Source organism: Argiope bruennichi, chromosome 10 (assembly GCF_947563725.1).
Source record: "Argiope bruennichi chromosome 10, qqArgBrue1.1, whole genome shotgun sequence".
In the NCBI taxonomy this organism is placed as follows: Eukaryota; Metazoa; Arthropoda; class Arachnida; order Araneae; family Araneidae; genus Argiope; species Argiope bruennichi.
Window position 1 is genome coordinate 105,635,882 of NC_079160.1, and position 288,358 is coordinate 105,924,239.

The 288,358-nt window shown below is 25.4% G+C and overlaps 2 protein-coding genes and 2 long non-coding RNA genes across 4 annotated transcripts; all 4 read right to left on the bottom strand.

Annotated features, from left to right (window-relative positions):
• Window positions 1-3,674: 3,674 nt before the first annotated feature.
• Window positions 3,675-28,705, bottom strand: LOC129988754 (uncharacterized). The gene is made up of 21 exons (XM_056097021.1): window positions 28,690-28,705; window positions 25,550-25,570; window positions 24,321-24,332; window positions 21,972-21,992; window positions 21,830-21,850; window positions 21,720-21,740; window positions 19,535-19,570; window positions 18,267-18,287; window positions 16,492-16,512; window positions 15,579-15,620; window positions 15,209-15,247; window positions 14,943-14,978; window positions 11,863-11,910; window positions 11,097-11,138; window positions 9,892-9,933; window positions 9,476-9,517; window positions 7,995-8,033; window positions 7,519-7,560; window positions 7,058-7,099; window positions 6,240-6,281; window positions 3,675-3,842 (listed from the first exon to the last, which is right to left on the bottom strand). Coding segments are annotated over exons 5-21 (564 nt in total). The 5' UTR covers window positions 21,831-21,850; window positions 21,972-21,992; window positions 24,321-24,332; window positions 25,550-25,570; window positions 28,690-28,705; the 3' UTR covers window positions 3,675-3,834.
• A 3,654-nt stretch (window positions 28,706-32,359) lies between these two features.
• On the bottom strand, window positions 32,360-40,271 carry LOC129987919 (uncharacterized). The gene is made up of 4 exons (XR_008785616.1): window positions 40,154-40,271; window positions 38,642-38,662; window positions 35,187-35,207; window positions 32,360-32,380 (listed from the first exon to the last, which is right to left on the bottom strand). It is a non-coding gene; the product is annotated as an uncharacterized LOC129987919 (long non-coding RNA).
• Window positions 40,272-40,644: 373 nt separating this feature from the next.
• LOC129987695 (collagen alpha-2(V) chain-like) lies at window positions 40,645-210,644 on the bottom strand. Its single transcript, XM_056095646.1, has 110 exons — window positions 210,542-210,644; window positions 209,982-210,014; window positions 208,780-208,800; window positions 205,883-205,906; window positions 205,758-205,781; window positions 205,331-205,354; window positions 202,906-202,929; window positions 202,409-202,432; window positions 201,553-201,582; window positions 198,556-198,585; window positions 195,336-195,353; window positions 195,175-195,204; window positions 193,581-193,598; window positions 192,194-192,223; window positions 190,120-190,137; window positions 188,158-188,181; window positions 185,524-185,547; window positions 184,595-184,621; window positions 184,159-184,182; window positions 183,279-183,302; window positions 182,377-182,400; window positions 181,992-182,024; window positions 181,606-181,626; window positions 180,230-180,253; window positions 179,753-179,776; window positions 178,843-178,866; window positions 178,468-178,491; window positions 174,801-174,824; window positions 174,449-174,472; window positions 174,103-174,117; window positions 170,451-170,474; window positions 169,599-169,625; window positions 169,162-169,185; window positions 168,290-168,313; window positions 167,812-167,835; window positions 167,396-167,416; window positions 167,276-167,293; window positions 166,881-166,898; window positions 166,645-166,662; window positions 165,852-165,869; window positions 165,448-165,465; window positions 165,246-165,263; window positions 164,641-164,658; window positions 164,439-164,456; window positions 163,633-163,650; window positions 125,968-125,985; window positions 125,565-125,582; window positions 125,362-125,379; window positions 124,629-124,646; window positions 124,446-124,463; window positions 123,898-123,915; window positions 123,712-123,729; window positions 123,436-123,453; window positions 121,306-121,329; window positions 118,990-119,019; window positions 117,945-117,968; window positions 117,624-117,647; window positions 117,019-117,042; window positions 112,303-112,335; window positions 111,526-111,546; window positions 108,285-108,317; window positions 107,532-107,552; window positions 106,014-106,031; window positions 104,724-104,741; window positions 103,864-103,881; window positions 101,953-101,976; window positions 98,745-98,774; window positions 97,213-97,230; window positions 94,536-94,559; window positions 92,201-92,227; window positions 91,580-91,603; window positions 90,484-90,513; window positions 89,848-89,862; window positions 86,594-86,611; window positions 86,309-86,326; window positions 85,880-85,897; window positions 85,596-85,613; window positions 85,311-85,328; window positions 85,027-85,044; window positions 84,741-84,758; window positions 84,599-84,616; window positions 83,610-83,633; window positions 81,311-81,340; window positions 80,362-80,379; window positions 78,928-78,942; window positions 76,549-76,569; window positions 74,011-74,034; window positions 73,152-73,184; window positions 72,163-72,186; window positions 68,931-68,954; window positions 67,920-67,937; window positions 66,419-66,448; window positions 65,908-65,931; window positions 63,122-63,145; window positions 61,599-61,616; window positions 60,102-60,131; window positions 59,592-59,612; window positions 57,970-57,993; window positions 56,844-56,861; window positions 55,585-55,608; window positions 54,467-54,484; window positions 52,463-52,486; window positions 49,887-49,916; window positions 48,735-48,758; window positions 47,899-47,931; window positions 47,032-47,055; window positions 42,881-42,910; window positions 41,525-41,539; window positions 41,378-41,386; window positions 40,645-40,661 (listed from the first exon to the last, which is right to left on the bottom strand). The coding sequence occupies exons 1-110, from the start codon at window positions 210,642-210,644 to the stop codon at window positions 40,645-40,647; spliced, it is 2,553 nt and encodes an 850-aa protein (XP_055951621.1).
• A 2,710-nt stretch (window positions 210,645-213,354) lies between these two features.
• LOC129988202 (uncharacterized) lies at window positions 213,355-221,565 on the bottom strand. The gene is made up of 4 exons (XR_008785633.1): window positions 221,468-221,565; window positions 217,500-217,517; window positions 214,040-214,072; window positions 213,355-213,376 (listed from the first exon to the last, which is right to left on the bottom strand). It is a non-coding gene; the product is annotated as an uncharacterized LOC129988202 (long non-coding RNA).
• Window positions 221,566-288,358: the final 66,793 nt, after the last annotated feature.

The following is a 288,358-nucleotide window of genomic DNA, read 5'->3' on the forward strand; positions in this document are numbered from 1 at the left end:
GATATTAATTAAAATGCTTTTAATGACGGGCGAATACTTATCGAATCAATTCATGTCTCATATAAAGTCAAACCTCAAGGTCACAAATTAAAAACAATTAGATATGTGAACAAATTTTCCTACCCTAAATTGTTTTAGATAACTTAATGTGCCCTGAGTTACGAACTTATATTTTGTAGAAATCGAATACAGATAACTCGATTGTATGAAAATTACATGCCAATATGGTGAAAGATGACAAATTAATTTATGGTAAAATTACAGATTGAGCTTAGTATACACATATACAGAGCGCTTGCTTTAAATATATTCCCTTTCTAAATAGTTAGGCATATACTTACTGCTCGACAACTGTTTTGAATGAATCAAGTAATTATATATATATATATAATTATATATATTTTTGATTTGACATACATATATATATATATATATATATGTCAAATCAAAAATTGTTTTCTTTAACGTCTAATAGACATTAATAAAACTACATCACTCAAATATCCTTCCAGTTATAATTCTTATAGATGTGTACAATATCGTGCATTTTATGTTGAACTTCGTCGTGATTAGAATAAAATCATCTTCTCTATGGTCAAATCTGTCCAAAATCTGACTTAAATTTAGAAAAATAAAGCTGGGTTTGGGACCGTCTATTGAATTTTAACTGTTCATAATTCATTGCATTCATTTGCATATAAAATTACACATCAACAAACAGTTAATTAGAGGACCTATTTGTTTAACTTTTAGCCTAATGCGTTCCGAATTTTTTTCCATTCACATTTCGTACAAAATTACGCATCAACAAACTGTCAGTTTGAAGGCCTATTTGGTTAAGACTTAGCAGAATGCCTTTTTAACACATTGTATTCATTTGCATACAAAATTACATATCAGCAGAGACACATTTAAAGGATCTATTTAAAAAAAGATTAATATAAAGTGCTCTTAACCTATTGCATGTATTTGCATGCACATTTATACATCAACAAACAGTCAATTAGAGGAACTATTAAGATATAGTATAATACGTTTTTAATTCATTGTATTCACTTGCATATAAAATGACACATCAACAAACCTCTAATTAGAGGACCTATTCGGTTAATATTCAGTATAATGAATTCTTAGTTCATTTTAACCATTTTCATATAAAATTACTCATTAACAGACAATCAATTAGAGAGCCTATTTTGTTAAGATCTTGATACAGAGCTCAACAAACAGTTAATTAGAGGACCTATTCGGTTAAAATTTAGCATAATGATTTCTTAGCTCATTTTAACCATTTTCATATAAAATTACTCATTAACAGACAATCAATTAGAGAGCCTATTTTGTTAAGATCTTGATACAGAGCTCAACAAACAGTTAATTAGAGGACCTATTCGGTTAAAATTTAGCATAATGATTTCTTAGCTCATTTTAACCATTTTCATATAAAATTACTCATTAACAGACAATCAATTAGAGAGCCTATTTTGTTAAGATCTTGATACAGAGCTCAACAAACAGTTAATTAGAGGACCTATTCGGTTAAAATTTAGCATAATGATTTCTTAGCTCATTTTAACCATTTTCATATAAAATTACTCATTAACAGACAATCAATTAGAGAGCCTATTTTGTTAAGATCTTGATACAGAGCTCAACAAACAGTTAATTAGAGGACCTATTCGGTTAAAATTTAGCATAATGATTTCTTAGCTCATTTTAACCATTTTCATATAAAATTACTCATTAACAGACAATCAATTAGAGAGCCTATTTTGTTAAGATCTTGATACAGAGCTGGTTATTAAAACCTTATACTGAATTTCATCTCTGTAGTATATTATTTTTAATGTCTACCTGTTCATATTATTAAAAATATCTCAACTTCTCTTGTAAGATTTCTTCCAAAATTTACTTAAAATTTTTTTTGCAAATATTACATACTAAATTTCATTTATGTAAATCATTGCTATTTAATGTAATTGCATTCACAGGATGACAGATAAATGTAATCCCAAACATGATTTTTTTTTTAGATTCATAAAGGTCTATATCATGAAGATTCATTAAAATCGAATATTTCGATTAATGCAATTATTTCCTTCATTCTGTCATTTTTTTAAAAAACGGTTGATGCAGTCAGTTAAAAGAAAATGTAAAAAGAAATGAAGTATTGCAATTATACATCTGCTTGAAAACCAATCAAACGTATTTTTTTTAGAATTATTTTTGCCTACTTTGGATTTATAACATCACAGCCAAGAAAAAATAAAAAAGTAAAATTGTGCTTTGCAATGGCCACTTTTTATAGAGATGATGCAAATATTATATCGTTTTCATTTTGAACAGTAACTGTAGCGGCGATTAAGATTTCTACTTATAAGAATTCTCGAGGCATTGTCTGAAATATAAATGTGCTGTTTTTTTCCAGTTTATATCCATACAATAAACATGAATAGATTCCTGAAGACAAACAACTTACTTCTTCACGATTTTCACCATCTCACTCGTGCCAAACCATAAGCAGTAAACGTATTTTGTTGCATAATCTTTTCACTGCTCAGTCAAGTGATTAATCAAATGCGATGCCCTGATTAAAAAACGAAGCCCTTTGTAAGAATATTACCATATTTTTGTTTTTTATTTGGATCTTCTTTATGTAACTGTTTTAAATATTCTCGAATAACCTTGTGCAGTTAAAATCCACGAAATGCTTTATCAAATGACATTTAGAATTGTATAAAAAGTTAATTAATGAATTGTTTTATAAATGTTATTTACTGTAAATTCTCTCTCTCTCTCTCTCTCTCTCTATATATATATATATATATATATATATATATATATATATATATATATACTTCCCACATTCTAGAAGAAAGGATAAAAATACCTGACACTTATACATTCCTATCAAACAAGATGCTTAAGATTTTTTCTCTTTCCTAAACTGGCCCAAATCCTAATAGAAACTTTTAGTGAAAGCCTTAAGGGAAAAATTTCACTCATTTTGCTCTTACGTAACAATATTAACAATGCGAGTCATTGTTTTTGGTAGTGTACAAATTATAACTTCCCGCGGAAAAATAAATTGAAGTTTAGTCCAATAAATTATGTTAAAAAATGTCATAAAAAGCTTTAAAATTGCATCATATCTAACAATTCAGACCCGCCCGAAGATACATGGGAAAATCTGAATGATCAGACTTCTACGACGGCATTTAAGGGAACTAAAGTTAAGTTCTCAGCGTCATCACCGGCGACGGTACAAACCCTCCCATAGGAGGTACATTCCGACATAGGTAGGAAGTAGCCACAGCACAACATTTTTATATCCACTAAAACAGCGAGAACCAACCACAATACCGTAAGCTTCTCATTCCCAAATTTGAGGTATCATAGAGGAGAGATGGGGACTTCAAAACGGTATGTTAATACACATTAAGAAAAGATGAAGCTAATATTCCACCACTGTTATTACGCTACCACAATCTTGAATAGCAGAACATAACCATGCAATGTCTTTATTATATAAGAAACAAGAAATAGATAAATGAACCAATAAAATTCACTTGGAAATATACGGTGTGAAAGTATTCTCATGTGGAAAGTTTGTATTCTCATGTGGTTTCTGCATAGCTCAAAAATATGGTAAAAAGAAATCAAACTTAACACTATTTTGCCAATTTCTTAAATGCTTTTTATTGATGCCGTAGTTCAGTATTGAAGTGACATAAATTTAATTGCAAACATCACTTTGTACAAAAAAAGTTCTAATTAATAAACAAAAGAATCGGGACCATTCCTGCACCATTTTCGTTCGTAGTCTTCTTTTAATTAAAAACCTAGAAAAAAAATCAAAACATCAAAATTTAAGTTTCACTTCTTACAACATTAATATGAATAGAAATATAAAATAATTTGTCTATGAAACATCAAATATTTAATTCTGCATCTATCGCCTATTCTACATCTATGTGAATGAAAACGGAAGATTTATACCTGGAATATTACAACTCAAATTTTACCTAAGAAACGACAGTTATATAAGTTAAGTGTTTTTCTAAATTTAAATACATCTCTTGATAAATATCATGTAGAGTTCTAAGTATCATTTAAAAGATTTATGAAGTAATTTAGATATCATATATAAGATATCTGATGGTAATAAGTGAAGTGCTAATAAGGCTACTTGATTTGAATGTCAATTTAAACTTTTGCCAATAGACGGCTCTACAGCCTTGAAAATAAGGTTAGAAGAGGAAGTTAAAAAAAACCGTGCTCTGAACTGAATTAGTCTAATTCATAATAAAGAGAAAAAATATGGCTGCTAGTCTTCAGAATAGTTGATCATATTATGATCTTGTATTTTTATTGTTTTTCATGTAATTACAAATTGAAGAAATGCATTTTAATATTTAATTTGATAGGAGTTTTCATCTCCCACAATAATATGTGATGAGATTTTCTCAGAACATTTAATGGCTTTCAAAGAATTAAAAAAAGAATTCCTATGTCTAAATGTAGAGAAAAAAATAACAGATGGTTATAATGCTATAGCTTTTATTCTTTCAAAGCTGTTATTCTTTATTCAAAGAATAACATGTCATTCTTTATTCAAAGCTGTTATTCTTATTTCAAAGATGTTATTCTTTAAATATTTTTATTCCAATTCCACCTAATCTCTATTATTTAACTAAATTTACTCTTTACAATCTGGAAATAGCCTTTTGACTTGTCAACAGGAGGAATTTTTTACTTTTGATTCATAAATTTATTTATATATTAGAATTTCTATTCCATTTTTTGAAAATTATTTGATTTGGTCATTTAAAAAACCATATTCTATTCTTCAAATGAAGGTTTTGAATGACCTGCATTTAGTGATTTATTATCAAAAATTACTGAATTCTATCAAGCCGTTACTCTTTCAAAGTGTAAAAAATGTTCGATCCCCTTTCCCCTAATCTCAATTACCTAATTAATTTTACTCTTTAAAAACTGGAATCAGTCTTCCGACCTGTAAAAGATTCACTAAGGATTTTTTTTTAATTTTGATTCCAAAAATTTATTTGTATATTTGAATTTCTGTTTCATAGATTGAAAATTTTATTTTACCATTCTAAATCCCTATTCCCTTCTTCAAATGAAGGTACGAATGATCTGCAATCAGGGATTTATTAGTATAAATCACAGAATTCTTTCAAAATGTAAAAAGTTTTGATCCTCATTCCGCCTAATCTCGGTTACCTAACTAATTTTACTCTTTACAAGCTGGTATCAGCCATTCGGCTTGTGAAAGACTGATTCAGGGGATTTTTTTTTTCATTTTGATTCCAAAAATGTATTTGTATATTTGAATTTCTATTTCATAGATTGAAAATTTTATTTGGCCATTCTAAATCCATATTTCCTAATACAAATGCAATTACGAATGATCTGCATTCAGGGATTTGTTATTATAAATCACAGAATTCTTTCAAAATGTAAAAATTTTTTATCCTCATTCCACCTAATCTCAATTGCCTAACTAATTTTACTCTTTACAAACTGGAATTTCGACTTGTAAAAAGCTTATTCAGGAGAATTTTTATAAATATTTGATTTCAAGAATTTATTTACATATTTGAATTTCTATTTCATTTCTTGTAGATTTAGTTTGGTTATTCTAAAACCCTATCTCCTCTTCAAATGGAGGTTACGAATAAGCTGCGTTTAGGAATTTCAAGAACTTATACTCTTCCATATAGCTTTGAAATGTCTAAAATTTTCATTGTAAATAAATCTTATGAATTAAAAGGCAAAAAAATTAAAATGAATTTGATTTAATGTTGCACATCTGAGAAGAAATAAATGAAAAAAATAGTGATGGTTCACCATCTGAGATACTCAAACTGAATCCCTCAAATTCAATAAAAATAAAATCATTTGAATAATTGCTCACGAAGATAAAACAAAAATGTTCTTTTTGAAATAATAAATTGAAAATTTACTTCCTATAAGAAAGTAAAAATGCTTAATTTATGTATTTTTATTAAAAGTATATGATGGAAGGATATATATTTATTTTTCTGACTTATATTTATAAGTAAGTAAGTATTAAAATATATCATTTATATTTTAATTTATTAATGAAAAAAAGAATATTTACCAAATTTTTCAAAAAAAAAAAAAAAAAAATCAGCTTATTATCCAAATTTCGCGACAAGTAAATGAAGACAAAACAATACAAATTTACTCACCACCTAGATCTTTCAACCCTTTAACTACATTGCCTCCACCATCTAAACAGATAAAAATAAAATGGACAAGTTGTATTATTTGTAAATAATTAAGATTTTATTCATGGGAATAAAATTATCCTTTCTAAAGTAATTTTTATAAATCTAACGCAAATATGAAACAGTAATTGTTGGGTCATTTTCTTTATCTCTTTTCTGAAAAAAGAATATTTAATAAATGTTTTACTGAATTCAGAATAAATTCCGCAGTATAGTGTCCAATCATTAAAAAACAAATAATATTCCCCAAACCAGCATTTCCGATTCCCATGCCAAGTAGCTTGAATTTTGTTTTCGGATGAAAATGATATAAACGCCACTTGCAGTATTCTTTACGCTATAAGTTTGTTGTTGAGCAAATGTTCCAGAAACTTAAATTTTCTGAAATATTAAAATATTCTCTAAATGTTGAACAAATGTTTCAGAATATTCAACTTTCTAACACATTAAAATATTCTCAAGATGTTGAAAAAATGTTTCAAAATATTCGACTTTCTAACACATTAAAATATTCTCAAGATGTTGTACAAATGTTTCAGAATATTCAACTTTCTAACACATTAAAACATTCTCAAGATATTGAACAAATGTTTCAGAATATTCAACTTTCTAACACATTAAAACATTCTCAAGATGTTGAACAAATGTTTCAGAATATTCAACTTTCTAACACATTAAAATATTATCAAGATGTTGAACAAATGTTTCAGAAAATTCAATTTTCTTCCCAAATGTTAAAAAAAATAAAGGAAGGAAGAAAACCATATAAATTTACTCACCCTGCAAGTCTTTAAGCCCTTTAGATGCACTGTCTCCTGAATCTAAATGTAAAAATAAGAAGGCAATTTTTTTTTGTAGCTGATAAGCAAATTATTTATAGGAAATAAAATGATCCTTTTTAAAGTAATAATTTTATAAATCTAGTATAAATATGAAATAGAAATTACTTAATTTTTTTGAACTACTTTTCTTACTTATTTTCTAAAAGTGAATTTTTAACTTTTTTTATGGGAATTTAATGTAAATGCTAATTCAAATCAATGAAAATTATATATTATATTATAATATTTTGAATTTTCTTCATTAGGATTTAAAAATATATGTCTTAATTAATAAATAATAAATTTTATATTACACGTTTATTGAAAAAGCATATTTAACAAATTATTCAGAAAATTTCATCTCATTGCGCCAATATTTAGGCAAAAATATAAAGAATAAATAATATAAATTTACTCACTTTTTAAATCTTTTAATCCTTTAAGTGCTTTGATTCCTCCACCTAAATATGTAATAATAAAAAGGTCATATCTTTATTTTTTGCTACCAATAATCATTCAGTAAATATGAAATAAAATATGAAGTAAAATTTTTACTAATCTGTTACAAATGTAAAACAAAAATTTATTTAGCTATTTCCTTTATCTATTTTCTAAAAAAAATAATAATATTTTCAGAAAATTCAATATAATGCCCTAACTTTAGGATAAATTCAATGAAACAGGAAAACAATATTTATTAAAATAACATATCCACCTTCTAAGGAAAATCCATTGAATTCGTAGTCTTAAAATAAAAAGATATAAAAGTCATTTACATTCTTTACTTTGGCATGATTTTTGAAAATGGATAGTTAGTAAATGCTTTAGAAAATGCAGTTTATTACTACATTGTTGAGACAAATAAATGAGGATTAAGAAGCATTAATTTACTTACCACCGAAGTCTTTTATTTTTTTAAATAAACCACTTCCATCTAAATATGTAAAAATAGAAAGGACAAATATTAATTTTTTGCAGTCTATTAACTGTTACAAATTTTATTAGCAGTTTGTTCATGGCAAATAAAATTATCCTCTATTGAATAATGTTTTGATAATTTGTTATAAATGTGAAATAAAAATTTCTTTGGGCTGCTTTCTTAACTTTTCCATTGAGTTCAGGGAGACAAATAAATGAGAAATCAATTTTTATTAATTTAGCATATCTGCCAAAGTTTGAATTCTTCGTCTTAAGAAATAAAAATAAAAACATCGTTATATATAGTGGGCTACATAATTATTAAAAAATTACTGAGAAATTAGCAAAAAAAAAAAAAAAAAAAAACTATTTATATAAAACGCTAATGTATGTGGCACAGAAATCGAACTTATTACTAATTGTCAAATTGCATCAGTCAAAACAGTTATATATAAATAAAATATCATACGAATTGTTCATCTCTCAGTAGACTGTTTTATTCACTGAATATTTTTGCAGCTGTCCTGAATCAAACACTTCGCTTAGCTAATGAATGGAGCTCCAAAATATTATTAGATGTTTTATGGCGATAGTTCGCCATGTCTCCAAAAAAGGCATAAAAGAAATCAAGAAATAGGCTTCAAACAAAAAGTTCAATCAAGTGCAAAGTAGGCTTAACCATTGGCAGATAAATAATTGTGGTAAGACATAAGATTAATAAACTGTTTCTCTTTAAACATATTAAAACCGCGCCAATTATCTAAAAAAACTCTCTAAAAGTCTGAAATATTGGCAACATACCAGAAATGCTAGTAAACGGTTTTTAAATTTGCAGTAAAAAAACTGTCACATTCTCATTTGGCGAGAAATCTCTCAAAAATTTTTCAGTTTTAGCGCACGTGTATTAATTTTAAATCTTGCCGTAATCGTTATGACTTGCGTGCGAAAATTGATACTCAAATCTTTTAAAACAATTATCTTATACAAATGCTTTTTGTATTACCACAAAACTAAAAAATTACCTTTTAAATTATATAAATTTCATTTTTGTATAATTTTTCATTTAACTTCTTAGCTAAAATTTTTAATTTAATTTGATATACTACCTAAAAAAAAAAGCTTTTAAATGCTATGATGGAATTCAAACTCTCCAACAAATCATTCCAGCATGTGCTCTCAGGATTTTTACTTTCGTTTTTATTTCGTAGTATAATTATAATTTATAATTTGCAGTAAACTACTTTCATGTGTTTAAGTATCAAACTATATGATAATTTTTTTTTAAGAAATGCATCCGATATTAATAATTACCAGGCTAAAAACTCAATAATCTTGGCAAACAAATTGGTAATAGGAGGCTAGTTATATGAAATATTAAATAAATTATTTAGAAATATCAGTTATTTGCCCAAATCTTGTGACAGACAAATGAAAAATAAAAAATAATAATTTACTCACCATTCACGTCTTGTAACCCTTTAGCTACACGTATTCCGCCATCTAAATTTGGAAAAATAAAAAGATCATATGTTTTATTTTTTGCAACTAATAAGCATTTTACATTAGAAAATAAAATTATCTTTTTGAATGTAATACTTCGATAAATGAAGAAATAAGAATTTTTTGGAATGAATTTTTTTAGAGCTCTTTTCTGAAATTTTTTTTTAATCCACTGTATAATGCCCTAAATGTACGGTCATATCAAGGAAATATAAACATTATTCATCTATTTGACTGAACAGACAAAAATATAAATGTTATATGAAATATTCTTTTTGATAACATATTTATTAAAAAGATATTAATCGATTTATTTCGAAAATTCAATTTATAGTCCAAATATTGAGACAAATAAGGATTATTAATTAACTTACCACCTAAATTTCTGAGCCCTTTAGCTAACTTGCCTCCTGAATCTAAATATGTAAAAATAAAAAGGTTATATGTTTTATTTTTTGCACCTAATAAAAAATTGTCATTGGAAATAAAATTATTCAAATGAGTAATTCCAACAAAGTAATAATTTGATGAATCTTATGCAGTTGGGAAACATAAATTTTTAGGCTATATTTTACCATGTGAGAACACGATGCTGTTATGGTTTGAAGTTTTTGAAGCATCAACATGTATGGGCAGAAAATTGGAGATTTATCCCTATTGAGGCATCAATTTTTCGTTTTTAGGATTATTAGAAAATGATAAAAAAAAAGGTTGCAACATTTAGCAACCTAAACCAACAAAAAGTTACAATGTGGCTTGAAAGTCCGCCCGCCATGCACCCGATTCTCCTGTCTGACCAATAAAGGACAGGGTCGTAAGAAGTAATCGCTCGAAGAAGCACCGAGAAGAAAGTGTGAATGAATGCGAAACAGCGAAGGAGCTATCGAAGTTGCATGTGTGTGTGTGTAATTTTTTAAAGTTTTCAACTTTTCTTACTATTAAATTTTTTTTGAAATTTAAACAATTTTGAAATGAAAAAAAAAAAAAACTCATTTTTTAAATATCGAAGCATACGTAATTTGATAGTCACGGGATTGTTTAAATCCTGTTTAAACTGGTTTTTCATGAAAAAAAACTACATTTTTTTGATAAAAAAAATAATTTAAAAATCGATTAATTTGAAGATAGTCAAAAACCATGGTTTTTCTAAATGTTGGTGACTGAGAAATATGAGTCATGTGAGAACGTGATGTTTTTCTATCGGACCGATACCACGTGACTTAAAAAATATTGTTATCACATGATAAATTGAAATTTGTGATAGCAGAATTCAATTTTTATTTGTTCCCTATTTATTTTAAAATATTTTCTGCAAACAAATATTTAGATTCCTTTTCGGAGAATTCAATATAATATCCTAAATATATGGACAAATCAATGAAAAATTAGTAATATTGATTGACTTAACATATTCTTCCAATACTGAATTCACCGTCTTAAGATATAGAAATTTAAACGTTATTTGCATTATTCTTTGTGAAAAAGTTTATTAAAAATTAATATGTAACAAACTTTTCAGAAAATTAAGCTTATTGTCACAATGTTCAAACAAATAAATGAAGAATTTTAATTCACTTACCACCAAAGTCTTTCAGCCCATTAACTACATTGCCTCCTCCATCTAAATATGTAAAAATAAAATGGTCACATGCTGTATTTTTTTTTTAGTTGATAAGCAATTTGCTCATTGAAAATAAAATTATCCATTTTAAAATAATATATTTTTTTTTTCAAATCTACTGCAGATGTGAAATAAAAATTTCTCGAATAATTTTTTTGCTTAATTTTTGGAACAGACTATTTAATAATTTTTGTTGGGGGGGGGGCTCACATTAATGCGCTCAGTGTGGAGTCAAATTAGTGAAAAATGTTCATAAAATTTACATCTCCGCAGTAAGTGAAGTACATTAAATTTTAAGTTTTAGGATAAGGGGAATTGCGGAAGCCTGGAAAGTCACGACCTTGGAGCCGAAGGGTTTCAGGCTCGACACTCGATACCACCAAAGAACTGACGTGTAAGTAGGCTGGTGCACGCTAAATCCGTCGAGGCCAAACGTCCTCCATTTAGTATGGTATGGAAACCCTATGAGGGAGCCACCGGCTCAGTTCCATGCTCTTGATCTGACCGCGGCCCAAAATTACTAGGTCAGTCCCAAAATAGCCTTAGTGTTGCTTTAAAATGGGACGTTAATATAAATGGTCTAAACGTAGTATATAAAAAGTTACGTAATATTTCATGACAGCTTGTTTATTGAAAAATGATATTTAACCAAAGTTTTAGAAAATTCAATTGATAACCAATTTTGAGATAAATAAACGATTTATTATTTTGTTAATCTACTTACCAGTGAAGTCTTTCAATCCTTTACCTATATTGCCTCCTATATCTAAATCTGTAAAAAAAAAATTTAAAAAATATGTCATATGCTTTATTTTTTGCAATTAATAATCATTTTGCTCTTAAGAAATAAAAATATTTTATTTAAAGTAATGTGGAAACTGCTGACAGATTCCGTATCCTGTATGGCGCCATGCTGGCCATGTTGCGTCACGTCATTAATCACGTGATGTCTTCCCGCCATTATTGGCAGACGAGTGTTGGGCAGTGAGTCTGTAAAACGTACAGCTCACGCTCCTGTATCTTTATATGTTTTATGTTAGTATAGTAATGTTTTGTCCTTTAATTATAATAAATATATTTTCGTATTAATGCTGGTCGTTGCCTTTCCCCACAGTAATATTTTGATAATTCGGTAACAAATGTGAAATTTAAATTTCTTGGGAAATTTATGAAACCGATTTTCAAAAATGTTATAAAATGAATACAAAAAACAATTTTTGAAAAATCAATATAATATTTCAAATGTTTCAAATTAATGAAAAATAAAGAGTGTTTATAATGTTAGCATTTCTGTCTTCAATGTCCAGCAAATTGATTTTTACATCTTGAAATATATAAATATAAATGCCATTGATAATATTTTACAACCAATGAGTATTTTATTCATGGACGATAAAAAAATAATATTTTACTTTGAAATTAATAGTTTAATAAATTTGCTGAAAATGTAAAATTGAAATTTCTTTGGTATTTTTTTATGTTTTATAAATTAGTGAAAAGAATTATATTTAGAAATTTTTTTAATCAAATTCAGTATAAGCTCCCAAATGTGAGAACAAAATAATGAAAAATAAATATTTTTAATAAACTTATAATTACTCTCTATGTCAAGGAGATTGACTATTCCGTTTTAACCCCTTACCTGCCAAGAATAACTTGCGAGATTAGGTCCCCAGTGCCACGTATATATATCCGTATATAATTGCGAGAATTGTATATACGCCAGGGGCTGTTAACACATTGATTGATTGAGAGACGTATATATACGCCCGAGGTAGGCAAGGGGTTAAGATATAAAAATATAAACGAAATTTTCATTATTTTATGGTTCAGAAACACTTCAATTATCCAGGAACATTTTAATTATAAAATCATTAAATATAAGTTTCTTAAAGTAACAGTTTGAAATTGTTGTATATATAATTTTTCAAACCCAAGTTTTGCAGTGTCCTTGTGTATTTTTCCCAATCTCACTCCATGATCTATCTCAAATGCATTGGAACCCGATCGTTGCCAAGTTATGTCTCTCGCGGTTGGCATCACTAAAGATGCGAATACTGAATGTATTTAAGGTCGACCAAGGTGAGGATCATTGCGAATCAAAAGTGATCATATCAGGTTATCAAGGCGTATTTCCGATTTTGCAAGCCATGGGTACGCTTGCACCCTGTTTTACTTGATGGAGCTTCAGCTACGATCAGGGTAAAATGGTAAACTATTTTTTTTAAAATTCACTTGTTTTTAACAGTTCAATATTATTTTCTTTGCTGGAAGTGGAGAGCTTTATGTTTATGAAGAAATAAACTGTTTTTATAAAAGCTATGTTGTTATCATTGAACGTCTGCTGCACAAATATCCACTGTGTATCCTGCTTTAGGTTTAATGTATACCTTTTTCGCTTACAGAAATATCAATTACAATTATAAATTTCAAATTCCAATGTTTGTTTCAATTTTTATTCATATGTTTTTAACAGTTCTATATTATTTTCCTTGCTGGAAGTGGAGAGTTTTATGTTTATAAAGAAATAAACTGTTTTTATAGAAGCTATGTTGTTATTATTGAACGTCTGCTGCACAAATATCCACTGTGTATCCTGCTTTAGGTTTAATGTATACCTTTTTCGCTTACAGAAATATCAATTACAATTATAAATTTCAAATTCCAATGTTTGTTTCAATATTTATTCATATGTTTTTAACAGTTATATATTATTTTCCTTGCTGGAAGTGGAGAGTTTTATGTTTATAAAGAAATAAACTGTTTTTATAGAAGCTATGTTGTTATTATTGAACGTCTGCTGCACAAATATCCACTGTGTATCCTGCTTTAGGTTTAATGTATACCTTTTTCGCTTACAGAAATATCAATTACAATTATAAATTTCAAATTCCAATGTTTATTTCAATGTTTGTTTCAATTTTTATTCATCTGTTTTAACAGTTCAATATTATTTTCCTTGCTGGAAGTGGAGAGCTTTATGTTTATGAAGAAATAAACTGTTTTTATAGAAGCTATGTTGTTATCATTGAACGTCTGCTGCACAAATATACACTGTGTATCCTGCTTTAGGTTTAATGTATAACTTTTTCGCTTACAGAAATATCAATTACAATTATAAATTTCAAATTCCAATGTTTATTTCAATGTTTGTTTCAATTTTTATTCATCTGTTTTAACAGTTCAATATTATTTTCCTTGCTGGAAGTGGAGAGCTTTATGTTTATGAAGAAATAAACTGTTTTTATAGAAGCTATGTTGTTATCATTGAACGTCTGCTGCACAAATATACACTGTGTATCCTACTTTAGGTTTAATGTATACCTTTTTCGCTTACAGAAATATCAATTAGAATTATAAATTTCAAATTCCAATGTTTATTTCAATGTTAGTTTCAATTTTCATTTTAAAATGTGAGAACAAAACAATGAAAAATAAACATTTTAAATAAACTTAGAATTGCTCCGCTCTATGCTAAGGTGACCATATGTTCACCATATGTGACATATGTGCACCATATGCTAACCATGTGTTCACCATATGCTAAGGTGACAATGTTCACCAATATATATAAAAATATAAATGTTATTTTCATTATTTTGATTCACAGCATTTCAATAAATGTATATAAAATTATTAAATATAGACTTCTTAAAGTAGCAGATTGAAATGTCAATTACAAATATAAATGTCAAATTTCTTAATTAATTTGTATGCTTTCGTAAAGCAACAAAATTTGTAATTCCATTTAATTTCTCAAATGTAATGAGTTAATAAATAAAAAAAAAGTATTGATATACTTACCGCCTCCCAAATTTTTAAGGACTTCTTCCAATCCGCCTAAAAGAAAAAAATCAAATAAGTCTTTTATTTTAATTTTATAATGATTAATTATTTTACTCATGAGAAAATTATTTCTTAATGTGATATTTTTGAAAAATTTAGTGTGACGTCAAAATTTCTTAATCAATGATTTTATATTTATTTATTTAGGGAAAAACTTTTAACAAATTCTTCAACAAATTGAACACAATTAAAAAAGAAAAGAAAAGAATTATGAATTCACTTACTAGTTGCATCTTTCAAGTTTTGAAAGAAATTATCTCTTTCTAAATAAATAAAATAATATTATAAATAAATAAATATATATATAATAAATAAGTGTGCAAATTTAATAATATATTAATATATAAAATATATTCAAAAATTAATTTTCTAACATTAATAATCATTTTATTCATGTCATTAAATTATCTTTCTTAAATTAATACTTTTAAAAAGTATTAATTTAAAAAGTCAAGTTTTAAACGTCAAAATACATTCGTGGATTTTTTAATCTATTTTTTTAAAAGAGGTTATTTAACGATTTGTCATGCAGCAAAATAATTATTGCACCAAAATATCAGAACAATAAAAAAATGTTTAATATTATATACTTACCTTTTTCACCTCCAAGAATTTGAAAGAAATTGACTGCAGCATCTACATATACATAATATAATAATTATTTTTGTAATTTTTTATGACAAATACTATTTTGCACACAGAGATAAAGTTAAGTATTTTAAGCCCGTTTATCATGAAAAAAAAATCTGTAGCAAAAGTGAAATTTCTAGATCGAAATTTATATTTCAAAATTATATTTATTTTCAAAAATATATCCAATAAATTTTGAATCAAATTCCGAAAATGAAAAACATTATTATTAAAGATAACACTTTCTTTTTAAGAAGAATACTAACAAAACAGGAATTAATAATATACATATTACAAAGATGTTTTCAGTACTTATTTAAAAGTTTAGAGAAATTTAAATATAGCGTTTAGGAGAAAACTTTTATTTTAAATAAAAAATAAACAATAAATTGCAGGTCTTTTAATCCATTTTATTTAATATTTAGTCAAACAGTTCTTTTTATATTGCCTTCATTACCCAGTTTAAATGTATTTTTTTTTGTTGTCTACCACTCTTGAAAATAAAAAGTCAGGTTTCTTAAAGACATGAATTTATTTTTAAACCACATGAACGTATCTCACCTTTTGGAGTATTTTTATAAAAGATAAAGTAAAATTGATTAAAAAAACCCGGTCGGTGCATGTATTGTCAGCGTACTCACTTCTCGCGAAGTCAACCTCTACTTCTAAATAGAACAACTTTTATTCTTGTTTTTGACACGTTTTTCTTTCACTCAGTGTTGCCAACGAAGATTTCCCAAGCATGCACAGATTGTATACAAATTAATGAAATTATGGCATAGGATTGAAAAAAACCTAAATAACTTTAAAATATCTAACACTTTTAAATTTGAGAATTATATTTAACTAATTTATAACGATTGATATATTTACTTACAGGATAAATCAACGAGACTGTCTGAAAAAAAGAAATGCAATTTTTACTTTATAAACAGTTTAATGCAGACTAATATTAAAATACATGTTGAAGAAAACTATACAAGGAAAATCGAACACATGTTGCTTGGAAAAAAACTTACTTTATTTAACCTCTAAATAACGCAAAAGTGAAACTTCAAACATCTTTCTTATGACTTAAATTTTATTATATCTCATTTTTCTGATCAAGTTATACAAGATTTATGAACATTTTCGAACACTTTTGTGTTCTTTTTTTAAAACTTTTTTACATTTTTAAAGGAATATACTGGAGTTTGAAATTTAGAAAATTTTCAATTTCGATCAATTATTATTGTTAGTTATTTGGATAAGTGTTTTGAGTCTTTTCTTTGCCTTTTAAGAGATGAAATGTGCTGAGAATTAAATTTTAACTACGCAAATTTCGTCCAGAAAGATCGTCGTCTAGAAAAATTTCGTCGTTTAGAAAATTTTCAGTTTCGATCAATTATTATTGTTAGTTATTTGGATGAGTGTTTTGGGTCTTTTCTTTGCCTTTTTAGAGATGAAATGTGCTGAGAATTAAATTTTAACTACGCAAATTTCGTCCTCATAAGACAACTGACAACTTTCTAGAAAGTAAAGATATTCTGCTCATGCAGTGACAACTAGATCTCCAAACTGAAACCCGTAATGAGTATCTGGGATGATTTTGGGAGGAAGATAGCAATTCGTCTCTCCCCTCGTAGAGTTATCAAATATAAGAAAGTGCTATTTCTGGAGGAATGGGTGTGATTATTACTGAATTCGTATTTGTAGCCATAATCTTTCATCAATTTCACATTTCTGAAATTGTCTATTATGTTCATGTTTTCAAAACTATTTTATCTATAAGAGAGGATTACACCAGCAAAGAACAATTTTTTAAAAAATTCAATTTTGTAACATTTCTTCTACAATTTCATTCTATAGACACGAATTTGACTGTGGGTAATATCTGCTGTACAACATATATTTATTCTATTTCATTTATCCTGTTTATATACCAAATTTTATTATAAATTCATCAGTGCTTCTAAAGGCAATCATTGAAATGTGAAATTTCACTGAATTTTTAGAATGTAAATGAGCTCTAAGACATATTAAATGATACAATAACACTGATTAGACAAAATATCTACAAGTGACTAGACGATATGCATATAAGTTTCAAGAGGCAAGGTAATGGCTTAGTATTATAGAAGGAAAACTTTAAGAAAATTATTAAAATATCAAAATCAACAAGTAGTTGTTCAAGCGATTGACAAAATTTTCTAATTTCATCGGGAAGTCCCGATTGCAAATGTTATTGCACAAGCAACCGAAACATACAACAGTCTTTTATATTTTTACTTTTATATTTACATAATCAAATGAAAATTCCCGGATATTTTTAACTATATCTAAAATTTACAATTAATTGGTTAATGGTTTTATTCCAACATGGATATCAAAATAAACAAAATAAATTTATTTTGAATTAAGGCTTTTCTAATAGATTCGGAATATATTGAAAAATTATTATAAATCAGCTAAAAACTTTTATATTGCTGCCAAGTCTGACTTTTTTCCTAAATTTTTGAATCTTGCAATACTTTTGATGCTAATTATAAAATAAAATAAATTGAGTTATATGACTGAAATATTTAATAAATTAATTAAAATATAAATTCAATTAAAAATTTGTAGAATTTTCATGTCGCAATAAGATGGAAAAAAATAGCAAAATATACTTACTGTACAGCGTTGTAAAGGATTCTGAAAAGAGAAATTATAATACAATTAATATACAAAACCCTTATTACTTTCATTAATATCACATCATTGGAGAAAAATATACAATTTCGAAAAATTATCTAACAAATTATCTGCCTGGCTGCATTCATATTTATTTATCAAAAAAAATCGAAATATCTCTCATTAATATTTATAATTAATTCGAAACCAGAATTGGTCCATTTTTGATATGCTCTTTCAGTGCTGAAAAGCTCGAAACGCACTTTTGATCATAGTATGGGGATCGCTCGAATATTTCTGTCTAATTTCCAACTGACCATTATAAGTGATTGGTTAAATATCTGAAGTATATATTCATTATATGCTGAAATAGTTCCTTCACAAAAAATGAAGAATTGAGCCAATTCCCCAGTGCAATGCAGCTGATAATTAATGGCTATACAACATTCCATCCCATACGTGGAAATGAGTGTCATTTAATGGAAAATTCGTTGCCATTTTGTTTTTAGAGGAAGTAGAGGGATTTAAATTTATTGAATTTAATTCTAAATTTTATTCTGAAAAAAAATTAAATTCCAAAAAAGGAAATGGGATATTTCAGTATTCCGTGAATTTCGAATTCTCAAAGTTAAAGAAAAAACATGATAAAGATGCCTGTCTCTGTTAGTTCAATGCAAAATAATCCATCAGGAAAAACGTGATGCAATTTGCAGTTGTTTTTCCATATAGAAATGAAGAAGAAAAAAAGATATTTTATAAGTTTAGAATGGATTCGTTATGTCAATTGTTTTTACTTAAAACTTTTTTGTCAAGTAAATAATTTAAATATTTAGAATTCATTAATTCTTATATACAAAAGATATAAAAATTAATGTCTTTATTATTTATAAAAGTTATCATTTCCCTATTTTTTTTGTATGTTTTCGGCTAAGTTGCTATTTAGTAATAAAATGAATGATTTAACTAAAATTTTATCGTTTAACACATTTACTACCAGCGAAATTTATATACGCTTAATTTTACAGAAGTTTCCTATGAGATATCTCGTAAATGGCAGTGAATGGATTAAATGAATAGAAAATCTAATATATTTTTGAAATAACAAATTTATTACAGAAAAAAGTTGAAATTTGGTTTTTAAAGGCATTTTTTGCCAAAGATACATATAAATATATATATTCATTCATTTAAACATAAAATTTCTGAAAAATGTCGTAGTTTTGGGAAGTTATAAAATTAAAAGAACGGATTAAAAATTAAAAACTTACTTTTCAAACCTAATCCTTCATCAGGAAGAAGGTCCACTGTGGATAAATTAAAAATTTAAATATTATAACATGCAAGTAAAGGAGATTATTATTATTTTTTTAAGAATTTGAAGCATTATTTTGATATATAGTATCATAATAATATTTTGAATCTAATGCATCTATCTTAATATCATATTTAATAACGTGTTCTTAATTATAGTAATCTTAACTTTCAAATATAAAATGTATTCAATATCATCATAACGCAACTAAGTATCATCAATGAATATAAACACAACTAAAACAATGATAAACATTGTTGCAAAATATGTTTAGATATTTAAAAAAAACTTATTGAAAATTATAGTTTTTTAAAAATTGAGAAAATTTAAAATAATGCGAAAATTATTTATGTGCGTTTAGATATTCCGAAGGTATATTATTCTGAATAATAAGCAGTCAGGAATCTAAATAACAAATCAGTAGATTCTTTCTTAGTTAGCAACTATTACCCAAGAAATAACTATGAACCAAACTGGTATCGATTATATTAAACGATAAACCTTGTAGAATGTTTCAAATGGCTTTTACATTGTGCAATTTATATATAGTGTTTAGTGAAAAATATTGTCTTGTTATAAAAGAGGTAATTGAAATTATTCAACTAATAACATGCAGTGGTAATTATATTTTTCCTTAGACAGTGCGCAGAAATTATTTTGTAATCAATTTTGTGATAGTTGCACTAATTTCGTAGATGGATGTTAATTGATACATTTCCTTGTTATATCACTGGCGGAAACTGATCGATTAATTGTTATATCATCGATGGCAGTTACACATTTTGATTGACATATCAATGGTGGAAAATGTACATTACCGACGCAATTGTACATTTCAATCGTTATATCATTTATAAATTTCATGTTGGTTTTTTTTTTGTCTTGTCATTTTTGGAAACTTTATATTTTATTCTCATATATTTGGTTCATGTGGTGGCATTTTATCACATACATACTCATACAGGACACTATTTTGCAGATAGTATTTTAATGATGAAGAAGCAGTTACTATTTTCTGAACTCTCCAATAATAAATGTAAACCTTTCTGATTCATTCTACAAGGAAATAATTTCCCTTCGCAATAATGTTACTTCGCAATAACTTCTGTTTACTTGTAAAAATAAAATTAACTTCGATATATTTTTAATTAATAATTTTTCCGAGTACTAATTTACCAGTTTGCTTTGTTTTTTTTATCATATATCAACTTTGGAATATCTGTCTCATAGAGATGTATCTGATCAATTAAATTATGAATTTTCTTGTGAAAATAAATAAAAAAAACGAACAAAATATTCCTTTACTTTAGACAAAACCTAATTAAAATAATTTACTTTAAAATAATTTGACTACATTTTCAGAAATTTAATTTTAAATTACGAAATTTTTAGCAATTTAATTTTAAATTACTAAATTTTCAGGCAATGGCAAATTTTCAAACAATGGTTGAAATAAAGATTTACATGCTTTTGCCGTATCATCTTCCATTTAAAAGCGTATCTGAGGGACGAGAAATCACAATTTTTCTAGCCATTAGCTGAGCAGTTCTGATGGCGTGGCAGAATATGGGCTAAATAAGCACTGCAAAAGGCACTAAATAAGCATTGCAAAAGGCACTAAATAAGCATTGCAAAAGGCATTAAATAAGCATTGCAAAAGGCACTAAATAAGCATTGCAATGAATTCATGGTAAGATTTATGAGGTTCTAATTGGAGAAGATGCACTGCACAATTATAATAGATTAACATGACTGATGCTTTATCCTATGTTATATCATTCAACCAACAAGAGGAAGACCTCATGGTTAATTAATTTTATCATCAATAAAAATCTCATTTTAAGAAATTGAAATCTTGTTTCATTTCTCCACTTTTTTCGCATATGGTATATTTTCAATTTAATTTCTCGCAAATTATTTATTTTTATTTTATCTTGGGGCCTTTAAATCCCTCTAAATAATTTCATTTCTCAAAATATTATTTCATATTTCTGGTTTTATTTCTTAATATTTTAGATTTCAATGCAGTGATTGAGTCATTTATCTATAGATCATTGGATCAATATATTGTTACGTTTGAGATATAGGTTACTGTTATTGCATTACAAGATAATATTAATTCATATAAAATGTGTACTTACAAATATTACTATTAAGGGCCACTAAAAGAAAAAGGATATTTTTATTATAAAAGTTAATACACATATAAATGGCGTTAAATGAAACTGTATTTTTAAAAATGTTTACTCACTGCTGTTGCTTACAACTGCATCTGTAAGATATAAAACGAATAAATCATTTTGGATTGTTCGATATAATTCATATTTAGCGATCAGAATAAACGATTATAAAAATATAAGGGCTATTAAAGTTTCAAATTTATGTTGTCTTACCTGTAAGCTTTTTCAAGATGCCTAAAAATAAAAAAAATACAAAAAAAAATGAGTCATTATTTTATTATTTTACTCTATTTACACTTGAAAAAACTTTTAAAAAATGAATATACTTCTTTAGCTAAAGTTTAAAGAAGTAGACTTGAAACTCATTATTTATCTATAGATCGCACATAAGTTTTAGTAAAATATTATCAGAGGTACATTTTTATTTTTCTGTTCTAGTCATTGAATAAAACCAGTGAATATCATATGTTAAGCATAAATAAAATATTTTAACTAAAATTAGATACATTATTTAAAAAATATTTTATTCAAGACTTTTTTAAATATTTCAGCTTTATGCACAAAGTGTACAGGTGATTTATATTCGTGAAGAACCGACATAAAGGAGCTTATACAAAACACACAACAATTCAATCGATGCACATATTTTTCTCTTTTTCTCAGTGTATATGTTACAGTAAATGGAATAAATTGGTGAATAAGCATAATTACTGGTGATTACTCCTAATTATCAATAAAAAATCACCTGTAATTATACATAGTCATCACAATTATCAAACCATCAATCAATCACCTTAATTATCATAATTATACATAATCATCATGAATAACCACCTGTAATGATCATAATTATGCATAATCATCATGAACAATCACCTGTAATTATCATAATTATGCATAATGATCATGAATAATACCTGTAATTATCATAATTATACATAATCATCATGAATAATTACTTATAATTATATATAATCATTGAATTAAACACATTTACTGTAACATATATGCTACATTATTGCTCAAAACTATGAAATTTCCAATTTTGGTCCATTATCTTCAGAATTACTGTGCAAATTTTATTGAAATGTGGTTTGTATATAGGCTGATATTATGAAAAGAAACTGTTATGGTCTATTCTAGTGACACATGATATGGTCCATCCAATTATTATGGTTTTCCCATATAGTATATGGTTCATGCAATTTTTATGGTATATATACTTGGTAATGGTCCATGTAATGCTCTTATGCTCGACATATATGATATATGTCCATGTAACTTTTCTTGTCTATACACATGGCATATGATTCATGCATATGTTAGGATCTACACAGATAGAAGAGATCTACGTACTAAATGGTGGAAAGTGTGAAACAGAAGATTCAAGAATAATGCAAACAAATGCAAAGATAATTACTATAGGGAACATGATCTCATCACAATTATTCAGCCTTTACAATGGGAATTCATGCTGGCGTTTAAGGAGTTTATGAGTCCTTTTAGCATTTAATGTCACTCTTCCAAGCATTATCTAGATATAGCTACTATGATGTTAGGATAATCCATACGCTAAAATCCTTATTTTTTCAGAAATTCGTTCATTAAATGTGGCCTATGTGAACAATTTTTCTCATCCTTAAAACTGAAATCTAGACAAATCGTATTCCTAAAATATCAGAGAGTTTCAATATATCCGATCAAAATATAAACTAATTCAAGAACTCGAATCATGGAGCTTCCGCCATGAAACACTGAGTGCAATTCCTCAGCAGATGCCTATGGAAACATGAAATTCATGCCTCATTGTATGTTTTCAGTTTTTCGCTTCTTTAGTAAACTCACCAACTAATAACGCAAGGTTTTTTTTTTTGTATTTGAGAGATTGTACAGAATAAATTTACAACACAAAATTGGCCTAGGAATTAATACATCTTTTGAAGTGAGAGATACATACATTTGAAATAAGATTAAAAAAATCAGTGTTAAGATTAAGTCATAGAGTATATGAGTGCCAATACAAAAATTCAAAATCATAACAATTTAAGAAGATGAAGCTTAGCAATTGAAAGGTCCGAATATAATCGTATTAACTACCTTGCGTGACAATGCAAGAATTCAAAATTGTAGAGAGCTAAGAAGATGAAATGTAGCAAGTCGAAAATGTTAATATAATTTTTGATGCGTATCCTTTAAACCGAAGTTGAAATACAAACACTTAAGTTTAAAGAGAATTTTGATTTGCAATTCAAATGCAAAAATGAGAAATTTTAATAATATTTCTATCATAATATCTTATGTATTGATTTCTATCATAATATCTAATAATAAAATATAAAATCCTGAAGTATGCACATTATTTCCTAAAATATATAATATACACTAAATCCTTCTATTTTTGAAGTGATTAAGAAATAATAAAGTTTTAAAAAAATTGATTTTTTCATAATTTTTCTGATTTTACTAAAATAATTTTCTTCATTATCAATGAGGTTACGAAAATTACTGTCATAATATAATAAAATATTATATAAAAATACTGTAGAAAGAAAATTTTCATACCTGCAAGAGGTTCTGGAAAATAAATAGCATTTTTATAATATCAGTATTTTAAAATATTTAAAATAATAATACTTTTCATTGCTATTAAAGTACATAGATATTCGCATGATATGAAAAATAAAAACTTTCATTTGAATTTTGTTTTACCAATACATGAATTAACATGATATTCCAGTTGTGTTAAGTTATCGACTGCCAGAGAAATTGGTAAAATTTAGTTTTAACATAAAAAAAAAAAAAAAAAAAAAAAAAAAAAACTGTAGATGCATTGTACGAGTTCTAGAATCTGTTCTAGAATATTCGATGTTATAAAAATTCGATGCTATAAAAAGCAGGGGCAACAGATGAGAGGAGTCAGTGGTACTAGTCAAATTGAGCTTAAACGAATAGTTTAGAGTTGCTTTTTAGAGTTGCTATCTAATGAGTAGTTTCTGAGCTTATAATCTTCTTGCGATTATTTTATAGCAATTTGTTGCTTGTGTGATGCTATTTACAGCAAGTTCGATTCTTATGTATACGGTGGGGCTTTATTTATTCATGCTTTCGTAGTTTTCACCTTATCACCATCAGAATGGATTTTTTTGTAATAATATATATGTAATATGTTTTACTCTGACAAAAGTCCTTCTTGTTAGAATTATAGTATTTTTTCTAGTTTCTCATAATGTTTAACCCTTTCACCGGATTGAACGTAGAAAGTCGTCCCAAAGAATGACTTCTATAAAGACTTGAACGTAGAAAGTCGTACTTCTATTACTATTCGACAATCGGCAGTAACATAATAAATCGTTTTCTGAAAATTGTCCTAAGATCGTCTGTGATGTAAAAATTATTAGTGCTTTCTCCTTTTTTGATAATGGCCATTTTATGAAGATTCAGATGCTGAGTATTTGACGGTAAATGGGTAACAAACAAATTAAAAAAAACTCTGGATTCATTTTTTGATGAAATTATAGCTGTCTCCTATTCATAAGTATTTGAACATAACAACGCATAATCGGAGGTCAGATTAGTGTAGAAAAGAAATATTTTTAATTTGAAATAAAATTGATAAGAAATTAATTGCTCCGCATTTTAAAGAAACTCATTGGAGCCTTGAGACTGATTAACACGTTTTTAGTTGTAATAATTTGATTTTGAAAGGTGTGGATAAAAATAAATTCTAGAAAGCAGTCAGTGTTTGGTAAACATAATGAAATTGAATACCTGAAGAAAAGTAAATGACTTACCTATGAACTGTTCAAAAATATCTGCAAAAAATTATCATTTTATAATAAGCCCAAGTTAAAAATCTTTTATATAAAATTGAAGTTAAGAATTTTTTTATTCAAGATATTTTTTATCATCATTACGATTTTCGGTACGAATAATTTTTTAATTCGAGCAATAGCTGCATTAATTTGTCTAGTGTTTCCAACATCAAGTTAAAATTACTTATGCTCCGTATGCACATATCTTTTCACATATTATTTATACTCTAAGAATAGTGAAATATTAAATAGTCTATATTTATATAGTAAAAATAAAATAATAAAAACAAAGTGATAATTATAATGATTTTTTTACAGATTTATATTTCAAACTTTTTTTCAAAATTTGGATACTTTTTAGAGTTATAAGAAAATTTTCAAATAGCATTTTAAAAATATTCTTCAGCTTTAATAATAAAATAGTAATTTTTCATAAGAATCTGAATGAATTATTTCGTAAGTCATTCAGACTTTTTTCCATAAGTCAATTATTTATTCCATAAGTCATTCAGGTAAAAATTTAATTACCTCTTTTATTTTAATAAATTTGGTCAAAAATTGTTTTTCAAACAATTGTTTTGACAAATCAAAATTAGAGCTTCTTAATAGGTGGCAAAAATTTTTGTAACTATTAGCATTTTACTTTAACATTAAAATTAATTTTGGAAGCTATCACATTTGAAATTCTAAGACCATGATAAGAAATTCTAATATTTTCTTCTATTCATTAATATTTTCTCAAAAATCCTCTGAGTAGGATATTTCAATACTAAAAACCCATCATTCTCTTTATTTCATTAGCTTTAATAATAGTAAAACTGAAGTTATTCGACAAAAATATATTAATTCATTTATGAATTGATTATAACTTTCATGTTTTATTCGCATATAAAATATATGTAATCATTTACCAAAAAAATGCAATTAAAAAGATAATTGCAGAAACAATTATCTTTTTAATTAAGAACAGTATTCTTCAACCGTTTAGTTTATAATTCAATCTATTTCATTTAACATTAAACCATTTAGCAATAAAAAATAATTATCTTGGAAGCTAGTCTAGCCATTATTTAGATAAAAGTAATAAAATGTTTCATATGTATTACATTCAAAAGTTTTAGTAATTGCACAAGTATCAATAATTTTCTAAACTAATTATTTGATTAACTAATGAAATATTTTGATAAAATATTTAAACCACAACTTAATTTATGTTGTTATAGTAGGTTTCAGGTATTTTTAATTTGTCACCGCGACAGAAATTAACTTTTCCCCTAATAATTTCAAGAAACTTTCGCTAATTATTCTTATTCTATTCTGAAATATATACTTGATAAAACTGAAATTTCTAGAAATTTCTCATTATATATGGTTTTGAATAATTTATGAAATATTTTGATAAAAGATTAAAACAACGAGCTTAATTTGTGTTGTTATAGTGGGATCCAGGTATTTTTAATTTGTCACCGCGACAGAAATTAACTTTTCCCCTAATAATTTCAAGAAACTTTCGCTAATTATTCTTATTCTATTCTGAAATATATACTTGATAAAACTGAAATTTCTAGAAATTTCTCATTATATATGGTTTTGAATAATTTATGAAATATTTTGATAAAAGATTAAAACAACGAGCTTAATTTGTGTTGTTATAGTGGGATCCAGGTATTTTTAATTTGTCACCGCGACAGAAATTAACTTTTCCCCTAATAATTTCAAGAAACTTTCGCTAATTATTCTTATTCTATTCTGAAATATATACTTGATAAAACTGAAATTTCTAGAAATTTCTCATTATATATGGTTTTGAATAATTTATGAAATATTTTGATAAAAGATTAAAGCAACGAGCTTAATTTGCGTTGTTATAGTGGGATCCAGGTATTTTTAATTCGTCACAGCGACAGAAAGTAATTTTTTTCCAACAAATAACAAGAAAACTGTTGACCTTATTTTTATTCTATTCTGAAATATATACTCGATAAAATTGAAATTTCTAGAAGTTTGTCATTTAGGTATGGGTTTGAATAATTTATGAAATATTTTGATAAAACATCAAATCAACGAGCTTAATTTGTGTTGTTATAGTAGGATCCAGGCATTTTTAATTCGTCATTGAGGCAGAAAGTAATTTTTTTCCTAAACAATTTCAAGAAGCTTCCGCCATTTTATTTTAAATTTGAAATATATACTTGATAAAATAGAAATTTATAGAAATTTCTCATTTAGGTATGACTTTGTTATATTATAAGCTCATTCTTTTTCCGGACCTTTCCTTTCACCTTTCGTTTAGGAAAATGATGCAATATTTGCCCTTTCATAATATATTACTCTCATAACTCAAGGTGTATTTTAAAAAGAAATGAAATAGTAAAAATTGGCTTATTTTTTATTAAATTAGATAAATTAGAAAAGCATGTAACATTCCAAATAAAGATATTTGCTTATGCAAAAGACTTGAAAATTTATTTATATTAATAGAATACAACTTGGCATACTAATAAATAGAAACAATTCAAACTCAATAGATATGTCACGTATAAATTATTTAGTCATTCAAGTTTAAGAAGAAAAAAAATGAATGCAAAGAAGCATGTGTAGTTTCAGGTTGCCTAAATGCTTTTGTAGAATCTTCCTTTATTCTTCAACTAGAAATCTTCCATATGAAAATGTGGTAGGGGCACTGGAAGATTTCCCAGATGTCTTTCCAATGTGCAAACATGTAATTTCTGTTGATTTCTTTGTTTTTCTAATATCCTTGATTTTTATTGCTTCATATTTAAAAAATATATCTTAATTTTTGTAAGCAATATATATTTTTTTAATATTAGGCTTAAAGACATATTGATAATTCGCTTTACAAAAAAATTCCATGTTTGCTAAAAAGGTGAATTTATACTTTGCCAGCTACAAACAATTCAGTAAAACCACGCATCCACAGAACTTAACAGTAGCAAGTACTTGTCCCATCGAGACAAAAACTTGATATCGTCAGCTCTCTCAGAGCATGTGCTTCCGAACATGCGTGACTTTTTGGAATCTTATAATTGGCTGATTGTAAGCCCAGCTTTATTCAAAGTAAGAAGATAAAAATCCAAAGAAGGATCCAGGAAACTTACCGGAGATTCCTGACAGTATATCTGAAATAAAATATTAAAAGCATTAGAATAATAATAGTCAAATGAATTTCTTACCTTAATATTATTTCGATATGAGTAATTAATTAATACTTTTAGGTAATTGATTGGGTATTTGATCTGTGCAAACATACAAATTTTGACCATTAGAGTTACGAAGGGCAAAATAATAGATAATCAATATTTAGTACATAATAATTCGATGTTGAGATTAAACAATTCTTATAACGAAAATTCTAAATTTGTTAATAAATATTCGCTATACTGAAAAGTAAAAGATAATAATAAGAAAAAAGAAATGATACCATGAATCTGAGAAATAATGTAGTAAGTTATAATAAAATCAAAATTAGATAAATCTAGTTACGGTTACGTACAACATTGTGCATTTTCGACATTTCTGCTATTAGACGTAATAATATCATAATTCCCTCAAAGAATTTTTTTAAACCTACCAAAAATATTTTATCAAAATTTTAATTGCTCCTTAAGAATTCTTCAGAATAAATAGACAGCAAAACCTTTATTCTTTAAAAAATAACTTCTTTCGTTTCGATATTTCTAAATTTAAAGTAAATATTAAATAATAAAAATAATTTTTCTAATAAAATTGATATTTGCAAAGTGTTTCTAGTTCCTATATATATTATGCTTTTATGAAATTTCAATAACGTAATTAAATTAAGAGTTTAAATAAACAATTACTTACCACCATCTAAAAATATAAAATTATTGATTAATTATTTACTAACATGTCTGATTTAAATTCTTTAAAAGTATTCTTGGAAATTCTAAATTATAGTAGAAAAGAGTTTGTAAAATTTTGAAAGAACATACATTTTCTGGATTTCAAAGTTACTTTTAGACATAATTATTTATAATTTCAATTCTATAATTATTTATTATTTCAATTCTATAATTATTTATAATTTCAATTCTATAATTATTTGTAATTACAATTCTATAATTATTTATAATTTCAATTCTATAATTATTTGTAATTTCAATTCTATAATTATTTATAATTTCAATTCTATAATTATTTATAATTTTAATTCTATAATTAGTTGTAATTTCTATTCTATAATTATTTATAATTTCACTTCTAAAATTATTTATAATTTCAATTCTAAAATTATTTATAATTTCAATTCTATAATTATCCATAACTCAAAATAAACTGTACACTTTACTTACCACCTCCTCCCTCTAAAAATACAAATATATATGTTAATTTTTCAGAAATTCAGTCTTTTAAAAATTTTTCAAAAGTATTTGAAATGTGAACAAATGCTTTTGAAGTTAATCAAATTTCACATTAAATTGGAATTAATCAAATTTCTTCAAACATAATTATGCAAATATGAGACAGCAATCATTTTCTCGTCGTCATCATCGAATATTAAACTTCAACGCGTGCAAATTAGGATACAAAAGTGAACCATCTGCAATTCTATGTATAATAGAATTCTAAGAACGTAATTTCAAAATATAAAATGTGTTGAGTTAGAGTTTTCTAGAATCTTATGTAAAAACATCTATATCATAAAAAGGTTTATAACTTTGGTTCTTTATTATATAAGATGTTCGTAAATGAATATCTCAATTTTGCAAGAATTTTAAACGAAATCAAGTACAAAACGAAGTACAGTTTTATTGCTAATCTAAGACAAAAAATAATAGCTTAAAATTTAAATTCAAGTTTTCAATGCCAGTTTCTCTAGAAATAAGAAGGATATCAGGTTGATACGATAACTTATCGGACATTTTGCTGCATGCTTGATATGACGCTTTGAAAGATTGCAAATACACTTAAGTTCGTCAATGTTAATTGGTAGAGGCGAAACAAACAGCCGTTGTTTGATGTAGCTTAAGAATAAAAATCGGAAAAAAAAGTCGAAAGGATGTAGATAGATGCAATACATATCTACATTAGTTTCAAATCTTCACGCCAGGCATATAGAAAAAAGTGTGGGATCAGTAATTTCATCGCCTCAATATCTTTTGTATTTCAGGAAGGATTCATACTGAACACTCACTTATAACTGTGTTGGAGCTAAATTTTCACCTATTATTTATGATTTCCGTAGAATAACAATATTGACATTTTTTTTCCTTTTAATGACTCTGCAAAAAGTGACATATTCACTTACGTACACATTGTATAGGGCTGTCCAGTTACAGCATTGAAGATTAGAAACCAAATACATTTTACCAATACAGTTTTTTAAATTTCCATTGAATAACAGGGCTATAATGTGTCTTTTTTCTTTTAATTGTCCTGCAAAATTTAGCATATTCCTTTATGTACATTCTGTATAAGGGTGTACATAAAACATTGAAGCCTAAAAACCAAATACATATTGCTCTCCCGGTTAACCACGGGGGGGAGGCACCTCGAAATGAGGATGGGGTGCTTCCGGCATGGTGGTTGGATCTCACCTCCCTGGATGGTACACAAATAGGTGGGGGATCTGACTCCTCCCATCGATGACGGGACGCACTTCCTTCGGGGAGGGTTGTACCATGACCGGTGATGGCCCTTAGAATTCAACCACAGTTCCCGCCAGTGCTGCTGTTGCGGGGGTCCGGTCATTCAGGTTTATGGTTTAACTCTGTGTGCTTTCTTGGTGGGTCGGAGAGTCAGATGGTTGATTTACTTTCCCGTTTTCCAGAATTTGATCAAATAATTAAATATTAATTTATTCACATGAAATTATAGATATTCCAAACTATATTTGGATATTAATGCTGTTCCACATTTATTCGTAATAAATTTTGAGACAAAAGCTTGGCATAACACACACAAAAAAAATAGTCTCAATCAGTAAAAAATGTATGCAATAATATAGGTTACGAACTATAGTAATTAATCCTCAAGATCTAAAATTCGGATTTCCAAAGTGTTTCTTTAAACATCATATCGTGGTGAACAATAAGGCCTTCACCTGCCTTTAATTGTAACCAAGTCTCTTGATATTAAATGCTAATTAAAAATGTGAAGGTTCGAACAATCTATCATCTAATTATCCGTTGTATTCCACGGTATTGTAATTTTACTTTTTTATTCACCGCAAATACTGCCTAGATGATAAACAGAATCGTTGTTGATTTGTCTTTCAACAATGGAAAGAAATGACGCAATTTCATTTCTTTGTAACAATAAAATATGTTGTTGAAAACTTCTGAAAATTATTAATTTTACCCAGTTGGCAAAATTCAGGCACAGATGAAATGGCAAATTAATAGATATCCTTAAAATTATTGTTTTCAATGTTAAAATGTTGTAAAAATTATTTCGGAAAAAAATTGCTTTCGAAAGTTATCGTGGAGTAGCCATTAGTCTTAGAATTCGGCTTATTGCAGAAATATCTGCATTCATTCATGATCTTTTCTAATGAAATATTGACTGAAACTAATATAATTCTAGAGAGTTGGAAAATAATTTCCATAATTAAGAAATTTATTATCGATGCATAGTGTCGTTGAATCAAATTATATTTTCATCCATGATTAGGAGTTTGACGAAATAATATTCCCGTGTTCAACATAACATGGAATTAATGTTATTTAAAATATTTATTTTATTATCCAATGTTAAAAAATCTCCAAGGTAAAGTGAAGTATTTAAAAGTTGAAATATAAAACTTACTTGCAAAATCAGTTAAAGAGTCTGAAAATAATATTACATCAGTACAGAGTAAAAAAAAATGATATTAAAATGTCAATTAAAAGACATTTTTCTTAATAAATAATTATTGCTCATAGAACATTATTTGCTTATACTCAAACAAAATGGATAAATATGTTATATGTGCAAAATTTATATTCACATTCAATAATAAAGACATTCATATTTTTATTGAATTATTATTTTATTATGGATATTATTTATATAAATGGTAATATCACCTTCGACAATTTATGATTACATTAAACGGATTTTCTGTATGTTATAAAGGAATAGCACGGCTTGGAGAATTCAGCTCGTACTTTCTATATTTATTGTATATCTACATATTTCTACCCATTCGTATATAAATGCCCTACCCAACAATATTGAAGAAATATTCCTTAAATTTTCCAGTAAGGCATATAAACCAGTAAGTAAGCGGTGATTTACAAGGAACGACGTAGCTTGTCCATAAACATACTCACTTTCCCACAGAATTGAAAGATTACAAAACTGTATGTAGGACTTCTTTCTACTGTATATTATACTTAATATTAGTTTTTCTAATATTAATCACTTTTACTGTATATTTATCTTAAAAATTAATAATTTTATTAAATAAATTATTTTTTATTTATTAAATTTTTATATATAATTTAATGCTTTATATATATATATATATATATATTAAAAATAATAATTTAAATTAAATTAACAGTTTACCAATATTTACAACAAAATAGTAATCATTTTTACTTGTTGAGTAATAGTTTAGTTATATGATACATGAATTAGAGCTATAACTGAAAATGTCAACTTTTAAATAATTATAAATACTATTTAGCCGGTGATAAATAATTACTCATATTGCTGTAATCGTAAAACTATTCCTGCGGATATTTTTTATTTACATATTTTAGAAATTTTCTACTTTTATCAACAGTGAACTATTTATTGTATTTCAATACAGTTTTCCAAACAATGTATATCATGATCATATTCGAATTAAACTTGTATAATTGTGTTTTTTTTATTGGCCTATAAAAGTTAGCTTCTTAAAATTGAATTAAAGATGTACATTTTGAAGATAATCTTTTCTTCAAATCGGATGGCTGGTGTGCTTTAATGTGTTAAGATAATCGCCCATAATTGTATTTAGTTAATTACATGCTGTAACAAATAAGCCTTATTAATAATATCCCAATTCGAATTAGATTTCTAAATTCTCAGCCTATCCATGCCGGTTATTTTTCAGAGATGGCATTAAATGGTAAAAAGAATAATGTATTGAAATTTTTCATTTTAATAAATATTAATCAATATATCAACATTTTATTTTACTGGATAAATTCGATAATTCACTTCAGAACAAAAACAACAAAAACAAAATTCTTGATAAAGACATGGTTGATAAAAATATTTTAGATTAAATTCAAAGACAAAATTATAATGCATCAGTATCTCACGAGATTTAATAGCTTTCAACTTCCAAATTTTCTGCAATTATCGGATTTATAAAATATATAGAAAATAATTTGTGGAGAATTTATGCAATCGCAGAGAAGTTAATCAGGCGAACACAGATATTTTATAATATCATGGCTTCTAAGAAATTCTTAAATTTATGAAAATTTACAAGCAGAAAGAAAAAAAATCCCAACTGAATGAAATTAGAATTTGAGTGATATGATTGCTATGATTTTTCAGTCTCTATTTTTTTAAAAAAAATTATAATGAGCTTACAATTCATTTCGTAGTATAGGATGTTCATTAATTATTGTCGGGGTTTCCGTACCTCATAACTTTCGAATAAAAAATATTACGCAAAAACCGATTACGTATTCGTAAATTACAACTCAAAGAATTTTATTAATGATATTAAAGTGTAAAGCTTGCACAATTTGCACTTTGTAGGCATTCAGCTGAAGGCGATTATGTATTCGTAAATTCGCTGAACAAATTTTGACTTTTGATAATCGTGCGGGTTCTCCGAGCCCCATATTCTACAGTTATGTTTATTCACTTTTTCTGACACATGAAAAGTGGATTCGTCACTGAAGAACCATTTCCGAAGGTAATTTTCATCATCCTCAATTCGAGTCAAAATTTGTTCAGCGAATTTACGAATACATAATCGCCTTCAGCTGAATGCCTACAAAGTGCAAATTGTGAAAGCTTTTACACTTTAAAATCATTAATAAAATTCTTTGAGTTGTAATTTACGAATACGTCATCGGTTTTTGCGCAATATTTTTTATTCGAAAATTATGAGGTACGGAAACCCCGACAATAATTAATGAACACCCTGTATTATTTGTGAATTAAATCTTACTGTTAATTTGAAATTCGCAGTTTTTCTATTCATATAAGAGGTTCCATCTATGCTAAAAAGTTTTATTTTGTTCATTGCTTTTAGTTGGTGGGTAACAAAACTAATTAAACAAAAAATTAAACTAATTTGTCATCGTATGGGGAATTACATTCATTTTTATTTATTTAATTCAAACGCATTTTAACGTGATATTTTTAGTGTCTCCATCAGTTTATAAGATATGCTTAAAGACGAAACTTAAGTCATAGTTTCATAAAATAATTCCAATTTTTTAAAATATCATTGCAAATATTTATTTATATTTCATTCTACTGGGTTATATGAATTTGTATACTATAACAGCTTTTATAGCAACGCAGATGATGCATTAAACTGTAAACAAATAAGTAAATAAACTTTATTCTCTTATTAATAACAATCTGTGTATAGTAGAAAGAAGAAACTGCCAATTATGATATAAATGGAAATACTTACTGAAAATATCGCTGGACATGCCTGAAATATTTTATTATTGTTAGTCTTAACATTATCAACATACAACATAATATATCATTTCTGTGTAAAAATGGTTAAAAATAAATTATAACCTAGAATGTGATATAAACAGTTGAAGGTGGAAGAAACTAAAGATGCTGGGTTAGTGAACTGAAATAATTATATTTTTTTCTTCTATGGCTGGTTCTAAGCTGGCTTCTGTTACCATTAGTCCATTGATTTTTTTTAATTATATTTTCTTAAAAGTTTTGAGAAGCAGCAAGAAGTTTTAAATTTTAAATTCGAGTGGGTAATCAACGAGCAATACATACAAGCAAAAACATTTGATAAATGATTCTAATAACGAAAGAATATCAGATAATATACACGGATACACATGTTAACAGACGTTGCATAAAATAAAAAGACACTAAAACAATTATGTAGATGATGATATAGAATGTTCTGTTTGATGGCGTTAAGGAACTAACTAAAGAAAATTTATATTGCTACTTCTAAATAATACCTAAAATACAAAGAGATAAATGCAATTCCATAAAACTGCATGGAAAAATTAAAGATAAAAATACAATTCCTTAATGTAATATTTTAAAATAATATAAGGGCAATTGAATCAGGTAAAATTGCATGTAAAAATTAAAGATAAAAATATTATTCCACAATGTAATCTTTTAAAATAATATGAGGGCAATTGAATGGGATTAAAAACATTAGTTCTCACATTCTGAAGATTATTTTATTATTATTATTTCTCTTGTATATAGACTCAAATATTTATAGACTTTTTAGTTTTAGAAAGAATTATAAATAATATTTTGATCTAGAACCGAACTGCATGTTTTTACAATAAAATAAAATTCATATTAAATCTACTTTCTTGAGTCCTGTTTTACTGATTTCAGCCTGTGCATCTTCAAATTTTGTTAGAAAACTGAATTTAATGTCAAATGATAGTTTAAATTAATTGATTAAATTATTCATTGAAGCATTTATTTGTTTTAAATATTCATTGGTTTGTTGCATATTCATTTTGCACATCAAAAAAAATTTCAATTCAAAACTATTTATAATTTGCTAGAAGTTAAATTAATAATTTCAACTTATTATTACTTTATTAAATTTTACAAGAGGATAGGAGAAACATCGCTACATAACGCTATTTAAATGTTCTTAGAATGTAGTTAGGGATTGCAATACTGGTATACCGGGATACCGAATACCGGTATTTTGAGCCATTTGTACAATTTTGTAATACCAGTATTCACAAGTTTAAATACCGGTTTTTCGGCACTTACTAGAAATTTTTAAAATTGTCTCACTATATGTTCAGGGATAGCCAACATAGCAAAATAATGTACGTTTTTGTTTTTATGTTTCCCTAACTGGCAAAATCAATTAATTAATTAATGGCTTAATTAATTGCTTAAATCTAAATTAGCGAAACATGGATTATCCCTGAAAAAAGAAATTGTATCCATAATGACTGATGGAGAAACAGTTATGAAAAAAAGTTGAAAGTTGATTGATGCAAATCAGCAGTTGTTCTATGCTCATGGAATTCAGTTAGGAATAATAGATGCATTATAAAAAAAATAAAGAACAGAAGAATCCAAATACTGTGGATATAGAAACTTCGGATTCCAACTTTGAAGAGAATAAGAGTGAGAGTGATATTGACAATGAAGATAATAACAATGTAATTGTTGAAGAAGTTATTGCTAATGAGGATGAGATATTAACCCATCAAGAATTGCTTCCTATAATTTATTTAGTTTGGACATTTGTTAAGATATTTAAACGTTCCTCTATAAAAGATGACATATTATTAAAATACATACTAACTGAAAATAAAACAGAATATATGTTAATATTAGATTTTAAAACACGTTGGCACCGTTTACTCCTAACAGCACACATCTCTATCTGAAGATTATATATTACATTCAAAAATCGCACAGAAGAAAGGCATATCGAAATAGAAAATGTCTTATTGTATTTACATCATTATAATGATTTTAAAAATGAAAATGAAAAGAAGAAAAGAAAATAACGAATTCAAATCTGATTAAGTTTATAGTAAATTTTCTTAAAACTTTTTACTCACAAACCTCTCCACATTCAAAAGAATTCGGTACAGTTATCAAATATTATGAATGTCGATAGTGAAAAGGAATTACCTCTTGAACAAAAATCAGAATTAGGGATAAATAGAAAAAATTTCAACGAACCAAAATACAATACAGAAATCAGCTATATCCAAAACCATCCGACGAGAAATCGATTTATTTAAAGATGAGGGATTTAGAGGTAAATACTTGGAAAAAGTATATCGCACATTGCCAATACCAATGATATGGGGGTTTTAGAGAAGCTTCTAGGCTCGATGGCCTTTTATCTTCTATTCGGCTAAATTGACAGATTAGTAACAGACAATATATATTGAACGTAACTTTGAGGGTGTTATTATAATTTTTTTAATAATTATGAGGAATATTTTTGATAAAAGAAAAATAATAATAAGAAGAAGAATTAATTTTATTAATTGTTAGTTATTAATATTTTACCTAGCGTTGCTAATATCTATGTATTAGAATATGTGCATTGGACCCTCACATAGCTAACAGTACCACCAACTAGCGTAGATGCCGAAAGAGCGTTTTCGACAGCTGGTCATTTTTACACAAAATTTCTTTTCAGGCTTAATGACAGTACAATGGATGCATTATGTTTTTTAAGATCACATTTCAAAAAGTTGTAATAGTACCCCAGACTGAATAGTGATATTTACACTTTTTTGTGATTTAAATAAATAAGATGTTTCTTTACTTTTTTGTGATTATATACTGTTATAATTTATAAGTTCCAAATTAATTTTTGTGATAGTTACACTCTCTAATAAAGCTGACAAATAAAACAAAGAAACGCCTGTGTTTTCTTTCTTTTTCTAAAATTTCTAATACCGGTATTAAAACCGGTATCCCGGTATTAAGATCTAAAAAATACCGAATATCGGTATTGTAATTTTGGTTCGGTATTGCAATCCCTAAATGTAGTAACTCTTAACTCAGTTATATCTGACTCAGTCGTATCTGAAGAAGTTGTATTCTAAAATTCAATCGTACACTCGCATCTGACAAAGTTGTATTCTAAAATTCAGTAGTACAGTCGCATCTGAAGAAGATGTATTCTAAAATTCAGTTGTACAGTCATCGCTAATTATTATTTTTGCGAAACAATTTAGGTAAACATTTTTCCAAGAAGTCGAATCAGTTAACCGGTTAAAGTGTAGAAAACATACAAAAACATATTCGTGAAACTGCATTTTTAAAACTAAGGAATCAAAATAATTGACAGTTTGAATGATTAACAAAAAAACACACAACTCTTCCTGAAAAAGAAGCTTATTTTATTTATAACATAATTTTGCTACTTACCGAAAAGATGAGAGAATTCATCTGAAATATATTTATCTTATTATAGTACTTATATCATTACTAATCAAAATAAATTTAGCATATTAGTTACAAAACAAATAAAACAATGAGAAAATGTAGAATCGGAAATTTTGAAGATCACCATGAGCAATAAATATTTTGGAGATGGAATTCATCATTTTCAGATGACGAGGACGTAACCTGAGTCCGAAATCCCCTTAAACGTCCACGTCACATTAATGAATTAACAATTGTCTCTAAAGAATTAAGCTACAGCATTCCTGATTCACAATGGATCATTAAGATTTCTTTTGCAGTATATACCTCTGCCATCTAGACAATGAATGCTAAAAAACGCAAATGAACAGCTCTGCCCCACCCCAACAAAAAATGTAAAATACATTGCATTTGTAACGAAAGAGCTCTAAAATATGCATCGAATAGTCATTTCTTCCCTAAAACACAGAAAATTCTTAAAAAATAATATTAATTAAATGATTTTGTTTTGTCTTAAATCAAAAAACACAATAACATATTTTTTTTTTAATTTGGAGTATTTACTAGGAAAAAAATTTACCCAAGGTGTTCTTGAACACATTCATTGTTCCCACATCAAATGCCGCAATTTGCTGGGTACGTATCCCATTAAATTCGCCATTCTTTCATCAATTTAAGAGTGGAAGTTTTGGACAATATGCTGGTTGAGGTATTGCCTTGCGCCTTTAAATACTGAGTAAACTACGAAATCTGTTCAGAATATGTAAATTATGAAACGGATCACTTAAGAACGAGGATTATATTAAATTTATTTCATACAGAAAGCTACGAAAGAGAACAAGAACAACATCGAAATATTTATTATATATATTATTTGTCCTTGATAGTTTCTATTTGTATGCAATATGCAAACTTTTAATACGAGTAAAAGTGTATAAAAGTATATTAAAAGTACTCCAATATGTGATATTTATTTCGGTTTTTCGGTTAGGGTGTAAATACGATCGACGTGCTACTTTTTTCTATGCAGATTTATTTTTACATATAGAATTAAAGAAATATCTTGCTATGTTTCATTTTATTAACTATTTTTAATCTTATTTAAATCTTAGTTTTATATAAATAATCAAGCTACAGAATTCCTGACAATATTGTCATATAAATTAAATTTACTTCATGACTTTGCATCGGAAACGTGATGAATTATATTTTATTTCCGAAATACTTGCGAGAACTCTATCCTCTATAAGACATGCTTGAAGTTGAACCATGAATGTGCGACTACAAATTTTTGTACGGGTAAAAACATAGTTGGAACATTGTTTTTCTGAATTATGTTTGATTTAAAAGAAATTTCACATTATTTTATATTCCAGTCTATATAAAGCCATTAGTTTTGCACAGCAGCATTTTTATTATAGCTTACTGAATTTGCTCTGAATATGTATTCATAACTATTGCTATTGTAATAAATATGAAGTTGTTAGAAGTAATAAAATTAATCGGATGACTTACCAAAAAGATTCGGTATTAAATTTGCAAGATCTGAAATAGTTATTTTATGATTAATATATTAACAATCAAAAGAATTTACTGTTATTATATTAAACCAAAATAAAAGCCATAGAATAATTGTAGTAAATCAGCTTTTGCAATTTTTCGCTTGAGGGTCTTAAAAGAACCCTAACTCTGTAATAGAACTTTAAAATACCGAAAACGACATGCAAGCATAAAAAATATGTAATGCTACCAATGCATAATTATTTCAATACCAAACAAATTAACTGTAAAACCTGTATTATAAGAATCACTAAAGTTGACTATAACTAGCATAAAAAAATGAAATCAGTAAAAAATTGGATCAAGTAAAACATGACTGTATAGAGTCAGCTCGTAAAATAAGAATCACTGAAGTTGATTTTAACTAGAATGTAAAATGAAATCATTAAAAAAAATGGATAAATTAAAATATGATTATAAAAAGAATCAGCTCGCTAAGCAACAATTCAGCACCGTGATTTCCCTATAAGAAGATGGGGGGAAATTGTAAAGTCTTCCATGTAGCACGTCATTCTGTTAGTGCGGCTTTGAAATAGATTTAACTAAATTATTCATTCTTGAAATTGCATATCCGAAATATATCGTCTAAAAGAATAATCATGTCTATTTTTGAATACTGGATACCTTAAAAAAATTACTAATCTACTTATTTAGTTTTTTTATACTTTTTTCATATAAAGGAATTTTTCTTTGCCTGAGTGCTTATGTATAAGCATTTGGATATTGGATTCAGATAAAATTCTAGGAGATTTATTGATTGTTCATGAGCTATTCCGCGCAATTACTCTATGTATTCATAAGCTTAAATTAAAGAGTATTTTTTCTTATTTCGGAGTATTAGATGACTTAAGTAAATAAATTTAATTTTTCATATTAAATTTTGGGTTATCCCCCACCTGAGTGCTTGATATTGAATAGATGACGTATTACTAAGGCTTCAATGGAGGTAATATTTTTAAGCTTCAGATATAATTTAAAAAATATAATTGTTTCTCCCCAAAATATGTTATTTATATTGGCATAATAATATTTCAAACGCATAGACTTTAAAAGTGAAATATTTTATATTCTAACTGAAGATAATCTGTTCAATTCTAATTTGTAATTTTTTTGTTATCTTTGAAACCAGATCTTTTATTAAAAGGTTAATTTAGATTAATAATAATATGCCCAACATACCTAGATCACCTGTAAAAGCAAGAAATTTTATAAATTTTCAAAGTTTTTTTTTATATATATATATAAATAAGGAAATAAATATTATTTGGCATAGAAAAAGTTTTACAATGTTATCGCGACATATGAATAAATTTTGAAGTTACTTACCTCCTAATCCACCATCTTCAAAAGAAAAAAAAAGGATTAGTTTTTTTTTAATACTTCATTTCTTATTTTATGATTCAAGAAAGCTTTTATTTAAATCAATTTTGTCAAATATATAATTCTATTAAACTGCCTGTCGTTGAATTTTTCATGATATGAATGCTTAAAAAAAAACTAATAAATATTTTCACACAGAAGTGCTCGAGAAAAATTATCTCAGTACATGAATTTTGCTTTAAAGTGAAATTCCTGTAAAGTACTCTAAACTTAATAATTATTATATTTCGAGTACTTTATCATGACAATACAACAAGTTGTATAACAATATAAGTTGTTTGATTTAATGATTTTATAGATAAATTGTATGATTGTCAGTATTATTGTTTAACAATATAAGTTTTAAAAAATGCATGTCAAATGATACATGTTTTTACTGATTTCCTGTACATTTTGAGGAGAGAAACGATGTGCATTGTATATTTCACTTCAAACTCAAGTAAAAAAAGATTTAAAAACAAGATAAATTGTTTAATCTTTCCTTTTTCAAATAATTTACTTTTTGAATTTGAGAAAAACATACTTTTTCGAAATTTACAATTACTTTTTAAAGAAAATATTTTATTTTTTGAATTTTCTTCTTTTTACGGAATGCTTTAATTTAAATCTTCCAAACATTTTACTATTGGACAGGCTATATACATTGGAATATAGTCTGTTTGAAAAACATTTAGAATAATCTCCATTAGAAAACATTTTGCTTGAAAGAATTTGTAACAATATTAGCATAGAAATTTCTTCCATTGAAAGTGTTTGTGACAATATTGGTAAGATAATTTCTTCCACTCAATGGTATTTCGAGTACTTATCTTGATAACGTAAAATGTTGTGAAGAAACTTTTCAAAGTTTTCTGATATTTTCAATACAGAGTGTTTTGGGTTACTTGCGTGATAATATTGGAATGGGAAATATTTTCACTCTATAGTATTTCAAATATTTTACCATGAAATCATAAAGAGGTGAGCAAAAGTTTTGTTATATTCTTATACGAGTCTTCCCGTATAAATTATGTTTTATGTTAAAGAGTAAAACGATGCTTCGTAATAATTTTAAATATGGAGTTAAAACATTCAATAAATCTGGGAATTTTGCATCAAAAGTGAATATATTTAAAATTATGTCTTTATAAAATACCTATCAACGTAAATTCATAACTTTTATCAACTTTGACTTATATTTAACATTAATAAATATGCAACAAAATGAATCATTTAAATGATTTGTACTTTTAACTGATTTTCTATGTTAAAAAAATTCTGTGGATGGCTTAATATAATTAATAAGTGAGAAATCAAACTTACCCGTCAATGATGATAGAAGACTAGACAAATCTGAAATGTTAAATTTATGATTAATTATTCAGAATTCATCTGAATTAGTTTTTTTTATATCTAAGTAATGACCAGAAAAACGTAATAAAATTAACATATAAGGTTTAGAGACATTTTAGTTTGAAGGTACAATTCGATAATCTTATATTTTAGTGTTTTGAAAATAAATGCTATGATCATTTATTTAAAATTCACCTGAATTAGTTACTTTTATAACTAAGTAAAAAAATACACCTTAATAAATATGACATATAAGGTTTGGGGGACATTTTATCTTGAAGGTAAAATTCTGTTATCTTATATTAAAACATCAAATATTTTAGTGTTTGCAAAAGTAATTAAATTAATAAACAAAGAAAAGTAACCAAGTTAAGAAAGGTACATATATTTATTTTTGAGCTTAAGTAACTCTTCAACATTAAGATATTTGATTATCAAAGGAAATAATTAAAAAAAAATAATTCGCAATATGCAATTATTTCCCCCAAAAGGGGAATTCTGAATAGTAATTTTCAGATGTTGCTACATTGTTCATGCAAAATATCATTCCAGTAGTACGATTTCAGAAAGTTTGATAACGTACCATGTTTTCTATACTTATGAAAAGAAATGTTATTATATGTATGGGCAATTACGTCTGTTATATCCAGACAAAATTAACATTTTTGCATCCATTAATTTTGGCTCGCTAATAAAATTATAGCCTATAAATTCAGGCACATTAGTTCAATGCAATTTGAAGCTTGGATTTTAATATTTAATTAATAATTTTTATTTAGTGTTTTGAGTTGATTTGGAGATATTTCGCCTTCATTTGTTCTTAATTCACTTCTTATGACTATGCAAATGAAAAAATGAATCGGACAGTACAAATAATTATCGTGCCGATGAAGCTTATATTGGACATCTAATCTGATTAAGCCTATTTGAAAAAAAAAATACTCAAATTTTCCGAAATATTTTAAGAACTAATTATGATTTTTTTTCTAAGAAGTCTTAGAGTATTTACAGTTTTGTATAAGTTGCGATAAATTTCATGAATAAAAATGAATTCTGCATGGCCTTCTTTGTGCTTAAATTTTGAATTTTATTTAATAAAGTAAATCAGGGTTTTTAAGTAAATCTGCATTAAATAAAAGAAATGTAATTTTAATTTAAATTTTTGTTGATCTTTGGCGAATGGCTGCTCTTTAAAATTGAAATATAAAAAGCAAATAGCATATTTGACTTACCTAGACCTGTTGTAAAAGTAAAACAACATATGTCATCCTTTCGAACCATTAATACAAATTTAACTTGAGTATGAGAACAATTATAAATACTTTTCAGAGTCTTTATATTACTGAAAAAATTTGAAATCCACTATTCTATAGAATGCCTAGGACATTTAGACAAAGCATACATTAATTAACATTTTACATTTTTTTCGCTTTTATATACAATGCCAAGTAACAAACCGGCAAAGTAAGAAATATACCACAGATTCGTTTGGAAAATCACTTGATTTTGGTGACGCACAATACTTCTAACCTTCATCTTAGTCTCAGAATTTGTAACTCTAAATAATGCAGGCATTTAAAAAAAAGATTGATCAAGATATTGTTTTTGATATTTTTCTCAAAAGAATTTATTATTCTATAAAATTGTCTAATATAATAGTATAAAATACGTTATACAATATATATATAGCATAATCAAATAGTATAATCTAACTAAACTATCTAGTCTTTGCTAATTCTATAGAATACTATCATTGTATTTTTCGCAAGTAACGTGCACATTCATGCCATTGCGTATATTAAAGTAAGTAAATTTGAGGGTTTATTTTGAAAAAAAACATGAACGATTAGTTATGAAAGGGTTGCCCTTCGATAGGAGCAAACTTTATAATTTTAATCGTTTTATACCAAGGTAGCTGAATTGCACTAAGGACTACTTGTTTAGTCTTTGCTAAGTTGCAGTCACAGGCTGATTATGAGTCAGGATTCGGATGTTATTGATGGATTTTCAAGATCTACGGATGTAAGCTGCTCGAGATTCCTGTTTGATGTTTCATTGATACAATTGTGTGATCTTCATTTTGAAAAAAAAATCATTGAATTGAAGCAGTCTTATACCTCTAGAGGCAGATTTATTAACTCTTGAAATCATAAAATTGAAAAAAAGGGATTGATTATAGTATGAAGTCTGTAGAGCTTCCGTTAAATGCCTAGGCCAAATTTAATTAACCTTAAAAAAAGAGAATCTGTAATATTTTACAAAAATAAAATTCAGAAGTAATGCATGTAATAAAAACAGTTTTCTTAAAGTACTCTTTCATTTGGAAACCGAATTTATTTTTTAAATGTAATCATTGTTTCCTTTTTAGCAAGTAATTTTTAATTTATTACTGAAACTACGCAGGTCATTCAAAAAATTATATCCCTCCCTTAAAAAATTTCAATAAACGGCAATTTTGATAGATCTTTCTAGAAGCACTTCAGATACTTATATGTAACGTATGATGTAATGGTTTCACGCGCTAATTTTAATTTGGCATACAAATTGCAAAGGTATGTAAGGATTCATTTTTTTGGAACAAAATGGTGTAATTGCACTGAAATTTGTTTGTAATTGCATGAATTGTATGAGGAAAATACAATTTCACGTCAGGTTATCTCGAAGTGAATAAATATACAGATATAGGCAGTATTGACACAAGAGAAACTGAATTAAATTCTGAAACTGAAACAAAAAATAACTGAAACAAATTCTGAGATCGCAGCTCTCATGAATGCCATTGAACATAAATTTTTTGCAGAAGCATTATAAAAAAACCTAATTTAATTTCGCTAAATTTAAAATTTGCAGGAAACTTTCTGAGGTAATTAAAGTTACTTTAAAACTGCAATCCTGTTTATTTTTCCTTAAGCAGTGCGATTAATTTTTTAATTGATTATCCTATTATTTCTTTCTCAAATACTTTATTAAGAGGTGAAGTATGTATGGAACTCAAATTTAATTAAATTTCTCGACATATTGATATTTTTGAAAATTTTGATGACGGAATATCAAAAATTAAATCCCAAGAAAACAAAAATCATATCTAATAAGAATAGAAATTTTCAAAAGAATCATCAAATCAGAAAATGCTTAAATATAACAATTACTGTTTCGAAAAAGAAATCATACTTTTTTTGAAGATTTATCATGAAATACTTTAAATTAAAATTTGTTAAAAACCATAAAATGCACCATTTTTAACAAAATTTGTTAACTTTGTATATTTATTAGTTATAATTTTAAAGAAACTATCAATAAATATTTAAGCTGCAATTGTGCAAATATTTATTAAGTTTTTAATCTGAAATAATTGAACTAAAATTCTTGAACTAAGATATCGATATTTTTAAGAAAGTGGTATTTCATTCACGCTTTACACGAATTTTGCAAAAATAATACAGTTATCTGAAAATTAATTTCTTTTCAGGCGCCTAACATTGGAAAAAACTCAGTATTTAATAGTGTCTTTTTTTATTTGATTTCAATGAAAATTATATTGCAAAACAGTTTTACAATAATTAATTTTATAACGAATCTGTTGAATACTATCTATTCAACCTGAAACAAATTCCGAATCGAGCGATTCTAAAATTGCGATCTTAATTTTAGAAATATTAACTTATTATTAATAATAATAATATATCTTATTATTAACGTATTTTATTCTCTTCATAAATGGGATTATTTACTTTCTAACCGATATACATCTGCAAATATTTATGCATTTCCTCGAATTAAATGCACATATATCTGATGAAGTTATTTTTTTCTTATCATTAAGTTTTAATTTCCGCTTCTGGCGCTTAGTACCGAATTCAGTTTTTGTCAAAATTTCGAAAAATATCACTTTTGTATAATTCTTTTAGTTCTAATTTTCAGTCAGTTTAAAAATATTGATAAATATTTCACACCAATGGATTTATATTTTAATTATTTTCTGAAAGTTTTAAGGTTAAACTCATTCTAGTATATATATATCTCTTTTCGAAAATTTAAATAAAATAAAGAAATGGAAAAAAAAGTATTTTTCTAATGTCTTTATTCTAAAATAAGATTATTTCCCGATTATAAGTACTTACCTCCTGATCCTTTAGAGCCACCACCTGTAATAATAATACATTTCCTCATATTAATCAAGAATATCATTTATTGATTTTTTTTCTTCTTATCCTTATTTTATTCTTATTTATTTAATTTCATTTTACGTCGTATTAAATTTTAATTTCCATTTTTAATTTTAATAATCAATCCAGTTTTATAGAAGTTTCTTTTCAGTATAATTTCTTTCATTATAATTTAGAATGTGCTTTAAAACTTTTAGAAAAGTATTCAACCCAAAGAGTTCGGGATGATATTGTCATGGGAATATTTTGAAATTTTAGGTATTTTTAATGATTTCAATTAATAAATTAAAGAATTGTGCAATATTTCTTAAATAAAAATGTTTTTAAGTCCTTTCTACCTATGTTTAAACATGCGATTCCTTATATTGTATACTAATGTTTCATTGCCATTTTTATGGTGTCATTAGAATATTTGACTGCGAACGTGAAATATTGTTCATTAATAATGCATTTTAAAAATTTCTGTAAATAAAAATTCATGAGATTTGCAAAACTATTGATTATCTGTTATACTACAAAATATTTATAAAAATTGTTATTGTATAACAACAATTATTATAAATATTTTGTATTAAATATATTAAATATTTAATAATATTATAATATATTAAAAAATAAATATTATAAAATATAAATAGTATATTAAATATTTATTTAATATATTATTAAATAAATTTTGTATTAAATATATTTAAAATTAATATTTTGTTGACCAATCACTTTATAATTATCACTTATGGAAGAATTAAGAATTATGAAAAATATCACTATGTCACTTTTATGGAAGAAATAGCGTCGTTTATAATTTACGAAAAAACTTACCATCCAGCAATGAAAGAAAATCTGAGAAGCCGCCTGAAAGATCAATTTCATAATTAGTATTTAACAATTTCCTTATTAGTATCTATTAGTAATACATTTAGTATTAGTATTATTCATTAAGACTACTCAATAATAGCGGGTGATTTTTGTAGCGTCAAACTTTGATAGAAAAGTTTTGGAAGAGTAATGTATATTAAATTTGAAAAAATTCAATATCCTGCATATTCTTTCGATATGAAAGTTAAAGAGGGTTTTTCATCAATACTTTCAGATTCTTATATTTGAATTAATTTTACAAAAAGTGAAGAAATAACATTCTTTTAACTAATTATTACCACTTCTGCTCCAAATTTATTGGATAATAATAAAGCGATTAATAATCAGAAATGTTAAATTCATTCCTGTTGTCAATTTATGCTTTTCCTGAAGGTATTAGAGAGGAAAATATTCTATATTATATTTTCTTTCTGAAAAACTTATTGCATATTAGTTACATATTCCTGTTAATGAAATTAGATGTTCTTAATATTTAGTTTTAATTTCGACTTTTAATGCTAAATATCTAATCCAGTTTTTGTCAAAATTCTTCCTGCGTTCTACCTTCTTTATGTATGCTTCTTGATTCCTATTTTTCAGTTTGTTCCAAACCAATTATAAATTTTTAGCACTAATTTATTTATATTTTAATAATTTCTGTAAGATTTTGATGAGAAGACATTCTAATATATATTTTTTTCCAGGAAATTCGAATGAAGTTAAAAAATAATAATAAAAGAATATTTACTTTGCGCTTTATTCTTAACTAATATATTTCTTTCGTGATAATGAACACTTACCTAATAATCCTCCAGATCCACCACCTGTAATAATAATGTATTTCGTCATATTAATTATGCATGATATTAATTGAAATTATTTTATTATTGTTAAGAAACTACAAACCATAAAATTTAAGCAATATTTATGAAACTAACTAAAAAAGTAAAACTTTTCTGAATCAGCAACCTTTAAAAGAAAGATATATTGGACTTTTAGAACTCCAATGCTGCTACATCTTAATATTTTTGCTACATTTTTTTGCAATTAAAATTTAATGCTTATTTTTATTCGGTTTATTATTGTTATTAAGTTTTAATTTCCATTTTTACGTTTAGTAACAAACCCTGCTTTTATCAAAATTTCGAAATATATCATTTCTGTATAATTTTTTTAATTTTAATTTTCAGTCTGTTTTAATACATTTCGAAAATATTCACATCAAAGAATTCAGAATTAAATTGATTGGGAATTTTTTCTAATTTCTGGTACTTCAAATGCTTTGCTTTGATAACATAGAGAACTGTGAATGTTTTTTTTATTATTATTATTTTATGTCAAGATGTATTTAAGTTCTTTCTGTTCATGAGATGTTGATTATTAAGCTTTAAACTGCCGTTCAGTTAACATTTTCATGGAGTTATAAGAATTTTTGTATCAAAAGAGAAATATCATTTATTAATAATTTCAAATGCTTTACCTTTATAGATTAATGAACAAAAAGTTTTTCTATTCCTTTTTTTATGCAATGCATTAAAGTCACGCATATAAACATATAGGAGATTAATTTCAAAATTGAAGCGTTTTTACAATTTTGAAGGAATTATAAAAGTGTTTTTCATTATAAGTGAATTATCATTTATAAATAATACATTTTTAAAATTTCTATATATGCAAATTCATGAATTTTTCCGAACAATCGACTTTTAATTCTATTATTGAATATTTATCAAAAGCTAAAAATAAAACATTTGAAAAATTCTTGTAAATGAAATTTCATGAGTTTTGCAGAAAAGTCGAATTTCCTCTATATTTCAAATTATTTATCAAAGGGGGGGGGGGTAGAAAATGCCTTTAACGGATCACTTTTATGCTAAATCACTGTTTACGTAATTTATTTACAACTTTTATGGAAAAAACGATTTAGTTTGTAGTTGAAAAATTAGACTTACCTGTCAGCAATGAAAAGATGTCTGGCAAGCCTGAAAAATGAATTTAATTATTATTATTTACACATAAAGATGATTAAATATTATAGGATGATTTTGTAACACCACACATTGATAGAAAAGTTGCCAGAAAAATACTTCGTATTCAATTCGAAAAAAATTCGTATCCTACAATTATTTTTAGACAAAAGTTAATAAAAATTTTTCAGGTTTTTTTAAGTTGAATTTATTAAACAAACCTAGAAGAAATAATATTCTTCTAATTAATTATTACCACTTCTGCTCCAAGATAATTAGATAATAGCCTAACAATTAATAATCAGACATACTGAATTCATATTTGACTATCATAAATTGAATAAACATAACATACAAAAATTCAACAAAAAATAAAGTCTGTGTGAATACGTAAAATAATTATGGTAATTAGGTTTTTTGGTTTTCATATAGCACAATGTAAAATATGAAATGACTTTTTTCCTGCAAGATTCCTGACATAGTTCAAAATTTTTAATTCTAACATTTTAACTCTGTGCTAAATAAACACTAAATAATTGATGAATATACTGTGCAAGAAACTGGTTTTGCTATGAAATGATTGAAAGCATTCTGAATGCGATATAGAGGAAATATGTTAACTGTAATCGGAAATTATATAATTATCTGAAAGGCAAGAAAAGTTTGATTTTTTTAAAGAATAGTGTCATATTAACATTGCAAGTATATTAGCTTTCAATTAATTTAATCTTCCAATAACGTCAATATTATATCTTTCCTCACTATTAAAAATAAAAATATGATCAATGGAAACCATTAGAATCAATGCACAATTTAAATACAATATTTTTTTCGTTGCTTATTAATATTTCTAATGCGTAGAAATATGCTATACAATAATGGAAACTTTTTATAATGGAGATATTAATGTTATTTTGAAAAACTGATAACATATATGAAATTTCTTTAATAATTTGTTAAAAATAATAATTTGTAAATCTTTGCTGTAAATAGAAGAACTTTAGAAATTTTAATAATCCGTTAGTATAGCCAAATTCGTGATTTTTATTACTTGATTTCATTTTCAGTTATTGTTAATAATTTGGGCACAGTAAATATTTTCGAATTGAAAAGCAGTTATTTGATGCATTTTATATCGCAATTTCATGGCGATAAATGAGTTTTTGGGCACAAACTATATACTTAATACCAAAACGAAAAACGATCTTAAATGTGCTTTGACTAATTAAAATATTCTCAAAAAATATGCTGTCTTTAAGATGTAGCTATTAGTATGAAGAATATTTTTTTATGTCATTGAACATAAATAACATGAGCATTTTTCTTTGAAGAAACATGCTTAATTATTATCAATGTGCTCAAAATTTTAGTAACGCTTTGTAAAGAATACAAAGTTTATATTCAATTGTATATCCTATATCAACATCGTTTTTGTGATTGAATGATTAAAACTAAATTATAATTTGAATTATTTTTTAAATAATGTTTAATAATATTTTTTTAAAAAAATAAATGTTTGGAATTAGATGATAATTTCACGAGTTGACGATTCTGACAGGATTCCCCCCCCCCCCGGATATTATCTAATGGATTGGAACTTTTCTAGATTTCGGATGTCTGAATACCAAATAATATAAATAAAAAATGTTAACACATTTATATTTGAAAATAAAAGATATTTTCTACTTATCACCTCCTTCTTCTATTGTAAAAGCAAAGGCATTAGAAAGTTACTCAAAATTTATTTTAATTGTAAATTGAATAATTTCATCTAAATTTTGTATAAAACATCCGTCATTTATTATTGTAATATGATATATTATGTATCATTTCATTAAATATTGTAATATGATATATTTTGTTTACAGGCATTAAATTATGATGACTTATTCAGGCATAATCAAACACATTTGTCTAAAAAATAATATAGTGCCAAAAGAAATTTATTCCAAATTAAAAAAAAATTATTTTAAAGTTCAGCATATCCAGTGTCGAAAGATCTTAAACCGTATTTTTTTTTAGCCATCAGTTGATTGCTAATATACAGACTCTTATATGATTCACTCTCAGAACCACTGATATAACTCCGTGCTTAAAAATTAATGAAAATATTTCTTTATTTTTTAAAATTTTATATTTCTGCATTAAAGGGATGGGGCATTTAGTATGACAATTATTTAAAAATTATCAACCGTAGAGCAAGAAATTACTCTTAAAATTCTGAGATCTGTTTGAGAAGCTGTCATTTATAACCTTTTAATATCAAATATGAAATTAAATTTATTTTTTCAATATAAGATTATGTATATGATAAATTTAGCTGATATGAATTGTTCGATGTATAAATCTATGTTTTGTGTTTTCTTTAATCTTCACTTTAAATCAGTCAGTTACTTACAAATCCAGTATATATACACTCTTTAAAGATATGGAATGAAAAATATTATATTAACTTTACATTATTAAGTACAAAATTAATTCAAACCATAATATACGTATTAATAATACATTCTTCAAATTGCAATTTGTATTTTCTTTTTATTCTGAATAAGTTTACTTACTTTCAGAGTCCTTCTTTGATTTATCTGATAAGAAAAATAAAAGTTCCAACTCATTACTTACTAATAATGTTTATAGGAAAATATATTTTTTTCTTTTTTAACATTTATCTGTTTCTGAAGCTCATTTTTTATTATTAAAATATAAATATAGCATAATAACATAATAAAGATAATAATAACATAAACGATAATAATAACGATATATTAATAACAAAAATTATAATAATAACGATATGTTAATGACATAAACTATAATAATAATGATATAATAATAACATATTTTTCAGAATGTCTGCGAAAAAAGGAAACGCGATTCTTATATTTCGACAAAGAAAATGTACGGTACATTTTGAACTTGTGCTGAATTGTTTTAACATAAAAAGAATTTAAAATTGTTAATAAGTTGCATTTTAATTTACTCTCAATATAGTAGATAACTTATCCTATGCTTAAGAAAGCAGATAAGCTTTCAATAATAATTCTAAATATGGATCAATGGAAACATTTAAATTAGCTTTTTATGTTAAAAAAGTAAAATATTAAAATTTTCAATGAAATAAAACTAAGCTTTAAAAATTAACTAAGCATTTAGATTTTTTGAAATAAAAACATGACATTAAGAATTTTCTAATTAATAAAAGAGATTTTAATTATCCATTATCCCATTAGTGACAAAAGCCATACTTTTATTCGCAAATTTAGAGCTTTATATGTCATCTTCTGGCAAGCTGAAATTTTGAGTGTAGTTTTGTAACTAATGATGTGACAGATAGTGCCAGTATAATGTAAAATGTTTTAGCAAATTTTCTGTGATTAATAAATTTAAATAATGTTAATTAATTTAAATTTTTCATTTGCAAAATTCTTAGTTTTGTTAGAATTATTTCTTACGTTCTTTTCCATGTTGATCTAAAAATAATTATATGTTTCATTATTTTCGTTACATATACTGTTTTAAGAAATTATTTGCTATCAAATTTTTTTAGTGAGTTAAATTTTGATTACCAATATAAAGAATTTTTTAAAAAAATTGTGAATCATGATATTTAAACTATATCTTATATAGTAATATTATTTCAGAAATCTTTATTCATGTGTGCCACTACATTGTTTCTTTATCATGATGTATTTGACCTTTTTAATTGAAGAAAAATATTTTTTAATATTCTTTATATAATTTTACGAAATCAATTTTTAAAAATTAGAATTTTCTCGAAATATAGCAATAATGAAATTTGATGGGGTGTGCCAAGAATAAAAACAACATTAATTTTAATTTCGAAACTACTTCATGCTATGTCACAAAATATTTATAAAAGAAATTAATGAGAAATAATTGCATATTTAATTAACAATTATCACTTCTTTTGAAGGAATTGTACTGTTTTTTTAATGAATAAAATTCACAGCCCAATAATGACAGAAGGCCTGACCGTCTCAAATAACAGTTGCAATTTATTTATTTGAATACTAAAATGATAAAGATAAGAGATGTACTAGTGTTTTTGAAACATCATATATTGATAAAAAAGTTAACATTATCAAAAACTCCCTCAAACATTTCAGAGAAATATGATATTAAGTGTAATATGATTGAAAATATTCTCTGCGAATTCTTTCTGTATGAAAGTTAATGAAACTCTATATCAAATATATTAGCTCTTGATATTTGAATTGATTTTACGAAAATAGAAGATAAAATAACAATTTATTAATTTTTACCACTTTTGCGAGAAAATAATTAGTAAATACTCATTAAAATCATCTATTACTTAAATGGCATTTTTTAAAAACCTAAAACTTTAGCTTTAAATTTCAAGTTTTGATAAGCTGATATTTTGCTTCTTTTTTGTAGTTATTGAAATAAGAAGTTAAGGCTAAATGTTTACCATATAATATAAACAATTTCTAAACTATTTTTCCGATGATTTATTAATTTAAATAAATTACTGAATTCAATGTCTCGTTTTTAAAAGATTTAAATTTGTAAATATCATTACTTACGTTCGTTTCCGTGCTTATCTAAAAAAATATTTGTATCAATATTTTAATTACGTATGTTATTTCAGGAAATCTTTTTCAAAGATATTTCATTTTTTCTCAGTAAAATTTTTTTTAGCAATTTTAAGAAATAGTTATGTTTGAAAAATTGAAAATTGGAAGGATTTATATTATCTCTTATACAGTTATATTATTTGAAATATATTTATTGATGATTTCTAGTAACATTTCTTTCAACAATACATTCTAAATTTTTTTGAATCTTTTTTATGCTTTTTACGAAAATAATTGGAAAAAACATGACTGATAGTAAAATACAGCAATAACTGAATTATGATGCCACTGGCCTAAAATATAAAGAAGATTATTTTTCCTTTCATTTGAACTCGAAATTAGAAAATTTGGTTTAAATATTTGAAAAGCTTTAAAGTGAAACAGACAAATAACGTTTTAGAATAACATTTTAAATAAAAAATCGTTGCAAAACACTAGTATAAGGGTTATATATTATAATACACTATATTATATAAATTTCTACTTAGGCTATCGGTCAAATGTGAAGCCATACTTTTAATAAAATTTCAAATTACACGGATTTTTAGTGCCAAATAGCTGCGATAATTCAATTAAAAATTATATCTGATTTGAAAGAATTACTTCTCTAACAAATATTAGTAATATTTTAAAAGGCAAGAAAACAGCATAAATAAAAATCACAAAACATTTTTTCACTTCTTATTATTTTTTAACTTATTTCTTTACATTTACTACATAATCCATCATATACATCATTCAACAAAATTATTTTAATCTCCTTATTAAATATTAATTTTCCATTTATATCTGAAATATTATATTGCTTTTATCAAAATTTCGGAAAATTCCATTTTACCAAAAATATTTTGTGTTTTTCTGTTAGAAGAGGCAAATTATATTTTTCTTATATTATTACATTTGAAATATTCACAGAAAAGATATATTTTCATCATTTTCTTTAAATGTTTATTGAAGTAATTGTAATATATATTATTTTTTGTAACTCCCAATAATAAATTAGAAATAAAAAAAAGCAATATATTTTTTTTTCATTTTTAAGTAAAATTTATATATTGACTACTTACCTTCTTTTTCTCCTGAATCATCATCTGAAACAACAATATATTCATTATTCATAATGAAATAACTTTCTTTTTAATATTAGTTTCCAATTTCTGCTGTTAGTTTTGACGAACTATTTTATATTTAAAGAGAATATTTCAAAAAATTTCATTTAACTATAATTAACTTGATTAAAATTTATTGTTACCTTGATTATAATTTATTTTACCTTGATTATTTGTAGAAATTTCCAATGTAATCTAACGCTTTAATATATTTTGTTGATTAAGAATATTTTGTATGAAAAGCAAATGATTATCTATTAAGAATGCATTCTTAAAATTTCATTAAATCCAATCCAATGAATATTGAAGAACAGTTTATTTTATGCTGTGTAGCATAAAATTTATCTAAAGAATTACATGTAAAACATTTATTGAAAATTTGCTTATCTAATATATAAAAATAAACTTTTGTTCGTTCGTATTTTATTCATTGCTATACCGTTCATCTTATTGAGATAAAACTTTGCCAACTTATTGCCTGCACTTACTCGAAGGTTATAGGCATAGTACAATTATTATAATTATTATATCTATTATATAAAAAGGAATTTTGTCTTGATCGTATTTTATGCATTGCCATACCGTTCGTCCGATTGCGTTAAAAGTTTTCCACAAATAATAAACAGCAAACGGCAAATATCATTCGGAGTTAATCGCACATATATGAAATAAAATAAAATAATTATTAACGATGCCAATCAACATGAGTGAAATGAAATCGAAAATATTTAGTGAAAGCGCTAATTCCTTTAATTTCTTTAATGAATAGTCATATGCATAATATATTGTCTTTCAATGGACACAATATTTCAGCTGCATCGAGCCGCTTATATTATTCAGAGTTTATTTCACTCATACAAAATATAAATATTATTATTAATGATTTAGTATTACGAAAATAGAAGAAAAAAAATAACCATTTATTAATTTCTACCACTTTTGCGAGAAAATAATTAGTAAATGCTCATTAAAATCATCCATTACTTAAATGGCATTTTTTAAAAACCAAAAACTTTAGCTTTAAATCCCCCCTTTTGATAAGCTGATATTTTACTTGTGTTTTTAAAGTTACTGAAATAACAAGTTAATGCTAAATGTTTACCATACAATATCAAAATTTTCTAAACTATTTTTAGGATGATTAATTAATTTAAATAAATTAGTGAATTCAATGTCTCGTTTTTAAAAGATTTAAATTTGTAAACATCATTACTTACGTTTCTTTCCGGGCTTATCTAAAAAAAAATGCATCATTATTTTAATAGCGTATGTTATTTCAAGAAATGTTTTTTCAAAGACATTTCTTCTTTTCTTTTGCTTAATAAAATTGTTTTAACAATTTTAAGAAATAGTTATGTTTAAAAAATTGGGAATTGGATGTATTTATACTATCTCTTATACAGTTATATTATTTGAAATATATTTATTGATGATTTCTAGTAACATTTCTTTCAACAATACATTCTAAATTTTTTGAATCTTTTTTATTATTTTTACGAAAATTATTAGAAAAAACATGACTGATAGCAAAATACAGCAATAACTGAATTATGATGCCATTGGCCTAAAATATAAAGAAGATTATTTTTCCTTTCATTTGAACTCGAAACGAGATGATTCGGTTTAAATATTTAAAACGCATGAAAGGGAAACAGAAAAATAACGTTTTAGCATAAAATTTTAAATACAAAATCGTTCCGAAACACTATAATAAGGGTTATACATTATAATACATTATAATATATGTTTCTACTTAGGATATCGGTAAAATGTTAAGTGAGACTTTTTGCAAAATTTTAAATTACATGGAATTTTATTGCCGAAAAACTGAGATAACTCAATTAAAAATTATATCCGACCATTAAAGTTTGAAAGATATTACTTCTCTAGCGAATATTAGTTATATTTTAAAAGGCAAGAAATAAACATAAATAAAAATCACAAAACATGTATGTCTTATTATTGTTTTTTAACTTCTTTCTTTACATTTACTATATAATCAATCATATATATCTTCAACGAAATTAATTTAATCTCCTTATTAAATATTAATTCTCCATTTATATCTGAAATATTAATTGCTTTTATTAAAATTTCCGAAAATTCCATTATATCAAAAATATTTTGTTTTATTCTGTTTGAAGAGACAAATTATATTTTTCTATATATATTATTATATTTGAAATATTCACAAAAAAGTTATATTTTCATCATTTTCTATAAATGTTTATTGAAGTAATTGTAATATATATTATTTTTTGTAACTCCCAATAATAAATTAGAAATAAAAAAAGCAGTATTTTTTTTTCATTTTTAAGTAAAATTTATATATTGACTACTTACCTTTTTTTTCCCCTGAATCATCATCTGAAATAACAATATATTCATTATTCATAATGAAATAACTTTCTTTTTAATATTTGTTTTCGATTTCTGTAGTTATCTTTGATGAACTGTTTTATATTTAAAGAGCATATTTCAAAATATTTCATTTATCTGTAATTACCTTGATTATAATTTATTTTGCCTTGATTATTCGTCAAAATTTATGATGTAATCTAGCGCTTTAATATATTTTGTGGAATAAGAATATTTTTTATGAAAAGCAAATGATTATCTATTAAGAATGCATTCTTAATATTTCATTAAATCCAATCCAATGAATATTGAAGAACAGTTTATTTGATGCTGTGTCACAGAATATTTATCTAAAGAATTACCTGAAAAACATATCAGGAAAATTTGATTATCTAATATAAAAAAATAAATTTTTGTTTGTTCGTATTTTATTCGTTGCCATAAAGTTCATCCGATTGAAATAAAACTTTGCCAACTAATTGCCTGCACTTGCTCAAAGGTTGCAGGCATAGTACAATTATTATAATTATAATATCTATTACATAAAAAAGATTTTTTGTTTGATCGTATTTTATGCACTGTCATAACATTCATGCAACTGCGTTAAAATTTTTCCATAAATAATAAACACCAAACAACAAATGTCATTCGGAGTTAATCGCACATGTATCGAATAAAATAAAATTATTTTCATCGATGCAAGTCAACATGAGCGAAATGAAATCGAAAATATTTAGTGAAAGCGCTAATTCTTTTAATTTCTTTAATGAATAGTCATATGCACAATATATTGTCATTCAATGGACAAAATATTTCAGCTGCATCGAACCTCTTATATAATTCAGAATTTATTTCAGACATACAAAATATAGTGATTATTATCGATGCCGATCAAGGCCAGATATTTACAATGGAAATTTTCCTGTGCAAACAGCAATTTTTCTATTTATTCAGCTACTCGACAAACGATATTTCGGTTATGCAAGCGTATATAGTGTTAATTTCTTCGTCAAAAAATATACCTCCCAAACGCTCATCACTTAGTATATCTACAAGCGCAGAAAGTAGAAATAAAAGAATTCGAAATAGTAAATTAAATGAGCAACGACAAACAAGCAATAAAGCAGATCGTTTACAAATTGCAAATTAACGTCCTTCAGAATCAGAAGATCAAATCCATCAAGAATCGAATGCAACTATTATGAACGGAAAGTCGAATGGAGAAGATGTGCTCATTCGACGCATTCCTATTATTCCCACCAATATGCCTTTTGATTTCAAATGTCTGCAATCCTCACTCGACTTGTATTCTCCATGACCATTAACATGGCGAATATCAATCACTTCAAGTGCATAGTGAACCTAGAAAATAAAAGTTTTTCGCATGTCCAGTTGTACATTGGAGGCTCACGAGTCGGGAAGACAAGAAATTTATTTGTTTTTGCTGAAGACGGAAATAGAGTAAAAAAATAGAATAAATGTGTTTTTTTTTAAATTTCACCTTAATATATCATTTAATTTCAACGAATCTTTTCAATAATAAAGTAGAAATAAGAAATGCGATATTCATTTCATTTTAAAGTAAAAGTCGTATATTGATAACTTACCTTTTCCTCCGGAATTATCATCTGAAATAACAATATATAAATTATTCATTACACTTAATGAAATAAAAGTTTTCTTTTTATAAATTTAAAATTTTTGATGCTATCTATAATAAATTATTTTATTCTTAACGAAATTTCAAAAAATGTCATTTATCTATAATTACTTTGATAATAATTTCCAGTCAGTTTTAATTACAGAAGGCATTAAGTGCCTTACACACTTGTTTCAGAAAGTCGAAATTCATGATGTCAACTAAAATTTCAATATTTTGGGAACTGATTTATTTTGTAGGAAAAAAGAGTGATTATCTATTAAGAATGCACTCTTAATGTTTCTGTAAATGCAAATCAATGAGTTTTGAAAAAAAAGTTTATTTTATGCTATGGAACAATATATTTATCAAAAGAATTAAAAGAAATACATGTCAGGAAACACTGCTTATATTAAATAAAAAGTTATCACTTCTTGTGAGGTAATTATACGGTTCTTATTAAAAGATAAAAACTTACCGCCGAACAATGACAGAAGGCCTTTGCCGTCTGAAATAGCAATTTTAATTTTATTATTTGAATATAAAGAGGATAAAGATAATGAAAGATATGAGGGAGATATTTTGACATATTCCACATATAATGTAAAAGTTTCAAAACTATTTTTACATTAATTTATTTAAAGAAAAATGTTAGACTTTTTCATTTTCCATTTTCAAAATACTTAAATTTGCAATTATTGTTAATTACGTTCTTTTACTTGTTTATCTGAAAAAATTATTTCGTTTATTATTTTAATTACATGTATCAATTTTAAAAAAACATTGTTTTCTGATACATTTTATTCATTAATCATTTCAACTTTTAATAGCAATTAAGAGAAATACAATTGTTTGAAAAATTGAGAATTTTTAGTATTTATATTATCTCTTATATAGTTATATTATTTGAAATAACTTTATTATTTACCTTCATTAACTTGTATATAAATCATATAGTATATACTTTTTGATATTTTTTCTTTATTTTTAAAAAATTATAATCTATCTATATTTTTAAGAAAAAAATACGAAAAAATATGAATGATCGTAAATTACAACAATAACTGAAATTCTATGTGTTGGCCCTAAAACATAAAGGAAATAAATTTTATTTTCAATTGGAATACTAGAAGAATCCATTTACAAATTTAAATAGACATTCTAAAACGCATTTGAAAGAAACAGCGGAACAACGATTTGGCTTAAAACCTTTAAATTGAAGATTTTTCTGAAACACAAATTAAAGTTCCGAATTATGATACGGATCAAAAGTTAAGGGATATTTTGAAAAACAAAAAGCAAATGGAAAGGATTTTAATGTGCCAAACTGAAGTATCTCAGTTACAAAAATTATATTCGTTATTTAGATTTTGATAAATATGAGTACGTTAAGGAAATTTAGTTAAAATTTAGATGAAGGAAGAAGATTAATTAAAAAATAAAAAATAAACCACTTTTCACTCATTTTAATTATTAAATTTTAATTTCTTTAATTGCGTTTAGTACATAATCTATTATATATATGTTTACCGAAATTATTTTAATCTTATTTTAACGAAATTACTTTGATTTTATTTTAATGAAATTATTTCAATCTTCTTTTTGATATCTAATATATTATACTGCGTTGATCAAAATTTTGGAAAATTTCATTCTAGCATAGATATTTTATATTATTTTCTTAGATGAAAAAAATGGCATATTTTAATCTGTATTAATGCATTTAAAAAGATTCACACAAAATATATATTTCAATTATTTTCACATAATTTTTATCTGAAATATTCTAATACACATTCACTTTAGTTAATCAGAATAATAAAGGAGAAATAAGAAAAGCAATATTGTTTAATTTTTTTCATTTTTAAGTAAAATTCTTATATTTATTTCTGAAATTAATTTCATTCTTAATATTAGACATTTCCTCCCGTTTTTCCGTTTCATTAAATTTAGAATTGTAAATAATATTACTTACTTTTTTTTCCATGTTTACCTAAAAAAAAATTTTTTTTTCATTATTTTAATAACAATATCATTTTAAGAACATTATTAGAATATATTTTATTTTTATATTCAGTTGAATTTTAAATAACAATTTAAAGAAAGAAGGACGTTTGAAAAGATGTGAATTCATGGCATTATGCATTATTCGTCTCTTACGCAATTTTGTTATTTTAAATAATTTTATTGATATTTTCCAAAAACTCGTTTTTTGATCCTATCGTAATTGATTTGTTTGGAAATTCTTTCTAGAATTTATTAATTTTAAATATTATTATTATACTTTTATGAAAAAATACGAAAAATGAAGTATCGTAAAATACAGCAGGAATTGAAGTTTGCTGCGGTGGGTTCAAAATATAAAGGACATTAATTTTACATTCTATTAAATTAGAAAATGGAAGATTCAGCTTAAACATCTATAAAGATCTTCTAATAAGCTTTACAGCAAAGTGCTTGAACATAAAACCTTTACATTCAGCATCATTCTGAAACATTGTGAATTAAAGTTCCTACTTAGGATATGTGTCATCTGTGAAGAGTTACTTCAAAAAATTTCAAATAAGAATGATTTTTAGTGTCAATTGACAGAAATATGGGAATTAAAAAATTATATACAACCATTAAATTTTGAAAAAAAAAATCAACAAATGCAGCAATAACTGAATTTTGAGGCCATTGGCCTAAAATGTCAAGAAGATTATCTTTACTTTCATTGGAAGTCGAAACGGGATGATTCGGTTTAAATATTTAAAAAGCATTAAAGTGAAGCAAAAAAATTACGTATGAGAATAAAATTTCAAATACAAAATCGTTCCCAAACACTATAATAAGGGTTATATATTATATATTATAATACACTATAATATATAAGTTTATACTTAGGATATCGGTCAAATGCAAAGCGATAATTTTAATAAAATTTCAAATTACATGAATATTTAGTGCCAAACAACTGAGATAACTCAATGAAAAATTATATCCGACCATTAGAGATTGAAAGATTTTACTTCTCTTACGAATATTAGTTATATTTTAAAAAGCAAGAAAGCAGCATAAATAAAAATCGGGAAACATTTTTCACTAATCATTATTTTTTAATTTCTTTCTTTACATTTACTATATAATCCATTATATATATCATTCAACGAAATTATTTTAAACTCCTCATTAAATATTTATTTTCAGTTTACATCTAAAACTATTATAATGCCTTTATCAAATTTTCGAAAAATTCCATTATACCAAAAATATTTTGTATTATTCTGTTAGAAGAGACAAATTATATTTTTCTGTCTATATATGTTTCGATATATTTATTTATATGCTATCTATATATTTTTTGACCTATATTATATTTTCATCATTTCCTATAAACGTTTATTGAAGTAATTGTAATATATATTATTTTTTGTAACTCACAATAATAAATTAGAAATAAAAAAGCAGTATTATTTTTTTCCATTTTTAAGAAAAATTGATATATTGTCTACTTACCTCCTTTTTCTCCGGAATCATCATCTGGAATAACAATATATTCATTATTCATAACATTTAATGAAATAACCTTCTTTTTAATATTTAGTTTTCAAATTTTTTTGTTATCTTTGGTGAACTATTTTATATTTAAAAAAATATTTCATAATATTTCCTTTATCTATAACTACTGTGATTACAGTGGTGGACATAAAAATGTTGACACTTTTGAAAATCGTTATGTTTTCTAAATAAGTATGTTTATAGAAAACGTTACGTTTCACAAAATGCAAACTCTTTTTTATCATTTTAAAGAGAATTTAATGCTGATTTCAATACAAAAAGCAAAATTTAAATATTTGCAATACCAAAAAAGTTGAGTGGCAATAATTATCTAGACACATTAGATGTTGATGATTGCAGTGAGTCATCAGTACTTAGTCGAGCAGCAGTTTTTACTTTTATTACAACTTCAGACTGATGTTTTTGATTTTTTATTGAGCTGCCGAGATGATTAAACTCTTCTTTCGTTATTGCATGATCCTAGGAAACAATTTTAGCCTCAATTCTGTTTTATACGTATAAGAGTTTTCAAACGGTGCCATAAGTCTTTCAAAAATTTTGAGGTCAGGAAAAATTTCAGAAACTTTGAGGTCACTGTTTCTTGGCCATTATAATAATTCAATTCTCTTTGTACTACATCACGATTTCGAAATTTTTGCTGCGTGGCAAGCAGCTGAATACTGATGAAAAATATATGATGTGTTGTTGAGAGATAGATCACTGACGGAATGTTGAAGTTTTGGCTCTAGAATAGTGCCAATGTACTTTCTTGCATTTAATGTCCCATCGATAACATGAAGACCTATAATTTCTGCTGATATGCATGACCAAATCATAACACTAACTGAGTTCTTCATAGTTGCCTGAATTCAGTCAGGATGTGGCTCTTTGCCTATTCTATATTTTATCTATTTTCGTCATCACTACTGAATAACAATATGTTTGTTTCATTACTGAATATAAGTTGTGACCACAGTTGATCTGTCCAAATAATACATTCCTTTGGCCACTGTAATCTTTTAATACGTTGTTGTAAATTGAGAAAAAGATTTTTCCGCTTAATTCTACCTCTTATTCTAATATCTAATAATCTTCTCCTGATTGTTATTGAACTGACATAAATACCAGAATCATTCAATTGACTTCTGAAGGCCACTGGTGTCGTTCTTCTATCTTGGAGCCATAGTCTTTTTGTTTTTTAGATGTGGTGCATCTTTTTTTAGCCATTCCCTGCTTTGCTTTTTATTGAATATGTCACCTGATATTGTAAACAAAATTTACGGACACGAAATGTAGACACTGAACTTCTCACTTGTTTTGCAATTTCAACATAGGAAAGCCCACAGTCATGTAACACAATAATCTTAGTTCTCTTTCAAGGTGCCAATATATTATTTTATTTGATGTTATTGCTTCGTGACTAAACATTAGAAAGATTTACAAAAATTCCAATAGTATTAAAAAGTTTAACGAAACTTCTAACTTTCAATTTAATTTCATAAAAAGCAATCTTCCTTCTACAGAGAAAATCATGATAATGACTTTTTCTAACTTTAAACATGATATCAGCTTCCGCTAGCAATTAGTAAAATTTGATTGGTTCCCAGAAAAAGTACAGGATTTGTCGGAAAGTTAGAAATAACAATCCACTTCAAGATTGTGTTTGTTATTCAGATTAAAGCTAGAATAACTTTTTTTATTGAAAATATTTGGAGTTTGCTTTTTGTATTGAAATCGACATTAAATTCCCTTTAAAATGATATGTAAGAGTTTGCATTCTCTGAAATATAACTATTTCTATAAGCATACAAAGTTAAGATTTTCAAATGTGTCCACAATGTTGGCCACAACTGTATAATTTCTAATCAATTTCAATATTAGATTAAATTAATTATTATAATCTATTAAATGCCTTACCCCTTTGTATGGGCATGTCGAAATTTGTGATATAATCTAATGCTTTAATATATTTTGTGGAATAAGAATATTTTATATGAAAAGCAAATAATTTCCTATTAAGAATGAATGTTTAATATTTCATTAAATCCAAACCATTGAATATTGAAGAACAGTTTATTTTTTTGATGTGTCGGAGAATATTTATTACATGAAAAACATTTCAGGAAAATTTGCTTATCTAATATATAAAAATGAATTGTTGTTAGTTCGTATTTTATTCTTTACCATACCGTTCATACGATAGAGATAAAACTTTCCCAACTTATTGCCTGCACTTACTCGCAGGTTATAGGCATAGTACAATTATTATAATTATTATATCTATTATATAAAAAGGAATTTTGTCTTGATCGTATTTTATGCATTGTCATATCGTTCGTCCGATTGCGATAAATGTTTTCCACAAATGATAAACAGCAAACGCATTCCTATTATTCCCACCAATATGCCTTTTGATTTCAAATGTCTTCGATCCCCATTCGATTTGTATTCTCCATGACCATTAACATGGCGAATATCAATCACTTCAAATGCATATGAAACCTTGAAAATACAAGTTTTTCGCATGTCCAGTTGTATATTGGAGGCTCACGAGTCGGGAAGAAAAGGAATTTATTTGTTTTTGCTGAAGACGGAAATAAAGTAAAAAAATAGAATAAGAGTTTTTTTTAAATTTTACCCTAATATATCATTCAATTTCAACGAATCTTTTCAATAATAAAGTAGAAATAAGAAATGCAATATTCATTTTATTTTTAAGTAAAATTTGTATATTGATAACTTACCTTCTTTTCCTTCTGAATTATCATCTGAAATAACAATATATTAATTATTCATTACTCTTAATGAAATAACCTTCTTTTAATCATAAATTTAAAATCTTTGCTGCTATCTATAATAAATTATTTTATTTTTAACGAATTTTCAAAATATGTCATTTATCTATAATTACTTTGATTATAATTTCCAGTCAGTTTTAATTACAGAAGGCATGAAGTGCCTTTCACACTTGTTTCAGCAAGTCGAAATTCATGATGTCAACTAAAAGTTCAATATTTTGGGAACTAATTTATTTTATAGGAAAAAGAATGATTATCTATTAAGAATGCACTCTTAAAGTTTCTGTAAATGCAAATCAATGAGTACTGAAAAAAAGTTTATTTTATGCTATGGAATAATATATTTTTCAAAAGAATTAAAAGAAATACATGTCAGAAAATACTGCCTATACTAAATAAAAATATATCACTTCTTGGGAGGCAATTATAAGGTTCTTATTAAAAGATAAAAACTTACCGCCGAACAATGACAGAAGGCCTTTACCGTCTGAAATAGAAATTTTAATTTTATTATTTGAATATTAAGAGGATAAACATAATGAAAGATATGCGGGAAATATTCTGACATATTCCACATATAATGTAAAAGTTTCAAAACTATTTTTACATTAATTTATTTAAAGAAAAATGTTAGTCTTTTTCATTTTCCATTTTCATAATACTTAAATTTGCAATTATTGTTAATTACGTTCTTTTCCTTGTTTATTTGAAAAAATTATTTCGTTTATTATTTTAATTACATGTATCAATTTAAAAAAAAACATTGTTTTCTGATACATTTTATTAATTAATCATTTCAACTTTTAGTAGCAATTTAGAGAAATACAATTGTTTGAAAAATTGAGAATTTGTAGTATTTATATTACCTCTTATATAGTTACATTATTTGAAATAACTTTATTATTTATCTTCATTAACTTGTATATAAATCATATAGTATATGCTTTTTGATATTTTTTCTTTATTTTTAAAAAAATTTGGTAATCTATCTATATTTTTAAGAAAAAAATACTAAAAAATATGAATGATCGTAAATTACAACAATGACTGAAATTCTATGTGTTGGCCCTAAATTATAAAGGAAATAAATTTTATTTTCAATTGTTATACTAGAAGAATCCATTTAAAAATTTAAAAAGACATTCTAAAACGCATTTGAAAGAAACAGCGGAACAACGATTTAGCTTAAAACCTTTAAATTGAAGATATTTCTGAAACACAAATTAAAGTTACGAATTATGATACGGATCAAAAGTTAAGGGATATTTTGAAAAACAACATGCAAATGGAAACGATTTTAATGTGCCAAACTGAAGTATCCCAATTACAAAAATTAAATTCGTTATTTAGATTTTGATAAATATGAGTACGTTAATGAAATTTAGTTAAATTTTAGAAGAAGGCAGAAGATTAATTAAAAAAATAAAAAATAAAACACTTTTCACTCATTTTAATTATTAAATTTTAATTTCTTTAATTGCGTTTAGTACATAATCTATTATATATATGTTTACCAAAATTATTTTAATCTTACTTTAACGAAATTACTTTGATTTTATTTTAATGAAATTATTTCAATCTTCTTTTTCATATGTAATATATTATACTGCTTTTATCAAAATTTTGGTAAATTTCATTCTAGCCCAGATATTTTATATTATTTTCTTAGATGAAAAAAATGGCCTATTTTAATCAGTATTAATGCATTTAAAAAGATTCACACAAAATACATATTTCAATTATTTTCACATAATTTTTATCTGAAATATTCTACTACACATTCACTTTAGTAAATCAGAATAATAAAGGAGAAATAAGAAAAGCGATATTGTTTAATTTTTTCATTTTTAAGTAAATTTCTAATATTTATTTCTCAAATTAATTTCATTCTTAATATTAGACATTTTCTTCCGTTTTTCCGTTTCAATAAATTTAGAATTGTAAATATTATTACTTACGTTTCTTTCCATGTTTACCTAAAAAAAATATTTTTTTTTTCATTATTTTAATAACAGTATCATTTTAAGATTATTATTAGAATATATTTGATTTTTTTATTCAGTTGAATTTCAAATAACAATTAAAAGAAAGAAGGATCTTTGAAAAGATGAGAATTCGTGGCATTATCTATTATTCGTCTCTTATGCAATTTTGTTATTTTAAATAAGTTTATTTATATTTTCCAAAAACTCGTTTTTTGATCCTATCGTAATTGATTTGTTTGAAAATTCTTTCTAGAATTTCCAAATTTTTAATATTGTTATTATACTTTTATGAAAAATTACGAAAAATGAATGATCGTTAAATACAGCAGGAACTGATATTTGCTGCGGTGGGTTCAAAATATAAAGGAAATTAATTTTACATTCGATGGAATTAGAAACTTGAAGATACGTTTAAACATCTATAAAATCTAATAAGCATTTGAACAAAGCCTTTGAGCATAAAACCTTTAAATTCAACATGGTTCTGAAACATTGTAAATCAATTTGTTAACAAAATGTCATCAAATTTTAAATGGCAGGACATCAGCCTCAATAAATATTAGAAATAAATTTTATTTATTATTAAATTTTAACCTCATTCATTCTGTTTGCTATATACTCCATCATACATATCTTAAACGAAATTATTTTAATCTCTTTAATAATTTTTTATACTCGTTTTTATATCAAGTATTATTTTATACAATGCAGATTTTATCAAAATTTCTGAAACTCTCATTAATATACCATAAAACATTTATATTATTTATTCTATGATGTGAAAAGAATTACATTTTACAAAGTGTAGAAATTCATTTAAAATTATTGACTCAATAAATATTATTTCAATTATTGTCTTTGAAGTTTTAGTAAAAAAAAAAATATAATATATATTTATTTTTTGTAAACCCGAATAACAAAGTAGAAACAAGAAAAGTGATATTTGTTTCATATTTAAGCAAAATTCTGATATTGATAACTCACCATCCTTTTCTCCGGAATTGTCATCTGCAAATATAATATATTATTTATTAATGAAGAATAAAGAAATAAACTTTTTCTTATTATTAATTTTTTAATTTCAGTTCTTACATTGATAAGAAATTTTGTTAATTAACAAAATTTCAAAAGACATGAGTCATCTGCGATTTCTTTGATTATAATATCCAATTAAGTTTAATAAATTTTAAACAGTATTCACAACAACGTGATCGGAATAGTATATCTTAGAAATGCCACTGTCTGCTATTTCAAATAATCAATTTTGTCAGCATAATGAATTGTGAAAATTTTCTTTTTAAACAAAAATTAAGCCAATAAACTTTTACTGTCTTAAACACTTCTTTGAGCAAATGGAAAATTATATCGTAATCTAATGTTTTATTTTCCAATTGAGGAATAAGAATATTTTGGATGCAATAGAATGATCATCGATTAAAAATGTATTCTTAATATTTCATGTATTCTTAATATTTCATGTATTCTTAATATTCCATGCATTCTTAATATTTCATATATTTTTAATATTCAATGAGTTATAAAGAGCAAATCCCAGAATTTGTAACTCTAAATATTGCAGGCAGTTAAGAAAATTTTTTATCAAGATATTGTTTTCATTATTTTGTCTCAATAGAATTTATTATTCTATTAAATTGTTTGCAATAATATATAAAATGCTTTCTACAATATATTTAGTATAATCAAGTAGTATACATCTAGGAATCTAGGAAAACATCTAGGAATTCTATAGAATGCTAGCATTGAATATTTCCCAAGTAACTTGCACATTCATGTCGTTGCATATATTGAAAATTGCATATATTCAATATTTACAATATTGAAGTTGCATATATTGTAAATTTCAGTGTTTATTTTGAAAAAAAATATGAACGATTAGTTATGAAAGGGTTGCTCTTCGATAGGAGACAACCTTTATGATTTTAATCATGTTTTCTACAAAAGTTAGCTAATTTACACTAAGTAATACTTGTTTAGTCTTTGTTAAGTTGCAATCACAGGTAGATTATGAGTCAGGATTCGAATGTTATTGATGAATTTCCACGATCTACGGACGTAAGATGCTCGAGATTCCTGTTTGATATTTCACTGATACAATTGTGTAATCTTCATTTTCAAAAAGTTTTTTTCACTGAATTAAAGTAGTCTTATACATCTAGAAGCTGAATTATTAACTCTTGAAATGATACAATTGAAAAGAGATTGATTATAATTTGAAATCTGTAGAGCTTCCGTTTAATCCCTAGACAAAATTTAATTAACCTTAAAAAAAAAGGAGAATCTGCAATCTTTTATAAAAATAGAATTCAAAAGTAATACACGTAATAAAAACAGTTTTCTTAAAGTTCTCTTTCATTAGGAAATCGAATTTTATTTTAAAAATATAATCTTTGTTTAATTTTTTACTAAAACTACATAGGTTATTCAAAAAGTTAGATGACCCACCCCGTAAAAAATTTCAATAAATGGCTATTTTGATAGATCTTTCTGGAGGCATTTCAGATACTTATATGTATCGTATGATGTTTCACGAGCTAATTTTACTTTGGTGTCCAAATTGGAAAATTGTGTAAGGATTTATTTTTTTGGGGAAAAAAGGTGCAATTGCACTGAAATTTGTATGAAATTGCATGAATTGTATGAGGGAAATACAATGTTACGTCAAGTTATCTCGAAGTGAATAAATATACAGATATTGACAGTATTGACACAAGACATTAACTGAAACAAATTCTGAGATCGCTGCGTGTATGAATGCCATTGAACATAAATTTTTTGGCAGAAGGATTAAAAACACCTGAGCTATGCTTTGACAAATATTTAAATAATAGAGATAATTATGCTAAATTGTAAATTTACATGAGACTTTCGTATGAAATTAAAGTTACTTTAAAATTACAATCCTGTTTATTTTTTCTTAAGCAGTGCAATTAATTTTTCAATAGATTATCTTATGATTGAAATTATAATCATTTCTTTCTCAAATACTTTATTAAGAGATGAAATAGGTTTTGAACTCAAATTTAATTAAATTTTTCGACATATCGATATTTTTGAAATTTTTACGACGGAATATCAGAAATTAAATCCTAATAAAAAAAATCGAATCTAATAAGCATAGAAAATTTTAAAGAACCTTCAAATCAGAAAATGCTGAAATATAACAATTACTGTTTTGAAGAAGAAATATTTCTCTTTTGCAGATGTCTTGAAGATTTATCATAAAATAATTTAAATTAAAATTCGTTGCGAACCAGCAAATACACCATTTTTAACAAAATTGGTTTACTGTGCATATTTATAAGTTATAATTTTAAAGAAACCATCAATAAATATTTAAACTAGAAATGTGGAAATATTTAAGTTTTTAATTTGAAATAATTGAACTAAAATTCTTGAATTAAGAAATCGATATTTTTAAGGAAGTGGTAGAAATTTCATTTAAGCTTTACACGAACTTTGCAAAACTAATACAGTTATCTGAAAACTAATTTCTTTTCGGGTACAAAACATTGAAAAAAAATTTCGGGTGCAAAACATTGAAAAAAATTCAATAAAAAAAATCAATAGTTTCTTTTTTTTAATTTCATTTCAGTCAACTTTATATTGCAAATTTTTTTACAATAATAATTTTTTTTACGAATTTGTTGAATAATATCTATATCCTGAAACAAATTCTAAATCTGTCGCTTCTGAAAGTTCTAAAATTGCGATCTTCATTTTAGAAATATTAACATATAATTATTATTAATAATAATATATCTTATTTTTAACATATTTTTCTCTTCATAAATGGGATTATTTACATCCTATCCCAAATCCATCTGCAAATATTTATGCATTTCCGCGAATTAAATACGCATATATCTGATGAAGTTATTTTTTTCTTATCATTAAGTTTTAATTTCGGCTTCTGGGGCTTAGTACCTTATTCAAATTTTATCAAAATTTCGAAAAATATCACTTTTGTATAATTCTTTATATTCTAATTTACAGTCTGCTGTAAAACTGTGTTAATTGTTTCACACCAATGGATTTATATTTTATTTATTTTCTATAAGTTTTAATGTCAAATACATTCTAGTATGTATATTTCTTTTCTAAAATTTAAATAAAATAAAGAAATGAAAAAAATAAAGAATTTTTTTTCATATCTTTATTCTAAAATAAATTTTTTTTTCTGATTATTAGTACTTACCTCCTGATTCTTTAGAACCACCACCTGTAATAATAATACATTTCCTCTTATTAATCAAGAATATCGTTTATTCAATTTTTTTCTTCGTATTATTATTTATTCTTATACTTATTATCTAATTATATTTCTTATTAACTTTTTAATTTCATTTTACTTCGTATTAAATTTTAATTTACATTTAAAAAAATTTTTTTAACCAGTACAATTTTATTGAAATTACAAAATAGATAACTTCAGTATAATTTTTTCGATTATGATTTTCAATCTACTTTAACAGTTTTAGAAAAGTATTCACTCCAAAGAATTCGGAATTATATTTTCATGGGAATATTTTCAAATTTTAGGTATTTTTAATGCTTTGCATTAATAAATTAAAGAATTTGGCAATGTTTCTTAAATAAAAATGTTTTTAAGTCCTTTCTACCTATGTGTAAACATGCGGATCCTTATGTATACTGATGGTATACTAATGCTTCTTTATCATTTTTATAACGTCAAAAGAATATTTGGCTTTCAATTTAAAATATCATTAATTAATTTAAAAGTTTTGTATAATTTAATTTTAAAAATTTATGTAAATAATAACAAAATTTGTAAACATTTATCAAATATTTATTCAATATTTTTTGCAAATATTTATACAAAGTATTTATCAAAAGGATTTTGATAAATATTTGTCAAAATATTTATTAAAAAGATTTTGATAAATATTTATAAAAAGGATTTTGATAAATATTTATAAAAAGGATTTTGATAAATATTTATAAAAAGGATTTTGATAAATATTTATAAAAAGGATTTTGATAAATATTTATAAAAAGGATTTTGATAAATATTTATAAAAAGGATTTTGATAAATATTTATCAAAAAAAAACATTTACTGACCAATCACCTTTATAATTATTACTTGTGGAAGAATTATGAAAAATATAACTTTATCACTTTTATGGAAGGAATGGTGTTGTTTGTTATTGACGAAAAAACTTACCTTCTAGCAATTTAAGAAGATCTGCGAAGCCGCCTGAAAGATCAATTTCATTATTAGTATTTATTCATTAAGACGATTAAATAACATGGTGAGATTTTTGTAACATCAAACTTTGATATTAAGATTGTGGAAGAATATTGTATATTCAGTTCGAAAAAATTCCGTATCCTGCGTATTCTTTCGATGTGAAAGTTAAAGAGTATATTATATCAATACTTTTAGATTCTTATATTTTAATAAATTTTACAAAAATTAAAGAAATAACATCCTTTTGACTAGCTGTGACCATTTCTTCATCGAAATAATAAGTTAATAACAAAACAATTAATAAGTAGAAATACTGATTTGATTCTTACTGTCGATTTATTTTTTCCCGGAAGGTATTAGAGTGAGAAAAATTATATTTCCGTTCCGAAAATTAAAAGAAACAGAAAAAAATGAGTACTTATAGCATTAAATGTTTTTAAATACATTGCATGTATGTACAGACTCATGTACAGACCGTTATGCATTTCCACATTAATTACACGTATTGGTAAATGAAATTATTTTCTTATTATTCAGTTTCAATTCCGTAGTTTAATGCTTGATTCATAATCCAATTATTGACAAAATTTTTCTTGAATTCTATTTTTTTTGTATACTTCTTTGAATCTATTTTGAAGCTTTTTCTAAAGCAATTATAAATGTTTCACACCAATTGATTTATATTTTATTCATTTCTGTAAGCGTTAATGGGAAAACACTCAATATTTTTTCTTTCCGAAATGTCGAGTAAATAATGAAAAATAAAAAGGAACATTGAACCCATCTTTTCATTCTTAATTAATATATGTATTTCGTGATAATGAACACTTACCTCCTAAGCCTCCAAAACCATGACCTGTAATAACAATGTATTTATTCATATTAATTACGCAAATATTTTATTGAATTTATATTATTTTTATGAAGTTTTAATAGGATTTTTTACGGTTAGTAACCAATCCTGCTTTTATATAAATTTCAAAATATGTTGTCTGTATAACATTTTGATTATAATTTTGAATCTCTTTTAATACATTTAGAACATATTTATATCAAAAAGATCAGAATGAAATTGGTCGGGAATTATTTCAAATTTCTGGCATTTCAAATATGTTACCTTAATAACATAAAGAACTGTAAAATGTTTTTTTTATGAAGATGTTTCTGAATTCTTTCAATTAATGTGTAAGCATGTGAATCATTAATTTTTCATTTCCTTTTTTTCACATTTAATAACTTATCTTTCTGTTATCGAAATTTTATAAAATATCGTTTCTGTATAATTTTTCTTCTCCCGTTATTAAAAGTTAAGGATAATGTCATTAGAAACCACTGGAATTATTGCACGATCTAAATACAATTTTTGTTTCCGCTGCTTATTGATATTTGTACATGGAAATATGCTTTACAATATTATTGATAGTTTTTCCTAATGAAGTCATTATTGTTGTTTTAAAAAACTGATAACATATATGGAATTTTATGAATAATTTCTGAATCTTTGCTGTAAAAAAAAGAACATTTATTTTATAAATTTTAATAATCCATTGGTATAACCAAATACATTATTTTTATTACTTGGTTTTCATTCCCAGATGTTGTTAATAATTTGGAAATTGTCAATATTTTAGAATAGGAAAGCCTTTAATTGATAGCGATAAATGACTTTTCGGACAAAAATTATATTCTCAACATTAAAGAAAACCAATTAAAAATGCAGTTCATTTCAAATGTTAAGAATCTAGTAAAGCTTTGCAAGAATTATTAAGCTGATATTCCATTATAAATCATATGTCAAAATGATTTTTGTATTTTAATTATTAAAATTAAATTATAATATACGATAATTTTGTTACAAATGTTTTAATTGTAAATTGAATAATTTCATCTAAATTTTATATAAAACATTCGTTATTTATTACTGTAATATGATATATTAATATTATTTTGGCTGAAGACATTTAATAATGATGATTTATTCTGTTATAATAAAATTCATTTGTCATTAAAAATGATACAGTGTCAAAAGAAACTCACACCATATTTTTAAAAACATTTTGTTTTAAAGTTCACATATCCACTGCCGAAGATTCCTAAACTGCATTATTCTACAGTCTCTAGCAGATTACTAATTAAAATACAAACTCTTATAGGAGTCATTTTCAGAAACCACAGACTTAAATCTGTGCTTAAACCTTAATAAAAATATTTTTTTATTTGCATATTGTGAAATTGTGCATTTTTGTATTAATGGAAAGTGGCATTCGGCAAGAAAGATATCATCCATAGAAGAAAAAATTACTCTTAAAATTCTCGTTATTATCATAAAAGCACTTTGTGAAATTCTCGTTTATATTAAATGAATATCAAAAAAGAAATTTAATTTATTTTTTTTCAATATAATTCTATGTATACGATAAATTTAACGTATCATTGCTCGATGTAAATAATTGAACTTTAAAGTTATTTTTACTCATTCGTTTATGCTGCTATACTATTAGGAGCTATCCAGAAATAGTGTTTATAAAGGATCTTACGAAAATGGTTTTTTAAAAAATAATCTTAAATAACTAAATTTCCGTTTACTTTAAAAGATATTTTTATATAAATATATTAAATTTTATATGAATAATAATAATATAAATATACATAAAATATAATAGTAGCATAAAGGTAATAATAACGATATAATAATAACATATTCTTCAGAATGCGGATGAAAAAAGGAAATGTGATTCTTAGATTTCGACAAAGTAAATATAAAGTATATTTTGAACTTTTGCTGAATTGTGCTAATATAAAGAGAATTTAAAATTGTTAATAAGTTGCATTTTAGTTTACTGTAAATGTAGTAGATAACTTATCCTATACTTATATATACTCCTCCATATTTAGAATTATTATCGAAAACAAATAATAGCTCATTAATAATTCTAAATATGGATCAATGAAAACATTTAGATTAGTATTTTATATCTTAAAAAAAAGAGAAAATCAAGTATTACAATTTTAGAAAAAATGAAACTAAATATTAAAAACGAAGTAAGCATTTATATTTTTTTAAAAAATAGAAACATCACATTGAGAATTCTCTAATTAATAAAAGCGGTTTTATTAATTCATTATATCATTAACGATAAAAGTCATATTTTTATTCCCAAATTCAGGGCTTTATATTTCACGTTCTAATAATCTGAAATTTTGAATTTGATTTTCTAACTAATGAAATAACTAGATAGTGCTCTTAGTTCCCTATATAATGTTAAAAAAAACTTTAACAAATTTTATGTCATTAATTAATTCTAAATAATATTAATTACTTAAATTTTTCATTTTCAATATTCTTAGTTTTGTAAAAATTATAACTTACGTGGTTTTTTTCCCTGTTTATCTGAAAATAAATAAATCTTTCATTATTTTAATTCATATATCATTTCAAAAATTGTTTTCCAATAGATTTTACTTTTACTCAGTTAAAATTTGATTACCAATACAAAGAATTTTTAAAAATTGAGAACACGTGATATTTAAACTAGTTATTATATAATAATATTATTTCAAATATCTTTATTAATGTTTGCTACAACATTGTTTTTCGATCATAATGTATTTGCTTTTATTAACTGAAAAAAATTAATCTTTAAAATTAATCTTTAAAAATAAATCTTTCTTTAATTTTACGAAAACAATTCGGTTTCAACATCTATAAGAACGTTCTAAATTGAATTAGAACGAAGCTTTCTAGCTTGATATTTCAGCAAAATAAATTCTAGCAGATTCTGAAATTAATTAAAGATGCTGCTTTGGATATGGACAAAAAAGAAAGGTTATTTTTAATAAAATTGAAAATTAAAGGGTATTTAGTAAAAAAAATACATGTTTAAAAAATTATAAAAATTTATATAAAATTTATGAATAAAAATATATCAAATAAATGTATTTAAGTGTTAAAAAAATAATAATCTACAATCAATGAACTTTGAAAAGCGTTACATAGTACTAAATTTAGTTAAATTTTAAATGTCATAAATAAAAAAAAACACCTAAAAAACTAGCACTTATCTATATATATATATATATATATATATATATATATATATATATATATATATATATATATATATATATATATATATATATATATATATATATATATATATATATATATATATATATATATATATATATATATATATATATATATATATATATATATATATATACTAGCCGCCTTTGGCGACCAGCCGGTTCGCCAATCTTAATGTTCGTTAACATTTTAATAATTAAATATTTTATGCAATTTCTACTTTAATAGCTTCTTCATCAAAATATTATAAAACTTCAAATTTTGATTATCATATAATTCATTCATAATATTATAAAGGCCTTCAGTCATAACGTAATATGTATCTCTCTCATTTTCTGTTATATCCCGTAGAATTTATGCTTTAAATTAAAGTGGAAAGAATTAATCTTCAATTAATATAATAATATTTTTTACTGAAGCAAAGCATTTTTTTTATAATCTGATTACTGAAAATAGAGTCACTCAGCGTTTAAACTTTATGGGCACTAAAGAATATCTTTTTTAATTTATGTAATATCTCAAGAGTTGGTCAACAAAATTTTCTTAGATTCATTATGAGCAGATCGATTAATTAACGATGTTTAAATTTAAATGCGTCAAACAATAAGAAAATAAAACGAATCGTTTAAAATAAATGGTTGAAAACAGGTTTTAAAAAAACTACTTAAAAAACGATGAACTTAAAACTATAAGCATATACAAAAAATATATAACTAACATAAATACAATTTACTTACAAAAGCATGCAACTAACCCAAAAATAATTTAAATCATCCATTGATAACGGTTGTCATGGCAACAATCAGAACAGAATGCGCATGCGTGAATTTTCATCGCCGGTTACGTAACGCAAATACGTGATTTTTTCTACGCCAGTTGGTGTAACGCTATGCGGATTAGAAATTTTTAATTTCCTTTATTCTGTTTTATTTTAATTCAAAAGTACTTCAGAATGAATCTGAAAGATCGATTCATTAACAATGTTTAATTTTAAATGCATCAAACATTAAGAAAATAAACAGAATCGATTGAAATAATCCGCCGAAAAATTTTAACCCTAGCCTCATTACTGTTATGAGAAAAAAAAACTGAAGCCTTTCTCGTTTGGCGGTGGGGAAAATGGAAGATTTTTTTGGCGGAAAAGTTGGCGGTGGGGAAAATGGAAGATTTTTTTGGCGGGAAAGTTAGTTTTCAATTAATAATTAAAATTCTAATTAAAAATTCGAAAAAAAAAACCCCAGGTGCACATTCCTAACCTCCAAGGTATACATGTACCAAATTTGGTAGCTGTATGTCAAACGGTCTGGCCTGTAGAGCGCCAACACACACACACATTGAGCTTTATTATATATATATATATATATATATATATATATATATATATATTCTTAAACTGAAAATAGGAATTTCAAGATTCTCAATTAATTAAGAGAGATTTTGTAAAATCCTTATATATTCATTAACATATTTACCTAGATAAGCGATGTTTTTTAAAAATTTCACAATCAGAGTTCTTTAATCTACCTTATAATCTGGAATTCTTCAAATTTTAAGTACGTTAGATAATTCAAACTTTTTTAAAATAATTTTTTCTCAATTATATCAATTTAAACCAAAATAGTTATTGCAATATTTTATATCTAAAATAATTAGTTGTCTTACCTTCTTTTGGTTCATCTGCAAATAATTAATTTTCATTGTTATTATTACATATTCTGTTTTATGAAATTTTTAATTATAGCCACTTTTTATGCTTTTAAAAATTCATTTGGTTGGTTCAAAATTGATTATATTGGAATATAAACAATTTATTATATTTTCAGTACTCTATTTAAAGTAATGATGTTTAGCAAAAATTATACCCCAAAAAATTTCAAATTATGATGCAATTATGTCATGTTTTTAACATCCTTCGATTATCTAAGGAATTTTTTAACAATTTTTATATGACCGATTCGCACCCTTCTAATTTTTATTTTTGGTGATATTTCTTTGTGCAAAATTTGAAAATAAGTTTACAAAATAAGGATGGATTTTATTGCTTATTTAAAATGTATATAAATATTCAAAATTAAGTACATTTTTCTCACATATCTTTAAATCAACTTTGATATAATTTACCATTACAATATCTTGCTAGTTTAATGCATCCAATTTATAAAATTAAATGCGTTACTTTCCTTTCCCAAGTTTTCTTTGCGAAAAACGATAATATTTATTTTTATGAGCTTTTGTATTGTTTCATTTTGTAACCTAAATAATAATATGACATTCTTTTTCGCAAATTCCAAAAAACTCTGAACTCTAATCTTCTATAATTTGCCCTTTTTACAAAGGAAACATGTAGTGGGGGATTAATAATTCAAAAAGTAACTGGCCGAATAAGACAGTTGACAAACTTATTAAAATACCATCCTTATTTTTGTTCAAAAGTGAAAATGTGATTGTTAATATTTAACAAAAAAAAAATAAAAAAAATTAGGAGATATTTTAGTGTCATGCCGATTTGTTTTCTCGCATAAATAATAAAAAGTTTTAATAAGGAGCTTTTTAGTTTATCCTTCATATGGGAGATATCTTATCCTAAGTTTTAGAAAACGCATATGATTTCAGTAGCAAATACAAATATAGATAAGCAAAAAAAAAAAAAAAAAGTTCGAATTCAAGTTTAGATTGCCAAAGAATACAAGAAACAATTGTTACAATTTTAAACAAAATAAGGCTTTACATTTAGGCCTACCTTTTAGCCTTTATGTAATAATTTAATATTTGGATTTACTGAAATAAAAACAAGTTCTTAAGTCAATAAAAATATATATTTTATTATTCGTTAATACTTTTAACTAGTTTTCCGACTCTTTTAAATTCTAAAAATCACTGGTTTATATCAGCCATTCTTCTGATAAGCCACAATTTTAAGTATATTTTTGTAGATAATAAATGTTATATGTTGCACATATAATGCAAAAAAAAAACATCTAAGCAATTTTTCTTCATTGATTAATTATTTAACTTGTAGTAGTCACTTCATTTTTTTCACTTTTAAAATACATGATAGAATTTCAAATACATAGTTTTGCAAACATTATTACTTACTTTCTTTTCCAGTTATATCTAAAAATAATTGTTTTTCATTATTTTTATGATAAACTCTTATGAAAAAATTTATTACTATATTATGAAATATTTATATATATATATATATATATATATATATATATTTTAACTTACGATGTAACGAAATTATGATTTTTGGAAAATATGAAAATTCTAACTTAAAATTTCTCTTTTTAAAAGGTATGTTTTTGTTTATCCAGCAAAAAGATTCTTGATCAAAGAGAAATTCAAATTTTATTTTTTCATTTCAGAAAAATAAATATTTAATAATTTCTCGATACACTTACGAAAAGAATTAGGAAAAGTATTATAAAGTTGAAAACAACAATAATAAAAGTTTAATTAAATGGACCCGAACGATGTTGTTTTGACCTGTGATAAAACATAGTAAATTCGATTAAAAATATATTCTAGCAAATATTAAAACTAATAAAAAATTTTAATATTTCACTTATCAATAAAGCATTTCATTATAATTTTCAATCGGTTTTAACAAATTTAGAAAAATATTCTCACCATGTGTTCGGAATAAAATAGACTGAAAATTCTACTGTTTGTTATTTAAAATGCTTAATCTTGATAACATAAGGAATTGTGTAAAATTTTGCATTGATGGACTTAAGAGTCTTAACCTCTTTTCTTAAGGATGTGGAATTTTTTTTTATACATTAACGTTTTATTCCTTTTCGCGGAATGATTATATTTAGTATGAAAAGAGATTGATTACTTATTAACAATGTATTCTTAATATTTCTGTAACTGCAAATCTATGAGTTTCAGAGAACAGTTTATTTTACCCTATATCACAGTAAATTTATCAAAATTGTTTCCAAAAATACATATCAATAGAAACTGCTTATGTTTAGTTAAAAAATTATTCACATTATGAAATAAATCGTATGGATTTTATTAAATGAATAACACTTACCTCCTAACAAGGAAAGGAGGCCTCCCCCACCTAAAATATCAATTACATTTTTATTATTTGAATATAAAGAAGATAAAGATAAGATATGCAAATGATGGTGTAACATCAAATAGTGATAAAATGGTTAAGATTATCAAAAAAAAATCGTAAACTTTTCACAAAAATAGAGTATTAGGATAAATGTATTCGAAAATATTTTGCTGCAAATTCTTTCTATATAAATGTTAATGGGAAATTTTGATATCACAATTATTTTTTAAAAAGTGTAGAATCCATCTAATTTATTGCTCATTTCTGTAACGAAATAATTAGTTAATAATAAAATTATTTACTAATAATAATTGTTATCTCTATAGCCTATTGATGTTTTTAATATATAGAATTAATTTTTTAATAAAATTAACTAAGCTCGAAATCTCAGCTTATCCACGTCTTAAAACAGGTTTTGCAGATGCTACTCCTTAATTACTACCCCAAAGAATGATTATTTTAGTTTTCATCACTGTAAATCTCGGACATAACTTTTCGTTTACAATTTCATTTAAACATTCATTATTTTTATATTTCGAAATGGCGTATATTTTTCCATTTGTGGAACGCTGCATATGGTAATAGAAAGATATAAAAATTTAACAGCCATAGATCCATTTATTACATTAATATTGCTCGTTATTATTATGCAAAGCTGTTTGAGAAATTTCCTTTTTCTGCATGCGTATCAAAAATAATATTCATGATATTTCGTTTTAGTTTTCAGCATAAATCCATATATTTGATACATTAATTAAATTTGATACATTACTATGTTCACATAACTTTGTTCCTTACCCCAAAAAACATACAAACTATTGTTCATTCATCATACGTTTCACAGTAATTAATACAAATATGCATATCGGTAATTCAGTAATATATATTTTCCCCATTCATACAAGCTCACCAAATATTAGACACTGTCATCAAATAACAATTATAAAATGTATGGAAAACCTTTATTTTAGAACGAGGAAATTTGTATTTAATTTAAAATTCAGAAGAACGAGAATGAATCGTTTTGCATTGAATTCTTGATTTCATTTTGAAAGTCTTCAGCTGTATATTACATGTTTAAAAATGTATATTTTCTAATTCATGGAAAATAGATAACATTTAAATTTTTCAAATGTATTTAGTTATTTCGTCTTGCTTTTTTTTTGCAATTGTACGAACATAATAGTATTTAACTTAATATTAAACTTATTAGAAATAATTTTTATAGACATGAAATCCATTAATTAAATATATGAAAATTATTTTTTTCTAAAGCTGAGGAACGAAAAAAAATTGTTTTTTATGTACAACAGCCTGCAAAATTAATTAAAATAACAATATTCGTGTCTATATTTTTGAGATTACTGATTTTTATCTTGTGAGAACATGATGTTGTTTAGGCTTGAGGTTTTTGAAGCGATTTGAAGGCAACTAATTGTTGAAGCCTCAAAATATGTAGGCAAAAAATTGGTGATTATCCATTTTTTTATTATTTTGGAGTCGGCTTTCACAGTATTCACAGTATCCATTATCTGTCGTCTGCTAAAGTAATTTTATTTTGGAGTTGGTTTTCACTGTATAGCTTTTGAATTATCTATCGTCTGCTGTTGTAATATTTCCTTTGGAAATCACAATGTTATTGCCTAACTCGCGCAACGTTTTTTAAAAAATAAACCAAATAAGTCAAAACATTGTTTGTTTAATCGATAAAGATTGTTGGTTCAGGGATAATTTCAACTAATTAAAATAAAGTTATTAGAAAATAATGCAGAATGTTGTCACATTTGCCGATTTATCAATAACTAAAGTTACAACTTGATTTTTAAATTATACATTCTCTGAATACTTACGAATTGTCTCAATTAAGTCATTAACCAGTTTTAACCTGTTTGGAACAATCACGAGACTGAGATTACGCATGCGTCGATATTTAGAAAACCGGTCGAGCTCCAAAGCATTGTTTGCCAGGTAGAAAAATTGAAAATGAAAGTTTACAGAAATTATCATTATCTCTCTCTCTCTCTCCCTCTCTCTCTCTCTCTCTCGATATATATATATACAGAGAGAGAGGGACATAGACTGATAGAGAGAAGTCCCGTGACTGTTTCAAACCGGTTTAAACTGGTAAATGACTTAAATTAATTAAGACAAATAGTAACTTAATAAACAATAATGTTCTCACAAGATAACTTGAAATTTGCGGTAGTACATTTCATTTTTTTTTTTTTTCGTTTTAATATTTTTTATTATTCTAAATATAACTACTTACCTCCTGGGACTTTTTTTGGCTTATCTGATAAAAAAAAAATGAGCATATTATTCGCTAGTAAAATTTACAGCAAATTATTTTTTTTTCTTATTCTTATAAGTTTAAATCTTAACAAGCGCCAGGAAATTAATAATTTTATTAATGTTATCTCTAAATGAATTTTAATTTTTGTAATTAAGGATATTTCCCAAAAAAAACTTTAAAAATAAAATTAAACTTATAATTGGAATCTATCCAACAAATGCATCTAAATAAAAAAAAATGCAAGATTTATTGAAATTAAAATCAGATTACTGCAACATATGTTTCAGAAAAATCTCTTGCCAGCAAATTCAATACGAATGATGCAATGAAATGTTTAGTTAATTAAAACTATTTTCATCACATTTCTTTTCATAAAAGTTATGGATTTGAAAAAAAATGGTACTTTATTTTCTTATATTTTTTTTCAAATCAATAGTATTTGTCCTTGTCTTAATTTTCTATTTTCAAACTAATGTTTCTTTTTATTCTAAATTTGATTCATTAAATTCTGGTCCACCTGTTAAATAATATTAGTTTCATCATAATATTTACTAGGAAGATATATTGAACATTATTAGAAATAGTGTTAAATGGTTCAACACTAATTTCTTTCTAAGTTAATTATTTCTTACTATTAAATGTTTGTGTATATTGATGATACTATTACAAAGTATATGTCGTTAAATGAAATTATTTTCGTATTATCATGAAATATTATTAGATATTTCGGAATATAATTATTATTGGCCATTTTTTCACAAATTTATGTTATTTTATTCTTCTGAGTAGCTAAAATTTTATTTCTGCTTTTATAATTCAAAAATAACAGGTCAATTCTAAATAATCTGTAGATCATGTAAAAAATTAATATTTTTTTTCTTGTGTGGTTAATTAATTTAAACCATACTAGCCATGAATTTTTTTTAAGTTTTAAAATATTTAATACTATAAATATTGTTACTTACGTTCTTTCTCAGGTTTGGCTACGGATAATAAATTTTTGTTATTTTAATCATGTATTTTCTTCTACGAAATTATTTTCTAATAAATTTTAGTTTTTAACACTATTAAATTTGAAATGACAAGACTATGAATATTATTACTTACGTTCTTTCACAGGTTTGGCTACAAATAATAAATCTTTGTTATTTTAATCGTGTATTTTCTTCTAAGAAATTATTTTTTAATACATTTTAATTTTTAACACTATTAAATTTGGAATGACAATACTATAAATAATATTATTTACGTTCTTTCACAAGTTTGGCTGCAGATAATATTTTTCTGTTATTTTAATCATGTATTTACTTCTAAGGAATAATTTTCTTATAAATGTTAATTTTTAACACTATTAAATTTTTGCAATGACAATACCATAAATATTATTACTTACGTTCTTTCAAAGGTTTAGCTAGAAACAATAATTTTTTGTTATTTTAATTATGTATTTTCTTCTACGAAATTATTTTCTAATATATTTTAAGTTTTAATACTATTAAAATTATAATGAAAATACTATAAATATTATTAATTAAGTTCTTTAATAGGTTTAGCTACAAATAATTAATTTTTATTATTTTAATCATGTATTTTCGTATACGAAATTATTTTCTAATAAATGTTAATTTTTAAAACTATTAAATTTGGAATGACAATACTATAAATATTATTACTTACGTTCTTTCTCAGGTTTGGCTAGAAATGATAAATCTTTGTTATTTGAATCGTGTATTTACTTCTAAGAAATTATTTTCTAATACATTTTAATCTTTAACACTATTAAATTTAGAATGACAATACTATAAATATTATTATTTACGTTCTTTCACAGGTTTGGCCACAGAAAATATGTTTTTGTTATTTTAAACATGTATTTTCTTCTACAGAATAATTTTCTTATAAAGGTTAATTTTAACACTATTAAATTTTTGCAATGACAATACTATAAATATTATTACTTACGTTCTTTCAAAGGTTTAGCTAGAAATAATAATTTTTTGTTATTTTATTTATGTATTTTCTTCTACGAAATTATTTTCAAATAAATTTTAATATTTAACACTATTAAAATTATAATGACAATACTATAAATATTATTACTTAAGTTCTTTAATAGGTTTAGAGACAAATAATTAATTTTTATTATTTTAATCATGTATTTTCGTCTACGAAATTATTTTCTAATAAATGTTAATTTTTAAAACTATTAAATTTAGAATAACAATACTATAAATATTATTACTTACGTTCTTTCTCAGGTTTGGCTAGAAATAATAAATCTTTGTTATTTGAATCGTGTATTTACTTCTAAGAAATTATTTTCTAATACATTTTAATCTTTAACACTATTAAATTTGGAATGGCAATACTATAAATATTATTATTTACGTTCTTTCACAGGTTTGGCTACAGATAATTTTTTTATGTTATTTTAATCATGTATTTTCTTCTACGGAATAATTTTCTTATAAATGTTAATTTTTAACACTATTAAATTTTTGCAATGACAATACTATAAATATTATTACTTAATTTCTTTCAAAGGTTTAGCTAGAAATAATAATTTTTTTGCTATTTTAATTATGTATTTTCTTCTACGAAATTATTTTCTAATAAATTTTAATTTTTAACACTATTAAATTTGGAAAGAAGATACTATAAATATTATTACTTACGTTCTTTCACAGGTTTGGCTACAAATAATAAATCATTGTTATTTTAATCGAGTATTTTCTTCTCAGAAATGATTTTATAATAAATTTTAAGTTTTAACACTATTAAATTTTGAAAGACGATACTATAAATATTATTATTTACGTTCTTTCACAGGTTTGGCTACAGAAAATATGCTTATGTTATTTTAATCATGTATTTTCTTCTACGGAATAATTTTCTTATAAATGTTAATTTTAACACTATTAAGTTTTTGCAATGACAATACTATAAATATTATTACTTACGTTCTTTCAAAGGTTTAGCTAGAAATAATAATTTTTTTGCTATTTTAATTATGTACTTTCTTCTACGAAATTATTTTCAAATAAATTTTAAGTTTTAACACTATTAAATTTGGAATGACAATTTAGAGTTATTACAATTTAATAAAATGCAGGACTTCTTTTGCTAAAATATCTATTATATTGATATATTTAAATGTACTTCTATTTTGGGTTTACTTGAATTAAATTCTGATCTTAAGGTAATTTTTTTAATTGAATAAAAATAAAAAAAAAATATTGATTTCGAAATATTTTTATGAGAATAGTTCGAAAAAATAAGAATGAAAGTGTAGTGTAGCAATAATTAAAGTTTTACTTGTTGGGAGTGAAATAGAAAATTACATCAATTTTACTATTTTGCGTTCATAAGAAAAAGAATTCAAATTAACCATTTAAGAATTCAATTTAAATCCTTTATATTGCATATCGTTATGAAATGCTATAATTTTAGTTCTAACTAGACAAATTTTATCATTTATGCCCTGATTCTGTGCATGGATTGCAAAGGAATCATTTCATATAAAATTTCCTTAAAGATGCAGAATGTAAACTATTTTGATACATGATCTTTAATATATTCATTTTAATGCGCAATACACCTGTATACTTTGAACTCTCTTATTAGGGTTTGGTTTTTAAAAAAATTAAATACATTTATATACGTTCTAATATTTCTCCAGGGCTTTGTCCACGTTCTAAATAATGATAATATATGTCATATATTGTTCCCGAATGTTTTAATCTTCCGCTATCAAATCTGATCGATTTAATATGTTTTGAATAGAATAGTTAAGAACAGTCAACATTTTCATAATCTTAAGCCAATCAATCTTGAGAAACCCTCTGCGCTGGTTGGGGTGTTATAATTGAGAATGTCAATGGAGTGGTCTAAAATCGCCCGCTTTTATAGTTTAGCGATCTTCAAATATTCATAATTCGGTCAGTTTTGGGTGATTGGAGTGCAACTCTTTTTATTTAAAATATTATCATCTCAAGAATATTTTATCCATTATGATTCACAGAGCAGAGGATCTAGATAAAATACATTCTTAAGCATTTGTAATTTAATATAACATTTATTGACTGAAGTTAAATAAAATATAATTATTTACTTCATTTAGATCATTTTAACACATGTATTTCTATTATTAAGTGTTTGGAAATTAGCTGTTGGGCCCTGAATTGAAAAGATATATTTTAAACCCTATTTGTCTTGAATAAAGCTGTTTATTGAGTTAAGAATGTAGATATTGTAAAATATTACAGAAATCTTTCTCTTTCATTTATTTTTTAGAAAATATTATGTTACTAATTTATTTCATTTCATACAGACACGTGTTGAAAATTACACTTCAATTTTCTAGGTTTGAAGTAATACTTGACTTCTTTTTTTTATTTCATCTCTTGTCAATGTAATGACTACTCGTTGATAAAAGCAAATTTTTTCCCATGCACACGTTAAAAAAAGGAATCAAATTTGCAGTTTAAAACATTGGTATAATAAAACAGATAATTTTTTGAACTATCACTTGATGTAAAAATCGGTTTTTTGTGATAATATTTTCGATTTTTTTTTGTTGTTGCGGAAAAAGCAGAAAATTCGTTTAATTTTTAATTAATTAAGTAATTAAAAATTTTCAAAAATCACTCTAAAATGCACATTTCCGACCTCTAAGGTATATTATACGTGCCAAATTTGGTAGCTGTAGGTCAAACAGTCTGACCTGTTGAGTGCCAACACACACACACACATTGAGCTTTATTATAAATATATTTAGATATAAATATACATTACTTATTGTCTTTCAGATCAGTATCAAAATAGTGAAATAATTAAACTTTTATTTCAGTTATTTGTACATTAAAGATACGATGATTTGATTTAAAAAACATGTTTACTTCAGTTGCTTTATCTAAAATTATCTACTGATATGTTGCCAAATTATTCAAAAAGTTTTTTTTTATTATTATTTTTAATTTTTAGTATGCGAAGAAAGGGGAAATATAAAAAAAATCGGTGAAGTATAAAAAAACATGAAATGGGTGGGACGAAAAAAAAATTTCATGATAAAGTCTCATTTCTTATTAGCTTTAAGAAATGAGTTGAGAGATCAAAGTGAATAACCTCTATATAATAAACTATGCATGACTTAAATAAAACAGAATTAATTATATAGAATGTTTTAGCGTCACAAAAGCTTTTTCTCACATTCATTTCTATTTTTAAAAAATATCACATTTCATACGTGCTGAAAATTACACTTTTATATGTATAATTTGCAATAATAATTTATTTATTAATTTAAGTTTCTGTCAATGCGATGGCAACACATTAGTAAAAACTATTATTTTCAATGCATGCGTTATGTGCTCGAGCAGATTAAAATTTCTATTTTGTGAGAAATATATCGTTAAAAAAATATAGTCAAATTATTTTTCAAAAATTTATTAAAAAATAGAAATTTAATTTGTTCGTTAAAATATTACATCATTGGAAATATTTTTTAACTTGATGTGAAAATCTTTTTTTGTGCAATGATATTTTAGGAAGTTATAGAACTCACATTAAATGTTCATTCGATGAAAAAATGTTCCAATGGAAAAATAAAGTCATTAATTTCTCTTTCCAAATTCCAACTTCTAAAATTTAACTGAGAAAAGATATGATATATTTTGGCTTAATTCTCAATTATAGTTAATATAATGTAGATAATGGAAAGCATTTTAATTTTTACTTCATTTGGTTAATATCGTATTTATAGAGTAAAAAAAACCATTAATTGAAAAACCTAAGAAAGTTTTATTTTGCATTTTATTCCGTGGAAAAGAATACAATTTATCTAATATTTCACTTTTAAGTAAAATTTGTCTAGATTTTAAAATTTAAAATTATTATCTATTTATGTTTATAAAATTAAAAAACATGAATTTCAAAATTTTAAAATTAATAGAATATATTTTTTAAAAAAATCTTAAGTATTCATTAACATCTTTATCAATATTTACATAAAAGATATTTTTAAAAAAATTTCGAAATTAAAGTTTTATGTTTGACATCACCTGACAATCTACAATTCATCTTGTTCTATGCATCCTATATAATGCAGCTTTTCACACACAAAAAAAAATCTTCTTTGTTATATTAATTTAAATCATAATAGCCATAGAAATTTTTCATGCATAAAATATTTAATTGCGTAAATACTATTACTTACGTTCTTTAGGCTTGCCTGAAAATAATTATTTTCCATTGTTATTATTGCATACTTTTTTTTTTATGAAATTACTTACACTTTTGATGTATATAATTTTTTAAACTTTTTTTTTATCTTTAGTAAATTTTGTTCGTAATGAAATTTCAAAATATGTAATTTATATAAAATTCCTTTGATTGTAATTTCCAATCAGTTTTAATAAATTTAGAAAAATATTCACTCTAATATATTTGGATTGAAATAGCTTGGAAAAATCCTCTATCTAGTATTTAAACTGCCTAAACTTGACACCATAAGGAATTGTAAAACCTTTTTATTTTACATAGATGGCGTTAAATGCCTTACCCCATTGTTTGAGCATGTGAAAAATTATGTTATAAACTGACGCTTTATTATTTTTTTGAAGAATAAGAATATTTTGTATGAAAGAATGATCATATATTAATAATGTATTCTTAATATTTCTATAAATGCAAATCAATGCAATTCAATAAATGCAAATCAAATGAATAGTAGCTTATTTTACACTACATCACAGATTATTTAACACAAGAATTAGCTGAGATGCCCTAAAAGAAAAATCGCATATGTTTAGTACAGAACTTTTATGGATTTTACTAAATGAATAAAACTTACCGTCCAACAATGAAAGAAAGTCTGACCCGTCTGAAATAACAATCATACTTTTATTATTTGAATATTAAGATAATAAATATTATACGAGTTATTTGATTGATTTTGTAACATTGTACATTAATAGAAAGGAAAAGCTTATAAAAGAATGCACAATGTTTTCGAAAATATATGAAAATTATAGTATTGTATTCGAAAATATAGTACTTTGAATTCTTTCTGTATAGAGTTAATGAAAAATTTATATCAGTTATGATAGATTTTGATGTTGGAGTTAATTTACAAAAAGTCAGAAAACAAAAACCCTTTAAAAAAATTCACAATTTCTGTAAGAAAATAATTATTGCTACATATAATAATATTTGCTACATATGGGACATTAAACATTTAAAAAAAATATTCTAAAAATGCAAAAGAATGAAATAACGGAACAAGGTTTCAGCAAAAAGAACTAAATTCAAGATTCTTCCGAAATACTGTAAATTAAAGTTGCTGATAAAAATATTGGAAAAATGTGAAAAAAAACACTTATAAAAATTATAAATTAAAGAGATTTTCATGTCTAATAATTGAAATATCCCAATTTAAAAATCATATATGGCCATTAGAGTTTGAAAACTATCACTCGTTAACGAAATTTATTAATATTTAAAATGGCAGAGAAATAGCAAAATTAAAAATCAGATTTCGCGTATCCTTATTCTTAAATTTTAACTGCTTTTCATTACCTATAGTACGTAATTTATCGTACATATCTTTTAACGAATTTATATTTTTTCATTATTGCCTTTTAGTCTTCGTTTTCTTTGCTCATTTCATTGCTTCGTATTACATGGTTTTTATCAAAATTTCAAATAATTTCATAATACCGTAATATTTATATATTATTCTATTATATAAAGGATTATGTTTTTTCAGTTTTTATTTAAGTATTTAAAATATTATCAAAAAATTCTATTTTTATAATCTTCTAGGATGTTTCATGGGGTGAAAAATATGCATTTCGTCTCATTATATCTAAATAAAAAGCTGAAGTAACAAAAACAATATTAATGTCATATTTTCATTTTTAATTAAAATTCTTATATTGATTACTTACCTTCATTTCCTCCGGAATTATCATCTGCAACAACAATATATTAATTATTTACAAAGTTAAATATAATAACATTTTTCTTATTAATGATTTTTAAATTTTTTTTAATCTTTAGTAAACAATTTTATTCTTAATAAAATTTCAAAACATGACATGTATCTATAAACCCTTCGATTTAATTTCCAGTCACTTTTAATAAATTTAGAAAAATATTCACCCTTATGTGATCGGAATGAAATGGATTGACATTTCCAAAGTCTGATATTTGAAATGGTAGCAAAAAGAATTGTGATTTTTATTTTATTTTATTTTTTTACACAGGCGTGCATTAAGTTCCTTACAACCTTGTTTGAGCTTGTGGAAAATTATGAAGTAAACAAAAGTTTTATAACCTTTCCAAGGAATAATAATATTTTAAATTTAAAAAATTGATCACTTATTAACAAATATTTTTAACATTTTTGTGAATGAAAATCCATTAAAGAAGTTTACTTAAGGCTTTATAACAATTTATTTATCAAAAGAATTACAGGAAATGAAATTTTTGGAAAAACTGTTTATGTTTTAAAAATATAACCACTTTGAGAAAAATTGTACGTTTTTTGTTAAATGAATAACACTTACCTCCCAACAATAAACCGTCTGAATCGTCTGAAATAACAATTACATTTTTTATTATTTTAATATTAAGATGATAAAGATTTAAATACATTTTCGAATGATTTTGTAACATTATACGTTAATAGAAAAGTTAACGTTATCAAGAAAAATTGTGTAATCTTTTAGCAAAAATATCGTATAAAGTATTCGAAAATATTATATGGTGAATTGCTTCTGTATAAAAGTGAACGAAACGTTTATATCCGATATATTTAATTCTGGTACTTAAATTAATTTTTCAGAGAGTGTATAATCCCTCTATTTAATTGCTATCACTTCTGCACTAAAGTAATTAGTTAATATACAATCTTTAACTAATTAGAATTCATTTCTCCTTTGTCTCCATTGTTTAATATATGGAAATATATTATATGATATTGAAGATAGTTTTTACATAGGGAGATATTACGTTTTTATAAATCTCATAACATATATGAAATTTTATTTATTATTTGTTAATAAGAAAGCAGATTTGCTGCAAATATAAATATACGTTTCTCATTTATTTATTACTCACTTACGCTCGAGACCAGCTATTGGGCGCAATTGAAGGCCAGGCCTGAAACCATGTTCCAACGACTTGTCCGCCTGTAGACGATGCTCGCTTTCCTCAGTTGTTTTCTCTCTTGTGGTTTCCTGGGATTCTTTGATGCCCAAAGCACCCCAGAAAACCACAAGAGAGGTTCAAGGGGGAAACACGTGCCTCGTCTGTAAGGCCACAGGTCGTAGGAACCCCGCTTAACTCGGGAGGATCAGGTGACCGCAATGGGATCATAACAAAAAGTTGTCTCATCGGGGCAACTATTTGCCGTTATCTTGTCACGTGATCTTCCTGAGGTGAGAGTAGCCTACGATTGCATGTAATAATTGGCTTCGGTTGAATGGCTTTAATTTTTTGTATCATGAAGATTATTTTTAATATTATTTTGTCATTGAACATAAGAAATATTATTATTACTTATTTAAAAATACATTTATGCATTCTCAATGCTTTCAAATTTATATTCCTCATAACCTCTTGAGAAAGATTTAAGATGATATGCGATTTTAATCGTGTTTTTAAGACGAACACTTAATTATTATAGTTTATTTATGATTGGTATTTAATGAATTTTACTAATTTCACACATTTATTTCAAAATAAACGTGTGAAATTAGAGTCATGTTGACATTCTGGTGGAATTTTGTCTTTCCGCGATTACATCTGATGGGATTCTGCGGGTCTAGACTACAGATGTCTGAATTGTGTTCTGTAATCGCATGAAATAAATAAAAATTAATAAAATTAACTTAATAACTAAAAATAAAAGATCTCTATTTATCTCTTTCTAGTTCCATTATAAATAAAAAACGCATTAAAAAGCTTAATATGGTTTAATGTTTCATGTTTCATAGAAATGCTTTTTGAATTGTAAATTTAAGAATATCTTCTAAGATCTTAATCACGTCAGACTCATTTACTACTACAATAAATATATAGAGAGATTATACTAAAGGCATCTAAAATGAATACTTATTTTTATATAATCAAACTCATTTGTCTATGAGGGTGATGACCGGTAGACATATAGTTATTAAAATTTTTTAAAATGCTTTGTTCGAAATCAGCATAATTACTATTGGGAAGTCTTAAAATCGAATTTTAACGATACCATGGCTTATTATTTCAGAACTCAAAGATTATTTCAGGATTTTTTTTTCAGTGCAGGATTACTTACTAGCAAACTTTTAAAGTTTTTATCACTCGGAACCTTGGACATCATTCTTCGATTCAAGTTTTATAAAAACTTTCGATATTTTTAATTTTTTGAAATCGTTTATATTTGCATTTATAAAGAACTGCATTTGATAGAAGATTGATTAAAAATTTAACATCCAAAATGCAATTATATCGTTATTATAATGCCTTTTATCGTGTACGTATATGTTCCCTCAATATTAGCTGCTAAAAATAACAAACATAAAGCCTATTGAAAACGTTTATTTCAAGTGAGCAAATTTATATTTACTTTAAAGTTCGGAAGAACGTGGACGATTGTTTTTATATAAATATTTGATTTTTTTTTTTTTGACAAATGATGATGTTTTTAGTTTACTTTGCAATCGGGCAAACGTAAAAATATTACAAATAATTTGTTCGTACGCACTTTGAATCAATTAGCTAATTCATTTTTCTAAAAACTACAGAATGAAAAAATGTTATGTTTTTATGTACAACTTTTTCTAATTAATTAAAATGAAATTATTCGTGTTTATATTTTTCAATTTTTTTCTTTGCATTCTAAATAAAATTACTTACCTCTTGATCCTTTTTTTGGTTTAGCTGGAAAAAAAAATTCTAACATATTAATTGGTCATAACATTTATAATAAAATATTTTTTTCGTATTCTTTTACGTTTCAATATTTATCTATTTCCCAAGCTCATTTAATTCTTATTATTAAACAAATATATATAATATAACATCATTCTTCAGAATATCTATTTTTTTGTATTCTTTTGTGATCTTGAATTTGATAATGGTTTAAAGATTGATAAATATTAACCAGGGCCAGGATATTAATATTTTTATTAATGTTTTCTGTAAATGAATTCCCAGTATGTGATATATAGTTTAAGTAGTCTCTCAAAAATTCAAGTAAAAAAAATAAACCTGTAAGTGCAATCCGTGCAACGAATGATTATAAAATAAATGACTAAATGCAAGCTTTAATCCAATCGAATTCACATTATTGCAGTGTATTTCTCTGGTAAAGATTTTTTGCGAAATTCAATGTGAATGATATTCTAAATTGTATAGTTAATTCAAACTATTGATATTTTATCTCATGAAAGTTATGTGTTAAAAAAAGATAATGCTTTATTTTCTCATAAATCATTTAAACTAATATTGTTGGTATAGTCTTAATTTGTAATTTTCAAACTGATGCTGTTTCATTTTTGTTTTTAATTTTTGGTTTTTAATTCCTGGTCTTGCTTCTGATCCGTCCGTAACATGTTATTAATATTATCATAAAATTTACTAGTAATGTAAATCCCTCATTTTTAGAAATACTACTATGTGGTTCAACTTTCATTTCTTTCTAAGTTAATTATTTCTTATCATTAAATATTTATGTATATTATCCATAGTATTACAAAGTATATGGCGTTTATGAATGTATATGAAATAATTTTCTTATTACCATGAAATGCGACAAGGGATTGTATAATATATTTGTTATTGCGAGTTTGTTTCATGATTTTCTTTTTAATATTCATTTAGCGATTGTCAAAAACTATGGTATACCAAAGAATTAAATTAATTTACTCATTAATGAAACTTCAAACAATTATATTAATTTCAGAGCGTTTTAAATAATTTTTTTAATGAAAAGTTAGCAATAATTTATTTTCTGAATTTCCTTAAGCGTAAATTAGTCCATAGATTTCAATTGTACAGTTTTTATTCTGAAATACATTACGAGTTATTTAACTATTTACTTTCTGATTCTGTTAATGAATTACAAAATATTTATGTCATATTATATTTCTTGAATATTTTTAAAAATAAAAAATAGCCTGATGTATGTTTTCAGATATAAACTAATACACGTCTGTATTTTGTAATAAAATAATAAAATACACGTCTGTTGCCTTTTTTTAATTCTCACATTTGTGTTTAATTTTTTAAAAAATTAAAAATGCGATTATTTACTTCAAAGTTTTTCGCCAGGGCTTTGTGCATCTGCTAAATAATTTAAAATGTGTCATATATTGTTTTGAATATCGCTTAGTGAAATAATTTGTGGCAACTTTTGCAAATTTCAACAAATATTTCATTGCAAAATCGTTTTGGATTAATAAAAATTTTCATATATTAATTTTGAAAGATATTACATTAACAACTATTATTATTAAATTAAGTTAGTTTTTTATGTATATTCATTTTTATTATGTTTTCTCGTGAATTCTTATTGAATATCATTTTTTAAATCTTATATTTTATGAAGAACCAGGAAAAATTAATTATTCTTTTTATGATATTTTTTTCATTTAAAAATATATATAATAATTAGAATTAATCAAAATGATCTGATATTAAGATAGTTAGTAAAATATGCAATTTGGATAAAGTGCCTAAAAAGTGCCAATTTCAAAATTAAATGCCTTAATTTCGCTTTCGAAATTTTATTTTATTTTCAAATAATATAAACCGCAATAATTTTTTCTAAGATTAATTTCAACTGTTTCGTTGTCATTTACTTAAGCATTATTTCAAAATATTTATATTTACATAAAATGTAGAAAGATTTTTTTCGCAAAATAAGAAAAAAAAATTTCCTTTTCAAAACATGCAAATTTCGAGCTAAAAAATTTGAAAAATGCCTGGCCAATTGAGAGTTTTGAAGATTGACATACCATTCTTAGCTTGGAGTAAACGTACGAATGTGACAGCTAAAATTAGACAGAGAAAGTGTAACATATGTCTGATCTCGTGCTGAATTGTGTTTGAAAATAAGTAATTTTAAATTGTTAATTAAATGCTTTCTAATTTACCCTTGGTGTGGTGGATATCTTGTGCTAAATTTTAGAATGTAGATAATCATTGACTTATAAATTTATGCAAAGGTATGTAAAAAAATATATTATCGATTTATTTCTTTAAAAAGCATAAAACAAGTAATTATTACAATTTTAAAATAGAACCAAACTTACAACCAAATTCAATGAAAATTTGAGTTTGTGGAAATTATACATCAAAATTCTCAAATCAATAAAAAGGAGTTAAAACTCACTTTTTAAATTTTTTTATATCTGAGCATCCATTTAAATAACTACAATTTCGTTTGTAGTAAGTCATTACTATATAATTCCCAAATGATGCAAAAATGTTACAAAATTATTTTTCTTTTCCAGTGAACTAATTTAAACCGTAATAGCTACTTAATTTTATCTTTTATAAAATACTTAATAATGTAAATATTATTACTTACGTTCTTTTACTTGTTTACCTCCAAACAATAAAATATTATATTATTTTAATTACATATTAACATCATAATTGCATAAAACATTCCGAAATTATTTTCCTTCTCTGTTTAATTTATTCTAAACTTGATAGTGATTACAATTTTTCATCTCAAAAATAATTAGTCGAGTAAAAATTATTACTTAGGTTCTCTATGTTTACCTGCAATTAATATTTTTTTATTGTTTTCATAACATAATCTGTTTTATGAAATAATATAATTGTGTGCACTTATAATAATTTTTAAAAATCCAATTGTTTTTCTTAAAAATTAATAGTTTTTTTTAAATAATCTACTTATTATATTTTATTTCAACGTAATGTTGTTTAGCTGTTTATAGTCTTAAAGCATTTCCAAATTAATAAGAATATAAATATAATATCGCCTTCCTTACATAATAAGATTACGAATTTATAGTGACTATTCAAAAAATTGTGGTCAATGTGAAATTAAAAAAATATACAAGTACAGTTAAAAGGGAATAAAATGGAAGAATGGTTTGACACACGGGGGAAAAGACAGCTCTGTACAGGTATGGCAAGTCACACAATTTAAAGCAACTATAAAGGTGTCAGATGTATAAGGTATAAGGTTTTTTATTGTCACATCTTCAGTTAACTGATGAATTTATCTTCAGTTTTTATATCACGACTTCTCACACCACTAATTCTTTTTTCTTGTATGATATTTTTTGAACAAAATTTGAAGATCAGTTGACAAAGCAAGAAATGAATTTGTTCCTAATTAAAGAATGTACATAAATATTCAAAATTAAGTTCATTTTCTGATATATCCTTATATTAAATTTTGTAAAAAATTATCACTAGAATTGCCAGCTAATTAAATATGTTCAAATTACAAAATTAAAAGCTTTCAGTCCTTTAACATTTTTTTTTCATTACGGATACCATGTAATTCAATTATCTTATCCTTATTATTATTTTTAAATTTCTGTTTTTACGTTTATTAATCAAGTTTGTTAGTATTAAAATTTCGAAATATGTCATTTTCGTTTAATTCTTTTGATTATAATTTCAATCTGCTTTAATACAGTTAGAAAAATATTCGCACCAAATAGATAAGAATGAAACAGCCAGGGAATTGTTTCTAATGTCCAGTGTTTCAACTTTTTTACCTTGATGACATAAAGAATCGTGAAGCGCTTTTTTATGTATATGCCTTTAAAAGTGCAATCTACACACATATTAACTTCTGAACCATTAACTTATATACTGATGCTTCATTAATATTTTTAAACAGTTGTAAAAATATTTGCATCAAAGAAGACTTATCATTTATTAATAATTAATTCTTAATATTTCTGCAAATGTAAATTAATGAATTTTGCAGAACAGATTATTTTTTTACTATAGTACTAAGAGTTAATCAAAAGGATAACAAGAAATTCCGTTCATGAAAAATTGCTTATCTTTAGTAAGAAATTATAACATTTATGAAAGAATTGGTACCATTTATAGTAAACGAATAACACTTACCTTCCATCCATGTAGAAAAATCTAACCCATCTAAAATATCAATTATATTATTAATTGACATTAAGATGATTAAGAATGTAAAGATTATTGATAATTGAGGGTGATTTTGTACCATCATACGTTGACAGACAGATTTACGCTATTGAAAAAAAATACTTCGCATTCCTTTTGTAAATAGTACGCTATCTCTTTGTATATGAAAGTAAATGAAAAATTTTATTTACAACACATTAGATTTGGATATTTCAACTAATTTTACGAAAAGGGAAAAAATTAATTAATTGTTATCAAAGTATTTAGGTGATACGAAAATATTAACTAAAAATGATTTTTATCTCCACTGCTTATTAATATTTCTAATGTATGGAATTATTTCATGAACTAATCAAGAAATTGCAGACACAAACGTTGTTATAAAAAAAAGATAACGTATATGAAATTTTGTTAATAATTGGTAAACGAGAAAGAATCTGCTGTAAATGGAAACAACATTTTTTCATTTATTTTAATAATGCATTAGTGCAGCCAAATTCTTGATTTTAATTACTTGTTTTATGATGTCAGATAAGTAAAAAATGATGCAAGAGTCAGCACTTTGGAAATCAATATACTAATTTGATGCATTTTTGTTGTTATTTCGTAGCCACAATTAATTTTTTGAACAGGAACTGCATACTTAACATTGACTTCAAGAATAAAATCTAAAAAAATAATTATTAAACCTCAACAAAATATTTTCCGAATTCTATCAAATAATTTTTAAAAAAAATCCAAGCTATCTTGGATTCTTAAAGCTACCTAAAAGGACTTTTTATTGGTTATATTTTGTGGCAAATTTAATAGCAATTTTGCATTCCTCTTAATAATTAAAGAATTAATGTTTTTTTTTTATCAGTTGTAAACTTTAAATGGGATTCTACCATCGCCTGATCCCTTCAAGAGTATGCAAGCTCTGTTAAAAGTGGACAATATCTTGTGAGTATAAGAACAAAAATTGCAAAACGAACTCTTTGTTTCTGATCATGGACTATATCTTAGACTGAGTCAATAAATACATTTATATTTTCCTTTCTTTATTTTTTTTTCATTTTTTTGAATGGCTAATCCTTTGTCAACTATTTAAATTCTCTTTTTTATTTTAATTATGAACTTATTACCGGTTTAATGCCACTTTTGTTACATACCTAATCGTCACCAGTTGCACTAATTAACACCACTTATCAACTTAACACCAAAGAATAAAATTTGAAAAATGCAGTTTGACTAATTCAACATTTTATTTCTTAGTTTCAATATCTTCTCCTGGAAATGCATTTTTTACAAACTGATTACTATTTAAAGTAGTCATTAAATTATTTTATTCAGAAGAAAAAACATTCATTCAATAATATTCAAGAAGCATAAGCAAACTATTGAAATAAATAATAATTCGTTTGAACCTTTGAATGAATTAAAATATTTAAAAAAATATATTGTCTATTAATAATTTATTTTAGTACCAATAAAATTTTTTTAACATTATTACATTTTTCAGCATAAGTATTTTATTTAAAAACACATTTGCGCATTTTCAGTGTTTTCAAATTTTATTTCTAGATTTCTTTTGCGAGGTATCTAAGTTGATGTGATATTATTTCTCATATATCAGTTTACTTTTAATGATGAAGACTTCATTACAACGTGCAATAATATTGTCAAAATTGGAATTTAATGAAATTAAAATAAAGGATCGGAATTAGATAAAAATATCACCGGTTTAGGATTATTATGAAATATTGACTTTTGGAGATTTTGTCTGGTGGAATTCTGAGAGTTATAGATTTCGGCTGTTTATCGTTATATTGAATTACATACAGATTATTCTACCTAAAGACAATTAAAAATGGTAACTTATTTTTGTATAACCAACACATCTGTCCATGACAGTGATGGTCAGAGGGCAATATGAGCAGAAAACTATTCCAAATTTCTAAAATATATTTTGTTTTAAAGATCAGCAAATAAAATATCAAAATATCTTTCAACCATATTTGCTAATTACTAAAAAGCATATAGATTCTTATAGGTTTGGTATCCAGAAACGACATATTCCGTGCTTCAAGTTTCGTAAAAAAATTTCAATATTTTCATATTTTGAAATCATGTGTTTTTGCATTAACAGAATGAGGTATTTGGAAATACATTTTAAAGAATTTATCAGCCATCGAGGCACAAATTGCACTTACATTACTCTTATTATCATGGGAGAGTAGTTTCAAAAATTAATATTGCATAAATATCAATAATAGATATAACATTTTTCGCAGAATCAAATATATGTGAAGTAATTTTCACTCAACCATACATTTCTTTGTAAAAATAGTAATCGAACATTATGGTTTTTTTTCTATTTATTTATATTTACGAATATAACATAAGATGTTATGTTCAAATAACATTTATATATATATTTTTTAAATTTATCTTAAATTGAAATTTTTTTCTTTTGCTTTAAAATTTGGAAGAATATGGGCAAATACTTTTATGTAAATATATGAATTTTTTTATGAGAAATCATAAATTGTACTTAATTTTAATCTATAAATCTGCAGTCAAAGTTTACATGTATAAAAATAAATATATAGTCATAGAAATTATATGCAATATCATTACTTTCAAGTAAGTAGATTTATTTAGTTTTTCATTTTATATGCAATATCATTACTTTCAAGTAAGTAGATTTATTTAGTTTTTCATTTTATATGCAATATCATTACTTTCAAGTAAGTAGATTTATTTAGTTTTTCATTTTATATGCAATATCATTACTTTCAAGTAAGTAGATTTATTTAGTTTTTCATTTTATATGCAATATCATTACTTTCAAGTAAGTAGATTTATTTAGTTTTTCATTTTATATGCAATATCATTACTTTCAAGTAAGTAGATTTATTTAGTTTTTCCTTCTTTGGTATTATTTTTGATAATTGAAAGTTACCTTTATTAATATGAGTGTTAATACAAATAATTGATTCGTAGATACTTTAAATACATTCATTCATTAAAAAAGCATTGCTTATAATTTCATAAATGAAAGCAAATTATAAATTTTGATTTCAATTCGCATTCTTTTTCTTACATATTAAATTACTTAAAATGACAATATCCGTGTTTATGATGTATTTTTATATTAATTATTTTTTATTTTATTCTAAATAAAATTACTTACTTCCTAGGGGCCTTCTTGGCTTATCTGATAAAAAAATAAAAATTTAAATATATTATTTGGTCCTATATTTTTTTTATTTCATTTCATAAAAATAGTGAAATGCAAAATCATTTGACTTTTATTTACTGAGCAATCTTCTAAAGAGACAAAACTATTTTACTTTCATATCCTGCTTTGCGTGTTGAAGCTTTTTTAAATTATTATTACTATATATTCAACATTAATTTCTTTCCAAGTTTAAATATTTTTCATCAACAACGTTAGCTTGTATTATTCATACTAGTTCATAACATGTGTTTTTAATTAAAATATTTTGCGATTTTCATAAAATATGGCAACGAATTTCGTAATATCGTTGCTTTTGTGTCTTTTTTACTGGAATTTGTATTTGATTTTAGTTTAACAATCGAGATATTCGATGGAATATCAAAAATGAGAACTAATTTATTAATTATTATTTTGAATAAAACCTGAATACATGATATCAAATTGAAAGCATTTTTATATATTTTTCAAGGAAAAGAGATATGGAAACTGTCTAAATAATATGGAAGGGAAACCAATGGAATCACTCTCGCTTGTACAGTGTTTGTTGAAGTTCTGTACAAATATAATTCATTATTAATTTATTATTATTCATCGTTAATTATTTTGTATTTATATCCTAATATATTTAGTGAATTGCAAAAGATTCATAACATGACATATTTTCAGAGAATGCGGAATGTCAACAATGCAACCCTAGAATATGTTTTTTGGTGTATACTTTAATTTATAAGTGTCTATTCAATATCAACTTAATAAATGTAGCTATTTATGAAGATCTAGGGAAAAAAATCAAAATTATTTCTATATTATATTTTAATTCATACTTCGAAACTAAGCGCAATGGTCTGATACATATTAAGTTCTTTATTAAACTTTATAAATGACATGATCTGTCAACGAAATAAAATTGAAATTAAAAAAAATAAACAATTTAATTAGTATCCAAATAAGTAAAAGGGTAATCATTCTTTTTATGATGAATTTTGCTTATGTTTTTATATTATTTATTCATTTTAAATTTCGAAATTTTTTCATATCTTCATGACATAAATAAAAAAAAATCCAACATAGTCTGTGATTTTCATTTTAAAAATATAAAAAGTTGGAAATAAATTCGTGGAAAGTTGATCTTATTAACTAATTAGACTAAGTATTCTGACATAATATGATTCTGTGTTTGTAAAAAAAACTCGAATGGGGCTGCTAAAATTGAACAGAAAAAGTATATGATATGATTTGGCTATGTGTTCAAATGTGCTCATACACATAAACTAATATTATTAATGGGGAGTACTTTATTTTATCTTACATGCGATTAATATCATACCTTAAACTTTAGAATATAAAACAAAATTACATTTTAATTGTTAAAATAAATCAATAAGAAATATTAAATTAGCCTTTTTTCAAGCCAAAAAAAATGCAACAAAACTATTACTTAACTTTTAAGAAAAATTTGTCTAAACTTTAACAATTTTAAATGATTAAGTATTTGGATTTTCTAAATTAAAATATGAACTAAAAAATAGAAAAAATAATACAAAATAATAGAAATAATAGAAAAATAATAGAAAATAATTTTAAAAAATCCTTATTTATTCATTACACCTTTTTCTAGATAAGCAATTTTTTTTTTAAATTTCAAAATTAACGGTTTATATCAAAAGTTTATATCATGAATTACAATTTTGAGTGCTTTTTAGAGTAAAAGAAATAACAACGTCATGATCTAAGCACCAAAGATAATGCAAGTGGATTCTAAATTACTTTTTATTCTTTCTTAAATTATTTTTAACCATAATAATTTAACCATTTCAATTTTTCATGTTTAAAATATATAATTGCACAAACATTTTTATTTACCTGTCTTTTCAGGTTTAGCTGCAAAGAATGATCCATTTCATTATGTTTAGAGCATATAAAGTTTTATTAAATTATTTAATTATATTTTTTTCTTCTTTCCTAAATTAATATAAATTATAATATCCATTTCAATTTTTAAATATCATTTCTTACATTTGTTTTCTTTAGCTGCAAAGAATAATTCGTTTCATTATTTTTAGAACATATAAAGCTTTCTGAAATTATTTAATTATATTATGTTTTCTTCTTTCTTAACTTAATTTTGATCATAATATTCACTTCAATTTTTCATGTTCAAAATACATAGTATGAATAAATATTATTATTTACATTTCTTTTCATGTTTAATTGCAAAGTATAATCCATTTGATTATTTTTAGAACATACACAGTTTTATGAATTATTTTACAATATTATTTTTTTCTTTCTTAAATTAATTTTAACCATAATATTCACTTCAATTTTTCATGTTTAAAATACATAGTATGAATAAATATTATTATTTACGTTTCTTTTCATGTTTAATTGCAAAGTATAATTCATTTAATTATTTTTAGAACATACACAGTTTTATGAATTATTTTACAATATTATTTTTTTCTTTCTTAAATTAATTTTAACCATAATATTCACTTCAATTTTTCATGTTCAAAATACATAGTATGAATAAATATTATTATTTACGTTTCTTTTAATGTTTAATTGCAAAGTATAATTCATTTAATTATTTTTAGAACATACACAGTTTTATGAATTATTTTACAATATTATTTTTTCTTTCTTAAATTAATTTTAACCATAATATTCACTTCAATTTTTCATGTTTAAAATACATAGTTTGCATAAATGTTATTACTTACGCATCTTTTCAGGTTTAGCTGTAAAAAATAATCCATTTCACTATTTCATTATTAATTATAGGAACTCTTGTTGCTTTAAAAAATTTCTGCGGTTCGTTTAAAATAAATAATCTTTGAAAATAAACAATTTATTATGGTTTCAGTATTTTATTAAAACGCAATCCTAGTAATGTTGTTTAGAAAACAGTTAGCTTCATTTACATATTCTTAAAATTTCTCAGATTGTTAGGAATACAGACAGGAAGACACCTATTACATTGTAAGATTACAAAAGTTATGGTCATCGTTCAAAAAGTAGAGGTTCAAAAAGAAACAGAAGAATATTTAAATTGAAGGAGAGGTCTGAAACAAGAGGGTTCAAACAGTTCCATATATGCACGACAAATTATAAATTTGAAGCCATCTATAAAATGTCAGAATTACCGAACATTAAGCAAGCAAGGAATTTATTGTTTATTGAAAAATGTGCATAAATATTAAGTTAATAAAAAGTTTTCATATCTTATATACCAAGTTAAGAATATTTGGTAAAATTTATCATTGGAATGTTAGACCATTTAAATAAAGTTCGAATTACAAAATTGCATAGGATTATTTCCTTTCCAAATTTTCTTTTATCAGATGCCAAATATCTAGGCCTATTTTTCTGAAACTTGGAAAGTTCCGCCGATATACCGTTCTTATTTCTGATCAAAAATTTGTCTAAGAAATATATTATGAGTTTTTTTCTCATGTCATAACATGTTTCACATAAATAATTTAATACTTCCAACCAAGTATTTTGAATTACCCTTCATATTGTAGAAATCTTATCCTAAGCTTTAGAACGTAGGTAAAGGTTCAATAATTACTGCATGTCGAAATAAGTAATAAAATGTTTGATTAAACGCTTATTTCGCCAAAAAATATACAAAAATTAATTATTACAATTTTAATTAAAATAAATCAAAATTTTATAACATAAAATACATAAGTGTAATTTATATTATACAGAATTTTTTACTGAAATAATAACATCTAATTTGAAACTTTCAAATTAATAAAGGAGTTCATCTAAAATCATTATTTATCCATTGACATTTTCAGCTTCATTTTTTAGAATTTTTTAAATTTATAAAATCACAGCATCCTTTTAATAAGCTTACAGTTTATTACAAGATATAAGCCAAGAAATAATAAATCAGAGTTCCAAATATTATATTTCTTTTCTGATTATTTAATTTAAATCATAATTGTCAGTTCAATTTTTGCATTCTTAAAATACTTAGTAAGGTAATTATTGCTACTTACGTTCTTTTTCAGGTTTAACTGCAAATAAATGTTTGTTTTATTATTTTAATATAGAATATATTTCATAGAATATAGAATTGGTGATTTCTTTCAATATACAATCAAACTTGTTTTTATGGGGTGAGTACTTTTTTAAGTGATTTTATGTTTGAGCGATTTATTTTGTATGTCTATTTAATGCAGCATGAGAAATTTTTGTAGGAATTATAGCACCGTTGTAATGTTTTTTTTTATCAATGTTATACTGGCACAAATACAATGCGTATAGTATACAATGTATGTACGTAAACTAACTCCAATATTCCAAAATAAAATAAGTAATATATTCCAAAGATAAATCAACCCCAATATCTTCAAATGATGAAAATGATTTTGAACCAGTGCGCCACAAGAAGATACGCATTTTAGATTATAACGAGTTTTATTGAATTATGTGTATTTTGAACATTTTTAATGCTTAAAATAAGAAATTAAATTTAAAAAAAGGTTTTATGTGCAGTTTAATAATTGTTTTTGTTTCGGAAGCTCTTTCTTGTTATTTCGTAAATCGTCCACATATTTTCTAAGTGAGACATTTTTTTCAGCTTTTCAGCCCCCATTCACTGCATAAGCTTTTTTTTCTATTGTTAAAATGTAGCTATCAATAGCTATAAAATTTGATATAAATATTATTAGTTTTGGAATTTTTTGTGAGATTTCTTTTATATGGTCACTATCTAGCTCATAAAAGAGGGATTGACTGCATAGCATTATTTTCTCACCATTATTAGAAGTACTTTATATATTCCGTATTTATATTTCAACTTTAAAAAAAATTCTAAAACCTCTTTTTTTTCTAATTAATTTTTCTACAATTCAAAATGGCAATTGATCATTGACTTTCTTTAATACGATAATTTTGCTAATCAAATTTCTGTTATTGTCGTTTGATAAAGAAAGAATATATATATATATATATATATATATATATATATATATATATATATATATATATATATATATATATATATATATATATATATATATATATATATATATATATATATATATATATATATGTGTGTGTGTGTGTGTGTGTGTGTGTGTGTGTGTGTGTGTGTGTGTGTGTGCAAATGTGCTTTACTTCTAAATATGTAGGAATGAGATCCAATATTTCTGATAAAAATAATTTGATTTCATGCAAATTGGACAGAAAAAAATAAAAGTGTAATACTATTTATTCTTAAATAATGAATAATAATGAGAATATACCTTATTCTTTTGCAATAAATATTTATTTATATAATAAATTAATATGAAAGATTTTTATTTTGGATAATATTTTTTTTTTGCAATCGATCGTAACATTTGTTAAGAAATTTCATACAAATGTTTATTTATTTATGTTCTTAACCAAATATTTGATTACAAATGTTTACTTCATATTTTACATCATAAAGCATATGAAATGATAACATGAGTTTGTATTTTATATTTTAAAGCCATCGTTTCATATTGTTATGAATATTATTAACTTACCTTTTGGTTCTTTTTCAAGACCTAAATGTAACAAGTTATTACACGTTATTTACTTATATTCCTTATTGATATAACATTTTTTTGATATTATAACTTTAATAAATTATCATTTTGTCGGCGATTATTTTATCTTTCTTTCCGAAAATTTTATTATCCGAAAATTTACTTTTACTTAAAATAATACATTTTTTTCATTCCATTAATGAACTAAATATATAACATATTTTGCCATATTGAAAAATGATTAAATTCTATTTATTATCAAGGAAATAAACTATGAATTACTGAATGACAAAGTGTATTTTTGTCACTATCTTTTCAATATTAGTTTAATAAATGTTACGTTATATGAATCAACATAAAATTGCATTTTTTTATTTATAGTGTCTATGAATTCAAATGAATAAGTTGCTATTTAAAGGCTAGAATTTAGAATTTTTTAAAACAAAAATGCAAGCTATCTGACTACGAAGGAATGCAATTCCTTACTCTTGATTTTCGCATGTAAATTTTGTTGCATAATTTATTAAAAATCATTTAAGCATTTATGTTTAAACATAATTTGATAATTTCATGCAATTTATATAATATTTCATTTCACGCAATTTGTGGAAATTAAAAAAACATATTTTATAAAATTCTTTTTTAAATTACTCATGCATCTTGTTTAAAAATTTAAAAATTCGTTTATATTTTTATATTTTAAATATTTACATCAAGTTTTTTCGTTTTATTTTTAAAATGATCACTTACTTTCTTCATCAACTTTTGGGCTTCTTGTACGTCCTAAATAAATATAAGATGTCACATATTATTTACGGTTGTTCTTTCTTTAAATAATTTCCTCTAACTATTATGGATCATTTATTTATTTCAATGATTATTTCTTATTATTAAATATTTCCACATATATACTATTTAATAAATGATTTCTATCATTTATTTATTTACATGTTTATATCCGTTATAAAATTAATGATTTCTACTCCTTATGAAACAACAGAAAATCAAAACTTACAATTTATTTTCATTATAAATGGATTATCTGTATGTGATATTTATTTAGACATTTTAGACATTTCAAACATTGTACTCCATTTATTAAAAATAGATAATATTTTAATGTGAATAATTTGTTAATTTTTAGTCTTTTATAAAAGCATTATGTCAAAAAACGGTTCACTTCATTAAAGTAATCTGAAATATTTTTCTAATTAATACGAATTAAATGAGAAACTGCAATTCTTACATCGAAAGATGTTGTCACTGCACAGAAAGACAATAAACTTCTAGACTAAAATCAAATGTTTGAAACAAGTGGAGCAAAAGGGCTGTATACATGTATTACAAGACACAAATTTGAAACCAGTCACAATATGTTTGAGGCATAACTCATTATTTACAACATCATTTTGTGATATAAAAAGTTCATCGACAATTTTTTGATCAATTTTTTTTTCTATTCTTCTTTAGTTTGTCTTACTTGCCATTTTTTTGTAACAGATTGGAAGATGTTGGAAATATAACACATTTATGTAATATTTTACAACCAAATTTTACTTCGTCAGGTACCAAAAAAAATTAATAGATGTGTTTGGATCATTTTTGTTTTAACCTTCTTCTTATTTTATTTTTATATAAAATTTGATAGTAAAAAGTAGAAAAGATCCCAATGTTAATTTAATATATGTATACAACATTCAAAATTAAATACAATGATATACAGTAATAAGTATTCTGGTAAAATATACCTGTAGGATGGTCTGTAGATGGCATAAGGTTAAAATTTAAAAATCAATTGCGTTTTGCTAAAAATTGTTTTCAAAATGGCGAAATGAAAACAATTATTTTACCATTTGTTTCTTTGAAAAACTTTGTCATTTTTTTTAAATATATTTTTCATTTGTATAACATTCGAAAATTACCTCTAAAAAATACGAATTTTTTTATTAATTCAGCCAGTTAAAAAAACGATATAGTTAACTTAATTAGTTAATTTATAATTGTATTTAATTTATTTCTCACTCAAGTAAATTGGAAAGAAATTTGGAAACAAATATTTCAAAAGATTCCTGACCAATTATCTGGACAGAGTGTTATGAAACTGGACTCCATTTATTTCTTTGTTAGCCATGAAAGGGCAAATGTGATTTCTAAAATCGGCATAGAGAGAGCATGGTATATATTTTAGCTTCTTCTGAATTGTATTTCAACATTAATAATTGAAAGCTATTAATCAAGAGGCTTATATTTTAATTTCCATTCATGTGGTATTCCTTAAGTGTTAGAATGCAGATAACAGCTTATTAATGATTTTTAATATAGAAAATCAAAACGTTATAGACGGAACTATTATCTTCCCGAAAGTATACAACAAAGTAATTATTACAATTTAAAAAAAATATATATAGCTTAAATTTATTTGGCATAATTTTATTAAATGTTTGGGCTTGCTGAATAAGAAAATCTTATTCTAAATTCTCAAATTAGTAAAATATTTAAAAAATATTTATTAATTCATTAAAATTTTTAGCAAGATAAATAACATCTTCGAAATCTCAAAATCAAGAATTTACACCAGACGCTCTTCTGATAAGTAACAAATTTTAGTGTGATTTTGTGAATAAAGAGATAGCAAATACATATTATATGTACCCCAGCAATTGCAAATTTTTTTAAATAATTTTCTTACATTATAAACTGATTAAAACCATAAAAGTCATCTCAATTTTTCATTTCTAAAGTACTTAGTTTTTGTATATATTATTTTTTATGTCATCTCAATGATTTATTTGCAAATAATTATTTGTTTTCATCATTTTAATTATATGTATCCAGTTCTATAATATAAATATGTTATTAATTTCATAGATAATGCAAAATTTAGATTAATAATTGGTCTACTAATTTCACTAATTTAGACCTTATTAATCATTTCAATATTTCTATTTTTAAATTAATTCGTTCCCTGAATGTTATTACTTGCATCTCTTTCCAAGTTTATCTGTAAGAAATAACCGATTCATAATTTTAATTACGTACACTATTTAATGAAATTGTTTTCTTGCAAATTTTATTATTTAATTCCATTAAGATTAAAATAGAATTTAAATAAATTTATGATGTTTAAAAAATTTAGAATTTCTGTTTTAAAATATCTCATTAATTAATAAATTAGTTTCATATGTCTTTATCTATGTTTCTCCTATAATTAGATAAATTTTTATTTTAAGAAAAATAATTATTAAAATTTTAATTCTTTCGCGAAAAGTGAAATACAGCACTAATTAAAATTTCACATAGTGACAGAAGTTCACCAATATCTTATTAATTTCTTTTTGATCTAAAATTGTTCGAATTCCAGGCAGTTCAACAAAAACGTTTTGTAGTTATGAAGAAAAAAACTTAATTTAAAATGAGCATCTGCCCACGAATACTTGGTGGAGAAATCAATCAATAATGACAGTGGGATACAAGCAACCATTTTCAAGAGGATTAAGATTGCTTCGCATCATTTTATGACCCTCTTAAAAAGAGGAAAAGGAAATAAACGTATGTAAAGGTATAAACGTATATAAAGGAAATAAACGTTTCGGAAATTCGGTCGTCTTGTGGTAGTTTGCATATAAGAAAGGCCATTTAGGCGAATTAGTAGTCAGAAGGTTGAATAAGATATACCTTAAGTAGGGCTTAAATATTACATCATTGCAATTGATCTTAAAAGCAAAGCTTTGTTGTGAAATTTGTTAAATAAATTTTTATCATTTATATTCTGAATAAATTTTTATTGCAAATTTTTTATATCGTATTTTTTTTTATAGAACCTATAGAATGCAAAATATTAGTTTATATTTCTGATAAATAATAATATTTTTCTTGCTTTATATTTTAAACTTATTGCTTTACATTATTGAAATTATTATTTCATTACATTATTATTATTACATTTCATTATTAAAATTACACTATTCTTAGTATGAAAAGTATTACATACCTCTCCATCTTAGTCTACCATCTAAAAAAAATCAGTTCCCTCATTTAGTCAATACATACAATATATAGAAGTTATTTTTTCTGAATATTATATATGTCATATCTAATGTATTTTGAATTGTATTTATTTACTATTATTAAATAAATCTATATAAATACATGAAATTACTAAAAATATTTTTTTCACCATGAAATTAAATTATGATTTACAAAATGGCATTTACTTCAAGAAACTTTTTAAATTTTCTCTTCGATATTACTTTAATGATTGCTATGCAGATGGACTAGAAATTAATTTTTTTCTTAATGTTTTCTATCAATGAATCCATATTGCGCATTATATAATAGCAGCCATTTTCGTTTAAAAAAATAAAAATTTTCTTTCAAGACAAAAAAAAAAAAAAAAAAAAAAAAATGGAAGTGTTCTCTCAAGATTAAAAAAAGGAAGCTTTTTTCTCTCTGTAATCAGTTTGAAGCTTCAGAAACGATTTCACATACAAATTCATTTGTAAAAAGTATTAGAAATGTTTTAATTATTTCTATTTTTGAAATAGTTCGAATATTGAAAAAGATTTATAAAGTATTTACTTTTTTAAATTTTTGGGAAAATTCTTTTTATTTTTAATTTAAAATTATTTGTTTATCTGCAAAAATACTTAAAAATATAATACAATTTATTTTTTATACTATTATTATTGCATATAATATTATGTATTATAATGTACTATAATATGTATTATAATGTATTATTATTATTATTATAGAAATGATTACTTACTGATATGTCCTCCTTTGGGGGGTTTTCCATTCGCTAAATAATCAAAAGTTGCCATATATTATTTAATTGCATTATTTGTTGAAATCATTTGTTTATGTTACTATGCATTTCAACAAACATATAGTTCCAATATTATTTTATAATATTAAATATTTCTTCACATTAATTAAAAATATGTTAAATAAAATTGTTTTCTTATAAATATGATTGTAGCCTAACAGCTGCGTAATATCACATTTGCATTTTCTCTAAGTCATTATCTATTCAAAACTGTTTTTATGATTGCTATGCCTCACAGAATACAAGATAAAAAATATTTTATGTCCTATATATTTAGAATTTCTATGTGAGACATTTACCGATGGGAATTTTGAAATTAAAAAAATGCACACGTCAAATTAACTTATTTGTAATCGATAACATAAGAAAAAATTATTTGTCGTCGGCTCGATCGTTTCTTGAAACATATTCATATTAATTTTATTCTGTAGATGACTTTTTTTCTGTTAGCATAAAAAGTTTTTTATACTTTTAGAAAAATGAACATTTAACCGGGTTTCTTGAAACATATGATTCTGTAAACTGTAAACAAGATCACTATTTAGAAGAGAAAAGCATTTCGATTTCAAATGAGAAACATTTCAATCAAGATAGGAAAGAAGATTCCATACATGTATTATTAGCGTCTAAACGTGACACCAATAGCATGTTTTTAAATGTAAAAATCACCAGTGTGATGCTTTGTAAATTCCTCTGGATACCGAAAAAATTAGCTATTATTTTTTCAAAGTTTTAATAAAAAAAACAATCTTAACCTATTTTTAGTGCCTTATGACTATCATTCCTTTCTTCTTCAAAATCAGTGGATAATTTCTCAAAAAACTTAACAATCTATTTTTAATTTTAAAAAGTGTTCATAATTCTTCAAAATTAATCACAGTGATATGATACGTCATGCTAATCGTGTTAATTAAATATAGCAATGGAACATTCTGTCTTTGTATGAAAGAAGAAATTACAGAATAGTTAAAATACATTAAATGTTTCTTCAGAAATTTTCTTTAGTTAAATAGGGAAAACGGTAAGAATTATTTCCATCATTTTTTCAATGCATCATTTTGTCACCTGTTTAATTGTTTTCCGAAATAAGATTTCGAATTTTTTTACATTTACATAGCAGCAAATTTTTTTAATCTTTTATAAGAACAAAAAAAATGCCTCTAAATTTTATATTTCGGTTGTAAAATTAGTAATTGCACATAGACATCTCTAAACACCTTAGACGGCAATTTAGATTGGTTGTTCTGAAATTTGACGTATTCTACGCTTTTAGTAATTCTACGCTAATCGTAAATGTAAATATGACCGCCAAAGTTGAAATGATGGAAGACATAATTTAATTTGATACAATTTCGAATTGTCTTCTCAGGAAAGTAAGGAAACCTTCTTAATAAAAAAAAAATTATTTTCAATTTATTTATCTTACCAGCAGAAAATATCTTATTATAAGCTTTTGGATGCAAATTCCTTTCAGTAATATTAGATGATAAAGATATACAAAAAATTATTGAACACTTGATTCTTTAACTTGAAGTAATATGTTTCTTATAAAGGAACAATAACGGAAATGTGACTTAAAACGCTACACAGAGACAGAACGTAATTAACATTAACACAGCGATTCTCAACCTGTGGGGCGCGCCCCCCTAGTGGGGCGCGAGCACACAAGAGGAGGGGGACGAGAATATCCAAGAGAAAATATTATTTAAAAAAATTGATTAACTGACTGAAAGGAAAGCACACGTACACATGGAAAGCAAAATACATTTCGACATATTTAATAACTTATTAAAATAAAAAAAAACTTACTAAATAAAAACATACTAAATTAAAAACAAATTTAATAATTATTAGTGACTTCTTTGGGCCTGTCTTGCAGAGCAAAGTTTTTCAAAGGAAGGCTTAATATTAGAAATAGCCACTCTCAGTTCTGTTTCCATATTTAGTCGAGATCTATATTTTGTCTTCAAAGAAGCCACAGCAGAAAATCCAGTTTCACAAAGGTATGGTGTTGAAAATGGTAATAGAATGCGAAATGCCATTGTTTTTAGTAAAGAAAAAGCATCCTCTACTCCTGCCCAAAATTCAAATAGTGATTTATTACTAAATTGTCTTTTAGTTTCCCCACTTGTCGTGAAGTCTATGAATTTTTCTTCAACATCCATTGAGAGTCCTTCGGGAGTTTTATGAAATGGATCCCTATTCCACTCGTAACTTGCTATCAGTTTGTCGTCAGCAAGAAAATACTTTTTAAAATTCTTTGTCAGCATGGCTAAATGATTTTCAATGGTTACAAAAACAACTTTTACATGTTCTTCGTCAGGCTTGTAAATTTTAATACAATCATCCTCATTTGCAAACATTGTTAGGTTTTTTTTTGCTTTAAATTTCTAAATTCTTGTTCCACAATTATTACAATTCCTATTTTCTACAAAAAGCATTACCTTTATTATTCGTATCCAACATAAGTGTATTTGCTCCTTGGAGTTGAGGATTCAAGTTATTTAATTTCTCGAATATGTCGACCAAGTAGCTCAATTTCATCACAAATAAACCATCGCGAAAATTGTCGGCATCCGGTCTGTTTTCTTCTTCTAGGAAAAATGAAGATTTCTTCTTTTAATTCATAAACACGTTGCAAAAATTTTCCCCGTGATATCTATCTTGCCTCGCAATAAAATAGTAACCCTGAATTTACTGAACCCATGTCTTTACAAAGTGCGGAAAAGATTCTCGATTTCAGGGGTCTCATTTTTATATAATTTACAACCGTAGTTAACACAGTATTCAGACCAGGACTCATTTCTTTCACCAGCCAAAGATTCTCTGTGGATCATGCAATGTGTCCAAACGCACTGGGGCGAGTTTTTTTTTTTACAAGTGCTTGTATACCTTGGAATCTTGCGGACGAGCACCATCGGTGCCTATTCCGACGCAATTTTTCCATTCTGTGTTTGCCTCGTTCATAAAATCATTTAAAACAGCAAATAATTAAGCGCTGTTGTTTTAAGTTCTATTGGTTTGCAGAAAGGTATTCTTCTACTACTGACTATTATCACAAAATCAAACGTAGGCAATTAAATGAGCTTCTTTATTATATTTGTTGCTTCATCAAGCTGTATTGAAAACAATTTGCGACGCAACTTCGAGAAAAGCTGACACTGTACATCTTCAGCTATATCACCAATCGACGAGCAACAGTATCATTTGAAAGATGTATGGACTGCAATTGTTTTGAAAAATTATCTCCAAACTTAACTTCTACAATCTCAATTGCTGCTGGCAAAATAAGTTTTTCACCAATGGTGTGAGGTCTTTTTACACCTGGCTATTTTATATGAAACTTCGTAAGATACAATTAAAGCTTTTTTATTCACAGACAAAGTTTCTTTAAAAAATGATTTTTGCTTTTTATATGATTTTAGTTTTAATTCGAAGAATTCTCTGGGTTTGTTGACGTACTCACTATGAAGCGTTTCCAAATGTCTTTTAAGTTTATTAGGTTTCATGCTGTCTGCGTCCAACAATTTTGAGCAAATGATACACAGGGGCCTTTCTTCTTGATTTACTTCAGTACAGTATTCTTGAGAATATTTTCTTGATTTTATTTTCGGAACCACTCTCGTCTGTTTACTTGTTGATGCTTGACTATCGACTATAGCTCGCTTACTTTCGCTTAAAAATTTATCCATGAGTCTGCATAAATCTGAAGCCGTGAATATTTAATATGGTGAATTGCAATTAACACGAAAACATATATAACATACACATTCACGATAGAATCGATAGTGATAGAAGGATCGACTCGAATGAGACTGGCTGGAATTGAAACTTGGGTTATTGAACATTTTCATTCTTCCTATGAGTAAACATTTGCTCTGCGCATGCTGGAGACAGAATTCCACAAATATCACTCATTTTTTTTTTCTCTTTTGTTTAGTCATGCTTCTGTTTTATTTATTTTATTATTTGAAAAAATGTATTCCAAATTTCTAAATTTAGGTTAATTTTTATACACGAATTTTTCTACTTCCATATTCTTTTAACGTTATGCCCCTGTTTTTAGATTTCATTTCAAATATAATGTTTAAATTTTTCCCGCTTTCATTCTCTTCATCTGTTTACCGCCCGCTTGTCAAAATGCCAGATGTGGCTTTTCGCCAACGTTGGCGCGCTTTTACTCTTGTTTCGGCAGTTAGTTAAAAATAATTTAAAAAAAGAATCCAAAATACTCAATATACATTATTGTTGTATACATTTTATTGTAAGCGGGGGGGGGCGATGAAAATTATGATCGAAAACTGGGCCACGAATACTGAAAGGTTAAGAAACGCTGCATTAACACATTTCTGTATATATATATATATATATATATATATATATATATATATATATATATATATATATATATATATATAATGAAATAATTGTTCTTCTTATTAATTTTTAATTTACGCTTTTCATATATAATATTTAATACTGTTTTATTATTTAATTCTTCTATTTTATTATACGTCCCTATATTATGTCTTTTAACATTTTTCGAAACATATTTTAAAAATATTCAAACAAAGAAATTTATATTTTATTCATTTTATGTAGGTTTCGATTAACTTTTAAATAAGATATTATCTTTAGGAGACTATGATTTCTTACCATCTATTTCTCCAGAATCATCACCTGAAAAATAATACTTATAATTACAAATAAAATTTAATGAAATTATTTTTCTTATGATTAATTTTTAATTCCGTTTTCCATATGTAGTGTCTAATTCTATTTTTCATAGATAAAAAAAAACTGTCATTTTATTATATGTCCCTATATTATGCATTTTCATATTTTTCAAAACATTTATAAAAAATATTCAAACCAAATTATTTATATTTTGTTCACTTTATGCAAGATTCGAGGAACTTTTAAATAACATATTATTTCTGGGTCTTTGATTACTTACCCCTTTAATCCTCCAGAAAGATTACTTGAAATAATAATGTATTTAATTACAAATAAAATTTAATGAATCCCTTTACTAATGATTAATCTTTAATTTCCGTTTTTCATACATAATATCTAATTCTGTTTTTCTTAAGTCATTCAAGAAATGACATTTGATCATATGTGCTTATACTATATCTTTTAATATTTTTCAAAACATTTTTTAAAAATAAGCAAACAAAATAATTTATATTTCATTAATTTTGTGCAAATTTTGAGGATCTTTTAAATAATATATTATTTTTGGGTCTAAAATTACTTACCATCTAATCCTCCAGAAAGATCACCTGAAATAGTAATGCACTTAATTACAAATAACATTAATGAGATTATTTTTCTTATTATTAATTTAATTTCCGTTTTTCATATTTAATATCTATTATGTTTTTCGCAAAACCTTCAAATTGCCATTTTAATATAAGTCCTTATATTATATCTTTTAATATTTTCAACTTTAAAAAAAATATATTCTAGCAAGATAATTATATTTTATTGATTTTATTTAAGTTTCCTTTAAAATAAGATATCATTTTATGTATGTTGCTTTTATATAAGATATTATTTTTGAGATTATGATTACTTACCATCTAATACTCCAGAACCATCACCTGAAAATATAATACTTTTAATTACAAATAACCTTTAGAGAAATTATTTTACTTATGATCAGTTTTTAATTTCCGTTTTTTTTTTTAAAGTTGAACTTATCTAATTCTGTTTTCATAAAAAAATTCCAAGAATACTATTTTAATACAAGTCCTTATAAAATATCAGTCTATCTTTTTAAAAACATTTCTTTAAATATTCAAACAAAATGATTTATATTTATTCCATTTTATCTAAGTTTTTATGAGAAAAAAATTAATACAGATTCTTATTCTATAAATTCGAATAGAAAAAAAATATTTAAAAAAGTGAAAATTCGTCTCATCTTTTCATTTTGAAATAAGTTTTATTTTTTGTGATTATGATTACTTACCTTTTGATCCTCCAGAATTAATACCAGAAATATAAAACATTTCCACATATTAATTATGCACATCATTTGATGGAATTATTTTATTTTGACTCTTACGTTATGTATCCGTTTGTATGTTTAGCAATGCATCCAAATTTTTTCAAATTTTTTGAAATACATCAGTCTTATACTAATTTCTTTAATTTTAATTTTCGGTCTATTTTTTTAAACATTTAGAACAATATTCTCACCAAAGAGATCGAGATGAAACGGTGTTGATATTATTTCTTCTCTCTTGTATTTCAAATGCTTTATTTTGATAAGGTTAAGAATTTTGCAGATGCAGTTTTTATTCAGATTCTTTTAAGTACTTTACCTTCGAATATAAGATTATGAATAATTTTGTAGTAAACTGTAGCTTTTTTACCATTTTTGAGGACTTTTAAAAGTGCTTTGCATCAAAAAATCATTACCAATTGATGCATTTTCAAAATTTTGTTCAATTGAAATACTATTAAGTATTATAGAAGTTTATTTTCTATAAAATTATTGAATACTTATAAAGAGATTGCAAAAAATGCATTTCGCGAAAAAAAGCGTGTAATCAATAAAAAAAAGTATAATTTCTATAGAAATTTTAGGGCTGCTTATAATTAACGAATAAAACTTACCCTCCAGCCATGGAAGAAGATTTGATAGGTCTGAAATATTAATTGCATTATTATTAATTTTACATTCAGATAATTAATTCTTTAAGGATGATATGATAAATTCTGATAATGTATAACATCATGCGTTCATAGAAAGGCTAAAGTTACAAAAAATATATTGTAAAAGCTTATCGAAGAAATTGATCATTTTTTCCGAAAATATTAGTTATTATTCTATGTAAACATTAATGAACAATTTACATCAGATTTATTAGGGTTTTATATTTGGATTATTTAAACGAAAAGGAGGGAATTTATATTCTGATAATTACTTGTTTTCACTTTCTGTATCATTATATTTAATTAATAAGGAAATTATTAATCATTGAACCATTTCTTATAACAAGTAAATATAATATACAAGCAATTTTACGGAAAATAATGTCAATGTACAGGGTGATCAAGAAATAACAGGAGGTGTTCAGAGCCCTGTAGGGTTTCATGTACTGAACGAAATATAACAAAATATGGTCGCCATACAAATTAAAGTATGCGGTTTCGATTTATCAAGGAAAAAAAGTAGTACCAATAAAACGCCGATAGGGGAAATTTTGGCTCTCCGACCGAAAACTTTATTATATAATTTGCTTATGCGGGTACTTTGTGACATGACATAGAAGATAAAAGGATGAGTTGCGAGAATTTAAGTCATTCTGCATTATCATTACGTGGACGCTCCTTATAAGTCATTAGTATATTTATAAATACGTCATAGTGCATTTATAAATACCCTTAATTATGCTCAATGTGCTCGGTATTAACATGCAAAGGAAATTGAGAAATTGTGTTTATATTACACGTATATCAGAAATGAAATACTATTCGATTTTTTAAGATCAAAATATCTATATATCTATTAAATTTAGTTGATAGATATTTCTAAATCCATATAAGTCATATGACTGAATCTCCGAGAGTGACTGCCATATGATTGACTCTGATGAACGAGCCATTGTTCTTTCAACCATACAGTTCGTAGTAATTAATATATGCACATAAGTAATGGAGCAATATATGTTTTTAACATCATTTGTGCTGTCTAACTATTTCCACGGACTTCATACAGCAGTTATCATTTTTTTAATCTTAACTCTAGGTTTACCATGAGTTGGCATATACCTATTTCTACTCAAGAGGACAAACTGACCTCTTATGGTATTTAATTTGAAAAAATATAAATTGACCTATCTATTATGAAATTAAAGTAGAAAAACTTTTATATTTTGAATATATTTGTTGAGGTGTAGTGTAATGAAAAGCAGTTCCTCTGTGTTTATTTACTAAAAAAAGTGTGTTTTATTTTCTAATCTATGTCTTCAAGACCATATAATCTTCTACCAAAACAATAATAATTAATAACCTATAATAGCTTCTATCTGACTGACATTAGCTTTCGTTTTCTTGCTTTTTATATACATACATTTTATTAACACATACTTATTTCTATAATCATACTTATTTACTTATATCTATATGCATCCTTATCAAGCCGTATATAAATGTATGTAACCTCAATAATATTTATTCGAATGGTCAAAATGAACCCTTTGGTAAAAGAAAAAAAGAAAAAAGAAAAGAAAAAAAGAAAGAAAATATTTGCGATTATATGTCTTATAATTGTAAGTAAAATTTAATTAATATATTGTCATAAAATAAAACAACAATTTTCTTGAAGGAAATTAACGAAACATTTTCTCAGAGGGGTCAAAATAACAGCTTGGTAATCCTAGTGTGAAGTTTATCTTAATATGAGCAAACTTGTATTGACTTTAAAATTCGGAAGAATGTGACAAAATAGTGTTATATAAGTGTATGAATCTTTTAATGACAAATCTTAATGTTATGTAATTTCATTTTCAAAGTTTGCAGCAACGGTCTACATATTCGAAAATTAGTATTTTCTAATTCATATAAGGTGTGTGCAATTTCATTACTTTTACATTCACTGAATTAATTACTCCTAGCTCTTGATTTAACTGAATCTTTAAATTCGAACGAGAATATCTTTACTTTTCTCATGTGAAACTTATTACAAACAATCTATTTGTCGCAACTTTAAATTAATTAGTTAATTGTGAACATTCTATATAATTTTCTAAAAGATGAGGAATGAAAAAAATTTGGATTTTAAATTTAGAATCGTTTTTATCTGCAAAATTATTTGTAATGATTTAAAAATATATAAAATTTATTATTCTTGTTTAATGAATATAAGGAATTAATAATAAATTTTTGAAATCACTGATTTTTGTTTATATTCTAAATAAAATTACTTACTTCCTAAGCCTTTTCTTGGTTTATCTAAAAAAAAGACAAAAATTTGAACATATTATTTACTCATAATAATTATAGCAAATTTGTTTTCTTATTCTTATACTTTTCAACATTTATCTATTTTCCAAGCTATCTCGAAAGAGTCATGAAAAATTTTCTAAACTATTCAGGTTATTTAGCTTAATTAAGATTCTAAACTATTTAGTTAATTTCAAATGACTTATATTACATCTCATTTCATGAATGTGGCAAAAAGCAAAATAACACTTGATTTTTTTGTTTTCTTTTAAACCTTTTCAAGTCATAATGCTAGTCTTTATTTTCTAATTTTAAATTAGTATTTATTCGTGATATTTATTATAAATTAGTTTCTTAATTTCTGGTCATGATTCTGATCCACATGTTAAACACTATAAATTTCAATATTCTTACTAGTGATGTTTATTGAAATGTTTATGAACTATCATTTTATTGTCCAATATTAATTTCTTTGTAAACTTAATTATTTATTATCATTAACCATACAACAGTATTAATCATATTATTACATAGTACATGCCATTTAATGAAATTATTTTCATATTATCGTGAAATATGAGAGGGAATTTCGCAATATTATTGATATCGTGTATTTGTTCAAGAAATTTGCGTTTCATATTAGTTTAGGGATTACAATATCCTATGGCGGGCCAAAAATTTATTATTAACATATTTTTCCTACAAATGAATGAATAATATGTTATAACTATTTCTGATGGCTTTGTATTCTTTCAAAAAGTAAAAAAAAAACAAATTATCTAACTATCATAGCTTGGAAATTATTGAAATCGATCTCAATTGTGCATTTTTTTTTTTGTAAAATTTATTATCAATTATTATTTATGACCTAATTAAGTAAGTGAATTGCAAAGGATTTTTATCATTTCCTGAAAGATGCAGAATGTAAAAATTTTTGATATATATCTGCTGATATATATTTTAATGCAAAAATAGACATTTGTTCTTTGAAATTTCAAATTAGTTATTTTTCGTTCTAAGTACTATTTTTTGCTTCCTGGTTTTTTTCCTGGGATTTTTCGACACGTAAATAAACATATAATATATCACACTTCAATTTCGAATTTTGTTTCATGCTATAAACAAAGAATTTGTTATTTTTACTATTTTACAGCATTAAATTCGTTACCAAATTATTTTTATCATAAAAAAATTACTTATATTGATTACATGTTTACTTCAAATGGTTCCTAATTTTTATTTAATTACGCTAATAGTCTCTAGATATCATTGTTACCCTGTTTTTGAGAGTTTATATTTGATATCAATTTAAAATTTTACTCCTTATAAAGCACCAGGAAACGATATTCATTCGCTTTATGAAGCAATTTTATTCATTTAAAATGTACAAAAATATTCAAAATTAATCATAGTGATCAGACATATCATTAAAATCTGTGATAAAATTTAACAATTATATTATCTGTCGAAGTTGAAAATAAAATTACATGAATTGATTTCTTTTTTCAAATGGTAAAAACTCTAATAGTTATTTTTGAGATGCAATTAGCCTCTTTTTTAATTGTTTATGTAAGAATTATTTCAAAAATTTTTGTATCTATTTAACAATAAAAGAAAGTTTTTTCGTAAAATCAGAAAAAAAAAATTAAGTAGTCTGCGTTTTTCAGTTTAAAACAAAGAAATTTTTTGGTACATAATTCAGAGAATGCCTAAAATTTGGCCTATTGGCTTTCTTAGTTTAGGACAAAAAGAGAGAAAACCAAATGGTAAAAACTGCTAGCAGTCAGCTGCTAAAATTTGATAGAGAACGTATATGATAAATTTTGATCTCGCGTTGATTTTTATGCCAACAAATATAATTTAAACTTTTTATTCAAGTTTTTCCAGTTTATCCTTCATATGGTGAATATTTTATACTTAGAATGGATATAAGCTTTCATTAATATTTACAAATATAGATAAGTACAAAATGTTAGATTAACCTTACGGCTCGTCAAGAAGAATAAAAAAACTGTATTAAAAATTTAAATAAAAAAATCTAATCGTTTAACATAGTAACATAAGTCTTAAAATATCATTTTCAAAATACTTAGCATTGTAAATAATATTACTTACGTTCTCTCACAGGATTTGCTGTAAGTTATTAATTCTTTTATTATTAAAATTTTATGCAAATTTTATTAAAATTTTATTAAAATTAAATCAAAATTTCATTAAAATTAAAATTGTATTTATTAAAAATTTATGCAAATTTTAATGAAGTTTTTATGCTATAAATATCTTACAAAATATAAAACCTTTCTTAATTATGTTTGTTCCTGTAATAAATCAAAATAGTCATCAATTTTTTTTATTTTAAAAATATTTAGTATTATAAATAATATTACTTACGTTCTTTTACAGGTTTTGCTGCAAATTAATAATTATTTCATTATTAAAATTTTATGATATCCACACGATATAAATATATAATATTGAAACATTTCGTAATTATGTGTGTTCTACTAATTAAAATCATATTAGTCATTCATTTTTTTTCTTTTTAAATAACTTAGCATTATAAATAATAATACTTACGTTCTTTTGCAGGTTTTGCTGCAAATTATTAATTATTTCATTATTAAAATTTCATAAAATTCACATGATATAAATAGAAAACATAAAATCATTTTTAATTATGTTTGTTCTACTAATGAAAATCATATTAGTCATCATTTTTTTCCTTTTAAATTATTTGGCATTATAAAAAATAATATTTACGTTCTTTTATAAATAATTTGTAAATTGTTAGTTATTATTATTAAAATTCTATGCAAATTTTTATGTATAAATAGATAATATAAAACCTTTCTAAAATATATTTGTTCTACTAATTAAAATCATATCCGACATTATTTTTTTTCTCTTGAAATTGCTTAGCATTTTAAATAATATTACTTACGTTCTTTTAAAGATTTTGCCGCAATATTAATAATTATTTCATTATTAAAATTTTATGAAATCCACATGATATAAGTAGAAAATATAAAACATTTCTTAATTATGCTTGTTCTACTAATTAAAACCATATTAGTCATTATTTTTTTCTTTCTAAATTACTTAGCATTATAAATAATATTACTTACGTTCTTTTAAAGGTTTTGCTGCAAATTTATAATTATTTCATTACTAAAATTTTATGAAATCCACATGATATAAGTAGAAAATATAAAACATTTTTTAATTATGCTTGTTCTACTAATTAAAACCATATTAGTCATTATTTTTTTCTTTTTAAATTACTTAGCATTATAAATAATATTACTTACGTTCTTTTTCAGGTTTTGCTGTAAATTAATAATTATTTCATTATTAAAATTTTATGATATCCACACGATATAAATATATAATATTGAAACATTTCGTAATTATGTGTGTTCTACTAATTAAAATAATATTAGTCATTAATTTTCCTTCCTTTTAAATTACTTAGCATTGTAAATAATATTACTTACGCTTTTTATTAATTATTTGCTAATTATTAATTATTTCATTCTTAAAATTTGATGCCAATTTTTATGAAATTTATATGATATAAATATATAATGTAAACCATTCTTAATTCTATTTGTTTTACTAATTAAAACCATATTTTTCATTATTTTTTTAAAAATTATTTAGCATTGTAAATAATATTACTTATGTTCTTTTATAGCTTGTGCTGCAAATTATTAATTATTTCATTTCTAAAAATTTATGCAAATTTTTATGAAATTTATATGGTATAAAATAATGACAGAAAACTTTTTTTAAGAATGTTTGCTCTACTAATTATAATCATATTTGTAATTAAATGTTTTCTTTTTAATTTATTTATCATTTTATATATTACTTATTTTTTTAAAAAAATTATTTAAAAATTTTTTATGAATTTTTTTATGCCCTAATTATCTTAAAAATATAGAACATTTCTTAAATATTTTTGTTTTACTCATTATAATTATATTACTCATTTAAATTTTCGTTTTAATAATATTAAGCATTGTGAATAATATTACTTACGTTCTTTTACAGGTTTTGCTGCAATTAATTGATTGTTTCATTATTATAATTTTATATAAATCTTTAAAAATATTTTTATGCTATAAATACCTTAGATAATATAAACTATTTCTTAATTATTTTGGTTTTTCTCATTAAAATCATATAAATAATTTCAATTTTTCATTTTAAAAATATTTAGCATTATAAATGATATTACTTACGATCTTTTAAAGGTTTTGCTGCAAATAATTAATTGTTTCATTATTATAATTTTATGCAAATTTTTAAAAACATTTCATGCTATAAATATTCCAGTTAATATAAAATATTTCTTAATGATTTTTGTTCTACAAATTAAAATCATATTAATTATTTCCATTTTTCCTTTTTAAAACATTTAGTATTGAAAATAATGTTACTTACGATCTTTTAAAGGTTTTGTTGCAAAAAATTAATTGTTTATCATTATAATTTAATGCAAAATTTTATAAACTTTTTGTGCTGTAAATATTGCAGTGAATATAAAATATTTCTTAAATATTTTTGTTCTACTTATTAAAATCATATTAATCATTTCAATTTTTTATTTTAAATATATTTAGCATTTAAAATAATATTACTTACGATCTTTTAAAGGTTTTGCTGCAAATAATTAATTGCTTCATTATTATAACTTTATGCAAATTTTTATAAATTTTTTATGCAATAAATATTCCAGTTAATATAAAATATTTCTTAATTATTTTTGTTCTACTAATTAAAATCATATATTAATCATTTCAATTTTTCATTTTAAAAATATTTAGCATTGAAAATAATGTTACTTACGATCTTTTAAAGGTTTTTCTGCAAATAATTAATCGTTTCATTGTTATAATTGTATGCAAATTTTTATAAACTTTTTTATGCAATAAATATTTCATTTAATATAAAATATTTCTTAATTACTTTTGTTCTACTAATTAAAATCATATTAGTCCTTTTAATTTTTCATTTTTAAAATACTTAGCATTGTATGTTTCAAAAATTGCAGATAAGTTGTTAAAATAATATTTTAATAAAAATAATTTGTTTATTTTTCCGTCCTTTAGAAATCGATTCTTAGTTAATATGTACAAAAAAAAAACCCGGTTCGTTTCAATAGAGTAGTCTTAAAATTTCCATTATTAATACAAATTTAAATGTGAAATCGCCTTTCCATTAGATTACGAAATGTATTGTCTCTGTTAGGGCAAACAAAACCATTTGGATTAAAATTAAAGGTTCGTACCAAGTGGAAAAAAATGGCTGCAAACATATATTGCAAAGCGCAGATTTCAAGCCATGTTCAAAGACAATATGTTCAAAATACAACACATAATATTTTTGAACTTCTTTCATTTAGCTATTTAATTTATCTATAATATTTTGATCGAAAATTCTACCTCCATTTAAATTTTATGCTGCCTGCCATTATTTTTTTGTATAAAATTTGATTATGTTATAAAAAAAAAGAAAGAACCCATTATTAATTTAATATAAGCATACAATATTCAACATTAAACACAATTATATACAATATTAAACACTTTTGTAAAATATACATGTGGAATGGTCTGTAGATAACGCAAAGTTAAAATTACAAAATTAAATGAGTCATTTTTTTCGAAATTTTCTATGACAAAATGGAGAAATGGAAACAATTATCTTGCTGTTTGATTCTTTGATTCATTTGTTCTTTTGTTAAAAAATTATTTTTCACTCGAATAACATCAGAAAATTTATTTTTACCTTAAAAAAATAAGAATATATTTTCCTTTAATCAACTAATTAATAAAATAATATAATTAACTTATTTAGTTAATTTATTTTTATAGTTAATTTACTTTTCACGCAAGTAAATTCGAAGTTTTATTAGTGCCTATATAAAAATACGAAATTTTTTTCGTGTAATCAGTTAACTAAATGAATAGAATCAGTCTTTGCTATTTTAATATGAAAACAAAGTAACTAGGAAATAAATACGTCAAACGATGCCTGGCCAATTATCTAGACATATAAAATTTGATATAGTACATATCTTTGCTTAGCCTAAAAAGGGTAAAGTGATTATTAAATTTGAACACATTGAGTATATGGCATTTTTTAAAAAATCTTGAGCTGAATTGTGTTTCAACCTAGATAATAGAAAATTGCATAGATAATAGAAATAGTTATTACTTACGTCTTCTATCATGTTTGTCTGCAAAAATGAATTCTTTCATTATTTTCATTGAAGAAACAATTTAATCAAATTATTTTTTCTTATAAATTTTATTTCTTAACTTTGTTATGGTTATTATCGCAGTTTCTATCAACAATTTTTTTATGTCCATTACTTTATTTATTAGATTAGACTCTTTTTGTAAAAATTTTTTGTAGAACGTAGAGAGACATCTAGGGATGCGATAGCAGTCTCCGGCGTAGGCGGAGCATGCATGGGCCCTCACATGCACAGGAGAGAGCGAAAGCTCTTGTAAAGAGCACTGTCCAATTGACGTGACTGTGCATGTGAAGACAGGACGGCGTTCACATTAACTCCAATGTGCACGGAGTGTGTTCAGGCCTATGGTGTATACTTTGAATAAAGTCTGCATTTATACCCACAGTGTCGTTTCACACTTTTTCATTTGAATACCCCTAGTATAATAAATATTTCCATCAATTTTTTATTGCATTATTTTGCCTCCTGTATTTCAACGGCATCTTTTGTAAGAGTTTATGAAAAATACATTCTAATATATATTTACAATTATGTAAATTCGAATAACAAATTTATTAAAAAAATACTAGTCTCATCTTATCATTTTCAAACAAGATAATTAATTTACGATTATGATTACTTACCACGTGATTCTTCAGAACCACCACCTGCAATAAGAATTGGTTTACATATATTTATAGCAAGTACAGTTTAAAGCGACACATAATCTAAAAATCATTTTAGAAAATCGAAAAAATTCTTACTGAGTCATATGATAAATTGAATCTTTCTAAATGTGTCTGCAAAATTTTAGAGCCGCATCTGTATTTTTTTATTAAATTATTGAAAAAAGATTTGTTGCATGACATGAGAGAAAATAATGTTGCCACTTCTGCTTTTCAAATCACGTGCTAAGAAATAGCCAAATAAAAAAATGAATCATTGTTTTTTTCTAGCACTCTCAAACTCGTATAGTAAAATTGAAATAAAATAAATCATTTAGTTTCGTATACATGTGGTTTTCCTTACAAGAATAAACGCTTTAAATTAGGGATTTTTATTTGTTTACAATTTTTGACACTCTTTAAAACAGTTTTTAAAACAATCCAAATAAAGCTGTGTCTATTTTTTATGTATATTGTTATTTTTAGTCTGTAGCAGAAACATGCATTTAATAACTCTGAGATATTACTTATTTTTTTAAGTTTTTATGAATAACATTTGTGAAATATTAATAATCCCTTGATTTATATATATATATAATAATTAAAAACACATAATATTTTATTTAAAAAATACTTTGCATTTTTTTAATTTGAGGCAAATAAGACTAAATTAATTAACATTTTGTAAAAGTGAAAGCCAAATTGAATGTATATCATGCCATTGAATTGATTAATCAAAATTTTAAATTCATTGTTCTCGATATTGTGATTTTTTTTCTTATACACTATTTTTTAAAGGCCGAGGCTTTTTCAAAAATTAAGGTAGTGGTGTGAAATTTTTTATGAATGCTCTAAAACTTTTTTCTGTTACTGAATAGCAACAGGATTGTAAAAAATATACTTTGTGAAAACCTGCGTATCTTTAATAAAAAATTATCACTTTCAAATAAGGATTACTTCCGTTTATAAGAACAGAACTTACCCTCCAGCAATGGAAGAAAATTCAAATAGTCTGAAATATTAATTTCATTATTATTATTTGTACATTAAGATAATTATTTTTTAAAGATGAAATGATAAATTTGAATGATCTGTAACATCATATATTGAAAATTACCGAAAAAATATTGCGTAATAGTCTTGAAAAATTGATATTAGTTGAAAAAATGCGTTTACAGTAAGTATATTCTTTGATATAATATGAAAGTTTTATATCAAATCTATAAGTTTTTCGTAAAGAAAGTAATAATTCAAGAAGAGAAGAAATACTATACTGCAAATTAATTGTGCTCAACTTTTTATTAAAAAATTATTTAATAATGGAAAAAATAATCAGCAGGTGTCCTGAATATATATATGGTCTTCCTGAAAGTAAATATACACAATTCTACAAACATTAAAATTATAGGAAACGAAAGTTAACAAATCGTGGGAATCTCATTTCATGGTTTTTATATAACATAGCTATAGCACATAACATATACTATGTGACAACCTTCTTGAAAGATTCCTGACATAGGTCGAAAAATTTTTATTTCAACAGTTTTATTGTGCTAAGCGTTTTCGTTAATCGCAACTGAGTTTAGATCCAGTATGCGAGAAATCAGTTGTACTACATATTAAGCAAGCGAGCAGATGGTCTAGAATCTTAATATATCTTCTCTCACTAATTTATCTTAATTTTTGTTACAATAACTTTATAAATATTTTTTAGAATAAAATTTAACTGACTGGAAAATACCTTGCTTTGACTTTTTTTATTCATATTTGAAATGAATTATTTCATAGCTTAAGGAATTAGTTAAATTTTATGAAAGCAAGTCTTATTATGGTCTCCCTGGACGTGATTAAGATTTTAAAATAAGAAACTTGGTATTGACATATCGTTAATTTTGAAGTTATGGAAATTTTAATTAAGAAGCAGAATCAAGTTTACAAAGCATCATAATGAATTAATTATGACTTTAAATAAGAATGAAATAATTAGAAAGGTTTTGAATTCTAACTTTCATATTTAGAAAAATTGCTACAAAATTGGCAGAATTGGGTGACAATATATGTAATTAATTAATAGATGGCAATTCTGACAATTATGACGTGAAATGAGAAGAATATAGAAAAAAATAGATTTGGGCCGGTTTCGAACAAAAGTTTACTTTGAGCATTCTTTTCCAGTTTGTGAAATGCCAACATCAGTGAATACTGATAAAATAAAACTGAAACTTCCCCAAATAAAATATAGTTAAAGTCAGATTAAGTTAAAAGATAGGCTAAGTTTCTTGGGGAAATTTAGCACAATTCACGAAGATGTATCATCGACGAAGTTAAATCTCAATATCTCATATAGAGCATGTCATTTGGCAGTAGAGAGCGAGAAAACATTCAAAATTACCCGCCAACTGCCATAAATTAATCCAAAGTAATCGATAGCCTTTAAGCGAGATTTGGCAGCGAAGAAAAACTCGTTGAATATTATGTCAGGGAATTATTAACCCTAGTGGTAAAAAATGCTACTATTAAACCTAAATTGGATATCATGTAACATAAAATGGATATCATGTCACTTTTAAGATCATTGGAATAAATTGGTGTAACCACTAATAAATATGCTGACATGCTATTTCCATGGGAAGAATCATGTATTCACGAGAATTTAAGAGTCTGAAGAAATCCATTGATTAAGACGAAAACAAAAATTGCCATGGCCATAGATTATCGCTATTATTAGAGTTTTTTTTTTTAATTTAGTTTAGCTTAGCTATTACGAGGACAGACCTCGTAATTTTGAACTCAGTCAGATGACGAGGACACCTGAGCTGGGCCCTCTAAACTTCCACATCACACCAGCTGGAGGTTTCCACATCACACCAGCATTTAGTCCCTACAGATTTAACGTGCACCAGAGCCGCTTACATGACGGTTCTTCGGTGGAACGCGGTCTCCAACCTGAAGTCCTATGTTTCCAAAAGCCAAGCCCTAATTACCAGGTCACCTCGGCCCTCTACTGTATACAAGAAGATTCATGGATTATAGAATTATGAAATAAATGTATCCAGCTCACTGATATAGGCAAAATATGAAGCCAATGGAACTGTTCATAGGAGCTGATCTTGATTGAAACCTTTTTACAGGAAATATGTGTCACTTAATATCTGACTTTTTGCTGTAGAAACACGTTAATGTCGAAATAATTTGGAAAAAACCCAAGGACTGATGTCAGCAGAAAGTTTTACACATGTCTTTTAGTTCAAGATTGTGGCATTTTAGATTTATGGAAATTAGAATTACAGATCCCTGAAGAAAGGAAATTTTAAAGGAATTGCGAAAGGAAGCTTTTGATTATATTTTTTTAGAATTGTGAACATTAGAAAAGATGGTTGATAGGAGGTTAAACTGCCCTGGATTAGAAATCCAGGTGAATTGCATAACGCTAGCAAAAGATTCATGTATACTTGCAAGGGCAGAAAGAAGATTCTTTTAAAGATCCTAATCATTAACTTCCCTACTCAGGAGTGTTTAAACTCCAATCCAGTATAAAAGTCCGACCTATCTTCGGCGCTTCTTGCAAGTCAAGAAGTAATTTTTCACTAACTGATGGTTTGATGAAAAGCCCAAATCTGTTAGAGATGAAACCAACAATAATCTTGAGATTTCAAGGAAAGAAAATTAGTGTTGTGTCAGAAATGAAGAAATCTTTGCTTCAGATACTTATATCCAAAGAAAATCGTAAGTACATAAAATTTCTGTGATGGAAGAATGAAAACCGAAAATTCGAATAGGATTCATCAGCATACCAGAGCGGAATTTGGGCAGAATTGTATTCCTTTTTTGCTTGGTGTTCTCATCCGCCACCAATTTTAGTCAATATTTAGCAACTCTTATTGAAGACACTGCTATGAAGTTGAGATATTCGTTCTATGTTGACAATTGTGTTACTTCTGTAAATTCAAGTCAGAAACTACAATAATTTACCATAACTTAAACTGAACTGATGCCTAATGCCAAATTTGATCTAAGAGGTTATGAGTTCGCTGGAAAAGTAAATACATCAAAGACAGAAAATCCCAAACAACTCCTGATTTAGGTCTTTGGTTGAACAAATTCGATGATGTTTTTTTTAGATACTTCGTCTGTGACAACAACTCTAGAAATAATTTCGAGATATATTATCATTTGGCAATAGCAGTTTTATTCCAATTGAATATTTTTTCCCTATATTATTGTGTCCTAAAATATTGTTGTAAGATAAATGGAAATCAAAAATGTGTTGGATTCAGAAATATCAACGTACATGAAGGAAGAATATCTTATGTGCTTAGAAGATATAAAAATGCTGCATCTTGTGAACATTCCAAGATTATGTATTTTTGATAGTTTTAGTGCTGATTTAAGTTACATATATTTTGTGATATTAGTGGCACTTCATAGGAAGCAATCTTTTTTTCGATATCATGCAACTAATGAAAACATCGTCCAACTGTTGGTCATTAAATCTATAACAGTTCTCTGAAACACATTACTATTCCAAGAACAAAACTTCTTGTATGCTGCATTGGCTTTAGATTTTTTAATTTCCTAAAAGAGATTTCAAGCTCGTAAATATAAATACGGGCTTTTGGACTGACTCCTCTATCCACACTTTAGAGTATTAAAGGATAAGACCAATGGAGTGTACTTGTTCCAAAGAGAGTGGAAGCAATTTGAAGACTCTCAGATGTTGATTGGGAAAAGCCTTAAAATGACATTCTTTATAATTGGATTTCAAATGAATTATTCTAAAACTTAAAAAATTGCTAAATTACTAAATTTCTAAAAAAATTCTAAATTTCTTAAAGTAATACTAGTGGTATTATATGATGACTGAAAGAGTTTTATGTAAGATATATAGAGGGAATACGGTATTTAAATTTGAAAATTCTATAATAAGTAAAGGAAAGTTAATTAGAAAATTTAAGAAGAAAAAAAAGAGCTAAAATATAGGAGGTAAAAATATTCATCTCATCTTCTAATTTTTAATTAAAATATTCATGTTTTGATAATGATAACTTACCTCCTAATCCTCCTGAATCATCATCTGCAAGGGAAATATGTTTAAATATATCAATTTAACATACTTCTAAATGAAATCATAGCTCCTAATTATTGGTTTTTTTTAAATTTCTGTTTTTAATATTTGATATTTAAATCTCTTTTTATGAAGTATTCCAAAAGTCTAATTCTAGTATAGTTATTATAATATATTATTTAACTATTTTAAAATAATTTACGAAATTCACACAAATAAATTGCATTTTATTTATTTTATATAATTTTTTGTGAGAAGGACTTCATTATATAGTTTATTTTCGAATAAAATACCAAAAGTCACAGAAGTATAATCATTTCATTTTTTTCACTTGTAATAACATATATGTTTAGTGATTAAAATTTGTCACCTCCCGTTCTTCCAGAATCATTTCTAACTATAAAAAATAGATTTACTTACATACAACATGTTTACTGATTTTTTTTGTTTAATATTAGTTTATAATTTTATTTTTTTATTTATCATATTTAAGTTTGTTTTATTAATTTTATTTATTTTATATTTTCAATCTGTTTTAAAATATTCATAAAATTTTTTACTAACTCATTTACATTCTATTCATTTTTAGTAAGTTAGTATCGGAAATAGGAAATTTGTTCTAATATATATATATATATATATATATATATATATATATATATATATATATATATATATATATATATATATATATATATATATATATATCATTTTTTCCATTTTGAAGGACGATATTCCTTTTGAAATTAAAATTACTTACCGTCTGATCCTCCAGAATCATCACCTGCAATAATAATTTAAAAACACATAAAAAAGAGTAATGAAATTATTTTTTTCCTTATTATTAGATTTTAATTTCTGTTATTACTTTTATTTCTAAAAAAATATGAAAAGTTTATACTAGTATAATTACTCATATCATATTTTTCGATATTTTTAAAACCTCTGTAAATATCCACACCCTAAAAGTTAAGGCTTCATTAATTTCCTGTAATTTTTAAAGGAAATACATTCTAATATTTATTTCTAATCATTTTCCAACAAGATATTTGCTTTTCAGTTCTGATTACTTACCTCTTGATTCTCTAGAACCACCACCTTGACTAAGAATTCGTTTCGCAACTGTAACCGTTTAGTGAAATTATTTTTTTCTTATTTTTAAGTTTTAATTTCTATTTTTATGTTAAATAAACAACCAATCCGGCTTCCGGATATCGTTTAATGAAATTATTTTATTCTTCTTAGAAAGCATTTAGTACTGTTTTTAAGTATAATAAGCAATCAAAGTTGTATTGAAACTACAATATATTCATTCACAATCAATTTGATTAAAATTTTCAATATATTTTAAACCATTTAGAGAAATATTAGAAGAAATTATATATATTTTATATATTTTTAATCATTTTCTATGTAAAGTAAATTCTATTACATAATTATTATTATTTAATTCGAATTAAATAAAGAAATTAATTTTCGAGACACATTATTTTTTTGTAGTTATGATTACTTACCTCTCGGTCTTTTCGAACCATCATCTGCAAAAAGAATACAGTTTGCTTATCAATTACTGCATATAATCTCATGAAATTCTCTGCTTATTTTTTAAGTTCTAATTTCAATTTTCATATTAAAGAAGCAATATTATTTTTATCCAAATTTCGAAATTTCTCGTTATTTATAAATTTTGATTAAAATTTTCAATCTGTTTTAAACATTTATAAAAGTATTCGCACCGAAACGATCCGGGTGAAATGATGAGAAAAAAAGGGAATTATTTCCACTATCTCGTCTCATAATCTTTTATACCTTGATAACATAACCAATATTGGAAAGTATTTTCATGTAAACAACTTTCAATGCCTTCTGTATTCTGTATCATTATGTTGTCATCTGAAACGTGGTTGTCATTTAAGAATATTTTTCATCAAAAGTGGATTATTGTTTATAAATGATTCATTTTTGAAATTTATATATATTTGAATACCTTAATTTCACTGACTAGTTGAATTTTGCTTTATTTCCGAATATTTACAAATAAACCACAGAAACGAGAAACTGCGAGTCCCGATTAAAAAAAATATAGCTTTTTTTAGAAAGTTTTTGCCGTTTATAATTAGGGAATAAAACTTTCCCTGTAGCCATGGACGGTTTGATAAGTCTAAAATGACTTTCTTTATTATTATTCATATTGTTACGAAGATGCAAAAAATAACAAGTCACAAAGTTACACAATATCAAGTTTATCAATCACCGCTTTAAGCTACTCCTAACAAGCAGGTTAAGAAAAATGATCCCACCGCTTGTGGAACACCAAATTTTTATCTCTTCACAGAATAATCAGGAATTGTATAGAAGTTTATAGAAAGTTCTAGAAGCTTCTATTTCATTAACCAATGAATAAAAATAAATTTAAATTAAAGTCCAACCTTAAATGTAATGTCGCGTGGCTGAGATTTGAACGCAGACCTCGCAAGCTCTTGCCTTACATCTCAGCCACACTAACTATTTACAGATCGTCCTTTTTGCGACATTACTCCCCTCTTAAAAGAATAGCAACTCGCTGGGGAAAAAAATCAAACTGTGTTAAGAGCTTTCATTCTTGCACGAGTCGTGGGTCCAGTATGTATGTTTTCTTTCTCACCAATAGCATCTTCTTGATTTTATTCTCATTTAGAGGATATCCTTCTTGGTCCTCATTTAGAGTTTGCTCGTCAGAATCATAATAGGGCTTCATGTGCAAAACATGCATTAAATCTTTTTGCTTTCTTCGAGAGGAGGGATCGAAGTTTTGAACTTCATAAGTCACATCTGATATCCGGCGAAGGAATTGATATGGACAAAAATACTTCCTCAAAATTTTTTCGAAGGGACTGAAGTTTCGGACAAGGTATAAATCCACACGAGATCTCCAGGGGCATAGAATACTATTCGATGTTTTGAGTTATAATGTATTAGATATTTGTCTTGAGATTCCAGAGACCACAGTCTGGCCAATTGTTTTGATTCTTCGGCTCTAGAAATCATCCTTGAAATATAACTGTCATACATGTCATCAGGACAGAATGGTAGCATTGTGTCTAGCGTTGTCCCCGCTTCTCGTCCATAAAATATATAAAAAGCTGTGAAACCAGTGGTTTCTTGCTTGGCAGTATTATATGCAAACGTTACAAATGGTAAGATTTCATGCCGATTTTTATGTTCTGTAATAACATACATGGATAACCTATTAGCTAAAATTTTATTAAAGCGCTCCGTCAATCCATTTGTCTGTGGGTGATATGCTGTCGTCTTGCGATGGTTGATGTTACACAGTTCGACGAGGGATGAAACTAGTTTCGACTGGAAGACTGTCCCATGATCAGTGATAATTTCTCGAGGAGCCCCATGTCTCAATAGAACTTCATCAAGCAAGAACTTAGCCACTTCAGGTTATTCAGCTGTTGGCAACGACTTTGTCACTGCAAAATAAGTCGGATAATCTGCACTGACGATGATCCATTTGTTTCCACTTGTAGATTTCGAAAATTATCCAAGAAGATCGATTCTAATGTGATGAGAGGATGCCATAGCTGGTGGGATGGAAACAAAGCTTCCTGGAGGTCGTTGAGGAATAGATTTTCTTCGTTGACACTCACGACAATGTTTTACATATCGAACGATGTTACGGTACATCCTTGGCCAATAAAATCTTTTTCGGATTCTGTCATACCTTTTTGCGAGACCAAGATGTCTGACTATAGAAGCGCCATGAAAATGTCTCAAAATGCCCATATGTAGGGGTTTGGGAATGACTGGCAGCCATTTTTCCCCTGCCAGATCAAAATTCTTTTTGTATAAAATTCCGTCAATTATTTCAAATTCTTTCTTGACAGTAGGTGGAGTGGTCTGAGAAAGGATTATTTTTGTGAGATCTGGATCTTTTTTTTATGTCCGATGGCTAAGTTAATATCAGTAGCTACAGTAGTAAATTCCTCTGACATAGGAGTTTATTCTTCGACTGGATTTCCAGATAGTGTGTCAGCGTCCTTATGTTCCCTGCCGCTTTTGTACGTTATAGAAAAGTCATGTTCTTAAAGTCGAAGTGCCCACCTAGCGAGTCTTCCGAAAGGATCCTTGAGACTCATGAGTCAGCAGAGTAAATGATGATCTTTAACAACAGTGAAGTGCCTCCCAAAAATATATGGCCGAAACTTGTTGATAGCCCATACTACGGAAATACATTCTCTTTTAGTGGTTGAGTAATTTTTCTGCTTTCGTCAAGGTTCTGAACCCATATGCTATGACTTTTTCGACTTCATCTTGTATCTGAACCAAAACTGCCGCTAGCATCCATATGAATTTCCGTAGGAACATTTTCATCGTACATTCCTAATACTGGATAAAAAAGTAAGTGTTCTCTTCAGATCGTTAAACGCTTCCTTTTCTCGAGAACCCCACTTAAATTTCGCGCTACCTTTTAACATAAGTTACAATGGTTCAGCCTGATTGCAAAATCCTTTAATAAATCTTCGGAAGTATGAGCAGAGACCCAGAAAGCTTCTTACGTCACGCACGTTTATCGAAACTGGAATATTGTCACGGCTCTCACTTTTTCGGGATAAGGTCGGACTCCTTCTCTGGAGACAAGATGGCCTAGTACTCTAACTTCTCGAGCACCGAGAAGACATTTCTTTTTATTGAGTATAAGACCTGCTTCTTGAATACACTTCAAAAAAGTCGTTAATCGAGGAATGTGTCTTCAAATATCACTGAAAACACAATGATATCGTCGAGATAACAAAGACATACGGTCCACTTTAGATGGCGCATAAGATTATCCATCATTCTCTCAAATGTCGCAGAGCATTGCACAGCCCAAATGGCGTGACTTTAAATTCATATAAACCTTCTGGAGGAGGTATTTTCTCTATCTGCTTCGTCTACTTCGATCTGCCAGTAACCAGAGAATAAGCCCATGGAAGAAAAGAACTTTGCCCCTTTTAAATAATCAAGTATATCATCAATCCGAGGTAGAGGATAAACATCTTTCTTAGTGATCTTGTTCAATCGACGATAATCTATGCAGAAACGCCATTTACCGTCCTTTTTCTTCACAAGAACTACCGAAGCTGACCATGGACTTTCAGATGGTCGTATTATACCTTTATCAAGCATTTTCTCCACTCCACGAATTATGCGCCTTTAGGTTGGTGATATTCGGTAAGCTCTTTGACTAATAGAGGCATGATCACCAGTATTAATTCAGTGTTTGACTTTCGTCTGAGTAGTTTTTGATTTGCCCTTTTCGATAAAACCTCCAGAAAATTGTTTCAGGAGTTTCACAGTTCCACTTTTTGTTTATCGCTTAACCCAGGTGCTACCATAAGCGAGTAGTTGATAAGAGGCTCCGATGTCTTTTTCAAGGGATTGCGATTATCTTGTTCATCCGCTATTGCGCATAAATTATTTTCATCTAGATACTCAACATTACTGATGCGCATTCTTTTACGAATAATCTGTTTTTCAAGATGTGCATTGGCGACCCAGATTTCTCCTCTAGTATTATGGTAAGAGAGGAATGGGGAAGGCACGGCAATATTCTTTGTGAATAGTAAATTTCTATTGCCTTCTACAAGTATGTTGAAGTCCTTACCAATATGTGCTCCCGATACTGATACTATAGTTAAAGACCGTGGAGCCAGAGTGCAATCTTTTATGGCAACTTCCAAGTGTCCGGCACTGAACGTTCTTGACAGACGTCTTCAAAAAACAGCTCACTCCTACCACAGTCTATGGCTGCTTGAGAGGCTTCTAGAAAGTCATGACTGTAATGCTGCAAAACTAAAAATTCGAACGGCAATTTTAGGTTGATTATGGCAATTCGTAGGATGCCTCTTCCCATTGGCCGTACAAAACCTCCATTTGCGACTTAACGACATTTTTATCAACAGAGAACATAACTTTCTTGAAATGTTGGCGAAACTTATTTAAAATGACTGAAAAAGATGCTCCAGAATCCACAAGAGCACGTATCGACTCGTTATCTATCATTACGTAGAGGTGGTTTCCAGACATTTTGGCAGCAGATGGAGAATTTACATCGTATGCGGCCTCACCTCCTAGTAAGGTCGCCTCGTTCAGTTTTAATCGTATTTACCCCTAGGAGAGGGACTGAATCGACGATAGGGCGACGTGTTGGAGATCGGTTTCGAGATGGACTGAGTGAGGACTGACGTCAGTAATCTTCTTCGTTGCTTGGGTGAAAGGATTCTGTCATTGAATTCTGTGAGATTCAAATAGTCATTGAATTCTGTGAGATTCTATCGACGGGCTCCATAGTCATTGAATGCTCTGAGATTCTCTGCAGTAACATACAACATATCCTGAACGTCCACAATGGAAGCAAACTGGTCTGTTGTCAGTCGTTCGCTATAAGTCTGTTTTTGTAAGTTGCGTTGATGGAATGGACCAAAGACTGTGCGCTATAGCACTGTAAATTCGACGTGAAATAGTGCGTTGGCGGCGTTCCGTTGGTCTTACAGAAACAGGCGCCAAAATATTTTCAACTTCCTCTTGTACTATCGCTTTCAATGATTGTGTATGTACATCCAAAGGTTCCTCTTTTGGTCTAATTATCCGCTGGACTTCTTCCTGCACAATCCTGTGTATTAGAGATACTAGGCCGGGTTCTTCGTTCATAGCGGCCATTGGTACCACATTGTGAAGTCTTTCGAAATATCGTCTTCCGACTCTCTTTTGCTTCATGTTCTCGATGTACTCGCACCATTTTATAAAATCGGCTGTCGTGGCGATTTCTCTGGCTAATAGTGCTTGATAAATATCTTCAGACACTCCTTTCATCAGGTGAGATACTTTTTAATTCTCTGGCATAAGGAGGGTTACCTTTTGGCAAAGTCCTAAGATGCTTTGAACATAGGACTCCGTACTCTCACCCAAGCGATGGGATAGATATTTTAATTGTTCCCTATCTTTCTTCTCATATTTCTGCTGATCATCGAAAAGTTGAGTCAGTCCAGTTTTAAATGCTTAACAAGAATTTAAGATATCGTCATGGTTAACCAACCACTGCTTTGCTGTGCCGTCGAGGAAGAAATAAACATTTGCTAAATACATCATGTCATCCCATTTGTTAAATTTAGCCACTCTATCATATTATTTGAGCCATTTACTAGGATCTTCTTCAAATTCTCCCCAAAATATTGATGGGCTTGGGCTCCTTACTTGTTGGTATACGGGCGAAAATACTGTTGGTTGCGTTTGTGTCACTTCTTCAAGCATTTTTGAACATTGTCTTGACAATGAAAAATACAGTTCAAATTCAGGAGATAATCCTCTTAAACGACGGCTTGAACGAGTACTATCACCTGAATCCCCGGTTAAATGGTTTTTACAAGGCGCCTCCATCAAACTAGTCACAGAGATACAAAAAAATAACAAGTCACAAAGTAACACAATACCAAGTTTATTCGCTTTAAGCTACTCCTAACAAGCAGGTTAAGAAAACCTATCCCACCGCTTGTGGAACACCAAATTTTTATCTCTTCACAGAAAAATCAGGAATTATATAAAAGTTTATAGAAAGTTCTAGAAGCTTCTATTACATAAACAAATGAATAATAATAAGTTTAAATTAAAGTCCAACTATAAATGTAATGCCGCGCGGCTGAGATTTAAACCACGGACCTCGTGCTTTACTTCTCAGCGATGCTAACTATTTACAGATCTTCCTTTTTGCGAAATTATATTCAGGTGATTAATTTTTAAAAGATTATATATAAAGTACGGATGATTTAAAAAAATATTAAGAGAAATTATAAGTTTCAAGAAAAATATCTTGCCTAATTTTCTAGACGGAAATGTGATGTTTTTTAAATAATTGAATTTACAGCGAATTCTTAGATATAAAATAAAGATTTTAGGTCAAATCTATCAGCTTTTGCTAATTAATAAATAATTTAAGAAGGGAAGAAATATTATTCTGCAAATTAATCATTAGCGATTCTTTATCAAAAATCATTTAATAATAAAAATAATCATCATCAAATATCCTGAATTTATGCATGATTTTTTTAAAAATAAATGAACTTAACATTCAAAAAATTCTGCGAATAATTGAATCAGTGTAAAAGTAATATAACAAATCATCACAAATCTGATTTAGCTTTTCAATATATAACCGTTAAAAATTCTAGTGAAAAATATGAGAGAACTATTTTCTTGCAAGATACTTGACATAGTTCGAAATTTATAATTTCAACATTTTTATTATTCTAAGCATTTTAATTTGTCTCACTACAGTTTTGAGTCAGTGCGAAAAAAAGTATTCGTTTTTTAAAAAGATATAATTTTAATGAATATCTTTAATGAATATCTTTTAATGAATATTCTGGTTTCATGGTTTTCATATATAACAGTTCAAAATGCAAGAGCAAAATATGTAAGATCTATTTTCTTGCATGATTCCAGACGTAATTTGAAAATTTTAGTTTCAATATTTTGATTGTCCACAGTATTTAAATTTATCTCAACACAGCTTTGATTCCCTGTGTAAAAGAATAGTTGATTTATTTCGGAAGTATTTTATGAATACAACATAGAGAAAATATTCTATTTATATTTGGGAATTCTATATTCAGCTGAAATCGAATTTGCTTAGAAAATATAAAATGAAAAAAGCCATGAAAAAGAAGAAGAAAAAAAAGAATTTATTTATTTATTTAATTCATTTCTTAAGTAAGATATTCTTGCTTCAATTATAATAACTTACCTCCTAATCCTCCTAAATTATAATCTGCAATAACAACATTTTTAAATATATTAATTAAACAGACTTCTAAAGGCAGTTGTTTATCTTATTATTAGTTTTTAATTTGCCATTCTTTAATTTAGCATATAAATCTCTTTTTATAAAAAATTTGAAAAAAAATCTCAATTTAAAATATATTATTCAAACTATATTGAAACCTTTTAGGAAATTCCACAAAATAAGAATTATTTTTTTATATTCATTTTATATAAATATTTATGAGAAAAACACTCTAATATATATTTAATTTGAGTAAATCCAAATAAAGGAAAACAAGTTACACAAGGAAAATCATTTCATTTTTCTTTTTAAATATTTAATAAGATATATCTTATATGATTAAGATTACTTACCATCTGATCCTTCGGAATCATCTCCTGCAATAAAAATAGACTTAATTGCACCTAATTTTAATAATTTTTTTCCTAATTATTAATTAATAAGTTTCATTTATTATGTTTAATATATATTTAAGATTTCTTAATATTTGAAAAAGATTTCATTTTTCAGGAACTCATTATATTATCAGTCTGTTTAAAAAACCTGAATCAAATTTCAAACCAAATGATTTATATTTGATTCATTTTCTATAAGTTGTTATGAGAAATATATTCGAATAGAAATATATTTAATAAATCTTAATAAAAATCATTACATGAAAGAACATTTGTCTCATTTTTTTCATTTCGAAGGAAGACATTTCTATTGTGGATAAAGTTCTTACCACCTGACACTCCTGAATCACCCCATCAATAATAATTTATTTAATTATATATAAGGTTAATGAAATTATTTTTTCCTCTTATTATTTTAAAATTTTCTTTACTATTTTTTTTCTTACAAATAGGGAAGATTTTTATCCAGTATATCCTTATATCATATTTTTCAATATTTCTTAACCATCTGAAAATATTCACACCAAAAAGATTAATATATTATTAATTTTCTGTCATACGTTTGAAAAATTTATTCTAATTTATAGTTGTAGTCTGCAAATTCAAATAAACGATGACTTTAAAAACGAAGGAATTTTCATATTTTCAATTTGTATCAAATTTTTTAATTTGTGAAAATGATAACATATCTCTTATACTCAAGAATTAAGACTTGCAATAACAATATATTCAAATATATTAATTTCATGTAATTCTTAATTAAATTATTCTTTTTTTCTTCCTATATTTTTATTTTTATTTTTTATGCTTGGAAAATATCATTTTATCAAAATTTCTGAAACTGATATTCTGGTAGAATTCCTTAGATTATAATTTTTAAACTATTTTAAAGCATTTAAAAATATTAACATTAAAAGATAAGCATATATTAATTTTCCATTGAATTTTATGAGAAAAACTTTATAACATGTAATTCCTTTTATTAATTCCGAATATAAAACAAGGATAGTATATGAAAATATTTTTTCAGGTTTAAGTATAATAAATTTATTCTTTTTATTATTAATTACTTTCTGATCCTCCAGAATCAGCATCCGCAATAAAAACTGGTTTAATTGTTCATAAATTTTTTGAAAAAAAATTTCTGAATAATAATTTTTTTTAAAATTTTTTATATATAATTCTATTTTTACAAACATTTTGAAGAACTTTTCTACTATAATTTTAAAACACATTACATACTCTAATTAGAAACATAAAAAAATTAGATGCAAAATTATTTATATTTCATCCACTTTCTGTAAGTTTAGATGAGAAACATTTTCTATTATATATTCCGTTCTGTATATTCCAATAAAGAAAGAATTAGAAATAGAGAAGCTAAGTCTCATTTTCAATATATATATATATATATATATATATATATATATATATATATATATATATATATATATATATATATATATATATATATATATATATATATATATATATATATACTATTGTGATAATAACTAATTACATCCTGATCCTCCAAATCCACCTCCAGCGATAAAAATACAGTTCGATATATTAATTAAGGATATCGTTAAATAAATTATTTTCTTCTCATTATTAAGAATTTTTATTTTTGTCCCGAAGTATAATAACAAATCTTTTTTTAACGAAATTTTTAAATTTAATATTCATATACAATTCCTTAGATTAAAAATCTCTGCATTTTTAAAACATTTAGAAATTATTAGCGCTAAATTATTTATATTTTGTTAAATTTAATTTTTTAAAACATTAATGGGTTTTCTTTTTATCTCATCATTTTCAAAAAAGATATTTATTTCCTGGTCATGATTACTTACTTCCTGGTCTTCTAAAACGACCACCTGCAATAAGAATATATTTCCATATTAGTTGTGCATACAGTTAAATGAAACTATATTTTTTCTTATTTTCAGTTTTAATTTCTTTTTTAATACTAAGTAAGCGTCCAGTAGTGTTTCAGAATATGGTTTAATGAAATTACTTTATTCTTATTATTAAGATATTTATTCTATTTTTAAGTACAAGAAACCTGCCAATTTTATCGAAATTACCAAATATTCAAGCACAATTTCTTTGATGAAAGCTTTCAGCATGTTTTTAAACTTTTAGGAAAAATAATTAAACGAAAGGATGCAGATATTATTTAATTTCAATCAGTTTTTCTGTGAAGTAAATACTATTATATATTTGCCACAACAAAAATTCTAATAAAAAGTTTTAGTAAAATTTATATTATCTTATTGTTTTCAAACAATATATTTGTGTCGTGATTACTATTACTTACCTCTTGGTCTTCTAAAACGCCCACCTGAAAGAAGAACAAGTTTTGCATATTAATTAAGAATACAGTTTACTGAAATTCATTCTTCTTAGCTAAATTTTCATTTAAATATTAAATAAATAATACAATTTCTATCCCAATTTCAAAATTTCTCGTAATTCATATTTTTTTATTAAAATTTTCAATCTATTTTAAGTATTTATAAAAATATTCGCACCAAAACAATCCGAATGAAATGATGGGAAAAAAGGGAATCATTTCCACTCCCTGGGCTTTCATAATCCTTTTTACCTTGATAATATAAAAAATTGTGGAACGTATTTTTTACAGACTCCTTTCAGTCTCTTATGTAATTTGTATCACAATGTGGATCATTATGTTGTAATCTGAAGTTTTGTTACCGTTTAAGAATGTTTTTCATCATAAATGGATTATTATTTCTAAATATCTCATTTTTAAAATTCATTCATATTTGAATTCCTGAATATCGCTGAGCAGCTGAATTTTGCTATACTTCTGAATATTTACAAAAAGACTGAAAAAAATAATATAGTTAAAAGTTGCGAATCTATATTTAAAAAAAATATCGATTTTATAGAAAGTTTGTTGCCGTTTATAATTAACTAAAAAAACTTACCCTGTAGCCATGGGAAATACAGCGAGTCTGAAAAATGAATTTATTATTATTATTTATAAAGTCAAATGATTTATTTTTTGTGAAAATTCTGATGATTTCTAAGATCTCGAAAAAAATGTTAAATTTACAGAAAAAAGGCTAAGTAATTTTGGTGAAAAAAAATATATACTTTTTTTTTAAAAAAAATGCATTTACAGCGTATTTTCAAACATAAAATAAACATTTTACACAAAATCTATCAGTACTTGATGAAAAAAATATATTTCCAGAATTAAAGATATACCATACAGTTAATTAAATATTACTATCAATTCATCAAAAATAATTAATAAAATAAATTATCCTAATCAAATTTCACGAATTTATATACGAGCTTCATGAAAGTAAATAAACATAACAGGAAAAATTTCTGCAAACTGAAGAGAGAGTTAATTTATAAGCAAGATAGCAAATTACAGCAATTCTGGTTTCACAATTTTCATATATAACAGTTCGAAACTCAAGAGAAAAATATGTGAGCACAATTTTCTTTTTAGGTTCCTTGAGTAATTTTAAATTTTTAATTTCACCATTTTGATTGGCCTCAGCATTTTAATTTGCTTCAGAGCAGTTTTGAATCCGTTTGTAAAAAATATTTAAGATATAAAAGAAGTGTTTAATAAATACAATATAGAGAAAATATTCTATTTATATTACAGAATTCTATTTTGAGTTAAAACAGGATTTCCAAAGAAAATAGAAAATTTCAGAAAACTATAAAATGACAGGGAAAATTTTTCCCCTTTTTTTATTTTTAAATAAGTTATTCTGTCTTCAATTATAATAACCTAACTCCTAATCCTCCGGAACCATCATCTGTAATAACAACATTTTTAAATGTATTAATTAAACTTACTTCTAAAGGAAATTGTTTATTTGTTATTATTAACAATTTAAATTTGCCATTTTTAATTTAACATATAATTGTCGTTTCATGAAAACATTGAAAAAACTCAATTTAAAATAAATCGTTAGAATATATCAATCACACTGTTTTAAAATGTTTTAGAAAATTTCATAAAATACTAATTATTTTTTATATTCCTTTTATATAAATATTTATGAGAAATCTTTCTAATATATATTTAATTTCAGTAAATCCGAAGAGGTTTGTTTCAAATTGATAATCATTTCATTTTTTAAAATATCTTATATGATTAAGATTACTTACCTATAAATTCTACGGAATTATTCCATGAAATAAAAATTGACTTAATGACACATGATTTTAATAATTTTTTTCCTTATTATTAATTTTTAATTTACGTTTTTATTTTTATTATATAATGTGGATTTCATAACAATTTAAGAAAATGTCATTCTTCTGGAACTCATTATATTATCAGGATATATAAGGAAAACCTTAATAAAATTTCAAGCCAAATGATTACGATATTATTCATTTCCTCTAAGTTGTTATAAGAAATACTTTCGTCGAAAATCCTTTATAAAAATAAATACATGAAAGAAAATATACGTCTCATTTTTTTTCATTGTTAAGGAAGATATTTCTATTGAGGTTAAAAATACTTACCATCCGATCCTCCTGAATCATCACCTGCAATAATAATATGTTGTTATACATGAAATTACTTTTCCTTCTTGTTATTTTTTAATTTCCTTTAATATCTCTATTTCTTAAAAAATATGAAACATTTTAATTCAGTATAATTCCGCACATAATATTTTTCGATATTTTTCAATCATCTGTAAATTTTCACGCCAAAAAGATTTATATTTTATTAATTTTCTGTAATTTTTGTGGGAAATATATTCTTATGTATATTTATAATCTGCAAATTCAAATAGTTTAAAAATTTCAACTTTTCAATTTAAAACAAAATTTGTAAATTAAGATAAAAAATAACATGCCTCCTGATTCACCAGAATTATCACCTACAATAACAATATGATTAAACATGTTGATTGCATATGCTTTTTAATTAAATTATTCTTTACTTTTTCTTTGGGTTGCAAATCTCAATTTATCAAAATTTCGGATACTGTCATTCTGGTATATTTCCTTAAAAAATATTTTTCAATATGTTTTGAAAAATTTTAAAATATTCACTACTTTACTTTTTCTTTGGGTTGCAAATCTCAATTTATCAAAATTTCGGATACTGTCATTCTGGTATATTTCCTTAAAAAATATTTTTCAATATGTTTTGAATAATTTTAAAATATTCACTATAAATGATATCCATTTATTAATTTTGTTTTGATTTTTATGAGAAACATTTTATAATTAATTTTAGCAAACCCAATAAAAAAATTTAAAAAAAACATATCAAAATGTTCCTTTCGGTTTAAATTAAATATATTTTTTGTCATTATTATTAACTATTTTCAATCCACCACAATCATTCCCTGCATTTGTAGTATGATGAATTTCATATAATTTTTAATGAAATTATTTTCATCTTATTAAATTTACTTTCATTTGTAATATATAGTTATTGTCTTAAAAAATTCGAAAAAAAATCTTCTTCTATAAATTTTTTATACATTATTTAATCTAGCATGAAGCATTAAAAAATTAGATATAAAATTATTTGCATTTTATCCATTTTCTGTAACAGTTTATGAAAAATATTTTCAAAAATATATTTTCGTTCCGCAAATTCCAATAATGGAAGAATTAGAAATAAACAAGCTCCGCCTCTTTGTAAAAAAAAATTGATTATTGTGATTATTATTTCTTACCTCCTTTTTCTTCCGAACCTCCACCTGCAATAAAAAAATATATCATTATATTAATTAAGGATGATATTTTATAAAATTATTGCATTCTTCTTATGTTTTTTTTAATATTTGTTTCGAACTATAGTAACATATCCGATTTTTAAAGAAATTTCCAAATTAATCTTATACAATTGTTTTATTTAAATTTTTAAGCATGTCTTAAAAATTTTGAAAATATTCGAATCAAATGGTTTACATATTATTTATTTTCAATCAGTTTTTATGACAGTTAAATTCTATTATATATGTACCGTTACCTAAATTCAAATAAACATTTTTTTAAGAAATATTCTTTTTAATTCATCATTTTTTGAAAAAGATATTTATTTTCTGTTCAAAATTGCTTCCACCCTGACCTTCACCTGCAATAAGAATATTTTTAAGATATAATAATTGCCATTAGATATTAATTATGCATACAGGTAAATGAAACTGTTTTCTTCTTATTTTTAAGTTTTTATTTCCTTTTTTATAAGTAAGTAATACGGTTTTATAAGTAAGTCATAAGTAACCAATACGGTTTCCTTATACCGTTTATATAAAATAATTTAGTTTTATTATTAAATTTTGCATTCTATTTTGAATATAATAAGTAATCCAATTTTTCATCGAAATTACCAAATATCCACGGATAATTCCATTAAAAAAAGCTTCTGGTATGTTTCAAAACCTTCAGAAATATATTCAAACTAAATTATTTTTTATTCTATTTATTTTTTATAAGTTTTTAATTAAATTAAATTTTACTACATATTTACCATTACCTAAATTTGAATTAAAAATTTTAAAAAGGAAAATTCTTTTTATCTTATCATATATAAACAAGATTTTTATTTTGTGATCATTATTACTTACCTCTTGGTCTTCTAGAACCTATACCTGCAAATACAATACGATTAGCATATTAAAATCTCCATGCAATTTATTGAAATTCTGTTCTTATTTCTAAGTTTGTGTTTCCATTTTCATGTTAAATAAAGAATACGATTTCCATCGAAATTTACGATTTTTATTCACGTTAGTTATAATTCTGTCGATTAAAATCTCAAGTTTTGCTACCATTTAAGAATGTTTTTCATCAAAAGTAGATTATTATTTATAAATAACTCATTTTAAAAATTTATATCTATTTGAATTCTTGAATTCTCCTAACAGTTAATTTTTTTCTCCATTTCTGAATATATTTTTAAAAGATTGCAGAAAACACATTTCACGAAGAGCTGCGTGTCTATTATAAAAATGAAATAAAATATCGCTTTTATAGAAAGTTTAGTTCGTTTTATAAATAACAGCTAGAACTTACCATCTAGCCATGAAAAATTTGACGAGTCTGAAATATAAATTTCATTATTATTATTTATACATTAAGATGATTCATTTTAAAATATGATACATTAAGTTTGGAAGATTTTAAAATATATGAAGAGAAATTTTAAAGTGAAGAAAAATTTCTACCTAATTGTTTAGACAAAATTGAGTAAATTATTTTGGAAAATATTGCTTTAACAGCGTATTCTTAGACATAAAATAAAAATTTTATATCAAATCTATGAGCTTTTGTTAATAAATAAGGAATACAAGAAAGGAAGAAATGCTATTCTGCAAATAAAGTATTACCAATGCTTCATTATGATCTTAAATGTAAATGAACATAACATGAAAAAAATTCCGCAAACAGGAGAGTTAGTGTGCAATTAAGATAACAAATTACAGATATTCTGATTTCACGGCTTTCAAATACAATAGATCGAAATGAAGATGCCAAATATATGAGAATTACTTTCTTTCAAGATTCCTGACACAGTTTGAATCTTTTGTCACAACATTTTTACTGCTCGAGGCATTTTAATTTGTTCACTACAGTTTTGCTTCAGAGCAAAGAAAAGTGCTCGTGTTATAAAAAAGATTGAAATGTTTAATGAATGTAGTATAGATGAAATTTTGTATCTATATTAGAGAATTACACAAATATCAAGAAGAACATTTGCTAAGAAAATAGAAAACGTAAAAAAGGCACGTATAAGAAGAATATTTATATGATTTTTTTTTTCATTTTTAAGAAAAATATTTTTTCAATTAAAGAAGAATATTTATATCATTTTTTATTTTTTTTAAATAGGATATAGGATCATTTTTTATCTTTTTTAAATAGGATATATTACTTTTTCAATAGGATTTTTTCAGTTATAATAACTTACCATCTAACCCTCCTGAACCATCATCTGCAAAAAAAAAAAAAAAAAAAAAAAAAACATTTTTAAATATATTAATTAAACATACTTTTAAATGAAAATCTTCTTCTTCTTAGCATTTTTAATTTCTAATTCTTAAATTTAATAATTTTTTTAATGAAAAATTTGGAAAATCTCCTATCATTATATGGGTCGCAATGACCTGGTGGCAAGTATTCAGCCTCGGAACCGGAGGGTTTCAGATTATAGACCCGATTGAACCGAATAAATGTCGTGTGAGTGGGTCTTGGGCACTCTAAACCAGTCTGGACCAAACATCCTCCCTCTGGTGTGGCGTGGAGAAGGGGGTGACAACTCAAGCATCGTCCTCGTCATCTAACCACGGTTTAAAAAGACAACTTCTGCCCCACAATAGCTATAGTGTTGCTTTAAAATGGGACGTTAATACCAGTAAAGTTAGATCATTTTATTATAATTCCTTAATATATATTAATCAAACTTTTTTGAAATATTTAGAAAATTTCCGAATAAACGAATAATTTTTTATAACATTTTTATAAGTTTAAATGGGAAAAATTTACTAATATATATTTAATTTCAGTAAATCCAAATAAAGGACAAAAAACTAGAAAAAAGAATAATTTCTTTCTTTTAAAATTTTTTATAAGATATATGTTTTGTGATTAAGTTACTTACCTTCTGTTCCTCCAGAATCATCCTCTGCAATAAAAACCGACTTAATTACTTACGACTTTAATAAATTATTCCTTTATTATCAATTAATATGCAGCGCTTTTTATTTTTAATAAATGAATTTAATTCCATTAAATTTTGAAATAATTTCATTCTTCTGGATCTCATTATATTATCAGTTCATTTAAAAAACTTTTTAAAATTTCATGCCAGATTATTTATATTTTCTTCATTTTCCTAAGTTGTTGTGAGAAAGAAATTTATATATATGTTTTTGTTTTTTAAATCCTAAAATAAATTTAATAAAAGAAGTATAATCGCCCCATTTTTTTTTCATTTTGAAGCAAGATAATTGTTTTGTAATTAAAATTACTTACCTCTATACATTATTTTATTATATATATTATGTTATAATATATATAATATATTATATTATATTATAATATATATAATATTTATTTATGTATTATATATTTTACTATTTTTTAAAATTCTTTTAGCATTTTTATTTCTTAAAAGTATGAAACATAATACTCCGGTATAATTTCTTATGCCATATATTTGGACATTTTAAAATCGTCTGAAAATATACACACCAAAAATATTAATATTTTATTAATTTTCTCTAATTTTTTGGAAATATTTTCTAATATAGGTTTTTTTATCAATCAATTTAAATAAACTATAATTTTAAAAAAAGAACTTTTTCAATTTTTCATTAAAAAAATTCAATTAAAAAATTTGAGATAAATGATAACATAACTCCTGATCGTCCAAAATTATCAACTTCAATAACAATTTATTTAAATATGTTAATTTATATACTTATTAATTATTTTTTTTTCTTTTTCTCTCATTGTTTTTTTATGTCTTTTTCTCACGTATGGGATGTTATTCTCATTTTATCAAATTTAAGAAACTGCCATTCTGATATAACTCCTAATATTATATTTTTCAAACTGTTTCAGAACATTTAAACATTTTCACTCTAAATGATATGCATTTATTCATTTTCCATTTAATTTTATGAGAAAAACTTTCTAATATATTATTCCTTTCAGTAATACAGAATAAAAAAAGAATGAAAAATATATAAAATTATCTTTTACGGTTAAAGTGAGATATATATTTTATCAATTTTCTTAATTACAGTTCGACGCTCCGAAACGATCACCTACAATAATAAAATTTTTAATAAAATATAACGTTTTATGAAATTATTTTTTTAATATATAATTCTGTTTTTATAAAAAATTCTGAAAATTATTCTCCTAATATTTTTTATATTATAATATTCAATCTAATAAGAAACAATAAAAAATTAGATACAAAATGAATTGTATTCCATCCACATTTTGTAAATCTATTTGATAAATTTATATTATTATATATTTCCGTTCTGTAAATTCCAATAAAGAAAGAATTAGAAATAGAGAAGCTCCGTCTAATTAAAGAAAAAGAAATTGAATATTGTGATTATGATTCCTTACCTCCTGACCCTCCAGAGCCACCTCCTGCAATAAAAATATATTTTTATTGCAGGAGGTGCAAATAAGTATATTAATTTCGAATATTGTTTAAATTAATTATTTTATTATTATTATTTTTTTTAATTTTTGTCTCAAAGTATAATAACAAATCCGATTTTTACCGAAATTTCGAAATTTATTATTCGTATAAAATTCCTTAGATTAAAAGTTTAAACATGGCTTAAAACATTTAGAAATTATTCCTATTAAATTATTTATATTTTATTTATTTTCAATTAGTTTTTATGACAGGTGAAATCAGTTATATATTTACGTTATCTAAATTAGAATAAGAAAATTATTTAAGGAATTGTGTTTTTATGTCATCATTTTCTAAAAAAATATTTTTTTCTGATCTAGATTACTTACTTCCTGGTCTTCTAGAACCTGCAATACGAATATGTTTCCATATTAATTTCATATACAGTTACATGAAATTATGTTATTTTTATTATTATGTTTTTAATTCTATTTTTAATTGTCAGAAGAAATCCAATTTTTCCCAGAATTACAAAATACTCATGCACAATTCCTTTTATTAAAACTTTCAGAGTATTTTAAAACACTTAAAAAAGTAGTCAAACCAAATGATTTATATTTTATTTATTTTTAATCTGTTTTTATGTAAATTAGATTCTATTACATATTTACCATTGCCTTAATTCGAATTAAAAATTTTAAAAGGGAAAATTCCTTTTATATTAGTATCTAAAAAATATTTTTATTTTGAGGATAGGATTATTTACCTCTTGGTCCTCTTGAACCACCACCTGCAAAAAAAATACGTTTTGCTTATTAATTATGGCCTACAATTTAGTGGAATTATTTTCTTCTTATTTTTAAGTTAAATAAAAAAATACCAATTTTTGCAAAGTATTTTTTATCATTGTTTTATAATTATTTTGATTCAAATGTTCAATATTTTGAAGGAATTTATAAAAATATTGGCAACAATAAGGTCCGGAGGAAATGATGAAATAAAAGAGAACTATTTCTGCAGTCATGTATTTCATAATCTTTTTTGTCTTGATAAGCATAGCGAATTGTGAAAAGGATTTTTATGCAGACACTTTTCAGTGCTTTCTGCATTCTATATTACCGCCTGGGTCATTAAGATGTAATCTAAAGTCTTGTCACCATATCATATTTTTCATCAAAAGTAGACTATTATTATTTTAAATAACTATTTTTTAAAATTTATATACGTTTGAATTCCTGCATTTCGCTGACCGTTTTTTTTTTCTTGCTCTATTTCTGAAAATTTTCAAAAAATTTCAAAAAACTCATTTCGCGAAGAATTGCGTGTCTCTTGTAAAAAAAAATATCACATTTACAGAATATTTGGAGTCGTTTATTATTAAAGAATAAAACTCAGCATCGAGCAATGGGCGATTTGACAAGTCTGAAGTTTCATCATTTTTAATATTTATACACTCAGATTAATTCTTTGAAGATGATACGATATTTTCGGATGATTTTGGCATACATTAAAAGAAATTTTAAAGTGAAGTAAAAAATATTGTCTCTTTTTCTCGACAAAATTGGTGTTTTTTTTTTGGAAAAAATTACATTTACAGCGTATTTTTAATATAAAGTATCAAATCTATCAGCTTTTTTCATCCATCAAAAATTCCTTTAATAATAGAAAAAATAATAATCATCAATTATCCCAAATTCATTGATTATCTTCTTAAAATTAAATAAACATAACGTAAAAAAAATCCTCAAACAATAGAGTTAATCTACAAGCAAGATAACAAATTACAGAAATTCAGATTTCAAGGCTTTCATATACAAAACTTCGAAATGCAAGTGAAAAATATGTAAAAACTACATTTTTGCAAGATTCCTGACGTATTTAATAAATGTTTGATTTCCCTAAGCACTTTAATTTGAATCACCACAGTTTTGATTTAGTGCACAAAAGAATTGTTGAGTTATGAAAAGATCAAAATATGTAATAAATACTCTCTATATAATAGGAAATTACACTAACAGCTGAAAGGGAATTTGCATAGAAAATAGAAAATGGAGAAAGGCCATAAAAATGGATAAAATAGAAGAATATTTATATAATTTTTTATGTAAGATGTCCTTTGTTCAATTATAATTACTTACCATCTAATCCTCCTAAACCGTCATCTGCAAAAACAACATTATTAAATGTATTAATTAAACATATTTTTAACTGAAATTTTTTTCTTCTGATTTATTTTAATTTATCATTTTTAAATTTAACATATAATTCTATTTTTATGAAAAATTTGAAAAATGTCATTTTATTATAATTCCTTAGAATATATTATTCAAACTATTTTGAATTACACATAACTTTAAATGTTAGTTAATTACACTTAACTTTAACTGAATTGTTTTCCTTATTAATAGTTTACAATCTCATTTTGTTAATTTTTATATAATTTTCATTTGATAAATATTCCAAAAAATAGTTATAACAATTCCATAGTCTGGAGCAAATTAAAATTTCTGGTTATTTTTAAACAATAAAAGAATTTATGCCAAATTATTTGTATTTTGTTCATTTCCTCTAAGTTGTTGTGAAAAATAATTTCTTATATATATTTTTGTTCTGTAAATCCCCTCCCTTCCAAAAAAAAAAAATCGAAAAATGATAGAAGAATGTTCTCCTCATTTTTTTTTCTATTTAGATGCAAGATATTTCCTTTGAGATGAAAATTAGTTAAATCCTGATCCTCCAGAATCATCACCTGCAATATTAATGTGTTTAATTATACTAAACGTTTTACGATATTATTTTTTCTGATTATTTGATTTTAATTTCTGTTATTATCTTTATTTCTGATACTAACAATAATACTTATAATTACAAATAAACTGTAATGAAATTATTTTTCTTATGATTTATTTTCACTTTCCGTTTTTCATATATAATATATAATTCGGTTTTTCATAAATCCTCCAAAAACTGTCATTTTGTTATATGTTCCCTACATTATGTCTTTTAATATTTTTTAAAACATTTTTTTTAAATATTGAAACAAATAATTTATACTTTATTCATTTTATGCAAATTTCGAGGTAATTTTAAATAATATATTATTTTTAGTTCTATGATTACTTACCACCTAATCCTCCAGAAAGATCACCTGAAATAATAACACTTTTAATTACAAATAACATTTAATGAAATTATTTTTCTTATAATTAATTTTTAATTAACCTTTTTCATATATAACATTTAATTCTGTTTTCATAAATCGTTTAAAAAAGTCATTTTAATATAAATCCTTATATGATATATTTTAATATTTTTCAATATTTTTAAAAATATTCAAGGAAAATAATTTATATTTTATTAATTTTATGTAAGTTTCGAGGAATCTTTAAATAAGATATTATCTTTGGAACTATGATTACTTACCATCTAGTCCTCCAGAACCATCACCTGAAATAATAATACAAATAATTAATACAAATAAAATTGCATGAGAATATTTTTCTGATGATTAATTTTTAATTTCCGTTTTCCATATGTAGTGTCTAATTCTATTTTTCATAAACAAAAAAACAAAAAAATAAAACAAAAACTGTCATTTTATTATATGTCACTATATTATGTGTTTTAATATTTTTCAAAACATTTTTTTAAAATATTGAAACAAAATAATTTATATTTTATTCATTTTATGAAAGCATCAAGGATTTTTTAAATAATATATTATTTCTGGGTCTTTGATTACTTCCCCCTTTAATCCCCCTAAAAATATTACTTGAAATAATAAGGCTTTTAATTACAAATAAAATTTAATGACTTACTTTTCTAATGATTAATTTTTAATTTCTGTTTTTCATATATAATATCTAATTCTGTTTTTTTTAAATCCTTCAAAACATTTCATTTGATTATATGTGCTTATGCTATATCTTTTAATATTTTTTCAAAACATTTTTTTAAAAATATGCAAACAAAATAATTTATATTTCATTAATTTTGTGCAAGTTTTGAGGATCTTTTAAATAATATATTATTTTTGGGTTTAAAATTACTTACCATCTAATCCTCCAGAAAGATCACCTGAAATAATAATGCGTTTAATTACAAATAACATTAACGAGATCATTTTTTTATTATTAATTTAATTTCCGTTTTTTATATTTAATATCCATTATGTTTTTCGTAAAACCTTCGAATTGCCATTTTAATATAAGTTCTTATATTATATCTTTTAATATTTTTCAACTTAAAAAAATATTCACGCAAGATAATTTATATTTTATTCATTTTATTTAAGTTTCCTTTAAAATAAGATATTATTTTATATATATTGTTTTTAAATAAGATATTATTTTTGGGATTATGATTACTTACCATCTAATCCTCCAAAACCATCGTCTGAAATTATAATACTTTTGATTACAATTCTTAATCATAAGGAAAGAAATTATTTTATTTAGGACTAGTTTTTAGTTTCGGTTTTTTACATTGGATATCTAATTCTGTTTTCATAAAAAATTTTAAAAAATGCCATTTTAATATCAGTTTTTATATTATATCTTTAAACCTTTTTAAAAACATTTTTATAGCACATTCAAATGAAATAATTTATATTTCATTCATCTTATGTAAATTTTTATGGACAAAACTTTTTAATACACTTTCCTGTTGGATGAATTCGAATAGAAAAAATAATTGAAAGTTCGTTTCATTTTTTTCTTTTTTAGACAAGGATTTTTGGTGATTATTATTACTTACCTCCTAATCCTCGGGAATTACCATCTGCAATACAAAACGTTTGAACATATTAATTAATGAAATTATGTTATGCATCCATTTAATGAAATGACTTTATTCTAAATTATTAAGTTATATTTTCCATTTATATGTTTAGCAATTTTCGAAATTCGGAAATATGTCTTTATTATATTGCTTTTTCAATTATAATGTTCAGTCTTTTTTTGCACTTTGAGAAAAATATTCTGACCAAAGAGATCGGGATGAAATGCAGTTCAAATTATTTCCTCTTTCTGGTATTTATATTGCTTTATTTTGATAACATTAAGAATTTTGCAAGAGTTTTTGATGCAAATGTCTTTAAGTGCTTTACCCTCATAAATAAGTATAAGGACAATTATATTGTTAATAAGCTTTATTACCATTTTCGAGGAATTACAAGAAGGCTTTCTATCAAAAGTGAATTACCAATTAATGTATTTTCAAAATTTTATCAACTTCAATAAGCATTATATTAGTTGATTCTCTGCTATATTAATGAATATTTATAAAAAGATTGCAGAAAATACATTTCACCGAAAAAAAGCGTGCCTTTAGTTAAAAATTATTACTTTTTTAGAAAAATTGATGCTCTTTATAATGAACGAATTAAACTTACTCTCCAGGAATGGAAGAAGATTTGATAAGTCTGAAATACAAATTTCATTATTATTATTTATATATTACGATAATTAATTTCTTAAGTATGATAGGATAAGTTCGAATGATTTGTAACATCATACGTTGATCCAAAACCTAAAGTTGGTGAATATATATTGCAAAATCTTATAGAAAAACTAATGTATTCTACGCATTTTGTTTTCGAAAATATTGCTAATGATACGTATTGTACGTGAACGTGGATAAAAATTTTATATCATATATTTTATCTGATTAATTAAAAATTTGGATTAATTAAACAAAAATGGAGGAATTTATATTCTGCTAATTAACTATTTTCCCCTTCTGCACCAACATAATTAGAAAATAGTAAAATGATTAATTTTCAATCCACCTGAATTCATGTTTGTTAATCTTAATAACAAACAAACATACAAGCAATTGTACAAAAATAATGTAAATATACAATAAATCATGGTAATCTTATTTTATGATTTTCATACAACACAATGCAAAATATATCAAAACGGATAGTTTATAAAAAGAATTACTTAATACAACTGAAAAATCTTGATATTGCACCGAATTTTTAGTGGTAGCGTTTTTATAGCATGGACCATTTTCATTTGCATCATCACTGTTTCGATTCGGCGCTCAATAAATGATTAGTGATATGGAATGAATGAAAAGATGATGAGATTATAGAAAGAATTAATCAAGAATTATATTTTTAAATGCAATAAAGAGGAAATATGTTATCTATTTTCGATAATTCAATAATTAGCCAAGAGGCATGCTAAGTTTATTTCTGTATAAATTAATATTATATTAACATTCAAATATACATTTATAACAGTAGAGATTAGTTTCTGTAAATTGAAAGTGCATATTTTTATTTAAAATTTAATATTGCGTTATTACAGATAATTTATTTTACTAGCGATTTTTATTACTTAGTTTTTTTCGCTAGATAATGTAAAAAATAATGAAACCTTTTACATTTTAGAATGAAAGGCATTTATTTGTTGTATATTTCCTTTGGGTGCATAAGTTGAATTCTTTATTTCAAACTAATTGATATTTGATATACATATTAAATTATTTTTACTCAAATGAGAAAGGATTCATTCATTAATATTCTTCAAGAAGAAGCAAATAATTAAAATTAATAATTACTCGCATTCGTATTTAAATTAATTAAAATATTTTTAAAAATATACATAGTCTTCCAAGGAATAGATTTTAGCATCAAGAACTATATTTTTAGCAATATTATGTTGATAAATATAAATAATATTATTTTTTGTTATTTAAATGAAAATTTTCTCTTATATATTAGTGTATTCAATTTTATGCTTCTCGTGACCTTTTGTGAGTTATAATAAGATGATATATATTATGTATCAACATGTATCTTTTGTTTTAGTAATTAAAGTATACTCAGAATATGTAATATTTTTGCTAAAAATTATACTTCCTAAAATTAAAATAAGGTTTGGATTTAGATGATATTTTTACGGAATTGCCAGGATTTCGTCTAAAACGATCCGGCAAGTCTAGACTTCTTCTGTCTGAATTGTGTTCGAAAGTCAAATGAAATATGTTAGCAAAACTAAATTTCATAACTAAGAATAAAAGAATTTTTTACTTACCACCTCCAAATCCTATTGCAAAATTGAAAGCATTAACGAGTTAGAATTGCTTGAGAGCAATGTTTTTAATGCAAATTTAAGAATTTCATCTAATTTCTCTACACTCTATACATTATTTATTACTGTAATAACATATATACAGATTATTTCGCCTAGATGAATTTTAAAATAATGAATTAGTCTGTTTTGCTCAAACTGATTGGTCTATGAAGTTACTGCACTGTCGACACAGAAGTATACCAATTTTTTTAAAGAAATGTATTACTGAAACTTCGCATATCCACTATGGAAAGTTCTTTTAAGAAAATATTTCTGTTACCATTGGCTCATTATTATGCAACATACAAATTATTAAAGGTTTAGTCTACATAAAGCCTCGGATATCACTCCATTTCATAAAAGAGTTCGTTATTTTTATATTTCGAAATCATGAATTAGCATTATTAGAATGTTATTTGTGGCAATATCATATCCGCTAAAAATCATATCTGCTATGGACTTCATCAATGAAAATAATGGAAAAAAATCAAACATTTAAAGTCCCACGAATTGCACGCACAGTGCTCAGTATTTTACTGTAAAGCAGCTTGAGAGAAATAGTAGTTTATATTACACGCGTATCAAAAATGAAATTCGATTAGATTTTTTTCAGCAAAACCCGATATATCTAATAAATTTAATTCGTATATATAATTAGATCCATATAGCAGCTTCGAGCTTTAAAGAAATATGTGCCATTATTCTTTCAGCTTTATGTTTTGTAGTAATTAGTACATATATGCTCATAGATGATGGAGTAATATGATTTTTTATTTATTCATTTGTGCTTCCTAATTATTAGCTAATGTCTTCATACAGCAGTTATGAAGTATATTAAAAGTGTTTAATGTAGTTTGAGTAAATTTGTGCTTAATTTTAAAATTTGAAAGAAGGAGAATAAATAGTTTTATATAAATTTTTTAATAATAAATTATAATGTTATGTAATTTTAGTTTCAAAGTATGCAGCAATTGTCTACGAATTCGAAAATTAGTATGCTCAAATTCATGTCAGATATGCAAAATTTCTTTACTTACTTATTAATTGAATAAATTACTCTTTGGTCTGAGTAAATATCCTTTAATTTCGAACGAACATACCTCTACTTTTCTTAATGGGAAACTTATTACAATCTATATGTCCGCCCATTAAATTAATTAGTTAATTGCCAATGCATTCTGTTTAATTTTCTGAAGAATTAAAAAAATGAAGAATGTTAAAAAATATGTTTTTAAATTTAGAATCTTTTCTTATCCTCAAAATTATTTGTAATGATTTAAGAAATATGAAATTTATTGTTACTGTTTAGTAAATAATACTAAATTAATAATTTTTATTATTCATTATTTTTATTCTAAATGAAATTACTTACTTCTTGGTTTATCTAATAAAAATAAAAATTCCAACATATTATTAACTCATAATACTTATAGTAAAATATTTTTTTCTTATTCTGATATTTTTCAATTTTTAACGATTTCCCAAGCTCATTTATCTTTTAAAGATTCTATATTATAGTAACATATTCTTTGGAATACCGTTCTTTCTCTGTGGTTTTTTTTCAGTTCTTTTACCGATTGATATATCTTAAGTAACTCCTCATAATTAATCATTTTATTGATGTTCTTTATGAATAAAACACAATTGCGTGATATCTAATGTTGGCAGCTAAAGATATTTCCAAAAATTCCGATAAATAAATAAAATAAATGAATAAATATAATGTAATCTGAAGGTAGTCGAATACAAATAAGTGAAAAACCTTTTATAATGAAAAATATTGAGGATAAGATTCTAAACTATTAAGTTAATTTCAAACAATTTATATCATATTTCATTTCATCAAGTTGTCAAATGCAAAAAAAAAGGCCATTTGATTTTTGTTTTCGTATGAATTATTTAAAGCATAATACTAGTTATAATTTTTTATTTTTAAATTAATATTTTATCATGCTATTTATTTTAAATTTTATTCTTAAATGATTGTCAGGTTTCTAATCTTCCTATTTTAAATTTCAACATTCTTACTAGTGGTGTTTATTGAAATGCTTTTGAACTAACATTTTAGGCTCCAGCATTAATTTCTTCGTAAATTAAATTATTTTTTACCATTAAACATATAACTATATTAATCGTATTGTTACAAAATTATGCCATGTAATGAAATTATTTTCATATTATCATGAAATATGAGTGGGAATTTCGCAATATCATTGATATTATGTATTTGTTCAAGAAATTTGCGTTTCATATTAGTTTAGGGGTTACAATATCATATGGCGTACCAAAAATTTAAATTAATTAACATAGTTTTCTTATAAATGAATGCGCAATATGTGATAACCATCCGTGATTGCTTTGTATTCTTTCAAAAAGTAAAAAAACCAAACTACTTAACTATCATAGCCTGGAAATTATTGAAATTTATCGCACTTGTGCATTTTGTTGAGAAATTTATTATAAATTATCTTTTTATTTCTGTCCTGATTAAGTTAGTGAATAGCAAAGATTTTTTATCATGCCACATTTCCAGAAAAATGCAGAATGTAAAACTCCTTGATGTATAACTGCTGATATACATATTTTAATGTAATAATAGACGTTTGTTCTTTAAAATTTCATTTTTTTTTAAATTCTAAGTGGGATATTTTATTTCCCGGCTTTTCTCCAGGGCTTTTTCCACATACTAAATAGTTAGAAAATATATCACACATGAATTCCGAATACTGTTTTATGCTATTTTGAATATAGTTTCATAATATGAACAAATATATTGTAACTTTTAAAATTTTACAGGATTGAATACATTATAGATTTATTTTTATCATTATATCTAGATATCATTGTTATCCTGTTTCTGAGAGTTTATATTTGATTTAAATTTAAAAATGCTGCGTCTTTGTGGTATCAGAAATCGATATTATTTCGCTTTATGAAGCAATTTTCTTCCTGTACAAATGTGTATAAATATTCAAAATTAAGCTTAATGATCAGACATGCTCTGAAGATCTGTGATAAAATTTACCAGTTAAATGATTTGAAGAAAGTGAAAATAAAATGAAATGCAGTGATTTCTTTTCCCAAATTTTATTTTGTCAAGCGGTAAAAATGCTAATAATTATTTCTAAGAAGCATCTAGCCTCTTCTTTTATTGTTTGCATATATAACATTTCAAAAAAAATTGTGCCTATTTAATAATAGGAAATATTTGTTCGTAATATCAGAAAAACACAAAAATTGCATAGTTTGCATTTTTTAGTTTGGAATAAAGATATTTAAAGGTACATAATTCAGAGGATGCCTGAAATTTGGCCATGGTATCTTTCTTAATTTTGGACAAAACAGTGGAAACTAGCGGCGAAAACTGTTAGCAGTCATCTACTGAAATTTGACAGATAGCGTGTATCATATATTTTGAACGTGTTGATTTGTATGCGAACAAATATAATTTAAAATTGCTATTCAAGATTTTTCAATTTATCCTTTATGTGGTAAATATTTTATCCTTAGAATGTAAATAAGTTTTCATTAACATATGCTGTTATAGATAGGTAAAAAATTCCTAAATTGGCATTTTGGCTGAACAAAAATAAGTAAATAAACAAGTATTAAAATTTTAAATTTAAAAAAAACCTAAAGTATTAATTTTATAATATAAGTCATAACATACGTTTCATTTTAAAATACCCAACAATGTAAATAATTTTACTTACGTTCTTTTACAGGTTGTGATGAAAATTATTAATTGTTTCATTATTCTAATTTTATGCAAAATTTTATAATTTTTTATGCTATGAATATTCCAGATAATATAAAATATTTCTTAATTGAATTTGTTCTACTAATTAAAATCATAATAATCATTTCAATTTATCATTTTTAAAATATTTAGTTTTGTAAATAATGTTACTTACGATCTTTCAAAGGTTTTGCTGCAAATAATTAATTGTCTCATTATTATATTTTTATGCAATTTTTTATAAACTTTTTATGCTATGAAAATTCTAGATAATAAAAAATATTTTTAAATTATTTTTGTTCTACAAATTAAAATCATATTAATCCTTTGAATTTTTCATTTAATAAAATTATTAGCATTGTGAATAATGTTACTTACGATCTTTCAAAGGCTTTGCTGCAAATAATTAATTATCTCATTATTATAATTTTATGTAAATTTTAATAAACTTTTTATGCTATAAATATTCAAGATAATATAAAATATTTCTTAATGATTTTTGTTCTACTAATTAAAATCATATTAATCATTTCAATTTTTCATTTTTAAAATATTTAGCATTGTAAATAATATTTCTTACGCTCTTTTAAAGGTTTTGTTGCAAATAATTAATTGTTTCATTATTATATATTTATGCAAATATTTATAAACTTTTTACGCTATAAATATTGCAGTTAATATAAAATATTTCTTAACTATTTTTTTTACTAATTAAAATCATATTAATCATTTCAATTTTTCATTTTTAAAATATTTAGCATTGTAAAAAATGTTACTTACGATCTTTCAAAGGTTTTGCTGCAAATAATTAATTGTCTCATTATTATAACTTTATGTAAATTTTTATAAATTTTTATGCTATAAATATTCAAGATAATATAAAATATTTCTTAATGACTTTTGTTCTACTAATTAAAATCATATTAATCATTTCAATTTTTCATTTTTAAAATATTTAGCATTGTAAATAATATTACTTACGCTCTTTTAAAGGTTTTGCTGCAAATAATTAATTGTTTCATTATTATATATTTATGCAAATATTTATAAACTTTTTACGCTATAAATATTGCAGTTAATATAAAATATTTCTTAACTATTTTTGTTTTACTAATTAAAATCATATTAATCATTTCAATTTTTCATTTTTAAAATATTTAGCATTGTAAATAATATTACTTACGATCTTTCAAAGGTTTTGCTGCAAATAATTAATTGTTCCATTATTATACCTTAATGTAAACTTTTATAAACTTTTTATGCTATAAATATTCAAGATAATATAAAATATTTCTTAATGATTTTTGTTCTACTAATTAAAATCATATTAATCATTTCAATTTTTCATTTTTAAAATATTTAGCATTGTAAATAATATTACTTACGCTCTTTTAAAGGTTTTGCTGCAAATAATTAATTGTTTCCTTATTATATATTTATGCAAATATTTATAAACTTTTTACGCTATAAATATTGCAGTTAATATAAAATATTTCTTAACTATTTTTGTTTTACTAATTAAAATCCTATTAATCATTTCAATTTTTCATTTTAAAAATATTTAGCATTGTAAATAATATTACTTACGATCTTTCAAAGGTTTCGCTGCAAATAATTAATTGTCTCATTATTATAACTTTATGTAAATTTTTATAAATTTTTATGATATAAATATTCAAGATAATATAAAATATTTCTTAATGATTTTTGTTCTACTAATTAAAATCATATTAATCATTTCAATTTTTCATTTTTAAAATATTTAGCATTGTAAATAATATTACTTACGCTCTTTTGAAGGTTTTGCTGCAAATAATTAATTGTTTCATTATTATATATTTATGCAAATATTTATAAACTTTTTACGCTATAAATATTGCAGTTAATATAAAATATTTCTTAACTATTTTTGTTTTACTAATTAAAATCATATTAATCATTTCATTTTTTCATTTTTAAAATATTTAGCATTGTAAAAAATGTTACTTACGATCTTTCAATGGTTTTGCTGCAAATAATTAATTGTTTCAATATTATAACTTTATGTAAATTTTTATAAACTTTTTATGCTATAAATATTCAAGATAATATAAAATATTTCTTAATGATTTTGGTTCTACTAATTAAAATCATATTAATCATTTCAATTTTTCATTTTTAAAATATTTAGCATTGTAAATAATATTACTTATGCTCTTTTAAAGGTTTTGCTGCAAATAATTAATTGTTTCATTATTATAATTTTATCAAATATTTATAAACTTTTTACGCTATAAATATTGCAGTTAATATAAAATATTTCTTAACTATTTTTGTTTTACTAATTAAAATCATATTAATAATTTCAATTTTTTCATTTTCAAAATATTTAGAATTGTAAATAATGTTACTTACGATCTTTCAACGGTTTTGCTGCAAATAATTAATTGTTCATTATTATAATTTAATGCACATTTTTAAAAGCTTTTTATGCTATAAATATTCCAGATAATATAAATATTTCTTTATTATTTTTTTCTGCTAATTAAAATCATATTAATCATTTCGATCTTTCATTTTAAAAATATTTAGCTTTGTAAATAATATTTCTTTGATCTTTTAAAGTTTTTGTTGCAAATAATTTGTTGTTTGATTATTATAATTTTATGCAATTTTTATAAACTTTTTATGCTATAAATATTCCAGAAAATATAAAAAATTTCTAAATACTTTTGTTCTAATAATTAAAATCTTGCTAATCCTTTCAATTTTTCATTTTTTAAATATTTAGAATTGTAAATAATGTTACTTATGATCTTTCAAAGGTTTTGCTGCAAATAATTAAATTTTTTCATTATTATAATTTAATGCAAATATTTATAAGCTTTTTAGGCTCCAGATAATATAAAATATTTCTTAATTACTTCTCTTCTGGTAATTAAAATCATATTAATCATTTCGATTCTTCATTTTTAAAATATTTAGCATCGTAAATAATATTATTTATGATCTTTTAAAGGTTCTGCTGCAAATAATTAATTGTTTCATTATTATAATTTCATGCAAATTTTTATAAACTTTTTATGTTATAAATATTCCAGATAATATAAAAATTTTCTTAATTATCTTTTTCTCCTAATTAAAATCCTAATATTCCTTTCAATTTTTAATTTTTGAAATATTTAGAAATGTAAGTAATGTTACTTACGATCTTTCAAAGGTTTTGCTGCAAATAATTAACTTTTTCATTATTATTTATTTCATTATAATTAACTTTTTTATTATTATAAATCACTGCAAATTTTTATAAGCATTTTATGCTGTAATTATTCCAGATAATACAAAATATTTCTTAATTAATTTTGTTCTACTAATTAAAATTATGTTGATCATTTCAAATTTTAATTCTTTTAAATATTTATCATTGTAAATAATGTTACTTACGTTCTTTCAAATGTTTTGCTGCAAATACTTAATTGTTTAATTATTATAATTTTATGCATATTCTTATGAGCTTTTTATGCTATAAATATTCCAGATAATATAAAATATCTCTTAATTATTTATTTCTACTAATTAAAATTATTTTAATAATTTAAATTTTTCATTTTCAAATATTTAGCATTGTAAATAATATTATTTATAATCTTTTAAAGGTTATGCTAGAAATTATTAATTGTTTTATTACTGTAATTTTATGCACATTTTTAAACATTTTATGCTATAAATATTCCAGATAATATAAAATATTTCTTAATTATTTTTTCTCTCCTAATTACAATTTTATTATTCATTTTTTTATTTTTAAAATACTTAATATTGTAAATAGTATTACTTACGTTCTTTCATAGGTTTTGCTGCAAATATTAATCATATCATTATTATAATTTTATGCAAATTTTTTTCTCATTTTTCATTTTTTTAAGTAAGATATTTTGACTCCAATTATAATGACTTACCTCCCAATCCTAAATCATCATCTGCAATAACAACATTTTAAAATTTATTAAATAAACTTACTTCTAAAGGAAATTGTTTACTTATTATTAGGCTTGAATTTGCCATTATTTAATTCAAAACCTAATTAATTATCTTTTTATGAAAAGTCTGAAAAATCTCAATTTTAAAAAAAAATGTTAAATTACACTATTCAAACTATTTTAAATCTTTTCAGAAAATATCGCAAAATTAATTTAAAAACTATCGCAAAACTAATTTTTTATACTATTTTTATATAAATATTTATAAGAAAGACTTTCTAAAATATATTTATTTTCAGTAAATGTGATAAAAGGACGAGAGCTTTCAAATGAATAATTATTTCATTTTTTTTTTAAATTTTAAAGATGTATTTTATGTGATTAAGATTACTTACCTTCTGATCCTCCAGAATCATCCCCTGTAATAAAAATCGACTTAAAGACACATGATTTTAGAAATTTTTTTCCTTATTATCAATTAATAATTTTCTTTTTTCATTTTCAATATATAATTCGTATTTTATGCAATTTTAAATTTTTTCATTCATCCGGATCTCATTATATTATCTATATGTTTGAAAAACCTTAATAAAATTCCATGCCAAATTATATTAATTATATTAAATTATACAAATTATATTAAATTATATTAATTCTTTCCTCTAAGTTGTTATAAGAAATACTTTCGGATGTATGCATTTGTGTAAATCCTTTATAAATTTCAATACATAAAAGAAGAATATTCGTCTCATTTTTTTTTCTTTTTCAAGGAGAATATTTTTATCGTGGTTAAACCACCTGAATTAGAATTAGAAATATAATAGCTTCTAGTTTTAGTCAAATAATTTTGATATTGTGATTATTATTTCATACCTTCTTTTCCTCCAAAACGTCTACCTGTAATAAAAATATATCGTTATATTAATTAAGGAGGATATTTTATAAAATTATTGTCTTCTTCTTATGTTTTAATTTTTATTTTTGTCTCGAACTATAGTAACATATCCGATTTTTAACGAAATTTCAAAATTAATTCTTCTTATATAATTAAATTTTTCAGCATGTCTTAAAAATTTTTTAAAATATTCGAATCATTTGTTTAACATTTCATTTATTTCAATCAATTTTTGTGACGTTAAATTCTATTATATATGTACTGTTACCTAAATTCAAACAAAAATTTTTTAAGGAAAATTCTTTTTATCTCGTCATTTTTGAAAAAAGATATTTATTTTCTGTTCAAGATTGCTTTCTCCCTAACCTTCTAGAACCCCCACTTCCAATGAAAATATGTTTAAGATATTAATACCTGCCATAAGATATTACATATACATATAGGTAAATGAAACTATTTTATTCTCATTTTTATATTTTAATTCAGTTTTTATTAATAAGTAATCAATGCGGTTTCCAGCCACCGTTTAATATAATTATTTTATTGTTTTATAATTAATTTTTCAAATATATTTTGAAGCATAATAAGTAATACAATTTTTACCGAAATTACCAAATATTCATAGATAATTTCTTTGATGAAAGCTGATTGTATATTTCAAAACATATATAGAAAAATATTCAAACTAAATTATTTATATTGTATTTGTTTTCAATAAGTTTTTAAATAATGTAAAGTTTGTTACATATTTAACGTTAACTCAATTCGCATTAAAAGTCATAAAAAGAGGAATTCGTCTTATTTTATCATTTTGAAACAAGATTTTTATTTTGTGATTTAGATTACTTACCCCTTGGTCTTCTAGAACCGATACCTGCAAATAGAATAGGTTCAGCATTTTAATTTTTGCATATAATTTAATAAAATTCTGCTCTTATTTCTAAATTTTAATCGCTGATTTTATAATAAATAAAGAATATGAATTTTATCGAATTTTTAAATGTGACTTTATTTATATTTCTGATTATTAATATGTCAAGTTTTGATACCATTTTTTAATGTTTTTCATAAAAATTACATTATTATTTATAAATAACTTATTTTAAAAATTTATATATATTTAAATTACTGAATTTCACCGAATATTTAATTTTTTGCTCCACTTTTGAATATATTTTAAAAAAGATTACAGAATACCCATTTCGTGAAGAACTGCGTGTCTCTAGTAAAAAAATATCACTTTTATAGAAAGATTGATACCGTTTATAAATAAAAACAGAAACTTACCCTCTCGCCAAGAAACGAATGACGTGTCTGAAATATAAATTTCATTAATATTATTTATACATTCAAATAATTAATTTTTTAAAGATTATATATAAATTTCGGAATATTTTTAAATATATTAATAGAAATTTTAAAGTTACAGAAAAAATTCTACCTAATGTTTTCGACTAAATTGTGATTATTTTTTAGAAAGAATTGTATTTACAGCGTATTCTTAGATATAAAATGAAGTTTTTTATATAAAATCTATCAGTATTTATTAATGAATAAATAATTCAAGAAAGGAAGAAACACTTTACTGCAAAGAAATTATTGCCAATGCTTAATTAAAGAAATTATTTAATAATAGAAAAAAACAATCATCATCAAATATCTCGAATTTAAATATGATCTTCCAAAATGAAAACATAAAAACAAAACATGAAAAATAATTCGCAAATAATACAATTAATGTGCAAGTAAGATAACAAATTACAGTAATTCTGATTTAACGGTTTTCATATATTCATTCAAAATGGAAGTCCAAAATATGTTAGACCTATTTTCTTGAAAGATTCCTGACATAATATGAAATTTTTAATTTATACACTCTGATTACCCTTAAAATTTTAATTTTCCCCACAAAAGTTTTGTTTCAATTCACAAATAAGTAATTGTGTTATAAAAAAGATTTAAGTGTTTAATGAATTCAGTATAGAAGAAATATTCTGTCTATATTAGGGAAATACACAAATAGCTGGAAGAAAAGTTAATGAGAAAATAGAAAACGGTAAAAAAGGCATAAAAAAAAGAAGAATATTTGTCTCATTTTTTTTAATGTAGGATAATTTTGTTTCAATAATAATAACTTACCATCTAATCCTCCTAAATCATTATCTGCAATTGCAATATTTTTAAATATATTAATTAAACATGCTTCTAAATGAAATTATTTTTTCTTATTATTAGTTTTTGATTTGTCATTCTTAAATTTAACATATAATTCTCTTTTTATAAAAAAAATTTGATAAATCTCTCTTTTAGTATAATACCTTATATATTTTATTCAAACTGTTTTGAAAAATTTTAGAAAATTTCACAACACACTATTGTTCTTTTATTCCTTTTATATAAATTTTTTTGAGAAATCTTTTTAATATATATAATTAATCTCTGTAAATCTGAATAAAGGGTAAGAAGTTACAAAAAGTTAATCATTTCGGGATTGTTATTTTTTTTTGAATTTTTAATAAGTTATATCTTATGTGATTAAGATTACTTACTTCCTGATATACCAGAATCATTTATTTCAATAAAAACTTACTACTTATTTACACACAATTTTAATAACTTTTTTCCTTATTGTAAATAAATGGGTTTCCGTTTTTATTTCTAATATATAAATTTTATTTCTTAAAAATTTGATAAAAAATTTTTCATTCTTCTTGATTCCATTATATTATAAGTCTATTAGAAAAATACCTATAAAAATGTCATGTGAAATGATTTATGTTTTAATCATTTTCTCATAACGTTATGAGGAAGACTCTTTATAAATATAAAGCGGAGGCCAAAATTGTGGACATTTTTGAAAATCGTTATGTTTTCTAACTTTGTATGCTTATAGAAAATGTTACATTTCCCAAATGCAAACTCTTACACATCATTTCAAAAAAAATTAAGGCGGATTTCAATACAAAGAGCAAAATTCAAATATTTTTAATACAAGAAAAGTTATTCTTACTTTAATCTGAATAACAAACACAGTGATGAAGTGGATTGGAATTTCTAACTTTCCTGACCAATCACTATGCTTATTCCGGGAACCAATAAAATGTTAATAACTGCCAGAAGAAGATGACATCATATTTAAAGTTGGAACGGGTCATTTTTGTGCTTTTTTCTATAGAAGGAAGATTGTTTTTTATGTAATGAAATCATAAGTAAGAAATTTTGTTAAGCTTTTTAATATTTAGTATTAATTGTTGTAAATAGTTCTAATATTTAGTCATGAAGCAATGCCATCAAATAAAAGAATAGATTGGAAACTTAGAAAGGGAACTAAGCTTATACTGTTACATGAATGTGATCTTTCCAATGCTGAAATTGCAAAACAAGTGGGTGGTTCAGTACCTACATATGACGTCCGAAAGTTTTGTTTACGATACTAGGAGACAAATTCAATAAAACACAAAGCAGGAAATGGCTGAAAAAAAGGTACACCATCTGTTCATGACAGAAGAATAAATGATAAAAGAAGACCACCTGTTCATGATCGAAGAATGTCATCAGCGGTCACCAGAAGTGAATTGAATGATGCTGGTATTTATGTCAGTTTAAGAACAATAAGGAGAAAATTATTAGATGTTAGACTAAGAGGTAGAATTCAACGAAAAATTTTACAGCAGTGTATAAAAAGATTACAGTGGACAAAAGAACACATTAATTGGCCAGATGATCAGTGGTCACAAGTTATACGGAGTGATGAATCAAAGATATTGTTATTTGGTAGCGATGGCGAAAATAGGTAAAGCATAGAATAGGCAAAGAGATACAGCTTGAGTTTATTCAGGCAACTATGACTATGAAGAACTCAGTTAGTGTAATGATTTGGTCATGCGTGTCAACAGATGGTATTGATTTCTTTCATGTTATCAATGGGACATTAAATGTAATAAAATACATTGACACTATTTTAGAGCCAAAACTAACACCTTCCATCAGTGATCTCTTTCCCAACAATGCATCATTTATTTTTCAGCAGGATTCAGCTCCTTGCCATACAGAAAAAAAAATCGAAAGTGTGAGTTAGTACAAAGAGCATTGAATTGTTATCATGGCCAGGAAACAGTAATAAACTTATTGAGAACTTATGGCACCATTTGAAACTTCTTATATATATGAAGCGTTCATCAAATAAAAGAAGATTAATTGAGTCTATAATTGCTTCCTGGCATCCCGCAACAACAAAGAAAGAGCTTAAAACTATCGTCAGCTCAATGAAACATCATTGTGAATCTGTAATAAAAAATAAAGGCTACCTTACTAAGCAGTGGTAACTCACTGCAGGCATCAGCATTTAATTTATCTCGATAATTATTGCCTCTCAACTTTTTTTGTATTGAAAATATTTGAATTTTGCTTTTGATATTGACATCAGCATTAAATGCCCTTTAAAATGATATGTAAGTGTTTCCATTTTGTGAAAAGTTACATTTTCTATAAGCATACAAAGTTAGAAAGCATTAAAATTTATTAAAGTGTCCACAAGTTTGCCCACCACTTTATATATATTTTTTTAAGTCCTAAAAAAATAAATTTTTAAAAATGAAAGAAGTATAGTCATCTCATTTTTTTTCTCATTTTACAGCAAGATACTAGTTTTGTCATTAAAATTACTTAGCTCTTGATCCTTCAGAATCACCACCGGTAATAATAATATGTTTACTTACACATAACTGTTAATGATATTATTTCTTTCTTTAAATTTTTTAATTCCTTTAGAATTTTTATTTCCTAAAATTATTGAACATATTGCTCCTGTGTATTTCCTTCTTATCATATTTTTTTGACATTTTAATATCATCTGAAAATATTCACCTCAAAAAGATTAATATTTTATTAATTTTATGTAATTTTTTTGAAAAATTCTCAAATATATATTTCTTACCTGTAAACTTTTATCTTTTTATTTTATTTTTTAAATATTCATTTATTCAACAATTTTTATTTTTTATTTTCGGTAAATGATAACTTACTTCACAATCGTCCAGAATTGTCTCCTTCAATAACAATGTATTTAAATATGTTAATTTCATATACTTATTAATAAAATTATTATTATTTCTCTCCTTATTATTTTTTTTTTTGTTTCTCATTCTTACTTTTGGGATGTAATTCTCATTTTATCAAAATTTCGGAAACGGCGAATCTGGTATAATTTCTTAGTATGCATTTTTGAAACTATTTTAGAACATTAAATTCTTTTTTTTTATTTTTCACTCTAAATAACATGTACTTATTAATTTTCTATTGAATTTTTTGTGAAAAGCTTACAAATATATAATTTCTTATAATAATACAGAATGAAAACAGAAGAAAAAAAGATAGAAAAATATCCTTTAGGGTTAAAGTAAGATATATTTTTTAACATTATTATTAATTATATTTTGACATACCGAAACCTTCACCAGCAATAATAATACATTTAATAACATCTACTTTTAATGAATTTATTTTTTTCTGAATAGTTATTTTCTAATTTGTAATATATAATTCTGTTTTCATAAAAACTTCGAACAAAACATTCTTCAAAAACTTTTATAATATACTATTATTCAATCTAAAAAGGTAAATTAAAAAATTAGATACAAAATGGCTTATATTCCACTTTCTGAAAGGTTTGATGAGAAATATATTCTATTATATATTTTTTTTCTGTAAGTTCCAATAAAGAAAGAATTAGAAATAGAGAAGCTCCGTCTCATTTTCAAAACGGTTCAATATAGTAATTATGATTTCTTACCTCCAGAACCATCACCTGCAATAAAGATATATGCCGATATATTAATTGCGGATATTGTTTAAATAAATCATTTTCTTCTCATTTTTAAGGTTTTAAGGTCTCATTTTAAAGTTTTTTATTCATATACAATTCCTTAGATTAAAAGTTTCAACATTTTTAAAACATTTAGAAATTATTGAAATTAAATGATTTATATTTTATTTATTTTCAATCAGTTTTTCGTACCAGGTAAATTATGTTATCTGTTTACCGTTACCTAAATTCAAATAAATAAAATTTTAAATGATTTTCCTTTTATCTCATCTTTTTCTACGAAGATATTTATTTCCTGGTCATGATTACTTACTTCCTGGTCTTCTAGGACGGCCACCTGCAATAAGAATATGTTTCCATATTAATTTTGCATACAATTAAATGAAATTATGTTAATCTGGGTTTTTCAAGAGTAAGAAGCAATCCAATTTTTATTGGAATTCCAAACCCTTCATGCACAATTCCTTTTATTAAAACATTCAGAGTGTTTTAAAACCCTTTATTTATTTATATTTTATCTATTTTTAATCAGTTCTTATGTAAATTAGATTCTATTACGTATTTACCATTACTTTAATTCAAATTTTTAAAAAAATTAAAGAAAATTTGTCTTTTTTTATCATTTATAAAAAAATTATTTTTATTTTGTAATTATGATTATTTACCTCTTGGACTTCTTGTACCACCACCTGGAAAAAGAATATATTTTGAATAATAATTAAGGCCTTAAACTTAATGAAATTCTGTTCTATTTATTTGTAAGTTTTAAATAAACAAAACGATTTCTAACAAAACTTCGTTATTTGTCATTTTTTAATAAATATTTTGATTGAAATGTTAAATTATTTTAAAGTATTTATAAACATATTCTCAAAAAGAAAATCCTGATAAAATGATGAAATAAAAAGGGAGTTATTTCTACAAACTTGTGTTTCATATTATTTTTTTTCTTGATAAGCATAACTGTGCAAAGGATTTTTATGCAGACACCTTTCAGTGCCTTATGCATTTTTTATCATAGTACTGATCATTATAATGTAATCTGAAGTTTTGTTACCATTTACGAATGTCCCTCATCACAAATAGTGTATTATTTTGAAATATATTCTTTTTAAAATTTATATCTATTTGAATTCCTCAATTTAGCCGAACAATTTCTTCCTCTATTTCTAAATATTTTCAAAAAAGACTGTAATAAAGTTATTTCGCAAAAAATTGCGTGTATCTATTAAAAAAAATCGCTCTTTAGAAAGTTCGTTGCTGTTCATAATTAAATAATAAAATTTACCTTGTAAACATGGAAGCTTTGACAAGGGTGAAACATGAATTTTTGTTATTATTTATACATACAAATGATTATTTTTTAAAAGATGATATTATAAGTTTGGATGATTTTGACATAAATTGAAAGAAATTTTAACGTTGAAGAAAAAAATGCTGCCTAAATTCCTCGATAAAATTGTGTGTATTGGTAGAATTAATTACATTTATAGCGTATTCTTAGATATAAAATATTTCTTTTATATCAAGTCTCTCAGATTTTGTAAATGAATAAATAAGGTAAGAAATACTTTACAAGAAAGTAATTATTACAATTCTTCATTGAACAAATTTTTCGATAACAGAAAATGTAATTATTAAATAACTTGAATATACTGCAATTATATACTACGATCATCCAAAATGTAAATAAACATAGCATATATAAAATTTTGCAAACGATACAATTACTTTACAAGCAAGATAACAAATCATCGCAAGTCTGATTTCTCTGTTTCCATATACAGGCGCTCGAAATGCAAGTGCAAAATATGTGAGAACTATTTTTTTGCATGATTCCTGACACAATTCGAAATTTATTATTTCAACATTTTTATAGCTCAAAGCACTTAAATTCGTCTCACTACAGTTCTGATGAATTGAACAAAAAGCTGTTGTTGTGTTGCTTTGACTCATGACACTTTACAAGCCCGCTGACAATTATCTATCAGTGATTTAAGCCGAGTGAGCATCTCTTGTGTTTTCAGTAGCGCCAACTAGGGCCAAGAGTGCGACTTTTTTACTTCAGGAGTCACACTTGCTCGCACAACTCCTTTTTACAGGGAGGCACATTTACACACCTCACAGATAGAACACAGAAGAAGAAGCACAAAAAAGTACCCGTGTTATAAAAAAGATTTAACAGTTTAATGAATGTAGTATAGAGAAAATATTGTATCTATATTAAACTGAAACAAAATTTGCTTAAAAAAAGAAAATGAAAAAAAATGCCATGAAAAAGAAGGGAAAAAAGATATATATTTTATCTTTCAGAGTTTCAGATTATTATAAAGTTTTTTTTTTTTTTTTTTTTTTTTTACTATTTTTGTCTCGAAGTATAGTAACCAACCAAACTTTTAATGAAATGTCAAAATTTATTTTTCATATACAATGTATTTGATTTAAATTTTCATTACGCCTTAAAACATTTAGAAAAATATTCAAATCAAATTATTCATATTTTCTTTATTTTCAAATAGCTTTTCTGAAAAGTAAATTCTGTTGTATATTTAGTGTTACCTAAATTCGAATTTAAATAATTAAAAGTAAGATTCTTCTTATCTCAGTGTTTTATAACAAGATAATCACTTTGTGATTATGATTACTTACCTCTTAATCTTCCAGAACCATCACTTGCAATAAGAATGCATTTCACTTGTTAATTATTCATACTGTGGAATATTATTTTCTTATTTAAAGCTTTAATTTCCAATAATTAAGTAAGTTACCAATCCGGTTTTTATCAAAATTTAAAAATTTGTCATTCTTGTCTAATATTATAAATTTATCTTTCATTGATTAAAATTTTCTATTTGTTTTTAAGTATTAATAAAAATATTTATGCCAATAAGATATGAATGAAATGATGAAATGACAAGGAATTATTTCCCTTCTGTGGTATTTCATAATCTTTCATATCTGGATGACGTAAATGTTGTGAAACGGTTTTTTTATAGAAGCACGTTTAGTAACCTAAATGTGCATGGGGACCATTAAATGAAACGGTTACCATTTAAGAATATTTTTCAACAAAAAAGGATTCTCATTTACAAATAACTGATGTTTAAAATTAATAGAAATTGTAATTCATGAATTTTGTTTAACATCTGATTTTTTTTGTTTCATTACTGAATACTTTTTAAAATGATTGTAGAAAATACAATTCGCGAAAACCTGTGCTTTTTTAATAACAATTATAATTTTCATGAAAGTATTGATGCTGTACTCCAGTAATTCATTAAAGATTCGATTGAATTGATGTCAACAGCTAAATTTTATCTTAGAGGTTGGAAATTCACTGGAAAAGCAAATTCATCAAACAGAAAATTCCAAACCAACTCCGGAATTAGACTTTTGAAGGAATAAATCCGAAGATGTGTTTTTCTGCTATAATTCGTCAGTGGAAGCACATCCAGAAATAATTACCAGGCGTGTTGTATCATCCTTGACCAATAGAAATTTTGGTTCAACTGAATTCACTTGTCCTATATTAGTGAGTCCTAAATTATTGTTAAAAGAAAATTGGAAATAAAATCTTTGCTGGGATTCAGAAGCATCCATGGACATGAAGGAAAGAATTCTTAAATAATTAGAAGATATAAAAATGCTGCATACTTCTGAAGATTCCCCGAGTAATTTTTGATAGTTTTAATGCTGTATAAGTTGCATATATTTTGTGATGCTAGTGGCACTTCATATGAAGCAATTGTTCTTATTCGATATCATACTGCTCATGAAATCACCACCCAACTGTTGACAACTAAATTCACAATAACTTATCTAAAACACATTACCATGCCAAGAACCGAGCTTCTTGTATGCTGCATTGGTTTTCTAAATTCGTAAAAGATAGTTGAAGCTCTGAAATATAAATACGTGGTTTCAGACTGATCTCTATACCGCACTTCAGTGTATTAAAGGAAAAGACCCTGGGAGTGTACTTGATCTAAACAGAATGTAAGATATTTGAAGACTATCAGATGTTGACTGGAAAAAGGCTTAACGTGACGTTCTTTATAATCGGATTTCAAATGAATTGTTTCTACATTTAAGAAATTCGTAAATGTCTTGAAAGCAAGTAATAATAGTGGTGTTATATAATGAATGAAAGAGTTTTATGTAAGATATGTAGAGAAAATACGCGTATTTGTTTTAGAAAATTCTATAAAAGGAAAGTTGATTAGAAAACATAAGAAATAAATAAAAAGGATTTAAAATTGAAACGAGAAAAAATATTCATTTCATTTTTTCATTTTAAAAAAAATCATCCATGTTTTCATTATGATATCTTACCTTCTAATTCTTCTGAACTATCCTCTGCAAAGAAAATATGTTTAAATACATCAATTAAATATACTTCTAAATGAATCATAAATTCTTATAATTGGTTTTAAATTTCCTTTTTTAATATTTAATATATAAATCTCCTTTTATAGAACCATTCCAAAAGTCTCATTCTAGTATAATTATTTAGAATACATTATTAAAACTATTTTTAAATACTTTACAAAAATTCACACCAAATAAATTCCATTTTATTCAAAGTTTTTAAGAGAAATACTTTAAAATGTATTTTTTCTTTCGAATAAAATACAAAAGTATAATCATTTCATTTCTTTTCACTTGTAATAATATATGTATATATAATTTATAATTAAAATTACTCACCTCCTGATTCTCCAGAATAATCCCCTACAAAAAAAATAGATTTACTTACATATAATGTTTACGGAATTTTTACCTTAATATTATCTTTATAAATTATTATAATTTCCTTTTTTATCTTTAATATCTAATTTTGATTTCATTAAAATTGCGAAAGATTTCAACCTTTTCTAATAATTTATATATTCAATTTGTTTAAAAACATTCAAAAAATTTCTTACCAAATCATTTACATTTTATTCGTTTTTATTAAGTTAGTTAATATTTTTTTTTAATTTTTTATATACATATTTCTGTTTTCACAAAAATTTTGAAGAACTATTCTACTATAATTTATATAACATATTATTCAATCTAATTGGAAACATTAAAATTTATTTATTTTTATAACATATTATTCAATATTATTGGAAGCATTAAAATATTAGATGAAAAATTATATATATTTCATCCATTTTATGTAAGTTTTGATGAGAAACATATTCTATTATATATTTCCGTTCTGTAAATTACAATAAAGAAATAGAGAACCTTCGTCCTATTTTCAAAATAAATTCATTTTTTAGATTATGATTCCTTACCTCCTGATCCTCCAAAACCACCTCCTGCAGTAAAAACTTATTTCAATGTATTAATTTCGGATATCGTTTAAAAAATTATTTTCTTCTCATTATAAATATTTTTTTTATTTTAGTCCCGAAGTAACAAAGAATAAGAAATCCGTTTTTTAACGAAATTTCAACATTTATTATTCATATACAATTCCTTAGATAAAAAGTTTTGAAACATTTAGAAATTATTCGAACCAAATGATTTTATTTTATTTCAATTCAAATTTTTAAAAATTAAGGGAATTCCTTTTACTCTCATCATTTTCTAAAAAGATATTTCATTTCTGATCATGATTACTTACTTCCTCGTCTTCTAAAAAAACCACCTGCAATAAGAATATGTATACATATTAATTGTAAATTACATACATATAGTTAAATGAAACAATTTTCTTCTAATTTTTCAGTTTTAATTCCCTTTTTAATGCTAAGTAAGTATACAATGCGATTTTCGCATATCGTATAAAATAATTACTTTACTCTTATTATTAAGATATTTATTCTATTTTAAAGTACAAGAAGTCATCCAATTTTAATCGAAATTATCGAATATTCAAGCACAACTCCTTTGATTAAAGCTTTCGCTATGTTTTTAAACTTTTAGGAAAAATAATCAAATGAAACAATACATACATTATTTAATTTCAATCAGTTTTTATATGAAGAAAATTATATTATATATTTGCCACTGCAGAAATTCGAATCAAAAATTTTTAATAAGTAATATTTATCTTATTGTTTTCAAACAATATATTTATGTTGTGATTACTATTACATACCTCTTGGTCTTCTAGAACCATCATCTGAAAGAAGTATAAGTTTTGCTTATTAACTAAGTCATATAGTTTACTAAAATTATTTCGTCTCAAAGATTTAATTTTCATTTTACTATTAAATAAACAATACAATTTCTATCAAAATTTCGAAATTTCTCGTTAATCATAATTTTTTGATTAAAATTTTCAATCCGTTTTAATTATTTATAAAAATATTCGCACCAAAACAATCCGGATGAAATGATGAGAAAAAAGAGAATTATTTCCATTTCCTGGACTTTCATAATCCTTTTTATCATCCTAATATAAAGAATTGTGGAACGAATTTATATACAGTCTCTTATGTAATCTGTATTGTCATGTGGATCATCATTATATTGTAATCTGAAGTTTGGTTTACATTTAAGAATGGTTTTCATCAAAAATGCATTATTATTTTTAAATAACTCATTCTTAATATTTATATATATTTGACTTCGAAGACTGCAGAAAATAATTTCACAAGAAACTGCGACTCTATATTAAAAAAAGTTGATGTTTATAATTAATTATGAAAAATTTGACAAGTTTGAAACATTAATTTTTTATTATTATTTATAAAAGCAGATGATTAATTTTCAAAGGATTATATGAATAATTCTGTTAATTTGTAAAATATATTAAAAAATGTAAATTTGATAAAAAAAAGTCCTTTTCAAAATATATATATATATATTGTTCTTTTGAAAAATTGCATTTACAACGTATTTTCATATATAAAATAAAAATTTTATACCATATCTATCAGTATTTTTTGATAAAAAATATATTTCCAAAATTGAAGAAGATATACTACACTGCTAATTAATTATTACTATATATTCATACAAAATAATTAATAATAAAAAATAATCACAATCAAATTTTACGAATTTATATATTATCTCCATGAAAGTAAATGAACATGGCATAAAAAATTTCTTCAAACAATACAAGGAAAAGTTAACGTTTAAGCAAGATAATAAATTACAGCAATTCTGGGTTCACTGTTTTCATATATAACAGTTCGAAATGCAAATTCAAAATATCTGATAATTATTTTCTTTTAACGTTCCTGGCATAATTTGAAATTTTTAATTTCGATATTTTGATTGTCCTTTGCATTTTATTGATTCTGTTTGTAAAAAATATTTGAGATTTAATAGAAGTATTTAATGAAAACGATATAGAAAAAATATTCTATTTATATTAAGGAATTTTTTTTTTAGTTGAAAGAGAATTTTATTAGAAAATAGAAAATGAAAAATAGCCATAAAAAGAAAGGAAAAAAAGGAAGAATTTTTTTTTCTCATTTTTCATTTTTTAAGCAAGATTATTTGTCTCCAATTATAATGACTTACCTCCCAATTCTGAATTATCATCTGCAATAACAACATTTTAAAATTTATTAAATTAACTTACTTCTAAAGGAAATTGTTTACTTATTATTAGGTTTTATTTTGCTATTATTTAATTCAACATATAATTCTTATTTTATGAAAACTTTAAAAATTCTCAATTTAAAATTGTTTTTTAAAATACACTTTTCAAACTGTTTTAAAAGTTTTCAGAAAATTTCGCAAAATACTGATTTTTTTATATTAATTTTATATTAATAAGAAAACTTTCTAATATTGTATATTTATTTTCCGTAAATCCGATAAAAGTCCGAGAGCTTTCAATTGAATAATTATTTCATTTTTTAAAAGTTTTTAAACATATACATTATGTGATTAAGATTACTTACCTCCTTCTCTTTTAATATCTCCAGAATCCTCCCCTGTAATTAAAATCGACTTAATGACACATGATTTTAGTAATTTTTTCCCTTATTATCATTTAATATTTTTATTTTTTACTTTTTAATATATAATTCGTGTTTTATACAATTTTAAATTATTTCCTTCATCCGGAACTCATTATATTATATAGTATATGTTTAAAAAGATCTTAATAAAATTTCATGCCAAATTATTTAGATATTATTACTTTCCTCTAAGTTGTTATAAGAAATACTTTCGGATATATGCATTTTTGTAAATCCTTTTAAAATATCAATACACAAAAGAAGAATATTCATCTCATTTTTTTAATTCAAGAAAAATATTTTTATCGTGGTTAAAAATACTCACCATTTGATCCTCCAGAATCATCACCTGCAATAATAAAGTCATGAAACAATTTTTTTTTCTTCTTATTTTTTAAATTTCTTTTAGTATTTCTATTTCTTAAAAAATATGAAACATTTTGCATTATTATAATTCCTATATATCGTATTTTAAATATTTTTCAATCATTTGAAAATGTTCAAAACAAAAATATTAATATTTTATTTATTTTCTGTCATTTTAAGGGGAAATATATTCTAATGCATACTTATAATCTATAAATTCAATAAAGCGATAATTTTAAAAAAATCACATTTTCATTTTAAAAAAAGTACAATTACGATAAATGTTAACATACCTCCTGATTCACCAGAATTATAAATTGCAATAACAATATATTTAAAAATGTTGATTACATATACTTTTTAGTTAAATTATTTTTTAATTTTTCTTATTTTTTATTTCTGTTACTTATGTTTGGGATGCAAATCTCAGTTTATCAAAATTTCGGAAAGTGCCATTCTTGTAAGATTTAAGTTAAATATATCCTTTGCCATTATTATTAACTACTTTTCGACCCACCAGAATCATTCTCTGCAATTATAATATGATTAATTACAGCATAATTTTTAATGAAATTATTTTCTTTTGATTAATTATACTTTCTTTTTTAATATATAGTTATGTTCTTGAAAAAATTGAAAAAGCAATATTCTTCTATAAATTTTATAATACATTATTCAATCTAATATGAAACGTTAAAATTTAGATACAAAATTATTTTTATTACTTCTGCTTTCTGCTTATGAAAAATATGTTCTAAAATATATTTTCGTTCCGTAGATTCCAATAAAGAAAGAATTAAAAATATAAAAGCTTTCAGTTTTAGTCAAAAAATTTTTAATATTGTGATTATTAATTCTTACCTTCTTTTCCTCCCAAACCTCTACCTGTAATAAAAATATATCGTTATATTAATTAATGATGATATTTTATGAAATTATTGTATTCTTCTTATGCTTTTTTTTATTTTTGTCTCAAACTATAGTAACATATCCGATTTTTAACAAAATTTAAAAATTAATTATTCTTATATATTTAAATTCTTCAGCATCTCTTAAAATTTTTAAAAAATATTCGAATCAATTGTTTAAAATTTTATTTATTGTTCAATTTTTATGATTCAATCAATTTTTATGAGAGTTAAATTCTATTATATGTGTACTGTTACCAAAATTCAAATAAACAATTTTTAAGGAATATTCTTTTTATCTCATCATTTTTGAAAAAAGATATTTATTTTCTTTTGTTTTCTCCCTGTTCTTCTAGAGACCACCACATGCAATGAAAATATGTTTAAGATATTAATAACTGCCATAAGTTATCACATATACATATAGGTAAATGAAACTATTTTATTCCTATTTTTATATTTTAATTTCCTTTTTTATTAGTAATTAATCAGTGTGGTTTTGAGCCACCGTTTAATGAAATTATTTTATTGTTTTATTATTAATTTGTCAAATATATTTTGAAGCATAATAAGTAATCCAATTTTTACCGAAATTACCAAATATTCATAGATAATTTCTTTGATTAAATCTGATTGTATATTACAAAATATATAGAAAAATATTCAAATTAAATTATTTATATTGTATTTGTTTTCCATAAGTTTTTAAATAATGTAAACTCTGTTACATATTTAACGTTAACTCAATTCGTATTAAAAGACATAAAAAGAAGAATTCGTCTTATCTTATCATTTTCAAAGGAGATTTTTATTTTGTGATTTTGATTACTTACCCCTTGGTCTTCTAGAATCGATACCTGCAAATAGAATAGGTTCAGCATTTTAATTCCTGCATATAATTTGATGAAATTCTGTTCTTATTTCTAATATTTAATCTCTGATTTTATAATAAATAAAGAATGCGAATTTTATCAAAATTTTTAATTTGACTTTATTTATATTTCTGTTTATTAAAATGTCAAGTTTTGATACCATTTATTAATGTTTTTCATAGAAATTAGATTATTTTTTATAAAAAACTTATTTTAAAAATTTATATATACTTAAATTACTGAATTTCACCGAATAGTTAATTTTTTGCTCCACTTTTGAATATATTTTAAAAAGATTACAGAAAACCCATTTCGTGAAGAACTGCCTGTCTCTAGTAAAAAAATATCGCTTTTATAGAAAAATTGATGTCGATTATAAATAACAAGATAAACTTACCCTCTCGCCAAGAAACAAATGACGTGTCTGAAATATAAATTTCCTTAATATTATTTATACATTCAAATTATTAATTTTTTAAGGATGATATATTAAGGTTGGAATATTTTTAAATATATTAATAGAAATTTTAAAGTTAAAGAAAAAATGCTACCTAATTTTTTCGACATAATTGTGAATATTTTTTTAGAAGGGAATGCAATTACAGCGTATTCTTAGATATAAAATAAAGATTTTATATCAAATCTATCAGCATTTTTAATGAATAAATAATTCAAGAAAGGAAGAAACACTATACTGCAAAGAAAGTATTGCCAATGCTTGATTAAAGAAATTATTTAATAATAGAAAAAAACAATCATCATCAAATATCTCGAATTTAAATATGATCTTGTAAAATGAAAACATAAAAACAAAACATGAAAAACAATTCGCAAACAATAGAATTAATGTGCAAGCAAGATAACAAATTTCAGTAATTCTGATTTAACGGTTTTCATATATTCTTTCAAAATGGAAGTGCGAAATACGTGAGACCTATTTTCTTTCAAGATTCCTGACATGATACGAAATTATTAATTTCAACACTCTGATTACCCTGAACATTTAAATTTGTCTCAAAAAAGTTTTGTTTCGATTCACAAAAAAGTTATCGTGTTATAAAAAAAAATTTAAGTGTTTAATGTTTAAGTGTTAAAAGTTTTGTTTCAATTCACAAAAAAGTAATCGTGTTATAAAAAAAATTTAAGTGTTTAATGAATTCAGTATAGTATAAATATTCTGTCTATATTAAGGAAATACACAAATAGCTGGAAGAAAAGTTGATGAGATAATAGAAAACGGTAAAAAGGGTATAAAAAAGAAGAATATTTGTCTTATTTTTTTCTTTTTTTAAGTAGGATAATTTTGTTTCAATAACAATAACTTACCGTCTAATCCTCCTGAACCATCATCTGCAATAACAATATTTTTAAATATATTAATTAAACATACTTCTAAATGAAATTGTTTTTCCTTATTATTAGTTTTTCATTTGCCATTCTTAAATGTAACATATAATTCTCTTTTTATAAAAGAAATTTGATAAATCTCTTTTTTAGTATAATACCTTATATATATTATTCAAACGGTTTTGAAACATTTTAGAAAATTTCACAACAAACGAATTGTTATTTTATTCCTTTTATGTAAATTTTCATGAGAAAACTTTTTAATATATATAATTAATCTCTATAAATCTGAATAAAGAGCAAAAAATTACAAAAGGATAATCATTTCGGTTTTTTTTTTGAATTTTTAATAAGATATATCTTATGTGATTAAGATTACTTTCCTCCTGATATTCCAGAATCATTTACTTCAATAAAAACCGACTACTTATTTACACAATTTTAAAAACTATTTTCCTTATTATAAATAAATGTGTTTCCATTTTCATTTTTAATATATAAATTTTATTTCATAAAAATTTGAAGAAACATATCATTTTTTATTCCATTATATTATCAATATAATTGTATACATATATTTCATTATAATTAAAAATAACAATTCATAAAAATAGCTTAGTAATAAAAATATTTTTTTTTAAATATTAAGTCTTTTCGGCAAAATCTATATATAGTCTGCTTAAAATTTGCTTTTTTAAAACTAATTAATATTTTATTTACTTATCAGATTATTTCTGATCAAATGAAGGAAGATTATTTCAGTAATTATCTTCAAATTTACGAAAATAACTGAAATCTATAAAATTTCGTAATTGGCTTTGCATAAGTTAAAATATTTTTTTTAAAAAAATATATTAAATAATAAATATAAGAACATTTGTTTATTTTTAGCGTTATTATATCTTGAACATAAATAGTACAATTTTTTAATTATTGAAAAAACACAATTGCATATTCTCTATGCTTTGAAATGTTGTGTTTCTAGTGACGGATTGTCAGTGATGAAAAGAATATATTCATTATATGCCAAGCGTCAACATTACTTTTTATGTTTTAGTGATTAAAACTTAATTAAAGTAAAAAATAATTTTGCTAAAAATGATAATTTATGAAATTAAAATAAAGATTTAGATGATAATTTCAAGGTTTTGGAGATTCTGACGTGATACTCTTTTGCCAGGATTTCGTGTTAAAAGATTCTGATAGGCTTATAGTTCGATTGTAGAAACTGTTTTCGGATGCCAAAAAATATGTCAACAAATTAAATTTTTATAATTAAGAATAAAATATATTTTTTTCTTACCACCTCCCAATTCTATAATAAAAATACAAGCATTAAAGAATTACTTAGAATTGTTTCACAGAAATTAGTTTTAGTTGTAAATTTAAGAATTTTATCTAATTTCTATACACACCCTGTGTCATTTATTATTGTAATAATATATATTCAGATTATTCCGGCTAAAAGAATTTTAAAATGATGACGTGCTGTGATATAATCGAACTATCTGAAGGTACAGCCATATTAAGAGAAAATAATTCGAATTTTTTCTAAAACTTAAATGTTTTTTTAAAAGCTTATCCACTGTTCCAGGTTCTTAAAATCGCATTTACATACTATAATCTCATTATTAAATAATATACATGTTCTTATATATTTCATCACCATAATTATGTGCCTAAAATTTCATTAAAAAACATAATTTTTATAAATGTAAATATCGTGTTTTTACAATAATGAAATGTTGTATTTGGTATGAGATATAAAAAAAATTAATATCCGTAGAACCATTAATAAAGTTCACATTGGCTTTTATTACCATGCAAAGTAGCTTGAGAAATTGTAGTTTATATTGCATGAATATCAACAAATAAATTTTAATCGCATATTTCAATACAAGCTCTCTCTTTAAGATAAATTTAGCTTATACATATTACTAGATCCATATAACTTCATTTTCAGTCTCGAAAAATACTTGGATTATTGTTTTTTCATCTATACATTATATAGAAATTAACAGAATCGTACATATCTATGATTTAACATTATGGTTTATGCTTCTATTCATTTATGCTGACCAAATAATAACCGTTGTAATCGAAAATCAGTTATACATTTTTTTAAAGAAATAATCATAAAGTCAGTAAATTTTTGTTTACTTTAAAATTTGGAAGAAGATGAATCAACATTTTTATATAAATATATGAATTCTTTTATGACGAATCAAAATGTTAATTAATTTCAGTTTGATAATCTGGAGTTATAGTTTATATACTTGAAAATAAATATTTTCTATTGCATAGAAAATTTTCATTACTTTTGTATTTATTAAATTTATTATTTCTGTTGTCTTAAGAAATTTTTTTTTATAATCGGACATAGATGAACTTTTCTTAATGTGGAACTTATAGTAAATAATTTTTCGTAGACACTTTAAATAAGTTAGTTGATTTCTAATGCATTGTTTTCAATTTATTGAAAAGTGTGAAATGGAAAAAAAAAATATGAAATTATCTTCATATCATTTCGTTAATATAAAATTATTTAAAATTATAATTTTCTTTTTGATAATATATATTTAATTTTTTTTAATTCTAACTAAGACTACTTACTTCCTGGGTGTTTTCCTGGTTTATCTGATAAAAAAATAAATTCCAACATATTATTGACACATGATATTTATAATAAAATACTTTTTTCTTTTTGTAATACCTTTCAACACTTATCTATTTTTCAAGATCGTTTAATTATATTAATAAACAACTTATATTATAATAATGTATGCTTCGGAATATTATTGTTCCAGTGTTATTTTTGTGATCTTCGGTTTAGTTTATTGATAAACGAATCTTAAGAAGTACAATTAAATTAATTTTATTAATTCGCTCTACAAATAAAACGTCTGCATGTGATTCCTAGTGTTGATCGCTATCTATATTTTCAAAATAAATAAATAAACTAAATAAATGAATAAATACAAGGAAACTCAAAGACCAATAAATTACAAATCATTGCAATTTATTTGTATTATTATCTTAAAATTATATTGAAACCGTAAAATTTGTTGAAAATGATATTCCAAACTATTTAGTTAATTCAAGCAATTTAGATAAAATTTCATTTCATGAAAGCTGTGAAATATAAAAGCGCTTATTATTTAGTTTCTACTTATATATTAGTTGAAGCGATAGTAATATTTTTCGATTTCTGCTCTCAAACTAGTATTCCTTCCATTCATTTGATCAAAAATTTAATTATTTAATTTTTCTTCTTGATATTGTTCCATTTTGTAAAAATCATATATTTAAACATAATACTTACGTTTGCTTATTGAATTTTCGGAGTTATTACTTCAGCAACATTAATTTCTTCCCAAATTTAATAGTTTTTTATCATTAAAATTTTATATTATTATCAATATTATTACATAGCATATGACGCTTCATGATATCATTTTCTTATTCTCATAAAAACATGATGAGAAATTTTTATAAATGTGATTGCTCTTGTATATTTATTTTTCGCAATTGTGTTTTTTATTAATTTAATGATTGCAGAATCCAAAGACACACAGAAAATAAAAGTAATTTATTTATATTTCTCAACTCAATACATGATACCTATTTGTGAGCGCTTTGCATAGTTAAAAAAAGGCAAACTATCTAAATGCCATACAGTACAAATAAGCTCGATCGATTTCAGCTGTAGATGTTGAATGCAAACGAACTTAATGAGTTTTTGTTATTAAAGAAATAGCATGCCCATGCTTTAAGTACAATAATGTACATATTTTCTAAATTGTTTTTCTTCCCTCTTAATTTAATTTAATTTTAATCACAATAATAATTTCAATTTTTCATTTTTAAAATATGTAAATATTATAATTTACGTCCTATTCCCTGTTTATCTACAAATAATTATTTGCTCCATTAATTTTATTATAATTACTATTTTATGAAATTATTTAGTTATAGACATTTTGGATGTTTATACAAATGCATGTTGTATATTTAAAATAAAGGATACTTAAATATAAATAAATTGTTATTTTATTTCTTACTTGAATGTAAATATTTTTTTTATTATATTATATAGCAACATTTATTATAATTGTATTTTTTTTTATATTTAAAGTAATTTGAATCTTGTTCATAAGACAAAAAAAATTCATGGTTTAAAAGAAACAATTACAAAATAATTTTTATACTTTCATAATTTTGTGAGAAATTTAAAGATATATATAATAGAAGAAACAATTTAAGTTTATCCTAGTGGGTCTATAAGAAGAAAACAGCATTAGTTTTACTTTTCCCGGTTGTACAAATGAAGGAGACTTCTCTTCACCTTTAAGAATCATTCTAAAAATGCATCAAAATGTAATAGGTAATAACCCAAATTTCCACTATAGACGTGTATATTGGAGATTCACTTGATAAGCTAAATACTTGATAAGTTGCTTATACAACTAAAATAATTTATGTAAAAATTTTCAAATTTTATTTTTTCTATTCAAATTTATAAAAATAGAATCGTTTCAAATTGCTAATTATAATTTACGAAATAATTTTACTTACGGTGCTGTTCAGGTTCATCTGCAAATAGTTACATTTTAAAAATACATACAGTTTTCTTCATTTTATTTTACTTGAGTTATTTTTTTTCTCTATTCAGTTTCGAAGAAAATATGATTTATGTCAAATTCTTAATTTTTAGTTATTAGGAAACCTCTTAAACTGAAATTTTTTTCAATTATATTTTTATCATATTTGCAATAATATATAATTTATGATAATTTAAGAAACATCTTTGAAGAGAAAAAAAGTAATAATTTAAATTTGGCCTTGTGTTCCTGAAAACAGAAAGCTATATAACTTTTATTTTTCCATTGTTTACGACATGAAAATTTATCAAATCAATTAAGGTAACTGGGAGGGATTTTTGCAAAAATTTTCATTTTCTGAAATTTTATAATCGTTTACATCAGAACAAATAAGGTTATAAACCTTGTGAAAACTGAATTATGTTCTAAAATGCTAGTTAAGCATGTTTTTTATTTCAAAATTAATTGATTATATAAACACAGTTAGATACAATAATTTTCGTAAATACCTATCTATACCTGTCTATTTCCATTGTAACAAAATAATATGTGATACTTTGGAACCCATCTTTAGGCTTCTGATTGAAAAAGAATGAAGCTTCTGAGAAAGCACAAGAATTGAAAATATTTATCAACAATTAAACAATTGTTCATTAACTCTAAGTTGATTATTTAAATGGTTAAAGGCTCAAAAGAGGAGCTTTTTATTGGAGATGTAATATGAAGGTATTGACGTAATAATCGGAGGTATTGATAATGTTTTAGAGATAAAGAAAGATAACCACAAATAATAAATAAGTCAAATAAATTGAAATTATTCTGTAATTTATTTCCTTCCTATTATTATCTAAGACCAGAATAATCATTTAAATTTTCATTTCCATAAAAATATATATAAATATTATTAAATAAAATTTAGTCCATGTCCACTAGCAGATAAATATTAATTTTCATTTTTAACTGCATGTACAGATTTATGAATTTCATAAAAATATTTTTTAACTCTGGTAATATTAAAAATTAAAAAAATGACAATGCAAGAATTTAATAGATGTAACATCCATTCCTATATTTTTATCAAATGACTTCCTTTTGTATATTTAGGAATTAGAATCTTGGTCGTAATGATAATAATAAATAAATTTTAATAAAAATAAATACATTTTTCATTATTTAAGAAAAATGATACTTTAGTATTTTAATGAAAATATATATATATATATATATATATATATATATATATATATATATATATATATATATATATATATGCATATATATATTCAAATGCAAGAAAAGGATTAATACCAAATTTGGATTTTCAAGTTCTATTTGCTAATTGAATTGTGAAATTTTTCCATATAATTATTTCAAATATTTGCAGCAAATACATTCTTGATAATAATTAATCACTAATTTAGAAAATAATTGAATCACTAATTTAGAAAATAATTGAATCACTAATTTAGAAAATAATTGAATCACTAATTTAGAAATGTACAAACTTTTAATTATTAAATAATTGAAATAAATATTGCTTAATTTTATATGTTTCACAACCAATATCGTGCAAATCTATTGAATTTTTATAGTTGATACATGTAAATAAAAGATTTTTCAAAAAATTATTTAAGGATTTATGGAAAACTATTAAAATAGTATATACTTTTATAAGTATTATAGTGTATTATTATTATATATTAGTTTACGATTGTTACATCATTTTAATTAACAAGAAGTTAAAGTATTTAATTTACGTTCTCTTTGAATTCATCTATAGTGTGTTTTATTTAATACGGCTCCATTTGGATACATTGAAAAATTAAAATTGCATATTTATGAACAAATTTAAATCTTAACGATCGATTCCACTTATATACTGTTTTATTAAATTTATTCAAGAGAATTGAATTAAATACGCTTGTAAAATAAATCAATTCACTTAAATTAATTATTTATCCGGTAAAATAATACAACATGATAATACCTGTATTTTATATAATTTCAAATCTAATTTTTTTCTTTTAATTATAAAAATGATTACTTACTATCTGGTTCTCTTATTGGGATTTTTCCCGCTGCAAAATAATAAGAAACTAAATATTTTACTCTCATTATTTAATGAAATTATGAATTTCAACAATTATTATCCTAAGATTATTTCTTACTATTTAATATTTAATTATTAATTACATTTTCTGTTTTAAGGAGTTGTTTCCCTAGTATTAGGAATTTATATTAACAATTCCGTGATACAATACTTGTTGTAATGTGTATTGGTTCAGTTTTGTGCTTTATGATGTTTATGTCTGCAATGACTTACAGGAAACCGGAGAATTAAAACATACTACATATATTCTCTTTAAATGGAACAATTTTTTCCATTCGAGAAATGTGATATTATAAGAAAATACTGTTAATTCGTAAAAAATTAATAACAAATGAAAAAAATATTTCTCATCGATTCAGTGTTTTATAAATTATATTCATATTAATTTTTTTATGTTAGATGTTTCCATATGTCAGCATAAATAATGTAAAATTTGATTTTCACGATTGAAAAAAAAATGTTATCTGAAAATTCTATTAATTGTTTTTTATGAGTCTTTTGACACTATTATTTTTAATTTTATCAATTAACATTAAATCTTTTTTACAAAGGTAATAATAACTGAAACTTTTATAGACAATAAATTCATGCAAAAAAAATCCGATATTGATTTATTAACAGTTTTAATGTGCAATAAAATTTAAAAAACGATGATTGATTACATTTGTAAAAAGTGAGTTGCAATTTCAAATAAAACTTTTTTTTATTTAACACAAAAATGCAAATTTGTCTCCTAAAGAGGTTAAGATATAGAGCATAATTTTGGTTCACGCAGTACTAAATTACCCCCCCCCCAAAAAAAAAACTAAAAAAACTAGTTGTTTAAAACTTAAAGTTTCAGTTTATACTAAAAGCAGTAACTATCGTATTCTATCATTTTAAGTGCTGCTAACTGCTCATTGATTTCAAATATTTTAGATACCTAAAATTATATTTCATTAAGTTTTTCTTTCCTAATAAATGAAACAAATTAATTGTAACAACAAATTTTCTGTTAAATAATTTAAAACTTTAAGATATTGGGATTTATTTTAAGTATCTGAAAAAATTCGATTATTTAATTCTCAAGCTTAACTAATACATTAAAAAGATTATTCTTTAAGGTTTTAATTTGATCTTTGGAGATTTTAAAAGAAATCTTTTATTGAATCTCTTTTGTACATGAGGAGTAGGATGTTTATAGAAATGATAATAATAACCTCATGATACAAATGTACCAGAACGTATACAAATACCCACTTTTTTATTTCAAACTCTTTAAAATAGTTATAATCTTTCAAATTTGCGTTTTTAAAACAACTATTTAAAAAAAATTTATTACATACGTCTTGGTCTATGTCCACCTGAAATAAAGATTGGTTTTCGTAATATAAAAAAATTAAGATTTCTAAATAATTTTAAGAACTTCTAAGAAATTTTTAAGTTAATATTTGGTTTTTAATTCGGAGAAATTTTAATGCAGGAAAATTCAGCATTTGGTAATAAATTGTCCGTTCCATTCATGCATTTCTATCAAATACTTTAAATATTTAATTTGTCAATTTTTCAAATAGTTAGACATTAGTAAACTGACTTGTATAATTTAAGAAAAAATTATATTAGAATTGATTTTGATAATTCAAAATTTAAAAAAAAAATTATTGTGCAATTTATTAGAGCGACAGAGATTATTAATTTGAATTTTACCTGTTGGGTCGGAAAAGAGAAAACAACTTTAGTTTTATATTTCGTGTGTACTCAAAGAAAGAAAATCCGTTTGATCATTTAAGAAATTGTTCAAAAATGACTGAAAACGATTTGAATGATAATCAAAATTCATCAAATATGAACAAACGATAAAATTATGACAAACAAAAAATTCGAATTTTTTTCTTAAGGCTGTCGAAAATGCCGATTATTAAAAAAATGCCAGATAAGGCAACAATTTATAATAACATACAAAACAATATTTCTGATAGGAATAAAACAATATTTCTGATAGCAATAAAACAATATTTCTGATAACATATAAAACAATAATATTTTTTCTAACTTTGATTATGAATGAATAAATTTTATTTAAAAAATATTCCGTATTTTTCCAGATCCATCTGAAAGTAAATACATTTAAGTTACTCAAACTGTTTCTGTGATATTATTTTCTCAGAAATGCTTATTCCAAACTATATTTCTTTAGAATTACAGATACAATAAAATACGAAAAATGCCACAAATAACTTTTATTCATTAAGTTACCAGTTCTATTGACATCTCTTTTTCAAATATATTATTTCATATCTTATCAGCAATTGGATTATTGCATAATCAATCATTATTGAGTAAATATAATGCATAATCCCCATTTCAGAATATAATTGTACAAATCATTCATTACTACTTTACTGAATTAATTTTTGCATAATTTTATAAATTCTAAAATAAAAATATTACAAATTCTTATTTCTTATTATCAAACTAATCTGAATTTTTTTATATGTGACATATATTAAAAATATTTTCATCATGAAATTATACAATGATATATGGAATATCTTTCTTACCGTGTATTTTTTGTGAGTTTGTATTCGATATTAGTTTAACGGTTATTAGATTGTATGACTAAATAAGAGAATCCAAATTTTCATTTGTGTTCTCTTTGGATTAATATATGCTTGTGTTATTTCTGACTGGTAATTTTGGACATGCAGAACAAATGCAATTTATCCCTTTGTGTCCAAATTTAAATCTTCATGATTGATCCCACATACCTATTGTTTTATTGAATTTATTAAAAGTGATTTAATTAAATATGTTTCTGAAATAGATCAATGATTTTCAAATAATAATTTTTCTGATAAAATAATTTAATACGATAATATTTGTATTTTACATAAATTCAATTCTAATTTATTCAGTCTTATTTTAAAATTGATTACTTACTCTCTGGTTTTTCTGTGGGGATTTTGAAAGCTGTAAAATAATAAGATGCTAAACATAAAAATAATCTGATATTTTTTAATTAAAATTATTTAAAACTGTTATAGCCATTAAAACTTGCGTTTTTTTTTTAAAAAAATATTACAATAAATATTATTACATACGTTTTAGTCCAACTCCTTCTGAAATTAAATATTGGTTTTCAAAATATAAGTAATGAAATATTTCTAAATAATTTTAAGAAATTTTAAGAACTTTTTCTGTTAATATTTAGATTTAAGTTTGAAGAAATTTTGATGCATAAAAGTGATACAAATTCAGGAAAAATTCTTAAATTCTTTCTTTTTTTGTTCTAAATTGTCAATTTGTTTCATTCATTTCTGTCAAATATTTTTTTCTTATATCTTTACAATAATAAAATTCTTGATGGTTAGAAAACTGATTTTTATAATTTAAGAAGAAATTATTGTATAATTGTTTTTAATAATCGAATATTCTTAAAGAAATCATTCAAAACTGTATTAGAGAAACATAGAATATTAAATGAAATTTTATCTGTTGGGTCTGTAAAGAGAAAGGGGTACTAGTTTTTTTTAATGTTTTTTCAAAGGAAGGAAATTTATTTGATCATGCAAGAAGTCTTTTAAAAAATACATGGAAATGGCATGAATGATAATCAAAATTCATGAAATCTATATATTGGAAATGGTTCCCATTTCATGTCTTTGCAGCAATTCTTGATAATAATTAACCACTTTGATAATAATTAATCCCCTTAATGTTCACATTAAGAAAGCGAAATACAGCGATAATAGGAATTTTACCCTGTTGCTCTTAAAATTATTAGCTCTATTGGTTTTATTCTTCCATAGAGTTCACACTTTAAATGTTATATAGTAAGTTAATTCTGAATGGAGTTTGATGAAATTGTATTTTTTAAATTTGAAATGATCTTTTAAGAAAGAAAATAAATAATCTGTAATTTTTATGAGAGCATAATGTAATTTTGGAATCCTCATTAAACAATATATTTTCTCAAATTAATTTATTAATTTACCATTCTTAGTTACAGAATAATTAATATAATTAATCCTTGTATGTTTCTAATTACCCTAAATAATAAAAGATAATTTGAGACACACGTTTCGATTTCTGATAAAAATAACAAACTGAAATTAATTTATTATCTTACCGCTCTTTAATTTTTGCAGTGTTATAATTAACCCTAGCATGTTTCAAATTATCCTAGAAAATAAGAGATAATTTGGGACAAACGTTCTGATTTCTGATCATAATAAAGAATTGATTTGTAGAGTATATATTTAAAATAATAAAAAAAAATTATTATTTACTACTTCAGATTTATTTTACTGCCTATTTCCAAGTACTCAAGTTTTTTTTAATTTTATGGCATTTTTAATAAAAATATATTCTGTTTAATGAATTATCACCTATAAGTTAACTTAGGATTAAGATGAATTATCACCTATAACTAAACTATATTTAAATTGAAAAATTATAATCATTCCTTTTCTGAGTCTTATTGGGAATGGGCGAGAAACGGACGTTTATAAAAACATCACTTATCGAACATTAGTATATTCGGAGGAAAAATATATAAAATTTAAAACATACTTAAAATTTAAAAGCATAAAATTCAATTAATTTTTATCTTACTGAGTGAAAAAAAAATTTTTCGCCACAAACGCATCTGTTAGCTTAACCTTTATCTAAATCTGGTATCAACGTTCATTAAGTACCAAGATAAATTAATTTGTAGCCAATTTGCGCTCTTTAGACCTCTCACATTCAAATGACCATGTTCAGTTCCATTAATCTCAAAGAGGAAGGATTAATGGTTAACCGTTATGGCAATGCAAATTTATTAAAAATTCTTCAGTGATTCATTTGAGTTATCATTTTACTCGCCCCACTGACTTTGCTTCTTATTGAAAGTTGTACAAAATCATAATTTTTCTCCCATAGTGTTTTCGCCTTCCTTGGCATCAATTTCCTTCATTTCTTCTAGATCTGACATCAAACAACACCAAATCATTGTTAAAAACTAGTTTTTACACGTGGAAATATTATGATTTTATGTCACATGATCGATTCCTTAAAATCATTGTTGCTAATATATCCTAAAATAGTAAACACTATTTGGGCACAATTTATTATCATTTTTCTAAACTTTATATCGACTCCTATCATATAATATATTATATAATATACGAAATGTTTTGGTTTTTATTGTATTAAATACATATTCCTAACTGTCCCAAGACAAAAACATTTTGGAGCAATTGAAATCCCTTTCCTCCTTATGAGAGAAAATTTAATAAATGAATATTAAGATTTTCTTATGATCGATATGTTCAGCATTTCTTGTAAATGAGTAAATGTATCAACATACCTTACAAAGGACCGATGCAGGGAATAAGTAATGAGACTTATTAAAATTTTAGTTGAATTTTTTTTTGCTTAATTTGTTACTAAAATAAGCAAATGTTAGGCAATTTCTCAGGTTAAAACTAGATTTTATATATTGCTTCCTTCTAGAGTGTGCAAAGAAAGAACACATTTCCCAGCTCATTAAGATTTCACATGTGCGTGCTGTAGTCACTGTTCCCAATTACACTCATTGAAAATATTCATGAGGAGAACTGAGAATCGCCGAGTATTGTGTTCGGCAGAATACTAGGCAGATATATTTCTAAGTTCAAAAATATTTCCAAAATTCAATTTGTTTTCTTATTTATATATTACATATACCAGTACCAGCTAATGCGCAATTTTAGCATTTTTTATCAAATTAATTTTGCTATACTTATGTAAACAAGGGTAACATAAGAACTTCTCATTTATTAACAGAATGTGTTGCAATGAAATTTCTTAAGTTTGAAAATTAATGTATTACAAAGTTTAATTTTTTATTATTATTAAACAAATCATTATAAATATTATACATGGCACTTGCTAAAAATAGTTTTATTACTGTCTAATTATAAATGATTGTCGGAATGCATTTCTGAAGATTTTTGTTTGCAATTTGTTTAAAGATTACTACATTATATGAATTAGCTATAAATATGAAGTTTTTTTTTTTTTTTGAAATTTATGTATTCTGTGAATGAATTTATTGTGTGTGATTTTATACTGATTAGAGATATATCTCTTCGCAGCTAAAGTCAAACCTTTACAAACGATTCCACATAATCATTGTTTTGTAAATTTATTAAAAATGAATTAATTATTTACGAATCTGAAAATTCGATAACTTTAAATTAATTGTTAATCTTTCAAAATAGTTTAAAACTGCAAAATTGTTCCTTTATATATTTCAAATTATAATTTTTTTATTGTATTCAAAAAATAAATACTTACTGTCCGGTTTTCCTCCCGTATCTTTTCCACCTAGTGAATAATAAGAGGATAATAAAGACACATATTAATATGTTCATTATTTTATGAAAATAATTTTCATGCTTTTAAGCATTTTATTTATTTATTTCCAAGATAATTTCTTTCTATTACACACTTTCTTATATTAATTACATATTTTAATTCTTACTAATAATGCTTTCTTATTATAATGAATTTAATTTAGCACTTTCGTAATATAATTTTGTAATAATTCTGTAGTCAGCTTCTATACGATATTGTTTTAATGACTTATTTATTTTACTGAACACTAGGATATTAAAATTATATTATTTGTGCTTTTATATATTAAACATTTATATTTATGTTCTCTACACAGGGAACGTAAGGGGTGATTTAAGGAAACATAGGTATTTTATGAGAAATTGGTAACGTATAGAAATGATTATTTGTCATTGAATCAAGTGTTTTCTAAAATATATTTGTATTGATTTTATAGCTTATTATTTATGTTAGCATAAAAAAAAATTTAACTTTTTAACAGTTACAAAACTCTACTACCTTTCTCTTGATACAACAGATGGCGTTACCTAACATCAAGGTGTATTTTCATTGATCTTTCTTGGGGGTCATTATTAGATTGTATACTAAGTGAGTATCGTGTATTTTCGTGTTCGTGTTTGTTTTGTCTTGTTAAATGGTGAACTTAGAAAATAATTAAATAAATGTTCCTGGAACTCGTCTATTACTTTAACCTATAGCATAATGGAGTTATAAAGAGTTCCATCCCTCTACAATTTTTAATAATATGAAAATTAAATCGAGTTTCTACAATATCAGCTACATTATTAGAAAGCAGCGGCTATATAGAAAAGAAAGAATATTTAGATTTGAGAAAAGTTTGAAACAACAGAGGCAAGCCCACTCCAGTATGACAAGTATTTAAACTTGACAGTATTGCAAAATTTCAAAACACTGAAATGGTTTGCAAAGTTCTGTAGATAAGAAAATAACATACCTTATAATGATAAGAAATTAACAACAACATATCGGTAATCTAGAATTGTTTTCATTACAAATACGTTCTGTATCTATTTTTTTATTATTGCGATTTTATTCTAATAAAGAATAATAGTACTAGTTTCTAAAAAATGAAGCATTGTTGTTCTTTTAAACAAAAGTATTTAAATTTTCAAAATTTATCAAGGATTACATATATCAAGTAAATATGTTTAATTAATTACATAGAGCGTTCTACTATTTCTTCTTTTCAAAATGTATTTTGTCAAATGGGGAAATGGTAATAAATATTTATTTTATATGAATCCTTTTGTCCGATGTTATTTATTGTTTTCTCAAGGCAATTAAAACCTATTCTACTAATTATAGCAATTTTTTTCCTTCATTCAGTACAACAAAAAATCCCACATAATTTTTATTTTGAGTTCCAAGAATTGTAATTGTTCATAAACTTATCAAAGAATGCCTGATCAAGTATATCGTTATAGTTTTCTGAAACCTGACCTCAACTTCGAATAAAAATTCAAATATAATTATGAAAGTTATATAATGAAAGTACATAACTTAGACTGAACACAGGGTTGAATTGCCTTCACACAAAAATAATTGAAACTTTTTAATTTGGGGATGAAAACTTACGAGTAAAGAATATCTGATTCTAAGCTTTTAAATGTAGATAACTGTTCATTAATATTAGTTACTACATAAATGCAAAAAAATATTAAATGAAATTTTTATCTTGCAAAATGTAAAAAGCAAATGTATTACAACAAATGTAAGAAAAAATAGTCTGCAAGTCATAACCCAAGTTTAATATACATTTGGTGTAACTGAAAGAAAATTGAAAATAAGAAAATCTTCAGCTTAAACGATGCTGAAAAAATATAAAGAGTTTTTAAAATTTCAAATTAGGCGATTAATTTTTACGAAAGAAATAAAAAAGTATTGTATCTTTTAATACCACTTGTATACATTTTTCATAAAGTTTTATATTTTTTATAAAACTTTTTACCTTTAATTTAAAACTTTTCTACATATTAATTGCATGTGCCTTTAAATGAAACAATTTTTCTCATTATTTGTTTTTAATTTCCGTTTTTTATATTTAATATCTATTTATGATTTTATAAAAAAATTCGAAATACGTCATTCTAGATTAATTTCTTGGATTATATTTTTCCATCGGTTTTAAAAATGTAAATAATATTTTCTGTTTACACCAGACGATTTATATTTCAATGTTTTTTATTTGAAAAGTTCTATGAGTATTAATTTCTAACATAAGATGTTTTTCCTATCTTTTCATTTTCAAACAAGAAATTTATTTTGTGATTACGATTACTTTCCTTTTCATCCTAGAGAACTACCTTTTGCAATAATAATACATACACAACACATTAATATATATACAACACAGTAATTGCATATATAGTACAAAGTAATTACTTTTACATTATTCATTTATAATTTGCCTATTTTATTTTTATATCAAAATGTGCCTTCATAAAATGTTTAAACATGCAATTTTTCTATAATTCATTTTATTATATTCTTGAATTTGTTTTGAAATATTTTAAAAGGTTCACATGAAATGTATTTATAATTTACAGAATTATCTAAACTTATTTTTATTAGAAATACATTTTGATATATATTTCCGATCTGTAAATTCCAATAAAAAGAGAACTTAAAAAATACAACTTAATATCAACTTTTCTTTTCCAAAGAAGATGAAGTTTACTATCATTTATGAATTTTTTGCATCAAAATTGGATTATTATCTAAAAATTAGTCATTTTTAAAATTCATTTAGTTTTAAATTTCTGTATTTGGCAGATCATTTGATTTTCTGCTATATCAATTAATATTTACAAAAGGATTAGAGAAAATACACTTCGCACAAAGCTGCATATTTTTTGCAAAAATTTATTATTAATATGGAACCATTGATTCTATTTATGATTAACGAAAACTACTTACCTTCCAGCAATGGAATAAGATTCGACAAGTCTGAAATATGAATTTCATTATTATTATTTATACTTTCATATGATTAATTATTTAAAGATGATATGATGTTAGGATGATTTTCAACATAATACATTGTAAGGAATGCTAAAGTGACCGAGGAAATGCACTAAAACCTTCTCGCAAAAATTGCTTATTTTTTCTGGAAAAGATTTAGAGTGTGCTTTTATATATATACAAATGAAGACTCTATATCAAATGTATCAGCTTTTGATAAATGAAAAAAAAGTACAAAAAGAGAATAAATATTACCTTGCTAATTAACAATTACCAAATCTTGATCAAAGAAATAAATTAATAACAGAAAAAAGAATCTTTATCCTGAATTTATATATAATCTTCATAAAAGTAAATAAATGTTGACATACTAAAATTTCTGCAAACTATAGAGTCAATGCACAAGAAAGTTAATAAATCAAGGCAAACTGATTTCATGGTCTCTATATATCATTGCAAAATATGTTGCAAATATTTTCCTGACGAATCTCAAAATTTTTAATTTCAACATTTTGATTGTCCTGAGCATTTTAATTTCCCTTAGTAAATATTTGATTCTGTGTGAAAGTGCCTAGTCATGTTCTATAACGATTGGAAGTGTTTTATGAAGACAGTAAAATTGAAACATGCTTTATGAAATCCCATTAGAAGAAAGAGAAGTTGGTAACAAAATAGAAGAAGAAAAAAAAAAGACTGAAAAAAGAAGAGATGGAGAAATAATAATAAACTCATTATTATTTCTATAATAAATTTTCTGTATAATATTTTCATTTTTAATTAAGATAGTCATATTTTGTTTCTGATAACTTACCTAATAATCCTCCTGAATCATCACCTGCAATAACAATATTTTTAAATACATTAATTAAACATAATTCTAAATGAATTATTTTTAACTTATTATTAGCTTTTAATTACCATTTCTAATATATAATATATAATTCTCTGAATTCTATTTTTGAAGTTTAATCCTCAGAAAGTTTTAATAGATTTCATAACATTTTACATCATTTATTACACAACTTTATAATTTACAATATATGTCTATGATCAATATTTAAGGAATAAAAGTTGCGGTCAAGAATTTTGAGACACCCTGTATAATTGAAACTGTTTTAAACCATTTTAGAAAAATTCACAAAGAACTGCATGTTATTCATTTTATATGAGTTTTTATGAGAAAAACTTTCTATATATACGTATCACTTCAGTAAATTCTAACAAAATACAAGAAGTCAGAAAAGTATAATCGTTTCATTTTTTCACTTTTAAATAAGATATACGTATTTTGCGATTAAATTTACTTACCTCCTGATCCTCCAGAATCATCTCCTGCAATAAAAAAATAGATCTGATTACACATAAATTTTAATGAATTTTTTTCCTTATATTAATTTATAATGTTCGCTTTTTTATTTTTAATATCTAAATTTGATATCAAAAAATTTCATTCTTCTATACTTTCTTATATATGCCCTAACTTTTAAAATATTCTGAAAAGTCATTCCATATTATTTATATTTTATTCATTTTCTATAAGTTTTTGTGAGAAATATATTTTAATATATATTTTTGCTCTACAAATCCTAATAAAAAATTGGAAAATAAAAGTAAAATATTCGTCTCATTTTTTTTTATTTTGAAGCAAGGTATTTCTTTTATTATTATAATTATTTACCTCCTGATCTACCTCAATTTTCACCTGCAATAATAATATGTTTAATTACCAACAACTTTTAATGAAGTTTTTTATTAGATTTTAATATACTTTTATTATATCTGTTTCAAAAATAAGTGAAAAATTTTATTCCGGTATAGATTCTTATATCAAATTTTTCAATATTTTTAAAAAACATTTAAAATATTAATGTTTAATGTTTAAATATTTTATTAAAATTTTCTCTTAATCTTTATGGAAAATGCATTCTCCAAATTGTTAGTTTCAGAATAAAAATTGCCCAAAGTGTTTTTAATTTTCCTCAGAGCAATTGTAATTCTGCGAAAAATGAATTATAGCACCTCTGAAATTATATTTATTGATTCCATTAGAGAGAATACATATTAGAAAATTATTTATTTGGCTGAAAGGCAAGGTTTATAAAAAGTTAGGAAGAAGAAGAAGAAAAAAAAAGATATATAAAGAGAAATAATAAAAGAATACTCGTTTTATCTCTTTATTTTATGTAATATTTTCCTTTTGTTATCATGTTTACTTACTTCTTACACTATCAACTGCTTCCAAATATTAAAACCTCAAATCTTGTAATTAAATTATTCCATTCCTGTTATTAGCCTTTTTTCTTTTTTCTTATATTTAAGACATAATTCTCATTTTATTCAAATTTTGAAAACTGCCATTCTAGTGTAATTCCTCAGATTATGTCATATAAACTCTTTTATAACATTTGAATATTTACGCCAAACAATATGCTTTATATTAATTTTTCTACTGATATTTATCTGAAAAACTTTTTAATATATAATTCCTTTCAGTAAATCCAAATAAAAAAAACAAGAAATAGAAAAGTGTATTCGTCTCGTCTTTTCTTTTTTAAGTAAGATGCTTTCTTTAGAATTAAGATTTCTTACCTCCAAATCTACCAGAACTACCACTTGCAGTAATAATCCGTATAATTGCATATAGCTTTCGATGGAAATATTTTTCTTATCATTAATTTTTCCTTCAGTTTTTATATTTAATGCCTAATTCAGAATTCTTAAAAATTTCACAACAAGGAATTATTTTTTCTTATTATAAGTTTTTAATTTCCTTTTCTTATATTTAATATATCATTCTATTTCGAAAAATATTATATTTGTATAATTCCCTTTATTATAGTTTTCAGTCTACTTTAAAACACTTAAAAAATTTCACACCAAATAATTAAGATTTTATTCATTTTTTGTAAATTTTTCTAAGAAAAGCATTCTAATTATATTTCCATTTTCTAGAACTAAATAATAAAATATAGTATGCACGCTGATCTTATCTTTTCATTTTGTAGTAAGATAGTTCTTTTGTTATTGTGATTATTTACCTCCTGATCCTCCAGACTTTTATTATTAGTTTTTTACTTCCGTATTTTATTTAGAATATCTAAATTTGTTTTCATGAAAATTTCGAATTTTCCATTGTTCTGTAATTTATTTTATTACATTTGTCAATCCCTTTTGAAGTTTTACAAATATTTCATACTAAATGATTTATATTTTATTCATTTTATCTAAGTTTATCGGAGAAATATCTTATTATATTCATTTTCCATCCATAAATTAGAATGAAAATAAATTCAAGAAATAAACTTTGTATAAACTTTGCATTTTCGAATAAGATAATTATGTTATGATTATGATTACTTACCTCCTGATCTTCCAGAATCATCAAAGGAAATAATAATACATTTTATTACAAATATCTCTTAGTGAAATTGCCATTTTCTTGGTAGTCGTTTTTAATTTCGTGTTAACAAAATTTCAAATCTCAATATTTATTAATTTTTTGGATTATATTTTCTTTATCCATTTTCTTATCAATCTTTATTTATATTTTCTGTTAAAGCATATAAAAAATACGCACACGAAATTATCTGTATTTTATAGTTTAAGCTATAAGTTTTTGAATAAAAAGTTCTAATATATATTTCTTTTCATAAATTCAGGTAAAAGAATAAATAAATAAACCCATCTTTCCATTTTTAAGTAAGATATTTCTTTTATGATTATGATTACTTACCTCCTGAATTTCCAGAATCATAATCTGCAATAATAATACGTTTATAATATTAATTATACATACGTTCGAAAGTAATTATTTGTTCTAATTATTAGTATTTAATCATAGTTTTTAATATTTAATATCCATTTCAATAAAAAACTTTCAGTAAAAAAATTTTTTAATGTTATTTTGGTATATTTTTGATATATAATTCTTTTAAATAAAATATTATATGCGATTCTTTATAATAAAAATAAAATTCTTTATACTTTTCGATATTTTTAAGTTATTTAAAAATTTTCACAACAAAAGATTCATATCCTATTAATTTTGCTAAATTTTTATGAGAAATACGTCTTAATATACACTTCCGTTCTGTAAATTCTAATAAAATAGACGATTTGTTTCATCTTTTCATTTTCAAACAAATAGTATGATTACTTACAGTCTGGTCCTCCAGGACTACCATCTGCAATAACAATACATTGCCCATATTATTTTCACATACCATTTAATGAAATTATTTTCTCATAATCTTTTCATTTTCAAAAAAATAGTATGATTACTTACTGTCTGGTTCTCCAGGACTACCATCTGCAATAACAATACATTGCACATATTATTTTCACATACCATCTAATGAAATTATTTTCTCATAATTTTTTAATTTCTAATTTTATGTTAACAAATGAAATTTTTATCGATATGGCGAAATATATCGTTTTTATATAATTTTTTGATTATAATTTTCAAAGGGTTTAAAACATTTTTTAAAAAATTATTCACTCCAAAGACATGGGGATGTAATAACATGTGAATTATTTCGCCTTTCGGTTATTTGAAATGATTTACTTTGATAATATAATTAATTGTGCAACCGGTTTTGTAACATCATAGATTAATTTTTAAATATTAAAGATTCCGAAAAAGTATTTTACAGTCTTATCGGAAATTTTTTTTCGAAAATATGTATTTTTTATGTACAAAAGATAATAGAGAATCAATATCAGATCCATTGACTTTTTAAATTTAAATTAATTATAGAAAATGTGAAGAACTAACACCTTGCTAATTGATTATTAACATTTCAGAACCAATGAAATTAGCGAAAAAAATTAATCATCGAACATTTTGAATTCATATTTGAATATCATAAAAAGCAATAAACATTACATACAAAAGGTTTTGCAAACATTAGAGTCGATATACAATCAGATCAACGAATTAGGATAATCTGATTTCATGATTTCCATATAAAAATATGTGACACCTTTCTTACTGCAAGACATTTTATCAATAATTTTGAAATAGAATATTCTCACACATTTAAACATTCCTGATATAAATTTAAATTATTAGTTTCACCATTTTAATTGTACTAATTTGTTTCAGTACTCTTTTGATCAAGTACGCAACGAATTTATCATGTTATTGCACAATTGAAAGCATTTTTTATGAATACCGTATAAAGGAAGTATGATATATTTATTCGATAATTCTGTAATATTACTTTAAATATTTTAATTTTATTAAAATATTTAATGTGAAAGGTTTTAAATATTTTAAGGTTTCTTAGAATAATTAAGGTGAAAGGTTTTAAATATTTTGAGGATTTAAAGTATAGTTTGAAGGTAGGAATGAAGAAACCCTTCCCTAATAATGATATTAACTTTGCTTTAAAAAACTGACATCATTTATAATCATTACATATCACTGACATCATTAATAATTTGTTAACAGTAAAGAATCATTTCTATAATAGTAAGTAGTAAGTAATAGTAAATAGTAAGATAATTTTTTTAAACGTTACATTAGTCTAGCCAAAGTAAATATTTTTTTATTACTTTCTTTTCTTTTTTAGATAATGAAAACACACACACACACACACACACACACACACACACACACACACACACACACACACACACACACACAGACCCCATTTTTGGAACGAAATACATTTATTAAATGCGTTTTCTTTTAATTGTTGTCATCTCATTGCGTTAAATGATTTTTTTGTAAATAAACTCTATACTTCACACCAAAGAAATCAAATTCACAAATCAAGCTTCAGTAATTAAAATATTTTTATATATATTTTTTCGGTTTTTAATTTGTGTGCTTCTTGAGATTTAATGTAACACACAATGATATAAAATTAAATATAGCTTACAATATTTTTATTAGAAATTTTGCTTCATGAAACCAAAAAATACGTTTCGATTCAGATTGCTATTTTACAAAGTGATGATACTGACCAAAATTCGACTTTTCGGGTTTTAGTTTAAAGGGGTTTGGGCAGGTGTACATTTCGGTTATCTGAACTGTGCTCAAATGCGAAATTAAATATATTAACCCGTCAGTGCTCCGTATATCCATTAAGCAAAACGTTTCATTACCATTTATAAGTTTCACATAGCTGTTCCAAAAAACAATAATGAGTGTTTCGAAATCCTTTCTTAAAAATTGCTTTTTGATGAAAGTTTCTAGAAAAGATTCGTATATTGCAATAGCAGCAGAAGGATTGAATTTAAACTGGAGACTTGGGAAAATATCAAGATGTATGAATAATTCTACTATTAAAAATACTATCAAAGGTATCTTTTTTGCCTTGGAAAAAATATATTAGTAAAAAGTTAGTCTTTTATTTTTATGGCAGAATTATTACTATTGCAATGAAAAACACTTCTACTGAGATAACTCAGCTCCTGGAATTCCTGAAAACGAAATCGGAACTTTTTCGGCGAACTTTGTGATATGTGGTGTTACAGCTCCATCGCATATGTTCATACTACAAATACTTCATATAATTCTGTAAATAATTTCAACTAATTAAATGTTTTAGTTTTTTTCAGATTGGCTCTCTTCAGTGTTGATGACTGATTGATTTAATTTAATAGCAACTCGCATTAATATCGATTCGAACTTTCAATGTTTCATTTCAGCGCGAAATTTTTGAAATTTTACGAAAGATAATAAAACGTTTTTAAAAATGACTTTTATAAATTATATGTAGCTTTTCAAAACACACGTAACTTTTTTGTAAAAAAAATATATAAATTCATACATGCTAAGGTTAATAAAGCTAATCTTTATAGCTAAAAATAAAAGATATTCTTTACTTACTACCTCCAAATTCCATTATAAATGAAAAAAATATTAAAAATTTTCTGAGATTTGTTTTATTTATAAATTTCAAGAATTTCAGCTAATTTCTATGCAAATTATGAGTCATTTTTTACTGTATTATAATATATACAGATTATATTTTATAAATTTTATTTTAATTATATTTTAAACTGAATATTTGATTGCAAATGATTTACAATTGACTTTATTTCATAAAACATGTAGCAGCAAAGGTTTTTTTATTTGTATTTCCTATTACTAAGTTAAAGCGATAACATAAATTCGAGTTTTATACTTTAAAATCCTTTATTTTTATTATTCTGAATATTATAACTTACCATTTGGTCCTGGTCCACCATCTAAATTAAATAATTTCCCATTTATTATTTACTTTTATTCTTTATTTAAAAATATTTTTCTTAATTCAAACTAATTAAATTTAAAACTTAATTATTTCTTATTAATAAACGAATCTGCGCCTTACATCTGTACAGTTTATGATAAAAAGAATTCATTTACTTACAAATTGAATAAATCAAATAAACATGTAGTGCAATTTATTATTAAATACTTGCAATAAAAAATTTTTCATAGAGAAAAATTTATCTTTTTAATATGTTGGACTTCTATCTTAGATGATATATGATTCCAATCGATCTGAGTTGTGCTTCTATCACTGTGGAATTCGTTACAGATAGGTGGTTTAATGATTTGTATTCTAAACCAGGTATTTGATTGCAAACGATCTATAATGAATATAATTTCATAAAACATTTGGAATGCCACAATATATAATTTATGTTTCTGATAAATAATTTAAAGTGATGATATAAATTTTTGTTTTATATTTTAAAATGATTTACTTTTATTATTTTAAACATTATTACCTAAGTTTTGGTCCTGGTCCACTTCATAAATAAAATAAGTTCCAATACAGTATTTGTTTTTATTCCTTTAAATATGTTTTTTTTAATATTTAAAGCGTCAAAATTTATCAAATTCAAAATTTAATTATTTTTTACTATTAAACAAATTTGTTTATTTTTTAAATATAATAATTGATGAAATTATTTTTTCATTGTGAAATTAGATAATTTAGGGAAGATCAATGCCATCGTGAGTTTATTGTGAGTTCTTTATCATTTTAATGTTTGAAACGTCATGTGAATCAATACAATTTTTCAAAATTTTTAATTAATAATCTCTAGAAATGGAAGTGATATTTCGTGATTGTCTTTTGAATTTGTTCAGACCAAATTCAACCATTTTCACTGCAATCAACTGCCAACTTTACAATCGAATTAATATAAACATTTTGTTGTATAATTTATTAAAACTAATTTATTCATTTAAGATTTAGAAATTATTAGAAAGTTTTATCCAATTGATATAATATTTCATTTAATATATTTTTGGAAAGCAAAAATGTCTAATTTTTCAATTTTATTTACTTTTGCATTCTGTTAAAAAAAATTTTGATGACATTTGTATATTTCATAATTACAAATTCTATTTTTTTATGTTAAAAATGATTACTTACTTCCTGGTCCTCCTCCTGGTCCTTTTCCGCCAGCTAAATATTTATAAAAAATTCATTTTATTTACGATTGTTATTCAATGAAATAATTTATTTAAATTATCATATCCAAAATTATTTGCATCCAATATTTATTTTTTTAAATCTAAGATTATCCTTTATTGTTGGACATTTTTATTTATATTAATTTCAAAAGCTGTTTGATAATAATTTTCTTATTTCAATGAGTCATTTCAATAGGTTATTTTTAGGAATTGTGTAAGAAGCACAAGGAAGCACTTTTGTGGCACAAGGTAATATAAATTTTTCATCAATTTTCTCTACAAATAGAATTTCAGTGAATATAATATAATTATAGATATTTTCGGTGTTTGAAAAAGACAATTATTCGTTTTATATAAATAATATTTTAAGATAAATAATTGATTATAATTCGAAGCCGTTATCAAAAAAAATTCACATTGAATATAATTAACTTAAGTAGAATATTATATTGTTATGAATGTAAATATGCAATTGTTTTCTTATATTACAAGAATATAAGAAATAGAACAAGATATTACAAGAATATAAGAACAAGAAATAGAATTCTGTTTGGCCAGAGTCATACTTGAAACCAGCTATAAAGCCTAAAGCATCAATGTGATATTTTTCATCACCCACCATTTATCTAAAGAATTTATTTCCATTTTTTCATTACAACTTTTCTCACCACACATTTTTATTTTATCCTCTCAGTAATTTTATATATGTACAGAATTTAAAGTTGAATTTTGAAAACAAGTTAAAATTCATGTGCAATAAAAATGACAATAAATATTTAAATTTAAACAGAATGTCAATATATAAAATGTTAAATTCCTTAGAAAATTTGCTATTGGAATGTTCTGTTGATGAAACAATGTTAAAATTTTAAATTCTTTATGTAGGTTAAATTCATGTTTCCAAATTTTCTTTTCTCAAATGGGAAAGACGCTTATAATTGTTTTACAAACTGTTTCTTCCTAAATCCATTCAACTGAATTTTTATTTCCTCCTGAAGTAACATTTGAAAATTCTAATGAATCGATATAACAATACGCAATTTTTTTTCTTAAAATCATTGAGCTACAAAGTCAACATTGCTTATTTTCTGTTTGAAAACAGAGAAATTTGCAGATAATTACTTCGAAAGATACCTGATAAATTATCTAAATTGAGTGCTCTGAAACTTGATATAATATTTTTTTTAACTTAGAACAAAAATTTATATGGCAGAGAAAGCATATTGTTTGTTTTGATTATTAAATTTTACTACTGCATTATGGTTCTTAATGTTAATCAGGAACTTTATATTTAATTTATTTTTCATATGGTAGATGTCTTAATCTATATTTGATAATACAGAAACCCATTCATTAATAACTGCTAATATAGATAAGTAAGAAAATTTTAGATTAGCTTTTCAACTAGTCAAATAGAATATAATTATTAAAATTAGTCTAATTGTTATAACATAATTAAATTAAAAATTAGGGTTTAGGGAAATAAAAATATAAATTCAAAATTCCCAAATTTATAAAAAACACATTTAAAAATTTCTAAAATTATTAACATTTATTTAAAATCTGAAAATCAGACTATTTTTGGACGTACTTTTTGATAAAAAAAACAATTGTAATTGTGATTTTATAGTTAAAGAAATAGTAAGTCCATTCTATGAGTACATCTTCTAATGTAAAGTTTTTAAACTACATTTCTTTTCTTTCCAATTTCAAATTTTTAAAATACTTAATTTTGTAAATATTTTTACTTACATCCTTTTCTATGTTTACCAGAAAATATTTTTTTTGTTTCATTATTTTAAGAAAATAGATAATTTCACGAATTTGTTATATTATAAGAATTCTAGATAATGTAAAAATTTCCGAATTATTTTTTCTGTTTGCTTACTTCTAAATTAATTGAAACCATTATAATATTTTTCAGTTTTTCTTTTATAAATACATACTTTTGTAAATATTATTACTTATATAATTTTCTATATTTAACAGCAAATAATTATTTGTTCCATTGCATATGATGCTTAAAAAATTATTTCCTAATGAATTTTATTTTTTACTTCGGTAAAATAATTTAAAGAATTCATGATGTTTGAAATATTTAAAACTTGTTATTTCTGAAATATCTTCATCACTAATATATTTGTCCCAAATTTTTGCAATAATTATTATCTTAGTCATAAAGCAATTGATTTTTTTAAATTTGAAATTTAATAATTTAATGTTTGTCAATATTTTTACAGAAACCATTTAAAAATATGAATGAGAGGAAAATACAGTAACAATTAGATTTTTACCTAGTGGGCCTGAAATAAAAAAAACAGACATTAATTTTACTTTTTATGACATTAAAAGAAGAAAATTTGAACTAAGCATTAAGAAATACATTAGAACAAAGAAAAGAAATAACTGCTTCAAATTCAGCATCGAACCTTTACACCGTAGAGTCTTTCTGATAGGTTATAAATTTAGTAGTTACTTATAGTATAAGACCAATATGGAGGCAAATTAAAAAAAAATTACATATAAAAAGGCGTTCTGATGCTAAAAACACTGTAATTTAACAATCATAACATAATTATAAGCTACCATTAGTTTTGTTAGCATATCGTTTCGTTAAAGAAATTCAGTTACATTTTAATATTCAAAAATTAGCAAAGTTAAAAATAATATATTCAATTTTCATTTTAATTGTATAGCCCTCAAATTATTTCGAATATTATAATCTGCACGACAGAAACTATTTTAATAATTAATTATTGCATGAACATTGGATATATTCTTCAACTATTTTTCTCAAAATCCTTCTATGTTTGACCTGAAAGCGATTACAAAAGATAACTAAATGAAATTATAAATTTTGCATCTTCTTCATACACAAAGGTTTTTAACACATGCATTTAAATTTCTTAATTGCAATTTTTTAAAGATATCCCACTTTTCTTGAATCAGTTTCGATCAAAAATTTACTTTTCAGAAAATTCCTTAAAATTTCTTTTTACATAGTAGTTTATATAAATACATTTGAAATAAATTTTCTTCCCAGAATTTTTAACAGAATCTTCAGAAACTTGCAAAGTGTCCTCAAAAAATATTATTGCAATCAGTCTGGAGAGTAAGTCTTGTTTCATAAAATTTTGAACAAAATTCTCCATATTTTATATTATAAAATAAATATTTATTGCAAACGATTTACATCGTATTTATTTTTAGAATCCAAAGTAATACAGAATAATTATTTCATATTTCTTATGAACAATATAAAGCGATAATATTCGTTTGTATTTTTTTGTTTTAAAATCAACGATTAATTTTATTCTGAATATTTTTGCCTACCTTTTGGTCCTGGTCCAACACCTAAAAAGGAAGATTCCACATATTATACACACTTTTATTGAAACTTACATTACAAATCATTGCATTTAAAAGTGATTTATTTCTAATCATTAAATATAAATATTATTAATATGTACGAGAATTTAAAAAGATTACTTTTTTTCTCCATGAAATTAAATTAAGATTTACAGAACATCATTTTAACTGTACATATTTTTTCCAATTCCTGTTCAATATTATTTCAACACTTTAGACTTATGAAATCAATAAGAAATTCAATTTTCTTGCTTATGTTCTTAATGAATGAATATATATTTTGTGCTATTTAGAGACGAACATTTTTGGCCTGACAAAAAATATGTATAAATTTTTACCTCCGCAAGTAATTTCCTTGTGCATGTAAATTGATCTCACATACACATTGTTTTGTTAAATTTATTGAAAGTGTTTAATCATTTATATTTCTGACTTAATTCTATAATTTTAAATGATTTATATACTATTTCGATATCGTGATATTTTTGGAAATAAAGATCCTTTATCTATTAATTTTAAATTAATTGTTATACTTCCAAAATAAATTAAAACGATAATAAATTAAAACGATAATAAATTTTACATTTTTTGTATATTTTTAAAATTTAAAATTGTATTTGTATTTTTATCCTAAAAATAATTATTTACCTCCTGGTCCTCCTCCTGGGCCTTTTCCTATTGCTAAATAATAATAAAATACCTTATATTATTTACATGCTTTATTTAATAAAATAGTTTTTCAAGCTATTTTGTACTTTAATTATTTATTCCTAGGAATATTTATTTTTACTAAATATTTCCATAGAGTAATAACATGAACTATTTAATGAAATTGTTTTCATATAGGGCGTCCTGAAACAGACTGACGATTTTCAAAAAGCTTAGAAGAAAAACGGTTAAATTTAAAAAAAGCAATCCTTGCAGCAAATTCATGTGACAGGTCATGAATTTTTCCTCTCACAGTTTTATAATTCAAAGGGTAGTCAATAGATGGCGCTGCAAGTCCCTTTCATAGTTCTTCACGCATGTAACTCATCAAAAACGCAGCCTCAGAAGAGGTTACTGTTTCAATTTCTTCCTTTGGAGTCACTTGAAGGATGTAGTGTGCCATACAAAACTCCGAACACTTGAAGAACTTGATCAGTGACGCATGTGCAACCATTCCATTGGCCACTTCCCAGAAAATGAATACTGATTTCGCCCTCCGATTACGACATGTGATTGCGGCTGATGGTAAACCTTTCGAATCTATTGTACTGTGATTTTCATTTATGAAAAGATTTCGAAAAATGGTGATGTGATTTTCAATTATTTCTTTATTCACATGTTTGTTGTCTGCAGCACCATCTATCGACAACGTTTTGAACTAAAACCAAAACTGTGAGAGGAGAAACCTATGCTCTGTCGCATGAATTTGCTGCAAGAAAATTTTTGAATCTTAATTGTTTTCTTGTTATGGCTTTTTGAAAATCGTCAGTCCATATTAAGACACCCTGTATTATTATGAATTTAACTTAAACGTTTCGTGGCATTACAATTGCTGTTAATATTTATGCTTAATATTTATTCAAGACTGCATTAATGATTGTTATGTCTCACATAGAACGAAGAAAACATTGTTTTTTCATTTATGCTATTTATAAATAGAACTTCAGCATAAGAAATTTTAGTATATCAAAATTGAAGCTTTGAAAATTGAAGATAACTTGTTTGAAATTTCTAAAATATGAAAACTCTTCTCTTAATGCCTAAAAATATATTCTTATTGATTTTACTTTGGAAATTATACTTTCAGTAAATATAGAAATTTTTTTAAATTTTTAGCAATTGGAATATGACCTATTTTTCTTAAAATACAGGACTGAGCAGGCACTAATCAGAAAGACAGAACAGTTAAATTTGGAAAAAAAAAACTTATCAGGTAAGTATAGGAAGACATCTTCGTACATATATTATAAGTGATTAACTTGGCACAAACTGCAAATTTTAGAATGCACCATTGTAGTACTCTGCAAAACCCTTTCGTAAACTTGAAAAATATTTTTAAAAAATTTAAACTTTGAACAATATGAATCTGAACTGCCTTTTTTAAATCATGGCATTGTAATAGCAGGATCACAAATAAGAGAGACAGAGCAGTTAAATTTGGGTAACCGTATGAGGAAAAAAGAGAACGACGTCACCATGGATATATCGCAAAAGATTAATTTTGTACAAATTGTAAATTTCAGAAGCAAAATACACCATTGAAATGTTTTGTAAACTCCTTTAGATACCGAAAAAATTAATTACTGCTCATCTAAAATTAAAACAAAGAACCCTCCAAAATTGACCCATTTTTTGGAGGGTGTCTTCATTCTATTTTTTTTTTATCTTTTACCCAATAAGACAAATTCTGTAACAATCAAAGAATCTGTTGTTCATAAAAAATTATTGTAAATCTCCAGAATTAATCACGGTGATCTGATATAACATGCTATACATTTTAAATAACTATGGCGGCTAAAAATTTTAAATAAAGCTCAAATCATAAAGTATTGTGTGTATTACTTTCTTCTTATAAAAGGCGGAAGCAATAATAATTATTTCCATCCATTATTTTCTTTGCTTCATCTCGTGTTCTACACTATATTATTTTTACAATCAAAAATCAGTATATTTTTGAACCAATGCATCAATAACCAAATTCATCCTCTTTAAATATGAATAAACAAAATGAAACATAGTTTTCTATTTTCACTTTATAAACATAATAATTGCATATAAATGACTATGAAGATACTTGGTTAACTATTTAGACTAAAGGTTCTCAGAACAAAAATGCAAACAGACTACTAAAGTTGGACTCTGAATTAACATCATTTGATAAATTGTAAAGTGTATAAATATCTACCACAAGAATAAATGAACATTTTTTATCATACACTTAAATTTTCTCTTTATGCTTTAGGTATCTTATTTTGAGCATTAGAATATTGCAGATATTCGTTCATTAATATGAGTTAATATAGATACGTAAAAATGTGCAATCGGCTTTTATCTCACTAAGAAGTATTATACAAATTAATTATAATTGATTTAAATTTATGTAAAATAGAGTATAAAAACTTTATTATCTGTTATATTATATTTAGTATAACTAAAATAGGAACATCAAATATAAAATCTTTAAACTGACTCAATGAAGTAAAAACTATAATTAAGCGTTAACTAAGTAGAGTATTGCAATTTTCATTATCTTAACACTGAAACTTCCATAGATGATCATTTTGTTAATATATAAATTTGTAGATAAAAGTACTTTCATTACATAAATATGAGAAGTAATGCAAAAATATTTTGATATTTATTTATTCCCTGCTAAATTATTCAAAATCCGTATATTTGCTTAAATTTTCATTTTAAAAATACTTATTTTAATAAATAATATCGCCAATATTTTCTAGTCCATGTCAAATTGTAAATAAAAATTATTGCCCATATTTTAATTGTATAGTCCGTTTCCTGGATGTTTTTAAATTGTCAATATCAGAATTCATATTTAAAAAATTACGATGCAACTTCAGAGTGTAAATTTAAAAATATCACTTTTATTCATACATCTTTATCAAATATTGTTATCTTATAACTTCCATTAATTACATTATTCATTAGAAATTAGCTGAATTTTACATTTTTTAAAAATAATTGCATAAAAATTTTTCAGTATTTAATATTTTTAAGACAAAATTTAAAAAAACATTAATTAGAGTAATAGTTTAAGTTTTACCTGGTGGGGCTGAAAATATAAAGTAATATTAATTGTACTTTTCTATATCTTTCAACTAAAGAATTTTTGATTTCACCATTTGAGAAGTTAATTTTATACATGAATACAGTCATTACACTGGAAACATCATTATACTGAATACATCATTACACTAAATTCATAATCAAACATTAAACTGGAAATAGTTCAAATAAGCTAAAAATGTAATTGCTTAAAGCTGCTAAAATAACTGTTCATTCTAATAGTATGCCATATAATGTAACAATTTTCATATTTTCTGTTAAAAACTATACTGGTTTCAAATGACTAATTATATTTTAAAAAAATATTTCTACTTACGATGATGTCTAATTCCACCTGAAAAAAGTTTCATTCTCATTAATCATGATGTCTATTTATACTGTTCATATTATTTTATTTGAATTACTTTTTTGTCTATTTTGGTAGGAATTAAGCTTCAAAAATACCACATTTATAACAAATTTTAAATTTTTTTAGTTACTAAGAAATATTCTCCGCTGGAAAAATTTCTTACAAATATATTCATTTTTCATCATTCCTGCAATTAGAATTTTGATAAGAGTTATTCACTATTTAAGAGAAAAATTGTAAAAATTATGAAGTGAAAATAGAACAATAATGGAAACTTTTATCGGTGGTCCTTAAAGCATTAGCTTTCAGAATGTTACATGAAACGTTATAGGTTGTCATGAAATGTCATAGGAAAAATTAGAGTAAGTGGAAAAGAATTTTCCGAGATACTTCAATGTTAAATGTTTTATAAGAAAGAAAGTAGTTTTATATTTTATGTGAGTTCTCATTAAACAGCACGTTTTTTGCAAGTGAATTCCTTAACCTACCAGCCTTAGTTACACCAAAGTGAATTCCTTAACCTACCAGCCTTAGTTACACAAATTTACATAAAAAGAAATTTCTATATTTTCAATTACCTTAGAAAATATGGGATGGTTTGCAGTATTTGTTTTGTCTTCTGATCAGGGTAACGGATAAAGCATATTTATAAAAACAAGAATCTATTATTTTCTGTCTCTGAATTTTTTTACAGCTTACTGAAAAAAGTCAATGATTTGTTTTCATATTATTTATCAATAAAATTGCATTCATTTAATGACATATCACAAGTATTTAATGCCTATAATTTGGTGTAAATAATAATAATAGTATCTCCAATCTCATAGGTAATAATTGGGTAATCCCGACCTTTATAAAAACAAAAATAGTCCAACATTATAAGACATGAATGCTGAACTTTGACTGAACTTTGAAGGAAATATATACTTAGAATCTTACTTTAAAATAAATAAGGACTAGTAGCAAAATTTGATTGTAGAATTTAAAGTTCCCATTTCAAGCAGAAAGTTCAATGTTCAATTCAAACGAATTTTCATGAACAATGGATAGAATAATAAAATCGATTTATTGATAGTGTACTGGTAATAAAAACTTTTTCTAATTCCCGGCAGTCAGAAACTTTCATTAATCAACTTTTTTTTTTTTTTGATTTTGAAAGATTGCATCTCTTTTAAATCTCTTCAATTGAACTGATTTCTATCTATTAATTCCTCAGACATACGAATATTGAATATATTTTGTGGTACATCTGTTACAAAATATGCATATTTGTAGACAAATTAACCGTGGATATTTTTGTGTTTGTGTTATATTTTGTTACAAATTAACCTTGATGCTATTTTTCTTTTTTCCTTTCCCATTTCGTGCTGAAAGTATTAAATTCCATCATCGTCAAAGCACAGCAAATCATTATTAAAAATTGCCTCTTCGTAAGTAAAAGTATTATATATGGAGATATGATAGATTATTTAAAAATACTAGCTGCTAATTTGACTTCATTATTAAATTTTATTCGAATAACAGTCGTTATCATGTATCTATATTTGATGTCACTGCCTATCATACAATTGATAATATAATATGCCGGAAAAAAGTAAGTTCTTTATTGCCTTAAAAGCTCTTTCTTAATTATTACAAGAATAAAAGATTTTAAGGGCAATTGTGTAAATTCTGTTTTTTTACGAGCAAATCTTAGAAAAAGGCCTTGTTCGTAAACGCTGTATCTACACATACAAAAAATGCAAATTTAAGGCATAACTTTCAAATAGCCAATCAATGGAATAAATAATGAAAATTCGAAACATTTTGGGTTTAATAGGGTTGCTGCCATTTGCAACTAAAGTACACAAATGATAGAAACTTCCACTGAAAAATGCTTATCGTGTTCTTCAAGAATGCTTTAAAAAACGACACATTTTCTTTATTGCTAAAGCTTCAATGTGCGTTGTGTATTAACTAGTCCCTTTTTGGATAAAGTTGCAGACAATTTTTAACTTTATATATATACTGTAAAAACACTTTAGGAATCACTGATTATATTTCATAAAACTTAGAAGTCGTTTTGACAGGTGATAATTTCTTTCAATATAAACAATCAGTTTTAAATAGTATTAGAACAAATATCTTGTATATTCGACAATTAGTTTTTTGCTTCAAAAAGTCTTTAAAATTATTTCTTTAAAAAAAACATTTTTTTTTGTAGTTAGCTATTAAATATATGAACACAAGTAATTGCAAATTGCTATTTTTTTTATCAAATAACTTATAGAATACAAATTCCAAGATTTGTTTAAAAAATCATGCGAAAGCAATTTATTATTATTTTTTTGCTTCTAAATATGAAAGAATTTTTTCCGATAATTTTGGGATAAGAATAACTCAGTTCTCAACGAATTTATTAGAGCCAAATAAAATGCGGTATGACTTATTTCCAAAGATTGAAAAAATAATAGTTTATACATGAAGGAAAATTATTTCGTTTAAAAAATGCTTCGAGCACAGAATCTGTATCATAGCTATTTTAATAGTACACCTTTTATTGTGGAGTTAGTTACTGATATTTCAATAACAGATTTCATCTGTTTTTCATCTTGCAATATTTCAGAAAACCCGTTAAATACAAAAAAAAAAAAAAAACTTTATATATCTGATACATAATGTAAAGCGATAACGTTTCATATATTTAAAATAGTGATTTATAATGTTTCAAAAACATTAAACAACAGCAATGGTCCCCCACCTAAAAATAAAAGTTTTGACATGTTACTTACTTCTTTTTAGATATATACAAATAATTTTGAGCAACTGCTCAGGAAATGAATTTGTTCATTCTTAAATCAATTAAAAATTAATTAATATTATAAATATATTAATATTATAAATTAATTATATTATTATTAAACTAATTAATAAATATAATACATTGTTTACAATGAATTATTCAGATTAATAAATACTTAAAATAAAAAAAATGAAAACTTTAAAATGATTAATATTTATGACACAGCAATATTTTTGAAATGGTACTTGCTTGCTCATTAAAATTCAAAGCTATGTTTCTGTATCAAGTTTGTCTTTTGGCAAACAACAAGTTATTATCACACACAAAGTTTGAAATTTTATTGAAATTATAAAGTGTTATCATAATTTGTACATGATACCTTTAATGAAAAAGGAACTGAATGTTATATAGGATCTGAATGTTTGGGATGTTAAAAAGGATCTGAATGTTTGAGATGTTAAAAAGGATCTGAATGTTTGGAATGTTAAAAAGGATCTGAATGTTATAAAGGATCTGAATGTTTGGGATGAAAATACTTATCTTCATTAATCTTTACTTTCGACCATTTTAGATTAAAAAAAAAAAAAACTAGATTCCAATTAGCAAAAGATTTCTAATGATTAAACAAATCTACATAATTATTATATATGATACTTCTAAAAATACGTTTTATAGCTATGATATTCGACTATAATTTGCAGAATATCATTTTTATAACGTATAATTTTATGGTTTCCTATTCAATAATAGTTAAATGATATGCCTGAAGCATCAGTGAATTAAAATCTTCCAGTTATTGTCTATAGGAATGAAATCATATTCTGTAATAATTAACGAGGAAAATTTGAATATATTGTAAAATTTCAGGCAAAATGTAAACCATTTCAATTGATCACTTATCTTTTTGTAAAGTTTATTCCACTTGATTTTTTTTTTTTTGCAATTTTAAGGAACTAGATAAATTCAAACGTTTTATTTCATATTTCCTTGCATAAAGGTTTCAGAATGCAAAACTATGATATATATATATATATAGTTAAAATTTTAAATAAATTTCTATCTGCTTGAATAACATAAAATGATAATTATCTGACTTTTTTTTTATAAAATATGTATTAGCATTTTTCATTATAATCTAAATATTATTTCTTACTTCCTGGTCCTGGTACTGGGTCTGGTCCCAGTACTGGTCCTGGTCCTGGTCCAGGTCCTGATCCTGGGTCTGGTCCCGGTCCTGGTCCTGATCCATCTATAATTAAACATAAGATGCAATATTTCAATTACTCGCAATGTTTAACTAAAAACTGTTTTTTCTTCTTACTATACGTGACAATATTTATTTACTTCTTAGATTATCTTTTTATTTATTTTTAAACATTCCTTATTTATTAAACGTCTTGTATTTCATAAAAATAATATTACATAGGTCGTTTTTTAAAATTATTTTTTTTATTATTATAAAATTAATCTAGAATTTGGAATCATCGATGTTGAGGTGTATTTTTTTAGGGGGGGGATTGTGTTCAAATTTAGTTTAATGATACCTAAGTCTAATAAAAGCGCAGAAAATGAAATTTAATGATTATTGCCATGAATGTAGGCCAGTAATATTTGGTGGTGGCATTTCTGTACATTTAAAAAAGTACAATTCTTCAGTTCAACATAATTAACACCTTAAAAATATTTTCTTATTAAAAAAGATAATTGTCATAAACTTTATTCTGAATGTTTTTCTGTTTTGCAATTATTCATTTTGTTAAAACATTTGAATATTTCAAAATATGTTTTAACAGAAGCTTGCTACCATCTCTGTATATTTTGCATGAGCGAAAGCAGCACTCTTTCTTAAGAACAACACGAACATTTAGATTTTGAAAAACGCGTGTGCACTCTACAGCAAGAAGGTTTTACGCATGTATGTTGACTGAAGAATATTATTTCAATTTTAAGATATTCAGACGAAACTAGTATCAATGCTAAATTTTCCTCAGCACTTTTTATGTCAAATTAATTTAAATTTATTCATCTGCGATCATTTCGACACCAAAAATATACTCCTTCTATCCAACTTAGGTTATTTTTTTCTTCATTTTTGTTACTTTTTTCTAGCATCAAGTGTTAAAACTCCGTTTAAAAAAATAAAGAATTCATTTTTGTTTCTAATTGTTTGGAAATATTCAACCGTTTGATTTATAATATTGCTCCTATTAATTATATATTGTTTCGTGATTTTTTTATGTTTGACACTAAACCCTTAATATAAAATCTAGCAAAAAAGTACATCATTTTTAATAAACCTCATTTTTCTATATGGAATAAAATATAATAATTTTATCTATAAAATATAATACTTCAATTCTTTTCTAAATTTGTTAGCATTTATACAAGTAATATTACAAACACTTTTCATACTTCTAAAACTGTATCTAGAGCTCTTTTTCAGAAATAAAAAGATTAAGTCAAATACGGAAAATTTCAGTTAAAAAATATGGCAATTGAAGCTATGAATTGCTAGGTTAACCACGCATTCCGATTTTTCCTAAATATGATTAAGTTGCTATGATTTGATTCAAAAATACAATATGTCAAATGAAAAGGACGGATAGAGGAAATGATTTAACATGGTTTGTTGCAGAATCGCTAAACCATTAAACCAACATAATTAAAAGAATATTTCTATTCAATAGTTTCATGTTTTGATTCATCCTCATAAAGCTCATATCTTAACAGAAATTTTAAAATATTATAATCTGTTCATTAATATACATATACATTAATATACATAAATAGTATCTAATATACATAAACAAAACTTTTAGGTAAAATTTTTAACTGTCCGAAAAAGAAAAGCAATGATTGCGGAAAATTTGTATTAAATTTATAATCTAAATTTAATAGATATATAAAGTTATTGAAATAAAATGTAAAACTTTTGAAGTTTTATAATTTATATAATATTTTGATTATTCGTTAATGCTTTGAATTAAAGAATAGATATTTTTTAAAATCTCGAAGCCAAAACTTTGCACCAGAGGTAGGCGCAGCACAGTCAAAACCATGGCTTTTGCGCTAGAAAGCTTTAATTTTGAGTCCGTTTATGTTGCTTTAAGAATTATGTAAATACTTTTTAATTTTATAATATTAAGTTAATTAAAATCGAAATAATAGATCCAATTACTTTTCTTCAAGTTTCTAAATATAACTGTTTAATTTCTGGTCAGTGAAAATCCATCCGAAAATAATTATAAACTAACTTTTTAATATTAAACATACAGTTTGCGAAATATTATTAGCTTTCGAATATCATTTTTCCTTAATTCTGTGAGATAGAAGTTTAAACTGATAGAAATATAACATAATTCAAACTTCAGACAAGTATTTTTTGAGATAATATAAGCAGTAAAACTTTTGTTTAAAATAATTATAGATTTCATTTTCTTCGTAATTACATTCTTGTAATATTAATTCTCAATACTATTTTACTATTCTAAATTACTGTTTCAATAATAATAGTGATTCCTAGCTCATAAATACTTTTTTTTCATTGTGTAGGAAAGTATTAAATGAAATAGAACGATAATGTAAGTTTTACCTGTTGATTCTGAAAATAAAAAGTTGTATTAGTTTTTTTTCCTTTCATAATCATTCAAAAAATGGGCATTCGATACAACGTTTAAAGAAAGATTACGATAAATATTAAACTAAGGATGATCACACATAATGACAAAATTAACCCAATATCAGTTTCTGCAAATATTTAATTTTGAAAAATTAATCTAATTTCAAAACCCAATTTAAATCTCAATTATTTTCCAAATTTTTATCTTAATTTAGCTTATATTATCTTCATTCTAAAATATTCTCTAATTTTCTGATCCCAGTTCCATTCTTTTATTTCAGTAATTCTACATGCGCTATGGAAAAACTGAGGAATTCAGTAAGTTTTCAAGGTATGAACAAAGCGATAAAAATCCCCATTGCTTACAACATTCTTTTAAAGATACCTAAGATTCCCTTCCTCAAGAGTTTTTCAAATAAATCCCTATCAAAATCTCATAGTAAAATCACTGAAGGGAAAAATTTCTGTCTCTTTTGTTCTTGTGTTAAGATGTAGACTGACGAATTTTTTTTTTTATCGACGTTTGTTTCTTGTACAAGTTATGTTTCCCGGGATGAAAAAAATCGAATTTCTTTCCTTCTAATCGACCACGCAGCTGCTAAATTATTTTTACAAACATATAATTAAGTCTTTTTAACTCTTTTACTACTAACACGGTTTAATTGGCTGCAGAAATTCAATCCTGGTAAGCCAGTTTCTGTTTCAAATGAAGAGTTCAAGATATAAAAAGAGTTATCACAAAGGATGGTTCTTTTCACATCCTACACTTTCCGTTTGAAGCAGAAACTTTTCGACTGGTATAAAATGTGTACTGCCAGTTGGGCCAGAGCAATAGTGAAAGGGTTAAAAATTAAGTATTGGACTTTTATCTTTCAGATTTCCCCTTGAAAATTCGTAGATTAAAGGAAATTGGATTAAAAGTTAAAATCATGAGTAATTCATGTAAAAAGAGAAAACTATATTAGTTTTATTTTTCCAAAACCACCAAAAAAGGATAATTTGACTTCGCCATAAATAATTATAAAAAGTATAAAATTGGAAAAGTTCTATTAATTTCATTTTCTAAATTATTAGAATAGTCCTCATTTTAGTTAGTTAATAAATCGAAAAATTATGGTAAATTAACACAAGAAGAATTCCCTAAGAAATACTACATTTTTGCAATAATATTCAAACAGTGTAATAATTATCAAAATTATAATTAATTTGTACAATAAATTAGAACTTTCTAACGTAATATTTTATAAGTATTAATAAAAGCTTTAGATTCTAGGAGATATTTTGCAATAAAATATTTATTTTTATTTTAAAAAATTTAGAAAATTTTACAATTATTAAATTTAGTAAATGATATACATTATTAATAATTTAGTCACATAATATCAATAATAAAAATGAAGATTTAACAATTGTATCTATCTACCTACCTAAAGAGTTATCGTTATCTGAAAAAAGAATTTCAGTTTATTTCAGTATATACCACTAGACTGAACTTGATTTAAAAAATGAAAATAGCAAATAAAATTAAATTTGTAAATAAATTCTTCTTCTTGTGCTAAATTGTTCATTTTCTAAATATTATTTATGTATCTTATACATAATTAAGTATATTCGTAATGTTATATGCAGAAATTAACAAATTTCCTTGAATCATTCAAGCTTTATATAAAATATATTATTTAATCTCTATTTCAGAATATTGCTTGGTCTGTTTATTACTTCAGATCGATTATTTGTAGTTGGAATTTAAAAAGTTGCATTACTAGAAATATCGTCTGCATTGAACGTTTTTTAAATGCTCTATTTATCGAAATGTCAGTTGCACTGAAACATTTCTTTTAAAATTTTGTTATCAGTAACGAAAAGAAAACGAAGACTATGTAAATAATCTAATAAAATTATGGACAAAAAAATTCAGGAAGTGCTAATGTCACATATCTGGTCTTATTTCTAAACATTATTATATCCATTTATAAAATGCATTCACTTCACTTTTAAATCATTTAATGATGATTAATATTCAATTAATTAGAATATTAAAAATTTACACAATTACGATGCTGAACATTTTTAATAGACAATGAAGCATTGGTAATTCGAAGTTATTGATATTTTTATAATTAATAACAATTCGAATAATAATAAGCTGAAGAAAATAAAAGTTAACACCTTTAATATTATGTTAAATAAGAAATTTAAGGAAATAAAGAAAAATCAAATTATCAAAGAATTTTATGAAGCCTTGCTTCACTGTAATACTAAAACTGTCCATTTCATTAGATGATATATTTTAAAATTTGAAAGATTTAGTCCTTAAATATTAATATTCCTATGATTTATTAAGATAATATAACATTTTTGAAAAATAATTAATGAATGACATGTGTCAATTCTTTTTTTTTTGGCTTGGTTTTGCATAAGTTTGTTCTAATATAGCAATTATTGAGTATAGATTAGTAAAAATGTACCTTGATGTTTGGCGTTTAGATTATTATATGCCCTTTCAGGCATTAAGATTATTTTCTTTTAATTTCGTTTACAGCACATTTTTTTTTTAAATTTAAGATGATGATTGATAATTGCTTTCCATAATTATTTTTGATTTAGATTATTGATGATTAGATGAAAATTACTTTTTCCCTTAATGTTGATAATTTCGTTGATTTATATAAACATTTCACGAATGGAAAAGTTTTATAGATAAATAACATTAATTCAGAAAAAAACCATTTCTTCCATGAATATCTATAAGACCACTTTAAAAATTTTTAGAAAAATGTTCAATTTACCTCCACCTGTAAAATAAATAGAAAAATTTATAAATATTTGCATGACTTAAATACAATAAATCAGCACTTTGAAACATAGATAATCTTGAATGAATAGTAAGTATACATCAATATTATATATGAATAGAATATATTATGAATGGAAGAGTTTAAATCAATAAAAATTAAAATGATTTAACTGTATCTTTTGACTGTTCAATTTTTGAATGTCAGACAACCTTTTTGTGCTCATTCTATCAATGTGTTATACTTAAAAAGTGTCTATAGATTTTCCCCATGAGAAGATTCTGATTAGAGGCAGAGTTAAGATGTTTGTGGAATCAGCTGTATTTGAAAGTTATGTTAGTTAAAAAAATTATCATTCATGAACGATGTGGTATATTTTTCTCCTTATATAAAAAATGCTTCGCCTTGCGAAAAAGAAAAGCTAAAATAATAAATAATTGGTAATCTTATTGCAATGTATAGAGCATCTTTTTATAAAGTCCATTGACTAAATGAATGTTTATTAAAAATCTGTTTTGAAATCACTACTTTTCAAGTGTATTCAATAGCATTTTTAATTTCCGTTTTCTTTACTTTCAATTCTTTATATTTCATTTTTATAAATATTATTATTTTTTCGAATTTGCTTCTAAAAGGAAATCCATAATTCATTTCCAAAATCAAAATTTAATTAACTAATAATTAAACTTTGAGAATATTAACACAGTTTATTAGCGCATATGCACGGAAATTCTATCTTCAAAAACAGTAAAATGATAATAGATTTTACATGGCATTGAAAAATATCATTTCAAATATAATCGGTAGCCCCTATGATTAAAGCTTCATTTGATAACTCAGTGATTTCTGAACTTTCCACAATTTTTTTCTCCCTTATTCAAATATTCAATAATTCTGCTTATTCAGATGAACAGGAATGCAACGCACACCAATTTAGTGCATCAGAGAACGGTGAACATAATATTAACAGCAGATGATAATATATTTCACATGACGTATAAAACATATCACTCCAGAAATGATCTATATCCCTTAGTTTCGAGCTTCATTTGATATCTCAGTGATTTCTGAAGTTTCCGTTCTTTTTTCTCTTAAATATTCAGTATTTCTGCTTATTCTTATAAATAAGAATGCGAACATACATGCATGCATTTAGTGATCCAGAGAACGCCGAACACATTATTAACAGCAAAATGATAATATTTTTCATATGTCTTGCATGGGATTTCTTAAATAATGCCAACAACGTGAAGATATCTATTTTTAAGCATTATACTACTTCCAGACTACTGCTCGCTTAGTGAAACAAACAATCTACTATTAAATCTTTTTTTGAGGGAGGGGGGGAGCTCGTACGCATAAAAAATCTCCATTAACTACACATACGGATTTTAACTTTTTAATTTGATTGGAATAGAGACTACAACACGTAAAAATTAGTGGTAATGAAGTCGCTGATAGATTGGCCAAAGAGGATAGTGAGAATGAAACGACCACTGGCTCTTCGCTTACTTATCAAGAACGATACTCAAATGAAAGATCTAACTTCAATTTAATACGGCGTATTCCACCTGAGTACCAATGTTACACGTGAACATCCCCTGGCAATCTGCTGGAAATCAAATGTAACTGTAGATGGCTGCCAGACTGCTCTGGTTGGACTAAAAAGTGGCAACCTTAAATGCTTTTCCTTTGAAAGTGGTAAAAAAATTCATCCCACTTGTAAAGAAATGCTGTGATCATCCATCTTCACCGGATCACATTCTAGGTTGCATCGGACTTTCTAAGGGAGACTTAACATCTGATCCCTTTATTATTATAGATTTCCTGGAAGTCAACAACCTACTGGAGCTGATCTGACATATGTCCGATCATTTGATGATAAGCAACAACAACATAGAGACTACATCCGTAAAGTTTTCGTTTTTTCTGAGTTGATTGATTAATCCTTCAGGAAGTCAGTTCCACCCTCTTTAAGCATTCTTTCTTTGCTTTGACAGCTTGGTTAATCATTTGACTTTCCTGTCTTTTCCATCATTTTGTACGTAGCGTTTATCTATGTAAAAAAACAGGAATTTTAAATCCATACATGTTCACAGAATATCTGAAACCTCCTTTTCTATGCTTTCATCAAACCAGAGAGGAGAATAGTTCCGCCCACTCTCGATTCTGAGAAGAGAGTATATAAGAAATGTGTTCACCATTGCAAGAAAAGTTATAAGTGATGTTTTGCATAGAATAAGTTTCTCAAGTCCGTAATCAAAGGCTAAGACAAATATTTATAACTAAGCTTTTAGTACAATGTTTAGTAATGCCAAAGAACTAGTTATCTCTTTGTTTTTCAATTCAATAGTGGAAATTAGACATATAATTGCTCTAATTTGCCCACATGACCCCATGTTCAGGTGTGGAAATAATTTATTTTGCTAGGTCTGATCAGCTAGAAAAACTGACCTATGATTTTAAAATCCCTTTATAGCCAATGAGAATTGTCCCCTCGAAACCTTATCGTATTCTCTCTGAAATATATATACTAATGTTTGCAAGTGGCATGGGATTAATAATTGCGGAGGTGTGTATTAGAGTGGTAGTTTTGATGACTGATCACTTCAATGCGGTTAATACACAAACACCGAAAAATTCAGCATGTAATTTGGATAGCTCTGTTCTGACCAACATTTTAGTACCAACATGCGTAATTTTATATATATTAATCCTTGTGTTTTTGAGTTATCGAGTTTAAATGATTGTTAAAGCTCAGACCAATAGACGATCAAATTCCTGAATATTTTTTTTTTCAAATTTAATGATAATAATTTGGTTCCAATATTAAATTTTTGTATCAAATTTCTTCATAATTCTTTCTTTGCATGCCATTGTTGCATTCGAACAGATCTCCTCTGAATGGAATATGTTTCAAACCAAACAATGTACTGTAAAATACAATATAATAAATTTCATTCATCTAGCTCAAAGTGATTTTTAATTATAGTCAGACTGACATATTTCAAAAAATGCTTTTTCTTGACTTTGGAAGGTCTAAAACGTTAAAATTCATAAGAATCATCTCAATTTTGATTTTTTAAAACTTTTGTAGTACTTAGTATACGACAAATTAAAATGGATAATGCATATATTAGATGTATGGTATGTCATAATACAATGTGACTGAAAAGCTATCCCTAGCTCCTTGAAATTAAGTAATGGTCTAAAAGCTCAATGGCATAACCTTAAATTTCATATAAGAAGAAATCTCTAATTCTTCTATCTATGGGGAATTTCAGGGAATAAAAGAGCAATATTCTCCTTTCCTTGACAAGGATTTGGTGTAGACTTTAGAATAATTCTGTGTAAGGAGGTGCACAAAGTATTTTTTTTTTTTTTTGCATAAAAGGGTACTAAAAGGATGTTTGCAATTTTGAGGAACAGCTGTAAAACTGAAAGCTATGTTCTAATACCTTTTCTTACGTTGAATCAAAGAAAAGCATTGATTTCAATCATAAATAACTAGTGGAACTGATTGATGTTTCTTAAATGGTGATTAAGTATTGCTTTAGTTTTGTTGCATTTAAAGTTACTTTTAAAGCAATACAATGTTTTTGGAACGAATATCATCATTTTGAGCCATGATCATAGTGAAATGGCCATATATGAATCGACAATTTCCTCTCAAATATCAAACTCTTTGCCAGAGGGGTGACTTTATCTAGATATCTCTTTGTTCATGGTAACCTGTTTATTTGCAAGTCTTTATATTTTATTATGTTAGAAAATAATTTCGGAAAACTGAGAAGAGTAGTAAGCTAAGACAGTTATAATTTCATAGCAACATCTTGGTGTCGTCATCAGAAGAATAAGAAGAACAGGTTTCGAGATTTGAGTCCTTCAACATTAAATTGCCAATAGACTGCCAACTCCCTTCAATTCCATTTTCCTTTTTCTCAAATTAATATGCTTCTAATTACATTTCGAGTTTTGAATCCTTCGACATCAAATTACCAATAGACTACCGCCGCCTTTGAACTCCATTTCCGATTTTCTCAAATTAATATGCTTCTAATCGCATAATTTTAAATGGAAGTACATTTTTAAAAATTCAAACTTAAATAGTTATTTTAAAAACTGAGAAATAGAATAAGTTACTTACAACCATCATCACCATCATAATAGTCAGTTTGGCAATAAATTCCTATAAGTAAAGAAAAAAGAAACGTACTGATGAAATAAAGGTAATTATTATGATTTGAATTATAATTATGTGCAATAGTAACTAAATATTTCTTTGGAAAATTTTATCTCAGATAATGGAATTGGTTTAATTTTAAAATAAAAGAATGCTTCATTAGCTAAGTTGCTAATGAAGCATCATAATAGTCAGTTTGGCAATAAATTCCTATAAGTAAAAAAAAAAAAAAAACGTACTGATGAAATAAAGGTAATTATTATGATTTGAATTATAATTATGTGCAATAGTAACTAAATATTTCTTTGGAAAATTTTATCTCAGATAATGGAATTGGTTTAATTTTAAAATAAAAGAATGCTTCATTAGCTAAGTTGCTAATGAAGCATCATAATAGTCAGTTTGGCAATAAATTCCTATAAGTAAAGAAAAAAAAACGTACTGATGAAATAAAGGTAATTATTATGATTTGAATTATAATTATGTGCAATAGTAACTAAATATTTCTTTGGAAAATTTTATCTCAGATAAAGGCATTGGTTTAATTTTAAAATAAAAGAATGCTTCATTAGCTAAGTTGCAGCAAATCGGCATTCAAATTAATTCTGGAAAAGATTAATAAGATATTTAGCTGAAATGTGCCTTAAATAATGAACTATGTTCGGATTTTAAAGGATTTCGAATGATATTTCGTTATTTGAAGCAGTAATTTACTAAGATACAATGCTCGGAAATGTACAAGTTGCTCACTTGAATCCTAACAGATAATTTTTAAACCTGTAGAAATCGGTACATAGTTTCAAGTACACAAATACTTTCAGTGGCATCAAAAATTATATTTTTAACATTATTTATCCATCACTATTGGAAATTTAAAAAAAATCCTAGATTTTTCAGATATCCCTTAGATTTATTGGTCGCCTTCATTAAATTAATCTTGACATACTAATATTTTTGACTAAAAAATTCTAATCTTCTTGAACCAAAACTTAATTGAAATATGCAACTTTGAATATCACTATTTGAAAAGATCTTAAATTATTTCAATATCAGCATCTAGGGTTTTTTCACTTTGAGTAATTCATATTACTTTCCGAAACGAAAAAGGACAATATCTAACGTTATTTTTCTTTATTCTAAATGGTGAGCTATTAAAATATATATTAATTTTAATTTTTGCAGATTGTAATTTTATTACCTTTCCTTTCATATAACTGAAATTTTTTTCTACAATAAAGTTTTATTGAAAACCTTCAAAATCAATTAATACACGAAGATTACAGGGGATTAAGGAATACTTTATTGTGATATGATATATTTTTTATAAAATAATTTTGAATTTTTGTATCAGGAATTCTTAAACTTCATTAAATCTTACTGATTTCGAATTTTTTTCAAATATTTTTCACACATTTACTATTAAAGTTAAAAAGAACTGATACATTGTAGCTAAACCAGCTCAGAAAAAAATTCAATATCTTTATGAATCTGAAGGTATTCGACTTATTTTTTATATCTCTTATATATTTTTTGCTTTATATAGCTGGAGTCGATTTTATATAAGGAAGGCCATACTAAGTGTTGTACATACGTAGTTATAAATTATTTACTATTAAAAAACCTGTACCTTTAAATATTCAAAGTATTGATTTAAAATGTTGGTATAATACGTAGCTGATGTTATTGAAACACATGCTTTAATCTTCATATATCAGTTAAAATATATTTTGACCGGAAACTGGATTTTATTTTTTTGCTAAGCAAGTTGAAAAATTTATGATTTTTCTAAATATTTTTTTTTGTATAATTTATCTTCAAAGAGAAAATTCACTTTTATCTAGGTGATTGCAAAAAAAAAGTGTATTTTTTGAAAATTAACAACGTGGTTACTTTAATTTAAATAAACAAATTTCCTATCTTAATTTATCTCTTTTTGAAATTTTCAGAGGCTAAATATCTTCAATAGAAAATTCACTTTTATCCAGGTGATTGCAAAAAAAAAAAAAAATGGATTTTTTAAAAATTAACAACGGGGTTACTTTAATTTAAATAAACAAATTTCCTATCTTAATTTATCTCTTTTTGAAATTTTCAGAGCCTAAATATCTTCAATAGAAAATTCACTTTTATCTAGGTGATTGCAAAAAAAAGTGTATTTTTTGAAAATTAACAACGTGGTTACTTTAATTTAAATAAACAAATTTCCTATCTTAATTTATCCCTTTTTGAAATTTTCAGAGCCTAAATATCTTCAATAGAAAAATCACTTTTATCTAGGTGATTGCAAAAAAAAGTGTATTTTTTGAAAATTAACAACGTGGTTACTTTAATTTAAATAAACAAATTTCCTATCTTAATTTATCTCTTTTTGAAATTTTCAGAGCCTAAATATCTTCAATAGAAAATTCACTTTTATCTAGGTGATTGCAAAAAAAAGTGTATTTTTTGAAAATTAACAACGTGGTTACTTTAATTTAAATAAACAAATTTCCTATCTTAATTTTTCTCTTTTTGAAATTTTCAGAGCCTAAATATCTTCAATAGAAAATTCACTTTTATCTAGGTGATTGCAAAAAAAAAGTGTATTTTTTGAAAATTAACAACGTGGTTACTTTAATTTAAATAAACAAATTTCCTATCTTAATTTTTCTCTTTTTGAAATTTTCAGAGCCTAAATATCTTCAATAGAAAATTCACTTTTATCTAGGTGATTGCAAAAAAAAAGTGTATTTTTTGAAAATTAACAACGTGGTTACTTTAATTTAAATAAACAAATTTCCTATCTTAATTTTTCTCTTTTTGAAATTTTCAGAGCCTAAATATCTTCAATAGAAAATTCACTTTTATCTAGGTGATTGCAAAAAAAAAAAAATGGATTTTTTGAAAATTAACAACGGGGTTACTTTAATTTAAATAAACAAATTTCCTATCTTAATTTATCTCTTTTTGAAATTTTCAGAGCCTAAATATCTTCAATAGAAAATTCACTTTTATCTAGATGATTGCAAAAAAAAAGTGTATTTTTTGAAAATTAACAACGTGGTTACTTTAATTTAAATAAACAAATTTCCTATCTTAATTTTTCTCTTTTTGAAATTTTCAGAGCCTATATATCTTCAATAGAAAATTCACTTTTATCTAGGTGATTGCAAAAAAAAAGTGTATTTTTTGAAAATTAAAAACGTGGTTACTTTAATTTAAATAAACAAATTTCCTATCTTAATTTATCTCTTTTTGAAATTTTCAGAGCCTAAATATCTTCAATAGAAAATTCACTTTTATCTAGGTGATTGCAAAAAAAAGTGTATTTTTTGAAAATTAACAACGTGGTTACTTTAATTTAAATAAACAAATTTCCTATCTTAATTTTTCTCTTTTTGAAATTTTCAGAGCTCAAATATCTTCAATAGAAAATTCACTTTTATCTAGGTGATTGCAAAAAAAAAGTGTATTTTTTGAAAATTAACAACGTGGTTACTTTAATTTAAATAAACAAATTTCCTATCTTAATTTATCTCTTTTTGAAATTTTCAGAGCCTAAGTATCTTCAATAGAAATTCACTTTTATCTAGGTGATTGCAAAAAAAAGTGTATTTTTTGAAAATTAACAACGTGGTTACTTTAATTTAAATAAACAAATTTCCTATCTTAATTTATCTCTTTTTGAAATTTTCAGAGCCTAAATATCTTCAATAGAAAATTCACTTTTATCTAGGTGATTGCAAAAAAAAAGTGTAATTTTTGAAAATTAACAACGTGGTTACTTTAATTTAAATAAACAAATTTCCTATCTTAATTTATCTCTTTTTGAAATTTTCAGAGCCTAAATATCTTCAATAGAAAATTCACTTTTATCTAGGTGATTGCAAAAAAAAGTGTATTTTTTGAAAATTAACAACGTGGTTACTTTAATTTAAATAAACAAATTTCCTATCTTAATTTTTCTCTTTTTGAAATTTTCAGAGCCTAAATATCTTCAATAGAAAATTCACTTTTATCTAGGGGATTGCAAAAAAAAAGTGTATTTTTTGAAAATTAACAACGTGGTTACTTTAATTTAAATAAACAAATTTCCTATCTTAATTTATCTCTTTTTGAAATTTTCAGAGCCTAAATATCTTCAATAGAAAATTCACTTTTATCTAGGTGATTGCAAAAAAAAGTGTATTTTTTGAAAATTAACAACGTGGTTACTTTAATTTAAATAAACAAATTTCCTATCTTAATTTTTCTCTTTTTGAAATTTTCAGAGCCTAAATATCTTCAATAGAAAATTCACTTTTATCTAGGTGATTGCAAAAAAAAAAGTGTATTTTTTGAAAATTAACAACGTGGTTACTTTAATTTAAATAAACAAATTTCCTATCTTAATTTATCTCATTTTGAAATTTTCAGAGCCTAAATATCTTCAATAGAAAATTCACTTTTATCTAGGTGATTGCAAAAAAAAGTGTATTTTTTGAAAATTAACAACGTGGTTACTTTAATTTAAATAAACAAATTTCCTATCTTAATTTTTCTTTTTTTGAAATTTTCAGAGCCTAAATATCTTCAATAGAAAATTCACTTTTATCTAGGTGATTGCAAAAAAAAGTGTATTTTTTGAAAATTAACAACGTGGTTACTTTAATTTAAATAAACAAATTTCCTATCTTAATTTTTCTCTTTTTGAAATTTTCAGAGCCTAAATATCTTCAATAGAAAATTCACTTTTATCTAGGTGATTGCAAAAAAAAGTGTATTTTTTGAAAATTAACAACGTGGTTACTTTAATTTAAATAAACAAATTTCCTATCTTAATTTATCTCTTTTTGAAATTTTCAGAGCCTAAATATCTTCAATAGAAAATTCACTTTTATCTAGGTGATTGCAAAAAAAAGTGTATTTTTTGAAAATTAACAACGTGGTTACTTTAATTTAAATAAACAAATTTCCTATCTTAATTTTTCTCTTTTTGAAATTTTCAGAGCCTAAATATCTTCAATTGAAAATTCACTTTTATCTAGGTGATTGCAAAAAAAAGTGTATTTTTTGAAAATTAACAACGTGGTTACTTTAATTTAAATAAACAAATTTCCTATCTTAATTTTTCTCTTTTTGAAATTTTCAGAGCCTAAATATCTTCAATAGAAAATTCACTTTTATCTAGGTGATTGCAAAAAAAAAATGGATTTTTTGAAAATTAACAACGGGGTTACTTTAATTTAAATAAACAAATTTCCTATCTTAATTTTTCTCTTTTTGAAATTTTCAGAGCCTAAATATCTTCAATAGAAATTTCACTTTTATCTAGGTGATTGCAAAAAAAAAAAATGTATTTTTTGAAAATTAACAACGTGGTTACTTTAATTTAAATAAACAAATTTCCTATCTTAATTTATCTCTTTTTGAAATTTTCAGAGCCTAAATATCTTCAATAGAAAATTCAATTTTATCTAGGTGATTGCAAAAAAAAGTGTATTTTTTGAAAATTAACAACGTGGTTACTTTAATTTAAATAAACAAATTTCCTATCTTAATTTTTCTCTTTTTGATATTTTCAGAGCCTAAATATCTTCAATAGAAAATTCACTTTTATCTAGGTGATTGCAAAAAAAAAGTGTATTTTTTGAAAATTAACAACGTGGTTACTTTAATTTAAATAAACAAATTTCCTATCTTAATTTTTCTCTTTTTGAAATTTTCAGAGCCTAAATATCTTCAATAGAAAATTCACTTTTATCTAGGTGATTGCAAAAAAAAATGGATTTTTTGAAAATTAACAACGGGGTTTCTTTAATTTAAATAAACAAATTTCCTATCTTAATTTATCTCTTTTTGAAATTTTCAGAGCCTAAATATCTTCAATAGAAAATTCACTTTTATCTAGGTGATTGCAAAAAAAAAGTGTATTTTTTGAACATTAACAACGTGGTTACTTTAATTTAAATAAACAAATTTCCTATCTTAATTTATCTCTTTTTGAAATTTTCAGAGCCGAAATTTCTTCAATAGAAAATTCACTTTTATCTAGGTGATTGCAAAAAAAAAATGGATTTTTTGAATATTAACAACGGGGTTACTTTAATTTAAATAAACAAATTTCCTATCTTAATTTTTCTCTTTTTGAAATTTTCAGAGCCTAAATATCTTCAATAGAAAATTCACTTTTATCTAGGTGATTGCAAAAAAAAAGTGTATTTTTTGAAAATTAACAACGTGGTTACTTTAATTTAAATAAACAAATTTCCTATCTTAATTTTTCTCTTTTTGTAATTTTCAGAGCCTAAATATCTTCAATAGAAAATTCGCTTTTATCTAGGTGATTGCAAAAAAAAAAAAATGGATTTTTTGAAAATTAACAACGGGGTTACTTTAATTTAAATAAACAAATTTCCTATCTTAATTTATCTCTTTTTGAAATTTTCAGAGCCTAAATATCTTCAATAGAAAATTCACTTTTATCTAGGTGATTGCAAAAAAAAGTGTATTTTTTGAAAATTAACAACGTGGTTACTTTAATTTAAATAAACAAATTTCCTATCTTAATTTTTCTCTTTTTGAAATTTTCAGAGCCTAAATATCTTCAATAGAAAATTCACTTTTATCTAGGTGATTGCAAAAAAAAAGTGTATTTTTTGAAAATTAACAACGTGGTTACTTTAATTTAAATAAACAAATTTCCTATCTTAATTTTTCTCTTTTTGAAATTTTCAGAGCCTAAATATCTTCAATAGAAAATTCACTTTTATCTAGGTGATTGCAAAAAAAAAGTGTATTTTTTGAAAATTAACAAAGGGGTTACTTTAATTTAAATAAACAAATTTCCTATCTTAATTTATCTCTTTTTGAAATTTTCAGAGCCTAAATATTTTCAATAGAAAATTCACTTTTATCTAGGTGATTGCAAAAAAAAAGTGTATTTTTTGAAAATTAACAACGTGGTTACTTTAATTTAAATAAACAAATTTCCTATCTTAATTTTTCTCTTTTTGAAATTTTCAGAGCCTAAATATCTTCAATAGGAAAGAAAATTAGAAATGGCTACACCAGTTTTTGAACCCCCTGCAAATGCAACAATTTTTTTCGGATGAGACATAATAGAGCAGCGTTTAATTTAAAAATAATACAATTTCCCGTAAACATTTAAAGGTAAAAATATTTTATAATAGATTTCCTTTATATATATGTATGTATATTTCAATTCTCAAAATTCTGTTGTTGTTTCTTTTAATAAAAATTTAAGAATTCAAACAAATGCATTTTACATATTAAGTCTTATGTCGATTAAATAACATTTAAAACTCCCACAAATTAATTTTTGTCTTGAATAGCGTATTATAATAGATCTAGACGATAAATTAAAAACCTTAACCACATATTTCTCAACGGCACTAAATGCACGAATCATATCTGCTTATGGAAATAAGAAAGCAACCGTGGAATGCGGAAATATCTTTTACAAATTTACGAGACTTATATTCTCGTTACTATTCGCTTCTAATATTCATTTTAGATTAGTAATTCTCTCTCTTAATCGAAGAATAGTAAATTGATCTTTTTAACTTATTTTAATTTTTCAATTGTACAAACTGACAGATGTAAATCTTTAAATAAATATAATTCCATATCTTCATGCGGATTAGGAGACTGTCTTCATTTTTCCCTGCAAATGTGATATTTACTAACTTTAATCATTATAAAGCATAAAGAGCAACAATTATCAGCAGAATTGCTACCATTTCCACCGCGATTTCTCGGACAAAAATTGCCCCAAAATTAATAATATTTAGGCTGCATATTCGGTGTTTTAAATGTATTATCATGATAAAAATAATAGAATAACAAAAAAAATGTACAATTTAATAACATTTAAGCTACTGTTTCAATGTTTTAAATGTATCATCATGATAACAATAACATAATAACAAAAATTGTTGAATTTCATAATATTTAGACTACTGTTTTGATGTTTTAAATGTATTATCATGATAGCAATGATAGGAAAATATTGTACAATTTAATAATATTTAGGTTCCTCTTTCAATTTTTTAAATGTATTGTCATGATAAAAATGATACAATAACAAAAACTATATACAATTAAATATTATTAGGTTACTCTTTCGGTATTTAAAATGTATATCATGATAACAATGATGGAATAACAAAAACTATCTACAATTTAATAATATCTGGGTTACTCTTTCTGTATTTTTATAATATGCATTATCATAATATCAATAACAGAATAATAAAATTTGCACAGTTTAATAATATTTAGGCAACTTTGTCGGCGTTTTAAATGTATTATCATGATAACAATAATAGAATATCAAAAGCAATCGCCAATTTAATAATACTTAGGCTACTCTTTCGGGAATTTTTTAAATATATCATCATGATAACAATAACAGAATAACAAAAATTGTTCAGTTTAATAATATTTAGGCTACTCTTACAGAGTTTTAAATATATTATCATGATAACAATAATAGAATAACCAAAAATGTACGATGTAATATTATTTAAGGTTACTCATTCATTAGGTTTTAATGTATTATCATGATAACAATAACAGAAAAATCGTACAATTTAATAATATTTAAGCTATTATATCGTTGTTTTAAATGTATTATCATGATAGAAATAATAGAATTATCGAACTTTACAGTTACAGTTTCGATTAACAAGAGATAGTTATTTAGATACAACTTTATCTAAATAATTATCTCTAAAAAGCCTAGGAATTCACGTGATTTTTGTAATATACGTGTTGAACAATTAATCAAATAAAAATTCATGTTCCAAAATTTTAATTCTAGAAAGATTTTCTTTAATATAAGCAATTTCTTAATTTTATTGCTTACGTCCGCGTTTTTGTATCATATACGGAAGTAGATTCAGTTGATAAAAAGAAAATAATTTGTACAGAAAGTTTCCAAATAATTTATAAAATTTATTGCAATTGATGTGACATTAAATTTAGTTGACACATAACTAATAATACATAGACAGATTAAATAACAAATAATTTTTTGATTAATGCAACGCTTGCATTTAATATCTTCCCATTTTATAATTAATTTTCTGCGCCGAAACATTTATCTGTCTCAGACATTGAATAGAAAATTTTGATATTAAAAAAATATCCCAAATGAGTATCCCAAAGTAGCAAATAATTAAAAAGGCAAAAATAATTTTAAAAACCTTTAGTATCAAAGATCACATGGATTAAAATAACAATAAATATTTCGTATAAATGTTTTTTTTTCCTAAATAAAGATTAATTAAATTTTTTAATTTAAAGGTTTCATTAAAGTTTGAATCGTAAAATGCAATCCATACGAAGACCAATGTCTCTGAATTAGAAATAATATATATAAACTTACTTGAAGATAAGAGAAGTAATGTTAAAAATATGGTAAATGTCGAAATGGGTGACATTTTAACAGAAACCATTGCTGAAATGTGATGGATATATCAATGAATGCGTGTCTGTTCTCTTAATTCCTTCTTTTATGCTGACTATAAGTCACACAGCAGCTGTATTCCTATATTTAAATTTCTTCTTTTAGAAAGACTTTTCGTACAATTAGCATAAAAGCCGTGTAAAATGTATTCAATATTCTACAGGTTTAATGTTGATGCATCATTTGAAATACAGAAGATTACATTTCTGTACGGAATTTCTTTTCACATGCGTAGAATGTAAACCTGGTACAACCATCAGAATTTGAGGAAAAGATTAAATGACTGCATGGAATTGTTCTTGGATTTAACTTACCATTTTCTTCGTTAATACTTCCTAATATAGAGGATTATAGCCATATTCGATGTAGATGTTGCAAAAAAAGTTAAGTACAGGTAGTACGTTAAAACTAAAAATATCTTTAACAGAAATTTAATAGCGTTTCATAACCAGAGAGATTCGACTCATATTTTATAAGGAAATTTATAAATTAAAATCAATTTCGAATAAATATTTTGTTCAAAACATTTTATCATGAATATATTTTAGACTGGATTCGTCTTTTTTTATTTCTAAAATTCGTTCTTTATTATTTAGCAGAGGTAACAAATAAAGAGGCTTTTAATACTCTATGAATTCCAATCCAATTATAAATTGAAGAATTAAAATGAATCTTGCAAAATATACACAAAAATATTTTTTAAAGTATATTCAAAATTAGGGTAAAAAATTATTTGGAGAAACAAAATGAATATATTTTAGACTTGATTTGTTTGTTTTTTTTAATTTCTAAAATTCGTTATTTATTATATAGCAGAGGTAAACAAATAAAGAGGCTTTTAATACTCTATTAATTCCAATCCAATTATAAATTGAAGAATTAAAATGAATCTTGCAAAATATACACAAAAATATTTTTTAAAGTATATTCAAAATTAGGGTAAAAAATTATTTGGAGAAACAAAATGAATATAATTTAGACTTGATTTGTTTTTTTTTTTTAATTTCTAAAATTCGTTATTTATTATATAGCAGAGGTAAACAAATAAAGAGGCTTTTAATACTCTATGAATTCCAATCCAATTATAAATTGAAGAATTAAAATGAATCTTGCAAAATATACACAAAAAATATTTTTTAAAGTATATTCAAAATTAGGGTAAAAAATTATTTGGAGAAACAAAATGAATATAATTTAGACTTGATTTGTTTGTTTTTTTAATTTCTAAAATTCGTTATTTATTATATAGCAGAGGTAAACAAATAAAGAGGCTTTTAATACTCTATGAATTCCAATCCAATTATAAATTGAAGAATTAAAATGAATCTTGCAAAATATACACAAAAAATATTTTTTAAAGTATATTCAAAATTAGGGTAAAAAATTATTTCGAGAAACAAAATGAATATATTTTAGACTTGATTTGTTTTTTGTTTTTTTTAATTTCTAAAATTCGTTATTTATTATATAGCAGAGGTAAACAAATAAAGAAGCTTTTAATACTCTATGAATTCCAATCCAATTATAAATTGAAGGATTAAAATGAATCTTGCAAAATATACACAAAAATATTTTTTAAAGTATATTCAAAAATAGAGTAAAAATTATTTGGAGAAACCAAATTATCATCAGTATGAATTTGAAAGTGGTAAGAAAATGAGCTTTACTTCCTAGTGTACAAAGTATATTGTAATAGTCAAAATATTTAAACGCGAAATTTTGACTTATCTCTACATTTTAGATCTCCCTAAATCAACAAAACATATTTTTGGAATTATGTGTACATATATAAACATTCTTGTAAAATATATATGTATTTTATGTTCGATAAAAACATTCTTGTAAAATATATATGTATTTTATGTTCGATAAAAACATTCTTGTAAAATATATATGTATTTTATGTTCGATAAAAACATTCTTGTAAAATATACTCAAAATGATGATGATGTCGTGTCTGCGTTACCACGGAAAGGGGGTGCAGTAGCTTCGGAGGATAAAGACCCCTGAGCACCCGAGGGCAGAAGTCTGACTTTTAGATCATATGAAGATGAAACTCATACATTCGCTTGCACAACCCCTTTTTACAGGGAGGGGGGGGGGAGGGCACATTCACACCTCTTAAATTTTGAAGAATTAAAAAATTTAAATTTGAAGAATTAAAATGTTATCTATTATGTTCCCTTCTTAGTTTTCTCTGAACTATGTAAACGAGTTTTTAATCTTTGGTGTCTTTACTGTTCTTTCATATTCGGTACAGCCTTCCTAATCAATCTGGAACCTAATTTAATTCCACTTCAATCCACCATTTAATAGAGAATATGGGTATCTTCAGCGTCTTAAAGAGGAAAATTTTATGGAAACAATCGCATAGTTTGAGCACTGCTTGCTTTAGATAAAAATCTCATGATGATGAGGTCGTGCCCGCGTTACCACGGAAAGGGGGTGTAGTAATTTCTGAGGGCAAAGACTCCTGAGCACCCGAGGACAGAAGTCTGTCTTCTAGATCATATGAAGATTACACACACACACACCTTCGCTTGCACAACCCCTTTTTACATGGGGGCACATTCACACGCCTCACAGATAGATGAAGAACAACCATTCCCGAACCGGGATTCGAACCCGGGACGCCCAGATCACGGGGAAGATGCGCTACTCCTATGCAAGGAAGCCGGAAATATGCTCACAATATTTTTTAAATAAAAATGGGTTTAAAATATTTTCCAAAATAGAGGAAAATATATAGGAAGAATCAAAATCGTTATTACTATGAATTTCAAAATGGTGTAATAATGTTGTTTTTTCCAGTATACGAAGTACGCAAAGAAAAAGTTTTATATTAATCAAAATATTCGAACTTGAGATTTTGGTTTATCTCCAGGAGGTCGAAAAATACATTTCTGGAACTATATTTACCTATCAGTCTAAAATCCGATAATTCATAAGCGCTATGGAATAAATAAATAAAATTTAATACATGGAATTAACACAAAATGTGTAGATTTCTGCCAAATTTTTAGCTAAATTTAATCTGTGAAAGTCTATGAGCTGCTTTATCTTACATAAGTAAACACAATAACTACAAGACGAAAAAAAATTACGCAGATAAGATCCATCTAAAATGTAGATTCGTGTCATATTTAGAACCAATGATTTAAATTTATGAAATTTGGTTTGTGAACCTGTGATTACAATAACAATTATGTGCCAAATTTTGGTTTCTATCTGTCGTAAAACTCTCGGCGAAAATACATATTTGTTTTTCTGGCACTCGTGTTAGCGATTAATTACCAGTGGTCACACATTAGTTTCAATATAGTCACTAGATGCCCGCCAAATATCAATATTTCGTAGCTATTGTTCCCCAAAATCATGCAAAACATTTAAGTTCCTATCCAAGGTCCATAACTTTATGTGGAGTAAAGGAATACCCTATTTATTAGAAAGTATGCGGTAATGTTTTGGGGAGACAACTTGAGCAAGTTTTTCAATAAAATACTTCAGTTTTTAGTGAAAAAAAGCATTAAAATATTTATCATTTTTTTATTAATTATTTCATAAAAATTCGGAGAATATCTTCTTAGAATATGCAAATTTCCTAAGAAGTCGAACTCGGAGATTCTGTACTCAACATTCTCATGTAGATTGTTTTGAAAAATTTCTTTTTATCACACATGCCGTAAGTTGCAATTTTCAAATATTATGACAGCATACAAACACCATTATATTCAAACTACAATGTTAAATCTTGTGAGATATGCAAAATTGATTTAAGTAAAATTAGCCATAATAAAGAATTGCGCATGTCAGTTATCACAAGAATTATGTGCTGTTATAGTTGAATAAAAACGATTTATATTGGTGACCTACGTTTGTAAACAATTCTGCAAAAAAATGTCATAAGTGTATGTATTTATTGACTGTTGTGGTAACGGAATCATAAGTCCTCGTATTTTCATCATAAAATGCTGAAACTTTCTGAAAAACATCTTTAATATACATTTACCATATATACTTCACTATTTTATAAATTATATTTACAAATATAGTGTATATACGGAAATAATTAGTTTCACACCATTCAGATCCAACAGTAATGTGAATACAGTACATTGTACCATGAATCATGAGGTTCATTTCAGATTAAACAAGGAAAGACTTATTCCATCTTTAAATCATAGATAATCTTCGAAAGATTTCATTCAACTGATTCTTCAGCTGTCCAAATATAATCGACAGACATTTCTAAATACCTTAACTAAGATTTTTTTTTGTTTTTGTAAAAAAATTCCCTAGAATTGAATGTATCATCTAGTCTTCTACCCCAAGATTTATTTTAGAAGTCATTCTATTTGAGGACTTGTTCAAGAGTTTTTTTTCTGAAATATTTATCAATATTCTTCATATTTCACGAATTTCTCAACTGAAAAATATTTGTCAGATTTATTATGCACTTTTTGTTTGTAAAATTCTTTAATTTATACAAATTTTATTTCCGCGTATTTTTTTTCTTCTATTTTTAATAAAGTTTTCAAAATATTTTTATGCATTTTCCGACAATGCTTTTCATTGTTTCAGTAATTGTGCTTATATAGAATCGAATTTTAAATAACATTAAATGCAATTGCTCATATTATTATTTTAATAATTAGAAGTAAAATTTAAAAACAAGTAATATAAAAACAATTAAGTCAATTCCTATTTTCGCAAGAATTGCACGAATTCTTCACCTTCAAGTGAAAAATACTGAAATCCTTCCATTTTACCGATTGATATACTGCCTGTAGATTCCAATTTTCATTACAACCTACTAAAACTCTATTTAAAGTATTAAAAATGAATTAAATTTATTAATTATTAATGAATATTTGAAAAAAACTGTATTAACATCAAGTGTCATTCACTACAAGTTTTAAAAAAATGTATTTAAACTTGAGTAGATGAGTAAAAAGTATTTTATTAACGATTGAAAATTCGAACAAGATATATAAATATATATATAGGGAGAGTGTGAACTAATAGTAATAACTGAATAATATAAAAAAAATATGCAATTCATACTAAAATAATATTTTGCTATCATGTTTAGGAATAGAGATTTGAACTTCCTATTATTATTTTAAACGAAAATATTTGTAAAAAACGTAGTGGTTACATTACCAAACTCTATGGAAATTTCTCACAGAGCTCTTTTTCATTCTTTCTTAATAAACTTAATACTTTCGGTGACTCTGCTTATATATATCTGCAAAAAAAAAAAAAAAAAAATTAAATTCGGTGCTAGTTGTCTCTCCAAATCTTTCTCGCATGCTCTAATAAGGGTGTTATCATATAGAACGCCATGACTACAATGGTTACCTTTGTATATTAGAAAAATTAACCTTTATAAGTAAGAAATATTAATTTTTGGAGTGAATTTAACATTTCTACTGAATATATCGTGTCATCTTTGGCGAATTATTTCGCGATTAACCCCTGGCGAATTTCTATTTTACACGTCTTTCTCTCTACGAAATGAAACAAATTTGACACAATAATGAATTGATAGTCATATTTCAAATTTGATATATTTAAATCATTGTGTTTTTGAGTTAATGCGTTTATATGTTTCTGAAAGAACAGATCTACAGACAGTCAACCCGTTGTTGGATTTAGTTCTGAATTTTATAACACACTATAGATGATAAAATCTCAGAATGCACTATATATGATAGAATCTCAGAATACACTGTAGATGACAGAATCTCAGAATACACTGTAGATGACAGAATCTGAGAATACACTATGGATGACAGAATCTCAGAAGACACTATAGATGACAGAGTCTCAGAATGCACTATGGATGAGAGAATCTCAGAATGCACTATGGATGACAGAAACTCAGAATACACTATAGATGACAGAATCTCAGAATACACTATAGATGACAGAATATCAGAATGCACTATGGATGAGAGAATCTCAGAATGCACTATGGATGACAGAAACTCAGAATACACTATAGATGACAGAATCTCAGAATACACTATAGATGACAGAATATCAGAATGTACTATGGATGATAGAATCTCGGAATACACTATGGATGAAAGAATCTCAGAATACACTACGGATGATAGAATCTCAGAATACACTATAGATGATAAAATCTCAGAATGCACTATAGATGATAGAATCTCAGAATGCACTATAGATGATAGAATCTCAGAATGCACTATGGATGACAGAAACTCAGAATACACTATAGATGACAGAATCTCAGAATACACTATAGATGACAGAATATCAGAATGTACTATGGATGATAGAATCTCGGAATACACTATGGATGACAGAATCTCAGAATACACTATGGATGATAGAATCTCAGAATACACTGCAGATGATAAAATCTCAGAATACACTATAGATGATAGAATCTCAGAATGCACTATATATGATAGAATCTCAGAATACACTGTAGATGACAGAATCTCAAAATACACTGTAGATGACAGAATCTCGGAATACACTATGGATGACAGAATCTAAGAATACACTATGGATAATAGAATCTCAGAATACACTATAGATGATAAAATCTCAGAATGCACTATAGATGATAGAATCTCAGAATGCACTATGGATGATAGAAACTCAGAATACACTATAGATGACAGGATCTCAGAATACACTATAGATGACAGAATATCAGAATGTACTATGGATGATAGAATCTCAGAATGCACTATAGATGACAGAATCTCAGAATGCACTATGGATGATAGAATCTCAGAATGCACTATGGATGACAGAAACTCAGAATACACTATAGATGACAGAATCCCAGAATACACTATAGATGACAGAATATCAGAATGTACTATGGATGACAGAATCTCGGAATACACTATGGATGACAGAATCTCAGAATACACTATGGATGATAGAATCTCAGAATACACTATAGATGATAAAATCTCAGAATGCACTATAGATGATAGAATCTCAGAATGCACTATATATGATAGAATCTCAGAATACACTGTAGATGACAGAATCTCTGAATACACTGTAGATGACAGAATCTCAGAATACACTATGGATGACAGAATGTCAGAAGACAATATAGATGACAGAATCTCAGAATGCACTATGGATGATAGAATCTCAGAATGCACTATGGATGACAGAAATTCAGAATACACTATAGATGACAGAATCTCAGAATACACTATAGATGACAGAATATCAGAATGTACTATGGATGATAGAATCTCAGAATGCACTATAGATGACAGAATCTCAGAATGCACTATGGATGATAGAATCTCAGAATGCACTATGGATGACAGAAACTCAGAATACACTATAGATGACAGAATCTCAGAATACACTATAGATGACAGAATATCAGAATGTACTATGGATGATAGAATCTCGGAATACACTATGGAAGACAGAATCTCAGAATACACTATGGATGATAGAATCTCAGAATACACTATAGATGATAAAATCTCAGAATGCACTATAGATGATAAAATCTCAGAATGCACTATATATGATAGAATCTCAGAATACACTGTAGATGACAGAATCTCAGAATACACTGTAGATGACAGAATCTCAGAATACACTATGGATGACAGAATCTAAGAAGACACTATAGATGACAGAATCTCAGAATGCACTATGGATGATAGAATCTCAGAATGCACTGTAGATGACAGAATCTCTGAATACACTGTAGATGACAGAATCTCAGAATACACTATGGATGATAGAATCTCAGAATGCACTATAGATGACAGAATCTCAGAATACACTATGGATGATAGAATCTCAGAATACACTATAGATGACAGAATCTCAGAATGCACTATGGATGACAGAAACTCAGAATACATTATAGATGACAGAATCTCAGAATACACTATAGATGACAGAATATCAGAATGTACTATGGATGATAGAATCTCGGAATACACTATGGATGACAGAATCTCAGAATACACTATGGATGATAGAATCTCAGAATACACTACAGATGATAAAATCTCAGAATGCACTATAGATGATAGAATCTCAGAATGCACTATATATGATAGAATCTCAGAATACACTGCAGATGACAGAATCTCAGAATACAATGTAGATGACAGAATCTCGGAATACACTATGGATGACAGAATCTCAGAATACACAATGGATAATAGAATCTCAGAATACACTATAGATGATAAAATCTCAGAAGTCACTATAGATGATAGAATCTCAGAATGCACTATGGATGATAGAAACTCAGAATACACTGTAGATGACAGAATCTCAGAATACACTGTAGATGACAGAATCTCAGAATACACTGTAGATGACAGAATCTCAGAATACACTATGGATGACAGAATCTCAGAATGTACTATGGATGATAGAATCTCAGAATGCACTATATATGACAGAATCTCAGAATGCACTAAGGATGATAGAATCTCAGAATGCACTATAGATGACAGAAACTCAGAATACATTATAGATGACAGAATCTCAGAATACACTATAGATGACAGAATATCAGAATGTACTATGGATGATAGAATCTCGGAATACACTATGGATGTCAGAATCTCAGAATACACTATGGATGATAGAATCTCAGAATACACTATAGATGATAAAATCTCAGAATGCACTATAGATGATAGAATCTCAGAATGCACTATAGATGACAGAAACTCAGAATACATTATAGATGACAGAATCTCAGAATACACTATAGATGACAGAATATCAGAATGTACTATGGATGATAGAATCTCGGAATACACTATTAATGACAGAATCTCAGAATACACTATGGATGATAGAATCTCAGAATACACTACAGATGATAAAATCTCAGAATGCACTATAGATGAGAGAATCTCAGAATGCACTATATATGATAGAATCTCAGAATACACTGTAGATGACAGAATCTCAGAATACACTGTAGATGACAGAATCTCGGAATACACTATGGATGACAGAATCTAAGAATACACTATGGATAATAGAATCTCAGAATACACTATAGATGACAAAATCTCAGAATGCACTATAGATGATAGAATCTCAGAATGCACTATGGATGATAGAAACTCAGAATACACTATAGATGACAGGATCTCAGAATACACTATAGATGACAGAATATCAGAATGTACTATGGATGATAGAATCTCAGAATGCACTATAGATGACAGAATCTCAGAATGCACTATGGATGATAGAATCTCAGAATGCACTATGGATGACAGAAACTCAGAATACACTATAGATGACAGAATCTCAGAATACACTATAGATGACAAAATATCAGAATGTACTATGGATGACAGAATCTCGGAATACACTATGGATGACAGAATCTCAGAATACACTATGGATGATAGAATCTCAGAATCCACTATAGATGATAAAATCTCAGAATGCACTATAGATGATAGAATCTCAGAATACACTAAAGATGACAGAATATCAGAATGTACTATGGATGATAGAATCTCGCAATACACTATGGATGACAGAATCTCAGCATACACTATGGATGATAGAATCTGAGAATACACTATAGATGATAGAATCTCTGAATGCACTATAGATGATAGAATCTCAGAATATACTATATATGATAGAATCTCAGAATACACTGTAGATGACAGAATCTCAGAATACACTGTAGATGACAGAATCTCAGAATGCACTATGAATGACAGAAACTCAGAATACATTATAGATGACAGAATCTCAGAATACACTATAGATGACAGAATATCAGAATGTACTATGGATGATAGAATCTCGGAATACACTATGGATGACAGAATCTCAGAATACACTATGGATGATAGAATCTCAGAATATACTACAGATGATAAAATCTCAGAATGCACTATAGATGATAGAATCTCAGAATGCACTATATATGATAGAATCTCAGAATACACTGCAGATGACAGAATCTCAGAATACACTGTAGATGACAGAATCTCGGAATACACTATGGATGACACAATCTCAGAATACACTATGGATAATAGAATCTCAGAATACACTATAGATGATAAAATCTCAGAAGTCACTATAGATGATAGAATCTCAGAATGCACTATGGATGATAGAAACTCAGAATACACAATAGATGACAGAATATCAGAATGTACTATGGATGATAGAATCTCAGAATGCACTATAGATGACAGAATCTCAGAATGCACTATGGATGATAGAATCTCAGAATGCACTATGGATGACAGAAACTCAGAATACACTATAGATGACAGAATCTCAGAATACATTATAGATGACAGAATATCAGAATGTACTATGGATGATAGAATCTCGGAATACACTATGGATGACAGAATCTCAGAATACACTATGGATGATAGAATCTCAGAATACACTATAGATGATAAAATCTCAGAATGCACTATAGATGATAGAATCTCAGAATGCACTATATATGATAGAATCTCAGAATACACTGTAGATGACAGAATCTCAGAATACACTGTAGATGACAGAATCTCAGAATACACTATGGATGACAGAATATCAGAATGTACTATGGATGATAGAATCTCAGAATGCACTATATATGACAGAATCTCAGAATGCACTATGGATGATAGAATCTCAGAATGCACTATAGATGACAGAAACTCAGAATACATTATAGATGACAGAATCTCAGAATACACTATAGATGACAGAATATCAGAATGTACTATGGATGATAGAATCTCGGAATACACTATGGATGACAGAATCTCAGAATACACTATGGATGATAGAATCTCAGAATACACTATAGATGATAAAATCTCAGAATGCACTATAGATGATAGAATCTCAGAATGCACTATAGATGACAGAAACTCAGAATACATTATAGATGACAGAATCTCAGAATACACTATAGATGACAGAATATCAGAATGTACTATGGATGATAGAATCTCGGAATACACTATTAATGACAGAATCTCAGAATACACTATGGATGATAGAATCTCAGAATACACTACAGATGATAAAATCTCAGAATGCACTATAGATGAGAGAATCTCAGAATGCACTATATATGATAGAATCTCAGAATACACTGTAGATGACAGAATCTCAGAATACACTGTAGATGACAGAATCTCGGAATACACTATGGATGACAGAATCTAAGAATACACTATGGATAATAGAAACTCAGAATACACTATAGATGATAAAATCTCAGAATGCACTATATATGATAGAATCTCAGAATACACTGTAGATGATAGAATCTCAGAATGCACTATATATGATAGAATCTCAGAATACACTGTAGATGACAGAATCTCAGAATACACTGTAGATGACAGAATCTCAGAATACACTATGGATGACAGAATCTCAGAAGACACTATAGATGACAGAATCTCAGAATACACTATAGATGACAGAATATCAGAATGTACTATGGATGATAGAATCTCAGAATACACTATGGATGACAGAATATCAGAATACACTATGGATAATAGAATCTCAGAATACACTATAGATGATAAAATCTCAGAATGCACTATAGATGATAGAATCTCAGAATACACTGTAGATGACAGAATCTCAGAATGCACTATGGATGATAGAATCTCAGAATGCACTATGGATGACAGAAATTCAGAATACACTATAGATGACAGAATCTCAGAATACACTATAGATGACAGAATATCAGAATGTACTATGGATGATAGAATCTCCGAATGCACTATAGATGACAGAATCTCAGAATGCACTATGGATGACAGAAACTCAGAATACACTATAGATGACAGAATCTCAGAATACACTATAGATGACAGAATATCAGAATGTACTATGGATGATAGAATCTCGGAATACACTATAGATGACAGAATCTCAGAATACACTATGGATGATAAAATCTCAGAATGTACTATAGATGATAGAATCTCAGAATGCACTATATATGATAGAATCTCAGAATACACTGTAGATGACAGAATCTCAGAATACACTGTAGATGACAGAATCTCAGAATACACTATGGATGACAGAATCTCAGAAGACACTATAGATGACAGAATCTCAGAATGCACTATGGATGATAGAATCTCAGAATGCACTATGGATGACAGAAACTCAGAATACACAATAGATGACAGAATCTCAGAATACACTATAGATGACAGAATATCAGAATGTACTATGGATGATAGAATCTCGGAATACACTATGGATGACAGAATCTCAGAATACACTATGGATGATAGAATCTCAGAATACACTATAGATGATAAAATCTCAGAATGCACTATAGATGACAGAATCTCAGAATGCACTATTTATGATAGAATCTCAGAATACACTGTAGATGACTGAATCCCAGAATACACTGTAGATGACAGAATCTCAGAATACACTATGGATGACAGAATCTCAGAAGACACTATAGATGACAGAATCTCAGAATACACTATAGATGACAGAATATCAGAATGAACTATGGATGATAGAATCTCAGAATACACTATGGATGACAGAATATCAGAATACACTATGGATAATAGAATCTCAGAATACACTATAGATGATAAAATCTCAGAATGCACTATAGATGATAGAATCTCAGAATACACTGTAGATGACAGAATCTCAGAATACACTGTAGATGACAGAATCTCAGAATACACTGTAGATGACAGAATCTCAGAATGCACTATGGATGACAGAAACTCAGAATACACTATAGATGACAGAATCTCAGAATACACTATAGATGACAGAATATCAGAATACACTGTAGATGACAGAATCTCAGAATACACTATGGATGACAGAATCTCAGAATACACTATGGATGATAGAATCTCAGAATACACTATAGATGATAAAATCTCAGAATGCACTATAGATGATAGAATCTCAGAATGCACTATATATGATAGAATCTCATAATACACTGTAGATGACAGAATCTCAGAATGCACTGTATATGACATAATCTCAGACTACACTATGGATGACAGAATCTCAGAAGACACTATAGATGACAGAATCTCAGAATACACTATAGATGACAGAATATCAGAATACACTGTAGATGACAGAATCTCAGAATACACTATGGATGACAGAATCTCAGAATACACTATGGATGATAGAATCTCAGAATACACTATAGATGATAAAATCTCAGAATGCACTATAGATGATAGAATCTCAGAATGCACTATATATGATAGAATCTCATAATACACTGTAGATGACAGAATCTCAGAATGCACTGTAGATGACATAATCTCAGACTACACTATGGATGACAGAATCTCAGAAGACACTATAGATGACAGAATCTCAGAATAGACTATAGATGACAGAATATCAGAATGTACTATGGATGATAGAATCTCTGAATACACTATGGATGACAGAATCTCAGAATGCACTATGGATAATAGAATCTCAGAATACACTATAGATGATAAAATCTCAGAATGCACTATAGATGATAGAATCTCAGAATGCACTATGGATGATAGAAACTCAGAATACACTATAGATGACAGAATCTCAGAATACACTATAGATGACAGAATATCAGAATGTACTATGGATGATAGAATCTCAGAATGCACTATATATGACAGAATCTCAGAATGCACTATGGATGATAGAATCTCAGAATGCACTATGGATGACAGAAACTCAGAATACACTATATATGACAGAATCTCTGAATACACTATAGATGACAGAATATCAGAATGTACTATGGATGATAGAATCTCGGAATACACTATGGATGACAGAATCTCAGAATACACTATAGATGATAGAATCTCAGAATACACTATAGATTATAAAATCTCAGAATGCACTATAGATGATAGAATTTCAGAATGCACTATATATGATAGAATCTCAGAATACACTATAGATGACAGAATCTCAGAATACACTATAGATGACAGAATATCAGAATGTACTATGGATGATAGAATCTCGGAATACACTATGGATGACAGAATCTCAGAATACACTATGGATGATAATATCTCAGAATACACTATAGATGATAAAATCTCAGAATGCACTATAGATGATAGAATCTCAGAATTCACTATGGATGATAGAATCTCAGAATACACTATGGATGATAGAATCTCAGAATACACTATAGATGATAAAATCTCAGAATGCACTATAGATGATAGAATCTCAGAATGCACTATATATGATAGAATCTCATAATACACTGTAGATGACAGAATCTCAGAATGCACTGTATATGACATAATCTCAGACTACACTATGGATGACAGAATCTCAGAAGACACTATAGATGACAGAATCTCAGAATACACTATAGATGACAGAATATCAGAATACACTGTAGATGACAGAATCTCAGAATACACTATGGATGACAGAATCTCAGAATACACTATGGATGATAGAATCTCAGAATACACTATAGATGATAAAATCTCAGAATGCACTATAGATGATAGAATCTCAGAATGCACTATATATGATAGAATCTCATAATACACTGTAGATGACAGAATCTCAGAATGCACTGTAGATGACATAATCTCAGACTACACTATGGATGACAGAATCTCAGAAGACACTATAGATGACAGAATCTCAGAATAGACTATAGATGACAGAATATCAGAATGTACTATGGATGATAGAATCTCTGAATACACTATGGATGACAGAATCTCAGAATGCACTATGGATAATAGAATCTCAGAATACACTATAGATGATAAAATCTCAGAATGCACTATAGATGATAGAATCTCAGAATGCACTATGGATGATAGAAACTCAGAATACACTATAGATGACAGAATCTCAGAATACACTATAGATGACAGAATATCAGAATGTACTATGGATGATAGAATCTCAGAATGCACTATATATGACAGAATCTCAGAATGCACTATGGATGATAGAATCTCAGAATGCACTATGGATGACAGAAACTCAGAATACACTATATATGACAGAATCTCTGAATACACTATAGATGACAGAATATCAGAATGTACTATGGATGATAGAATCTCGGAATACACTATGGATGACAGAATCTCAGAATACACTATAGATGATAGAATCTCAGAATACACTATAGATTATAAAATCTCAGAATGCACTATAGATGATAGAATTTCAGAATGCACTATATATGATAGAATCTCAGAATACACTATAGATGACAGAATCTCAGAATACACTATAGATGACAGAATATCAGAATGTACTATGGATGATAGAATCTCGGAATACACTATGGATGACAGAATCTCAGAATACACTATGGATGATAATATCTCAGAATACACTATAGATGATAAAATCTCAGAATGCACTATAGATGATAGAATCTCAGAATTCACTATGGATGATAGAATCTCAGAATACACTGTAGATGACAGAATCTCAGAATACACTGTAGATGACATAATCTCATAATACACTATGGATGACAGAATCTCAGAAGACACTATAGATGACAGAATCTCAGAATACACTATAGATGACAGAATATCAGAATGTACTATGGATGATAGAATCTCGGAATACACTATGGATGACAGAATCTCAGAATACACTATGGATAATAGAATCTCAGAATACTCTATAGATGATAAAATCTCAGAATGCACTATAGATGATAGAATTTCAGAATGCACTATATATGATAGAATCTCAGAATACACTGTAGATGACAGAATCTCAGAATACACTGTAGATGACAGAATCTCAGAATGCACTGTGGATGACAGAAACTCAGAATACACTATAGATGACAGAATCTCAGAATACACTATAGATGACAGAATATCAGAATGTACTATGGATGATAGAATCTCGGAATACACTATGGATGACAGAATCTCAGAATACACTATGGATAATAGAATCTCAGAATACACTATAGATGATAAAATCTCAGAATGCACTATAGATGATAGAATCTCAGAATGCACTATATATGATAGAATCTCAGAATACACTGTAGATGACAGAATCTCAGAATACACTGTAGATGACAGAATCTCAGAATACACTGTAGATGACAGAATCTCAGAATGCACTGTGGATGACAGAAACTCAGAATACACTATAGATGACAGAATATCAGAATACACTATAGATGACAGAATATCAGAATGTACTATGGATGATAGAATCTCGGAATACACTATGGATGACAGAATCTCAGAATACACTATGGATAATAGAATCTCAGAATACACTATAGATGATAAAATCTCAGAATGCACTATAGATGATAGAATCTCAGAATGCACTATATATGATAGAATCTCAGAATACACTGTAGATGACAGAATCTCAGAATGCACTGTGGATGACAGAAACTCAGAATACACTATAGATGACAGAATCTCAGAATACACTATAGATGACAGAATATCAGAATGTACTATGGATGATAGAATCTCGGAATACACGATGGATGACAGAATCTCAGAATACACTGTAGATGACAGAATCTCAGAATACACTGTAGATGACAGAATCTCAGAATGCACTATAGATCATAAATCTATATATCGAATTTTATCTATCTAGCTCTCTTTATGTCATAGTTATCATGTTAATTTACATTCAAACAGCAGGATAGACTTCCCTAAACGAAGTTTACGCCAAATTTGATAGAATTCTACAACCTTATACAAAATTTGGTCCATCTAGCTCAAAACGAGACGAGTTATCTTTGTCTCAAATAGGCGGACGGTTTCCAAAAATATGCTTTTTGAACGCAGGAGGTCTAAAATGTAGTGTTTGTCAATGCCTTGAGTTCGAATTTTTCACGTTTACAATACTTTCTCTATTAATAATATTTTTATGAAAATGAGGCGAAATTTTCCTTCTTCTGTTTTCAAGAAAGTATTGTAAATTTGTTTTGTTTCAAGGGAAATACGCAATCGAATATTTCTATAATAATAAATGTAATGTGAAATTAATTCAAAATCTGAAAAGTATTATTGCAAATTATTCATGAAACTATTTAATTTTTTTTTTTCAAAAAATTAAGACAAATGTTGTGGCGACCGCTAAATCGATTCCAAGAAATAACTATATTCAAATTTTATATAAAAATATAAATTTTGCCATATTACATATTTGGGCAGTAGTTGCCTAAAAAAGATAGAAGATTTCAAAATTGGATCATAATTTAATGAAAATAAATCGAAATTTTTACTCTTTTCTTCAATAATTCAGCAGTATAAAATCTCACAAAACTGCATTTACACATCTTTAAATTTATAAATTATTTTCTGTGTATGATACTATGGTTATTTGATTTTATAAATTAAATAACAACAGTTATTCTATTTCCATAAAATTGTTTCTCCAATTTTATGATATGATATGAAATTTATAACTGTGTATTTTTTTGGTAATAAGATTAAATTCATTGTATAGATTCATGAAATTATTCATGTGACAACAATTTTTTCGTATTACATTAAGAAGTGTTAAATGTGGATATTAACTGTAAATTATATTTACATATCAAGCCTTTCTGAACATGATGATATGTTAGAATGACTACATTCTGTAAATTTCATCACGTAAGAATAAGTATATACAAGCTGATGCAATCGCTCTACGCGAATCAATACTTAAACATGCCATTATATTTATGAAATTTCGAAATATTAGAAGAATCTTTTTTTATGTAATTTGAATAATATTTTCTCAACTAAATAAATCAATACAGCTTTCGATAACAGCATTTGATAGAAATGTTTATTTTTTCGAAGCTTTTAACAGTCGGTACTTTCAAAAGTTATCTCTTATTATTATTATAGTTTATTGAATTCAGAATGCAATTTCAAAATATTTATTCTATCAATAAGTGTACATTATTAAACGGATCCATTGTAAACGATTTTTGGATGCTCATATGTTTTTCACATGTAACCATGGAAACACATAAATGGTAAATATATAATGTCAGTTTTGATTTCTTGCAATAACTTTAAATCATTCTTAATTTATATCATATTTATTTTTTAAAGACGTGTGTTTATAATTAAATATAAATTTAAATAATAAAATAAATAAATAAAATTACTTGTATGTAAAAAAATAATTATACATTAAAAACTGTCTTCCGAAATAATTGTCCAAAGTATTTTTTTACTGTGTGAGGAAATTGAGACGCTGCAAACGTAAAAATAATAATTAGATAGGTTGAAACAGAATTATATTTCTGAGAAATTAGTAACGCAGTGTATAATTAAGTAATATTGTACCATTGTCAGTATCACCACTTTCAGTAAGATTTTTTTTTTATTATTATTATTTATTGAATTTTCGGGTGACCAACTGGTTAGCCAGAAGTATTGGAAATGCTTAATTTCAGATAAAATGTTTTTTATTACGCCATATTCATAATTCCGTCAGATTTTCAGACATTACATTTTTGTTATTTTAATATCTTAGTTAAGTTTTGTTTATGGTGTGCATGAACTTTTCTAATGGAAGCAGTCCTATAACATTCTAACGCTACTGAAAATATTTCACAATAATATCATATTATCATGATATCATATATTCACGATATTATAATTTCACTATTTTAGCAAGTAAATTATGCAAGTATGAAAGAAAATCCTAAATCCTTCTTTTTAAGCTTTCAACAATGGAAGAAAATCACACGATTAAATATTTGATTAGACAATAAAAACAATTTGAATTTCAGGACAACAATGTATTCTATTATTTTCAAATCAGGTAAAATAAAAATAAAAAAATACTGAAATGTAGCAAGTTTGCGCTACTATTAAACTTCTAACAATAAAAAGGCAATGTTTTTAATTTTGAAGTAGTGCAAAATTTATTTTTGTGCATTTATAATTTTAGAAGAAGTGTGGTGAAAGCTTATAAGCCAGTTAACAGCTACGCTACTCGAGCAAATGCTTTTGTATCGTGGTCATGCTACTGTACTGCGAACCACAAGGTCCCAGGCTCTATTCTCGCTCATAACCATAGCACATTGGTGACCTCGAACGATGAACCTTCAACCTTCGTACAGCTGTTGTGGCGCCATCTAACCACAGCAAACCAAAGTCGTCAGACTCACTTGACACAGCAACAACAACCACACACACGCATTTGCAATTTTAGAAGTAGTGTGGTGAAAGCTTATAAGCCAGTTAACAGCTACGCTACCCGAGCAATTGCTTTTGTATCGTGGGCATGTTACTGGACTGCGAACCACAAGATCCCAGGTTCTATCCTCGCATCTCAAACCGCACAGTAGTAACGGAACTTCTAAGAAAAATTTGAAAAAAAAATTGCTCCGAGTTGCAAATTTACACCCTCAATTGTATACGTGTGGCAGATTTGGTAGCTAGCTATAGGTAGCCTGTACAGAAGCAACACACACTTGCATATTCACTTTTATTATAAGCATTGATAAAATGAAAAAAAATCAGAGCTCCTCCCTTTAGAAAAGTAACGATGCTTGCCTTAAAAAAAACATAGAATACATCATTAACTTTTCCTTTGAGTGGAATGGAAATAATTCATTATCTTACATTCAATACAATATCGAGTTTATAAAAACATGCATCTAGCCGAAGATTTTATTTGAAATCTTCTTGTATTTTAAGTTAACATTCCGCTTTGCTTGGAATTGTATCTGACGCCCAAGATAAGAATGAATTTTGACGCTTCTTTTAGTTCTTCGGACATTTGAATATATCTCTTCGTACCGTTCTAGAACTAAATTTTATCGCAGTTAAATTAAATATGTAGAAAAACGTTTTAACAAATGATGTCAGAAAATGAATAAAAAATTCCGTATTATTTTTTTTTAAAGATTACTTTAACTGCATACAGGGTAAAAACTTTTTCCCATACGAAATGGAAAATGAATCCAGAAAATGTATTGAGACATTTATCGTTTATACCGCAGAAAGCTTTGTGCAACCTTCGTTTTACCTTTCTTCTGTTATAGTGATTTTTATTGCTACATTAATCGCCTTTGGCGACCGGCTGGTTCATCGGAGATATTGCTTATATTTAATTTCAGTTGGATGGCTTAGAAATAATTTCATGGCCATAATTACCGGACTTTAAAATCATGCTATTTTAATTGTTTACATATCATCTGTTTATTACATACAAGAATTTATCTAACAGAGATCAGTTTCATGACATAAAGACCTGATTAAAAGCATACATGCCCGATTCATTTATCTTCTAAATGGATACTGCAGTACTTTAGAGTGTAGTGCGACATCTTATTAAGCTTGTAAACAGTCTTTTTATTAAACCTGTAAACTGGATATATCTATAGTACTATATAAATATGAAAAATTATATGGATAGATGGATGGATCGATGCATGTTTGTTAGTCAATCACGCCAGAACGGCTGAACGGAATTGGATAAAATTTGGCACACAGATAGATTATAGTCTGGAACAGGACATTTGTTCCGGTTAATTGATCTATTTGTTCCGGTTAATTGATTAGTTAATTTTTTATTAATTAAAAACTGAATTTCCCTCCAAAAGTCTTCATTTCCCCACTGCCAAATGAGTAGGGCTTCAGTTGTTTTTCTTTCTCACGCTGAAGAGGCAAGGCTTAAGATATTTTCGATCTATTATTTCAAAGGTTTCTGTTCATTTTCTTAGTGTTTGATGCATTTAAAATTAAAAATTGTTAATGAATCGATCTTTCGGATTCATTCTGAAGTACTTTTAAATTAAAATAAAACAGAATAAAGGAAATAAAAAATTTATAATCTGCATTGCATTACCCTAAATGGGGTAGAAAATTCACGCATTTGTGTTACGCCAACTGGCATTGAAAATTCACGCATGCGCAGCGTGTTCTGATTGTTGACAATTGTATTTTAATGTTAATTAAAAGTTTAAAAATTATGTGTATTATACTGTTGTAGCTATCTCAAACTCGATAGATAAATAAAATAGACTTGACTTGATTTTAGAGAAATACGGACTTAATTTTCTATTTTGTTTTATTATATATTTTTAATAAATTTATTTATAGCTTTAAGCACATCGTTTTTTAGGTTAGTTTTAATTTTTTTTATTACTTATTATTTGATACTTTTTCGAAATGCCCAGAAAACGCAAATCTAATCTTTTGAAGAGAAGTAATAAAGCTCGGGCTATGAAAGTAACTAGAAGATCTGTTTGCAATTTTAGTGAGCACTTACGGACTGTCAAATCTCCTCCAGTTGTGGGATACATACAAGGACGCTTTGTAAGAAGATATCGTGTTTAGGCTGGAGGAAGCCTTCGTATGAGAGAGTTTGGCAGTAATATTATAAAAGCTACCATTATTACAGGAGCTGCTAAAGGAAGCAGCGTTTTAATTAAATGTATACCTGTTATTCCAAACAACTTGCCATTTTGTTTCAAGAGGATGCAATCTCCTTTTAAATTGGCTTTTACAATGACGATCAATAAATTCCAGGGCTAAATCAGGGCTTTATGTTGTATACATTATGGTATTAGAATAAAAATAAATGTTGAAATTTTCCCGTAGACCTTTCTCAATCAGTTACAAGTTTCTTGATTATATCATATCGGACTCTGTTTTCAACAACACTATAATGATACGGTTTGATAACATTTTACATTTTGATCAGACAAGCAGTTCTCATACATACACATCAAAATTTCCACGCGAACGAAGTTGCGGATAATGGCAAGTATTAAATAAAATCCTTACCTAGTTTTCAACAATGGAGGGGTTTGTTTGGTTTGGTTTGGTTATATTAACGTCCCGTCTGAAGCAACACTAGGGCTATTTTGGGACGGACCTATTTGAACCGCGGTCAGATGACGAGGACGACACCTGAGCTGGCACCCCCCTCTCCACCCACACCAGCGATAGGACGTTAAGTCATGACGGATTTAACGTGCAACAGACCCCACTTACACGACGGTTCTTCGGTGAAATCGGGTCTCGAATCTGAAACCCTCCGGTTCCTAAGCCGAGATCTTACCACCAGGCCACCGCGGCCTCAACAATGGAGGGAAACACGTGATTAAATATTTGATGAAACAAGAGAAATAGCTGGGAAATGGATTTCATTCGCAACAATGAAAATATTGTTGAGTTAAATACTTAAAAGTAGGTTTAAAAGTTAAAAATAATCTAGACCAAAAATCAGCAATTATATTATTATCTTTGAAAAGATTTTGTTTTTGACTTTAAAATGATTTCTCAACTGTTGTATTTTCGGAAGTTATCTCAAAAAAGTTCTGTTAATTTTAGTTAATCAATGTTTTAATTAAATTTTATAAAATTCGCTCTGAGATGCACATTCCCACTTTTCAAAGTAGATTTATGCCAAATTCTCTCTATCTCTAGGTCAAAAGCTCGGACCTGTAGAGCATCAACACACATTTACGCTGGCAAACACACACACACACACACACACACACATTCATCTTTATTATAAGGAGAGATGGAATTTTTGGGATTTTGCTAGAATATTGCTGTTTTGTTTGCCACTGCAAGAAATCGCTTCTTATTAAACTCAGTCTCCAAATCAAAAGAATTAATTGTTAGAAATAATTATAGCATGATATTTAAAATTTACGTAGAAATTAAAGATATATTAAGTTTTGTGGGTGATTTTCTATACTTCCCGATATCTCTTGAAGTAGTGTTTAACATGATCGGTTTGTTATAGTCTAGTCTGTCTGACACATTCTTGCCTTTATTAACTATACGCTTCATGTATATGTAGACATGTATAAATTCATGTATATGTATGTCATGCATAAATTCTTAGAATGATGCAATGAAATATGTAACTTTTGATGCTGTAGATATCTGATTTTGCTATAAACGAGACAGCAGATTAGACGAGGCACCTGATTATCGCATTATCGGGTTGTTTTCTAGAGCAATATACAACGTTATACTTCCTCGTGAGTCAAAATTGTTTGAATAAGAACGCCTGGACTTCATATAAAATATGTACTAAAATAATAAATCTGTTGTTATCGGTGCAATCAGTATTCTTTTAGCATATAGATTTTTAACAGGTAAAGTTGATGTTGCTAACATTTTGCTGTTAAAGTTGATGTTGGTAACATTTTGACAGGTTGATGTTGGCACATTTTGACAGGTTGATGTTGACACATTTTGACAGGTTGATATTAATTATAAAGTTGATGTTGGTAACATTTTGGCAGGTAAAGATAAAGTTTTAACAGGTGTCTTTTAAGTTGATAAAGTTTTAACAGGTGTCTTAATCGGTACAATCTGTATTCTTTTGGTATATATATTTTTAACAGATAAAATTGATGTTGGTAACATTTTGCTGTTTAAGCTGATTTTTAACAGGTAAAGTTGATGTTGGTAACATTTTGCTGTTAAAGTTGATATTGGTAACATTTTGACAGTTAAAGTTGATAAAGTTTTAACAGGTAAAGTTGAGACTAAAAAGATTTAAAGATCCTTTTATCCATACAATTATGTTCATGTTTAACGGAACGAAAGATATATGTTAGGAATATTTCATATTAAAATTTATATATTTTCATATTTCCTAATTTTAGTGCAAGATAATTGAAAATAGCATTAATATGTTTTTTTTTTGTTTTGTTTTCTGCAAAATGTATAAAAATGCTTGAGAAAAAATATTCTTATTTTGCATATTGTCTATCGAATAAATAAATTTTTGATTTTCTATTGCAATGTAAAATTTTAAAACCTTGTCCTTTTTTAAGAAATCTTCAGAGTGAAACTCATCTGATATTCTTTTGAAATTCGAGGTTTCAATACGACTTTGTTATGCACACATATATTTTTTGCATATAACATATTTAACATTTGTAGTACAGATTCAAGCATAGTTAATTCATAGAAATGACGAAATATTTTCTTCTATCATGTTTTTTATCATTAGAAAAAGAAGAAAGCTTAGCATTTTCCTAATGTATCAGCTTAATGAAGTCATTGGAATCAAAATGATTCAGCAGAGTTTTGAGAATTCTCGCAGTTTTATGAATTTTATATATTTTTTTATTTACTATGGTTTTATATCCCAACTCTTGTATATATAGTCTACCTTTCACTCTCGAAATCAACAGCAGGTGTAGATGAACGATAAACTCACTTCATTCAATCCCTCAACTGATTATTATTTTAATATTGATTTGAAACGGTTTCTATGCTTAAAAAGCTTTCAAATGTATTTCTTTTATGTATATCTTTAGAAATTAATATATCTCACTGTTTAACCAGGCAGGAGTATAAATCTTCAAAATATTCTTTAAAATGCTTTTGATCAGATTTGTTTTACTGGTTTCATCTAAGGACAACCCTAAGACTACATTTTCTCATGCCATGTCTAACCTGAGTGACCAAGAAATACGAGACTCTCACAAAAGATATGAAGTATAAATAAGAATTGAATTGTTATGTAGATATAGTTTCATAGATAGATTATTATGTAGATATAGTTTCATAGATAAATTATTATGTAGATATAGTTTCATAGATAGATTATTATGTAGATATAGTTTCATAGATAAATTATTATGTACATAAGTCTGAATTATTATATAGATATCATGAATGAATTGTTGTTCTTTATTAAGATAAATTTATTGATGCCGAATTCATTTATCTAATTTGCTTTAAAATTTAGAACAGATACTTTCTCTCTATTAATTGCTGCTTCCAAAAGTTTTCAGAGAATGATGTTAATTTTATTCGTATCTTTACCCAAGTATTGTCATAAATTTAAATTACTGCTCATAGAAAAGAAACAATAAAAAAATACTGCAATGGTCATTGAATGTTATGCTCTATGTTTGTATAACGTCATTTTTCTATCATGTGTTTGTTGCTTGGTCATTACAACCAATCATTTTTATAATTCATCAACATCAATATCATTATCTTTTGCTTATGCATTTGCAAGTGGTTATATTAGAACATGTAGCACTTACTTGTGACTGATTAATCTAATGTGGTTTTCTCATGAATACTTCATTGCACTTCGGCTCTTATTTTTTTTTAAAGTTAATAATATTTTTTCTGATAGGAAGGAATGTTCCTTTTACTATTTTAAGGTGGATCATATCGTTTCCGATAAGCTATCGTGTCATTTTAAAAAATATTGTGTAAGTTTTTAAAAAAGCAATTTCTGATTCTTCACGAAAATTCCAAATATTTAACCGTAATCCTCTAATTGAAAAGATTGCACCTGATTTTGAAATAAAATGGTTCTGTCAGTAAGCAACTAAAGTGGATTTTAGGCACTACAAGAAATTAAAAAAAAAAAAAAAAAAAAAAAAACTTTGTTTATAATTTTATATGAACTACTTTATTTCTAATAAAATATCATGAATGCATTCTAATGAGAAACTATGGATATATTCAAACAATTCATCACTAGAAAAAGTATAATTCTTTGATTCTATGCTTTCATAATGAGTTTCATATACTGTTCGATTTAACGTTGAATCTAAAATTCATTTCCTGCCATACATGAACACACACATGCACACACACACACACGCATATATATATATATATATATATATATATAATATATATATATATATATATATATATATATATATATGTGTGTGTGTGTGTGTGTGTATGTGTATTATACTGTTCATATACTGTTCGATATATATATATATAATACACACACACACGCACATATATATATATATATATATATATATATATATATATATATATATGTGTGTGTGTGTGTGTGTATACTGTTCATATACTGTTCGATTTAACGTTGAATCTAAAATTCATTTCCTGCCATACATGAACACACACATGCACACACACACACACGCATATATATATATATATATGTGTGTGTGTGTGTGTGTGTGTGTGTGTATGTGTATTATACTGTTCATATACTGTTCGATATATATATATATAATACACACACACACGCACATATATATATATATATATATATATATATATATATGTGTGTGTGTGTGTGTGTGTGTGTGTGTGTATACTGTTCATATACTGTTCGATTTAACGTTGAATCTAAAATTCATTTCCTGCCATACATGAACACACACATGCACACACACACCCACACACACACGCATATATATATATATATATATATGTGTGTGTGTGTGTGTATGTGTATTATACTGTTCATATACTGTTCGATATATATATATATAATACACACACACACGCACATATATATATATATATATATATGTGTGTGTGTGTGTGTGTGTGTATACTGTTCATATAATGTTCGATTTAACGTTGAATCTAAAATTCATTTCCTGCCATACATGAACACACACATGCACACACACACACACGCACACACACACATATATATATATATATATATATATATATATATATATATATATATATATATATATATATATATATATATATATATATATATATATATGTGTGTGTGTGTGTGTGTGTATTATATATATATATATATATATATATATATATATAGAGAGAGAGAGAGAGAGAGAGAGAGACTTCATAATATGCAGCAAAAAATAAAAGTTAAAAATAAAAATATAAAAAAGGAAAAAAGAAAAAAATATAGCTACTAAAAAAAGTGTAAAGCGTACATACGAGTACGTGTGCGTACGGGTTTGTGTTTGCATGTGCATGACTCCATTTATATGTATCTGTTATTTTTGTGGTTACATATATATATATATATATACACTTTATTTTTCTTTTTATACTTTCATTTTCTGCAGCATATTATTTGGTATCTCTCTCTCGTTATAATTACATATATATATTAGCACTTCTCAATTAAAATTCTCTCGCATGAGTGAATATCTATGATTCCGTAAGCAAAGTATTTTTCATTTCTGAATTTGATAGATTTGTTATTCAAATCTGCTGTTTATTTTGTTTGTGATACCCTCTGAATGTAATCAAGTAGCACATTTAATGTAATCAAATAGAAAAATTCGTCCTTTTACTATCAATTTTCTAACTGCACCTTATCGTTCGTTATATCAGAATCTCCCTTTCCTGTTTCTAATTTAAATTGATCACTTAAAAAAACTAATAGTTCTTTCGTAACATTTTTAATAAGACCTATCGAAAGTGGTATCACATGAGAATATGCAATACTGTCCTCATGCTCTTATCTTCTTAAGTCTGCGAATAACTTGCATGGAATAAGCAAATTATAGTTATGAGACATTCATCTTTAATCAAAAGCTCTTACTTAATCTATCGTGGAAATAGGTACATCGGACGACAGTTTTTCAACTGACCGATTTAAAGTTTCCCTCAGAATTATATAGTTATAGTTACGAGAACAAATACTGAACTTTATTGGTTAAGACATTGCGATTACATTGAAAGTATAGATAACAAATAGACAATTATTTTGATATATTTAGTTTAAAATTTGAGAAGAATCTATAATTTAAATTTTAATATCGTTCACTAAATTTTAGTTGATTAGCTTTTTCCTTTTTATGGTGATATAGTTCATTTGAACTCAAACAACCAAGTAGACAGATTTCTTCTGAATAGATTCCCTTCAAAATTTGATAGAAATCTAGAATTTTGGTAAAGTTTATATACCAAATTTCACACATTTTGTGTTTTTGAGTTATCGTGTTCATTGATTGATAGACAAGTAGATATAATGACTTTTTTTTGCACCTAGAGAGAGATTTGAAAAGTGATTCGACAAAATCTCTGGTTGGAATATTTGCCATATTCTTAGGTCTATATTCATTGCCTCAATGACAGCTAAATCACATATGCACATACTCGAAAACACGCACTCGTTTTTATTAGTACTTGGAATATTTAGTGTATTATTTTCATATTTCCAAATAAATATTTTAAGCGTTTTCAACTATTATGACATTTTAGGAAATTTTCATTTCAAGATAGTTGTACGATTAAATTTAATGTAGTTAATTCGGATAACTATTTTTCTGCACAAAATTATCAACCGTATGCAGAATTAAATAGTGTGCCGTGTTTCTGTTTAAATAGATAATTCTCACATCACCATTCTTTTATGGATATTCAAAATAGTGTTCCTAAATGCAACATTAAAGAAACAATAGATAATTATTCCATCTAAGAGCTTTATTTTGAGAGTGAGAGACAAAAACGTAGCATAAATAATATTGGAAGTACAAAAAAATCACCTGAAATAAAAAAAGAACTAGGGAAAAAAATATTAAAAAACCTAACTATATCAACCTTTGATGAGACTGCCCATTACAGCTTTTAGTAAATTTTTATTAATACTCCGGTGTTCTCTTTAAATCTGGGCAATTTCGTCTTGTTTTCTTTAAGCCAATTTTATTGGGGTTTTTTAAATCGCATGCTTTTTATCTCCAGATTACCTTTCAACAAGAGTCAGATTTAAGTTTCCTGAAGTACAGTTTTGACGTACATAGAAAGGAAATCAGTGACTGCACCTTTTTGGAAAATTTTCTGATGATCTTCTATATTTTTGAACAGAATATTTTTTTTTATAACCAGAACAAAGATAATCTACGAAATTATACAATTTCTATCTCCAAGATAAGATCATATTGATTCAGCAAACCTACCGTCATGTGACTTTATATAAGAAGCCCAGTAAGCAATACACAGGTGCTATTAATTAGATAGTCTCTATCGTTTAATCAAAACGATTTGTAGCTATTCTCTCAGCTTTCTTCTTCTGTGGACATAAAAATATAATTTCCATGATTAATTGATACGCCCATAGATGTCAGTCGATGGCAGATTTTGATATTTAATTCTTAACTTCTAGTCATTAAATTGTTTAATATTGTTACACCTTATGCGATCTTTTCCTTTATTAAAAGAAAAGATATATTTTCAGCATAACTCGCTCATTTTATAACAGTATCATAAAGTCCATCTCTTCTTACAAATTAGTTAGGTTTCGATAGCTCTCGAAGATCTTAATTTGTTAATTACTCTTTCCCTCAATTAATAATAATATTTGCCAATGAAATTTTTTTATGAAGTTTGGCAAACATATTAAATTATTATTTCCATAGTTATTATTAAATTTTGAAAACAGTTTAAAATATAGAAAATAATTTTAAAATATTATCGTAATGTTTCAGTATAGACTTTCAGATCTCTTTTAATTTTATAAAATGATATTCAAAAAGAATATAATATGGAAGACAGAACTTTTATAGGGCAGAGCATTTGAAATAGAGCTTCAAAATTTAGCATGCCATTAGTATGTGTTTAGTAAAAAATTCTTTTCAAAAATCGTAATTTTCAATTAAATTATGTTATAATTTATTTGAAATTTTAAACTAAAATTTCAGGAAATTAAAAAGACATTTATAATTCCCAATAATTCTGACCCATGGTGTTGCTTATATGCCTCTTCTTAAGATTTATTTAATCATATTTTCAATGAAACCAGTTTTATTTCCATGAAAGTTTTGCTTAGTTTTAATAATCTTTTCAAAATTAATTAGGAACAAAATTAGCCTTTATTTTCTTTCTTAATAGAATTCAAATATATTTAATTATTTTATAAGAAACTTAACTTTTTCACTTCTTCATTCTCAATATTAATATAAAAATTTTGGTCATTAATTATGAATTAAAATTTACATTTTAACTTTTATAAACATGAAAATGTTCATGCTGGTATTATTTCATAATCAAGTGGTTCAATTATCAATAAGCATAGAATGCACTCGGTGGTGTAATCAAACCAGAAGAAGAAAAGAGATGCTTATACTTAAAAATATAGCCAATATTCATAAGAAATTATAAAATTTCCTTTTTTCCCCTCAAAACATGCATATTCTTCTGAGCAACAATGAGTGGCAATACTTCCTAAATATTGCAATAACTATTCATACTGTGAGAAACATTTAACTTCATTATTAATCATAAGATTGCATATTTGTTGAAAAATTTGTTGCACATACTTACACATACAATTGTCATCACTTACTTAATTATTTTCACATATTAATGTCTAATGTAAATCTATGAATTTTTTTTAAATATTGCTTGAATAACACAGAGAGACACAGAAAATGTATACACAGTTTTAGAATTATTCCGATAAAGAATTTTAAGACGAATGTTTTGAAATAAAAAATTTATCAACAGTTTATTATTTAAGATGAGAAATATCGTCTTCTGTTTTGCAATTTATTTTTCTTTCAAAACTAGGCGACTTTGCCCCTTACTTCCCAGTCCTGAGGTTGTCAGATATTACTTCCATTATCAAGTTTTTAAACTCCACTATCCTCTCGTTTAGCGTTGGAAACTTAATCTTTCCAGAGTGACGACATACATTTGCCGATCATCTTACTTTCGACTCAAAGCCCCACCATGAATATATTCTTTGCTCATTTATCCAGTATCTAAATATTGATTCAGTTTTTCACGTTTTGCCGCCAACGTAGCAGTTTCGCGATCCAGTTTTCTTTTCAAATTGCCAGATTCTCGCTCAGTCTTTCTTCGTGCCCCCCCCCCCGAACCTCATTCATCTGATATCAACGGACACCCAAATACCAATTAAAAAACAATGCAGGGTTCTTACGTGTATTGCGTAGGTAATCAGACGAATGCTAGCCGAGAGGCAAAAATTTTTCATTACTTGAAAAAAATAAACAAACCCGAATGCTATTCATCAGTATTGCCACAAACGGTGTGTCTAAAAGAAGAATTAGCAAATAATATTCTTTTGAACTCCTCTTCTGTTAATTTAGTTCCCTAAAAGCACCAAATTAAATAATAATAAAATGGCAAAGCTTTCATTAAATATTTCAAACGATACTGGTAAAACTAAAATCAAATGTTATGGATAGGGTGACTCGCTATCTACCAATTACAAAGCGAATAAAACGCAATGTTTACATTAGTTTTGTTTATATAAAAATAAATATCGTAAGTAAACCAACTACGGGCTGAAGAATATGTTTTGCACTATTTAAAAAGAAATTTTCTTATTTCATTGTTCAAAATAAAGGTAAAATTTTTGGTATTAAAATTTTAAATGCAAGGAAAGCGACATTAATAATCCGAAAAGAAACAACAGACAATCATTAGTTTTAAATGCAAAAAAAATATTCCTAATAAATACAAAAAATATAAACATCGTTTTGCATGCTTTCTAGAAAACGACCCGTTTTCTTAAGCTTCAAACTATAGCTTGAAAAGTATCTTAAATTTTTAAAAACTAAAATAATACTCCAAGCATTTTAGAATTCCATCGGCTTGTTTCTTCTTTCAACTTAACAGCATATATTACAAACATTGCCAGATTCCAAAAGATTTACAATGGATCATCAGCTATAATACAAAAAATAAACGAAATAATATTAATAAAATATGTTTATCAAAAAAATTATTTGCTTTTTTTTTTAATATTATTTTAACTGAATAAAAACAGTAGCAGTTATAAAATATCTGAAAAGGAATCGTCTGCTAAATGTCTATTAACAGATTTAGATTATGATATTTACCGAACACATTGCTTCAAGCATTTCTAAAGAAAAGTCTTTGGTAACAAGAGAAAATCCACCAACGTAGAAACTCATTGTAAAGACTTTAAATATATCTGTAGTAAGAACAAATAAAATAATAATTTATAACTTAAAATTGTAAGGTTCACCAATTTATGCCAAGACATGTGGTTCAACGCAGAACAGTTTGTGGTTCCTTGTATGAAAATTACATAACAGGAAATAAATAAAAATACAATGTGATTCGGGATGAAGCATGGGTTTACTTACTTGGCTGAGACAAAAATTAACATTTTATTCTAGAAAATGAAAAGAAAAAGAAAAGTGCAAACCTGTTTATCGTCAATGTAATGAAAGTTTCAGTCAGGAGCTTATGATTATAGCAGATCTTCTACAGTAAAAAGAAAATCAAAAGAAAGTTTTTGTCCGATATTTGTTGAAATTTTTTTTTTATTTCTTTATCCCAATGAATTTCAAAGAGAGAGGCATCATAAATACAAAGCTATAAGTTATATTTCGTAAAGTAGTATTGAATTCATTAAAAAAAGTTAAAACTGATACAGGTTTTTTTACATATAACTTTTTAAAATATTCCTGTAGTGTCATACTGAAATATCACCTATGTACTACTATACCTTTGTTCAAGTGAGAAGAGCTCACTTCAACTGTAAGCCCACCATTATTGATGGAGTCTATCAATTAGCAGAAAACGTGTGGAAATCATTACATTTTGGCATTTCACGTAAAACTTTTATATGATGGAATAAAGAAGCAGGCTTATAGTCTAGAAAAACAGCTATTAGATCGAACGAATATTTAAAAAACATCTTTTACATTTTAAACATTAATTAAACGGCTTCATACTTATTTTAAAAATATTTAAACCTCCTAATATATTAACAGATTTCTGCCATTATTTTAATTGGGCCAATAAGATTTTCAACTTTTGAAAGTAATTACAAAATAGTCTAAGTATTAATAATTTTAATTCCAATTTGTTTTCGATAAATCTCTAATTTCATCAAAAAATATTTTGAAGTATTTGTCATGGTTTTTGAAGCATTACACAAAAACATGAGTTGGACAGTTCAGAAAAATATTTTTTCCGCTTTTCGCATAGATTACACATCCGGGTTCGAATTCATTTCACAGCGAGTCAACATCTCTTTCAGCGCCATCTGTTTTTGAGAAAAAGTGCCACAGTAATAAAGAATTCCTAAGCTGTCAGAAAAATTTAGAATGAACTTTGGTGCTTGTTTTGAATTTTCTGATTGCTAAATATGTTTCAGGCAGGCAAAAAATTTTATACAATAAATGATTAAACAAAATTTACATAATATTTATATAATATATAGTATAAACAAAAAAAAATTATTACGATGACAAAATGATGCATAATGCACAGAATGCATTACATAGCGGTTGATTTAAAATTACCAAATTTGGCTGTAGATATTTTTTAAGTAGTAGATGCTCATCAAGAAAGTTTTTTTTTGTAAGTATAAATACTTAAGGATTTATTCAATTAATTTTTTTCTTCAATATCTTTGGATTAATTACTACACAAAAAAACCATATTTATACTACAATAACTTTAAAAACATTATATTTTCAGTTATATAAACATATTTATGTAACCTTTTTTCACTATTTTAATATTTTTTTTTCAAATTTAATTAATTTTTTTTGTAATATTGTTTATTAATATTTTAAAGATATTCAAATCATTTTTTTCTTTCAGTCATTTATTCGCCTTTTATTCCCAATTTTGAAGTTTTAATAAAACTGTCTTTCTTTAACCATCAATGAATAATTTGTATTTTAGTTTGAATTGGCGTGACAATATGTTTAGGTTAAAATTGAATCACGCAACAACAACTCTGTATAAGCAGAGGCAATTAAGTCGGATGTAGGTATGATCGAGGAATCAAGTTTAAAGTCATTCTTGATCATTTTGAGCTACAGGTACAAAATTTAAAAAGATTATTTCATGTAATTTGAATAATATTTGGTAACTAAATAAGTTAATATAATTTTCGATATAACACTTGACTAAATTACTGAAGATTTTCAAAATATCAATAACAGCAAAATCAATTTTCAGAATTTCTTTCAGTTTGATCTGGGTTTTTGAATGCAAGTTGAAATTTCTAAATATTTATTCTGTAATGAGTACTTATGCCCATTATAAAATATGCTTTTATGGTGAATACAGATTTTTGAAATGTATCATCTATTCTGCTCGTTACTATGGAAACTCTTAACACAACAGAAAACCCTTAAAAAGAGTGTACTCTTTATTGCAAAAACTTTAAATTCTTATTCAATTTACAATTAGATGAGTTTTTATAAGATATATATATACAGATGATCGATTTGAACTAAAAAAACAAAGGATTATATATTGAAGTCTTCGTTATCAGAAATAATATTAAACATTTTTCTCTGAAGAGAATTGCGATACTGTAAATGAAGACGCAATAATTAAAGAGTTATTTCACTTGGTGTATTTAGGACTACATTAAGCACATAAATCATCCATTTTTTTCACATTATCAGATAAAAGAGCTTTTTTTTATCGATGCATTAAAGACATGAAGTCAGAAATTGCTCCTTTAAGGTTAAGTAATAATATTCGGCTAAACAAGGCGTTTGGCCTGATTTTACTTCTTTTTCATATATCGGGAATGGAAACGCTTCCTTATCCTGCATCCTTAAAAAGCATCAAGTGTTTGAAAACATTATGGAAATTGCCAAATATTTTATTTCCGATAATTTTATGTTCCCTTTTAGTTTATCGAATTTCTTGCTTTCCTATCTATTATGTGAAACAACAATGGTTAATAACATTTCTCCTACTTCTACAAACTGTTGAATATTTCGCTGTCTATCGTTCCAGACGCAAATTCCTACTGCTATTGGATAAAATAGATAGGATAAATTTGGCAACATATGCTGTCAGACAAAGAGTTAAAGTTTCTGTAATACTTTATTTCATTTTTGTAATTGCCTTAACTACACACCTGGAAGTAACATATTCAAAGTTTAAACATATTGAAGAAAGAGCACTGAGGCGTTCACCGTTTGTACCAGAAGAACTAAAAGACTTTTGTGCAGCTGTGCTTTCCCTTTCTAGTATTTTAATAATCCTTTTATTTCATGGATTGTTTTCTGCTTTGCCGGCATATTATTGCTTTGTTTGTTACTGCATGAAATCGCTTCTTGATCAGTTTATTTCTAAAGCAAGCGAATTGACTCTTCAAAATAATTACAACAAGATATTCGAAATTTATGAAAAATTAACAGATGCAATGAATTTTCTGGATGATTTCCTTTCTTTTCCAGTGTTCCTTGAAGTTGTGTTTAACATGATTGGACTATTTTGGTCAAGTTTATTATTTACCTTCCTGTCGAAAGGGGGATATATGCTTTTTATATATTTATTTCTTGTAATAATGCAACGGTTTGTATTCCTTTTGATGCTATTAATACCAGCAGCTCTAGCAAATGAAGCAGCAAATGCAGCAAGATACCTGATTATCTCTTTACCGGGTTGGTTTCCACAGCACTATATGAAGTTACACATAATCGTGCGGCAAAAATTTTTAAAGAAGAACGTTCTTACTTTATGGAAAATATATCGAATTAATAAATCTTTCTTTATCAGTGCAATTGGCATTCTTTTGAGTTATGGATTTCTGTTTTGGAATTGAAAGGCACAAAACTCTTGATATTCATACATCTTTCTTGGAATAAAATAGCGGATTTTTTTTCCTTTCGATGTTATTAATATCTGCAGCTCTAGCAAATGAAGCCTCAGATGAAGCAAGTTTCTTGATTATCGCTTTACCAGGTTGGTATCCACAACACTATATGAAATTACACATAATAGTGCAACAAAAAGTTTTGAAGAAGAAAGTTCTCACTTTATGGAAGATATATCGAATTAATCAATCTTTCTTTATCAGTGTAATTGGCATTCTTTTGACTTTCGGATTTCTGTTAGGGAACTGAAAGGCCCAGGAATCTGGATATTCATACTTTTATGCACGGATTTGATATAACGAGCTAACGTTTTTATGAATTTTTCCCATAAAATAAGCAATTAGGATTGGAATAAATTTAGCATCAAGTTATTTTTTGGTTCAGAGACAATTCAGAATTTCAATTTGCTCATTTCCTTCTTTGACATTGCATCATATATATAAAAAAATGATATTTTCTTTGGGAGACTGGTGAAAGAACAGATTTTTAATCTGTAGAAACTTCTTGATATTATTAAATCTTAATTCATGAATTCAACAATATTTTAGAATCTTGTTTTATTAGAAACACAGAGACTGGAAAAACAGAAAACTTTTATTTCATCAGAGTAATTCTAGAATTTTATTAAAATTAATATGTTTAGTAAGATTTTTAAAACAGTCATATATTTTACTTTAGAAAGTATTTTCAAATTTCTGAAATGTAGTAGAAGCGACAACTGCAGTTTCATGGACAATGACAAAGAATATAATTATTTGTTTATCTTATCAATTTCATCAACATATGTGAGAACTTTAAAAGTAACGTTATCATATTTGGAATCAAAACGTAATAAAAATTAACTCCTTACTTTTAGAGTAACTGTGAAAAATTTCATTCATCATGAAGAAAATTCATTCTCTTCTTAAAAAGTATCCTACTTGGAATGATGCAGTCCTGGAGGAAAAGCTTATTGTCCAATTTATGAAACAATTTGGCTGGTAAAATTAACTCCTTACTTTTAGAGTAACTGTGAACAATTTCATTCATCATGAAGAAAAATCATGCTCGTCTAAAAAGGTATCCTACTTGGAATGATGCAATCTTAGAGGAAAAAGCTTATTGTCCAATTTATGAAACAATTTGGCTGGTAAAATTAACTCCTTACTTTTAGAGTAACTGTGAACAATTTTATTCATCATGAAGAAAATTCATGCTCTTCTTAAAGAGTATCCTACTTGGAATGATGCAGTCTTGGAGGAAAAGCTTATTGTCCTGTTTATGAAACAATTTGGCTGGTAAAATTTTTCGAAGAAACGGTTGTTAATTCTCAAACAAAAATGTGAAAAATCTCCAAATTGGGTTTTCGCACCGAGATAAATGGTTCAAAATGACAGGTATGTTATGCATCAGGCTTACATGCATGCCAGTTACCAAAGAAATCATTTACCCGATGCAGAATCTTCTGTTTCGTAAGTCAAGTCACTAACCTTTCGGACATCAGGAAGTTAACGTGAGGAGAATGAATAGATTTGATATTGTCACTTTAAACTAAGAACAGATGCTGAGTACAGAATGTAGCAACTATACAGTCGTTGATCTGGTCCTACATTCTTGTTTCTCCTAATGAATGTATAATGAATCCATTAGTCAAAAATGCTATGTCCATGTGACGTTGTGTTGGAACTGACTAATTTAAAATGCTTTTTGAGAAGAACAGAATTATTAAAAGATTCTAAACGAATTACTGGAACGAATTTTTTTACCTGATGATCTGATGGCTGTAGATGTATTGATAAGATCTTGGTACTTTGCACATTATAAAAAAGGGCCAAAATGTATCAAAGCTTTCAGATCGAACATCAACTGTCAAGTTATGCACTATTTTGAGAATAAATCCAAAATAAGGCTCCAGTACAGTTCTTACTTGTGTCTCTATGCATTAATTTTACAATCATCAAGCAGCAGTTGGCTAAGAAAAACGATTCACATTTAAGTAACTATAGTTTAGTTCTTTCTTAAATTATCACAGCTTTGACCCATCGAATGACTGTTATAAGATTTATTGTGGGCAGCTGGTGTGCATTTGCAATAATAGCCCTTAAGTGTAATTTGAAGATTAACAAATAAAAATAAATAATATTAGCTGGATCCACACATCCATTTTTTTATTTATCTGGATTTATCTTTAAATAAAAAAAATTCTACGCATTCTTTAAGATTTTAAGAGAGTTTTTCAGGTTAATCCATAAGAGGTTATTCTATTAACATATGATCATCAGCAAACATTCGAATTTGGGAATTTTCTGCGATTTTACGTCTTGAAAATTTACATGCGATAAAAAGCTAAAGCATAGGATAAAGAGACTGAAGAATTCTATTTTTAATAATAATGTTCTATATACTATTATATGGATCAAAAATTCTTCTGTTAATTTGGAAGTCAGAAATTATACTATCATCCTCAAAGCATTGGAAATATCTTGCTATTCAATACTACTAAAAGCATTTGAAATTTCAAAAGAAATAGCAATTAAAAGCATTTTCTTATTTCAGCAAATTTAATGAAAGAGCAGAATTTATTTGGGATTGGGACTGTGATTTTATTTTTTTGGAAACTAATTCAATTTCAAAACTTTACTGATAGACTGAAGTTTATAATTAGTCTTTGAGAGCCAGTTTTTTCCAATATTTTCCACCACGTAGATAAGTAGATTATATGGATCAAAAATTCTTCTGTTAATTTGGAAGTCAGAAATTATACTATCATCCTCAAAGCATTGGAAATATCTTGCTATTCAATACTACTAAAAGCATTTGAAATTTCAAAAGAAATAGCAATTAAAAGCATTTTCTTATTTCAGCAAATTTAATGAAAGAGCAGAATTTATTTGGGATTGGGACTGTGATTTTATTTTTTTGGAAACTAATTCAATTTCAAAACTTTACTGATAGACTGAAGTTTATAATTAGTCTTTGAGAGCCAGTTTTGTCCAATATTTTCCACCACGTAGATAAGAGTTAAATTGGAAAGTAAAAAAAAAAAAAAAAGATTCGCTAAGATCTTTCCCATTTTGAGGATTAAACTTATTCTTGCAATTTTCTAAATATTTAGAACAATGTCTTTCCTGTGGCAGTCGTTAAAATTTGAAACATAACAACCAGACTTATAGGGAAAAGGCTTTTAAGAATACTATGACAGAAATTCTAATTCTAAAATTTTGTTAGAATAACTGTTATCGAGGAGTTTTTAGGTTTATTCTTCTGTTATTAAAGAAAAAGTTGAAGTGAAGAGAAAATTCTTTAATTAAAAGGTTGATAAAGTCTCTTGTAAAAGGATATTCTAATATAATTCCAAGGCTTTTTTTAATTAATTTTGTAAATTCCTGACTTATTTTTTCTTAATCTGTTTAAGATCTCAAAATGCTACAAAATTATTTTTCACAAGTTTATTAAATTTATCAAAAGTATTAGTTTGCAGTAAATTTATTAAACATTTTCTTAAACAGTTTTCTTTGACCTCAAATATTTTTGTAGTATTTGATTGTGGTAGAGGCTGCTGGCTCTCTATTGGCGATAAATTATCATTTTGTTTAAAGATAATGCACATAAATATTTTGAATTCTTCTTTCAGTCATCCTGCCTTTCCTTTCTTTGAATTTTCAAATTATTTGCATGCTAGATTGCATTTTTGAATTTGTCATCCTGGGCTGTTTTTTTTAAAGTATTTTACTAATGTCTTCTTGAATTAATTTTAAAGAAATGTCTAAATTACTTCCAATTTTCCAATTTTTTTTTCAATAAACTCATGCAATTGAATTTTGAAATCAAAATAATTAATATGAGCCAATGCCCATTTTAGAATTTTCTGTTATGAAGAATAGTTATTACAATGAATTTTGAATTCCATTATTTAATTCTGAGAGTTAATTCTATCATCATTTTTTTCAAATTCTGACTTTATTACATTAAAGTTTTTATAATGATGACACTAATCCGTTTTTTACCAATACTATTTGAACGTCGAAAGTGAATCATTGTTTAACAATTCCATTTCAAGTTTTATGTTCAATTTTAGAACAATATTTCCTCTTATAGTTGTATCAATTAGGCCTCAAACATAAAATATTGTATTAAAATTATCCCAGATAATAATTATTATCTTTAAATTATGGAACAAGCAATTTGAAATAATCGAAGTAGTCATTTATATTAGTACCTGGAAAAAAATAAAAGGAAATAAAAATAAATTATGTTGTTTGACTTTAGCTTTCATTGCAACAAAATTTCTATTCATTTTGATGTAAATAACTTTAAAATTTGAGTTTTAAATAATAAACGCTGCTTGAAGTTTATATTTAAGAAAATATTTTCTACACTTGGAAATTCTGTAATTATTGCATCTTGGGTTATTGATTCTATTAACTGAAACAATATCATATTTGAATTTAGCAATAACTTCCGTAAATTGATTAAATATACATAAAAGTCAACCGCATCGGCTTATGAACCTATCTGGAATATCTAATATGAAACTGTCATCATCTCATAGCTTTCATTTCACAGCTTCTTGATGAATCGTTTATTTTTGCAGTGACCTTAATTATCTTTATTTCGGAAAAACGTTATTTATTTCAATTAACAGTTCAATCGGTTTTTGTGGCCTTTGAGGTGAATAATGGCCTATATTTACATTATAGAACTGAAAGTAAAGTGAGCATAGGTTGGCTTCAATTAAATGATATTTTTTCAGTCTCAATAAATAGCAAAGTGAAATTTTAATAAATATACTCGTGTTAATAATTTAACAACAATAAAATTCAATTTTCTTGGTGCACAAGCTGGACACCAAACGCGGCAAGTATTTATGGATTACAAAATTTTTAGTTATAAAAGTTCACTTACATACTATGGAAACTAATCATTGTTGTGTTGTTAGCATTAATCTAATTTTTAATTTTATAATCAAACATATCTCGTGTTTTTAATTTTGTTACAATAACGGTAGTTTGATGTAATAAGAGTATTATTCAGTTTAATTATGTTACTGCGCTGATTAGAAGTTAACCAATCGGAACAGGTTCCCTAAATTTAATGTCCGGTCAACAGACGAGGTTGGCAACTTAGTTGATTTTACTCTCAAAACTTCCGCATTGGACCAAAGGGTGGGCATTCGGTCAGCGATATCAGATTTAACGAGCACCAGCGGGTATGTATGGATGGATTGGATGGATTGTGAGGTTTAGTGGCGCAAGAGCCATACCTGACCATACTGCGCCAGACCAATGGTTAAAATGTTAAACACTTGTCTTATATAAAATTGTGTAAAAATGGAAACTAATTGGTAAAATTACATTGGAGTGTCTCTTAACATTATGAACAAGGGTAAAAAATGGCAATAAGAGGGAATATTAAATAAGATGATAAAACCCAATTGCTTTTAAAAAATTAAAAAGATCTTTGTGGGGACGTTCCCCCACTAGCATTTGCATGTCACTGTTGAAGTATTAAAAAATCTTAAGCGAAGATGTTTAAAATCAGGACTTTCAACCAAAATGTGATGAACCTTTAAAATCATTTTGCATCTCGTGCAGAATGGAGCTCGATCGCCGAATAAAAGATGTCTATGTGTAAAACGCGTGTGGCCAATGCGGAGTCTAGATAATTTAACGTCTAGCTCTCGCATAGGTAAACAAGGCCAGAAAGAAATAAAAGGTTTAATCGCGTGAAGTTTGTTATTCATTTGATTGTTCCATGACTCCTGCCAGAGTGAGTAAAAATGACGTTGGATTGCACTTTTCGCATCACTGAATGGGATGTGTCTCTGTAGAAGCAAAGACGCACTCTTTGCAGCATTATCCACGAACTCATTACCAGTGATTCCGACATGACTCGGAATCCAGCAAAATAGTATCTCAAACCCCCTGTTTTGGAGAATCCTTAGAAGACCCAAGATTTCCAGGGCAACTGGATGAATTTGATTTTGAATATTGCAAAGTATTTTCAATGAGCTCATACTGTCAGTATAGATACAAAATTTACTCTCAGAAGAGAATGAAATCCTCTGAAGAGCATAAAAAACTGCTAATAGTTCAGCAGATAGAATTGAAAGAGATGTGTCTATGCGGTAACTGAATATATCAATATAGAAAACAATACCGGAACCAACATGACCATCTGACTTTGAACCATCCATAAATACTTTTAGGTAATCTAGATACTGACAGCGATGAGAATTAAAGAGATTCTGGTAGACAATAGGGGCAGTATTCTTCTTCTCAAAACTAGAGAAGGGATTTAGGAAGGAAAACTGAGGGATTTTCCATGGTGGAAAGGAAAAGGGATCGGAAGTCTGTATCACCTTATCGTGGAGCTCGGAATCACGAAGAAGAGATTTAGCTCTCTCGAAAAATGGGAGGATGTGGGAAGGTCGAGCATTATAAAGTCTTCGAAGACTAGCCGGAAATGTCATAGAATACAAGGGGTGCTTCGCGTACGCATGACGAACCTTTAGTGGACCTTATTTCGAACATGGAATTCTCTGGCTTCGAGAACTTACCATTAAGTTAAAGTGGCCCCAAAAAATGTAAGACTTGTAACTTTCAGTATGTAGATATTTTTTCGGTAGAAGGTGCTGATCAAAAAATAAATTTCAAGATTTTAATTATTATGATAGTAACCAAAATTAAAACTAATTCTATTCAACTTAAGATTATATAATCATAAAAATTATTTTATTCCACTTTAAAATTTGTAAAAGAAGTTATTTTTAGTGAATATATTAAGGTTTCCTATAATTTATTTCTCTTTTAATAAATTTATTTAAAGTATAACTTATAACATTATTTTTCCTTATGATGAAATTCTAAGTAATTTTAGACATCAAATCTTGGTAAATTCAGAATTAAGATAAAAATAATTTTCTTTGGAAGTTAATTTCAGCCAAGAATTTCCTGTTTTGTAGTAATAATGATTTTGGATAGAAATTTTTCTGCAGATTTCATCATATAAAAATTATCCAGAACGAACTGGTGCAATAATTTAAAGGCAAAAGTAGACAGACAAATCTTATCATAGTAGGATATTTAAGGCTGGGGATCGAAATCTCAGAAGTATATGTCAAAGATTTTTTTAAATAAAATTTGAAGAATATTTCCTTAAATAAATATACCCATATAATTTAAGATTGTGACATTTAATTTATTATTGTTTTTTTAATTTTTAAAAATTTTTATGATTTGATAATTCTATTTTCAAAATTTTCATTTATGAAAATGAATAAATGCTGAAATTTCCCAAAATTTGCATTCCCAATTAATCATAAAAATTTCCAATTTAGCATTTATTTAAACGCTTTGAATAAATGCTAAAATTTCCCATTATTTATTCAACCAAATTTGTATATGTCCATTATTATACAGGATAGTTTTGAAAATGATTATAAGACTCATAACCATTTACATTAAAAGTAATATGTTTTTTACTTGTAACCATGGAAGCACGTAAGCAAAATATACATTTAAATAGAGTAAGTTATGTTTTCTTCTATAATTTAAGTTCTTTTTTCATTTTACAAAGGCATGTATTTATAATTTTATATAATATAAAAATAAATGTAGAATTTGAGTAAAAAGGAAAAAATGATTATGACTGAAATATAAACAATATGTATATTAATAATAGATTAATAAATATAAACTGTTCATTCCGAATCAATCTAAAGTACTCTATTTTGCGCGAAAATTCCGGACTTGAAAATATAAAAGAAATAACTAGAATTAAGTGGAAAATAATTTTTTGAATTTATAACAGAAATACATAATTCTGACCGCAAATTATTAACACAATGAAACATAAATTAACATTGTCTTATTTTGAATTCAATCATTTTCATAACATCCGCAAAATGCATTTTTTTTAAATTTACTGAGCATTAACGCTGTGAAATCAGAAGTGTCCCCTTTAAATACATATAATAATATTTGGATTAGAAGTCGCTATATAATATAGAGAAATTATATTGTACCATACAGTAAAATATTGAATACGCTCAGGCTCACAAATCACGTTTATGTGGTCTTTTTTTCTAATACTTCGTTATATTTCAAGTTTTAACTTTCCTTCCACCTTTACTGTTGTTTAAGTGTTAACAACTCTACTGTTGTTAACAACTCTAAACTGACTCATATCTTTCATTCAGGCTATTGTTTAGTAAAATTTCAAGTAGTATATATTTTTAAAACAAAAATTCCTTATTCTTCGCGAAATTCAAAAAATTTTAGACCTAATTTTGCCCATCGTTTTTAAATATATTTTATCAATTAAGAAACAAATAAAGGAAATTTTTAGATCAGAAATCGAAACCCATAATTTATATGATTTTCGTGACGTTTTTCATTTCTCAACGTTCTTGGTACATTGCTTATTCTAAAATTTAAAAAAAAAGCATTTTGTTTTCAGTATTTGTTCCTTGATTGCCCTGCAGAAGAGTCATTTTTCAACCATATGACAATTACATTTACGAAGAATTGATTTTTACGCTTTAAATTATCAACTACTATATACAATTCTGTGTCATTGGAAAGTGCCACTAGGAATTTTTTACTCCGAATTGTTCCCGGAGGCAGAAAGAATATTAGAGAAGTATGTATTCTCTAATTGCTGTCACTATACTTCATGTCCCTAATTGCCTCCCCGGGTCGCTAATATCTATACTTTACGTCGATTATTATGACGATATAGTAGAAACTACCAAACTTATCATTCCGCTTGGTAAAAATAGCCATAAAAATAAAAATAATTTTTAAATATTTAAGCGTTTGGAAATAAATCAGGTATTTGAACAAAGTTTGTTTTGAATATCCGATATTTCTTATATAAAATCGGTTTTGAAAGTAAAAATTGCAGTTTAAACAGTTTTCTTATTTTTGTTTGAATTACTTAAATTGAAAGGGCACCTTCGTACCTATAAGAAGAACAAATAGTTCACTGAAAATTGGATATTTGTACTAGACTTTAACCTTGACTCTCAACATCCCCCCCCATGACATTTTCTTCAGGTATGGATTACCATTACCCCAACCAGTTGTTTTTAGATCTCTTTCTGTAAATATTTTGTTGATCATTTGAATCACTAGTTTTTATCCCTAAAACAATCTTCCAATAAATAACTAGTCTGTAACATTTGATGGTGTATAGCTTCAAGGTATCTGAAAATAAAATCCGCTGATGTACCACTTTTACATAAATTCTTTTGATATTCAACCTTTTCAAACCAAATATTTAAATAACTAGAGCTATCTTTGAAATCAAAAGGCAGCTGTAAAAATATAAGAAATCTGTTAATAAAAGGAAAATTATTCAGAAAGCTTAGGGTCTTATGATTTTTGAAAAGAAAATGTGTATACATAGTACAAGTGCTTTTAAGTAGACAGATTCTATCATTTAACTGACGCAATTTTTTGCTTTACCCAACTTTTTTCTACTAAACACTTGATGAATGTAATTTCCAATATTCATTGACGATCGCTTAACTTCGTGGCCGAGCGGTTATGACAACGAAATCCTAAATTTTAATAATGGAAATAGTTAATTATTTGGCACTTTAAGCAATTATCTGTACTATTAAAATGAAATACATACATTATCAATATACCCCACTTATTTTTCAAATGAAATGATTGATGAAAATAATCCCTCTCACAGAATCCATCTTATTTTACAAATTAGTTAGGATTCCGTTTCTCTCTCTAATAAAGGATGTCCCAAAATGATCGCAAGATCGAAATTTGCCACCATTCGTGCAGTAAAGTGTTGGTAACCCTATTAAAAAACATTTGACAGCTGATAGTTTAGGAATAGTGAAAATGGAGAGTTACGCGATTTAAAAACACGTTAATGCAAGATTGCGTTAATAATTTTTCCTTAAAATGTTATATTTTTATGAAATCCTAAAGTACACGGAATAGGATTATGTGTGAAATAACACATCAGGAAAATGGCCTCCATGGCTTTGCTGGCGCACACGCACTCCTTTGTCAAACTTTTCCATGACTATTGTGCATAAATATGGCTGGATTTCTTTGATTCAGCGTTGAATTTCCTCCTTCAATGCACGCGTGCACATCCTTAAGAGCATGTTGGCATAGTCTTTTGACTTCAAATAACTCCATAAAAAGAAATCCATTGGTGTCGAATTCGATTTAAGGGAGGGGTAATTCTGAAAGTTTTCAGCTGTGGATGCCAGACTTTCATTATTTTTGAAATATTGCTCAACAATGCAAACACGTTGTTCTATCCTGTGACGTTCCATTTTTGCTAACTTTAAACTATCAGCTGTCAAGTGGTTTTTTTTAGTAAGGCTGCCAACACATTTCTAAGATGGAAAATTCAAATCTTGCTTTAATTTTGGGAAACCCTTTAGAATTAAATAGTTAAGAACAATCAGTTAAATATTCATTTCGTCTATTAATAATCATTCAATAAATAAACCCATAAAGATAATTATCTTCATACATCATTTGTGTAATCAAACCTTGTCGTTTCTTTCAACAGAATCGACAGTTTTCTCGGTTTCCTCATATCAATCTGCACAGAATCACCACATTTTACTGCTGAATTTATAGGTTGACATTATCGTCTTATAGCTATATACAATGAAGATCCCAAAAAACAGATACATGCTTGCATATTCAAATAAAAAAAAACTGTATAATGGCTAGGCAAAACATAATGTGTTTAAAAGCACCTATCTAAGATACTAGGTGTATTGCAAAGCTTTTGGATCGATATTTGCTGTTAAAATGGTAAGATTTAAATAATGTTGGATGAAGTTATAAAATTGACATACTAGAAATAGGACAAATCATCTTCAAGATAATGATGAAATTTGAATTTCTTAGTACGACAATTTCACGAGTATATTGTGAATATCGAACATCAAATTTTCGAAATTGCTGCTGTCCGAAAAGATTTCGGAAGAATGGGGTCTTTCACGATTTACAAGAATTCTTCGACGAGAGGGGCGAGCAACACTTCTTTAAATTATTGTAGAATTCAATGTTGAGGCATCAACAATCTTCAAGATGCAAACTATTTTAATCATGTAACAGCTTTGTTGTGCAAAGCTTTACGCCTTTCCATTAGCACGACAACTTAACGTTGTTGAGCACCAAACTTTGAAATCGCTGCGGCCCGATAAAGATATTGAAATAAAGCGACCATTGATAATTTACAAGAATCTTTGACGAGAGAGACGAGCAACACTTCTTAAAATTATTGTAGATTTCAATGTTGAGGCATCAACAATCTTCAAGATGCAAACTATTTTAATCATGTAACAGCTTTGTTGTGCAAAGCTTTACGCCTTTCCATTAGCACGACAACTTAACGTTGTTGAGCACCAAACTTTGAAATCGCTGCGGCCCGATAAAGATTTTGAAATAACGCGACCATTGATAATTTACAAGAATCTTTGACGAGAGAGACGAGCAACACTTCTTAAAATTATTGTAGAATTCAATGTTGAGGCATCAACAATCTTCAAGATGCAAACTATTTTAATCATGTAACAGCTTTGTTGTGCAAAGCTTTACGCCTTTCCATTAGCACGACAACTTAACGTTGTTGAGCACCAAACTTTGAAATCGCTGCGGCCCGATAAAGATTTTGAAATAACGCGACCATTGATAATTTACAAGAATCTTTGACGAGAGAGACGAGCAACACTTCTTAAAATTATTGTAGATTTCAATGTTGAGGCATCAACAATCTTCAAGATGCAAACTATTTTAATCATGTAACAGCTTTGTTGTGCAAAGCTTTACGCCTTTCCATTAGCACGACAACTTAACGTTGTTGAGCACCAAACTTTGAAATCGCTGCGGCCCGATAAAGATTTTGAAATAACGCGACCATTGATAATTTACAAGAATCTTTGACGAGAGAGACGAGCAACACTTCTTAAAATTATTGTAGAATTCAATGTTGAGGCATCAACAATCTTCAAGATGCAAACTATTTTAATCATGTAACAGCTTTGTTGTGCAAAGCTTTACGCCTTTCCATTAGCACGACAACTTAACGTTGTTGAGCACCAAACTTTGAAATCGCTGCGGCCCGATAAAGATTTTGAAATAACGCGACCATTGATAATTTACAAGAATCTTTGACGAGAGAGACGAGCAACACTTCTTAAAATTATTGTAGATTTCAATGTTGAGGCATCAACAATCTTCAAGATGCAAACTATTTTAATCATGTAACAGCTTTGTTGTGCAAAGCTTTACGCCTTTCCATTAGCACGACAACTTAACGTTGTTGAGCACCAAACTTTGAAATCGCTGCGGCCCGATAAAGATTTTGAAATAACGCGACCATTGATAATTTACAAGAATCTTTGACGAGAGAGACGAGCAACACTTCTTAAAATTATTGTAGAATTCAATGTTGAGGCATCAACAATCTTCAAGATGCAAACTATTTTAATCATGTAACAGCTTTGTTGTGCAAAGCTTTACGCCTTTCCATTAGCACGACAACTTAACGTTGTTGAGCACCAAACTTTGAAATCGCTGCGGCCCGATAAAGATTTTGAAATAACGCGACCATTGATAATTTACAAGAATCTTTGACGAGAGAGACGAGCAACACTTCTTAAAATTATTGTAGAATT

Coding starts and splice junctions, on each gene's coding strand:
- LOC129987695 (XM_056095646.1), bottom strand. CDS start 210,644: ATGGTGGGTGATGAAAAATATCACATTGATGCTTTAGGCTTTATAGCT. Junction 198,586..201,552: donor TCTTATTCCATTGCTGGAAG/GTAAGTAGTTTT, acceptor ATTATTCACTAG/GTGGAAAAGATACGGGAGGA. Junction 168,314..169,161: donor CGGTTCTAGAAGACCAAGGG/GTAAGTAATCTA, acceptor TTTTTATTACAG/GTAGACGTTTTGGAGGAAAA.
- LOC129988754 (XM_056097021.1), bottom strand. Junction 18,288..19,534: donor TGAAGGATTAGGTTTGAAAA/GTAAGTTTTTAA, acceptor TTCTCTTTTCAG/AATCCTTTACAACGCTGTAC. Junction 6,282..7,057: donor AGGGCTTAAAGACTTGCAGG/GTGAGTAAATTT, acceptor TTATCTGTTTAG/ATGGTGGAGGCAATGTAGTT.